The following is a 275,435-nucleotide window of genomic DNA, read 5'->3' as shown; positions in this document are numbered from 1 at the left end:
AGAAGGCTTGTAAAAGGACCCCCGAATTGAGTCTGGAAAAGGCAATATTCTCTTTTTTATCCGTGTATTTCTTGGGCTTTTCTTCTGCTTGGATCTTGACTCTGAAGTGACTCTGTAACAAACCAGCAGGCGGTGAAGTCTAGTTCTGTCATTAACTCACTTTACAGATGAAGAAACCGATACTTCCTCTATCTAGCTGAGTGACCTTGGGCAAATTAATCTCTTGGGCCTTAGTTTTCTGATCTGTAAACTGGGATAACGTTGCTCTGAGTTTAGGTGATGACCGAATGAGATAACTATGCGAGGTACCTGACTCCCAGTAAACAGGCAACAAATGGCAGTTGCTGTTGCAATCCTAAAGCCGAGGCAGTGATCACCGTAAAGTTCGTTTGTCAAGCAAAGATTCCCAGAGTCTGTGAACTCAGAGACCCACCTGGCTCCTCTCTTGTGAAAACCACTTCACAACCCCTGATTTTCTTGATGCTAATACCCTCAGTCCTCTCAGAGCATTTCCCCCAAATATCAGCTGTGCTGTGAACCCAAAGTCAATAAGCTCAGGTCTCCTAACTTCTTTTCTTTTTTGAAAGTACTTTTGTTTGTTTGTTTGTTTGTTTGGCTGCCTTAGGTCCCAGTTGTGAGGCTCCGGCCTCTCTAGTTGTGGAGTGCTGGCTCTAGGAACACAGGGATTTAGTTGCCCCGCAGCATGTGGGATCCCAGTTCCCCCATCAGGAATGGAACCCACGTCCCCTGCATTGGAAAGCAGACTCTCAACCACTGGACCACCAGGGAGGTCCCTCAGGTCTCCCAACTTCTGCTTCAGGTCCCTTTTTCCTTTGTGACAACCTATGGTGAGATGAGGATTTTCCCACACCACTCTGCTCTGCGTTATGAGTGAGGAAATGGAGGCAACCCCAAGTGAGTGGCCCTCTCATCAAAAGGGATGAAATCAACCCTAGCTTTGCTACTAGCCTCAGGCTACATTACACTGCTACATCTTTGAACCCTGTTCCTCCAACATCTCTCTGTGGACTAAAGAATAGCAGAGGGAGGAAAAACCCAGAGCAGTAGTTCTCACTGCTTCTAAGATCTCCATGTTTCCAGGTTCCTAAGGAATTAGTACTGAACCCTCTCCATTCTTCCCACTCCCCCTTTCTCTTCCTCCTTCCCCCCATGAATGGGATGGAAAATTCTGCAGAATTGATTCAGCAAGCTCAACTTGCCAGCTTGGAGTTTGGATACCTGGGGCTTATTCCATTGAATTCTTTTCTTTGTGCTACTTTGCCTTTCAAAATAGATATAAATTTATGTTCTGCTTACCTCCAACATTTAACTGGAAGGGGGGAAAATATGGAGTTTGTTTTGTTTTAAAAGCTCTGTGGGGAAAGGGGCTATAGAACCATAACATGTAGTAGTGGTAGCAGTACTATAAGAACTTTTGAATTATTTGGGAATTACTGAACACACATCTCAATAGTAAATATTAACAGCAAAACTTATTAAATTTTACTTGCATATGCCATTAAGTACACATTTTCAGAAGTCAGACTTTTTTATGCAATACACACATATTCTATAATACCAAGGGATTTTTTTTTGAAGCCAGGGGAAAACAACAAATACATAGATACTGATAAATTGACAGCCCAAACACAGATGCACATGGAATCCTTCTCTCTCTCTCCCCATGAAAAACACTGAACCAAATGCAGTTCAGAAGTGAGTTCATGGTGGCAAGGGATAAATTGGGAGATTGGGATTGACATATACACACTACTGTATATAAAATTGATAACTAATAAGGACCTACTGTATGGCACAGGGAACTCTATTCAGTACTCTGTAATGGCCTATATGGGAAAAGAATCTAAAAAAGAGTGGGTATATGTATATGTAACTGATTCACTTTGCTGTACATCTGAAACTAACACAACATTGTAAAGCAATTATACTGCAATAAAAAAAATTTTTTTAAGTGAGTTCATTCTTACGAGGATATATTGTACAGCACAGGAAATATAGCCAATGTTTATGATAACTATAAATGGAATATAACCTTTAAAAATTGTGAATCACTATGTTGTACACCTGAAACTTATATAATAATGTACATCAATAATACCTCGATAAAAAATAAAATTAAATAAAATAATTTTTTTAAGTGAATTCATTCTGGGAATTCCCTGGCAGTCCAGTGGTTAGGACTCGACACTTTCACTGCTGAGAGTCTGGGTTCAGTATCTGATCAGGGAACGATGATCCTGCAAGCTGAGAAGTGCAGCCAAAAAAGGGGGGGGAGGGACTCATTCTAATTGTCCTTTGGATACATTTTTAAATATTATACCAGGTATAATTAATTGCCCATTACTATTATATTGCTTTCCTTGGACAGCCTCCATGTGGCCCCTTTAATACAGTCGTCGATAGTTCCCAATAAATAATCTACCTTCACAAAGCAATATTTAAAATATGGAAACAAATAGCGTATGCTTTGTCACTACCACCACCCATGATGGATAAGAAATGATTCCCCACCTCCCTCCTGTAGTAACAAGGGCTTTGCTTTTATGCCTGTTCCTAGACTGTATGTGTTCAACCCTAACCACAATTCTCACATTACTTTTGTTCTGTCCCAGAGAATGATCCCAGCTGCTGGCATTGGGGTAAGAACTTAGGAGTTGGGGGAAAGTAGGAAGCAGAGAAGAAAGTCTTGAACCACTTGGCAACCCTAGATTGGATGCGGGGGGACAGAAATAATTTAATGTTGCTGCAACCAAGACAGCCCTGACTTTTTCTGTTGAGACCTTAGGGGAAATACCTCTGGTCTGGAAGGCAAAATCAGAATGATTTGCTTCTAAGCATGTAACTGCCATTCAAGTGTTATTGTTATTAATGCACGGAGACTTTAGAAAGAATGGTACCTATTTCATTGCTGTACTGGGGCCCTGACCCAACCAGACAGACTGAGAACCAGTCTAAAGACATTGATGAGAATGGCCTGAGCTCTTTCATCTGAGGCCCTCGCTGAGAGGGACGGGACCCCAGAGAGCGTGACGTAGTGAAGCACCCCTCATTTTTCATTCTTTTCCTTCAAATGCGTCTCCAAATTTGAATCAATTCATCAAACATGTACTGAACATCTACTTTGTGCCCAGGCACTGTGGTAGGCTCTGGAAAGAATCATTAGGGGTCGGAAAGGTAATGGAAAACCATTCAGGCCGAACTAGAATATTCTTAATGCCACACTTGCAGCTGGTGGCAGAGCTGTGTTTATTACTTTGGTCTCTCTGCTGCCTAAACATGAGGGCAGGTGATTGGAAGACAAAAAACAACTGTCAGCTCCCAGTCAGCTGAGGTCAGCCAGGGGGAAGGAAGGGGGCAGACGGGGTCAAGGCCATCTCACAGGGCCATTCCTCCTGTTGCAATCCTTTATTTGTCTGCCTTATCGTCCAATGGCCAAGCACAGCCTCAATTTCATCCCAAATGTCCCTGACCTAAAATTTCCCCTCTTAGGCTATCAACCTGCCATCATGAATAATGGATACTTTGAGCTCTAAATTCTCCAAAATTATATAGTATTAGGCAAAAAACATTTGTTCTTTTTTTTCTTTTAAAAAGAATTTTATTGAGATATAATTGGCATACAATAAACTGCATGTGAAGTGTACAATTTGATTTTTTTTCTTCTTAGTCATCTATTGTATACATATTAAAAAACATTCGTTCTTAACAGGCTGTTCCTTTTTTGTCTCAGTCAAGTTTCCTCCTTTCTCACTTTAAGGCCTGTCTTTAAAATGTCAGGAAAAAGAAGAAAAATCAGACACCCAGATACCTTTAGGATGTGAATTTGTTAAGAAAATTTATTCCCCCATCTCTACCTCCTCACCCTCTGTGGGAATAAGAAGTTTTCACATATTTATTTATGAGTTAATCATCCTTTAAGGGACCCTGTTTAGGAGTCTAGTGGATATTTTGTAGACTTCATTTACATTGGTTTTCTTTAAAAAAGAAAACAAGTCTAGGTGACAAAGTGACAAGTTACATAGAGCTTTCTTTTCTCTAGTGATATTTAGCCCCGACCTCTGGGAACAGCGCCTTTCTGTAGCCTCTGGTTTCTGTTTGAGGTCATTCTTTAGGAACTTGTAAGACTTTCCTCAGGAGAGATGCAAAAAACAAGACAAATCAAGAAGTATGTTGATAGGAAAAGAGCAGAGAAAAGAGGAGCAGGCTTTCTGTTTGCAAGTCAGGCATGTAAACAGCTGTCCAGTTAGCTCAGGGCCAAAGGTCTGCATTAATCTGCACACTTGCCACTAACTCCAAAGAAACGGCTCCTTCGGAAACTCCATTTCTTCACCCAAAAAAGAAGGATGACTTCCCAGTGTGCCCTTCATCCCAAATCTGACAGTGCCCTGCAGAAAAAGTCATGTGGGGCTTCTCCCCAGGCTCTCCAGGCCCTAACCTCAAAAGAGCTTTGGTGGTAGCAATAGCTGCTGCCCTGGTGCTGAAATAGCTGCCTCTCTGTCCTGGGATTATAGTCCTTATGCTGATTGATGCCTCCAGAGTGAAAATTAGCAATCTGGTGAGGTAACTAAAAATGAATGCATCTCTTCCTAGAGTTCACTCCACCCAGCTGAGCCACCAAATAAAACCAGCATATGGGGCAATTAGGGAGCTGAGCTCTTGCTTTCAAGACCCAGAAAAAAAAGACAGAGTTCAGGGCCCCGGGTTCCCTGCATGGTTCAGTAATGATCACAGGTCCTAATAAGCATCCCCTTTGCCTCCCAATAGTGTCCCTAGTCTGAGTCCTGCATAAACACCAGCCTGTGGTTTCACCTTTCAAATAAAGTCATTTGTTCCACACAACAACATCTTACCCTCTTTTGTTGCAAATTGGCTGAGGGAGAGGGAAGGGGGAGATGAGGATAAATCTTTATCACATGGCTTGTGTGGGGCAAAGATATTCTTTCTTCTTGGACATATATTTGCTTTATTATTATTATTATTATTATTGCTGTGCTACTCCGCTTGCAGGATCTTAGTTCCCCAAACGGATCGAACCCATGCCCCCTGCAGTGGAAGTGCAGAGTCCTAACCACTGGACCATCAGGGAATTCCCACATATATTTGCTTTTACATGACCCAGGAATACTCCGATCTTCCCTAACTCTCAAATAGTGTTGTGAGTAGAACTTATCCGAAAAATTTTGAAAGACATGGAGATATCTTATTGATTGATCAACCTCCCTACTGAGCACATGTAGAAATCCCTGTCCTGTTTTATCCCCACGGACTTGGACCTCATGGGACTTCACCTGTGACAAGGATTGATTGGGGTCATGCTGTCAGCTACTTGCATATTTGGATTTAAAAGCAGTTTCAATCACTTGTACTTCTCATGAAGTTTTAGAATTGGAAGGGATTTAAGAGATAATGTAATCAAATCCATTCATTAGATGCCATCATTCTTTGAAATGGTTCTACTTCCCTGACCTCAATATCTGAAATTCCTCTCTCTAAACCAATGTATACTTTCTACCACTGGACCTGCTCCTAATTTGCATGGTGTCTCTAAATCTTTCATCTATCCTTTCTTCCAATCTATCATCATTCTTTTCATTTCACTCATATCCCCTCAACCATTTTGAAACATGCTCACAGATGTCAAGGCATCCCTCCCTCCACTGGTTTTTTGCTGTCCTTATTTTGCCAGCCCTGGGTGACTCCTGTTGCGCTGTTTCTTCCTTGCCACACTGCCGGATATTGCTGGAGAAAGTCCCAAGGTCACATTGGTTTGACTCAGTATAAATTCATAATCTTGAACTTCACCTGGGCCCCACTTGGGCTCTTCTGGACGGTGGTTTTCTGTTCAATGTGACTCAAGATGTCTCAGCTCTCCCGAAGTCCCAAACCCACCCCCACCACTAACATTCTCAGAAGACTTCACCTCCTACTTACAGGGAAGATGGAGGCCATTCAAGACTTCCCTCCTGGGAATTCCCTGGCAGTCCAGTGGTTAGGACTCCTCACTTTCACTGCCAAGGGCCCAGAGGGAAAAAAAAACTTCCCTCCCATCCCCGCCCCGCCACCTCCACCTCAGAATCAATGCATACCTTCACCTGATATTTCTTTTTTTTTCTTTAAGAACTTTTATTGAGATGCAATTGACATACAATAAACTGCATACATTTAAAGTGTACAATTTGATATTTTTTTTCTTATTAGTAATGTATATCTGGCAATCCCCATCTCCCAATTCATCCCACCCCAACCCCCCCCCACCCCCGCTTTCCCCACTTGGTGTCCATATGTTTGTTCTCTACCTCTATGTCTGTATTTCTGCCTTGCAAACTGGTTGATTTGTACCATTTTTCTATATTCTGCTTATATGTGTTAATTTATGATATGTGTTTTTCTCTTTCTGACTCACTTCACTCTGTATGACAGTCTCTAGGTCCATCCATGTCTCTACCAATGTCCCAGTTGTGTTCCTTTTCATGGCTATGTAATATTCCATTGTATATATGTACCACATCTTCTTTACCCACCTGATGTTTCTTCATGTCTCTAAGAACGTACCCTTTCTCCTCCTCAAAGCTCAAGTCTCTCCCATGCTCTTCATCTCATCCTCTCCACGGACAACACGTCTGACCCTTGCCCTTCCCCTTTCTTTCTCCTTGTTTCTCACCCTCTTCCTACAAACATGTCCAAGTCCCCACCAACCTAAAAATAGGACATCTTTTCTCTATCTGCTTTCTTTCAACCTGCTCTCCTTCTCTGCTTTCTGATACAACCAGAGCTCTGGAGAACGTAAACTGTACTCAGAGCTCTCCCTTCCCCCTCCTCCCTCCGACCCACTTCTCCAACTTATCCCCTCAACTGCTGACCATTTGCTTCCACCCTCATGATGTTATTCAGTTATGTATTCAATCATTCAACAGATACGTATTGAGAACCCACTCTGTGCCAGTCTCCCTTCTCAGAGAATTTACCAGTTACCTCCTAATCCAGTGATTCTCAAATTTTGTTGCATGTTGGAATCCTCTGGGATCTTTTTAAAATACTGATGTCTAGGTCTCCCTCTGAGATATTCTGAGTTCATTGGTCTGGGTGTGATCTGGGTATTGGGATTTTTTTAGGCTTCTTGGGTGATTCTAATGTGTAGCAAAGTTTGGGACCCACTGCCCTAATCCCCTAATGCAACGTTTCTCAACCTCAGCGCTAATGACCTTTTGGGCAAGGATCATTCTTTACTGGTGGTGGGGTTTTCCTACGCACCATCGGTGATTTAGCAGCATCCCTGGCCTCTACCCACTAGATGCCAATAGCATCCTCTGCCCCTAGTCATGACAACCAAAAATGTTTCCAGAGATTACCAAATATTCCCTGAGGGGCATAATCAACCCCGGTTCAGGGCCACTGCCCTAATGTCTTCAATTCTCATCCTCCTTGACATGTGGGTAGCATTGTGAAACCCCTCCTTCAGGAGACTCTCCTTAATTTGGCTTCCACCACAGTGCACTCCAGATTCATTACGCAAGGGCATATTGATATTCAAAACGTTTATAGGGTGGACATAGGAGCTGCTCACATATCTTTTGCTCACCTCTTATTGGCTACTTACCTACAAGGAAGATGAGTAATGGAACCTTTATTGTGGGCAGTCACATGTCTAACTAAGTCTGGGATTCTGGTCCGATAGTTTGTTTGTTTGCCACACCGCATATCTTTCAGGATCTTTGTTCCTGCGCCAGGGATTGAACCCGACCATGGCAGTGAAAGCACGGAGTCCTAAACACAAGGCAACTCCCCCAATTCTGTTCCTATAATATTTTCAAGTCCTGTTTTTTCCCCATTTTCCCCCCTTCCCTGCTGCAAATACAGGTGTGATAGTGTTGAGTCATCTTGGACCATATGGACAAGGTCATAACCCTAGGGTCTGTAGAACAAAAAGGTAGAAGGATCGTAAGTCCCTGACCTCCCAGAGCCACCATACCAGCCCTAGACGCCTTACTCCCGAATTATTATATGAGAAAGAAATACACGTCTCTCTGGTTGAAACTATATTTGGGTGTCGCTATTATATCAGCTGAACCCACATCCTAATCAATACAGATCCAATCAAGTTCAACTATCGCTTCTGGCAACTCTCAGATCTCTGTCTCCAGCCCTTGCAACTGTCAAATTCTACTCCACTATTTCAGTTACCTACTGGAAGCTCCAGCTGGATAACCAAGTAGAATCTTAAGTATATTTAAAACCAAAATCATCATTCTTTTTCCCACACTAACACTTCCTGCCATTTTCCCCAATGCTACTTAAAAGGCATCCTATTCTCCAAGTCATCCAGGTTCCAAATCTCTGAGGCCTGCCTCCATTATGAGCCCCCTATCCAATTAATGGCTCCCCAACAACCTTAGCTCCCCCTGCACGTCTACATGTCCCATACGCTTCCACCAAACCAAACCACTCACTAGTCCCCCCTCCTTAACATGATTTGTGCTTCCAGAACCATTGCAGATTCTGTACTTACTTCTACTGGAAGTCCCTACCCAGCATGCCCCTCTCCCCAAAGGCATGTCTGAGTCATCCCACAGAAGTCCAACCCAAAGCCTTGCACGTGGTAGGCATGAAAATGTTTTTCACGTGAAGAGATCAAGTGGTTTGCCCAAAGCCACAGGGCTACGTGTTCTGCTATATGTTGGAGAATGCACACTCAAATGATAAACTAGATTTCCTGCTCTTTTTTAATTCAGCTGACAATGTCATGAGGACATGGACTTCTTAGGGAAAGGCAGTGATTTGAGAAATTCTAAACTATAATTTAAATAAGTGTTCTGCTATTCCAAGCCTTTGGCATACCATGCAGTATAATTATATCACATGTCTGTGTAATACAAGATAAAATATAAGCATTTTATATAGTTTCATGGACTAAATGTGAATCTTCATCCAAACATGCTCTAGCCTGCCTGTTTCCTCCTGGACCAGGAAGTGTTTAGAATACTGAGATATTTTTCAAATTAGGCTTTCTCGAATTAAGTTGAGAATCACTGTGGGACCTTCTTGGCACAGTGGGTACTGTGGTCAATATTTGAGCCATGTGGCCTGCTCTTACAATGAATGTCTATAGCCAACCTTGTTTACATGCCTATGATTTTTTAAAGATTTTTTTTTGAGCCAAAGGAAAAAGAAAGAGAATCAGTATGTTCCGAGTACCTACATAGGCACACACCTAGACACTTCAGTCATCACCATCACAACCCCAGGAGGTAGGGAGAATTTACAAGACACAGGGAAGTGGGGAGACAGTCAGCAGGGCCATTTGGCCAAGCCTCAAATGGTGAGGCCTCCAATTTCTGCTGCTTTTCGGAAGCAAATTTGAGCAGGGGTGGTTTAAGCCTTGAACTCTATCCTTCAACTCTCTCTAAGAGCCATATTGCCCCCAGTTGCCTTGGCCTGGGCTAGTCATTCACAGCTACCTGTAAATTTCAACCAGGTTTGTGACCACAACACTGTCCCTTTGGCCACTTAGGAGATGACGCCCAGGTTATTACCAGCGCTGCTCAAAGGAGACCTTTCTTTCTTCAGAGCACACAGAAACATGCTCTTTGGGTGTCATTCAGCTATTTCTGCAAATACAAAAGACATTAATTGTATAGTCTTGTATATTAAAAGTTGTATATACAATGGTATATATTAATGTATTTATTATAGTTTTGAATTTTTGATCTATTAAAAAAACTATCCATTTAATACTCTACATTTTACCTTTCCCTTTATTAGTTTTAAACCTGGTTTACATGAAACTGAAAAATTTCCCATTCAATTATGTTCTTTTATGCCTTCACTAATGTTTTTTGTCTTTTTGTCAGTTCTGTAATAACACTCTTCAGGTCAACTGGCACTTTTTAATATTCACACAGTTTCATTTACCATTTTTAAAGATATTGTTTATTTTATTTAATTTTTTAATTGAAGTATAGTTGATTTCCAATATCATGTTAGTTTCAGATGTACAGCAAAATGATTCATATATATATATACATATATATATTCTTTTTCAGGTTCTTTTCCCTTAGAGGTTATTACAAAATATTGAAATATTGAGTATACTTCCCTAGGCTATACAGTAAGTCCTTGTTGGTTAACTATTTTACATAGAGTAGTGTATATATGTTAATCCCAGCCTCCTAGTTTATCTCTCCCCCCCACCATACGGTTTAATTAGACATTGAATTCTAGAAATTAGATCTTGCCTAGGAAATAAATTTAAGTTTAAAAGTAACTGCTTTACCTACTTTTGATATGTGATAAGTAAATATTGCATGTCACCAAATATTTTTTCTTTAAGAAATTAAAGGTTTTCTGGTTTGTCTCATTATTTTTCAGCCCCCACTACTAGCTAAATCTAAGAGCAAGATGAAGTTGTCAAAATGTGAGAGCTGATACCTCATTGTGGCATTGGATGGTATTATTAGTCCCATTTGCGTATTAGAAAACTGAGGCTCAGAGAGATGAAGTAACTGATAAATAGGTTAGCTGTCAGGCTCACAGTGAATTTCCTAATCTCTGGAAATGGTTTTGTCTCTGCTACATGACCTTTCTTTCCCCTCCCCTTGTGGAAGTTGATTGGTCTAGGATCAGACACGTGACCCAAGCCAGGCTAATCAGACTTCTTCTCCAGAATTTTCCATATCGGAATTGAAGGAAGATACCAGGCCTTCTCTAATGGTAAACCAGAAGCCATGATTCCCTGTCTGGGGAAAAAGCCAAACTAAAAGAATAAAGCCAATATATAGGGAGGAAAAAAAAAAAAAACTTTCAGAGAGAAAAGAATGTCCTGGAGGCATTTAAGTCCCTGACTTCAGTTATCCCTGATTCTGGGTGTCTTAGGATCCTTCCACTAGGTCTCCCTTTTTGCCTAAGCTGCATCAAGCCATCTATACAATTAGTAAGTGGCAGAGCAGAGGCCAGGATTGGAGGGTCTGACTCCTGAACCCTTGCTCTTATTTCGCAGATCAAGTTCATCTGATCACTCAGATCTTGTCTCTGACAATGTGGGGACAAACAGCACAGCACAAAGGCCTGGAACCCAGCCCTCCAGCTTCAAGTGATTCACTCACCTTTTCAGCCTCCACCTCCTACAGCGTGTGGGGAGCCAGTGTTCCCACTGATATAGATTTCAAGATGACATGTGCGCCTCAGGGCGTGCGTTCGGAAGGAAATGCTGCACTCCCAGCTATGTGTCTACACTGGACTTGGGTGCCTGGGTGAATAATCAGCCCCGTGAAGCCACACCCGGGCAAACTCGTACAGACTTGGAAGGATGGGAAGGGAAAACAGAGGAAGTGGAAAATCTGAAATAAAGGCAAAGGTAACAGGCCTCTACATGGTTTGCTTCCAACGTATTTGCCCACAGGTTATCTTGTTTTGAGCCCCATGGCAACCCTGGAGGAATAGAGAGCAGGGACAGCATTACCTACATTTTACAGAGAGGAAAACTGAGAAAAGACACCTACCACAGTGCCTGAGGCATGTGCTCAGTAAATTCATTCATTGATTTCACGTGCTACTGAGGCCCAGTGATCATTTGAGGAATGAACACATGTGGCTCAGAGACATGAAGTGACTCGTCCAGGGGCAGAAGAGTCACTTAAACTTGGGTTGTCTCGCTCTGCACTGTACGCAATGCTCCATCCACAACTGTGAGCATTTCTAACCTCGTATCATCAACTCATGTATTGTAAGTGCAGAGACCTTAAATCCCCACTGCATGACAGAGGTGCCTCTCAGGCCTGCCAGCCCTGCAGAAAGTTCTTAAGTCAGTGCTTACTGGCCCTAAAAACAGTTAGGTCTTCTTGCATTGAAAGGTCTTGCTACTCAAGCAATCTGTTTCAGAAATCTATGCCTTGAGGGGAAAAAAAATGCTCAAGAAAAAAAATTACCACAGGAGCTAGTAAAAGATTTACGGCTGAGACACACAGCCCCAATCCATTTTTGCTACTTTCAGTGCCCTGTGAAGTTAATTCAAGGAGGCAGAAGGACATTCCATTGCCTAATTCCATTGCCTAAGTCCTGTGGAGGTGAAAACCCTGCCCTTCGAAATTAGTAGAAAATCCCGGCAGCAGAAAACATGATTTCTCCTGTTGAGCACATGACGATGACTGAGGCCTGTCATTGCTTTATTCCCTTGTCATCAAAAGAAATCACATGCAGGAATTAGATCAAAATGTAAATAGGGGCAGAGGCGTTGCTGTCACTTGGGGACTCTCCTCCAGCTGAAGTTGCCAAAGCTCTTCCTGCACCTGGGAGGCATCTGTTGCTGACTCCCCAGGCACGTGACAGATGCTTTGGTTCCTTGGACAGGCAGAATCAGTTAGGTAAGAATCTCTAACTCAGATCTGCCTTGGACAATCAGAGTTCCTGGCTAGATTCCAACCAGACGCAATCTTGAGGAAACAAATAGAATAATCCCCATGGGAAGATGACTTGTTCCTTAGGGCAGATTCTTCCAAGTCAGTCAAGATCAACCTGGGATCCCCTTGGGTTTCAGGGAAAATGAAAACTCAGACTTATCCCTGGTCTCAGGGTAGCTCTAGGCATTTGGTCATTCAAGCCAGCAATTCAGCAGACCAACCGAGCAGTGGAGGCTAAACGCCTCAGCAGAGCAGCTACCCTTTGGTTGATCACTTCAAACCTTAAGTGAAGAAAATAGATTGTAAATTGCATTGGTCCCCTTAGATTGGTGAGCGGTCTCCAGAGAACTTACTGATATCCACCAAAGTCATCAAAAGACTGATTTAGAAATCAGGAAGCTAAATTGACCACTCATACAAGGGATGAAACTTTTCAGTGCTTAGGACTACCCCCGCCTGACAGTATACAGGTGCCAAGACCACACAACACCTTCCTCAGTTGGATGGTTCTAACTGACTTACTGGGTGGGCATCTCTTCAGCTTATAGAGTCACAAGGGCCTGACCAAACTTCTCAAAAGGTCAACGGTTGTCTTAAATTTTTAGCTTTAAGTGGTTGACAATATCCATGCAATTTTTACATCTTGTTTCTAGGAATTTATCCTATAGACATGTGCACATAAGTATGCAAACTGTATGTCCAAATGCACGAGAACGTTCATTGCCGCACTGCTTAGTGAAAAACTACAAACAGCCCTCATGCCCATCACCAGGGAAACAACAAAATGAATCATGGTACATCCCTACAGGGAACACAGGACAGTCGTGAAGTAGCAGAGCGGTATGAACAATCATAGGCCATTCTTCTTTTTTAAAGAATAGATGATACAATAAACATATTCTTAGAACCAGGAAAAAAGGAAGAGAATAGATGATACAGATGGATGTAAACATGCTTGAAAACATGCTTTTCTACCTATTTAATCCAGAAAGCAGCACAAGAAACAGCAGAGAGAACTAAGGAGGAACAATTAATGTTCCTTTATATCCTTTCATACAGTTTAAAATTTTTATACTTGAGCATCTATTATCTTTAAGTATTTTTTAAACTTTAAAAAAAATTCTATTCCCTAATCTTTCTTCAGAATAATGTCAGCCCAGCATCTGTCCCATTTGACTATTATCTGGACCATTAATTACCCAGAGAGCTTGCCAGTTGAACCGAATAGGCCTCAGGGAATTGTGACTGCAAGGCCCCTTCCCTGCCCCCAGTTGTAAAGAGGGAATGTTTAATCATTTGACCCCATTAGAGACAGATGATTCATGTGGTTGTATAATCATTTCTTCCAAGAAACTGAGCAGAAAGCTGGGTCAGTTAAGGGAGACAAATTCATATTTTTAATGCTTCTTCTGACCATCCTAACATACCATTAAAAGAAAAGTGGGAGGGGGAAAATGGGGAGTTATTGTTTAAAGGATGCAGAGTTTCAGTTTCGCAGGATGAAAAGAGTTCTGTGGATGGAGGGAGGTGATGGCCGCACGGCAATGTGAATGTACCTCACGCCACTGAACCGGCAAATTTTATTATGTACGTGTTATCATAATTAAAAGAATGCATGCAGACAGCTACCCTTCTATTTAACCTCATTGACTAAACCACACTTTGCACATCCATTAAATCAGGATTTAATTTTTTTTTAAAGCATATGGTAACAAGAAAAGAACACAAAACAAACACCCTACTCTTTTTTAAAAAGTTGTTTTAAATTGAAGTCTAATTGGTTTACAGTGTTGTGCCAGTCTCTGCTGTACAGCAAAGTGACTCATTTCTATACATATAGACATTCCTTTTTTTTATATTCTTTTCCCTTATGGTTTATCCCAGGATATTGCATATAGTCCCCTGTGCTCTACAGTAGGACCTGGTTGTTTATCCATGCTACATATAATAGTTTACATCTGCTCATCCCATCCTCCCAGTGCTTCCCTCCCACACTCCCCTCCCCTTTGGCAACCACAAGTCGGTTCTCTATGTCTGTAGTCTGTTTCTCTTTTGTAGATAGGTTCATTTGTGCCCTATTTTAGATTCCACGTGTGAGTGATATCATATGGTATTCGTCTTTCTCTTTCTGACTTATTTCATTTAGTATGATAATCTCTAGTTGCATCGCCCTACTCCTTTTTTTTTTTTTTTAACCATTTTGCTTCTTTTTTAAGGCATTTTATTTCTATTTATTTATTTTTTTGACCGCACAGTGCGGCATGTGGGATCTTAGTTCCCCGACCAGGGATCAAACCCGTGGCCCCTCCTTTGGAAGCACGGAGTCTTAACCCCTGGACTGCCAGGAAAGTCAGCCCTACTCCTTTTCTGTAGTGCATTTGATCTGAAAGCAGAATCAAGGGCAGCCACTGGGATTTGGCAGATTAGGGCCACTCTCTCCTCAGAACAAAACAAAAACGTCTTGATGTATTACCCATCGCTATAGAGATCTTTTCTCTCTAGTAACAGGGTACTATTTTTTTTAATAATTTTATTTATTTATTTATTTATTTATTTACTTATTTTTTATTGGCTGAGTTGGGTCCTTGTTGCTGTGCTCGGGTTTTCTGTAGTTGCGGAGAGTGGAGGCTACTTTTCGTTGTGGTGCACAGGCCCCTTATTGCCATAGTTTCTCTTGCTGCGGAGCACAGGCTCTAGACACAAGGGCTTCAGTAGTTGCGGCGTGTGGGCTCAGTAGTTGTGGCTCGAGGGCTCTATAGTGCAGGCTCAATAGTTGTGGCCCATGGGCTTAGTTGCTCCGTGGCATGTGGGATCTTCCTGGACCGGGGCTCAAACCCATGTGCCCTGCATTGGCAGGCGGATTCCTAACCACTGCACCACCAGGAAAGCCCCTAACAGGGTACTATTTTAAAAGGAAAGTTTTTTTGTAGGATACCAGAAAGGGAGCCATTTGTAACCCTCTTGTAAAGGACCAGGACAAATGAAAATTAATTGCACGGCCTCAGGTGACAGTTGAATAATGCATCAAGGTGTATAAAATAAAGCAGTTGTCCCTCAGGAGGGGCCCTGCACAGACATCCACAGCTTTTCCTACAGCACGTAGACCTCCTATAGGTAATTGTCTCCGAGTTTTCTCATCAGTCACTCATTAACACCCAGTTGTCTGGCCAAGTCACACAGGAGATGCCTGACTCTGGCCAACTCAGAAAAACCACAGACTTGTGGCAAGTTCTGCACGTATAATTTTTCTGATGGCAGGAAAATATCTGGTGAGCGAAAGGGACCAGTCCTTTTCCTGTTTTCCAGTTTGAATCTGAGCAGACTACAGGTCTGGAAAAAATGCTCTGTCGTCAGAGATTCTGGAAAAACTCTAAGAAGGAAACATTTTGAAAAAAACTTTTGAGCCAAGAACAGGCCAAGGTCCACATCGTCTTTCTCACCCAGAAGCCACCTGCTTCCTTTGCTCCTAATTTAACTTCTTTGGGCCTCAATTTTGTCATCTGTAAGGTGGGAAAATAGTAGTGCCTATCTCACATGGTTGCCATTAGGACTGAATGAGTTAACAGTAGTAAACTGATTAGCACAGAACCTGGCACAAGGCACTCAACCATTGTTAGAGAAACACCACTATCACCATCTTCACCTTCACTATTTTAGGTATTTCCAACTGTGTCCCAGCAGCAGTCACAGCCAGCTGTTTGCCCATCCCATTCTCTCTCAGTCATTACTTATCATTAATCTGGAAATATTTTCCTTGGCTCCTGTTTTGTCCTCTCCACAGATTTTCTCCATATATTATCTACTTTAATAGCAAGAGCCTGACAAGGTCATTTTCATAACCCCTCTATCTTATTAGCAATCAGTGAACTGAATGGCACACTGGCTAGAGGTACTTTTGGCTCTACTTAAAAATAGCTGACCTTGGGACTTCCTAGGTGGCGCAGTGGGTAAGAATCCGCCTGCCAATGCAGGGTACACGGGTTTGATCCCTGCCCCAGGAAGTTACCACATGCCACGGAGCAACTAAGCTCCTGCGCCACAACTATTGAGCCTGCGCTGTAGAGCCCGTGAGCCACTATTGAGTCCACATGCCACAACTACTGAAGCCCACGCACCTTGAGCCCGTGCTCTGCAACGAGAGGCCACTGCAATGAGAAGCCCGTGCATCACAACGAAGAGTAGAGAAAGCCTGTGTGCAGCAATGAAGACCCAACACAGCCAGCAAAATAAATAAATAAATAAGTTTAAAAAAAAAAAAAAATAGCTGACCTTGGAAAGCTGTATTTGAGAGGCAGCAGTAAGGTGACCAGCCATCCTGGATTGCCTGGGACTGAAGGAGTTCCCAGGAGGTGGAATTTTTGGTGCCAAATCCAAAAAGTCCTAGGCAAACCAGGTCAAGTTGATCACCATGGGCAGAAATGCATAATGTAGGCTCCGGAGCCTGGATTCAAATTCTGATCCTGTCACCTCCTAGCTCTGTAACCTTGGACAAGTCACTTAACTTCTCTGAGCCTCCGTTTTTTTCATCTGTAGAATGGAGATAACCAAAGTATCTACATAAGATTGTTGTCAGGATTAAATGAGTTTATGACTGTAAACAGCTCAGGATGGTACCCAGCACATATTATGATATGTCATAGTGTGATATATGTCATAGTGTGACATATGTCACCTACTATTAGTAATTCAAAGTTGTGTAATATCAAAGCATAATCCAAATGTACAATAAAATCTCTGGTTTGACCAGATGCAATCTTACCTGGATCTTTAACCGAATTTTGTTTGTTTCAGTACTTCCCTTCTAACTGAAAGGTACAAAAGCAGAACAAGCCAATATTTTGTTCTCCCCAAATGTATAATCTAGGCGTAGTCTTTGGTGCAGAATTGGTTTTGGCCCGAATCATCTATACACATCTGCTGTACATGTCAATCATTGCTGGCCAGGAGTCATCAATGCTGCTGTTGATCCTGAATCAAGAAACTTCCAGGGGAATTCCCTGGCGGTCCAGTGGTTAGGGCTCAGTGCTTTCACTGCTGAGGGCTTGGGTTCAATCCCTGGTCCGGGAACTAAGATCCCACAAGCTGTGTGGCATGGCCAAAAAAAAAGGAAAAATCCAAACACCTTTACTATGCGATTCTAGAATCACCAGGACCAGAACAATGTAGCCCTCCTTTAACCAGAAAACTCCACTATTCAGAACTTCCTCTCCTCCCAAACACTCTAGTTCATCAAGGTACGGTATTAAACTATTTTATATAAGGGACTTGAGCTGCTCAGATTTTGGTTTCCTTGGCAGGTCCCGAACCAACCCCCTGCCCTCTCCAGTGTACCAAGGAATGACTATTCCTATACTAGGGAAGCCAGTCTTAGTGATGCATTTACATCACAAAGGTAAGACAGTTGTTCGGAGTTGAACAGTGTCCCCAAAAAAGATATTGCAGTTAGGATTCAGCACCCAACTACAATGGGTGGTTATTTTCCCCACACCACCGAGCAATTCTCCGACACCAGCTGGTGGTCCTAGGAGGGAACTCAGTTTTCACATTATCTATCTAGAGACAGCGTCAGACCTGACTGGTTAGGGACTCAGTCCTACAAGACTGCCCCCTACCCCACTTGCCAATTGCAAGTCCAGGTTGTCACCTCTGCTTCTGACCAACCAGCTATGGATTGAAGGTTCCAATGACCCCCTCCTTGGGTTTGATTAATTTGCTAGAGCGGCTCTCAGAACTCTGAGAAACATATTCCTTACTAGATTACAGATTTATTATAAAAGGATATAACTCAGGGACGGCCAGATGGAAGAGATGCCTAGGGTAAGGCATGTAGGAAGGACATGCTCTCTGAGCACACCACACCCTCTGAATCTTCATGTGTTCGTCAACCCAGAAGCTCTCCAGTCCTTTTGGGTTGTTACAGAGGCTTCACTATATAGACATGATTGATTAAGTCATCAGCCATTGGTGATTGAACTCAAACTCTAGCCCCCCTCCCCTCTCCCGAGGTTGGGTTGGGGGACACTGAAAGTTCCAGCCCTCTGATCACCTGGTTGGTTTTTCTGGCAACAAGCCCCCATCCTTAGGCGCCATCCAAGTCACCTAATTAACATAACTCCACTCTGGGCACCATTGAAGGAGGAAAGATAAGGCATACCCTACCATGAATAATTCAAGATGTTATCAGGGGAAGGCTTCCTAGAGGAGGTAGACTTTGAATAATACGAAAAAAGACTTGGACTGTGGAGATGAGAAAAGGGATAACCCAGGGGCAGGAGCAGAACAGGCAAATGCATGAGACAGGATGGAAAGAGAAAGAATTGTGAGCACTTTGAATTTGCTGGGTCCTGGCCTATCTTAAGGGAAGCAGTGGGGCAGATGCTTGGAAAGGTATCAATAGATTAGCAGGTGATCCTCCAGGGCATTGAATGCCTAGCAAACAGTAAAGAACCAAAAAACCAGAACCCTCGAGTCCCTCCCATCAGGAAGCACGCAAGAGCCTCCTAGATAGCTTCCTCCACAAAAGGGCAGACAGCAGTATCAAGCAGTGTCAGCAGTGTTTTGTCTTGTGGAACTGAAAACCACAGCCAGAGAAAGATACAGAAAATGAAAAAGCAGAGGACTTTGTACCAGATGAAGGGACAGGATAAAAACCCAGGAAAACAACTAAGTGAAGAGGAGATAGGCACCCTTACAGAAAAAGAATTCAGAATAATGATGGTGAAGATGATCCAGAACTTTGAAAAAAGACTGGATGCAAAGATCAAAAAGTTTACCAAAGACCTAGAAGAAGTAAAGAGCAAACAAAGAGATATGCAACACAATAACTGAAATGAAAAATACACTGGAAGGAACCAATAGCAGATTAACTGAGGCAGAAGGGCAAATAAGTGACCTGAAAGACAGAATGGTGAAAATCACTGATGCAGAAAAGAATAAGGAAAAAAGAATGAAAAGAACTGAAGACAGCCTAAGAGACCTCTGGGACAATGTTAAACGCACCAACATTCGCATTATAGGGGTCCCAGAAGGAGAGGAGAGAGAGAAAGGACCTGAGAAAATATTGAAAGAGATTATAGTTGAAAACCTCCCTAAAAATGGGAAAGGAAATAGCTACCCAAGTCCAGGAAGTGCAGAGAGTCCCAAGCAGGATAAACCCAAGGAGAAACACACCAAGACATATAGTAGTCAAATTGACAAAAATTAAAGACAGAGAAAAGTTATTAAAAGCAACAAGGGAAAAATGACAAACAACATACAAGGGAACTCCCATAAGGTTAACAGCTGATTTCTCAGCAGAAACTCTGCAAGCCAGAAGGGAGTGGCATGATATGTTTAAAATGATGAAAGGGAAGAACCTACAACCAAGAATACTCTACCCAACAAGGATTTCATTCAGATTCGATGGAGAAATCCAAAGCTTTACAGACAAGCAACAGCTAAGAGAATTCAGCACCACCAAACCAGCCCGACAACAAATGCTAAAGGAACTTCTCTAAGCAGGAAACATAAGAGAAGAAAAGGACCTACAAAAACAAAAACAAAACAATTAAGAAAATGGTAATAGGAACATACATATCGATAATTACCTTGAATGTAAATGGACTAAATGCACCAACCAGAAGACACAGACCAGCTGAATGGATACAAAAACAAGACCCATATATATGCTGTCTACAAGAGACCCACTTCAGACCTAGGGGCACATACAGAGGGAAAGTGAGGGGATGGAAAAAGATATTCCATGCAAATGAAAATCAAAAGAAAGCTGGAGTAGCAATACTCATATCAAATAAAATAGACTTTAAAATAAAAAAGTGTTACAAGAAACAAGAAAGGACATTACATAAAGATCAAGGGATCCATCCAAGCAGAGGAGATAACAATTATAAATATATATGCACCCAATATAGGAGCCCCTCAATACATAAGGCAAATGCTAACAACTATGAAAGAGGAAATGCAAGGCAGAAATAGAGACACAGATGTAGAGAACAAACACATGGACACCAAGTGGGGAAAGCGGGGAGGGTTGGGGGGGATGCACTGGGAGATTGGGATACCAAATTGTACACTCTAAATATATGCTGTTTATTGTCTGTTAACTGTATCTCAATAAAAATTCTTAAAAAAAAAAGAATAAACATGTAAAGCCATCAAAAAATAAAAAAAATAAAAATAAAAATAAAATAAATAAATAAACCAGAACCCTCAATAAAAGGGATGTTTATTTTGTCTGTTTCTGTACTTTTTTTTTTTTTTGAGGCTGCACTGTGCGGTATGCAGGATCTTAATTTCCTGACCAGGGATTGAACCCTTACTCCCTGCATTGGGAGTGTGAAGTCTTAACCACTGGACCACCAAGGAAGTCTCTGTTTCTATACTTTTTAAAAAGATGGAAATTTTTTTTATAAAGTTATTTATTTACTTATTTATTTATCGGCAGTATTGGGTTTTCGCTGCTGTATGCGGGCTTTCTCTATTTGCGGTGAATAGGGGCTACACTTCATTGCGGTCGCAGGCTTCTTACTGTAGTGGCTTCTCTAGTTGTTGAGTACGGGCTCTAGGAATGCGGGCTTCAGTACTTGTGGTGCACGGGCTTAGTTGCTCCAAGGCATGTGGGTTCTTCCCGGACCAGGGATTGAACCCGTGTCTCCTGCATTGGCAGGTGGATTTTTAACCACTTTGCCACCAGGAAAGCCCAAAAGATGCAAAATTTTAAGTGATATTAATCTATTGGACAGAATTTTTCTGTTGAGACAAAACATATGTGAACGTTCCTTGCATAGTGCCTGGCACACAGTAGGTGATCAACAGATATATAAGCTAAATTTTTTTTTAATGTTAGTAAAGGAAACCCTACAATCCTTGCTTTAGTACAGGAAATGATTCTGGAATGGTGGACATAGTCCTACCACAACCTCAATCTATCTGTGCGTCAGAATTTTCCTCCTTTTTTAAAGTGGGTGTATGGGGCTTCCCTGGTGGCACAGTGGTTAAGAATCCGCCTGCCAATGCAGGGGACATGGGTTCGATCCCTGGGCTGGGAAAATCCCACATGCCATGGAGCAACTAAGCCCGTGTGCCACAACTACCATGCCTGTGCTGTAGAGCCCACCGCGAGCCACAACTATTGAGCCCACATGCCACAACTACTGAAGCCTGCACACCTAGAGCCCATACTCTGCGACAAGAGAACCTGCCACAATGAGAAGCCCTCGCACCACAACTAGAGAACGCCCGCACGCAGCATGGAAGACCCACCTCAGCCAATAAATAAATAAATAAATTTATTTAAAAAAAAAAAAGAGGGTGTTGTCTTTAACTCAGACACATCTGTCTGTGAAAAACAGGATCCCCCATGGATTCATTAAACAGATGCTTATCTAGAACCTTAATGTGTCAGGCAGTCATTCAGGCACCAATGAAGACTTTGGAAAACAAGACAGAAATGTCCCTGCCCTCCTGGAGGTTCTAATCTAGCCAGAGAGACAGACAACAAACAAGCAAGCAGGTAAATGAGGAAACAAGATGATGTTTGATAGCAATAAGGCGACGGGAAATATAAAGTAGGATGATTAATTCATTCAACATTCATTTAAACAAGATATGTGAGCATCTACGACAGGCCAGGCACTGTGCTGGGCACTGAAGATACATCGAGGAGCAAAACCTGACTGACGGATCCCTGCCCACTGGACCTTACGTTCCAGCTCCCAGAGGTGATAGAGGGTATGAGGCAGAGAGAGGGATCCTATTTCAGAAGCAGTGATCAGCGAAAGCCTCTTTGAGGAAGAGACTTTTGAGCTGAAGGGGAAGTCTCTCCAAGAACCTGGCAGGAAGAACAGTAGATGCAGGAAGGTGGCTTCCACGAACAGAGGGAGCTGAAGCAAAGCAGGAGGGAACTGACACTCTGGAAAAATCCACCGGTTTCCAAACTTCCAAACTATTTGGGCAGGGGAGTCCTGGGACACTGGATCTGGGAGTGGAGATGGGAGATAGGAAGGTCTTCACTTCCTTCCTCCACTCGCCCATTTTTTCTGCGCCTGGGACAGAACCTTGAAAGGGACATGTCCAACTTTCTATCTAAAACACCCAGGGAAGTGAGAGTACAGGTGAGGAAATATTTATGTGCCCCCACCTCCAGGCCAGGAGCCCATCAGTCCTCTCCAAACTTTGGAGGCTTCCTCTGCTACATGCATTTCCACTCCCTTGCTGGAAGGAGTGAAGGCACCCAGGGCAATGTGCCCTGCTGGTTGTAATGAGATTCACACCACCACCCCACCCCACCTCCATCACCCCCAACCTAAGAGCCAGCCACCTCTCACTTCTCTGCTTTGTTAGAGCTTAGAATTTATCTGCCCCCAGATGCAGAACAATGTGAGATAAGCTGCGTTTTGACCTGCTTTGTTTGGTCCTGTTTGTTTTCTCCACCTAGGGAATTCCCCCCCACCCCCAAGCAGCCTAGACAAACCCACTTTCATTCTTGTGTATTTCCCACCTCTGGGTGTGAAGCTGTCAGACCCAACAACTGGCAAAGAAAGCCATCTCTACAAGGGTAGCTTCTCTGCAAAGATGTAACACGATGCTTTTGTTGGTAATTTACACTGGAAGTAGATGTTGGAAGTTATTCTGAATTTGCAGCTCACTGGCATTTCACATCAGGACAAAACTCACTGGTCCTTGAGGTAAGGGGCCAGATCAGTAATGTAATAATGGCTTTTGCACCTCTCTCTCTCTCTCTCTCTCTCTCTCTCTCTCTCTCTCGCTCTCTCTCTCACACACACACACACTCACTCACTGTGATTTGCCACCTTCCATTTTACTTCAGAGGAAAAAGAGGCGTTCAGAGCCCCAAATGCAGAGCTGGCAGCAGGGACAGGGTGGATGAGGACCTTTACCTCAATAGTCCTGACACTCACTGTGGTGTAAGAATGAACCAGCCTCCCTCGCCCCAGGGCTCAGCACTCCCTCTGCTCCCCAGCCACTTCTGGGAAGGCCCTTCTGCACCTACCCAGAGAGCTGAGAAGTTGGCTTTGTTTTTTAAATTGCAAGAGCTCCATCCACCATGAATCAAGACGTGCCAAGGTGAGAACCTGGAAGAAGCCCAATCTTAAATTAGGTTGGACAGTTGGCTCTTTGGAAATGGCAGTTTTCTAGAAGCTGGTGGAGTCAGTATTGTCTGTCTGATGAACAATCTTGGAAAGAGTCTTCTAGATAGAGAAACTGGGAAGCCAAGGGAGCAGAGACCCCAGTTCCCAACCCTGGGAGGAGACAGTGGGGTCACCAAGGGGTGGCTTAGAGAGGCTTCACCCATTCCTGTAACCAGCCAGCCCTGTTCCCTGGCTTTAATGCAGACTGTTGATTGATATTGACTGTTTCCAATTTTTTCTAAAGGGCAAGCCCCCATTCCTACCTTCCATGCAGTTGCCCTTTAACCCTCCTGGGTGGACTTTTTGAAGCCACGCTGATAAAAATAAAAATAATAATAATAATAATAACTCAGAAACCACTCAAGACCCTCTGCTGTCCACACTCTCAACCTCAAAATATATGTATTTTTTAATTGTATCCATTCTAATAGATGTGAAGTAGTATCTCACCGTGGTCAACCTCAAAATATTTTATATTTATAGAACACTTCACAATTTCCTTACCTTTCCCCCATAAATTATTGATTTGAATTTCTTTTTTCTTTTTTTTTTTTTTTTTGGCTGCACTGGGTCTTCATTACTGTGTGTGGGCTTTCTCTAGTTGTGGTGAGTAGGGGCTGCTCTTCATTGCAGTGTGCGGGCTTCTCAGTGCAGTGGCTTCTCTCTTGTTGCAGAGCACAGCCTCTAGGCACTTGGATTTCGATAGTTGCCGCACGCAGGCTCAGTAGCTATGGCTTGCAGGCTCTAAAGCACAGGCTTAGTAATTGTGGTACAGGGGCTTAGTTGCTCCACAGCACATGGGAACTTGCTGGACCAGGGATCGAGCCCATGTCCCCTGCATTGGCAGGCGGATTCTTAACCACTGCACCAAGGAAGTCTCTATAGATTTGAATTTCATAACAAACCCTTGAGGTAATAGGTAACAGTTATTAGCCCCTTTTAACTGCAGAGGAAACTGATACTCAGAGAGGTTAAGTAACATGTCCATTGGCCACTCCGCCAATATACAGGAAGTGGTAAAATATGGACCCAGATCCAAGCGCCCAGATTCCTAGTTCAAAAGGCTTAACACTCTGTCCCTCTGCTCCAAGGAACCTCAGATCCGCCCAGATCTTGGTAGTTGGCAAACGGAGACCACACGCGCTCAGGCTGGTGGGAGAAGAAGTATAACAGGCGTTCCCACCAGAGGCGACAGAGTGTGTGCTGTGACAGCCTTGTTACAATGATTAAATCGTCCTGTGTTGGTGACAGATGGGAAGATTGGGAGACAGGTGGACTATGAACCCGAAAGCACCTCTGGGACAGCCCAACCAATGTGAGCCATCCATCACCAAGGGCTGGCAGAGCCCATGGGCTCCTCTAGCACCTCCACCTCTGGGGACAAGACAGTGGGGGGCGGGGCCTGATGAGCCAGATGTTATCTCCTGCCATTTGCATCTAAAATTCCTCATTTCTTGGCATGAATTGATGGAGGAGGCATAAAGGGGTGGTATAATGGGGTTGGCACTTTTAATTCCTTTCTGACCCCCATTTAGGGCAGCCTCAAGGGGGAAGTTCCCTGAAGGCTACATGACTTCAGATGGTGAGCAGGGATACAATTAGACAGCTCAGCCAAGAGGCGTGAGAGGCCTGGGGAGGGCAATTTGGCAGGATCAGACTTTTAAATGAATGAATTTATCCTACAAATATATTCTCTCCTGGGCCAAATAAAGCATTCACAAAGACATTCACTGTAGCGCTTGTCCATGCATTAAACAAATAAATATTAAACAGTGTAGCTCTAGCAGGAAACACGCCAAAGTAGCTGCCCTCATGAGCTTTAATTCCAGAGAGGAACCATTTATCCAAACATCCAATAAATCTTTACTGAGCCCCTGCTGTATGCTAGGCATTGTTCTAGGATAGGGTTGCCAAATAAAATATAGGCTACGAGGAGGGGGAGTCAAGGAAGGGAGGGAGTACGGGGATATGTGTATAAAAACAGATGATTGAACCTGATGTACCCCCCCAAAAAAAAATTAAAAAAAATAAATAAAAAAAAATATAGGCTACCCAGATAAATTTGAATTTCAGATAAACACAATATTTTTTTAGTATAACTATGTTCTTGGGGAGGGATAGACTGGGAGTTTGGGGTTAGTAGATAACACAGGGAACTATATCAATATCCTGGGATAAACTGTAATGGAAAAGAATATAAAAAAGAATGTGTATATGCGTATAACTGAGTCAATTTGCTGTACAGCAGAAATTCATACAACATTGTTAAATTAAAAAAAAATACACTAAAAAAAACCCCACTATGTCTCAAATGTCCTGCCCTCTTGGGATAGAAGTATGGGATATACTTAGACTGAAAAATTATTCACTGCTCATTTGAAATTGAAATTTAACTGTAGCAACTTCCCTGGCCGTTCAGTGGTTAAGACTCCGTGCTTCCACTGTAGGAGGCGCGGGTTCGATCCCTGGTTGGGAAACTAAGATACCACATGTTGAGCGGCATGGCCAAAATAGATATATAGTTTTAAATTTTTTAAAAAAGAAATTTAACTGGAAAGCCTGTATTTCAATATGCTAACTCTGGCAACCCTACTCTAAAAACATTGTTTATAGGAGCAAAAGTTCAGAAACAACCTAAATGGCCACCCACAGGGGATTTGTTAAGTAAATTATAGAAAATTCAAACAATGGGAAATCATTATCCAAAAAATAATGATAGATTTATATGGTGATTTGTAATTATTTCCAAGATGCAGAGTTAGGTGAAAAGAGAAAGATTCAAAATAGTGTACAAGTTATCCCACCACCTGGTAAAGAAAAAGAAATACGGAGATATGTACATATATGTTCATCAAAGCATAGACTCTCTTGGGAAGGTGCCCAGAGATGGGTAACTTCTTGCTTCTGCAGAAGGAGAACGAGAAAACTAGAGGAAAATAATGGTACCCCTTCTGTACCTTTTGAACTTTGAAATAAATCCATATATTACCTATTTTTAAACAACTTCTTTTATCTGTGTGTGTGTGTTAAGATGTTTTGGCTGATAGGGGGGTAAGATTCTTGGAAAGAGTCACCATAGCCTCCCTGAGGGTTTTCAACAGGATTTCAGGATGGTCCAGGAGGCAGGAGAAAGGACAGAATGACCTCGGAGGGTCTCTCAAGTTCAACATCAAGAACTAGGATTTCCCTGGTGGTCCAGTGGCTAAGACTCCGTGTTTCCAAGGCAGGGGGCCCAGGTTTGATCCCTGGTCAGAGAACTAGATCCCACATGTTGCAACTAAAGATTCCTCATGCCACAGCTAGAATTCGCATGCCACAACTAAAAGACCCTCATGCCACAACTAAGACCTGGCCCAGCCAAATAAATAAATAAATATTTTTTTAAAATATATATTAAAAAAACATCAAGAACCAAGGCATGGGACTTCCCTGGTGGCGCAGTGGGTGGGAATTCACCTGCCAATTCAGGGGACACGGGTTGGATCCCTGGTCCGGCAAGATCCCCCATACCAAGGAGCAACTATGCCTGCGCTCTGGAGTCCAAGAGCCACAGCTATTGAGCCTGGGTGCCATAATTAGTGAAGCCCACTCACATAGAGCCTGTGCTCCACAACAAGAGATGACACTGCAATGAGAAGCCCACACACTACAACAGAGACCCAACACAGCCAAAAATAAATAAATAAATAAGTAAATAAATAAATTTATTTATTTAAAAAAAAAAAGAACCAAGGCACACCCACAGGACCGGATGCATCATTTTAAGGGCCCAATACAAAATGGTGACCCCTTGTTCATAAATTATTAAGAATTCCAAAAACAGTAACAGAAGAGCTTTAAATCAAGGATGGGTTCCTTCTACACACAAAGCAGAGAAAACCCACACAACAACCGCTGGTCGGTTTCTTCAAATAAGGACACCGGGAACATAATTTCTCACACAGCCATTTTCCACACACACACACTCGACACTGCTCGGGTCATGAGCTCAGAAGAGAAACCAAAGCAATAAAATAAATGTAAATCAAAGCCAACCGTGTTAATAAAAGGGATCCAAGGGTCAGTGTGGCAGGCAGAACATTAGAATTCAGACAGCTTTAGGATCTTCTCGGAAGAAATCACACAAATTGCTGTCAGAGGTGTCCCAAAGTTCACACAAAATATGCCTCCTGACTCATTTAACTCCCATTTCCTGGTAGTAAATTATTAACTGAACAAGCTTGAGCTGGTACAGCTGTTGTCCCAACACAGGCCTGATGTCCACACAGAGAGCCACTCAATAATTTGTCCTGAAAGTGACCCTGCACTAAATCCATCTCTCCCTGAGCTGCAGGGGAAGAATTCTCAATAGAGCATCCTGCCTCCTCTTGGAACTGGGTGCAGAGTCCCCATCGAGGGGCCACAGGTGACCCTGCGGCCCCAGAGCACCACCTCATAACCCAGCAGTCAGCAAATTTGTGAGGCCAAGGACACCAGAGGGAGGCCTCCAGTGGGTGAGAAGGAAAAAGGAGGAGGTCGGGAAAGGAAAGAAAGAGACTCTGCAGGAGAAGAGAGTACAGGCTGAAGAGGGAGGGATGGAACGAGGAAGAGGGAAGAAATACGAGCTTTGAGACAAAGTCTGTAGTTCTAGAGCAGCTTCAACCTCCTCACCAACCCCATCTCAGCTTCGAGAAGTCCTTCCTGTCCTTGAGGCTCAGCTCAAAGGACACTTCCTCCAGGGAGCTTTCACTGATTACCACAGAATCATGTTGCTACAAAAAGAAATAACAATAACCTTGATGGAGAGCGTACTGCGTGCCACCTGCATCGTCTCATTTTGCCCCCCAACCCTTTGAAGTAGACACTATTGCTGCCCCAATTTTTCAAATAAAGAAACCGAGGTACGGAAAAGTTTTAGTAACCTGCCCAAGGTCACACAGGTGGGAAATGATGCAGCTAGAACCAGAAAGTCTGACTCCAGAGCCCTCACTGTTAACCATTCAGTGCTACCATTTCTTTCTTCCGCTTCACTCTGTGCCCTCGAGTGGCTCAGACCTTGCTTGTGATGCAAACTTCACCTCTCCACCCCCACCTCTGGGACTGTCCCACATCCCTGTTCCTCCAGGAACCCAGTACAATGTCTAGCACACAGTACACCCTCAACAATATCAGTTCCATTCCTTTCTCTTGTCACACACATGTACAAAAAATAGTGTGTCTCGAGACTTCCCTGGTGGTTCAGTGGTTAAAAATCTGCGCTTCCCCTGCACGGGACACAGGTTCGATGCCTGGTCAGGGAACTGAGATCCCGTATCCCACATGCCGTGCAGTGCGGCCAAATAAAACAACAATTATACTATCTTAAAAAAAAAATAACAGTATTTTTTCTCTCAGCTACAGTCTGGAAGAAAATATCTACAAATCATATACTCAACATAGGAGTCGTATCCAGAATGTAATATAAACTCTTATAATTGAACAAAAAGAAAACAGGCAACTTAGTTAATAGGCAAAAGATACGAACAATGCTTCACCAAAGAGGATATAAGGATGGCAAATAAGCACATGAAAAGCTGTTCAGTATCATTAGTCATTAGGGAAAAGCAAATTTAAACTGTGATGAGATACCACTACACACTCATCAGAATGACTAAAATTAAAACTACTGACAATACCAAATTCTGGCAATGGTGCAGAACAACTGGAACTCTCATACATTGCTGGTGAGGATGCAAAATTGAACAGCCACTCTGAAAATAGCTTGGCAGTTTCTTATTAAGCTAAACACACACACATTTACCCAAAGACCCAGTAGTCCCACTCCTAGCCATGTACCCTGGAGAAATGAATATTTATGTCCACACAAAAACCTGCATATGTCTATTTATAGCATGTCTGCTCATAATTGCCAAAAGCTGGAAATAGCCCAAATGTCTTTTAATGGTCGAATGGATAAATAAACCAAGTCCATTCAGACAATGGAATATTACTCAGCAATAAAAAGGAACAAATTTTTGGTGCATACAACCTGGATGAATCTCAAAGGGATTTATGCCGAATGAAAGAAGCCAGTCTCAAAAAGTTCCATGTTGTATGATGCCATTTATATAACATTCTCAAATGATAAACCTATAGGATAGAGAACAGATTTGTGGTTGCCACAGGTCAAGTGTGGAGAGGGATGAAATAAAGGGATAGTACAGGAGTGATGGAACAATCCTGTATCCTGATTATGGTGATGGTTGTATAAATCTATATACGTGTCAAAATTCATATAACCACTCACTAGGATGGCTATAATCAAAAAGACAAATAATAAAAAAATGCGGGTGAGGAGGTGGAGAACATTGGAACACTCATACATTGCTGATGGAAATGTAAAAAGGTACAGCCACTTTGGAGAACAGTTCCTCAAAAAGTTACGCATAAAAATTAGAAATAGAGTTACCATATGACCCAGTAATTCCACTCTTAGATATATGCCCAAGAGAATGAAAGCATATGTCCATACAAAAATTTGTACACAGGGACTTCCCTCGTGGCTCAGTGGTTAAGAATCCACCTGCCAATGCAGGGGACACGGGTACAATCCCTGGTCTGGGAAGATCCCAAATGCCGCAGAGCAACTAAACCCTCGAGCCACAACTACTGAGGCCACGTGCTGCAACTACTAAAGCCCAGGTGCCTAGAGCCCGTGCTCTGCAACAAGAGAAGCCACTGCAACGAAGAGTAGCTCCTGCTGGCCACAACTAGAGAAAGCCCGTGTGCAGCAACAAAGACCCAACGCCGTCAAAAAAAAAAAAAAATTGTACAGAAATGTTCATAGCAGCATTCTTCTTTTTTTAAAAAATTCATTTATTTATTTAATTTTTTTTTTAGTTGTGTTGGGTCTTGGTTGCTGTGCACGGGCTTTCTCTAGTTGTGGTGAGCAGTGGCCACTCTTCATGAGGTGCACAGGCTTCTTAATGCGGTGGCTTCTCTTGTGGAGCAGGGGCTCTAGATGCACAGACTTCAGTACTTGAGGCACAGGCTCAGATGTTGCAGCACACGGGCTTAGTTGTTCTGCAGCATGTGGGATCTTCCCAGACCAGGGCTCGAACCCGTGTCCCCTGCATTGGCAGGCAGATTCTTAACCGCTGAGCAACCAGAGAAGTCCCGTAACAGCATTATTCTTGATAGCCAAAAAGCAGAAACAACCCAAATGTCCATCAACTGATAAATGGATAAACAAAAGTGGTTCATCCACACAATGGAATATTATTCAGCCTTTGAAAAGGAATAAAGTACTGATACATGCTACAACATGGATGAATCCTGAAAACATTATGTAAGTAAAATAAACCTGGCACAAAAGTCCACATATTGTGTAATTCCATTTAAATGAAATGTCAAGAATAGACAAATACACAGAGAGAGAGTAAATTCATGTTTGCCAGGGGTTTGGGGAAGGAATAAATGAGGAATAACTAACTACTAATGGGTTTGGGCTTTCCTTGGGGAATGATGAAAATATTCTGGAATTAGTGGTGATGGTTGCACAACTTCGCAAATATACTAAAAAGCCACTTAATTGTGTACTTTAAAAGGGTGAATTTTATGGCATGTGAATTATATTGACAAAACATTCATAGAACTCTACACCCACAGAAAAAAAATAAATTAAAAAAAAAACCAAATGTAATACAATTAAGTATTACAGGAACCAGGTTCTCACCTGCTGTGTATGGTGACACACACACTACTTTGGACAGGGGTTCCCAATCTTGGCTACACCTTGGAGCCCCCGGGGGCAGGGGGCGGTCTTTAAAAACTTGTGATGCCTGGCAACCACTCCTAGCCGTTCTGATTTAATTGGTCTGGGGTGTGATCTGGATATCGAGAGTTTTTAAAGCTTCCCAAGTGGTTCTAATATGCAGCAAAATTTGAGAACCACTGACTTGGGAAATAGTTGATGAACCACCATTCCTGGGAGCCAAAAGCCAGCCCTCCCCGCTCCGCCTCAGAGCAGTCAGATCAGATTTGTCCTTGGCAAAGAGAACGGCTACAATCATTCTGCTGTTCACCATGCCAGACAGAAACACATCAGAACATTCTTTCCAGTTCCTTAAGGGCTCCTGCTCTCTGGGCAAACGTGTGGTTGACGAGACCATCAGCAATTCTTCGGAAGGAGGGCCTGCTCTCCACCGCTCTGCCCCTCCATCCTCCTCCAGCTCTCTCTGGCTGCCCTCATGTGCAGCTGGGGGTGGGGAAGTGGAGGAGGAGGGAGGAAGCCACTTAATAAACACATGGTCAGCAGGGTGTAGCAGGCCTTCTGAGTGACCCTTCCAAGGGATGTTCATATTTTCAAAGAAGACACCCTGAAAAACAAAGGCCTGGACCTCTAAGGATAGAATTTCAGGTGCTGGTAGGGGTGATTTTGAAGGAGAGGGTCTCTTCCCTTGACTTTTTGGGCATGTGTCTAGACTGGTCCTGATTGTTTGGCCTGCTGTTTTCTTAGAGAATGAGATCCTAGCATTCCATTCACTTCATGACAGTGGTTTGAATTGCAATTTCATTCAGTTGTGATTAGGTATTGTCTGTGGCATTTATGGATTTTCTAAGCCAAGCGATCTCACACTTCATTGAAAGCCCTTTTGTATTATCCATATTTTGTATTATTATCCTGTTGTTTCACACAGGTGAGTCTTTTCTCACAGTCTTAGTTATTAAGACTTGGTTGCAGATTACAAACACCAACTCAGGCAAGCTCAAGCAACAGGGGAGTTTACAATAGGATTACAGGTGGGACCAGGAAAAGGTAAGCCTGAGGGAGAGCAGGAATCTGGGCATCTATGGTCAAGATCAGGGAGTAGAATCTGGGGCTCCATGCTAGTAGGTAGGGAAGTTAGATCTCAAAGAATAATAATCATCCAACATTAACTGAACATTTACCATGTGCCAGGCACTGTTCTAAACTCTAAATACATTAACCCATTCAATCCTAAGAATAACCTTATGAGGCTATTCTTACATTATTATTATTATGAATATATGACTATTACTATTCTCATTTTACAAAAGAGGAAACTGAGATACACAGAAAAGAAGCAAGAGTCCCAAGGTCTTCCAGCTGGCATTTGAACTCAGGTAGTCTGGTTTCAGAACCCACATACTTAACCGCCATGTGAATGGGGCCCTAGGGGGTTGTGCAGTGGGCAACCTGTACACTCATACATGGCGGCCCTGACCATAGGGTATGGACTAGATCAATGTTTCTCAGCAGGGGCACTATGAGCATTGTGGGCCAGATAATTTGTTGTGCAGGACTGTCTCAACCCCAATTACTAAATGCCGGAAGTAGTAAACCCTTCAATCATCAGGAAAATCAAAATGCTGCCTGGGAGAGTACCAGCCTCAATTGAGAACCACTAGAATAAACAGACACCCCCAAAGTTGTCTACTTCTCTATTTTGTGAGCCCCTTGAAGCTAATACCCATGTGTGTTCTTTTCCTGCTCCTCCAGTATTTGGCCTGAAGGTACCCAGAGTCCTCACCCCAATGCTCTCTCCACCAGAACTTGGCTGGACATCCAGTCTTACTGACCTGGGATGATAGGGATGAAATATGAGTCATACATGTAAATTCACTTCCAACAAGATTTCATGAATGTACAAGAATTTTCACAGTTTAGGAATTAGTCATTTCTATTATTAAAAAAAAAAAAGAGAGAGCAGCAGTTTTAAAATTTGCAAAAAAGTACCTACAATTCTACCTCCTGCATAACTACTCTCAGTTTTGCATGTTCCTTCCATTCCCCGTCTACACCTGCTCTCACAGTGTGCATGGTTATTGGCAAAGAGTGTACCATCTGGGGTTCTGCTATTTTCACCTAACACTTAGAAATGTTTTCCATGTTGTTACATGGTCTTCATAATGAATGATTTTTTCAAAGTCTGCATAGTGTTCCATTGCACAGAACTACTTTAATGCTAAACACTTTCCCAAGTGTTAAGTGTTTAGCTAATTTCCAGCTTTATTGTTTTGGGGATTTTTGCTTTATCAGTGATGCTGCAATTCATATTTTTATGCACAGAACTCTGCTTCTGCTTTAATTATTCAGATAATTCCCAGAAATGAGATTATGGAGTCAATGGGTGTGGACATCTTCATGGCTCTTGGCACGAAGTTATGTATCACTTTCCCAGAGCTATGTACCAATTTACAATGTTTCCTGGTAGTCTATGCCTGCCCCAATTTCACTACAACTCCACCAGCATTAAGGACTCTCATTTTAAAAAATAATCCATCTACATGTGTAAAGTGGTGGTTTTTCAAGTTGGCTTAAATGTGCATTTCTGTGACTTTATGCATTCTCCTAGTGCTGTTTATCATTTGTACTCCTCCTTACATTAATAGATTATATGTAGTGTCTAGAATAGGAATTACTATCTTCATTTTACACATCAAAACCCCACTCAGAGAAGTTACACAAAGTTGCCAAGGTTCACAGAGCTGGTCAAATGAGAAGGAAAATTTGTGACCTGCCTAGTCCAGAGCTCCTTTCTCCCCACCCCATATCTCAGCCTGCCTTAGCTCAGACAGGCTCAGTGGTGAAATCAGGAGCCAAGGAGGGGCCGGCTCAGAAGGCCTCTCTCTGAGCTCTTGCAGCTAATAGCCATCGGGCTCCAAGTTTCCAACCCAGGCCTAAAGAAGTATTCAGAGGCAGTCCCCAGAAGGAATCCCAGCAACCCAGTCTCCTTCCCTGCCTCTTCTGCTCCAGGTCCTGTAGTATTTCACCTCTGATAAATTCCTTAGCATAGTGGAGGATTCCCTGGCAGTCCAGTGGTTAGGAGTCTGCACTTTCACTGTCAAGGGCCCGGGTTCAATCCCTGGTCAGGGAACTAAGATCCTACAAGCTGCGCTGCGTGACCAAAAAAAAAAAAAAAAAAAAATTCCTTAGTCTAGTGATTCCCAGACCTGGCTGTTTCCCAGCATCCCTTGGGAGAATCCTTCCCACTTCCCATGCACAGATCCCTGGTCTGTGGAATCAGAATCTTCAGGGTCTGGGGTCTGAGGATCTATAGTTTTTTACCCCCTTCCAGATAATTATGAGGCTCACCTAGGTTTAGAACTCACTGCCTTGGGGTCCATAAGATCCAAGGTGCTTGTTAAAAACGCAGATTCCCCACCTATCTTGGGCCTGGTGGGGGAGCCATGGAATTTGCTTTCCAACAAGCGTGCATCCACAGACCACACAGAGGGGACCTCTGGGGACTGGGAAAGGGTCTCTGTTGCCACCACTTTTCCAATTTAATCAAAATGTAGACGAATTGGAAATGGCTCTTCCTTCTTCCCAGAGGAACCAGCTAGACTTTCTGTAAATCCAGTTTGCTCAGCTAGCTCCAAAGCATTAGCATAAAAGCATTGGAGAGTGAAGGAAAAGGAGAACAGCTCTCCTGCCCAAGAAAAAACCCTCCCTTCCAAGCAGAAGGGCTCCCCCCGCCCCCCCCGCCCCCCGCGGTGGACAGCATGGCAGGTGGTGCTTATCTGTAATCATGGGCTATTCACCAAACTCCCAAACCACCTCTTAGATGCAAATTGTTCACCAGCAACATCCTTAGCCATTCATCTTGGGAAGAAGGCAAGCGCCTTCTTTTTCCCTTTCCCAAATCAAACCCCTAAAGAGCCAGCAAAGCCTGAAAGCCACACAAAGGCATCACTACCTGTGTCACAGAACAGGACATCTCCTCATGGGTGGACCACCAGCCTCTGGACTCAAAACAAGGAGTCAGGTTTGTTTGCTTAGGCAAAATCACAGAGATGTTTTCACATAAGTTCCAAAATAGTTCCCCCTTTACTGGAGGTGGGGAGAGAGGATATTTAACTTTAGACTTCTAGCGATCTTCCTATCTCATTCTCCACCAAACACTTATCCGTGAGCAGGAATCTGGGATCCCAGCCTAGAGCAAGTAATTTGTTTTTCTAAGAGTTTTTACTGCAGGCTCACAACTTGTCAAAAACCGACAGCCTTGGAGACAAAGGACAGGTAAAACCACAGTGGGTCTCTACATCAGGACCTACAAACATTGGTTTTGAGGCTGAAAAAAAAAACTTTAAAAAATCTATCGGGACTTCCCTGGTGGTGCAGTGGTTAAGAATCCACCTGCCAGTGCAGGGGACACAGGTTCCATCCCTGGGCCTGGGAGATCCCACATGCCGTGGAGCAACTAAGCCCATGTGCCACAACTATTGAGCTGGTGCTCTAGAGCCCATGAGCCACAACTACTGAGCCTGTGTACCACAACTACTGAAGCCCACATGCTCCCCAACAGGAGAAGCCGCCGCAATGAGAAGCCCACACACTGCAACAAAGAGTAGCCCCCGCTCACCGCAACTAGAGAAAGTCTACACGCAGCAACAAAGATCCAACACAGCCATTTAAAAATCTATCAAATTGACAAAGATTAAAGGGAATTATAATACCCGGTGCTGGCAAGGATGCAAGAAATGGGTAGCCCTCTCTTCTACGGTACTTCCTGGAGGGCAACTAAGCAATTTGTGTCACAAGCCCTAAAAATTAGGCAAATCCCATGCCCCAGCAATCACACTTCTAGGAATTTATCCCAAGGAAAAAATCCAAGGTGCACAGCTATTACTTGCAGTGATATCTGTAATACTTAAAAAATGGAAATGACTTAATGTTCAAGGATAAGAGAATAAAAATTTTAGACATATAGTGGGATCCTAGTAAGCCCTAAAAAAATAGTGCTATAGAACAGGAGTCAGAAAATCACACCCACAGGCCAAATGGACCTGCCTTTTCCTTTTGCAAATAAAGTTTTATTGGAATACAGCCATGCTAATTGTCTGTGTCCTCAACAATTGCTTTCATGCTGTATGACAGGAGCAGTTCCAGCAGACCTTATGGCCTTCAAAGACTGAAATATTTACCATCTGGACCTTTATGGAAAAAGTTTGCGAATCTCTGCTATAGAATTTTTACAAATGTTTATGACAGATTGCTAAATGAAAATAAAGAACAAGGCTACTGCATGATAACATTTTTGTTATACATAGGTATCAGACTGAAGTAAATTCAAATAACAATGGTTCTCTATAGGTAGTGGGATTATGGGTGGTCAGATGTGTCTACATATTTCTGATAGGCTATTTTCACATTTTTCAGGTTGTCCATACTGAATATGTATTGCTTCTGTAATTAGCAAGAGGGAAGAGGAAAATATGAGTAAGTGAGCGCTGTATCATACATGGGACTTGCTTCAGTGCCATTTTCCACTTTTCCCTCCCAATCTCCATCCCAACCCCCAACCCCATCCCAATCCCCCTCCAGAGTACCTCCTTGCCCCCATCCCCACCCCAATCTTGCCTTGCTTTGCAAAATTCCCGTTCAAATGTAAAAGGAGAGGATTCCTTTTATTTCAGTCAGGGGCCACATAAGCATTTGCACCTGGGGACATGGAGGGGCAGGAGGGAGAAGCAGTGTTTTGGTTTGGTTTGGCTTGGTTTGGTTTGATTTGGTTTGTTTACTGGTTTTGCCTCTGAGCTACAAAAAAACAAGTCCTGGTAACACACGTATTCAAAGCCCTAGCCTATTCTCCACAATAAGAATTCCTCAGCATTGCCACGGTCTCGGACACTGGTAAGCATTTGTGCCAAGGCTGAAAGCCTGAGTACTGTGCAGCATTACAGTATCATAAAGGGACCTGCATGTGCCCGTTCAACAAATTTCCCAATCACTCTCTGGTACCAAACACAGCTCTACCTCAAAAACTGTAAAGACAAGCATGGAACTTTAAAACAGTCATAAAAACTGTCTTTTTTTTTTTTTACCCCCATGCACAACTTGCACGATCTTAGTTCCCTGACCAGGAATAGAACCCAGGTCCCCTGCAGTGAACGTGCCAAGTCCTAACCACTGGACAGCCAGGGAATTCCCAATAACCTCTGAATAACAAACTCTTACAATTGCAGAGAACATTACAGCTGTCAAATCTCTTTTACATACTTAGGTCATTTTATTTCTCCTTAGTCAATGTGTAAACAATCAGATGTTATTAAGTACCACCTCTGTGCGTGACCCCATGGGAAATGCAAAAAAACGTGAGCGTGGCATGGTGGTCCTCCATCACAATGCACATCAGAAGCACCCGGGGAGCTCAAAAAAATACAGATGTCAGAACCTCCAGGGGTGCAGCCTGGGAATCTGATTTTTAAAGCTCTCCCAGGGAGCTCTCCCATGTGCAAGGCAATACGGCCAAATGATTTCAGTAGGTGGTTCTGGAATTTGGCTACACACTCAAATCACCTGGAGTGTCCAAAAATCCCAGTGTCCTGTCTGGCACCCAGACCCATTAAATCAGAATGTCCGTGGGTGCACCCCAGCATTAGTATTTTCTGAAGCTCCCTGGGGGACCCCAAGGTACAGCCAAGTTTGAGAACCACTGAACTGAAGGAATTCAGAGGTGATAAGAGGGCAGGCTAGAGTGACCAAGGAATGTTTCTGCAGGAGATGGGAACCGAGCCATGGCTTCAAGAATGAGCAGAAAAGAAGAAGAAAGCAATTTGAGGGTGGAGGACAGCATAAGCAAATATTTGGCTTAGGCAAAAGATTCGTAATGAGAACTAAGGCCGGGAGCATAGGGTGGGGCAAATATTGAGGGGCCAGGAATGCCAAGTAAGGGGTTTAACTTATACCTGAGAGAGCGTCATTGAAGATCTTGAGCAAGGAAGTGACTAATTTAAGATTTGGGGGAAGATAAAACTGGGATTAACTACCCAGAGATCAGCTGGAGTCAGGGGGACCAGATAAGAGATTTTGAAAGATTTTCTGAAGCCATGATACCTAGCAAGGGAGAGGGTGCAGAGACATGCACATTCTCTCCTACTGCTGGTAGGCGTATAAACTGTTACAGCCTTTCTGGAAGGCAGGGCAGCCCCAGCCTTCAGAGTGCCCTTGTTTGGACTGGAACAAGATAGGCTTACCTCCAAGGAGACACAACCCTGTGCCACAGTGCGTGGCTGGGCAAGCAGAGCTGAAGCTGGATTTTCAGCCCTGGCTTGCTCTGCTTGCCACTTGACCCCTGTGTGCAACGAACAATCGTCACAATTCTCTGCAGCAGCCCTGCTAAAGGACAAGTTCACAAAGTTGTAAGACTGCCGTAATCAACCTCAGCTATGGGTCACTAACTGTGGAGCATTTAGGGATTGTTTCTGCATCAGGGCAGCAAGTTCACCACAGAACCACAAGCATGGTAGAAGTGCCCAAGAAAGCAGTGAAGGTTCTGGCAGAACTCGGATGGGGGCAGAGCACATCAGCGGCAAACATCACTGATCAGCTATCCAGTAGATACTCCCCCTTCTGCCTTGATGCAGAACCCTGCTTTTGTCACAGTGCAATGTGCCCAGCACCAAGGAGGACTCAGGATTAGTCTAAGCCATTCCTGATCATTGCTATTCCCTTCGCCAGCAATTGGTACGAGGGAGCATCTAACGGTTCTAGCTACCAATGATAAGAGGAACTTCCTCCCTCAAAAGAGATTAGTATGTGAAGTGGAAGCCCTTAGGCTGCCACCAGGACTTCCCATCCTTGTTCCCTGTTTGGAACGCTATTGTGTGAGGATGTGATGCTGGAGATGTGGCAGCTATCTTGCAACCATGAAGAATGTCAGAGATTCTCAGAGATCCTGAGTCAAGAGAATCTCAGAGTTTCTGACTCCGTGCGCTGACCTTGCTGAGCTGCTTAACTAATTCTCACACCACTTACCTCCAGACTTCATGTTTTGTGAGATAATTAAATGCCTTTACAATTTCAGTTATAATTCTTTAGGTATTGTATTACTTGCAGCTGAACACATCTGAACATTCACCAATTAATTTGTTCAACAAAAATCTAATGAGTCCTGATTTGATACTAAGGACTTTAAAACAGATAAGTTTCCAGCCCTCTAGGAACTTAAATTCTAGAGAAGAAGACGGATAGTTAAAAGAAATAAACCCATGTGACAAGTGCTCTAGCAGAGGTATGAATAAAGTACTGCAGGATGACAGAAGGCAAACTGACTTGCTCTGAGAATTTAGAGGATATACAGATTGGGTTTTGTTTGAGACATTAAGTTTGGGGATATCCAGGTGAAGATGTCTGTGATGCTGCAGGCAAGAGGTCTGAATTAAACATAAACTTCAGAAGCATCAGTAGTTGAAGTCATGGGAGATGTTAGAATACATCTCCAATACATCAGTCAGAGATGCTTTCAGCAGCTAAAAATGAGAATAGCAGGGTTAGGCCAGGACTGATGCATTCATTAGCTTAATTATATCAATGCTTCAGGGCAGCATCTCTGTGATTGATCCTGTTGGTCTTCTCTCAAGGCTCACAAGATAGACACTGCAGCTTCAGGCACCACATCCTCACATCTTGTTTAAAGGCATGAAAGGCTGCTTGTCCTCGCTCAATTGTTCCCTGAAATCCCTCCCACCTAAACTTCTGCTCGTGCCCCCATTGGTCAGGGCTATGTCATGTGTCCATCCTTAAACAAATCACAGGCAAAGAAAAATTATTTACTGTGATTTCTTGGACCAATCATGATTCATCCCCTGGCTCAGAGGAGGGGTCACCCTCCCTAAAGAAGAAGAAAAAAGAATGATTGTTGAATGGACAGCCAGCAGTATCTGCCACTTGCTGAGGGAGCCAAGAGATTAGACAAAGGCCTAAGGTAGAGAACTGGGAACTTGTCAACATTTTCAGGACAGAAAAGAAAGGTGGAGATGGAGAAGAAATGATCAGAAAAGCAGGAGGGGAATTCCCTGGTGGTCCAGTGCTTAGGACTCTGCACTTTCACTGCCAAAGGCACAGGTTTGAACCCTGGTGGGGAACTAAGATCCCACAATCCGCACATTGTAAGAGTTTCCAGAAGGAGGAAGTGGCCAACAGCTTCAAACATTATAGGGAGGTCAAGTAGATGAAAACAATCCTGAAGGCCATTAGTCTTGGTTAGTAAGAGGTCACTCTTGACCTTGGTAAGAGTGTTGCCAAGAACATAAAATTATATGCAAAGGGGTGAGTGGGAGGTGAAGAAGTGAAGTGTACAGGAAAAGGGGAAAAACAAAATATGCAACCAGAGGAAGAAGACTTGGAGGAAACGCTGTATTGAACACAGAAATCTGCCAGAATCCTAAGCGACAGCTAGACTGGATTGGAAAAGCAGGAAGGACTGACCAGCTTCCTCTACTGCATATTCATCAGGGACCTTCTTGCCAGCTTGAGAGAGAGGATGAGACAGAAGAGCCCCTCCCACCCTGGCTCCATGATTAATTTCGTCTCTCATGGGGCTTGGCATAAAAGAGGGACTAATCATGCTCTCGCACCATCTGGGCAATTATGGTCTCCCATCAGCTGGTACAAAAGGAGGGGTTTGTGACACTTAATGGCAACCCTGCCCCCATCACATCTGGGCCTTAATCTCTTGAATTAGCCAAATCAAGGGAAGTTTGGAGATATATTATGATTCAAGTGACGGAATAAATAACCCCTTGGCCAGGCTGTACTCCAAGTCTCCCCGCCTTTGTGATGCTTAATTGGAGAAGGCTGAAATGGCATGACTAGCTCTGCAGACACCTAACCAGGGGACACAAGGGTCTGGGCAGTAGGGTTACAGTAGGAATGTGCCCAGCCTGGATTCCTCTTGCGGGGAGCCTTTCCAGACTTTCCCCATTTGCTGTCTGCTCTGGACCCATGAGCTAGAGCAAAGGGATGTCTCAGATTGGGCTGGGAGAATCCCATGCTGGGCAGACACCCCCTGCTCCACATCTTAGGAAGGACCAATATGAGGATTTTGTGATCCTTAGGGTCCCTATGTGCCCCTCTATCCCGGCACCAATCACACAGCATCAGAATCCTCCAGGACTCCCCCTGTCCCGTAGACAGCTCCTGGAGGACAAGGACCAGATCTGCCTTGTTCACACCACTCTATGCCCAGTACCCAGAACAGGGACTGACATAAAGCAGTACTCAAGAAGGATTGGCCATGTGAGCAAACTAACAAATAAATGAAAGAATGGGAGCTGCAGAGAATACATTCTGACCACAAAACACTCCTCAAAGGGTATTTCTTCAGGAATTATCAAATGTTCGCAGGGGCTCCTCTTCTGATCCCCTTTGGATTACAAAGCACCTTCCCATCTGGTATATCATGATATTCTCAATCACCTTGATAGGTTGGGAAAGAAGAAATAACCAAATGAAATTCCAAACAGATTCAGTAGGGACCTTCTTGCCTCTGTCAGGGATGCAATTAGGGCAGAGAATCCCCTTCCCATTTGTGATTAATTAATTCTACAACAGGGATTATATGTCCCATTTTACAGATTAAAAAAAGAAACAAACAAACAGCTGAAAGAAACACAATACCTACTTGTGTTCACTTGGCAAGTAAATAGAAAAGCCAGGACTAGAATCCAAGCCAAGCCTAATCCTCTTTCCACTCTACTACCTTGGTCCTCTGCACTCCCTGCCTCCCTCCACCACTGTATTTCCAATTAGCAAGGGTATCTTCTCCTCTGAAAGGATTGTATATCCCAAGGCGAAGCAAAGCTTCTGGGTAGAGAGTTTGAACCCATCTCCAGGCCAAACGAATGCTTGGCCTGGGTTTCTTTACTTTCCATCAGGCATTCAGAATAAATCCTGTGTCTGGCTTCAAGGCTTCCAGATGTCCTGTTGGTCCATCCTCCCAGGAGATGCTCCATCTTGTGGCAGTGGAGTCAATTCAAGCCTCACTGAAGATCAAGAGCGATGGACTCTTAGGAGTCAAGCCTCTCAGGGCAGATAGAGCTGCAGGAGCAGCAGATCCCCTGCAGAGGCCTTGAAAGTAACTTCTGTGCTCTATTTTGCTTTTTAATTTCATCTATCCAGTTTAATTTTTTTTTCAGATTTTTTTTCTCATAAAAATAAGTCCTGGGACTTCCCTGGTGGTGCAATGGTTGAGAATCCGCCTGCCAATGCAGGGGACACAGGTTCGATCCCTGGTCCAGGAAGATCCCACGTGCCCCAGAGCAACTAAGCCCATGCGCCACAACTACTGAGCCTGCACTCTAGAGCCCACAAGCCACAATTATTGAGCCCACATGGCACAACTACTGAAGCCTGTGTGCTTAGAGCCCTTGCTCCGCAACAAGAGAAGCCACAGCAATGAGAAGCCCACACACTGCCAAGAAGAGTAGCCCCCACTCGCCACAACTAGAGAAAGCCTGAGTGCAGCAATGAAGACCCAATGCAGTTAATAAATAAATTAATTTTGTTTAAAATGAATGTGAAAGCTGACAGTTCTATGTACAAAAACAGTGTACAACTTTCAAATGGTGATATAAAGAAATAGGTAGACAACTATGTAAATATCAGAAGAGTGTGTTGGCTAAATCAGTTTTTCTCAATCTTAGGGACTCTCAGAATCTGCAGAGCTGAGGAGGTGGAGGGGCTCACCCTTCAGACATTCTGATTGGATAGGTCTCTGCACCAGCCCAAGAATTTGCCTTTAGAACAAGCTCCAAGTTGAAAATGATGCTGTAGGTCTGAGGACCTAAACTGGGTAGCAATGAGTGAGAAAACTTTGCAGAAAACATTACAGCCATTTTGAACTGTGAAACAATTATGAAAATATAAGTGATAGTATAAAGTAAAATGATAGTTATTATATCACAAATCTAGTCTTTGTTGAATTATTTGGTGAACATTTATAACCTTAATTCAAATAAACTTTGAGAACTGTAATTCTTATTTTTTTTAATTGTTGATTTTATTTATTTTATTTTTGGCTGTGTTGGGTCTTTGTTGCTGTGCACAGGCTTTCTCTAGATGTGGTGAGTGGGGGCTCCTCTTTGTCACCGTGCGTGGGCTTCTCATTACAGTGCTTCTTTTCTAGAGCACAGGCTCTAAGCACGCGGACTTCAGTAGTTGTGGCTCAAGGGCTCTAGAGCACAGGCTCAGTTGTTGTGGTACACGGGCCTAGCTGCTCCAAGGCATGTGGGATCTTCCCAGTCCAAGGCTCGAACCCGTGTCCCCTGCATTGGCAGGTGGATTCCCAACCACTGCGCCACCAGGGAAGCCCTGTAATTCTTATTTAATGCCATTTAGTCCATGAGTCTTTCAAGAAAAGACTCTGAGAACTTTCTTATCTTGTGAGGATGCATTAAAAACAGAATGTCAAAAAAAACAAAAACAAAAAAACCACAGAATGTCAATATGTAAATGAACTATTTTCTACCATTAAATATATATTTGACTGTAAAAAAAAAAAAAGCAGAATGTCAACTTTGCTTCCTCAAAATTCAGAAGGAAGAAACATACAACATCCATGACATGCCACATTCAATCCAGTCATAATAAAGAAAATAAAGATAAGAAGACAATGTTAGAGAAAAGTGACGTACCCAAAAAATGTTTTGCCCCTCCAGCCACCCCAGATGAAAGCGAGCTGTTATTGAATACCCCAAATGTGCCGTGTCATGACTGCAGGAAAAATTCAGCTGCTGAACATGCTAGGAAAGTATTGTTTCTGCAGTACGACAAACTTTAGAAACAGCTACTACATTTTTAAAAGAACAAAATGGCAACAGTAACTAAATCTTTAACAAAATTTAAGGTTTATTCTTGTTCCCCAAAATTTCATTCTATGGTAATATGTATCTTCGGCCTCAGCCAAATGCTGATTTGACATTTGTCCAAAGTGTCCATTCGGTGGGATGAGCAGATGCAAACTATCACATATAAAATGGATAAACAACAAGGTCCTGCTGTATAGCACAGGGAACTATACTCAGTATCCTGTGATAAACCATAATGGCAAAGAATATGAAAAAGAATGTATATATATGTACATGTATAGCTGAATCACTTGGCTGTATAGCAGAAATTAACACAACATTGTAAATCATCTATATTTCAATAGAATAAATTTTTTAAAAATGTCCATTCAGTGTGCCTCCAACCCACCAGTTATTGGGCACAGATTGCATGTCAGCCCCTGGGCTGGGTGTTAACTCAGTTAATCCTCACAAGCCTTGAGGTAAGGTTCTTATTACCAATTTATAAGTGAGGAAACCGTGGTTCACAATGATTAGTCCAAGTTCCCCAGCGAAGGTAAATGGTGGAGTCAGAATCCAAGCCCAGATCCTGCTTGTCCTTTAATCCACATTCCTACATTCCTAGCCTCTAGGCAGGTTTCTGCAAAGAGTCGGCTTCCCAGCTGTGCCCAGATCCAAACGTGGCCTATAGAGGACCAACGGTGGCTTCCTGTCACCTGAAGGGAAAAGGAAAAGAAATGTGCATGGTGGCTGACGCTGAATCTGAAGTCAGAATTCTGCTCCTTCCTGAGGAGGCAGCCAGAGATGACCAAAGGTTTCCGAGTTCTGGTGAGGAGGCCTCTATTGTGTCCTGGAACTAATGTGTGGACATGGGGCTGGGAACGATTGTAGCTCCACGTCTGTAGAATGGGAATGGCTGCCTGTGTCAGGGGGTCACAATGAGAAAAAGTGCAATTCTGAAGTTCTTTGCATACTCACGCTGGGGGTGGGGGTGGAGAGACGAGAGAGAGTGGGAATACAGCATTTTTATTTGTTCCTAAGCTGGGGTTATATTTGATCATCCTGAGAACAGCAACAACAACAAAAAATCAGCTGATATCCCCAGGAGAAAGCACTGAAGGACTTTGGACCCAAACAGATCTGAGTTTGAATCCTGGCTGTGCTGCTTATTGCTCTGAGAACGTGGGTAGCACCTCAGTTTACCCAACTGTAAAATGGTAACAACACACGTCCAATGGTATGCGGGGAAATGTTTAACAACAAGCTCTCCGGAAGGAAAAAAGAGCCCTGCCTTGTGGTGTCTGCTCATTTCCATGGTGTAAATAGTCCCACAATGACAGAGTTCAAGTTCTCAACATGATATCAACCAGCTCACAAAATCCTTCAAAATTGGCTCACAGCAGCGAAGCCGACAGCTTGGCCACAGCTTCTGCTCAGGGTAGCTGTAAGGTTTAAATGAGAGCGAGCATATAAGTACCTAGCAGGGGGAGTGGAACGAGAGGGTGAGGGGGTTGTTGCAGGAAGGCAATTGAAGAGTGACAGATTTGAGCAGCTCTGTTCCATGGATGTCGTGTACCTCCAGCTGACTGTGGGCAAAGACTCAGCCTGCTGTGAATGCCAGGCCCCTGGGAAACCCCATCACCTCTCGAAATTACTATTATTCTCCTCATACCCATTTCCAAGGGCCACAAGCTATGAATAGAGACCCTGTTTTATCTCCTTTCACATTAAATGGACCTGAGGCCAAGCTTTTTGACCACCCTTCTACCAGTCAGTGAAGAAATCACCTTTAAACCACTAACCCTGGGGAATTTCCTGGCAATCCAGTGGTTATGACTTGGTGCTTTAATTGTCATGGCCCCAGTTTGATCCTTGGTCAGGGAATTAAGATCCTGCAAGACATGGTGTAGCGCAGTGGGGGGGAGGGGGGAGGGGGACACGGACACACACAGAAAAACAACAAAGAAGCACTAACCCTGATCCCTTTGTGGGAAAACTCCCCCAGCTTGGTCAAACCAGCTGCAGAAAGAGGAGAGAAAAGAAAGAGGAGAAAATTCATATGCCAGGCTTTGTGCTGGATGCCATCCATACAGTATTACCTCACTTAATTTCTATGATATCCCCATTTTACAGTTGAAACTGTGAGGTGGAGAGGTAAAATAAATTTTCTAATGTCACGCAGTAGGTAAGTAGCAGATCTGGAATCGACCCCAAGGCTCTACTCTCTTTTCTAAACCCACACCTGGAGGGCTACTGGGAAAAAAAGAGGGAGGATGAGAGGGAGGAAAAAATGATTTCACAATAGATATTGTCCCAATTTTTCAATCCTTTATAATATTTCTTTTGGGAGTGCTTCTGGGTAGGATGGAATAATTCACAGGAAGCCAACACTTCCTCTGGGAACAACCAGAAAAGCCAAATAAATTGTAGAATTAATATATATAAAAGCATTAGATCCAGACGAAACTATAATTCAAAAAGATACATGCACCCCTATGTTCACAGCAGCACTATTCACAATAGCCAAGATGCGGAAACAACCTAAATGTCCATCAATAGATGAATGGATAAAGAAGATGTGGTACATACATTCAATGGAATACTATTCAGCCCTAAAAAAGAATGAAAATACCATTTGCAGCAACGTGGATTGACCTAGAGATTATCATACTAAAGTGAAGTAAGTCAGAAAGAGAAAGACAAACACCATATGATATCACTTCTATGTAGAATCTAAAACATGACACAAATGAACCTACCTACGGAACGGAAACAGACTCACAAACAGAAAGAACAGACTTCTGGTTGCCAAAGGGAAAGGGGGTGGGGAAGGGACAGACTGGGAGTTTGGGGTTAGTAGATGCAAAGTATCACATATAGAAATGGATAAACAACAAGGTCCAACTATAGAGCACAAGGAACTATATTCAATATCTTAAGATAAACCATAATGGAAAAGAATATAAAAAAGTGTGTGTGTGTATAAAACTAAATCACTTTGCTGTACAGCAGAAATTAACACATTTTAAATCATCTATACTTTAAAAAAACAATAAAAAAGACCAGCAAAAAAAAAAAAAAAAAAGCATTAGAGAGCTTCAGAAGTTCTCTAGAGAGACTAATGTTCTGGGGGGGATGGGGACACCCTTTAGAAATGACTGGAGGTCTCTAGTTCCTTTCCCCTGGGAGCATTTTTGAATTATGGGCAGGACTAGAGACTGATGATCTGGGCTCATCCCAAACAGAAGGCTTTGCTGCTGGGCAGAAAAGCCATTAGAGCTTCCAACAGTCACATGGGAACTAGAAAACCAAAATGGGAGACTTGAGGGACCTCCAGTATGCAGCCAGTATCCCCTTCAAACTCATGCTGAACTCCAAAACTATGTAGGGAGGAAAGCTAAAGTGAGACACCAACAAACCTCTGAAAAGCAGAGCGGAAATTCTTACATTTCTCTTGGTGTTAAGGATACAATCTGCCAGGCCCTCAGCTGGAAGCTGAGGAGGGTCCACATCCCAAGGACAGTGCATGCCTGAGGTGCACTGAATCTCACCGCATCTGTAATACAGCCTCACCCCAGCTGAGATCCCCATTGGATGAATGGGGTCGGCCACACTTTGTGTCTTGCAGAGGCTAGAATGAACTGTCTCTGGTGGAAAACAAACATTTTGTGGAGGCTCTACAGTGCCTATATACATAATTTCTAATATCCAATCAATCATTTAGAGTAAGCAGCCCCTTTTTAAGCTCTACCATATTTTGACTCCGTAACTTCAGGCAATTCACTTCAAGTGGCTCTGAACTTCAGTTTCTACATCCCCCAAATAGGGGAAATTCTATAATAGTAGCTGCTATGGACTGAAAGTTTGTGTCTCCCCCACCCCACCCCCACCCCACCCCCACCCCCACTGCCACCCAAAATTCATATGTTGAAACCCTAATCCTCAACGTGATAGTATTTGGAGGTGGGGCCTTTGGGAGGTAATTAGGGCTAATTAGGTCATGAGGGTGGGGCCCCATGATGGGATTAATGCTTTATAAAAAGGAAAGAGACACAAGATCTCTCTCTTGGCCACGTAAGGATGCAGCAAGAAGGCAACTCTTTGCAAACCAGGAAGAGGAGTCTCAGGAAGAACCGAATTAGCCAGCACCTTGATCTTGGACTTGCCAGACTTCAAATCTGTGAAGAATAAATTTCTGTGTTTAAGCCACCCAGTCTATGGTATTTTTGTCATAGCAGCCCAAACTGACTACAATAGCTAACACATACTGTGTACCTGACTTGCTCCAAGCTTCCTCATTCATTGCACAAATGTTTTTTTGCAAACTTCTCTGTTAGGCACTATTCTAGATGCTCCACTCAGTGAACAAAATGAAGATCCCTCCTTTCTATAGTTTGTGGTTTAATTTGGAGAGGCAAACAATAAACAAGTAAACCATTAGTCCTTACAAAAATTGTACAGAGTAGGTACTATTATTAGTCTCTTTTTTTAATCTTTTTTTAAAGAACTTTATTTATTGTTTTTTGGCTGTGTTGGGTCTTCATTGTTCTGCACCAGCTTCTCTCTACTTGCGTAGAGAGTGGGCTACTCTTCCTTGCGGTGCTTGGGCTTCTCGGTGCAGTGGCTTCTCTTGTTGCGGAGCACAGGCTCTAGGTGCATGGGCTCAGTAGTTGTGGCGCACGGGCTTAGTTGCGCTGTAGCATGTAGGATCTTCCTGGACCAGTGATTGAACCCATGTTCCCTGCATTGGCAGGTGGATTCTTCTTTTTTTTTTTTTTAATATTTATTTATTTATTTGGTTGCTTCAAGTCTTAGTTGCAGCACACGGGCTCCCTAGTTGCAGCATGTGGGCTCCTTAGTTGTGGCATGCGAGCTCTTAGTTGCAGAATGCATGTGGGATCTAGTTCTCTGACCAGGGATTGAACCCAGGCCCCCTGCATTGGGAGCTCGGAATTTTAACCACTTCGCCACCAGGGAAATCCTGTAGCTTCTTTTTTAAAATGAAGAAACTGAGGCATAGAGAGGTGAAGAGAATTGCTCGGTCCCACAGCTGGGAAGCAACAGAGACAAATTCAAATGCAGGCTGTTTGGCTCCAGAGGCCACACCCTCCACCTCTACACTGTTCTGCCTCTCTAGTAAAGGCCTCACAAGGTTCTTGTGAGAATCTAATGAGAGAAATGTATTAAAGCTCTTTGTAAACTGTAAAGCACTGTGCACACACTGGGTGATGCTGCAGCCGGCCAGGATCTGCTGAGGCAATGGCTGTGGTGGGAAAGTAACCTCCAGTCTCCTGCTCACCACAAGGCCTCTTCAGGCTCTAGGATTCTCAGGCATGCTCCCAACGTGAGTGACGAGGGGCTGGGAGACATGCAAAATAATGAAACCAGCCCTCCCTGGTGGCTCCAGATGCCCCACAGAGACACAGCCTGGAAGACTACCTTGCTCTTCACCCATGTTTTTATTTTGGGTCATCATCCTGTAGGAAGAGAAGTCCTGTAGGCAGGGTGACTAAAGCTGGTGAGTCCTGCGTCCTGCCAGCCTCCTCCGTGAACCAGCAGCCACCCGCCGAGGGAAAGACAGGAGCGCGTGTGCCCGCCTGCACCCAGGGCTGAGGACTGGGAAGCTAGGACTTCCCTTCAGACCTGGCAGATGGTGGCTGCTTGATGAAGGCTCGATATAGTCACTCACAGACCTTCACAGACACACACAAACACCCACAGGCACAAAACAGGCTCCTGCCTCAAAGAGGTGCTTGTCAGACCTTTCTTAGAAGACCCCCTCAGTAGTTATTGGCTGGCTGGATGAGTGCATAAGTGGAAGGACAAATAACAGATCACATCTACAAAGCACTTTAAAAAAAAAATAAATTTATTTATTTATTTATATTTGGTTGTGTTGGGTCTTTTTTGCTGGCACAAGCTTTCTCTAGTTGTGGCGAATGGGGGCTACTCTTGCTTGTGGGGTGTGGGCTTCTCATTGTGGTGGCTTCTCTTGTGGAGTATGGGCTCTAGGAATGCAGGCTTCAGTATTTGTGCCACACGGGCTTAGTTGCCCCGCGGCATGTGGGATCTTCCCAGACCAGGGATCGAACCCGTATCCCCTGCATTGGCAGGTGGATTCTTAACCACTGCGCCACCACGGAAGTCCCTGCAAAGCACTTTACAGCTTACAAACCCTTGTCACGTACACCAGTTCATGTAATCCTCCCAAAAGAATGGTGAGGTGGGTGTCACCAGAATCCCAGTTACATGAATAGGAAAACTGATGCTTAGAGAATTAATGTCAACTTTTCAAGGGCTCACAGCTGATGAAGGGCATTTACTGAATGAATGAATAAATGAATGAATAAGTTCATGAGCCAGGATCTGAAAGAATGTTTTCTTCTCCAAATTCAGTTACTCTCTCTACCATACATGATTCTTCTCTCCTCATGAAGAATTAAACAGAGTCTCCTCTGAGGAAGGGAAGTTGGAGGCAGTAGCGAGAACAAGTCAGGGCAGGAATGTGTCCTGGAGGGCCAGTGTCACCTTCTTACCTGGTGCCTTTCCACGGAGAAAGTGACCTGCCCTCCAAGTCCACCAAGCTCTCGCTTTGGCAGCCATCCCAGACCACACTTGCTGCTGTGTTGCTGCTGTGTATCTACTTACAGACTCACCCCCCTTAGACTCTGAGCACTGAGCCTTGTTCACCTCTGTGTCCCCAGCATCTGGCATCATCCAGGTAATGATTGAATGAATGAATGAATGAATGAGATACATAGCAAATCCTCTTTTCTTATATTCTTCAAAACAAGGAAACAGTGGTAGCCTGACCCCCAAGGTCCTGTCTAGTGGTTTGGTAGCAAAAGAATGCACAGGGCCGGTACTGAAAATCCAAAATCTCTCTCTCCACCCCCCCACCCCACCTCTCTCTCTCTCCTTTAGAAAGTCCACCAGTATTTAGGAAGCTAAAATCAATAAGGCAATCTCAACTTTCAGAGAATGAAATAGGATAAGTATATCCCAGCTGTTCCACCCCAGACAGCCCCAGAGAGCTAAATTTTCTTCCTCCCTCAAAAGGGCCCACATAGAACGCTTCCACCCACGCCTTGGCTCTGCCGCAGGCCCCCTTTCCCACCTCCCTGCAGACAGCCCGCTGCTGCCACCCTCCCACCCAGCCCTCTGCTATCAGAGCTCTGAACACCCAAAAAGGAAAAATGATTTGTGCTGAGCAAAGACAGAGCCAGGGAGGAAGGGGAGGGCTGTTCACTGCCAGCTGACGTTCTACAGACCAAGCTGCCTGCGTCTGTGCCAAGGGTGTGGCCACTGGTAAAATCTGAACGAGACAGGGGAGGGGGAGAGAGAGAAATGTCTTGACTTCTACAGCAAATCTGGAGTCCTATCTTAAACTGTCCTGAATTGGCCTCCCCAAGAGGCAGGATGAGATCAAGCCTCATCCATGATGAAGGACAGGAGGTCATACATTCATTCAACAAACATTTACTAGGCACACTACGTGCCAAGCAGCACACTCAGCACAGGAATGCAGTTCTGAAAGGCAGCATACCTGTCCTGGGATATCTCACACTGGAGTGGGAGGGACAGACAAGTAAACAGGCATCAGTGCTACAGTGCAATCAGAGGAAAGGAAGAGACAAGCACAGGACACCATAAGAGGTCTGAGGAGGGGCACCTCACCCGGACTCAGGAGTGAAGAGGTAGTCAGAGAGTCTGCCTGGAGGAGGTCACACCCAACACACTGAGTCGTGAAGAATGAGGAGGAATTAGATTAGTGAATGTGGGAGGAGAAACATTGCTAGGCAGCAGGAAACAGCCTGTGCAAAGGCCTGGAGCTGACACAGAGAGAACCCTGCTGGCTCGGGCCATGATCTGGTGCAGCCTAGTGAGGGGCGAAGCAGAGAAGTGGTCAAAGTTAGAAAGCCTTTGTCACAGATGCTAAGGAGTTTGGTTGTTGTTTTAAAGACAGCTGGGCTTTCATCAAAAAGCTTAAGAGGAGGAGGTGACTGATCAGATTTGCATTTTAGAAAAATGAGTCTGTCAACCAAGTAGGGAAAATGTTCCCAGGGTGCAAGACGGGAAAGTAAGAGACCACTAAGGAAGCTACTGTCATAGCCCAGTGAGAAATAGTGAGGACCTGTGCAGTAGAAACTAACACATCATTGTAAAGCACTTATACTCCAATAAAAATTAATTAAAATAAAATAAAATGTAAAAAACCCCCACAAATATCTATATTTAAATTTTTCTATATCCTACTCATTTAGTAAAGTAAGCAATGGAGTTGAAAAAAAAATGGTGAGGACCTGAATTTAGGGCGGTTCTGAGGGGAGGAAGAGGAAGACACAGATCTGAGAGGTATTTAGGAAGTAGACTTACTGGACACGGTGACCAACATCAGGAGTTGAGGGGTGGGGAACAGAAAGGGAGAAGAGGATGATGCCCAGGTCCTGACTTGGGTGTTGAGTGAATCAGATGAGGGTGCTTTGAATGGAGATGAGGAATCTGGGTGAAGGAGAAAGTTTGGACTGGAAACAGACAAGTTCAACATAGAGTCTCTTGAGTTTAACACAATGTCTCTTGCAGACATCTGGGGGAGATATTTAGCATCAGGGTGGAGGTAAGGTGTGGGGCTAGAGATGAACACTTGGGAGTCGGTGTAGCTGCTGTGGTTAAAACCATAGGTGTGGGTGAGATCACTGAGAAGAATTTGCACATCTGAGAGTGTGTAGACTCCATCTTCCTGCCCCCAGGCAAAATGGGCTAAGATAATGTAAATTGAAAGTGTTTGGCCAGACACGTGGGTCAGAACAGATGCTCAGTAAATTGCAGCTGAATGAATAGTAGATCAAGAATCATGAATAATCATTTAGTCTAATGTTTTGCTTCCAAACACGATCAACATCATTTCCCTCTTTCTTTCAAAACTTTCTATCTTGTTGTTTCCCTTTTTTTTTAATCCTATTGTCTCTTGATCCTGAGAATTGGGAAGCTCTTCTAAAACGCACACATTCCTCCTACCAGATTCCAGTCCTTGAGTCCCGACCATCTTGCTTGCTATATTCTCCAACTGCTCAGCCTCTCTCCCTGCCTCCTACACTCTCCCTTTGCTGATATTTTTAAACTGCTTTATTTTCAGACAGTATTCGTCACAGCCATCAGCTGCCTATTTGAGGTATTTTCATCAAATATTGTATTTGTGTAGTTAAATTGTAACTTTCCATAGAGGAAAGCAATGACACAAATAATCCAAAAATGATCAATTATGACTTTTAATTGGGTTGGGAAGGTGCTTCAGTCCTCGCATCTGAATATGGGTTTGTTAGATAATCCAAAAGTCAAATTCAAGCAAAATGGCCACATTAGGAAAATTGATACAAGAGGAATTTGCCTAGAAACTGCCCAATTGTTCCATCCCAAGACCTTCACCATGGCACCCAGACTTCTATCTATCCATCTTTCTATCCACCCACCCATTCCAACTATCCATCTTCCCATCCATCTATCCTCCAAATCTACCTGTCTATCTAAAAACATCTTTTGAATGTCTGCTCTATTCCAGACACTGCACTAGGTGCTAAGGGATATGCGAATAAAGGAAACATGGAACCAAGAATCTTCCAATCCAAATGGGGAGAAAGACCCAAGATTAAAATGACTCAACCTTAGAAATGATCTAAAAGAAGAATTAGAAGAGAAGATATAACTCTTTCTAGAGGCATCAGGGAAGGCTTCATAAGAAATGATCTTGAAGGAGGAGAAAAATTTGGAGGTGGACAGTTTTACCTCTCACAGGGATACAGGGCAGAGGGGCAAGATTTACACCCCAGTATACAAGCTACACCTGGGCATGGGAAATCTAACACGGGACTTCAAATCATGTCCCCTCTCTTGGCCTCGGTATATTCATCATTATATCAAAGGGGTTGTCATGTGGTTTTCTTTTTTTTTAATTAATTAATTAATTAATTTTATTTATTTATTGGCTGCGTTGGGTCTTCATTGCTGCACACAGGCTTTCTCTAGTTGCTGTGAGCGGGGGCTACTCTTCATTGCAGTGCGCGGGCTCCTCATTGCAGTGGCTTCTGTTGTGGAGCACGGGCTCTAGGCACGGGGGTTCAATAGTTGCAGCATATGGGCTCAGTAGTTGTGGCTCATGGGCTCTAGAGCACAGGCTCAATAGTTGTGGCACACGGGCTTAGTTGCTCTGTGGCATGTGGAATCTTCCCAGGGCAGGGCTCGAACCCATGTCCCCTGCTTTGGGAGGCAGATTCTTTACCACTGCACCACCTAGGAAGTCCTGTCATGTGGTTTTCTAACTATGTTTTCCATTGAATGTAGAGTAACTAGCTGTCTCAGTTGGCCCAGGTTTGAGAGATTTCTTGGGATTTGGGACTTTTGTTGCTAAAACCAGGATAGATCCAGGATGAATTGATTACACTAATTGAAGGGTGAACCTTACAGATACTATAGGGAGGTCACAGAGGCAGGAAGTAGGGGAGGCCAGACTCAGGGTGGAGCACAGTTCACTCTCACTGGATCAGTCATGACTTTTTTGCACATTGAGTTTCTCTGTTAGATTTTGTTGGAAGAAACATTGCTGTTACTTTTGAAAACAGTTTGAAAACCATTGGACTAAATGGTCTCTAGTGGCTCTACAGTCTTTTGAAATTAAAATTATGTATCTATGGGAAGTTGATTTTTCTCTCTCCTTTCCATCATTTGCCTTGTATTTTTTCCCTTTGATGAGATGCGCAGGGGACTATAAGACAGATATAAGTATTTTGGCTCAAAAGTCTTCTTTTCTATAGGACTTTTAGAGGCTCTAAAATAAATAGGAAAATACTAAACTAAATTAACATTGAGTTTTACAATCCATAGCATTTCAGGGACTTTTCTGGTGGCACCGTGGTTGCAGAGGATACGGGTTCGATCTCCCATGCTGTGGAGCAACTAAGCCCGTGTGCCACAACTACTGAGCCTGCGCTCTAGAGCCCTCGGGCCTAAACCCCATGCACTGCAACAAGAGAAGCCACCGCAATGAGAAGCCCAAGCACTGCAACGAAGAGTAGCCCCTGCTCTCTGCAACTGGAGAAAGCCAGCACACGGCAGTGGAGACCCCACGCAGCCAAATACATAAATAAATAAAATCCATAGCATTCCAGACCAGCCAGCAGGAAGTCATCCTTCATTTTATACCTTTCTCCCTCTCCACCCAGTACCACTTGTTTGGAAATTATACCTCTGGGGGGTAAGTTCAAGGGTTGGGGGACAATGAATTGGCCTAAAGAATCCCCTCTTGTTTCGGGGTGGGGCCACGAGCTGAGGGGGGACCAGGGGAAGCAGTTGGAAACAACATCCCAGCTCCTCCTCCCACCTCAGCTCCCTCTGACAGCTCTAATTGAGGCCTGTCACAGGGAGAGAAGCCAGCTGCAAATTGCATTCATCAACGAATTACCACAATTACAGTTCCAGCCCCAGACTAATGCGGGTGACATGTCTGGTCAGGCAGTCCCTTCCTCTGATTCAGCGATGCCAAATGCTTTGGACTGCCAGTCACTTTCCCCAATCCAGGCCCCACACTTTATCCTAGCCCCACACCCTGCCTTCTGCCAATACATCAGGAGGGATGGATGTTACCCCCAAACCTCACTGGGGCACTTCTTTCTATCAACCATTACCGAAGTTCACGCAGCAATCTAGACCCCATTCCCGCTGCTGTTCTTTAAGCTGAGTTTCCTCCAGATTTGGTCCTTGGGAGAATTGATTTGCTGACCGTTCAAGGACCTGTTAAGAATGCTTTCCTTGTTGGCAGAGGGCCAGCTCAACTCCTCCATCCCTCCTGCCCACTCTGACAACACAGGGCCCAGGCTAGGGTGAGGTTCAGATGAAACCTGTGGACGTGTAGTGGAAGTGTCACCTCCCAGAGGGAGAAGTATGTGGCCACCCACACCTGTCCATGGCTGCTTCCTCACTCCCCTCCCCTGAGCCAGCAGTCCTGGTTTCAACAAGGGGTGTGTGTGTGTGTGTGTGTGTGTGTGTGTGTGTGTGTGTGTGTGTGTATGACATACCACAGGAAGTCCACATGGTAGGGATAGGAGGATGTGGAGGGCATGATATTGGATTCCTCTGTGTGATTTGGGGTATGAAAGAACAACCAAATGTACTCAGAGAATACTCTTTTTCTCTCCCTTGCTTTTTTTTTTTAATTAATTTTTATTGGAGTGTAGTTGATTTACAATGTTCTGTTAGTTTCTGCTGTACAGCAAAATGAATCAGTTATAAATATACATATATCCACTGCCTTTTAGATTCTTTTCTTTTTCTTTAAGTGTGGACCATTTTCAAAGTCTTTATTGAATTTATCACAATATTGTTTGTGTTTTATGTTTGTGGTTTTTTGGCCGCATGTTGGCCTTGGAGGCATGTGGGATCTGAGCTCCCCGACCAGGGGTCAAACCCACACCTCCTGCATTGGAAGGTGAAGTGTTAACCACTGGACCACCAGGGAAGTCCCTAGATTCTTTTCCCATATAGGTCGTTGCAGAGTATTGAGTGGAGTTCCCTGCCGTTTGCTTTTTGAACCAGAATTCTGGCATCTCTACAAAGAGGGCTGTGCCAGGGAAAAGGAAGTTTCAGAGGTCAGTCCATCCATCCCCCAGCCTCTGGCCAGAAGCAATCATGTCTTCCTTTCTCTCGGTCCCTGTTTGAATTTGGGAGGGGACAAGGAAAGGAGGTGTCTTTTCAGTGCTGAAATTTCTAAGGAAGCCAGCCCAGATCCCACCCTTCCCTTTCAGAGAATGTATCCTGTGATGTTTAAGTAAGAGTCAAGCCTTGAGAATGAATTTCCCCTGAACTACCCTTGCTCCATGAGAGGAGGTGGGGATGGATACACCCAGTAAAGGAAGCGCACAACAGAAGGGATTCGAGTCAAATGTCCCCTGGGACCCCAAAGCTTTCTGTCTAGGGTAACAGTGGGGCTCAACTGACCCATGGGCAAGGGAAGAGCTTCCTGGAGGCTCTCGAGGAAACTTCAGCATGTCATCCTGAGTTTCAGAAGAGAGAGGGCAGATCAGAGGCAGGAACCAAGGAGGGTGGGAGGGAGGGACGAACCAAGAAACAGAGGGAGGGAGAAACAAGGTGGAATAAGGGCAGACAGGGGCTGAGGCTGAGGCTGAGACTGAGAGTAGAAAGAGGACTGAATTGCCAAACAAGGATAGCAATGAGGGCTCTGGCACGCCCAGGGCAGCGACTTCTTCCCCTCTGGGTCTACACCCTGAGTAGATGCCCTTGATGGCCCACCCAGGCCCCTCTACTGGCTGTGTGTTGGCTCCAGTGACTCCAGTGGTTCCCAGTGGCCTCTTCTCTGGAGACCTGAGCAACCAATAGCCAATTAGCTGATGGATGGGATGGGGGTGGGGGAGTACCAAAGACCAGCCTCCGTGCCTCAGGGGGCTCCTTTCTGTGGTCCCAGTCTCCATCCAGAGCTTGCCTACAGGGTGAAGCCCAAATTAGACTCCAGCTGTAAGAGGGGGTTCTTGCTGAGCCCCTCCCCTGCCCCATCCTGCTTCCCTCCCTCCCCGTCTCCTGAGACTTTGCCCTCAATAAACCATGTGCCCCTGAATCCCTGTCTCAGGCTCTGGGTCAAGGAAGCCAGATCTAGAATTGCACACAGGTTACGCCTTCAGCTCCAGCACCTAGGATGGTGTGTCAGTGCCCAATAAGGCTAAATCTTATGATATTATAGGTGATTGATTAAAAGAATGAGTGATTGATTGAATTAATGTTCTGGGTGGGAAATAAGGGGGTGGGGGATTTCATTGTAGAACTGCCCTCCCCCATGTACACTCACACACACACACACACACACACACACACACACACACACACACACACGCGCGCGCAATGTTAACCCGATCCCTACGGCTCATCCCGGTACATTCTGTCTGCATATAGGCCACCTGCTCCTGTTTGTGCAAACTCGGGTACAGATAATCCAGTTCGTGGATTATCCAGACCCCCAGCTGGCATCTTTCCCTTCAGTGCCTGAGCTCTCTTTCTGCTCCAACACCTTCTGGGGGTTGGGAGAGGGTGGGGCAGAGGAAGGCAGCAGGGGAGGGCAAGATGACAAAACTTCAGTCTATCAACGCTGTTGGTACTATCTAAGCGGTATGATGAAAGGCCAGAAACTACTGGGTAAAATCAGGTTAGGAATTTTCTGTGGATTCCAGGTAACTGGGCTCATCATCAAATAGACAAAGAGATGTTCATAGAGTGAAAACACCCTGAACGAAGCTATAAAATCACCTGCAAAGTAATCAGGTTTAGATAAGTGAGAATCATAGTTTGAAAAGGTATTTTAAGATAATTTGAGGGAATTCCCTAGCGGTCCAGTGGTTAGGACTCCACACTTTCACTGCAGGGGGCACGGGTTCTATCCCTGGTTGGGAAACTAAGATCCCCACATGCCAAGGGGCCAAAAAAAAAAAAAAAAAAAAAAACGTATTTTGAAATATGCAACGTCTTGATCTATCCTGAAAGCATTCCAGGAAGGAGATGAGCAGATCTTGCAGGCTGTTCAGTCCTCCCTGTTGAGAAGACCCTTCTGTAATCTCCCCTCCTTCTTCCAGATTGCTGCAGTTTGATCTGTTTCTCTTCTGATTTCAGCAGAAAGAAAAAACAATGGCTCTCCCATTCTCTTACCCATAATGCTCCTTCCCCCAAATATCTGGACCTGCATTGTCAATAGAAATAGAAGGCGAACAATATATGTAATTTTAGAATTTCTGGTAGCCACATTTTTTAAAGGTAAAATGAAGCAGATGAAACTAATTTTAATGAAGCATTTTATTTAACTCAATATATCCAAAAATCCAACACATCTATATAAAAGAGTATTCATGAGATGTTTACATTCTTTTTTCATACTAAGGCTTCAAAATCTGTTGTGTATTTCACACTCACAGTATGTCTCAGTTCAGTTCAGTTACATTTCCCGGGCTCAGTGGCCACATGTGGCTGGTGGCTGCCATACTGGATAGCACAAGCCTAGACCTTGGGGGTCCCTACTCCAACACCTGCCCGACACTCACTCGGCTCCTCTGAGGTGGGAGGCAGAGAATGAGAATCCAGACACAGTTTGACCATCTTGTTATGACCTTGGGAGGAGCTGAGGGAGGGGAGTGGTGAACAGACTCTAGGGAGCGTCCCAGGCCAGGTAACTAATTACTGGAAGGGAGGAACGAAACTGTGTCTATTAAACCTCAACCTCAGGTCTTTCCTCCTGAGCAGTAGGTAGGGCCAAGAAAGTACTTCCAAGCCCATGGTCCTCCAAGTCCCTAGTTAATCAGGATACTTAATTCCAGTTCCTTAATCTACTTCTTTTCCTCACCTCCTCCAGGAAGCCTTCCCAGATAAACTCCCCAACCTTATTTGAGACCTTCTTTCCTGAGTGCTGTCAGCATTTATAGACTAAAACCACTTTTTCACTGCTGTGTCACCCCAACCCTCCAATCCTTGAGTGGACATCCCACATTCCGTAGATAACAATGATCACGTACTGTGTGCCTGTCACTGTCCTGGGGATAGTGTGGTTCACCACAAAATGGGTGAGGGCTGTTGTGTACAACCTGATGAATGCAGACAGTAAACAAACTTAAAAACAAAACAAGGTAATTTCAGAGAGTGATAAGATGAAGGGAGAAAGATCATTAAGGAGTTCCCCATGCCCACCTTGTGCTGTGGACCACAGAAAGTGAACCAGAAAAGATCTGATATTGTGTACTCAAACCCCTCATTTTACAGATGGGTAAACTGAAACCAGGAGACAAGGAATGGCTTGGTCAGGGTCACAGAAGTCAGTGGCAGAGCCGCATCTTGCTTTGTGAGTTACTTCTGAGGTGCTGCCTGGTCAGACTAGTGGCTCTGTTCCTCCCCCATTAGACTGGCAGAGTTCCAGGGAATGAGCAAGCGCTTCTGCCCTCTCTCTCCCCAGGGATGAGAGTCAGCATCTGGAATGGAAAGCAGTGCGTGATCTTATAAAAACAAACACAATCAAAAGCACAAAACCTCACTTTCAGCAATCTTTCAAAGCCAGCTGTCAGCTCCACCCTCCTCCACCAGTCTTTTTCACCAGATTTAATAGGAGGGGCTGGGAGGTACTAAAGAGATATAAACCTTCCTGCCTCCCGCACTCCCCACCACCCCACTCCATCCAGGAGGGGCATAGACCCGGGATTAGCTGGGGTCTAAACAGAACTAAACAGAGATGGAGCCCCAAACAGCCCCGAGTGGCCGAGGGATCTGATACTTCATGCTTCTGCTTCCTGTTGCAAGAGTCCATGAGCTATAGCAACTGGTGGGGGCGCCCACTAGGGGAGTGGGGGAGGTCCGGGGCCCCACTGCCCTCCTTCAGGCTCAAATCTGTTCTCATTCCCTTCAGAACATGTGCTCCTAATCTCAGCCTCACTCCCCCTCAGCCAAGTCCCAGGGATTTATTTCAGGAGCTGTTACGCCCACTCTGACTGCTGTCTGTGAGAAGCTGGGTGCTTAGGGAGTCCTCACCATCTGCCTACCTCCACCATCAGCCAGACAGCCTTGGGTGGGGCTCAATCCCAAGGCCTGCAAATCCTCTACCAAGTCGCTGGTGATTTTTTTGTTTTTACTTCCCATAAAGCAAGAGCACTGGAATGTCTATTTCCCCCCCGGCCCCCCCCCCCACACACCCTTCAGCTTGAAGGTGCCTTGAAATTTGAGGATGGAGGAGGCTGGATTAAATTCCCCCCAACACACACACCCTCTACACACACACACACACACACACACACACACACACACACACTTTGGCACTATCTAGAAAAATTAAAAATAAATATACCCTTTGACACAATTAAACTTCTAGGAATCACCTTACAGAAAATCTCCCCCAAGTGTACAAAGAAATATGTACAAGGAAGATCATTGCTGGGGACACACTGTGGATTTAATTTAATAAATGAGGGTCCATTCATACAATGGATTCTCGTGTAGTCATCAAAAAGAATGAGAAAAATCCATATGTCCTGACATTGACCTATGCCCAAGATATAAATGAGAAAAGCAAACTTGTACAACAATATGCCTGAGATAATCCCCTACATGTCATATATATAGATATATATATACTTTTATAAATACATGCAGAGAAAAAATATCTGAAAGATTATATATAAAAACCTGTTCACAATGTTTCGCTAGTTCTGAAGTTTAGACTATAGGGCTCTCCGTTTCATACGTTTCTAAGTTTCTTTTACAACAAAGACCTATTACTTTTGTAATCAAATGGGGGGGCAGTTAAAAAAAAATTGAAGGAAGGAGGGAAGAACAAATACCCTCCTCTGTCTTAGTGAGGGGAAGAGGTTCCACGACCTTCACCCACAAACTCCCCAGCTGTGGTCCTGCCGTGGTCCTGCAGATGGCCCTGGAAATGACGTGTGGCTACAGACTGCCCATCCCTACGGCCCCATGCTGGCCTGGGCCTTCCTTACTGCCTTCTCTCCCTCCCCTCCCACTGACCTCCATTCAGAAAAGGCCCGTGTTGGAGAAGGAGCTGTCCTGTGCACTCCTAGTGCTTCAGTGGAACTCAGTGCTTCCCAGGCCCTGGTGGAGGTGTCCATCTCTGGAGAAACTTGGCGTGACACATGATCAGTGTGAAAGGAGGGTTGGGACTTCTGGCCAGATTTGAGGCCAGAGTTCTGCTAGGCTTTGAAGATAAAGCCCCCGCTCCTCAGGAAGGGGAGTGGGGGAGCGGAAAGCTGGCCCTTAATCTAATCAAGGCAGGGAGAGCAGGAAGGAGGGGGAGGTCAGAGCTCTGAGGCCCTGGACTTGCTCCCTGTCTATCTCCTATCTCCTGCTGTCTGCCCAAGGGAGTCCAAAGAGCTGGCCTCCAAGGAAGGATCTGGACGCGCCACTAAGTAGCAGTGTCCTCAGGCAAGTCACTGCCCCCTTAAGGACTTCTTTCCTCCCTTCTTGCAGCTTATTCTCTTCCTTAAGCACACGCAGCATGAGAGGACTGGGAGGGGGCATGGGAAGGTGAGGGACCACTGCCAGCTTTGCCTCATGAGGGCTTTAGGGAAGCGCAAGGAAAATGCCTTCCATCTGGATTTTACCATCCAACCTGTGCGAGAAGAAGAGGTGGCTGGGGGTGGGGGTGCAACTCAGAAGGGAACCCCAGCTCTGGTACCACTGGTTTCCTTCAACTTCACCTCACAGGCAGCCAGCCCCTGCCCCCACTCCCAGCCCCTAGACACCCTTGGCCCTTAGGGAGCCTCTCCCTCAGCATCCATCTCAGGAAATTCCCCTAAATAAAGAAGCTGAGACAAGTAAACTACAATCTACCTGCAACCCTGATCCCACCCCCATCTCAAGCCAACTGGCCCAGAATTCAACACACAGAATCCCTGAGGTGATCCCCTCCCTCCCAGCTCTCCACCCCTTTGCTAGACTAAGGGAGGGGGATTATTCCAAAGCTCCGGACACCCACCCAGCCAGAATGTAGCTTTCTAATCAGAATGCCCCAGTGCTCCCCTCTCCCACAACCGCTTCAGAGCAACTGGCTTCTCCATCTCACTGTCACTTGCTGCCAGCAGCCCCTTCCTCCACCCCCCAGGTGGTCAGGGCACGGGGTGTGGCGTAGAGCTGGGACAGTCACAGGTCTCCTATGGACCATGGCCCCCACCTAGGGCTGCAGCAGGGTTGGGGGCGGGAGGAGGAGAGCAGAAGACAGTTCTAATAAGATAGGGAGGATGATTGGCAGAGCCATAGAGCGGGAACCATGGATGCCTCTTTGCTAGGGATGGGGGAGCCCCTCCACATACATAGTTCCCCAAATCCAGGGACCTCAGTCCCCCAGGTGACCAAAAATGGAGAGAACAGGTCCTTGGAGATTTTTGAGACAAAAGAGCAGAATTGGGGTGGAATGGGGAAGAAAGATCTCCGACAAGACCTAGGGTCCTTCCAGCCAGGTCCTCCCCAGCCTGTTCCTGGGCTGCAGAAGAAGACTCTGCCCTGAGGACTGGGAGAGATGAGTCACTGGTGTGTGAAGAAGAGGGCCAGGTAGCATGTGTCCCCAGCAGAACCAGCCCAGCGGGCCCAGCACTGACGCAGACGTGGGCACCCTTCTGGATGCATGCACACCCACCCCCATCCTGCCAACCACCTCGAGGGCTGGGGGAGGGAGGGTGCACAAGTCTTAGCAAATCTCAACTGGCCCAGACTCAGCAAAACGCAGCTTCTGCCAGCTAGCTAGGAAGAATTGAGTTTCTCAGGAAAGCTCCCCCCAGGATGGGGTTGCCAGCACCTCCCCTCCCTCCCCAGGTCCTTTAATCTGATTCTGGAGCAAGGACTCCCAACGAATGAATGAACGTGCTGCTCTGCTGCTCTGGGGATTCCGTGTTTGCACAAAGGATGGGGGTGGGACTGGGGGACTGGAAGGAATTGTGCTTGGTTTTTACTTTCGACTCCCACTCCGATTAGGAGGATCTAATTGTCCTCAGACATAGCCGGCCCTCACGCTGCTGAGGAGGGGGCAGCCCTGGAAGTCTGGGCAGGGGCGCTCAGGCCCTCATGACTTAGCATTTTATTCTTATGATCACTGCTAACATTGGTGGCCTGCGTGGATATCCAGCAGCCCTCACTCCCACCAGGCTCAAACAGCTACTAGACTTCCCCTTTCGTGGGAATAGCTACAATTCCCAGAGCTGGACGACTCATGGCTTAGTCACAGGTGACTGGCTGGCTCAATCCGGCCCAGGCCTCCCCGGCACCAGTCACTGCCATTGCTGCCACTGAGCTGCAGTCAGCAGGATTGAGCACACAGAGGTGGCTTAAGGCCAGGAGGAAATTACTTTCCATTCTCACTACATCCCCCAAGGTGTGTGGGAGTTGGGGGAGGAAATCAGACTAATCACCTGAGTGCTGGGGATGGAGACAGAATGCTCTCTGAAGACTTATCTATATAGACCTAAGAGGCATCCTGGAGGGGACCTAGGAGCAGCTCACACCAGCAAAACCTGAAGTTAAATCTGCAAGGACCAGCTGGTATCAAGGGTAAGTAAGAGCCAGAGGATGAGGGGAAGGAAGGGAAGTGGGAGAAAGAAGGGATCCAGAAAAATCTGGCAGAGATCAGGCAATAGCATGGAGTTATTTCAATTCTCTATAATCCCCACCAGCCCATAAACACACAATCTGATTTTTTTAGAAAACTGTTTGCTTTGCAAATTCAGCTTCAAGATAAGTCCCTCCTCCCCACCCCTGCCTGCCCACATAGAAATCTTGGACTATCCCTGAGGCTAGGTAAGGAGAGGAAAATGCCAGGCCAAAGTTAGAGCTACAGCATCATCAGTCTTTAATAACTTATAGGCAAATGCTAAAAAATAGTTAATAATAATACAGAGGACACACGTGGCTTATAAAAATGGTTGTGAGTCTACAAAGGTGGGGAGGGGTTCTTGGCACTTTCATACAAACACAAAAATATAAACTGTTATGACTGGCACCCCTAGAAAAGCAACCTGGGGAAACCCCTCAGTGGGGGGAAGAGGGGGCGAGAGCTAGTTCTCATTTATTCCAAATGCATCCTCCGAGCAACTTTCCTTCACCCCCAAACACATCTAATCAAAAAGCCAGAGAAGAAAAACAGGAAACAGGGTCGAGGTAGAGCCAGTTTACATTTAAGCCTCCACAGTCCTGCAGCCTGCACTTCTCCAGAAGTGAGGAAGAGGGAGAGATGTGAGAAGACATCCCATCTCCCATCACCCACCCCAGTGCTGCCCCCAAACAGGATCCCTGGTGCTCTCCTTGGTCCTTCATTGAAGTGGGCAGGTCCTTGCACCCTGGGGCTAAGTGAGGGGCCACAGCCTCCACCTGGCTGTCCAAGTGTGCAGACCCCTACTGGTGAGGAGGGGGCAGCCTCGGGTCACCGTCTCTTCTTGCCTGCCCGAGCAGCCTTCTTTCTCTTGAGGATCATCTCATACAGGCGCTCCAGGCCTGGCTGCAGGCCCAGCCCGTCCACAGCACTGCAGCCCTGCACGTGGGTGAGCGTGGCAGCAGCCAGCTCGCGGACTGCCAGCCTCTTCTCCACCTCGGCTGCGCTCAGTGCCCCCGGCTGATCCTGCTTGTTGGCCAGCACCAGCACAGGCACACCCTGGTTGTCCGACGCCCGGCTGATTCGGTGTAGCTCCGCCTTGGCCTCCTCCAGCCGCTCAGCCTCAGTGGCATCCACCACAAACACAAGCCCGTCTGTCCGGCGAGTGTAGGAGCGCCACAGCGGTCGGAGCTTCTCCTGCCCGCCCACGTCCCACACTTGGAAGGTGATGCCACGGGACCCCCCCAGGGGCACCCGGATCTTCTCGGTGTTGAAGCCTTTGGTGGGGACGCTCTGGACAAACTCTTTGAACTTGAGGCGGTAAAGAAGGGAGGTCTTTCCAGCCGAGTCCAGCCCAATGACCACAACGTGCAGGGCCTGGAAGTGGGGCAAGAAGGAGGCTGTGGGCGCCATCTCTGTCAAGTGGTTCCCCATGATGAACTCTGGCTAAGGTGCAGGTCTTGGGGCTCACAGTAGAGGCAGGGAGGAGGCCTTGAAATTGCAGGCTCTGGGGAGCACAGCTGGGTTATCTGAACAGGGAAAGGTCATGGGAGAAAACAGGAGATGTTTAATAATAAACATGAAATTTGCAACTGATTATTTCCTAAATCAGCTGCCCATTTTTTTAAATTCCTTTTTTTTTTTTTTTTTTTTTTTTAAAGCAGCTACAGGTATAACAGAGGCTCTCCCCCCTCCCTGGGGGCCCTGACAGGAGCGATGAGACCTAGAGAAACCTCAGGTCCCGGGACACTGAGGTGGGGGGAGAGGGCTCGATCTGCAGACAGCTTCCTCGCTTATGGCGCGGTAACAGGCACCTCGACCCGTTCCCCAGGTGAAAAGCCTCAGGGCAACGTGCAGCTGGAGTGCAGCGGCCCCAAATTAAGAATCAGGGTGCGGGCGCTGAGACCAAAGAGTGAGGCCCATCCCCACCCGCCTTCCACATCCCCAGGCGGTTGACACACCCCTGTTTACACCGAGACCCCCTCCCCACTGCCCGCGACACCACTGCCCGCCCTCCTCCGATCGCCAACTCCAGCTCCCCCGGGCCAGCACCTGGACGGCTCGGCCCGAACAGCCTCTTTACCTCCCGCTCCAGCTCCCCCAGCCCAGCACCCGGACCGTCTCGGCTCGGCGCGAACAGTCCCTTTACCTCCTGTCAACCGCGCTCTCCCCGCTCCCCTCCGCGCCAGCCCCGCGAAGCTCCACGCTGGCCTCCAGCGCGCGGGCACTGCGGCGCCGCCCCGGCGACTCGGCCTTAAAACCCCTGCGTGACATCACGTTCCGCGGGCCAATCAGCGCCCACGCGGCAGCGAGGCGGGACGGGGCGTGGAGCTCTGAGGACTGCAACCCGGGCCACACTGTGATGGACGTCTGATCGATTGGTGACCGTTTTATTTGATCTTTTCTACCAAAATCTAATATCTGGAATTAAACTCGGGATTAATCCGTGATGGAAGGTGGGAGGGGCAAAAGAAACACGCGTGGCAGCGTTTGACTAGGGAGGAGAGGTGAAAAGCATAATATTCTCAATACCACCGCATCCCTCTCACCCAGGCAGAGATACCCACCCGACGTGTACGCTCCCTTCGCCAGGGTCCACTCGAGAAATGCTGACAAGTTTTCCTCCTTTACCTTTCCTAATCCAGTTTTTAACCTGTGTGAACCTGGAACCCCATAAAACAGCCTAAACCCATTACCTGTACTGATCATTACAACAGCCCATGAGGTAAGATCTGGTGTCATCTGCATTATATAGATGAAGAAAGCTCTGAAGAGCTCAATAACTTGTCTGAGGTCACACATAGCTAGTACGTGGCTGAGCGAGGATGTGTCTGAATCCCAGTGGCTTGGCATCTCACCACTTACCTATCCAATCTCTCTGGTCCGGGAGATTCCCAGCAGAATTGGCCCCAGTTGCTGGTCAGAGTGCCCGCCAGCAGCACACCCCCTGAGGGCCTCCCTTGTTCAAATCTACAAAGAATTCTTCACTTTACAGGGTGTTTACTGACCTCATCATACTGTGTGCTCTGCGTGAACCAAAGAGGCTATGGAGACATAGAGGATGTGCAGACCACAGGGCCTGGCCTCAGAGGGCTTACACTCTAGTGAGAGAGCCAAAACTAGCCACTGACGGGGAACATTGGGACTTTGTAAATCGTGAGATGTGCACTCGTAGGACTTCAGAGGAGGGAGAGAAAGTCAACTAGAAGCTTCTGGAAAGGTTTCTAGAAGTTAGTCCTGCATAGGAATGGTTGGGAGGTGGACAGGACTGCGTGGCATCTCCCCAGTCATTACAGCCTGATACAGTCTGGGCAGCACTGAAGAGGAGGAGATGTCACAAAGGGGCAGTGTGACCAAAGGAAAAGAGTGATTACCTGCAGGGAGGAAGGTAAAACTGAAGATGGGGAGGGGGATCAAAGATGAATGAAAGTTAACTCAACTATTTTCATTTTTACAAGGAAGCTGGATTCTTACATTTATTATATAATTCAGTGTTAACTTTTTAAACGGCTGTCGATGAGGGGGATTATAAAAGGGGGAGGAAAGCCATTGCCAGACAAGAGGGCCTGGCCCTTCCTGCCCACTAGCTTCCCATCTGTTTAGCACCAGCCTGCCTTGCCGCCTCCTCTTCCCCTCCCCTGCAACAACACCAGCCACCTGGTGTTCCCCAGCAATGCAGGGAGTTTCCCCAAATCCCTGAAGAGAACAAAACTTTAGGTAATTAGTTTGTTACACCCCATGTTGGGGGGGTGGCAGGATGCAGCAGGAGCTAAGGCTCAAGGGTGGAACTGAGTCAGGAGAGGGGAAGAGGTTGGGAACCTGTGGCCACTGTTGAGTGGCCCGCTATATGCTAAGCTGTGGTCAAGGAACTTTGCATACTTTTCCTTTTTTTTTTTTTTTTTTTTTAATTTTTTAATTTTTGGCCGTGCCTTGCAGCTTACGGCATCTTAGTTCTACAACCTGGGACAGAACCCACGCCCTCGGCACTGAAAGCACAGAGTCCTAACCACTGGGCTGCCAGGGAATTCCCAATACATTACTTTTTTAATACACAACTCAAACCATGTAGTAAGTATAGTTATTCTAAAAAGAAGACACCGAAGCACAGAAAGGGTAAGTAAGTTGTCCAAGCTCACCTAGCTAGAAATTGGGAAAACTTGGCTTTGATCAAATGCTATCATGGCTGTGAAATTGAAAACACATGGAAATGGAGACATGGCGAACACATGGAAAATGAAAACAGACACGTTGTTTTGTGTTTCTTCCATAATCTTTGAAACTTCTTTAACATTTCCCCTAAACCTCCTGAGCCTCACAGCCAAGAGGGAAATTGTCACTTGATTATCTGATAAGGGAGATGAAACTGGCAATCTCACTCCACCCTTCATCTTTTGCCATTGCCAGGAAAGGTGTTGATGAACAAATGGGAAAAGGGGAGGTGGGGTGAAGGAAGGGGCCCCGTTTGTCAGGGCAGCACCAGGCTGTGGGCCTACCCCCATCCAGTCTCCTTTAAACGGGAGCTCCCGTCCCCACCTTCACACCCAGCCTGGGGCCCAGGGAGCCTTCCTTCATAAACGACCATTTTGTTTCCTGGCAGCCTCACCTCTGCAGCCCTTTCTCTCCATAAGATCACAGCCCTGGACCTACTGCATTGGAGGATTCCCTGCAGAGAAGATTGGAACATTCTTACTCTGAGCATTCATGTGTGGCGGGCCTGCCAGGTTGAAGGCCCCACTCTGGGCTCTGAGCACACAGCCCTGAGTGAAATGGATAAGGAACTGCCCTCATGGAGTGGGCGTTATAGTGGGGAGTGGGGAGAGACAGACAGTAACTAAAGAGGCTCATTGATACACATCATCAAGGACCATAAAACACGGACGTGTGCTGGAGAGTGACTGGGGGGAGAGCTACTCTACATGGGGGAGTGGGACAGCTCAGGAAGGCCTCTCCATTGTGACATTAGAGGCAAGGTTTCAGGGGCGAAGAGTTGAGGGAGCATTCCAGACAGAAGGACAGACTAGCTGGGACCTACCTGCTTCCTCCCATTGGCTGCCACCGGGGTCAGATTCCAGCTGCTGAGCGGTTGTTCTTCCTCAGAGCTGTCTCCCCACCAGACTAAGCGCTGCGCCCAGGAGCCGCTGCTTTTCATCCACAGCTCTGCCGTGCCCAGCCCTGGGCCTGCCACACAGTAGGCACTCAGGAAATCTTGCATGATTCATGACTGCATGATGGAATGATTAAATGTACTCAAGGGGGTTCCCTGAGGATGGGAACCAAGCATCCAGCCCAGCTAGGAGTTTGCTGGTCTGGGGGCCTTGAGATCTTGGGGGTTGGCAGGGATGCCTGTAAAGCCCTGCGCTTCTAGGCAAGGTCTGAGTAGTACTGAACCCTCAAAGCTTTATTGGAGAGGAGGGATTTCTTGGAGGAGAAAAACAGAGGCCATGGGAGGGAGAACACTGGAGAGAGAGCCCCTCCCCCCCCCACCAAGGCCAGGTGGGCTGAAACCCTGGGCTGAGAGTCATCATGAGTCCTGTCTTCACAACTAGACTGGCTTGGAAAAGCCACTTTCCCCTGGGATCCTTGGCTTCCTCAGCATGTAATGAGGGGCTTAGATGATTCCAGGTCTCTTTCCCCAGGACAGCCCATGCTATGGCGTAGGGGAGGGTACAGGATGGATAGAGCTCCCCTAGGAAGCAGCTGAGGACATCCTTGTCTCCACAGCATCCCAACCAAGTACCTGTCTGAGTGCACAAATGAAGGGAGGAGAGGAGCCTGCAGGAGTAGGGATGGGCTGGGGGGTGGGTGACTAGGAGCAGCTTGGGCCTGGGAATCACAAAGACCCGGATTTCAAATCCCAGCTTTGCCTCCTCAGGAATAAAATGGAGAGGGAAATCTCTGGCGGTCCAGTGGTGACCACTCTGCACTTCCATTGCAGGGGGCATGGGTTCCATCCCTGGTTGGGGAGTTAAGATCCTGCACCCAGAAAAAGAATGCAGGGGACAGGGGTTTGACCCCTGGTCCTGGAAGATCCCACATGCCATGGAGCAACTAAGCCTGTGCACCACAACTACTGAGCCTGCGCTCTAGAGCCCTAGAGCCACAACTACTGAAGCCCAGGTGCCTTGAGCCCGTGTTCCGCAGCAAGACAAGCCACCGCAATGAGAAGCCTGCGCACTGCAACGAAGAGTAGCCCCTGCTCGCTACAGCTGGAGAAAGCCAGCGCACAGCAATGAAGACCCAACACAGCCAAAAATAAAAATACATAAAATGAATTAATTAATTTAAAGCTTCAATTAAAAAAAATAAAATGCAGAGGGAAAAATCTGGAGGTCCAGTGGTTACCACTCTGCGTTTCCATTGCAGGGGGCAGAGGTTCCATCCCTGGTTGGGGAATTAAGATCCCGCAGCCAAGAAAAAAAGAGGAATAAAAGGGAGTAAACCCAACCTACTACTTAGAATGAGTGTGAAAAGAAGAAATGTGGGAAAGGGGCCCTTGGGTTCCCTTTTCCTCTACCAGGGGCCCCTTCAGAGGCAACCCATCCAAAACCAAGTCCCAGGGCCCAGACAAGGGCTGGAAAGCAGCAGATGCTGCCCCCTGCTGGACGTGTCTGACACTGCCTGATTCCTGAACAACACTGGGGGGTGGGGGGGGCGGGTAGAGGGTAGTGAAGTCATACAGGTTCCTTTGCATCCTTCTGGAGTCTTCCTTTCAGACAAGGCCTTTGCTACAGCTTGAGGTCGGAAATGGAAGATCCACCCTTTTCAAGGTGTGTGTTTGTTTGTTTGTTTGTTTGTTTTCTGGAGGTGAGATCAGATGTAAACGAATATTGTTTGAGCAGAAAATCTAATTTCAGTTGCATTTCCCATGCTTTGACTGAGGGCCTAATAGCTGGCGCCAGGAAGGCTGAGGTGGGAGGAGGCTGCAGGGCAGAGGTTATGAAGAGGCAGTCGCAGCCACGTTGCGGTGTCTCAGGAGACACATCCCCGCGGGGACGGGTGTCCAGTGCCCATCTGCACAGGAGCCTGGCACTTGGGAAGACCTTGGCCTCAGGAGGGGGCGTGGGTGGTCAGCAAGAAAGAACAGCGGGAGCCCCAGGAGGGTGCCAGTGCCCGGGAAGCAACAGCCAACAGCTGTGAGTGGGAAGGAAGGGACAAGCACACTAGAGAGAGGCAGAGAGGTGAGGCGAGGGGAGAGAGCCAGGCCCACGCTGCGCAGGGACCCTGCTGACGGCCCAGTTATCCAAGCTGCTGGGCTCCTCAGAGCTTTCCCAACAGGGGCCAGTCCCCAGGGACCTTCCATGTTCGATTCAGCTTTCTGATTTGATAGATTTCTCTGCACGTCACCCATGTGGTCTGGCCTACGTCGGGAGGGGGTACAGCTTTGAAGAGTGGTTCTCAAGTTTGAGAGTTTGTCAGAATCATCTGGGGGGCTTGAGAAAAACAGATTGCTGGCACCCCCTTCCAGAATTTCTGATTCGGTGGGTCTCAGGCTCTCAGGCCCAAGAAGGTGCATTTCTAACAAGCTCTCAAGCTCTCAGGAGATAAGGATGCTCTCAGTCTGGGGACCACACTACAGGGACCACTGACATGGAAGACGAATTCCAATCCTGGCCTTAGCATAGCCCAGTGAGCCCTTGGACAGACTACTTATGTCTCTCAGCCTCAACTTCTTCTTCTGTAAAATGGGATGAAAATACTTACCTCATAGGGTTATTATGAGAGTTAAATAAGATAAAATGTGTGAAGTACTCAGGAAAGGGATTGGCACACACAAAGTCCTCTATACTTCGTAGCTACTAGTTGATCTCAGTGAAGAAAAAGCACTGGCCCAGGAAGCCAGTTTAATCTTCCTAGGGAAACGTACAAAGTGACTTGTACAAATTGACCACCCCCAAAATTGGCTATTTTCCAATGTGTGTGACTTAAAGCATTGCTTCCCAATCTCTAATGTGCACGTGGGTCCCCCGCGGACCTTAGTAAAATGCAGATTCAGCTTCCCTAGGGGTTATGGACGGAATCTGTGCCCAGAGTTCATTTCTTCTCTTTAAATAAATTTATTTATTTATTCATTCATTTATTTACTGGCTGCGTTGGGTCTTCATTGCGTCTTCGTTGCTGGGTGAGGGCTTTTCTCTCGCTGGGATGAGCGGGGGCTACTCTTGGTTGTGGTGTGTGCTTCTCATTGCGGTGGCTTCTCTTGTTGCAGAGCACGGGCTCTAGCCCTGTGGGCTTCAATAGCTGCAGCACGTGGGCTCAGTAGTTGTGGCTCACGGGCTTAGTTGCTCCACAGGATATGGGATCTTCCGGGACCAGGGATCGAACCCGTGTCCCCTGCATTGGCAGGTGGATTCTTAACCACTGCACCACCAGGGAAGTCCCCAAAGTTCATATCTTGAAGCCCTACGTGGAGGTGAGGACGTTGGGGGGCAGTTAGGGGTGGGGCCCTCTTACTGGGATTAGTCCCCTCATGAGATGAGGTATCAGAGAGGCTATTCTTTCTCTCTCTAACACAAGAGAACGCAGAGAGAAGTCAGCCATCCGCAAGCTAAGAAGAAGGACCTCACCAGAACCCTGCCAGGCTGGCACCCTGATCGGGGACTTCAAGCCTCCAGAACTGTGAGAAAATCCGTTTCTGTTCTGGAAGCCACTAGCCGATGGCATTTTGTTTTGGAAGCCCTATCAAACTAAGACCAGAGATCTGACTTGGTGCCTGCGTCCTGCATTTCTTTTTCTTTTTTCTTTTTTTTTTGTGGAAAAATGACTTTATGAAGCCTTAAGAAGCACTGAGTATAATTAAACTGTAATCCAGAGTTAGATACAACTTCATAACAGTTCAGTTCCAAAATAAAAGTTATTGGAGCTGAGAGCCTGAAATTTCCTAACACATGATTTTTAACACACTGTGCTAAATTTTCTAAAACAACTCAGAGGAACCAATATACAGTAGATGGAGTATTTACGAAAACTCTGGCGTCAGCTGTATTATATATATGTATATATGTGTATATATGTATCACCCAAGTTCATATGAACTAGGAAACAGGTGTTGTATATCTCAACAGCAGTACTAGAGTGCAGAGCTTGAGACTGGGATTTATAACGTGGGATTTGGAAAAGGAGCAGATATCTTGCTTCCAAAACCGGAACTTTTTCTCAAGACCGAAGTCGACATTGTAACTGCCATAGAGCAGGAAAACGGGAAGCTTTTCTCGCTTTAATTGTTCATCTGCAACAGAAAGTCCGGTATCCCCGAGACAGGAACCACTGCAACAAGAAGGGAGTGAACAGGTCCTCCCAAAGGAAGACCGTTACTTAATTTTGCCTCCTGCCCTGGTCAGCAGGAGCAAACTTTGCATTTCCCAACCTAATGCTTGGCAGCACTGAGATGTTTCAGTAATGGTTCCTCATAAACCCAGCATTCTCCATCTTCATGAAACAACCTTGGCTCCTCTGGAATTTCCTTTTCCTTGCTTTCTCGGGCTTCCGCTCTTTGTCTTTCTTCAAGTCTATGCTTGGCTTCAGTTGCTGCATCAATGTCTCTGATTTTTAAGTTGAAAGTGACATCCTTCCAAAGGCAGCGGGATTCGTACTCATTCTGATCTTCCAATTTGCTCACTTTCTCCATGATTATAGGCAACTTCTTGGTATCTATAAAAACTCCATTTGCCCCTGTTGAGTATTTTGCATGCATTACAACCATTCCATTCCCCTTCAGTCGAGCAGAAAGACTTCTCGTCATTTGGAGAAAAAAATCTCAGCAGTAATTCTGTGCTTCTTGCCCCCGTAGAAGGGTTTAGTGTGGAAGATGATATTTGCACTGTAGCCCGTTTTGGAGCAAGTAATATTGCCTTCTCCGCCTAGTTCTGCCCAGGGCACTGTGAGGACAGACCTTCCATAACCATTGGGGAATGTGAGGATGTAATGTTCATCACGGTCTAGACACGAGACACAGCCCTGCCCTACGTTGGGCACCCCAATTGACATCCCAAGGAATGTTGATTTGGTCCAGGTACGAGCATTGAATTGTGTCTTCTTGTTAAAACACTCCGCATAAAAGGCTGAAATGGGTGGATGATGGGAAACCTGCTCAGCCACGAATGCTACGCTATTGCTGGAAACCCAGGGAACTGGTCCTTCTGCAACTAGCTCTGCATTGTCTTCGGTATCATTTGGTAATGTCCAGTGACACTGAAAGTCCTCACCCAAAGCGGGGTTGTATGGCTTTTGGGCAACCAGTCCTTTCCTTCCTGCACGAAAGGCTAAGAGGTACCATTTTACAACCTGAATCAATTGGTCTCTAGCATCCTTTTGGTCACTAATACTCACAAACAGGTCCGGATGTGCAAAAAAGTCTGCATACATTTCTGAAAGAGATCTTCTTTCCAGAATAAATGTTGGGGGCTTCCTAGGTGGCGCAGTGGTTAAGAATCCGCCTGCCAATGCAGCGGACATGGGTTCAATCCCTGCTCCAGGAAGATCCCACATGCCGCGGAGCAACTAAGCCGGTGCGTCGCAACTATTGAGCCTGCGCTTTAGAGCCCGTGAGCCACAACTATTGAGCCCAGGTGCTGCAACTACTGACGCCCACGCGCCTAGAGCCCGTGCTCCGCAACAAGAGAAGCCACGGCAATGAGAAGCCCGCGCACCACAAGGAAGAGTAGCCCCCACTCACCGCAACTAAAAAGAAAGCCCGCGCACAGCAAAAAAGATCCAACACAGCCAATCAATCAATCAATTTAAAAGAGAAAAAAAAAGAATAAATGTTGGAAGAACGACCTTAGTAAGATCCATTCCAAGCCTAACCTGTGACAACAGATGCATGAGAACACTCTTGCGGTCTTCCACCCACCCTGCCTCCCCTTCATCATCTCTAGCATCCTGTGAATCGAAAAGGTCTGCATGGCTTGTTCCATTGGACATGGAAGAATTAAGTGATCCCGTGGTGTCTGGGCGCTTTAGACTATTTCCTGAGCCGCTGTGTGTCAAGACTGAGGCAGATCCCCAGGAACCTATTAAGTGCTTTGGGGTGAGCCCCTCTGGTGGAATTCATCCGCGTCGTAGAATTCCTCTTCCCTGCTAGAATACGAGAGCGCGGGGACTGTGGTTGGAGACAAGCCGAGGTGGCTCGGAGGAGTTAGAGTGCTGCTAGGTGGTGAGTGCCGGCTGCCTGCACTGTTTGGTGTTGGAGTCTGATGATGTCCCAAGGCCGCTAACACAGGTCCAGCTGGTAGAGAAGATGGACGCTGCTCTGACTGACACAACTGAGCAGGTTCTGGAGGTAAGACAGTCTGGGAAGGCACTGTGCTGATCACAGGTTCCCAGGGACTAGGTTAATATATTGCATCTACAAGATTCATAGTACTTTTAGCGACCTGCAGCAACACAATGCAGTGTTTAAGTGACTCTACCGTGCTATTTGCTGTCTCTTTGAGCATTTCAGTTTTCTTTCTGTGTTCATCACCTTTGCAGTTTTGAAGTTTGTCATCAAAAAGCTTTAACTGTTCCATCAAGATTTGTAGGTAAGCATCAGCCTCTGTAAGTTTGTTATCAAGTTCTTGGACACTAGGAACAAATCCTGAATCCAAACCTCTGCAAGTGGCCAGCAAGAAAGCCATTCGCCAAGGCCCCACCCCGCCCCCCTCCCCGGCCCTCTGCACCTCCAGGGGAGGGAGCCAAGGGCCACTTCCAAGCACCCCTTCTTCTCCCCACTCCCCCGGATCACCGGGCTGCTGTGTAGTAGGTCTGGTCAGGTTCAGCCAGTCCCCCCTGGGAGAGCCCCTCACCCCCTACCCCCCCTGCTCCACCCCGGCCTAGGGACCGCACCCAGTCCTGCATTTCTAACCAGCTCCCGGGCAGTGCGGATGCCGCTGTTCACAGACCACTCTTTGAGCAGCCAGGGTCTGGAACAGACAGCTAGAAAGTGGCCCTAAAGGCTGTATATTTTCCCTGACGATGAGTACTTTCAATGTTCTCCTGTAAATCTACAGCAGAGATGTTCTTATAACCCCTATCCCCTAACAGCTCTGGCCCAGCAGAGGCACTCAGCAAATCACTGTCAGATGAAAGAACGGGTGAGCCGAGGGCTGTGTCTGACAGTGGCTGCCTAACCTCGGGGGAGGACCTCTGGACGTGGAGGACCTTTGGGAGCATCACGGGTGAGTCGGGCAGCCTCTCTCCCCTCTGCGACTTGGGGGTGAGAACGCGTCCCTAGGATCCTGTAAAGGTAAAATGAGATGGTGACCAGCAGTGTGCCTGGCTCACACACGGGGACACTCACAGACCTTCAACGAGTAGGTGTGACCCCCCTGAACACGTTCTTGGCCTCTGGATTGGAACTTCTTGATGCAAGGCTCAGGCTGGCCTCCTGATCTGGAAGCGGGCCGGACTGCTCCCCCTCAGGGCAGCCAGCAGGGTCCGCAGCAGGCCCAGGTGGAAGGAGAAGAATGTGGGGGGTGTGGGGGCAGCGAGACGAGGGAAGGGAAAACTTACACCTCACTGTAGTGTTGAATGCTATATGTCTGTCTAAGAACCACTTCTTAATTTCTATTACACAGAAAATGTTTCTGTGCCTGGCCTTCAACCATTTATTTCCTTTTTTTAAAAAAAACACCAGTTTTTTTTCTTGGCTGCGTCGGGTCTTCCCTGCTGCCCGTGGGGGCTTTCTCTAGTTGTGGTGAGTGGTGGCTAGTCTTCATCACGGTGCTGAGGATTCTGCATGCAGTTGCTTTTCTTGTTGCAGAGCTCCAACTCTAGGCACACCAGCATCAGTCGTTGCGCCACACAGGCTCAGTAGTTGTGGATCCCAGGCGTAGTTGCTCTGCGGTACATGGGATCTTCCCGGACCAGGGATCGAACCCGTGTCCCCTGCTTTGGGAGACGGATTCTTTTTTTTTTTTTTTTAATTTTATTTATTTATTTATTTTTGGGGGGGGTACACCAAGTTCAATCATCTGTTTTTATACACATATCCTCGTATTCCCTCCCTTCCTTGACTCCCCCCCGGCTCGAGTCCCCCCCACCCTCCCCGCCCCAGTCCTCTAAGGCATCTTCCATCCTCGAGTTGGACTCCCTTTGTTATACAACTTCCCACTGACTATCTATCTATTTTACAGTTGGTAGTATATATATGTCTGTGCTACTCTCTCGCTTCGTCTCAGCTTCCCCTTCACCCCCCGCCCCCCTCCAAACCTCGAGTTCTCCAGTCCATTCTCTGTATCTGCAGGAGACGGATTCTTAACCACTGTGCCACCAGGGAGGTCCTAGAAAATATTTCTGTGCCTGGCCTTCACCCATTTTTTTCCTATTGAATGATCAGTCATTTATAATTACTTCCAGGAGCTCCTCATATATTAGAAAGATAAGTACTTTTTCTGTGATTGGGGGTGCAACTATTTATTCTTACTTGACTTGCTTTGTCATTAATCACCTGTAAGTGATGTGACACACCTGGGCAGGTGCTGGGAGTAGACAGAGGCAGGCCATGACCTGCCCTCACCTCAGGGCGCCTCCAGTCCAGGATGGGGATGAAGGCACCTGCAGGACAAGGAGGAGGCCAGTGAGAGATGAACAGATCATTGGGGTGTTCGCAGCACAGCCATCTGCTTCTCAGGTAAACCAAATGAGCGAGCAGAAGATGGTCTGCTCAGAACAGAGCTCATGGGATGGGAGGCCTGAAGAGTCTTGTCAAGCACAGTCTCTGTGGTCTCTTTTGACTCTCATCCACTCATTCAACAAATATTCATCGCGTGCCAAGTACATACGGAGCACTACCACAGGTGCTGAGGACAGAGCAGCAAACAAACCCTTTACCATCAGGGTGAAAAGCAATACAGCACTCATGTCTGCAGAGTTGTGAGTACAGCTGCATATCTGTGTCTGTATGTCCATACCTATGTGGATACCGACGCCATGTGACCATCATGCGTGTCAATAACGACTTGGCAGCTGGCATAAAAATCAGACCAGGTAAAGTGGGATGTGAAACACGAATGCCCAGGGTGGGTAGGTGGAGATAGTTGACAACACTGTAAAATGGAACTATTTCTACGTTACAGACAAGAAGTGACTTTCCCTAGAGCGTACTTACGAAGACATTCCTGTGTGCTTGCCTTTCCACATGTAGCTTCACAAGTACCCTAATCAGAGAGGCATTCTCATTATCCCCAGGTGAAAAACCATGATCCCGGGGACTTTCCTGGTGGCACAGTGGTTAAGAATCCGCCTGCCAATGCAGGGGACACGGGTTCGATCTCCGGTCTGGGAAGATGCCCCATGCTGCGGAACAACTAAGCCCGAGTGCGGCAACAACTGAGCCCGAGGCACAACTCCTGAAGCCTCATGCCTAGAGCCTGCGCACCGCAGCAAGGAGTAGCCCCCGCTCTCCGGAGTTAGAGAAAAAGCCCACGCGCAGCAAGGAAGATCCAATGCACCCCAAAATTAAAAAAAAACAATCATGATCCCCAAATTAAAAAAGAAAAACGGGGTCCCAGTGGTTAGCAGGATGCTTGAATGCAAATCCTGGCTTTGTTTCACATGAGCTGTGTGACCTTAGGCAAGGTGCTTGCCCTCTCAGCAGTTCAGTCCATGAAACAGTGCTTTCCACTACAAATATGTGAGTCACACACGTAACTTCTTTTTCTCCCAGCGGCCCTGCGTGGCTTGCGGGATCCCAGTTCCCTGACCAGGGAGGGAACCCAGGTCCCCCCATGCTAACCACCGGATGGCCAGGGAATTCCCTCACAACACCTAACTTTGAATATTCTTAGGCACATCAAAAATAAAGAGAAACGGGTGAAGCCCGGTTTAATATTTTCCTGAACTCAACGTATCTTGGGAATTCCCTGGTGGTCCAGCGGTTAGGACTCCTTGCTTACACTGACGTAGGGCCCGGGTTCGAGTCCTGGTGCGGGTTACTGGAAGCGGCGGCGCGGCCAAAGAAAGAAAACAAAGATATCTAAAATATCCCTTCAACATGTAATTACTATCAAAATTACGGAGATCGTTTACGGTTTTTAATACTAAGTCTTTGAAATCCCATGTGCATTTTACATTCCAGCCCATCTGGATTCGGACGAACCACCTTCCCAGCGCTCCCTAGCTGCAAGGGGCTAGTGGCTGTGACAGCTCAGGTCATCGGAATGGGGATGAGAGCGCAGGGAAACGAGTGAGACACTTGCCTTGGCCAAAAACTTTCAGGCAGCACCAAAAACCCAGTAATCAAAGTAAATCTCTGGATCATCTTAGTATCCACGTAAGAGGAATTGTATTAAGAGATTACTTTTCTCGATTGCCGGAGTGCATTTGGCGGGGGGGGGGGGGGGGGGGGGGGGGGGAGGGATCCCTTAAATGTTCCCCCCAAGGTGAGTGTCTCACTGGCCTCCCATAGTCCTGGCCTCGGATAACACCCACCTCATGGGGCTGTGGAGGGGATTAAACGAGTTAATGCCCACCGAGAGCTCAGCAGAGGCGCGGGCGCTGGAAAGGGCTCAGGCAGCACCTGCCATCAGGCTTCCTGCGCCGCAGGGGGAAACGACCCCTCGGGTTTCAGTCCTGCATCGATCATACCTTCTAGCTCTTCTGGATCCAGTGAAAGAAGTAGAAACTCCCCAACTAAAGTGAAGTCGTGTTGGGAAGGAGGATGGGAAAGGCAAACGCGGACTGGGCAGCCAGCGGCCTTTGCCACAGAGAAACGTTGCCGCTGGGAAACGTTATCCCCACTCTGCCAGAAGCCTGGATGCCCAGAGCGTCCGTGGCAGTCCCTCTCCTCTCCGGTGTCCTGCCACCCCAGGCCAGGCCTTCCCCTCTTCACCCTTGGATCCGGCCGGGACCCCCTAAGGGCTTCTCCGGTTCAGCCTGTTCTGCACACCTTTTATTCACTCAACAAACGTTTGCTGTGCACCTACTCCAGGCTGGGCACTGGGCTACTGCTGGGATGATACAGAGATAAGCGCTGATGGAGGTCACCGCCCTCAATGACCTCAGATTTCAGTGGCGGAGATAAAAGACTGCCCCCAAAGCGTGGCGAATGGTGGACTTGAAACGAAATCCCACGGGGTGGGACGAGATACAAAGAAGGGCCGCAATCAGACTGGCGGTGGGGGGCGGGGGGGGGGGCGCGGAAGAGCCCCACGAGGAAGGCTTTCTGGAGGAAGTGACGTCCAAGCGGAGCCCAGAGGATCTGCGTAAGAAGTCGGCAGGTGAGGAGGAGGTGTCGGGAAAGCAGGTCTCAGGCAGAGGGAGCTTTCTGCAGGAAGCCCGGGGTCTGGTTCCTTCGTAGAAGCACCGACAGACGCAGGCACTTGAGTTGGAGAGAGTGCCTGCAGCTGCCCGGCCGGGCCTCCGCATCCACACGCCCCTTCCCTTCCCCACTGTGGGCCATCCGCCTTCCGCCTGGCAGGGAGGTTACCCCGCCGACCCTGGGGAGCCCCTCTCCAGAGCTTCCGCTCCCCGGACTCAGAATGAGCCCCCCACCCGACCCTGCCCCTGCGAAGCTCGCCTCTCCGCAGGCGGAGGCCTACTTAACCCATTGCAGTCTGGGCGTATTCTAGCGAAGAGGTCTTGCGACCTTGTCTTCAGGAACACTCTCCGCCAACAGCTCGTCCCACAGGCCCCTCTAGCCGCCCACCCCGAATCCCCTACGGTTGGGTCTTTCCTCGCGGCTTGCATGGGTACCAGAGAGGCGGTCCAGAGGGCACAGTCGGCCGCCGGAGCCACGCCTCCTTGGGCGGGAGAGGGCGGGGCATGCAAATTAGAGACGGCGCTTCCGCCGGAGCCCGTGGAAGCCACAGGTCAGGCAGAATTCCTCTTTTCCAATGTAGAGAATAAAAAATCTGCACGAGAGTGTGGTGTAGTGCCAGCGAAGCAAAGGAAGTGAGACCTCGAGTGAGCGGCGACACGGGTCACACTGAGCTGACTATGCATGACAGGAGGACGGTGACAGTGATGACAGGTGGCATGACATCGCTTCTCGGCCTTTTGGCTAAGATCAAGTGTAGTATCTGTTCTTATCAGTTTAATATCTGATACATCCTCTATCCGAGGACAACGTATTAAACGGGTTTTTGGAACAGGGAGTTGGAATCATGGAGCTTGCTCCATCCACTCCACGCATCGACTTGGTATTGCAGTACTTCCAGGAACGGTGCACCCCCTGCGGGGAGAACCACCAAAGTATAAAAAACAGTCAGTTGGTGTCACTGTCTCCCTAAGTGAAGTTTGGCGACTAGCTGTGTATTTTTGCGTGGTCTTTGGGGGTTTCACCTCATTTGTCCCGGTGAGGTGCCAAGCCAAGCTGCATGCGTTTTCCACGGGTTTTGTACTTCTCCGCAGCTTCCAATCCTGTCCATGCCTTGAGAATTTCTCTTCTTCTCTGCCTCCTGAGTGCAGCTTTGTGGGTTTGGCTCAAACTTGGTCTTCTTAGGAGGACCTCGTTTCTGCCCCATATCCTTCCCAGGGAGCCTCTCTCCAAGCACTTCTCCTCCTGTAGAAACTAGGAAGGGACCGGGTGTCCAAGCTCGCTCTGGTTGCTCCCAGGCAAGCAGAACAAAAACACGAGCTGGAATGCAATCTCCGGTTTTCAGTCTCTACTCCGCTGGCTTCCCTTGATGGCTCTAACATTACTCCTATCTTAATGTTTCCTGAGTTCAATACCCACAGACAGAGAAGTATCCTACCAGGCAGCTCCCACTGAGAGCCGCAAAGATCCACCTGGAATCTAGGTTTAAATGATGGGCTGAAGTTCGCTGTGTGTTGGTTGTACTGGGATTTCTTTTATTTGTACGGGTGCCCTTTGTTATTACTTACAGTTCCCAAGGGAAGAGAGAGCCACATGGGGACTCGGCCTGCTTGGTTGGGAGGCAGGAGAGGAAAACACGTGGCCTTTATTGTCTGGGGGTGGGGGGGAAGAAGGCGCAAAGGCAGCAGGGTAGGCAAGTGAGAACAAGGTTAGAATTGGACAATTGGAATAGGATTCGGTGAGCTTTGGGGCTACAGGGCTGCTCTCTAGTTGTGAGATGGGGGCCCTGGGGTGACAGAAGGCAGGGAAAATACGAGCTGGAGTGGGGGAGTAAACAGAGGAGGCAGTTGCACAGGTGGGTGTTGGAAGGTTGCTCTGCACGTGAACAGCAGGCTCCTAAGGCAAGTAGGTTGCATTTGGAGGAATTAGCTAGTCCTGGGAGGAGCAGTCTCTTCCAGGCCAGCATGCCCTCAAGATGTCCAAGCATCATAAATTACCGCAAAGTTTAAAACATGATGAATCCAGTGGATGACCATTTTATCTGAACTTTCGAATCCTGGGATTACCTAGGGGTAGAGGGTGGAAAGGCCAAGAGGGTGCTTGTAGAAGCTTTCGGCGTACACCTCTTCTACCAAGGCATTCCCCCCCGCACCAGGAGATCAGATTCCAATGAACGGTATACACTAGGGTTTATTCAGTCAAGAAATATGGATTGAGGGACTACCAGGTGCCAAGACCCAGGGACGCGTGCACAGAGTTTTCATAAAGACAGGCCCTGCTCTGAGAAAGCCGATCGTGTCCCTTGGAGAAAACACAGCAAACCTTCACTATGAGTGCACAACAAATGTCCTAATGTGAAATCCCTACCAACCCTGAAAACCATTCCTTTCAGGAGGTGATCACGCTTGCCTGTCAGCAAACTACACCCTCAACTGTTGCAAGGCATTAGTTTCTGTTTGTCCTACTTGTTGAGAACGCTCCCATAATTTTGTTACCGAGTCCAAGCTCGCTCTGCTCCCCGCATGACAGGCCAGTGACTCGGAGACGAGGTGTTGAGGCAAGGAATACGACTTTACTTGGAAAGCCGGCAGACCAAGAAGATGGCAGACTGGTGTCTGTCAGAAAACCAACTTGCCTGAGTTACAAATCAGGCTTCTTTTATACGAAAAAGGGAAGGGGGTGGTGTTGGTTACTGCAGATTTCCTGGTGCCAGACTCCTTTGTTCTTGCAGCTGTCCACGTAGGTCAGGTCACGATGTTCCTGCAAACCTCCAACAAGGCAAATGTTATTCTTTGTTCTGCAACGTTAATGAATGGAAAAGTGTTATACCTTTAAAGGTCAGAGATTGCAGAATTGGCCTATCCTGTGTATTTCAGGCTATAAAGGAACATCCTAAACTTGTAGCAAAAGCAATAGAATACAGAGGTTAATGTAAAACAAACAGACCTAACGTGGAGTCCGATCCAGCTCTTCCCTGTAGCAATTTGATGCGGAGATATTACCGTGCTTGGTTCTAGCTGGGCCCTGCCAGGGTGTTTCATAAAAACGGTACCTATTTCTAAACGCTGAAAAATTCTGAACCCCAAATCTATCTGTCCTAAGGATTCAGCACGGGTGATGGGAGCAGAACACCCCACAAGGTCCTAGAGTGCCTGAAGGCAAGGAAGGACGCTAGAGTGGCTTTCAGCATCTAGGGGATGAGAGGTCAGAGGGGATCAGGAGAGCCAAGAGATGGGGGGGGGGTGCCCTAAAGGAACATCCAGGGAACAGCCAGAGAAGGGGGTGGCAGCAGCAGCCCCCGCCATCCTGTGATGTACGTGGTGTGTCAGGATTGAGCCTGAGCCAGGAGGAGGGGCACTGGACAACCAACCTACGGAATGACTCCACCAGTTTTGCAGTAGGCCATCGCAGGCCTGGCACGATGGGCACATGAATAGTGGGCTGCCGTGGCCGCGATGGATGCCACGCTGGGCCCCACACTCCTTCCAGGGGACCTCCATCCTGAACTCGGTGGGAGCACTAGGGGTGCCTTGGGGTGGGGGGATTCAGGACTCCTCTAGCCACCCTCTTTGTTCAGGATCTCCCTTGGACTGGCCAAGCCCAATCCTGCTTCCTCGCTTCTCTAACTTCCCAAACATGAAATGCCATCCCGCCCGCCCCCCCAACCTCGTTCACTCCTTCCTCATTCTGTCTCAGGGACTTCTCCCCAGATGACCGAAACACAGATCAACTTGAGTATACGAAATACATGTCTGCACAGTTAAACAAAAAAAGAAAAAGGAAAAAACCAAACAGTGAAACTGGGGGGAAATATTTGCAGATCTGTCACAGGCAGGGTGTATCTCAGTATTCTATAAAGAGATTTGAGGGTGTGATCGGGAAAAAATGGAACCACTCAATAAAATACGGCCAAAGACCACGCAGTTCACAGGAAATAGAATAAATACTCTTTTTTTCACATTCGAGAGAGCAATGCATATTTAAACGGCACTGAGATAGAATTTGTGACTTGTGAGTTTGGCAACAGTGCAAGAGTCTGACGACGTACTGGGTTCCCCAGGCTGCAGAAACATGACCTGCTTGAGCCCTCTCAGGATGGTCCTAGAGTCCCTGCCCCCGACCCGTGGCTCCCGACTCCGTTGGGACGCCGATGCCAGGGACCCTGAGGGCGCAACAACCTTAGTGAAGGCACACGGCCCCCTGAGGAGGAAGCCTGGCGCCAGCAGTAGCTCCGGGGGCACAACTGGCCAAGGGACATGGTGGCGAAGGGGTACTGACTCAAGTCAGCCAAGCTCCCAAGGGGCCCACGCACGCCCGAGAAGGTGAAGTAAGTCACCTCGACGGGAGCCACTCCTCTGCAGGAATGTAACTGTCTGAGGGTCAGTTTCCAAACTCCTGGGAAATCATAACGTGACCACTGAGGAACAGGGAACCGAGCAGAGAAGTTTGTCTTGGGGAAGCCTGCAGAACCATCGGAAGAACCACGGGCCAGGGGCTGGGGACGTGTGGTTGATATCGTGGGTGGAAATAATAAACCAACCTGGGGGCTTCCCTGGTGGCACAGTGGTTAGGAATCTGCCTGCCAGTGCAGGGGACACAGGTTCGATCCCTGGGACGGGAAGATCCCACATGCCGCGGAGCAACTGAGCCCCTGAGCCATAACTACTGAGCCTGCGCTCTAGAGCCAGTGAGCCGCAGCTACTGAGCCCGTGTGCCGCAACTACTGAGGCCCGCGTGCCTAGAGCCCGTGCTCCGCAACGAGAGAAGTCACCACAGTGAGAAGCCCGCGCACTGCCACGAAGAGTAGCCCCTGCTCTCCACAGCGAGAGAAAGCCCATGTGCAGCAGTGAAGACCCAACGCAGCCAATAAATAAAGTGACTAAATAAAATAAAATAATAAAATAAAATAAAATAAAATGAACCAATCTGTAAGAAGAATAGAGGAGAGTTTTATTCGAGCCAGACTGAGGTCTACGGTCTGGGAGACAGCCTCTCAGACAGCTCTGATGAACTGCTCCGGGAAGCGTGGTTTTCAGCACAGTTTTATATCTTGTCCCAACAGGGACCATAAAACATCACAGGGATACGTTCCTTTGAGGTTTCACACAGGACAGACCAGCACATACACAGGTCTGGCACCTGGGAAGGGAGCCTTATGGTAGGAGTACTAGCACTGACATCTCAGGAAGGGACGCATTTATCTCCATCTTCAAAACTGACGTTCTGTGCTTCTGGACCGAGTACTCTTTTCTTTCAGGATTAGAGGAGCAACCACGTCTTTTTGATAGGACACACAGTTCAAATCACATCAGGTATAAGCCAGAACGATGTCCCTGTATTATCTCCTTGGATCCTTTTCCATTGACGCAGGCATGCAACAAGTATATAGGAGCTGGGCAGTGGTCTAAGTGCACCGGACGGCGTGGTGGGAAAAGCAGCCCCAGTGGGGATCTTCCCAGGTAGTCTAGGTGGGGGTGGGGGCGGGGGTGGGGGAGGCAGTGTTACAGACAAAACGATGCCAGGTCTGGCGCGAGCTACCCCCAAACGCAACACCAGGTTGGGGCACGGAGGGTCGCCTCCAGTGGCGGTGGGGAGGGAGGTCGCTCCAAACAGGCCCCGCCATAGGTTTTCTTAGGACCGGGATTCCCGCGAGGACATGAAGGTTCAGAGACGTGTGTGGCAGAACCGCTCTTTCTCCCTAGTGGTTGCTCGTTGAGGACTGACTCCTGACGGGCATGTCCAGAGAGGGCCTCAGAGCTAATGTGTCAGGAAGGTTATCACGGTTCCCTGAGAAAGACTGAAACAGAGATCGTCCCCTTCCCCACGGGAGAGGAGCAAAAGCCAGGCCGGCAGAGAGTCACAGAGCCAGGAGCCAAGGCAGGGTCAGGCGGGGACGTGAGCCCAGATGCCGCCCGCCCTTATGGAAACCATGGTTCCATGGGCCTGGCGCCAGCAAACCCGTGTGTGTGTGTGTGTGTGTGTGTGTGTGTGTGTGTGTGTGTGTGTGTGTGTGTCTGTGTGTCTGTGTGTCTGTGTGTCTGTGTGCCAGGGGCCACCCTCCTCCCCTCCCAGGTGGACTTCCTGTTCTCACGGCTTCCCTCTTGTAGACTCCATCCGTTGGCCGGGCCTGTGCTCCGGACGCCGTGGGTGTCTTGGGACAGGGTGATCATCAGCCCCGCAGGTCAACTGCCTACTAGCTGTGTGACGCCGGGCAGGCTTCTCAGCCTCTCTGGTCTCGGTGATTAGGACTGCGCAATGGGGATGATAAGAGCGTCAACTCGCTCTAGGGTCTCCAGGCTCCAAGAGGGTTCAAACATGCCAAAGAACGCAGGGCAGTGCCCGGCACGTGGCTGTCGTGCGATCGGGGACCATGCCCCTCGGGCTTGGCGAGGGCCGACGGTGCTCGTCGCACAGTCCCTACAGCTCTCTAGCGGCTTTGCGGAGACCGGAGGAAAGAAGCGAGCGGCCGCCTGGCCATCCCGGGGTCTCAGGTAAGGAGGCTGGGGAGGCGGGTGGCACGGAGACCGGTGCACAGTCCCGGCGGTTGCTGCCCAAGATCCCGGCCCTGTCCGTGGCACAGCCACGGACCCCGCGGCTCACCTCGGGCTTGGGGAGCCCGCGGCCCGCTCTGGTCTCGCAGCTCGGGCCGCCGCGCGCCCGCGCGCCCGCTGCCTTCGGGCGGGAGCGGGCGCCGGGGGTGCGTGGGCGGGGCCTGAGGCCCGCGGTCGCGCGCCCGAGGCGGAGGGGGGCGGGACATGCAAAGAGGCGGCCGTTCTCCGGGGAGGGCTGGGGGCCGGCGAGCACACAGGGATGTGAAAGCTGCCCAGGAATGGGGAGAACAAGTGCAGTGTCACAGGTCTGGAGCGGACCCGGGCTAGTGAGCGAGGAATGTGGCCTGCGGGTTCGGGTGCTCGCCGTGCGTGTAATGGAGATGAAGGGAGGACGGTGACAGCGCTGGCAGGCCAGGTGGCATCGCTTCTCGGCCTTTTGGCTAAGATCAAGTGTAGTATCTGTTCTTATCAGTTTAATATCTGATACGTTCATCTATCCGAGGACAATATATTAAATGGGTTTTTGGAGCAGGGAGTTGGAATCATGGAGCTTGCTCCGTCCACTCCACGCATCGATCATGGTATTGCAGTACTTCCAGAAACGGTGCACCCATTTGGGGACAGGATGTGAAGTGACAACGGTAGATTTTTTTGGATTTTTCGTCTTTTTTTCTTTTTTTTTTTTTTCTGCTTAAGCGGTAGCCTGTTTCTGTTTTCTTCCCCCGCGATTGAGTTGAATTTTTTTTTTTTTTCTGCCGCTCTTTTCTGGGGTTTTTTTTTTTTTTTTTTTTTTTTTTGGAACTTGTCGCGGAGGAGAGTTTTTCGGTTGGGTCCTATCATGTGGCGTGGATTCCCGTCCCATTATTTTATGTATTGCGTAAGCTGTTCCCCCTGCCTCCTAAGAGTAGCTTGTGCTCAGCGCCGTGGCAATGAGCTTTTCCCTTTTGGGCAGGAAAGTTTTGTCTCTGCGGAAAGCACTGCTCCGAACTCGCCCGCGACGGACCGCGCGGAAAGCCTGCCACGCACTCGCGCGGTCCGCTGCGGCGCCACAGCAGGCGCAGGGCTCCGTCGTGGAGAGTTGAAGGTGTGAGGCACGCGTGCCCCTCGGGCCCTCTGTGCACACGTTCGTGTGTGCAGCCGTCAGGACCAACCTCGTCACGCCCCCGCGCTTCTCTGTCGGCCAACCTCCTCCCCCGATGTCTCCTGAAACTCGGATGTGCCACATATTTGCTGCCGCTTAAGTGTTTCCTCCATAGGCCTGGTTTACTACCTCGCCCTCCGCCCCTGACGTTGACCCCCCGGCCGACAGTGCGCTGACCATCACTCTCTGGTAGAAATACCACCCAACGCTGAGCACCGCCTCCAATTTAGGAGATTTAAGTCCGGTTCCTTCACGTGGCCCTAAACTGGCTCAGACAGACCCCTACCGCCCAGAACCAATCACAGGCAAATGAGGTCCTGCCTACAAAGATCTTCCCTGATAGGGAAGGAAAAGGCTCTCTTCTAGACGCGGTGGGGGTGGGGGTGTCCGAGGCTCGTGGACATCGTACCTGTGTCCCGGCACCACCGTCCAGCAATTGCACTGGCACCTCTCGGGCGGGGCCGGAGGCTCGGTGTGCTTCCAAGCTCTCCAGGTGTTTCCGCTGCACGGTGTGCGTCCGGAAGCGCCGCTTAGAGCGTGTAGTGAACACGCAGTCCGCAGGCCCACTTGTTCTGACACGTTGACTTTTCCGTGACAGTGAAAGTGTTCGATGCGCTCCCGCCACCCCAGTCCTACATCGATGTAGGACAGTGCCAGAGCGGTTTCGCGTTTAACACACGGTAGGCACTCTGGACAATGAACGGGTGCGGAAACACCGAATCTGCTGCTTGTGTCACAGACAGGAGGCCACCCAATCTGGCGGGGCGGCCTGTGGACCCCTACTGGAATGTGTCGAGAGCAAGTCCCGCAGCTCCCCTGCTGTGTCGCCCCATCCCCTCACCCCAAATTTGTTTTGCATGTGGAGACTGATGACACCCCCAACCCAGCTACACACACACAGGCACCTAGGGGGTCTGAAAAGATTCACAACTCACATGAGGATGCTCTCCAGGGAGACCAGGGTGGCTCCCCAGCAGATTCAAAAATGGCTCGAGAGCCAGGAAAGGAGGCCAGGTGGTGTTTTGCTGGTGGTGAGCGGAGCCCGGGGGCGGGTGAGGCTGTTCTCATCAGCTTGCCCACATGGCGGGTGAGAGGGGAAGAGGGAGTGGTGAGGTTTAAAAGCTCTCAGCGGCCAAACCTCAACATGGAGTGGGACTCTCCATGACACCCTGCAGGCTGCTTTCTCCTCTGGGAAACGGGTGGAAAGCTGCCTTGACGGGCACCGCACAGAGGGTAAGGGGACCTTCTGCGACCCTGCCTTCCACCGGGGACGGTCAACAAACATCCGTCGGGTCGGAGTCTGTCCGCCGACCAACAGCGTCTGGGCTTCTGCAGAAGAAGGTTTCCTCCGCGGAACTAACTGCCTTGATCTGATCTGGGAGGGCCCCAGCCAGGGGGGAGGTGGGGCATCCCGGGGGGTGCTGGCTGGCCCACCCAGCCTGGGATATGAATGAGTCTGTGAGGGGCGGGTCATGGGTTTGGGGACGATTACTATAGGAAAGAGTTCACTGGAAGCAAGTGTTCCCTGGAGCAGTTCTGAGGCCCTCGCAGGGTTTGGGCAGGTGGGCAGCGTGCAGGCCCCCCCCCCCCCCCCCGCTTTGCTCCTCTGCATTTTTGCTCATGCTCTTGTCTCAGGCTCCAACGTCCAGGTTCCCCCCTCCTGTCAACATGTCCCGCCCCCATGGAAATTCTGACCTGTCCTATAAGCCCTCTTGCGTGTCAGGAAGGCCTTCCTGATTCAGCTGGCTTCCTGTTCTGTCCCACCTTCTCATGTATTGGGTATGTATCTCCTGCTCCGGGTCGGGACTCAGAGCCAAATGGGAGAGGCCTGGCGCCTCAAGGGGGTCACGCCGGGTGGCAGCCGCACCCATGTGTCCCTCTCTCACGGTCCCCTCCTCATCGAACCTGGGCTCCTGGCCATGTGTCCCCTGGGCCGGACACTCTCCGGGCACAGGAGCGGTGTCTGGCCCACGTCTACTCCCAGGACCAAGCACAGGCCCTGGTGGGTCGAGTCCCGGGTGTTGCATGACCGTTGGCTACGTTAGAACCGGTGGGGAAGGCAGGAGGCCCAGGGTCCGGTGGGGTCGCACCCCAGTGCCGACGCTCGCAGCTGTGTCCTCCCGGGCAAACCCATTTCCCCAGGGTAAAGGCAGGAGCTTTTTCACTTGGCCTCCTGGTCGGGCGGAGGGTCGGTCCACTCCATGGTGTCCGTCACTTCCAGAACCAGCATCTGTTTTCATGAGAAGGCTTGTTCCTATAGGTAGGCGACTTGGCCGGGATCGCCTAGGGGGCGGGGCAATTGGATCAAGGTCACCTCTCAGTGTTGGGCTCTGTCTGATTGGTGCACCACCCTCCGGCCGTCTGCATGGAAGGGGTGGGTCAACCCAAAAGGTGGTTAGTTAGTCTGCGTGAGTTCCGCTACATTGTAAACAAAAGTCCAGGCCTATGACCCCCAAATAGGCATGTGATGCAGTTTAGGATGACAGGTGGCATCTCAAATGTGTGGAGGAAAAATTTGCTCATGTACACCGTACTCCAGAGTAAGCACCGCATGGCTCAGCGATTTAGATATTGAGGGAGAAGAAGAACAAGACCTAGAGGAAGATTTAGGAAATTATTTTATAAAGTCCTTTCAACTCAAAGTCTAAAGGACGGGGACTTCCCTGGTGGCGCAGTGCTTAAGACTCCCCGCTCCCAATGCAGGGGGTCCGGGTTCCATCCCTGGTCAGGGAACTAGATGCCACATGCGTGCCATGCCGCAACTAAGAGTTCGCATGCCACACACAGCTAAGGAGCCCGCCTGCCGCAACTAAGTAACTAACTAAAATGTAACCAAATAAATAAATTAAAAAATTTAAACATCTTTAAGATTTTTTAAATGGCAAAATATGATGTGAAGAGAACTCTCCGTGGAACCTTCAAGCAATGGAATCATCACCAAAAGCCAAAGGCAGATATCCAACAGGAGAAAATGTTCACCGCTTCCATTGCAGACAAAGGGCCAGCCTCGTTAATGTGTAAACTGCAGATACAATTTACACTCAGGATAAAGCCCAACCGAGAACCCAGCAGGAAAAGGGCCGAAGACCGCCCCCTTCACCCCCCGCCCCGGAGTTAGTTCACAGAGAGAAAATAAAGGCGTGTCTGAAACAGGAGAGGACGCTCAATCTTATTCACCCATGAGTAGAAAACTGCAAATCCAAACGACGCTGAGCTACCATTTTCACCTATGAGATCGACGCCTCGCCCCACTCCATCCCCCCCGCCTCCCCACCCCCCCCCAAAAAGCATTCCCAGGTTTGATGCCACGCGGGGCTTGTTGGCGAGGCTGGGGGAGGGAGGCGCTGCCGGAGAATGCCTGCCCTGCTCTTCCAGGCACTGTCCGGCATCTCCCGAGCGTCAAGGGCTCCGTTGCAGTGAGGGTGGCCGGGACCGCGACGGCCCTGCACCACCGTGAGGGCACAAGGGCACTCGACCGGCCTCCGCAGAGCGCTGCGGCCCGGGGCCGGGCGCGATTCGCAGGCCCCGCAGTCCGTGCCCGTCGACGGGAGCCGATTCCGCGGGAGTGAGTCACGCGGAGCAGACGGAGATGCCAAGGTACTGATCTGCGACGGGCAGTGTTCCATTCCAACGACTGTCGCCGAGGCCGTCGCGTCTCCGGACGAGCCCCCCAGCCCCAGGGGACCCGAACGGTGGGACAGACGGCGGGCGGGAGAACGCCGACGCGAGCAGAGCGGCCCCGAGCAGGGAGGGGCGAGGGGCTGTGGTGGTGGCTGAAGGGCCGCCGTGGTCGTGGCGTGTGTCGGGCACCGGCTACGCGTGGAGGAGCAGGCACTCGTACTCACTGAACGGTTGTTGAGTGTGCGGCGCGTGCGGGGGGAAGAGCGGTGGACGAAACCAAGCGCTGGGTTTCTGGGGCTCGAGCCGTGACAGCTGCTACCGGGTCAGCGCTTCCTTCGCGGTCTCTGGCAGCCGCCCCTGTCTCGCGTCTCCGGCGGGACGCGCCCGGGCCAGGAGGCCAAGCCGACCTGCTCCCGGCGTGAGGAGGCGGTCTCGAGGGTAGCGTCCGCCCGCGGTAGCCGCGCCTCCTCGGGCGGCAGAAGGCGGAGAATGCAGATTAGAAATGGCCGTTGGGCGCGGGGGTGCCGGGACAATCAAGTACATAGAATTCCTCCGTAGAAAGGTAGAGAACAGAAAGTCTGCACAGGAGTCCGGTGATAGCACTGTGGACAGCGCAAAACGAATCAGACCAGGAACGCGGGTTAGGGCGCTCACTGTGTGTGTAATGGAGATGAAGGCAGGACGGTGACAGCGCTGCGAGACTTTAGAGCATCGCTTCTCGGCCTTTTGGCTAAGATCAAGTGTAGTATCTGTTCTTATCAGTTTAATATCTGATACGTCCTCTATCCAAGGACAATATATTAAATGGATTTTTGGAGCAGGGAGTTGGAATAGGAGCTTGCTCCGTCCACTCCACGCATCGACCTGGTATTGCAGTACTTCCAGGAACGGTGCACTCCTTCTGGGAGATGATTCGCGGTTGAAAAAGCAGAACGCCGTCCTAGGAGTCTTTCTTTCTCTTTCTCGCGTGGCTTTTTCGAGACCTATGGTTTGCTTACTGCTGTTGGCTTTTAAGATCTGCGTTGCGATGGTGCGTGCATTGTCCATCCGATTGCTTTCTGCAGAAAAGGCCGTATTCTAGTTGCTCTCTGGGGAAGTTTGGTTAGTGCTTGCGTTCACAGCATTAAGTAGCGCAGGGTGGTGGGTGTTGCTTTTTTTGTGTCACCGTGTTTAAAAGCTTTTTTTTTGCTTTTCTACATTCTGTAGCTTGCTGTTCTCCGTTTTCTGTTTGGCTTACTTACCCCCACCCCACATATCCCGGCTTCGTGCCTTTTCCTACTCCTCGTTTCCGAGAGTGAATTCTCAGCAAGGATTTCTGATTCCCTTTTTCCCTAGTGATTGGGGCGCAAATGGAAATAGCACAGCACTCTGCCCGGGGAAAAGGGGTGAGCTCAGATCCGCGGCAGCTTTACTGATTCACTCGCGCTCATTTCACTCCCCCCCAAAACTCCTCCCAGGAAGAAAGGAAAAGAAAAAAAAAAAGTTCGGCTGACCCCTGAGGCACGAGGCAAAACAGCGCATCGGCCGGTTCGTGAGTGTCTCTCCACCTGACTGATCTCAAAAAATACAGGCCAGAGTCGGCCTCGGTGCCTAGGAGGCGCGCGGCCCACTGCCATCTATCTCACCGCCTACGACCACCTTCCTCTGGCCTCTAATGCACTAGGCCTGCCTGTGCACCGGACTGTGACCAGTCCCCCTGGCGTTCGTACGGAGACTCAGCAGCTGTCATACTGCGAGCTGGGCACCTGTGTGGGAGCGGCTGCGGCTCAAGGCGGCTTGGCGCTCACCGTGGCTGGGCTGGGCTCTCACTTGTCTTTCGGGTATGTGCCCTTGCCGGCTCTGTGCGAGGTTGAAGTGCGAGCTGGTGAAGAAACAGCTGGGCTGGGCTCAGGCCAAAGGACCAGAGCTCCGTGGGCACCAGCTTTGTGGCTGGCGGCCTCTCAGGCACAGTGGCGACCCATCCCGACTCCACTCTTAAACGTGGTGAAGCCTCAACGCCAGCTCGCGCTAGGAACTTTGAAAGCTGTGGACCTGGCGGACTCCACTTGGCAGCAGCAGCAGCGAGCAGGACACGGGGCGAGCCCAAGCTTCCTCGGCAAACGCTTAACACGTTGTCACATCGGCCCCAACCTCTGAGCCCTTCCTGCAAAGGCACGTCCTCTGCCACATAGAATACAATGAGAGCGAAAAGCTAGCTAGTTCTTGCCTTCTCACAAGGAGCAGGAATATTAAATTTCCTTTTTCCCTACTGCAGGGCCCAGAAATCGGCGGCTTACTTCCGGGGCGCTCCCCCCTCTTAAACACCTATGCACTGTTTTCCTCACTTCTACCTACAACCGCGCGCAAGCCCGGCGCAAAAACTTCACTGAAGCAGTTTCGATCAGACCAGCGACTTGCGAACAAACAACTACGCAGCCCACTCAGCAGACCCACACCAACTACAAAAAGCCTGGCAAATAAACCCAGTAGCCAGCACTACCGCCATGGAAACTATCGTTTGTACCATCGTAAGTTATACCCCCGAGGGGGTGCACCGTTCCTGGAAGCACTGCAATACCAGGTCGATGCGCGGAGTGGACGGAGCAAGCTCCTATTCCAACTCCCTGCTCCAAAAATCCATTTAATATATTGTCCTCGGATAGAGGACGTATCAGATATTAAACTGATAAGAACAGATACTACACTTGATCTTAGCCAAAAGGCCGAGAAGCGATGCCCGTGCAACCTCCTTCGCCACCACAACCTTCCCCTCCCACGTCTTTCAGCTCACGGTGAGGAAAGTCATCCTCAAACTGAAGGCCCGCCCTTTCCCCTGGACTTCACAGTGTCCTATTGCCACAACTTGTAAGACATACATACTTTCTCAGATTGTTTACCTTACTGGGGGCTTTTCGGCTTTCTCTTCTCCCATGACGCCCCTGGACAAACATATGAGCAATTTGCATGCCCCGCCCACACACGCGCGAGTTCCCTGCTCCCCGTGTGCGCCCTCTCCCGGTGGAACCCAAACCAGCGCGTAGCATTCCGCTCCTTCCGCTTGGTTTCCCTGGAAACGCCCAGAACCGGAAAGACGTAAACGGTTCTACCAGCGTTTTCTTTCCCGCGTTTCTTGTGCTTCTTAAAATGTTTCCGAGCATACAGCTCCGTTGAAAGATTTTTACAGCGGCCACCCACCCACCACCTGTCATCATCTTACTGTTGTGTATTGTGTATACGTACACACACGCAGGTGAGTTGGCTACGTTGAAGTAGTAAGGTCAATTTTTAACAGAGTCGTTTCCCAGCGTCCTTTATTGTCACTTCTATAAAGTATTCCCAAGAAGGCTTAAATATAAGGAAAAACAAAACAAAGCAGCTCCTTCTTGTGTGCAGGCCTACTGGGTTCCGGAGAGCAAATGTGCATGTCTGTTTTCCCCTGGATACTGAGACATAAGGGGAGCCCCATCAGCCTGGCTGTGTTTTTCGCCAGCTATCTGCAGCGCAGCGGCACAGGGGCAGCCCAGAGTGGTTAGGGAGGTGGAGGCTGGCCACGTGAGTGTGACAGCGCGGGCACGGGGCGAGGCAGCTGGGGGGATATACGTGCAGGGAAATTGTCTGGGTCAACGCGAATGCGAGGACATAAGAGGGATGAGGCGTGGCGGTCAAAGGTGTGCCGACAAAACAATGAATCAATCGTCAATCGAAGACAGAAATGGGACGTTTTCTCCGAGCCCACCTGAGGACTATAACCCGGGAGACGGTCTTTTTCAGAGCTCTGAGGACTGTTCTGAGGAGGTTGTGTATGTGTGTACGTGTGTGCATGTGTGTATACGTGTGTGTGTGTGTATTGCCCCACGCGTGGTTTGTGGGATGCAGTCAAGCACACGTCTGGGTAAAAGGTGACGGCTACTCAGAAGGAACGGATATCTTAGTTAATGGTCTCAGTGCTTTCCTCAGTGTGGGAAGCATGCAAGAAACTGGGTGCATAAAATGTTCTCCTGAAAATATCTGACTCTCTGAGGGCTGGTTCTGCCAGTTTCCCGGAACACAGAGTGCCTCATCCTGATCTCAGCCCTGAATCCCTTTCAGGGAAGGTGGTACTAGAAGGGAGGGAGGAGGCCCAAATGGGCAGAGGGAAAAAATGTTTGTGTAAATGTTTCTTGTCTTGCCCTAAAATATGAATTTTATTTCATCAGGTGGCAGGTACCAAAGGGTATGGGAGGGAGGGAGGGAGGGAGGGAGGCGGAGGGAAGGAAGAAGTTCATTGCAGACTGTGATGCTTGGAGTGCAGGGGGTTAAAGCACTTGGTACGGATTAGATCTAGGGTTGAACTGTTACCAAGCAGGGTTCTTGGCCTTCCCCTGGCAATAGAAATTGACTAGAGGCCAGACAAGAAATTCAGGTGAATCCTTACTGGGGCCCCCGCTGCAGCAGGGGAGAGTGAGAACACAGGACAGGCTCCCTTGCTTGCTCCCTTGCTGGTGGTGGTGGGGCGGGGGACGGGGGGGGGGGTCAACTTCTTCCTTACATGCGGTGAGGGTAAGGGTGTGTCCTGGGGGGTCGCGCTGTCACCGAGTCCAAGCGAGTCCAAGCTCGCTCTGCTCTCTGCTCGCTGCACGACAGGCCAATGGCTCGGAGATGACGTGTTGAGGCAAGGAATACAACTTTATTCGGAAAGCCGGCAGACCGAGAAGATGGCAGACTCATGTCTGTCAAAACACCATCTTGCCTGATTAGAATTCAGGCTTCTTTCATTCTGAAACGGGAAGGGGGTGTTGTTGGTTCCTGCAGGCTTCCTGGTGCCAGAATCCTTTGTTCTGGCAGCTGTCCACGTGTTGCGGAAAACCGATCCCACGAGAGACCAAGCATCACGCTCAGAGGGTTGGAGAACGCAGGTTTATTGAGCCGCTGGACCCAGACGAGCTAACGCTCCAAAATTCTGGGGCCCCGTTTCCGGGGAGTCTTTTCCTTATGTAGCTGTAATTGGTACAGACTGATTGGTTGGTTGGTTTAAACAAGACGCTAGTTGAGTCCTCGTTCCAGGGCGATTGTGTGGCTCCACGGCCTTCGTGGCTACGGAGTCCGAGTGGGCCCTAACCTGGGGTTCCGTGGTGACCTCATATGGCTCAGGGCGGTATCTGTCTCTGGGGGACCCGGTCCCTCTCTACGAGTCAGGTTCAAGTGGGACTCTATAGCACCCGCCAAAGCTAAGAGACACTTACGCTCCCCACGGGGACACGGCCCGGTGGGCACCTGAGTGGCCTCCTCTTTGGAGGGGACACCCATCCTTGTGTGTCTTTGTGTCATCGACACAGGGGGAGGGGGGGGAATTGGTTACTGATTTGATTTAGCAATTGTGTCCGTACAAATGGCCCTTTTGCCCTAGGGCCCTCCGCCAAAGTTTTCTTAAAATTTTAAGGCTCACTCTCCCCTTCCGTCAGCTGACTCTTTGAGCCGACTGATTGAGAAATTAGGTTTTCCCCAAAAGACTTGCCCCTTTTGCCAGACAGATCTGCACCTCTCTCTCTAGGTCCCCTGGGCCGGTCCGTGTGGAGCGGCACACGCTGACGTGGTCTTGTATACTTTTGGATTCTCATCACGAGGCCGCCTTCCTCTGTCAGCTTTCCTTCGTAATCCCGATTCCCCAAGGATTCCAGGCTCTTCCCTTAGGCGAGGAGTACGCATACTGCTCCTCCGCCTGCTCGGTGCCCTCGAGAGGGTCCGTCACCCCAGACCCCCTCCGGAGCCCCGCCTGAAGTTATTCCTCCGCGAACCCCATTACAAGGGACCGCCTCCTTGCAGTCCCTTCTCTCTGAGAACACTTAATGATCAGGGCCATCTTCAGGGAGGCACGTAATCGTGCTGTCTGGGAATACTGGGCTTTCCAGGCGTGGCGACATCAGCGCTACCTAGGTTATTAGGCCCTAAGACAAGGCCCTTTCCGTGCGCGCCCCTCTCCCTCCTGGTCAAAGAAATAAATTACCCTTGTCAACAAAGGGGAGACAACGTCATCTTAGGAGGAACTTGCTTGTACCTTTGAGAGGTAAATGTCTTATCTGGTCATCTAAGGAACACTTCTCTCTGCTATCTTTTTGAATGAAGATGAAAAACATTTTAAATAATGTAAAACTTGACTTGTCAAAGATAAATAGAAATGCTAAATGTCTTTTCTGCAAATAGTAAAAGGGTTTAGCCATCTAGATAGGTGACCTTGATTTGTTCCATCTGCTAGGAGCCAATTTAAATCCAACCCCTTGTGACTGATGGCGTTCATGTTGTACCTGACTCAGTACTGAAATTTTAGAATGAGAATTATGAGGCCTCTGTGTTTGTGTGTTCATATGTATCTATATGTTTGTTGTAGGTGTATGGTATTGCCAAAAGAATTCATAAAAGAGCTCTAATTGGCTTTAAAAAAATTATTAAGCGCTTATAAGTATTCAGAAATAGAAAATAATCTGGCCAGAATGAATTTCAGGTTCCTGACATCTGGGACATTCAGTACTAAACTGAAAGCTGGTATTGAAGATGGCTTAAGCTTGTTGGTTTGATTACTATAGACATGTTTTAGAGTCATCAACATTACGTATAATTTTTATATAAATTGTTATTGTGCCTACATGTAATATAAGCTAAATAAGGTCTTGTGTCTGTTACAAATTTGTCAGCATGGAAAGTAACCTGATGTAAAGAAACTTCTGAGGAAAGAAAATGTAAATGAGATAAGAGCTTTTAGATAAACTCTGTCAAGAAGACTTATGCTTTAGGAATATCTACCTAAAATAGTCTCTCCAGATCCTGGTAACTTGAAATTCTGGAGTGGCCCTAAATTAAGTGATGAAAGCTTATTGACCAGCTGGATCATTCCCAAATAAAATAAGATACTGAAACGTATATTACTGAACATCAGCTTCCTTTTACAGCGAGACAAAAAGATATTTAGGACTATTGATAAATATGCCTGGTGCCACGTTCTGTAAAGAAAGCCAATGTTTTCAGAAAATATCACTGGTATTTATGTTCACCAGTCTACAGAATGCCGTCACAAGGGACAGTTCATGGTGGCTTAAGGAAAGCAGGATGTGTGTTTTCAGTAAAGAAGGCCTGAGGAATGGAATTACACTTTATTAAGGGAAAGAAAGTAGGTCTGACTTACAGGTGACTGAATGGGAAATAAAGTAATGATACAGAAAGTGGTAAGAAGGTTTGTGGAACGTGGACCCCAAGAAAAGAGTTTTGTGCATGATCAGGATTGACTAAGTTTAGATAAATTTAGTTGAGTAAATTACTTTGGAAAGTAAGCTGGTGCAGAGCTTGAATTTGGCTTTTCTCTCTGTTAAGAGGACAAGTTTTCTTAAAATGTTGAACTGCCCTTTGATAAAAGATTTTAAGTTTCCTTACCTTTTAAGTGATCTGTTCTTGTTACTCTGGCTGAGTGACTAACTATTGTTTCACAGTTACCTGTGAGCCTACCTGACAGTGTTCTAAACCCTTTTTTGGGGCATTTTGGACAAAACTTCCTAAAACAAAATGTGATGAAATCCTTTTGACCTCTAGCTAACTTTGGGATGCTTCAAAGAGCCCCTGAAACATCCCAAAGAGAGATATAAACTAGGTTCGTTTGGTACATTAAGTTATATAGGAAGTATTGGCAAATGAATAATAAATGTTAGATTTTAGTGCATAGTAATTGTTATTAATATAGATAGTCTAGAAATTATATGGAGTTCCTAAAATTCTGATATGTCCCGGTAAAATGTTATCAGTCATAATTCTAGTTATTATCTTAAAATGTTGCATGGCACAACAATAACCAAATTGATTGACCATGCACTCAGATTTTAAACACGCCTTCTTAAGCCTTATGTCTTAAGATGATTCTGGTTTTATTCTGATGCCTTTGCAAAATGCTTCCTTTGTAAAAAAGATTTATAAAAAGGACTTTTGGATAAATACAAGTTTCTGACTTTCAGACCATAATGCTGAAATTGAGGAATCCTACTGAGAAACCTGATGGCTTCATAAGCTGTTAACCAAAAGGATGTTACATAGGACTGAGTAAACTGGTGAATATGGTTATAAATTTTATGGTTTCTATCAAAAAAAAAAAATTACTGGTTCAAACCTGTTTTCCAGGTGTAAGGAAAACCTTCCCTTCAAACTAATTATGATTTGCAAAAATTTGGTAAATTGTACATTTGTAAGCAGGATTGAAACATTTATCTTTTCTCTCTATCTGATCCCTCTAGACTTTGGAAACTCTTAGGTTCCCAGCAGCTTTATCAGATAAATTAGAAAGGCTACCTCACTAACTAAGTATAAGAAAACTTAAGATATTTTGGGAGCCATGAAAAGGGAGGAGTTCGCCTACATTTGTTAGGCAAAAATCTGTGATAAACCCAAGCCCTTGGCATGGCTTTCCTAGCCCTGAAAGGTCTTTTAAAAGTCCAGTCTGAGGCTCCTTATAAAAGTTTCACCAAAGCCAAAAGCCAATATGATCAATTATAGTTACATAAATGATCAGGCCAAGTTTCTTTTGCGACCAGACTTATTTTGCAAACAAATTAGCCTTAATCTGGTTACATTAGGTAAAAATGAGAGTAATTTTAGAGAGAAGCAGATTATGTTTCAGTAAATATTAAGTGCCAGTTTTGCTGATGGAGGTCTGTATTTACTAAGATTCACTCCCTGGATAGTTCCTTGCTGTTGCACCACAGTAATGTAAAATCCAACAAGGTTTTTTTTAAAAGGACACTCTAAGTTTGTTTCTGAAGCTTATCTCAGTAATCTATCTTTGGGTGATTATGGATACTAAAAGGTCGTAATTTAAAGGACTAGCTGCAGCTTAGACGGAAGGACACTTATCAGAGGAGAAACTGCACTCACACTAGGACGAGAAGAAGCCGACATCAGAAGTAGACAGCTAGCCCAAGATGCTGGACCTGACTCGTATGAACATTTATAATATTTTCTTGACTTCTTGGACCTTTACATACAACTCAAATGTTTTTCTATCATTGATGAGGGGCATTTTGAAATCTGTAGTCTAAAGCTTGCTGAGCAGGTTTAGTTAATCATTATTGAATGTATAGAGGGTGTAGAAACGATTCTTACAGAGTGAATTGTAATCAGTCGCAACTGGGAACTGGGAAAATGATCAAAATAGTCTGATGATTTTTTGTGTGCTTGTTCTGCTTAAATGTTTTGTACCCAATTTGCTTTGACTAAAAGAAACTATTACTCATTGTAACTAACTTGCCATTCAAGTGTGTTTGCCTTTACCTCATCAAACATAGGCCCAGTAGCTGATTTAAAGTATATATCTGATAACAATAAATGGTTCCTCTCATGTTTGTAAAGCAGAGTGAACCTCAGCAACTCAAGAGAGTATAGTGTCTCTGGTGTACTCCATAATCTAGGGCAGAGTTTGGCAATGTTCCTATAAAGGCCAGATAATAAATATTTTAGGCTTTGCAGGCCATATGATCTCTGTCATAACTACTCAAGTGCTGTTGTCGTGCAAAAGCAGCCAAAACAGCAAAAAAGAGTGTGTTTTTTTCCCAATAAAACTTTATTTGTAAATGCTGAAATTTGAGTTTCATATAATTCTTTTCTGTCACAAATAATATTCTTCTTTGAGCGTTTTCAACCATTTAAAAATGCAAAAACAGTTCTTAGCTGATGAGCTATATAAAAATGAGTGGTGGGTGGGTTTGGTTACTGTACCATAGTTTGTCAACCTCTGATCTAGGGAATAGGGCACATCATCTAATATAGAATCTCTGAAAACCAGGATTTATAAGTTGAAAGTTGACATGGGGCACAATGGGAAAGGGTGGACTTTCACAATATAGGAGTTTCATTCTGAGTCTGAGTTGTTTTATTATTCTTATTTTTACCTTTTCTTTTAGTTCATGGGAACGTTGATAAGTTGATGGATGGAGTGAAAGCTCTTACAGGTGAGAAGTCAGTATAAATCTCAGAGGATAAATTGTACTCAAAGTTATATTTTGAAGATTTTTAATCTTCATTTTACTTTTCATCTGATAATTTTTAAATCTAATTTATCTAATGTCTTAGAGTTAGACTTTTGATTGTCTCCATTTTAGTAATAAAATTTCAGTTCTGCATCTTGGTAGTGAATTCTTTGTCTTTGGACTTGACATTATTATATCACCTTTCCTATGTTGGGGGGGAAACCCCTAAATTATAGATTAACGCAGTGAATGGTAAAGTAAAGCTCTGATAAAGATGTGTAACTGTTATTTAAAGATGATCAGAAACATTATTTGATCTGATGATAGAATATTTGGATTAGTCCTAATAAAATCCCAGTTCACTAGAAAATTATGTAACCCTCATTTTCTTGTGTTGAGAGTCCACACTTTTTGTAACCATTATTTCCATTAATATGACGTGAATCATTTTACTGCAGTTAAGGAATCTATTTACATGAATGCTATTGATTGTATGTTTAGACATGTCAGGCTCTGCATTTGCTCTTCATCAAGCAGTAAAGTTCAGGTGCAACAGGCTGAGATTATTTTTTTCATGTTTTGAAATTGGGTCATCCTTAAATTTTCATCTGATTGCATTTTGTATTTTTGAAGGAGGGGAGATTAATGTCAGTGATGTGGAATATGTTCTGGAAAACATGGGGACAGAGCTCACAGAAAAGGAATGGTTAAAGCTGCTGAAAAATCTGCCAATAGATGGTGAGAATTTCAAATACTACTATAGCCTTTAAAGGAACTCAGTCCTATATATTTAAAAATTGTCTCTATTTGATCATGGCAGAAAGAATATGTATCTAGAAATATTTAGCATGACCTTGTTCTAACTTAAGAAGAAGTTCCATCTAAGTTTAGGAATGAATACAGCAGGCATGAATCCTGCCATCAGGAAAAGAACATTCATACTGTCACTTTTGAGTCCACTAAGAGGCCAAAAATTAATCTGTGAATATGAGAAACAGAAAGTAGGTCCTAGAATGAAGGCAGTAGGTAAATCAAAAAGGAGAACTGGAAATGAATATGTTTCAGCGTGGGGCTTAGTCGCTAGTACCTGCCTCTATTGCTCAGGAATAGGTGGAATGTCTGCCTTTGGAACCTTCTCTATTTCTTAATTTTGTTATTTTAGAGAAAATTGGACATTTCTGGTGCAAATAATCAACCATATCTTTTAAAAATTCTAGCTTTGTTATTTTATCTTCATGCACTTCTGTGTAATTTGTAGCCTGAAATGTGCAATTTCTTATAGCAGATGGAAAGATCTATCAAAATAGGCTGATGGATGGTATGGCGTCTCTCAGAGGTAAGAATCATGGTGAAATACAAGTGGACATAAGATCGCTCAAGTGTTTTGTTTCTACACTTCCCTAATTGTGTAATTGCTAATATTGTCATTGGTCACATGTATTGATTTTATACTCATACCCCTTCCAAGGACTATTTGTAATTTGCTATTTTACTTTTATTTTTTGTGTCTTGGGAAGAAGTCCCCTACTCTTTGGGAATTTTTTTGAACTTAGGGGAAAAAAATAAATGAAGCCTATGTCTGTAATGTTTTATTTATGTATTTATGTGTGTATGTATGTATGTATGTGTTGGCCATGTCAGGTCTTCCTTGCTGTGCCCAGGCTTTCTCTAATTGTGAGTGGGGGCTTCTCTTTGTTGTGGTGCATGGACTTCTCATTGCAGTGGCTTCTCTTGTTGTGGAGCACAGGCTCTAGGCGTGTGGGCTTCAGTAGTTGCAGCACACGGGCTCAGTAGTTGTGGCTCGCAGGCTCTAGAGCGCAGGCTCAGTAGTGGTGGAGCACGGACTTAGTTGCTCCGTGGCACGTGGGATCTTCCCGGACCAGGTATCAAACCCGTGTCCCCTGCATTGGCAAGTGGATTCTTAACCACTGTGCCACCAGGGAAGTCCCTGTCTGTAATTTTTCGGTTTTTTAAGAATAATGAACGATTCATTTATGCAGGTAATTTGTTCATTAGTGGAAATAATCTAAACTCTCAGTTAGCAAAAATAAACTTTACTTATTGGTTAAAAAATAAGATTTGTCATCTCCACTATTGAATTGACTATACTCTTAACATTAATTAATTTTCCCCTTCAAAATGTTTTACTGTGTAGATTGGTCCTTAAAAAACCAGATTTACATGAAGGGGTTTCAATTACTGTCGACTACTGGTTCTCGTTGTCATTTTTATCAGATGTATTGGGCCTTGGGCCTCAGTCCCTTATGCTGAAAAGGATAGCCATAATGCACAGGAATTAGTAGTTTTGCCACTCTCTGGATCCCTTAAATTTTGCTTATATACGTGTCTGTTTCCCAAGGAGGGACCGTTGATGTCCATAAACAGGATACGGTTCTGGGAAACATGGGCATAAGCCTCACAGAAAAGGAGCTTAAAGATCTGACACAAAATCTGCCAGTGAATGGTAAGCATTTAAACATCACCGAGCTCCTCAGGAGGACAGGAATTTGTGCATTTTTGTATAAAAACCACCGACTATGATTGTTTGGAATCAAAAAGCCATTTTGAAAAACATTAAAAGGAGGGGAAATAGACCTAAAGTAAGACTCAGTCCTTTCTCCAGTCAGTCTCATCAACTTCTTGACCGCTTTTTCCACTGTGGAGATAAGCTCAAGGAAATCTCTAGGACCACTGGCAGGGCAGAGAAAAAGAATATAGCAGAAAAGAGGAAGAAGTGAAAAGGTTAAAGTTAGAGGAAAATGAGGAGGATTAAAATAATAAAAAGAATGAGGACAAGAAGGGAGAAATGCAAATAGTGGAAAATTTGTAAGATGCCATCAGGAATTTTCTTAAGTGAATAGAGTCATCTCCTCCTCCTCTCAGCACCATTGAAATAGAATATGAAAGGGAATAGGGAACTAACACAACATCATGAATCAACTATACTCCAATAAATTTTTTTTTTTAAAAAGGGAAGAGGGAACAGTGAATGTGACTCTCCCTTCACCACAGATGGCTGCTACCACAGTGGGAAGACTATTGTGGTGATTCTAGGAAGTATGTTGTTCTCTCCTACTCTGGAAACTTTATGGATTCCTATATTTCTGGGCAAGTCTCCATGATTCCAGGCTAATGTTTGGGAACTTTAAATCTCACTTGAAAGATGGAAACAGTGAGACTTTCCTTAACTTCCCTATTCATTTTTCAGAATTGATGAAGTACATACATGTGAATTTCGTTAGCATATTTCCTTCTAGCTTGCCATTTGTTTGAAACAGACCCTGTGGTGGAGATCTGTATGCAAGAGGTTTCTTGGGGAATACTCTCAAGACGTTACCAGTAAGGCAATGAAGGAAGCAGGATTGGGTAGAGGAAGACGTTGAACTGCAGTGCAGTTGCTATAGAGCCTCAGCTGATCCTACAGAGGTTGGGCCTTTGTACTTCACATCAACCAGTCTTTGGATGCAGGACGTTCTCTGATAGGAAACATAACTTCAGGTGAGACAGCTCCTTTCAGAAGAAGGCAATTGCCAGAGAGAGAATAAGCAGTGAACCAATGGCAGTCAATACTTTTGGCTACTGGGAGAATGACTACCTTGGACTGAAGAGGAATAGCATCCACTACACTACTCTAATAAAATAATGAGAAAAGTGATTTAAATGTGGGACTAACTTCATCCAAGGCGATAATCTTGACTGAAGGAGTCAGCAGCAGAAATTCTCTTTTTCATGGGTCTAAAAGGAGAAGGGAATAAAATTCAATGGGAAGAGCACTTGATTTGTAACTAAAACCACCTACAGAACATTTTTTCTAGTATAATTCTTCCTATAGCTCAAAGAAAAACTGATAAAATTAAAATGGGTTGAGATGATTAAAAGGAGGAAACTGACCAAATTAAAATGGTCATTTTGCAATCTACAAGTTTTTATGTCACAAAATATTTTTATTGTTTATTGAGGGTCTGGCCAACAGAATGATTTAGAGACTTGGTGTGAGAAAAAACAATTCCTTATAAGGCACTGGATTCCAATTCTGATCTTAATTGAATGGCCTAGGGCTTAGAGCCCTTGAGCTCACTCCTCAGGAAATGACTTCCTCACTTGGTGTCTATTAGGAAAGAGTTTTGGTGCTATTGGTAAAGACAAGATTCGGTACAATGATCACCTGAATGAGAAAATCCAAATCCAGATCAAATAGACATTTTATCATTCCTTGTCCCCAACATCTTTCTATCTGTGACCTATTTACTTTCAGTGACTGTGGAAGCCAAATGAAACCAGTGCACATGATCCACACTACACTGACCTGTAGCTGACTCTCATATAGAAACTTATATTGGTCTGATTTGATTTTCTAGATCCAGGAGAAAAAGAGGACCAAAGATTCTTCTCATTCTATGCTAGAAACAATTAATGATTAACCATTATGAATATTTCATATTGTTATTTGGCCAGCATTCCAGTTTACTGGAGATGTTATATTACTTTTTCATTGCTCATATGTATCAGTTCATTGATATTATAGATATAGGTTCATAGGTTTTAGGGTTTCCTACTAACATGAAGTTTCTGCTTAAATTATTTCTTTTACTATCAGGACAAAAAGTGGCATACAAAGGGAGCGTTTTAGACTATTAATGGCATAATAAACCTTCATTTACTACTTTTCTCTCCTTAAATAATAATAGTCAATAATTTTATAATGCTTTTGTATGTGCTGGGCACTATGCCCAAAGATATATATGTGTATATATTTATACACATGCATACCTATGTATATCTTCATGTAATTCTCACAAAAACTCAATAAAATAAGTACTATAATTAAAACATACATTTGAGAATCTAGAAAATGGACTAATCAAGTGAGTTAAATTTTTTCTCTGTTATATTTTCAATTTTTATATCTTTTTCAAAATTGACTTTTTTTTAAAGTTCTTTATTGGAATGTAATTGCTTTACACTGTTATGCCTGTTTTTGAGGTACACCAAAGTGAATCAGCTGTGTTTATACATATATCTCCCTATCCCCTCCCTCCTGCGACTCCCTCCCACCTTCCCTATCCCAGCCCTCTAAGTCATCACCCATCATCATGTTGATCTCCCTATGTTATGCAGCAACTTCCCACTAGCTATCTATTTTACATTTGGTAGTGTATATGTCAATGCTACTCTCTCACTTCATCCCAGCTTCCCTTTTGCCCCGCCCCCCCACCTTGTGTCCTCAAGTCCATTCTCTAGATCTGCATCTTTATTCTTGCCCTGTCACTGGATTCATCAGCACCATTTCTTTAGATTCCATGTATATGAGTTAGCATACAGTATTTGTTTTTCTCTTTCTGGCTTACTTTGCTCTGTATGACAGTCTCTGGGTCCATCCACATCACTAAAAATAACTCAATTTCATTCCTTTTTATGGCTGAGGAATATTCCATTGTATGTATGTGCCACATCTTCTTTATCCACTCATCTGTTGATGGGCATTCAGATTGCTTCCATGTCCTGGCTATTGTAAACAGTGCTGCAATGAACATTGTAGTACATGTTTCTTTTTGGGGTTTTTTTGGTTTTTTTGTTTGTTTGTTTTTTAGCTCTTTATTGGAATATAATTGCTTTACACTCTTGTACCAGTTTTTGAGGTACACCAAACTGAATCAGCTATATTTATACATATATCCCCATATCCCCTCCGTCCCGTGACTTCTGCCCACCCTCCCTGTCCTGGCCCTCTAAGGTATCACCCATCATCGAGTTGATCTCCCTCTGTTATGCAGCAACTTCCCACCAGCTATGTATTTTACAGTTGGTAGTGTATATATGTCTATGCTACTCTCTCACTTTGTCCCAGCTTCCCCTTGGCCACCCCCCTGAACCCTGTGTCCTCCATTCCATTCTCTGCATCTGCATCTTTATTCTTGCCCTGTCACTGGGTTCATCAGTACCGTTTTTTTTTTAGATTCCATATATATGAGTTAGCATACAGTATTTGTTTTTCTCTTTCTGGCTTACTTCACTCTGTATGACAGTCTCTAGGTCTATCCACCTCATTACATATAGCTCAATTTCATTCCTTTTTATGGCTGAGGAATATTCCATTGTATATATGTGCCACATCTTTATCCATTCATCTGTTGATGGGCATTCAGGTTGTTTCCATGTGCTGGCTATTGTAAATAGTGCTGCAATGAACATTATGGTACATGTGTCTTTTGGGATTATGGTTTTCTCTAGGTATATGCCCAGGAGTGGGATTTCTAGATCATATGGTAGTTCCATTTTTAGTTTTTTAAGGAACCTCCAAACTGTTTTCCATAGTGGCTGGACCAACTTACATTCCCACCCACAGTGCAGGAGGGTTCCCTTTTCTCCACACCCTCTCCAGCACTTATTGTTTCTAGATTTTTTGATGATGGCCATTCTGACCAGTGTGAGGTGATACCTCATTGTGGTTTTGACTTGCATTTCTGTAATGATTAGTGATGTTGAGCATCTTTTCATGTGTTTGTTAGCCATCTGTATGTCCTCCTTGGAGAAATGTCTATTTAGGTCTTCCACCCATTTTTGGATTGGGTTGTTTGTTTTTTTGATATTGAGCTGCATGAGCTGCTTGTGTATTTTGGAGATTAATCCTTTGTCTGTTGCTTCATTTACAAATACTTTCTCCCATTCTGAAGGTTGTCTTTTTGTCTTGTTTATGGTTTCCTTTGCTGTGCAAAAGCTTTTAAGTTTCATTAGGTCCCATTTGTGTATTTTTGTTTTTATTTCCATTATTCTAGGAGGTGGGTCAAGAAGGATCTTACTGTGATTTATGTCATAGAGTGTTCTGCCTATATTTTTCCTCTGGGAGTTTTATAGTGTCCGGTCTTACAGTTAGGTCTTTAATCCATTTTGAGTTTATTTTTGTGTATGGTGTTAGGTAGTATTCTAGTTTCATTCTTTTACATGTAGCTGTCCAGTTTTCCCAGCACCACTTATTGAAGAGGCTATCTTTTCTCCATTGTATGGTCTTGCCTCCTTTGTCGTATGTTAGGTGTCATGTATTTTAAACAATTATTTTACATTAATCCCTCCTTTGGTATTAGGGTAATACGGGCCTCATAGAATGAATTAGGAATTATTTTCTCTTCTTCTATTTTTCTGAAAGAGTTTGAGGAAAATTGGTATTAATTCTTCTTTAAATGTTCATCAGATTCACCAGTAAAACCAACTGGTCCCAGGCTTTTCTTTGTGGAGAGGTTTTTGATTACTGATTCAATTGCTTTACTTCTTACAGGTCTTTAAAGGTCTATTTCTATTTCTTCTGGAGTCAGTTTTGGTAATTTACGTTTCTAAGAATATATCCTTTTAATCTAGGTTATCTAATTTGTTGGCATGCAATTATTCATAGTATTCTCACATAATCCTTTTGATTTCTCTGAGGTCTGTAACATATCCCCACTTTCATTATTTATTTTAGTATTTTGCATCTTTTTTCTTTTTTTTTCTGAATCAACCTAGCTAAAGACTTGTCAACTTTCTTGATCTTTTCAAAGAGCCAACATTCATTTTCTTGATTCTCTTGATTTTTCTGTTCTCAATTTCATTGACCTCCACGCTAATTTCTTATTCCCTTCTTTCTACTAGTGTTGAGTCTAGTTTGGCACAATCCACTTCCTGAGGCTTATGAAGGGCCCAATCTTGCCTGAGGTGTGTGGCCACATGGAGGAAGGTTACTAAATTAGAATTCTGTTAGCAGAAAGAATAATAGTAGGTATTTCTAGCTGATTGTTAGACAACAAGCAATGTCTGCCACATACCCCAAAGCCTACTACGCAGACTGATTCATATTAACAATGCTTTACGTACTTAATGAATGAATGAATTAGTAGACAAAAAAGTAGTGAGGAAGAATATTTCCTGTGGTGGGAAATGGTACAAAGCTTTAATAGTTGTCTCAAATGTATAGATAGCAAGTATTTGCATCATCATGGTGATTGAAAATATTGGAGAAAAGAAATGGAAGATGAAAAGCATGAACTCTTTTCCATTTGAGGTGACCACTGATGGAACTTTGTGGCTGGCATAAATCAAATCTTGACCTCCTTATGAAGCAGTATAGCTTCATATGAGCTCGAGAAACCCTATGATCCAGGAAACAGGTGGTTCTTAATTTCATTGGATGAATTCTTGAAATCTAGTAATTATAAATTAAATATGGCTTTATAAAATGCAATAGAAAGAGTAGATTTTTGACTAAGAGTTATAAACAAGTACTTTATACCTTTTTTGTGACTCTGTATCATTTGTATTAATTGTGCCTTTTCTAATAGCTGATGGAAAGATTGTTCTCAATAAGCTAATGGATGGAGTAAAAGCTATTATAGGTGAGTGACAAATACTCTAGACCTAAGAACATAAGTAATTATACTGAATTATATTTAATGGTATTTTTCATTATACCTATTGTCATTGATTGAGGCATTTTTCCTTTTTGTTCATGAATGGTATATAATGAATTCCCCAGAGTTGGTTCAACTGTGGATAATCTTTATTTTAGTAACAGTGCTTCAGTGCACATCTTGATAGCAAGTATTTTATTCTATGAAGCATTTGTCGACAACATATTTCATATGAGTTTATAGTTATTATATATGAGTTTAAATGACCAAATATAGGTTAACACTGTAGATGAAGGAACGCTTCAACTTATATAGGTAATTGTATACAGACTAACACAAATTCCATTCAATAACTAAAGATCAACTATCTAAAACATTTTAATTTATAGTGGCACTTTATATCCCTACATTTTATTGTGTACTATATCACGCTGTCCACAAGATGAGGAGATAATACCTTTCACATGTGTTTGTGTTGAAGATTTGCTCTTGAGATCATTGCTATATAGGAAAAGATTATTTATTTTTACATGTTAAATCTTTAAATAATTTTTAAAATTCTTACATTTTATAATTCTTATTATTTGTAGGGGAGGACATTGATATCTGTGACACAGAAGATATTCTGGAAAACATGGGGATAGAATTTACAGATGAGGAACTCTTGGAGCTGTTAAAAAAGTTACCGGTTGATGGTAAGCCTTTCAAATATCAATGTAGTAGTGGTTCTCAAATAGGGAGAGTTTCGCTCCGGAGGAAACATTTGGCAAAGTCTGGAGACATTTTTGGTTGTCACAACTTGGTGGGGGAGGGGAAGGTGCCACTGGCATCTAGTGGATAGAAGACATGTAGTGCACAGGACAGCTCCCTGCAGCAAAGAACTACCCAGCCCGAAATGTCAGTAGTGCTGCTTTTAGGAAACTCTGCAATAAAACTTACAAGGAAACTTAGATTTGGGTGCTTAAGTAAGAATGTCTGTTCCGTTTGAGACTCGAGGAGAACGCTTGTCAAAAATTAAGAAATCTTTATTGCATAATTTAGTTCTTCATTTGGAAATCAAGAAACATGCGGCACTGAGAAATGCCTGCCATTACTCTTAATTCTACTGGAATACTTAATGTTAAGCGAGGAAATTTAAGAAAAAGGAAGTGTGGTAGTTTACTAGAAATGCGAATGAGAAAATTAAAATACTGCATATTTCAGCAAGGTTGAATAATAATAATACTAATACCGGCTTTACTTGCCCAAGAGAAAGTAAAATGATCACATTTTTAAAGTTTTTTATTTCATAATGTTTTTATAAGTTGATAGATATGGAAAAATTTCTAAAGCCTTATTTCTGAAATGATTTTTAAATCATCTTAGTACCTGAATTATGTGTTTTCTTACAGCTGATGGAAAAATCTATCAGAACAGATTGCTGGAAGGTATAAAGACTCTTAGAGGTAGGAGAGAGTCATAATGAAAAAAGCAGATGAATTCGAGGTTTTTGTGATTCACATTTAACTTATTTCCTTGATATTTAAATATGAACCCTGCCTTCGTGTCATATATGTTGACTCTATCCTTAAGATTCATCTAAAGAGTGCTCTGTAATGGACCATTTTTTAATTGTGAGATAGATAAATTAGAAGTTTGGGACTAACATATACACACTAATATATATAAAATAGAACAACAAGGACTTATTGCATAGCACAGGGAACTATACTCAGTATCTTATAATAAGCTATAATGGAAAAGAATCTGGAAAAGAATATATATATGTGTGTAACTGAATCACTTTGCTGTACACTTGAAGCTAAAACAGCATTGTAAATTAACTATGCTTCCATTTTTTAAATTTTTCATTAAAAAAAGATGCTTCTATAGAGTGCTCTGTAATTTACCATTTCTTTATTGTGGTAAAATACACATAAGATAAAATTTACTATTTTAGCCATTTTTTAGTGAACAATTCAGTAACATTAAGCACACAGTCTTGCGCAACTATACCACCGTCCATTTCCAGAACCTTTTCATCATCCCAAACAGAAACTCTAACAAGAAACCCATTAAAAAGTAACTCCCCATTTCCCCTCCCCCAGCCCCTGGTGACTACTACTCTACTTCCTGTCTCTATGAATTTGCCTATTTATGTACCTTATGTAAGTGGGTATCATTTACTTTTGTTATGTTGTGTTTTTAGAGAACAATCCACATTCCTTTGGAACTTCCCAGACTTTGGCAGGGCTTGAAATAATCAAAATCTAAATCTGTAGTATAAAAAAAATAAAAGAAAGGCCTTCTTTTATTCAGGAAATTTAATCAACAGTGAAGTCAACCAGTCTGAAAATGTAATCAACAACACCACCCATTAACTGAACAGGAGAATTGGATTGCCTATTTATGTCACATTTTAGAGTTACTATCTTTTGCTCTTATCCCTGTCTCTTTTTAAGGAGGGGAAATTGATGTCAGTAAACTGGACACAGTTCTGGGAAGCATGGGGATGAACCTCACCGAAAAGGAACTTGAAGATCTGACACAGAGCCTGCCAGTTGATGGTGAGCAGCGGATGGTGACCATTCAAAGTTCAAATAGTGTAGTGGTTAAAGGTACAGACTCTGGAGCGAGACTGACTGGGTTTGAATTCAAACTCTTCTGCTTAAAAGTTGTGTCATCTTAATGTTTCTCTGCCTCAGTTTCTTCATAGATGAAAGGAGTACATTATTAGCACGTACTTGATGGAGATTTTGTGAGGATTAATCTAGACCAGTGTCAGGTACATAACGCGTCCACTGAAGTTGCTCGTTGTTGTCATCTTTGCCATATTGTTCCAGTCATCACTGTTACTACCAGGCACCTCTGCACGCGTGGGAGCTTATAGTTATAGACCTCTTCAAAGTACTTACTGGACATCAAGCTGTTGAGAAAAACTTTGAGAACCTAGAGCACAAACTCTTTCTCTGGACATTTCCATTAACTTACGTTAATGGCTTTTGCACTATGAAGTCTACACATTGCTGAAAATGTCAACAAGATTACTGAAGGACCGGGGGGAGATAAGGGAAAAAGAAAAAAAGTGGGGAGAGGTTGCAGAGGGCAGGACTTGTGACAGTGGGATGAAAAAGAATTTAAAAAGAGTAAATTTGAAAACCATGAGGGAGAAACAAAGAAAGCCTAATGAGCAGAATGATTACAATTTCACCCCAAGTTGTATCAGATTTGCAGAGATCATGTTCCCCCAGCTATTTAAGATAGAGAGAAAGAGGTATCGTGCCACCTTTTTTGTCCTCTCAGAGACCCTCATCACTGAGCAAAGTTACCTATAATTCGGGCCAGCACAGTGGACATGTCCTCCCTCCTTTAGAAGGCTCTAAGGATTCCTGTATGATGTTGCCGGAACTTGTTATCCAAGAGCCGATACTAGACTTAAATTCCCTTTTGAAAAGCTGGAAACAAGCTCTGATTTTTAAGAAATGTTAAATAAGGTTGAAGTGTAACTGTTCACAGAGCGATTCCCTCCCAGAAGGACGAGAATTAGGATATGTTAACTTTAGAAGATTCCAGTAAGGCCAAGAAATGTCTCACTACTGGGCAAATCCACTTTTTCCCATCTTAATCAGATGCCATTTAGTGGCATTTTTGTCACTTCTTACTTTCCATTTTTCAAAGATAAGCTCTTTTATAGAAGACATTGTGTTAAGTTACCCTTTCATTTTCCAACATTTTTTGATTCACTAATGCAACATGTGTGTTTTGTTTCCTTATTTTCTTTGTTGCTTGAATTTACGCTAAATAGTGAAACTTGCCTCTAGATGTGGGACAACCAGCTTTGCTTGTAAGACCTTCTTTTAGCTCAAAGTGCTAAAATTTAGCTGAAATTATAGTGGATTTTGTATTGTGCTTATTAGGTATATTTTCTCAATAAGGTAGTATGTAATTCAAGTTTTGTCTTCGGCAATTAGCCAAATAACAGGTAAACGTTCTGAAAATAAAAGCACAAAAATGTGTCACTGCTTTCCTCTTTCTCGATACTTAATACAATTGAGATTCTGATTTAGTGAGCTTATTCTGTCTCTGTAATACTTCTATTTTAACGTCCCTTTACAAACTGATGAAATAGGGGAATTCCCTGGTGATCCAGTGGTTAGGGCTTTGCACTCTCACTGCCGAGGGCCCAAGTTCGATCCCCAGCCCAGAAACTAAGATCCCACAAGCCACATGGGTAGCCAAAAAAATAAATAAATAATAAAATAAAAATAAAGATTCCGCCCCCCAAAACTGATGAAATAAATCATTGTATATCTATTATATACAAAGCCTGCAATTAACTACAAGTCTTGAATTATTTCTAACTTGCACATATAATTTAAAGAGTCAATGAATTATTTTCAGTTTAATTGTAATAACGGATAAGTAGTGAGTAAGGGTCAACTTTATATGAATGGAAAATTACTGAACTTAAAACAGTGAAATATGGTATACACCACCTTTTTAATTTTGCCCAGGAGCCTAACTAAATAATGGAGAGTTTTCCAATATCTAAATGCTAAAAAGCAGCTAAAATAAATGGAGCTTCCTTTACATATCATTCTTCTGTGACTGAAAGTTTTAATATCTTAAAACAAAAAAGTCAATGTCACATTGTTAATATAGCTATATATGTGAAATGTAAAACCTTTTTCTTGTTTCACACTGATGAAGGGGAGAAATAGGATAAAATTCTAGAGAAAGTGATAAGTACCATTTTTTTTGCTCGTTTTCTCTTTGATGTTATATGTGTAGGTGTCATCTGTATGTTTTCTTGCAGTTGATGGGAAAGTTGATAGGAAAAATGTAATGGATGACGTGAAAGCTTTCACAGGTTAGTGATAAATTTACTAATAAACTGAGAGCCCCAGGGCTCGACAATAATTTTTATTTTTCTATCATGTTTTCCCAATATCCTACTGCTAGATCTAATGGAAAGTTTTATCTTGGGTTACACAAATTTAAATTTGGTAAAAAAAGGAAAAATAAAACAATACAAAATATACCTACAGGACTAAATGTAAGTTAGAAATCCTACATTCTGTAGAGCTTTCCTTCCTAATAAAATGTTTCCCTGCATGAAACTCGAGGCAGGCACAATAAATGGCACTGTGAATTTTTGAATAATTGAGGTAACATTGTCAACGATTACATTATTAACAAAATCATGTAACACTTTCTTATGAGATTATATTAGCTATCTAGGTGGATTAATTGAACAGCATAGAAATGAATTTTTTTTCTCAGAATTTAAAAAGAACTTTTGTCTATTAGTATTGAAGAAACAATTAAAGTTCTAATTTCCCCCAAGACTGTGTAGTAGATGCAGACTGCATTATGCTTTTGCTAGTCAACCTAAAATTTGGAATCATCACTAATATATATAACTATTTCTAACTTTCTAAAGGTGAAAAGATCGATATCAACAACCTGGCAAATGTGCTGAGTAATAAGGGAACTGAACTTCCAGACACAGAATATACAGAGCTGGTGAAAACACTGCCAGTTAGTGGTAAGCCTAAAAAATGCTGCTGCAACCTTCCTAACAACTAGAGCTTGTAAGCCTGGGAGGGAAAGTCTAAAGTTTTAGAATTTAATGCCTAAGGATTGTTGGAAAATTTAAACTCTGGGTTATTTTTAAAAGTGTGCCGCCCAAATTGAAGGATATTCTAAAAAATACATGGCTTGTATGCATCAAAAATGTGAAAATCATGACGGAAAAAGAATGAGGAATTTTCCCAGATTAAAGAATAAAGAGACATGACAAATTGATGCTTAATTGCTGAAGATGACATTAATGGAACAACTAGTAACATTTGAGTAAATTGTGTAGATTAGTTAGATGTGCTATATCAATGATAATCTTCTAATTTGGGTAATTGTACTGTGGCTATGTAAGAGAATGATGTATGTATGTGTGTATACATATATGTGTGTGTGTGTATATATGTATGTATGTATATGCATATATATTTAAGATAATGCACACTAACGTATTTAGTGGTTAAGGGCATCGTGCCTGCAAGTCACTCACAAACATTCAGAAAAAAAAAAATAATAACATGCACCTACAGAGAGGACGATAAAACAAGTATGGTAAAATGTTAACATTTGGAAAATCCAGGTGAAGACTATGTGAGAATTCTCTGTACTATTTTTGCCACTTTCTAAAATCATATCAAAAAGCTAAAATAAAAAGATTCTGTCAGTGTCATATAGATATAAGTTTGAGAATCACTGAAATCTCCAGTGAAAAGCTGCCGTGGTAAGGTAAGCAATGATTTTGGTCTTTCACTTGTCTTGTTTTTTAGATTCCATAATAAGTAAAAACACAGTATTTGTCTTTCTGTCTGACTTACTTCATGAAGCATAATACTCTCCAGGTTCATTTATGTTGTTGCAAATGGCAAAATTTTATTCTTTTTTATGGCTGAGTAATATTCCACTGTGTATACCACATCTTTATCCATTCACCTATTGAAGGACACAGGTTGATTCCATATCTTGCTTATTATAAGTAATAGAAATATGAACATTCTGGTGCATCTATCTTTTTGAATTAATGTTTTTATTTTCTTCAGATATGTATGCAGGAGTGGATTGCTGGATCATATGGTAGTTTTCTTTTTAATTTTTTAAGGAATCTCTGTACTATTTTCCATAGTGGATATACCAATTTACATTCCCATCAACAGTGTACCAGGGTTCCCTTTTCTCCACATCCTCACCAACATTTTTTATTTGTTGTTTTTTAATAATAGCCATTCTGACAGGTGTGAAGTGATAATTCATTGTGATCTTAATTTGCATTTCCCTGATGATTAGTGATGTTGAGTATTTCAGTGTGGCTGTTGGCCTATAATATATCTTCTTTGGATAAACATACCCAGTCAGGGACTTCCTAGATGGTGCAGTGGTTAAGAATCCATCTGCCAAGGGAGGCGACACAGGTTCAAGCCCTGCTGCAGGAAGATCCCACGTGTCACGGAGCAACTAAGCCCGTGTGCCACAACTACTGAGCCTGTGCTCTAGAGCCCATGAGCCACAGCTATTGAGCCCATGTGCCACAACTACTGAAGCCCACATGCCTAGAGCCCGTACTCCGCATCAGGAGAAGCCACTGCAATGAGAAACCCATGCACCGCAGCAAAGAGTAGCCGCTGCTAGCGGCAGCTAGAGAAAGTCCTTGTACAGCAACGAAGACCCAATGCAGCCAATAAATACATAACTAAAACATGTCTTTCCTCTAAAAAAGAAAACAAAACACCTAGTCAGGTCATTTGTCCGCTTTTTGATTTTTGATATTGAGTTGTATGAACTCTTTATGTTTTGGATATTAACCCCTTACCAGACATATCATTTGCAGATATCTTCTCCCATTCAATAGGTTGTCTTTTCATTTTGTCGATGGTTTCCTTCACTGTGCAAAAGTTTTTAAGTTTCATTAGGTCGAATGTGTTTATTTTTGCTTTTGTTCCCCTTGCTTGAGGAGACTGATCCAAAAAATATTGCTAAGACTTACACTCTGCTGGTGTTTTCTTCCAGGAGTTTTATGGTTTCCAGTCTTACATTTAGCCCTTTAATCCATTTTGAGTTTATTTTTGTAAATGGTGTGAGAAAATGTTCTACTTTAATTCTTTTACATGTATCTGTCCAGTTTTCTCAATACCACTTATTGAAGAGGCTGTCTTTCCCCCATTGTATATTTTTGCCTCCTTTGTTGGAGATGAATTAACCATATGTGTGTGGGCTTATTTCTAGCTCTCTATTCCATTCCATTGGTCTATATGTCTGTTTCTGTGGCGGTACCATACTATTTTGATTACTCTAGCTTTGTAGTATAGTCTGAAGTCAGGGAGTGTGATAGCTCCAGCTTTGTTCTTTTTCCTCAAGGTTGCTTTGGTTATTTGGGGTCTTTTGTGGTTCCATATGAATTTTAGGGTTATTTGCTCTAGTTCTGTGAAAAATAGCATGGGTATTTTGATAGGGATTTAATTAACTCTGTAGATTGCTTTGGGTACTGCATTCATTTTAGCAATATTAATTCTTCCAATCCATAAACAAGGGATATATTTCCATTTCTTTGTATCATCTTCAGTTTCCTTCTTCAATGTTTTATAGATTTCAGAGTCAGGGTCTTTCACCTCTCTGGTTAAGTTTATATCAAAGCACTTTGTTATCTTTTTTTTTTTTTTTTTTTTTTTTTTTTTTGGCACACAGGCTTAGTTGCTCCGTGGCATGTGGGATCTTCCTGGAGCCGGGATCGAACCCATGTCCTCTGCATTGGCAGCCGGATTCTTAACCACTGCGCCACCTAGGAAGCCCCACTTTGTTATCTTTATGTGATTATAAATTGGATTGTTTTCTTGCTTTCTCTTTTTGATAGTTCATTATGATTATATAGGAAAGCAACAGATTTCTGTATCTTAATCTTTATCTTGCAACTTTATTCAATTCATTTATTAGTTTTAATAGTTTTTTGATAGAGACTTTAGGGTTTTCTATATAAAGTATTATGTCATCTGCAAATAGTAACAGTTTTACTTCTTCATTCCTAATTTGGATGGTTTCTATTTCTTTTTCTTCTCTGATTGCTGTAGCTAGGGCTTCCAACAGTATGTCAAATAGAAGTGGTGAGAGTGGGCATTCTTATTTTGTTCCTGAATTTAGAGGAAAAGCTTTCAGCTTTTCACCATTGAGTATGATGTTAGCTGTGGGCTGTACTTGGCCCTTATTATAGTTGAGATATGTTCCCTATATACCAACTTCCTGATGAATGGGTATTGAATTTTGTCAAATGCTTTTTCTGCATCTATTTTTTTTAAGCTCTTTATTGGAGTATAGCTGCTTTCCCTGTTGTGCCAGTTTCTGCTGTACAACAAAGTGAATCAGCTGTATTTATATATATATCCCCATATCCCCTCCCTCCCATGTCTCCTTCCCACCCTCCCTATCCCACTCCTCTAAGTCATCACCAGTCATCGAGTTGATGTCCCTGTGTTATGCAGCAGCTTCCCACTAACTATCTAATTTACATTTGGTAGTATATTATGTCAATGCTACTCTCTCACTTAGTCCCAGCTTCCCCTTCACCCCCTACCCCATGTCCTCAAGTCCATTCTCTACATCTGCATCTTTATTCTTGCCCTGTCACTTGGTTCATCAGTACCATTTTTTTTTTAGATTCCATATATATGAATTAGCATACAGTATTTGTTTTTCTCTAAGTTACTTCACTCTGTATGACAGACTCTAGAGCCATCCACCTGCTGCATCTGTTGAGAGTACCATGTGGTTTTTATCCTTCATTTTGTTAATATGGTGTATCATATTGATTGATTTGCAGATATTGAACCATCCTTGCATCCCTAGGATAAATCCCACTTCATTGTGTTGTATGATCGGTTTTATATATTGTTGAATTTGGGTTGCTAATATTTTGTTGAGGATTTTTACATCTATATTCACCAGAGATATTGACCTACAATTTTCTTTCTTTCTTTCTTTTTCTTTTTCTTTCTTTTTTTTTTTTTTTTTTTGCAGTGTCTTTGTCTGGTTTTGGTATCGGTAACTGTGGCCTTGTGAAATGAGTTTGACAGTGTTTGCTCCTCTTCAATTTTGGGGGATAGTTTGGGAAGGAAAGGGATTAACTCTTCATTATATGTTTGGTAGAATTTCCTTGTGAAGCCATCTGGTCCTGGACTTTTGTTTCTTGTGAGTTTTTTGATTATTGATGCAATTTCACTACTAGTGATCAGTCTGTTCAGATTATTTCTTTCTGAATCAGTATTGGAAGAGTGTATGTTTCTAGGAATTTTTCTATTTCTTCTAGGTTGTCCAATTTTCTGGCATATAACTGTTTGTAGTGTTCTTTTATGATTGTATCTATGTGACATCAATTGTAATTTCTCCTCTTTCGTTTCTTATTTTGTTAGTTTGGGTCCTCTCTCTTTCTTAATGAGCCTGGATACATGCTTATCAATTTTGCTTATCTTTTCCAAAAACCCCAGCTCCTGTTTTCTATTGCTTCTTTGTCTCTGTTTTATTTATTTCTGCTCTGATTTTTATTATTTCCTTTCTTCTGCTGACTTTAAGGTTTGTTCTTCTTTTTCTGATTCCTTTAGATGATGGGTTAGATCGTTTATTTGAGATGTTTCTTTTTTCTTGAGGTAAGCCTGTATCACTCTAAACTTCCCTCTTAGAACTGCTTTGTACTGTGTCCCATAGATTTTGGAAAGTTGTGTTTCTGTTTTCACTTGTCTCAGGTATTTTACGATTTTGTCTCTTTTTTTTTTAAGCTCTATCTTGGAGTATAATTGCTTTATACTGTTGTGCCAGTTTCTGCTGTCCAACAAAGTGAATCAGCTGTATTTATACATATATCCCCATATCCCCTCCCTCCTGCCACTCCTTCGCACCGTCCCTATCTCACCCCTCTAAGTCATCACCCATTATCGAGTTGATCTCCCTGTGTAATGCAGCAGCTTCCCACTAGCTATCTACTTTACATATGGTAGTGTATATATGTCAGTGCTACTCTCTCACTTCATGTCCCAGCTTCCCCTTCGCCCCACCCTCTCCATGTCCTCAAGTCCGTTCTCTGCATCTGCATCTTTATTCTTGCCCTGCCACTGGGTTCATAAGTACTATTTTTTAGATTCCATACATATGCATTAGCATACAGTATTTGTTTTTCTCTTTCTGGCTTACTTTGCTCTGTATAACAGACTCTAGGTCCATCCACCTCACTCCAAATAACTCAATTTCATTACCTTTTATGGCTGAGTAATATTCCATTGTATATATATGCCACATTTTCTTTATCTATTCATCTGTTGATGGGCATTTAGGTTGCTTCTATGTCCTGGCTATTGTAAATATATGATTTTCCCTTTGATTTCTTTGTTGACCCATTGGTATTTTTAGTAACATGTTGTTTAGTCTCCATGTGTCTATATTTCTTTCCATTTTTCTTCTGTAATTGATTCTGGTTTTATACCATTGTAGCAGAAAGGTGCTTGCTATAATTTCTATCCTCTTAAATTTGTTCTAACATGTTTTGTGGCCTGTCCTAGAGAACGTTCCATGTACACTTGAAAAAAATGTATATTCTGCTGCTTTTGGATGAATGTCCTGCACACATCTATTAAATCTAACTGGTCTAATGTGTCATTTAAGGCTACTGTTTTCTCATTGCTTTTCTGTCTGGGTAATCTGTTCATCAGTGCAAGTGGATTGTTAAAGTCCCCTGCTTTTATTGTATTATTGTCAATTTCTCTCTTTATGTCTGTTAATATTTCCTTTATATATTTAGGTGCTCCTATGCTAGGTTCACATATGTTTATGAATGTTATATCCTCTTTTTGTATTGATCCCTTTATCATTATATAACCCCTTTCTTTGTCTTTTGTTATAGATTTTGGTTCAAAGTCTACATTGTCTGATATGAGTGTTCTACTCTTCTTTCTTTCTGTTTCCATTTGCATAGAATACTTTTTTCCCACCATCCCCCCTTTCAGTCTTTTTGCATCTTTAGCTCTGAAGTGAGTCTCTTTTAGGCAGCATATAGATGGGATTTTTTTTAATCCAATCAGCCAACCTATGCCTTTTGATTGGAACATTTAGTCCATTGATATTTAAGTGATTATTTATAGGTATGTACTTATTGTTATTTTGTTACTTGTTTTCTGGTTGTTTTTAAAGTTCCTCTCTCTTCTTTTCTTCTTCTTTTAATCTTTTCCTCTCTGATTTTATGATTTCCATTAGCATTGTGATTGTGTTCCCTTTTCTCTAGCTTTTGTATATCTATCATAGGTTTTGGATTTGTGGTTACCATGAAGTTCATATATGTTGACCTATATCTACTTGTTTTAAACTGATAGTCATTTAAGTTCAAACACATTCTAAAAAATCTACATTTTTTTACTTCCCCTGCCACATGTATTTTTGATGTCATATTTTACATCTTCTTGCCTTTCCCTTATCTGCTTATTGTAATTATAGTTGATTTTACAATTTTTGTCTTTTAACCTTCATACTAGCTTATTTAAGTGGTTCATCTACAGCCTTTATGATGTATTTGCATTTACCACTGGATTTTTCCCTTCATATAGTTTCTCATTTCTTGTTATAACCTTTTCCTTTTCACTTATGGAAGACCTTTTAACATTTCCTGTAAGGTCAGTTTAGTACTGATGAACTCTTTTGGTTCTTGCTTGTCTGAGAAACTCTTTGTCTCCCCTTCAATTCTGAATGATAGCCATGCTGGGTAGAATTTCCTAGTTTTCAGCCATAATTTAATCAAATACATTTTCTCCCCCTTCTCTCTCTTCTTCTGGGACCCCAGTAGCTTGAATGGTAATACACTTGATATTGTTTCAGATGTCCCTTAAACTATGCTCATTTTTTTAAATTTGTTTTTCTTTTTGCTGTTCTGATTGGGTGAGTTGCATTATTCTTTTTTTTTTTTTTTTTTTTTTTTTTAATCAATTGTTTTTTTTTACACATATCCCCATATTCCCTCCCTTCCTTGACGCCCCCCCCTCGATTCCCCCCCACCCTCCCTGCCCCAGTCCTCTAAGGCATCTTCCATCCTCGAGTTGGACTCCCTTTGTTATACAACAACTTCCCACTGACTATTTTACAGGTGGTAGTATATATATGTCTGTACTACTCTCCCGCTTCTTCTCAGTTTCCCCTTCACCCCCCGCCCCCTCCCATACCTCGAGTTCTCCAGTCCATTCTCTGTATCTGCTTCCCTGTTCTTGTCACTGAGTTCATCAGTACCATTTTTATATTCCGTATATGTGAGTTAGCATACAATATTTGTCTTTCTCTTTCTGACTTACTTCACTCTGTATGACAGATTGTAGTTCTATCCACCTCATTACATATAGCTCCATCTCATCCCTTTTTATAGCTGAGTAATATTCCATTGTATATATATGCCACATCTTCTGTATCCATTCATTTGTTGATGGGCATTTAGGTTGCTTCCATGTCCTGGCTATTGTAAAGAGTGCTGCAATAAACATGATGGTACAAGTTTCTTTTGGGATTATGGTTTTCTTTGGGTATATGCCCAGGAGTGGGATGACTGGATCATATGGTAGTTCTATTTGTAGTTTTTTAAGGAACCTCCAAATTGTTTTCCATAGTGGCTGTACCAACTTACAGTCCCACCAACAGTGCAGGAGAGTTCCCTTTTCTCCACACCCTCTCCAACATTTGTTGTTTCCAGACTTTGTGATGATGGCCATTCTGATTGGTGTGAGGTGATACCTCATTGTGGCTTTGACTTGCATTTCTCTGATGATGAGTGATGTTGAGCATCTTTTCATGTGTTTGTTGGCCATCTGTATGTCTTCTTTGGAGAAATGTCTATTTAGGTCTTCTGCCCATTTGTGGATTGGGTTATTTGCTTTTTTGGTATGAAGCTGCCTGAGCTGCTTGTATATTTTGGAGGTTAATCCTTTGTCCGTTGTTTCATAGGCAATTATTTTTTCCCATTCTGAGGGTTGCCTTTTAGTCTTGTTTATGGTTTCTTTTGCTGTGCAAAAGCTTTTAAGTTTCATGAGGTCCCATTCGTTTATTCTTGATTTTATTTCCATGATTCTAGGAGGTGGGTCAAAAAGGATGTTGCTTTGATGTATGTCAAAGAGTGTTCTGCCTATGTTTTCCTCTAGGAGTTTGATAGTGTCTGGTCTTACATGTAGGTCTTTAATCCATTTGGAGTTTATTTTTGTGTATGGTGTTAGGAAGTGTTCTAATTTCATTCTTTTACATGTTGCTGTCCAATTTTCCCAGCACCACTTATTGAAGAGGCTGTCTTTTTTCCATTGTATACTCGTGCCTCCTTTGTCAAAGATAAGGTGCCCATATGTGTTTGGGCTTACTTCTGAGTTCTCTATTCTGTTCCATTGATCTTCCTTTCTATTTTTGTGCCAGTACCATACTGTCTTGATCACTATGGCCTTGTAGTATAGTTTGAAGTCAGGAAGCCTGATTCCACCAACTCCATTTTTCCTTCTCAAGATTGCTTTGGCTATTCGGGGTCTTTTGCGTTTCCATACAAATCGTAAGATTTCTTGCTCTAGTTCTGTGAAAAATGCCATTGGTAATCTGATCGGGATTGCATTAAATCTGTAAATTGCTTTGGGTAGTACAGTCATTTTCACGATGTTGATTCTTCCAATCCAGGAACATGGTATATCCCTCCATCTGTTTATGTCATCTTTGATTTCTTTCATCAATGTCTTAAAGTTTTCTGCATACAGATCTTTTGCCTCCTTAGGCAGGTTTATTCCTAGGTATTTTATTCTTTTGGTTGCAATGGTGAATGGGAGAGTTTCCTTAATTTCTCTTTCTGCTCTTCCGTTGTTCGTGTATAGGAATGCAAGAGATTTCTGTGCATTAATTTTGTATCCTGCTACTTTACTAAACTCATCAATGAGTGCTAGCAGTTTTCTGGTAGAGTCTTTAGGGTTTTCTATATATAGTATCATGTCATCTGCAAAGAGTGATAATTTTACTTCTTCTTTTCCAATTTGGATTCCTTTAATTTCTTTTTCTTCTCTGATTGCTGTGGCTAACACTTCCAAAACTATGTTGAATAACAGTGGTGAGAGTGGACACCCTTGTCTTGTTCCTGTTCTTAGAGGGAATTCTTCCAGTTTTTCTCCATTGAGAACAATGTTGGCTTTTGGTTTGTCATATATGGCTTTTATGATGTTGAGGTAGTTTCCTTCTATGCCCATTTTCTGGAGAGCTTTTATCATAAATGGATGTTGAACTTTGTCAAAAGCTTTTTCTGCATCTATTGAAATGATCATATGGTTTTTATCCTTCAATTTGTTGATATGATGTATCACGTTGATTGATTTGCGTATATTGAAGAATCCTTGCATCCCAGGGATAAACCCCACTTGATCGTGGTGTATGATTTTTTTAATGTGCTGTTGCAGTCTGTTAGCTAGTATTTTGTTGAGGATTTTTGCATCTATATTCATCAGTGATATTGGTCTGTAGTTTTCTTTTTTTGTGACATCTTTGCCTGGTTTTGGTATCAGGGTGATGGTAGCCTCATAGAATGAGTTTGGGAGTGCTCCGCCTTCTGCAATATTTTGGAAGAGTTTGAGAAGGATAGGTGTTAACTCTTCTCGAAATGTTTGATAGAATTCGCCTGTGAATCCATCTGGTCCTGGGCTTTTGTGTGTTGGGAGATTTTTAATCACTGCCTCAATTTCTGTACTTGTGATTGGTCTGTTCATGGTTTCTATTTCTTCCTGGTTCAGTCTTGGAAGATTGTATTTTTCTAAGAATGTATCCATTTCTTCCAGGTTATCCAATTGATTGGCATATAGTTGCTTGTAGTAGTCTCTCATGATGTTTTGTATTTCTGAGGTGTCCGTTGTGACTTCTCCTTTTTCATTTCTAATTCTGTTGATTTGCATCTTCTCCCTTTTTTTCTTGATGAGTCTGGCTAATGGTTTATCAATTTTGTTAATCTTCTCAAAGAACCAGCTTTTAGTTTTATTGATTTTTCTTATGGTTTCTTTCCTTTCTTTTTCATTTATTTCTGCTCTGATCTTTATGATTTCTTTCCTTCTGCTCATTTTGGGGTTTCTTTGTTCTTCTTTCTCTAGTTGTTTGAGGTGTAAGGTTAGGTTGTTTATTCGATCATTTTCTTGTTTCTTAAGGTAGGACTGTATTGCTATAAACTTCCCTCTTAGAACTGCTTTTGCTGCGTCCCATAGGTTTTGGGTTGTTGTGTTTTCGTTGTCATTTGTTTCTAGATACTTTTTGATTTCCTCTTTGATTTCTGTAGTGATTCCTTGGTTGTTTAATAGTGAATTGTTTAGCCTCCATGTGTTTGTATTTTTTGCAGTTTTTTTCCTGTAATTGATATCTAGTCTCATGGCATTGTGGTCTGAGAAGATGCTTGATATGATTTCAATTTTCTTGAATTTGCTGAGGTTTGATTTGTGACCCAGGATGTGATCTATCCTGGATAATGTTCCGTGTGCACTTGAGAAGAAAGTGTAGTCTGTCGTTTTTGGATGGAATGTCCTATAAATATCAATTAAGTCGAGATGGTCTAATGTGTCATTTAAAGCTTGTGTGTCTTTATTTATTTTCTGTTTGGATGATCTGTCCATGGATGTAAGTGGGGTGTTCAAGTCTCCCACTATAATTGTGTTACTGTCGATGTCCCCTTTTATAGCTGTTAGCATTTGCCTTATGTATTGAGGTGCTCCTATATTGGGGGCATAGATATTTACCATTGTGATATGTTCTTCTTGGATGGATCCCTTGATCATTATGTAGTGCCCTTCCTTGTCTCTTTTAATAGTCTTTACTTTCAAGTCTAATTTGTCTGATATGAGTATTGCTACTCCAGCTTTCTTTTGACTTCCATTTGCATGGAATATCTTTTTCCATCCCTTCACTTTCAGTCTATATGTATCCCTTGGTCTGAAGTGGGTTTCTTGTAGGCAGCATATAGAAGGGTCTTGTTTTTGTATCCATTCAGCCAGTCTGTGTCTTTTGGTTGGAGCATTTAATCCATTTACATTTAAAGTGATTATTGACATGTGTGTTCCAATTACCATTTTCTGAATTGTTTTGGGTTTGTATTTGTAGGTGTTTTCCTTTTCTTGTGTTTCCTACTTAGAGAAGTTCCTTTAGCACTTGTTGTAAGGCTGGTTTGGTGGTGCTGAATTCTCTTAACTTTTGCTTGTCTGGAAAGCTTTTGATTTCTCCCTCAAATCTGAATGAGATTCTTGCTGGGTAAAGTATTCTTGGCTGTAGGTTTCTCTCTTTCAGGACTTTCAGTATATCCTGCCATTCCCTTCTGGCCTGCAGAGTTTCTGTAGAAAGGTCAGCTGTTATCCTGATGGGTTTTCCCTTATATGTTGTTTGTTGCTTTTCTCTTGCTGCTTTTAATATTTTTTCTTTGTGTTGAATTGTCGTTAGTTTGATTAATATGTGTCTTGGTGTATTTCTCCTTGGGTTTATTCTGTATGGGACTCTCTGTGCTTCTTGGACTTGGTTCATTATTTCCTTTCCCATGTTGGGGAAGTTTTCCACTAGAACCTCTTCAAATATTTTCACAGACCCTTTCTTGTTTTCTTCTTCTTCTGGGATGCCTATAATTCGAATGTTGGTACGTTTAAGGTTATCACTGAGGTCTCTGAGGCTGTCTTCTAGTCTTTTTATTTTTTTATCTTTTTCCTGCTCTGTGGCGTTTATTTCTTCCATTCTATCTTCCAACTCACTTATTCGTTCTTCTGCCTCAGTCATTCTGCTGGTTAGAGCATCTAGAGTATTTTTAATTTCAGTTATTTTGTTATCCATTGCTGTTTGTTTTTCTGAGTTCTTATGAACTGTTTCTTGTACTTTCTCTAATTTGTTATCGAGATTTTGTATCATTTTTACTATCATTACTCTAAATTCTTTTTCAGGCATTTTTCCTATTTCCTCCTCATTTATTTGGTCTTGTGGGTTTTTTTCCTGCTCCTTTGCCTGCATGGTGTTTCTTTGTTTCCTCATGGTTGTCCAAGCTTTTGGGGTTGCTTGTCCTGGTGATAGAGGTGTTTATAGAAGACTGTCCAAGCCTCAGACTAATGTCCAAGTATTGGATTAGACGAATATTCAGTCTAGGAAACACATACATGTATAAGACACACAATTATTGAATCCGTTAGGACATAAGGCTCTAGAAAGACCTGACAGAACCCCAGTGTGCTATCAGATATTCAGAGAGAAACCCTGCAGAAATTGACAACTGAAACAGAACGAATCAGAGACAAAAGCAAAAGCAAACAAACAACAAATAACACCCTACACATACAAACATCAATCCAGGGAGATTTTGTAAGCTAGGATCAAATATAGAAAAGAGCTGGAGTACCACCAGAGAGAATGGAGATTCTCAGAATGTAATTAGACAACTGTACTAAGAACTAAGATAAAGACAAAAGCCTAATATTAATACCAAGGCAGTGCATCATCTGGAGAATAGAGCAAGGAGTCTGAGCAGACCGATAGTGTTGCTTATAAGTATGTTAAGATAAAATACACTTAAAATGGCTGGAAGAAAGGGGAACAGAAGAGCGTAATGTGGTTGGAAATATGCAAAGAAAAAGAAAGGAATAGAAGTGTATAAAAGAAAGGGATGAAAGGAAAGTATGAAAGATATTTTGTCCGTACTACCAAAAACTTAGCTAGATATAGAAGTATTTTAAAAGGCAAAAAAAAAAAAAAAAAAAAAAAAAAATGAGTGAAAAATATCCTTATAAAATTATGTTGTAAAACTTGTAGATCCCTTAGGGCTAAGATCGTATTTAATAAATCAAAAAAAAAAAAAAAAAAAAAAAAAAAAATCCAGAACTGATCCCCGAATGGACCAGTTCAATAGGTATTGATACTACTATTTCTGTTTCCTTAGCGTCTCAGCTGTAAGTGTCCTTTTCCTTGCCTTGGGTTTTTTTTTTTTTTTTTTTGCGTTATTCTGTGACCAGCAGAGGTTCCTTTATTGTTCGTCTGTAAGCCTCGGTGTGTGGGGAGGGAGAGGGTGCAATAGTGGCTCCTTCTCCTGGGAGGGAGTGAGCAGTGGCGCACTGTTGCTTCAGTCAGGCTTGGAGGTGCCTGTTGCATAGAGCGCTGGTGGCTCAGGCGTACACAGAAAGTCTTGGAGTTGGGCCTCTCTCGGGGTTTTTTCTTTTTGATGCTGGTTTTTTTTTTTTTTTTTTCTCTCGGCAGCCTCCCTGCTGCTGGCGTTGCAAGGAGTTTTAATCTAGCCCCGCCCGAGTGCCTGAGGGTACTTGTTATCCCTGAGCGCCTTATGTGGCCCCGCAGGGCGTCTCTCCGCTGCCTGTTGCAGAGGCGCAGAAAGAGAGGGAGAGGCTATGCGCGCGGCTCCTCCCCGCCGCCCGGGAGCCTGCAGCCTCCAGCCGCCATCATGGCCGGGCAGCTCTCAGGGATCGGCACTCCTCTCCGCGGACCTCCTCCCTCCTGTCCTCTCGGTCCGTCACCCTACCGGCAACAATGTTTCTCCCCCTGAACCAGCTCTCCGGTTCCCACGCTCCCGCTCCTGGACCCTCCGTTCAGCCGCAGATCGATGTCTCGGTCCGGGAACGCTGAGCTGCGCTGCGGACCCTCTGTATGTTTCTCACTCCCTCCCGTCTGCCACAGCTCCGCCGCTTCACCCTCTTTGAGCCCTCGTAGATGCCTCCCTACCGGCTATGTCAGGTTCTCCGCAGCCCTTTCCGGTGTCCGAGGCCGTCTGCTGGTGTTCAGCTGGTTCTCTGTGGGAATGACTGCCTCCTTCCGTGCATTCCCAATGCATCTGTGGAGAGGGATGCACTCCACGTCTCTCTACTTCGCCGCCATCTTTTCGAGTTGCATTATTCTATCTTCCAGATAACTTGTGTGTTCTTCTGTATCACCTAATCAGTTGTTAATTCCCACTAGTGTACTTTTCATTTCAGTTATTATATTCTTCAGCTCTGACTTGTTCTTTTCATATTTTCTAGTTCTTTGTTAAAATTTTCACTATGTTCATCTCTTCTTTTCCCAAGTTCAGTTAGCATTCTTATTACTTTGAATTTTTTATCGTATAAATTATTTATTCTGGTTCATTAGTGTTTTTCAGGGTTTTTCCCCTTGTTCTTCATTTGAAACATATTCTTGTGTCTTCTCATTTGATTTAACTCTCTGGGTCTCTATGAAATTAGGTAAAACAGTTACCTATCGCAGTCTTAAAAGAGCATCCATGTGTGGAGAGTGTCCCTATGCAGTCTACATGTGCCTAGTGGCTTTGGTGGAAGAGCTGAATCTGAAGTGAGCAAGGACTGCATCTTCTCTGGGGTGTGCTGGCAGCCACCACCTTGTAAGAGGTAGGGTTGGAGTTATAGGGACTAGAGCCAGAGCCAGATGCGAGGCAGGGCTTCTCCTGCGCTCAGTGGCATTTACTATCCTATAGGATGTGGGAGCTGAGTCTGAGGGGCTGGAGCAGGAGCCCTGAGGTACATGGGTTTCTCGCAGGTGTGATTGCAGTCTCTGCAGTGGGGACATTGCTGGGGCCTGAGGGTTTGGGCCTGCACTTCTGTGCTGGTTTCATTTTTTCCCCGGTGTGCATGTGTTGGTTAGAGGCTGAGTCGGGACTGGAGGGGTTGGAGCCACACTAATAAGCTGATTTCACTCCCTTTCATATGTATGCATGGACACTCACGCTGGCAATGGCTGCCTCTGCCCTGATCAGAGGCAAGGCCAGGGTCAGGACTAGCTATGTTCCCTGTAAGTTTGTGAACTCTTGCTGGCAATGACAGTCTCTGCTGTAGTGGGGAGCAGCACTGGAGCAAGAGGTGTTGGAGTAGGAGCCCAGTGCAGGCTGAGGGCATGCTGGGTGTAGTCTTGGCAAGCCAGCCAGGGCATCAGGCAGTTTGCAATCTGCTGCCTCTGCACAGGGACTGGGAGTAAGCAAGTCTGTGTGCATATTTTTCAATAGTAGAGTCTCAGTTTCTTACAGCTGTTTGTTAAGTCCCACTGGTTTTCAAACCAGCTAAGGGGACTCATCTTCCCCGTGTCAGACCCAGGCACTGGGGTGCCTAATATGTGGCTTGAACCCCTTGCTCCCGGAGCCTGTGATATCCCCCTCCTCTTCTGGGTCCCATGTTAGGGGTGCAAATCCTGACAAGATCACTTCTCCTCCCCCCCCCCGACTCTGTGTGTATCTTTCTTTCCAGCCTTGGTTGTAGAAGAGTCATCCTGCTAATCTTTGGGTTGATTTCAGTGAGAGTTTTATATCTGTAGCTGTCGTTTTGATGTGTTCGTGAGAGGAGGTGAGCTCGTCGTCCTCCTACTCTGCCATCTTGATCCCACCCACCCAAGCAATAATTTGACTATAGTAAAGATGTACTCTCCAGTGAAGATCAAAGTATCATGAATCACCAATCCTTGTGTATCAAATTACGTTAACATTATAATTGAATTGCTTCTGTTTTCTAATTTTTTCTAGCCAATTTTGGTATTTTATATTTTCCTCTAATATCAACCAATTCAAACACAGAATATGGCAAAATATTCTCATATAATTTTTAAAAAATTTCCCAGGTATAGATAGTTATTTCCCTATTCTCATTCCTGATTTGCTGTATTTATACCTTATCTTTTTCTCAGTTATACTTCCTAGCAGTTGAACTGTGTTATTGTTTATTTCCTACCCCACAAACAATTCAGTTCTTAGACTTATTCGTTGTTTACTGTTTGTTTAATGTATTAATTTCTGCTTTATTTTTTTGTCAGTTCCTTTTTCTGTCTTTAGGACTTTTTTGTTCTTTATTGTTCTTAAGTTGAGTGGTTGACTCTGTTTTCATTCTTTGTTGCTTCAGCCTTATTTCATGGGTTCAGATATATAGTTCTCATTACCATCATTATTAATTAGCTTACAAATTTCATCTTTGTTTGTTCTCTTTGACCCAAATGTTGCTTCCAGAAGAATTTTAATATTTTTAGATGGTTGGATTTTTTGGCTCCTAGTATTTTAACTTCATTTTAACATAATTTCAAATTTATAGAAATGTTTTAAGAATAATACAGAGACCTCCCTCCTACCCTTTACCCAGATTCACAATTTGTTTACAGTTTGCCCATTTGCTTTATCATTTATTCATACTTTCTCTCTCTCTCTCTCTCTATCTCAACCTGTCTCTCTCTCTCTCTCTCTTTGCTACTTCAAGGTAAAACAGAAAAGAAATTCTAGCACAAATTATGATTCTTTTTGATTATAGGAAATAAATTCTATTCTTATGAATTCCTTATTAAAATTTCCCTGTATCATAATCCAACCCCCTTTTTTTAAACAGGTGATGGAAAGGTGCATAAAAATAGGATACTAAAGGGTGTGAAGTCTTTCAAAAGTAAGTAAGAATTGTAATGTATTAATATTTTTGTCTGAAATCATCAGTCTTTGCATAAGATTTTGAGTCTTGTCTCCCTCTTTATATTTTTATTTCTTATTTTTGCTTCTTTCAGTATATTTTCAGTTTACACAGAAACGGGGTGTATACTTTTATCTTCATAAGAAATATCATACTTGGAATTTTTCTAGTATTGCTCCCAAGTAAATAATTGGTATGGAATTGGCAGAGAAAAATTGAAGTAGAGGGTTAGCTTCACTTCACCACATTTAGAAAAGTTGTTCAGCAACAAACACAGCCAATTTTGGAAACTATGCAAAAAAAAAATACTTTTTACTGTGAATTAGCACTACTGGGAGTAACAGATGAGGTGTCTCCAGGTCCAGTTACCAATAACCTTCCTGAGAACGTCTCTATGTAGACTTGTCACCAATATAGGTTTTAAGGGACTGTGTTCCACTTCCACTGTACCTGTTGACTTTCTCTGTGCTCTTGGAAAAGCCAAATGGGAATTATAGTCTTCTTATCAGGAAGGGCAATAACAATACAAAGATGCAAATTTTTTGTTGTTGTCTCTTTTATTATAATATTTATACATACTCATGAAAGACATTTGAAGACATAAATGTGTGTTTCATGTTTTAGATCATTTAGTTGCTTTCCTGTTCCTTTTCTGTCTTTCTTAAGGAGGAAAAGTTGACAGCAGCAACCTGAAACCACTTCTAGAAAAAATGGACATCAAACTCACTGAAAAAGAATTTGAAGAGCTAAAAGAAAATCTGTTGATGGTTTGCATAGTAGATACCCTTGTCAGTCCCCAAAGGAAGTTTTGTCCAAGTCTTACAGCTGAGAATTTCTAAAACTGGATTTCGTTAGTGATAAGATAAAAGTTTAAAATATGAAGGTACGGTAAAATTAGAAAAAAAGCTACAGATGCCAACTATTGCTGCTGTCATTCAACATTGTCTTAAGGGGTGTAGCTACTTTAGTGAGGAAATGGGATGAAATAATATTGGGAAAGGGAAACTTTAGTTTCAGATGATATGATTGTGTATCTAGGAAACACAAGCACACAAACTAAAAGAAATCTGTGAGAATTATTGAGCCTTCGATAAGCCATTTTGGTTCAGGTGGCTTAATACAAGATAAATATGCAAATCTCAGTGGCTTTCCCTAAGCTAGCAATGACCAAATAGAAATAAAATAGGAAAAGTATTTGATTTGTAACATCAACAAAACCCATGAATTATCTGGGAATACATTTTACAAGAAATAGGATCTGTATAAAGAAAACTGTAAAATCTTATTAAGGAACGTAAAATAAAACATTAGTATTGTTGAATGGTAAACTAACATACAGGATCAGATTGTTAAATCAGACTGACATGAATCGGAGATCTTATCCAGCATCAAGCTTCGCTAAATAATGTCAAGGATAAAAGCCATTAGCAAATAAATAGAGGTCTGAGATGTCAAGAGCGCCATAGTTTCTTCCTTCCCATGTTGAACATGCCACTCTGGTCCAGAATAGATGAAGTCTCTATCAGTCACCTCACACAGCAGGAGCATTTAAATTATGAAACATTCCAGAAAGTTGTATAGCCTTTGTGACATTATCCAGGGAGCCATGCCTCATAGATCATGGGTTCTATTTGCTACCAATAATCCCTAGCCACAGACATACTGCTAAGGGCATTTCAAACATAAAGACTCTTCCTCGTAGCATATATCATTAGTCTATTTACCTGGAGGACCAATTGACAAGGATATTAAACTGGGTCACCTTCCTTCTTTTCTTTTCACTGAGGGCAACTCCTCAGTGAAGGGAGTTAATGGATTATAGACCACTTGCTTTAACTCTTTCCTCTCAGATGGAAAAATTTCTCTAGATTTACTGAAATAAAGATATCAATTATCCTAAAATAATATGAGTATATACACATATATCGTTTGTGTGTATGTGTATTTTTATATATATATATACGTATATATTTTGTATAAACTATAAAATTTTCAGAATCCCAATGGGATTTTTAAATCAAAGAATAGTTGATTCACAACAGTATATTAGTTTCAGGTGTACAACCTAGTGATTCAACATTTTTATAGATTATACTCTATTTAAATTTATTATAAAATACTGGCTATAATCCCTGTGCTGTGCATTACATCCTTGTATCTTATTGATTTTATACCTAGTAGTATGTATCTCTTAATCCCCTTCCCCTCTCTTGTCCCTCCCTCCACCCCTCCCCACTGGTAACAACTGGTTTGTTCTCTGTATCTGTGCATCTGTTTCTCTTTTGTTGTATTTATTTGTTTAATTTTTTAGATTCTTCATGTAAGTAAAAACATACAGTATTTGTCTTTCTCTCTGTGACTTACTTCACTAAGCATAGTACTGTCCCAGTCCATCCGTATTGCTGCAAGTAGAAAAATTTCATTCTTGTTTTTAATGGCTGAGCAATATTCCTTTGTATTTGTGATATGTGTGTGTATATATGTATATACACATACACACCATATGTTCTGTTTTTTAAAACTACTGACTTTTATTCAGGGATCCCCAGCTTTTCCATTAGTGTCTTTCATCTGCCCAGGATCCCACATTGCATGTAGTCATCGTGTCTTCATCTCCTTCAATCTACAATTTCTTAATCTTTGTTTTTTATGACTTTGACACTTCTGAAGAGTACTGGTCATATATTTTGTAGAAAAATCCCTCATTTTGAAGTTGATGTTTTCTCATAATTAGACCAGGGAATATCAGTTTGAGGAAATAATACCACAAAGATGACGTGTTCTTCTTATAGCATAATATTAAGGTGCATGATATCAAAATGACTTATCACTGCACACCACATCTTCTTTATCCGTTCATCTGTTGATGGACACTTAGATTGCTTCCATATTTGGCTATTGTAAATAATGCTGCTATGAACATTGAGGTGCATATACCTTTTCTAATTAGTGTTTTTGTTTTCTTTAGATATATACCTAGGAGTGGAATTGCTGGATCTCATAATAGCTCATGTTGTTAAAATGTCCATACTACTCAAAGTAATCTACAAATTTAATGCAATCTTTATCAAAATACCCATGACATTTTTCACAGAACTAGAGCAAATAATCCTAAAATTCGTATGGAACCACAAAAGACCCCAAATAGCCAAAGCAATCTTAAGGAAAAAGAACAGAGCTGGAGCTACCACACTCCCTGACTTCAGACTATTCTACAAAGCTAGAGTAATCAAAACAGTATGGTACTGCCACAAAAACAGACATATAAATCAATAGAACAGAATAGGGAGCCAGAAATAAACCCACACACATATGGTTAATTAATTGCCAACAAAGGGGGCAAAAATATACAATGGGGGAAAGAGAGCCTCTCCAATAAATGGTGTTGGGAAAACTGGATAGGTACATGTTAAAGGATTAAATTAGAACATTTTCTCATATCATATACAAAAATAAACTCAAAATGAATTAAGACCTAAATGTAAGACTGAAAAACCATAAAAGTCCTGGAAGAAAACATAGGTAGTACACTCTTTGACCGAAGTCTTAGCAATATTTTTTGGATCAGTTTCCTCAGGCAAGGGAAACAAAAGCAAAAATAATCAAATGGGACCTAATCAAAGTTAAAAGCTTTTACACAGCAATGGAAAACATTAACAAAATGAAAAGGCAGTCTACTGAATGAGAGAAGGTATTTGCAAATGATATGTCCGATAAGGGGTTAATATCCAAAATATGTAAAGAGTGCATACAACTCAATATAAAAAAACTCAATTAAAAATGGGTAAAAGACCTGAATAGAAATTTTTCCAAAGAAGACATGCAGATGGCCAAAAGGCACATGAAAAGCTGCTCAGCCTTGCTAAGCGTCAGTGAAATGCAAATCAAGACCACAGTGAGATATCACCTCACACCTATCAGAATGGCTATCATCAAAAAGACAACAAGTATTGGCGAGGGTATGGAGACAAGAGAGCCCTAGTACACTGCTGGTGGGAATGTAAATTGGTATAGCCACTATGGAAAACAATATGGAGGTTCCTCAGAAAACTAAAAAATAGAACTACCATATGATCCAATAGGGTTTTGTTAAAAAAACTTGTAAAATGATTTTAAAGAATAAATGGAAGAATAAGTGCCTAACTATATCCAAGAAACCATGAAAAAGAAAACTACAATGAGATTTGCCTTACCATATATTAGCAGTTACTATAAAACTACTATAACCAAAAATTTCATTGGCAAGTGATAAACAAGTAGACTCGATAAAATAGTTTTAAAATAGATCCAGTATATGGATAACTTGGTATATATTAAAGAAAGATTTTTAAATCATACTAGATATCTTAAAAAATTATATAAGCAGAAAAAAAACCACTTTGTATGAATTGAAAGTCTAAATGTACAATATAAATAAATAAAAATATTGGAAAAATTAGGGAAATATTTTAAAATATTGGGTTGAGGAAGACTTTATTAAACAAGACAGGTTACCCAGAAGCAGGAAAAGGAAAAAATAGATGTATTTGCTGAAGTAAAAGTTTAATATGTGGTGTGGAAAAAGGCACCAAGAAAGGTGCCTTTTGATTAGGATTTGACCAAGAAAGCAGAGTAATACAGGATCAGGGGTACAGTATAGGGAACAAAGTTTACAGAGTTGTGGAAGCTGGTAAGTTCCATGAAGATTATTGCTCTGTGTCTTATATCAAGGAGACACAAACTCTCTTTGTTTAATTTACCATGAGATACTATCAAAAGTTGATGTACCAGACTTAAATTGAAGCACTACAGAGTGACTCAGGGGAGACCCAGCTGATTGAACTATTGCATTCCCAACTATTACATTCTGCAAGGAAAACAAAGTCTCCTCACCTTTCCTTATTTTCCATAGTTTCTGTCTTCCCTTTGAGTGCCTCTTCATCCAAATTTCTGAATCAAAGATAGTCATGAAATGATGGGGAAAAAATTACAGAAACAGGTCATGTTTCCCTGACCCACAGCTTGCCCCACATTGAGTCTTATTCACCCTAACCCCTTCCTTGTGGTAAGGGTCTTCCAAAGCCAATACTGCTTCAAAAGTTATCCTCCTTATGGGTCAACTTTCATCTCTTTCAAAAAACATTTAGGAGTCAAGGAAGGGAGGGAATACGGGGATATGTGTATTAAAACAGATGATTGAACTTGGTGTATCCCCAAAAAAATTTAAAAAAAAAACAAAAAACATTTAGGTTATTGTTAAGGCTGGGGATGTCAGTATTTGGAAATCTATTGATAAATACAAGCCCAGTGCTATTTAAACACTTCAAGTGAGGAGGAAAAGAGTGAATTTTCCAGTATTTTAGAGAAAACTGTCATATTATTGGTATCAAAACTCAACAGAGAGGACTTCCCTGGGGGCACAATGGTTAAGAATCTGCCTGCCAATGCAGGGGACATGATTTCGATCCCTGGGCCAGGAAGATTCCCACATGCCATGGAGCAACTAACCCTGTGCGTCACAACTGAGCCTGTGCACTAGAGCCCGTGAGCCACAGCTACTACACCCGTATGCCACAAGTACTGAAGCCCGTGTGCCTGGAGCCCGTGCTCCACAAGAGAAGCCACCACAATGAGAAGCCCACACACCACAAGGAAGAGTAGCCCCCCTCGCCACAACTGGAGAAAGCCTATGCACAGCAACGAAGACCCAATGCAGCCAATTAATTAATTAATTAATTTTAAAAGACTCAACAAAGAGATCTTAAATTTATACCTTTGGATACCCATCAGTTAAGGTAGAAAGGTCGATTTAAAAAAATAGCTTGGAAATCAAGAATATTAATAAAAAATATTCAGTGTAAGGCATGAGAGAGCAAGTTGAGCAAATCTTCAAGAAAGTAGAATTTTTTGAAAAATATTGAAATATAGTTGATTTACAATGTGTTCATTTCTGCTGTATAGCAAAGTGATTCAGTTATACATACATATGCATTCTTTTCATATTCTTTTCTGTTATGGCTTATCACAGGATACTAAATATAGTTCCCTGTGCTTTACAGTAGGACCTTGTTGCTTATCCATTCTATACATAATAGTATGCATCTGCTAATCCCAAATTCCCAGTCCATCCCTCCCCTCCCCTACTCCCCCTTGACAACCACAAGTCTGTTTTCTATGTCTGTAAGTCTGTTTCTTTTTCGTAGATAAATTCATTTGTGTCATAGTTTAGATTCCACATATAAGTGATATCATATGATATTTGTCTTTCTCTTAGAAAGTAGAATTTATTTTTAAAGGAATGAAGCAATAAAAATAAAGTATTAAGTGAAGGTAGTCTAGTATTAGATGGAGAAAATTTCCACATACTAAAATTTCCAGCTATGGAAAAGGCAGAGCAAATTATCAAACAAAAATAAATGGAACAATGTTTCTGAAAAAATGAAGAACAGGAGTATCCAGATAGAATAACCTATTTTGTGACCAGCAGAAATGAATAAAGACTTAGACAAAGCTATACTATTGCAGAATTTCAGAATACCAAGAAAAAGAAAAAGAAATAGTAAATCCTAAAAAATAAATGTAATGGACCAAAGAATTAAAGGAATAAGTATATTGTAGAGCTATAAAAGCAATGTATAAAAATTTTTAAAATAAATTTATTTATTTATTTATTTTATTGGCCGTGTTGGGTCTTTTTGGCTGTGCACGGGCTTTCTTTTTAGTTGCGGTGAGTGGGGGCTACTCTTCATTGTGGTGCGTGAGCTCCTCATTGCCATGGCTTCTCTTGTTGCAGAGCACGGGCTCTAGGCACGTGGGCTTCAGTAGTTGCAGCACATGGGCTCAGTAGTTGTGGCTCCTGGGCTCTAAAGCACAGGCTCAGTAGTTGTGGCGCATGGGCTTAGTTGCTCCACAGCATGTGGGATATTCCTGGAGCAGGGATCGAACCCATGTCCCCTGCATTGGCAGGCAGATTCTCAACCACTGCGCCACCTAGGAAACCCGAAAAGCAATGTATAAAATTTTAAATTAAAATAGTCCCCCAAAATATGAAAAGGGGATTACATAGTATTGGAAATGAAAAACAATGTTTATCTTTTATAACAACTAATAGACATTCTATCACATTGATTATTCAAGAAATCTAGGAACAAGCATATCATTTAGAATTATGGAGCAAGCCAAAACTAAAAACAAAAGAGCAAAAAGTAATTACTGTTGAGAAGTAGAACCCAAGGGTAAGAGATTGGGGAAGGATGGAATGTAGATGTTCTGTGTGTTTTGTATCTGTGTATTGATTTTTATCTGTATTTCTTATTTCCAGTTCTATTGAGATATAGTTGACATATAATATTCTATAAGTTTGTGAAATGATTTTATGTACATATATATTACAAAATGATTGCCACAACAAGCTTAGTTAACATACATCACTTCACACGGTTACAAATTTTTCTTTGTTACAATAGCAACTCTTAAGATCTACTTACTTATGAACTTTCAAGTATACGACACAGTACTGTTAAGTATAATCATCATGCTGTACATTGTGTCCCCAGAAATTGTTTATCATATAACTTGAAGTTTGTACCTTTTGACCACCTTCACCCATTTCCCCAACCCCTACCTCAGGTAACCACCAATCTATTCTCTGTTCCCATGAAATGTTTTTTTAGACTCCACATACAAGTGAGATCATAAGTATTTACCTTTCTATGTCTGACCTACTTCAGTTAACATGATGCCCTCAAAGTCCATCCAAGTTGTTGCAAATGGAAAATTTTTTTCTTTTTTATGGCTGAATAATAGTCCATTACTTTTTCTTTATCCATTCATTTCTCAATGGATGCTTCGATTGTTTCCATACCTTGCTATTGTAAATTATGCTACAGAGAACATGGGGATACAGATATCTCTTTAAGATAGTGATTTTGTTTCCTTCAGATATATACCCAGAAGTGTAATTGCTGGATCATATAGCTCTATTTTTCATTTTTTGGAGGAACATCTATATTCTTTTCCATAGTGGCTGCACCAATTTACACTTTCACCAATGATGTACAAATGTTCCCTTTTCTTCACATCCTCATCACTATTTATTATCTCCTTTTGATGATAGCCACTCTAACAGGTGTGAGGTGACGCTTCATTATGGTTTTGATATGCATTTCCCTGATGATCAGTGATCTTGAGCACCTTTTCATGTACCTGTTAGCCTTCTGAATATCTTCTTTGGAAAAAATGTCTGTTTGGTCCCTTCACCCATTTTTAATTTGTATTATTTGGTTTCTTTGCTCTTGAGGCTTATGTGTTTCTTATATATTTTGGTTATTAAGCTTTTATCGTATATATGGTTTGTAAATATTTTCTTCCATTTTGTAGGTTGCCTTTTCATTTTGTTGATTGCTTCTTTTGTGGTACAGAAGCTCTTTAGTTTGATATAGTCCCACTTGCTTATTTTTTATGTTGTTTCTCATGCTTTGTGTCATATCTGAAAAATTATTGCCAAGACCAATGTCAGAGAGCTTTTTCTCTATGTTTTCCTTGGGAGTTTTATGGTTTCAGGTCTTACATTTATGTCTGTATTCCATTTTGAGCTAATTTTTATGAGTGGTATAAGACGACGTCTAGTTTTGTTCTTTTCCTCGTGAATATCCAGTTTTCCCAGCACCATTTAATAAAGGGATTGTTTTCTCTCCCTTGAGTACTCTTGGTTCCCTTGTCAAATATTAGTTGTCCATATATGCATGGATTTATATCTGGGCTCTTTGATTGGCCTAAGTGTGTGTGTTTCTATGCCAGTACCATACTGTTTGATTACTATAGCTTTGTAATATAGTTTGAAATCAGCTTTGTTCTTCTTTCTAAGGATGCTTTGGCTATTAAGGATCTTTCGTGGTTCCTAATGAATTTTAGAATTGTGTTTTCTATTTGGTAAAATGCCATTGGAACTTTGGTAGGATTACATTGAATCTCTAGATGGCTTTGGGTAGTATGGAAATTTTAACATCCTTAATTCTTCCAGTCAGTGAAGGCAGGCAATCTCTTCATTTATTTCTGTCTCTTGCAAATTTATTCCTAAGTGTTTTACTGTTTGTGATACTGTTATCAATGGGATTGTTTTTATTTCTTTTTCCAGTAATTCATTGTTAGTGTATAAAAACACTACTGCTTTTTTTTTTTATTAATTTTTATTGGAGTATAGTTGCCTTACAATGTTATGTTAGTTTCTGCTGTACAGCGAAGTGAATCAGCTATACATATACATATATCTCCTCTTGTTTGGATTTTCTTCCCATTTAGGTCACCAAAGAGCATTAAGTAGAGTTCCCTGTGCTATACAGTATGTTCTCACTAGTTATATATTTTAGACATAATATCAATAGTATGCATATGTCATTCCCAATCTCCCAATTTATCCTACACACACACCCCCTTCCCCCTTGGTAGCCATACGTTTGTTCTCTGTGTCTGGAGACACTGCTGCTTTTTGTATGTTGATTTTGTATTCCTGCATCTTTACTGAATTTGTTAATAAAATCTAACTTTTTTTTTAGTGGAGTCTTCAGGATTTTCTATATATAAAATATGCAAATAGAGACAATTTTACATCTTCCTTTCTGATTCTGATGCCTTTTCTTTTTCTTGCCTAATTGCTCTAAGACTTTCAGTACTATATTGAATAGAACTGATAAGAGTGGGCACCCTTGTCTTATTCCTGCTCTTAGAGGAAAAGGTTTCAGTCTTTCACCATTGAGTATGATATTAACTGTGCGCTTGTCATATGTATAACCTTTATTATATTGAGGTACATTCCTTCTCTACCCAGTTTATTGATAGTTTTTATCATGAATGGGTGCTGAGTTTTGTGAAATACTTTTTCTGCATCCATTGAGATGATTGTATGATTTGTATCTTTCATTCTGTTACTGTGGTGTACCACATTTATTGATTTGCGTATGTTGAACCGTCATTGCATATGAGGGCTGAATCCCGCTTGATCATGGTGTATGATTCTTTTAATGTTGAATTTGGTTTGCTAGAATTTGGTTGAAATTTTTTGCATCTGTGTTCATCAAGTATATTGGCTTATCGTTTTCTCTTCTTGCGGTGTCCTTATCTAGCTTTGGTATCGGGGTAATGTTAACCACATAAAATGAGCTTTGAAGTGTTCAATTCTCCATTTTTTTAGAAGATTTTGAGAAGGATTGGTGTTAATTCTTTTTTAAGTGTTTGGTAAGGTTCACCAGGGAAGCCACTGGTCCAGGGCTTTTCTTGCGAGGATTTTAATTACTGACTCAATATCCTTACTTGTTTTCGTCTGTTCAGATTTTTCTATTTTTTTATGATTCTGTCTTGGTAGGTTGTATGCTTCTAGGAACTTATCCATTTCTCTTAGGTTGTCAATTTTTTTTTGGCTACACTCAGGCATCATTTTAAACCAGTCTATTAGATGGGCTGTGCAATTTCCCAGGTGTTCTTGTTATGCTTCTTGGTCAGATGTGTCCAGAAGCTATATACATCCCTAGTCAGGGCTTTGAATTTGCTTCCCAGCCTGGGTGGGGCTGTAGGACAGACTCCATCACTGGTACAACTCATTGGGGTACTCAAATCAGGCAAGGCTGTCCATCAGTCTCCCTGGGCAGACAGTGCCACCAGCTCAGCTCTGCAGATGGCAGAGCCACTGTTGGGTTCTCTGCTTGGGTGCTTCTACAAGTGGGGCTGCAAGGTGGTCTACACAGTTTCCCAGGAACTCTCAGTCGGCTTTTTGATTGGGCAGGACTGAGGGATGTACTCAGCAGTAGGCAGGGGCCATTAATTTGCTTCCCTGCCTGGGTGGGGTTGCAGAAGAGACTCCAAGGTCCGCATGGCTTATTGGCTGGGGAACAATAAAAGGCAGAATTTGCCCTGAGCTCCCTGGCTACATGGGGCTACTAACCGGGCTCTGAAAATGGGTAGAGGCGCTGGCTGGGTTCTCTGCTCAAGAGCTGCTTTACGTGGGAGTTTAGGATGGGTACACAGCTTCCTGTGTGCTCTGATTAGGCATCTTGGTTGGGCCAAGCCGGGGGCTATATTCAGCAGTAGGTAGGCTTCTAATTAGCTCCCCCGCCTGGGCAGAATGGCAGAACAGGCTCCAAGGCCAGCCCAGCTTGCCAGGATTTTACACTGAGTTCCCCGGCCAGACGGTCCAAGCAGCCTGCTCTGCAGATGCGCAAAGCCTCTGGCTGGGATATCTCCTCAGGCACCGCTGCTAGGAGAAACACAGTCTGCCAAAATCTGAGTTCTGGTTGCTGTAAGCCCTGCTCCCCTTCCCCATCTTGAGCTGATCTCCAGTGGTCAAGCACCACGGATTCTCCCCACAATACCCATGAGACAAGACCCAGTGGGCCTCCCAGGAAGCAACCCACAACTATCGGGGAGCTAGATTTCTACCTCGGGCACTCTTTTTCCCCCTGGAGAAACCACAAGCCTGGAGGCCCTCTCGGTGCAGTACTGTGCCGGTCTGGAAGAGGAGCAGTGTGGTCAGAATGCAGCTGATACTCTTACCCTTCTAATGCAGTCCTTCTTGGTCTCTGTGGTCCAGTGAGGTGCTTCAGCCTCACCACCGTATTCTGGGATTTTCACAAAGGTGTCTTGTCTGTGTATACTTGCAAGTGGGACTTGTGAGGGGAACGGAAGTTGGGGCTGACCTATCTTGGTCACCATTTTGGTGCCATCACTTATCTATTCTAATATAAATGCAATTCATAGTAAAGTAGTTATAAATTCAAGTTAAAGAAAAATGAAATAAAATACAAATTGGTCCATATCATTCCTGAACTTATAACCTGTCAAAGACGTCACATAACCTAGTATTTAGATAAATCTAAGCTTCCTACAGTAGCTTGCAAATTCCTCAATGATCTGAGCTCAGCCTGCCTCTCTTGAACTCCTCTCCCTAATCTGTACTTCATTCTTCTTTGGTGCTAAACTGCCTCTAGTTCTGCATACATTGTACCTAGATTTTTTTCTTCACATTTCTCAGCCTCTCTTTGGTGTAGAAGACTCTTTCTATCCCCCTTTCCCTTAGTTGAATTCTGATATTTTAACTCTCTCAGGCACTACACGCTCCAGGATGCATTCATTTAACAACCTAGTCTGAACCAGTGGCTCCTGTTCGAGCTAGGGCACAAATAGCTGACAGCAGTACCTGAAGTAAGTGTTACCAGACAGCTGACCAACACCAATGATCGAAAAACACTGGAAAAAGTACTTTTTCCCCTGTGCAAACTCTAATATACAAGACATCTTTTTTAAAATATAGAGATCAGGGGGGTGGGGGTGGGCGGTGGAGAGCGCAGGCGCAGTTCACGGGGCTCCAGCTCACAGTGTCCCGCGCAGCCTGCCAGTGCGGGGCGCTGCCGCCATCTTGAATTGCCGTGGTTTGTGTGGTGCGTCCGCACACGCTTCTGCACACGCCCCAGAGCTGAGGTGCTGGCGCAGCTGTTTCACACCAGGAACTCGGGTGTGAAGGGCCAGGTGCGAGGCCTCTGTATGTGGCCCCCTCTGAGCCAGTGAAACCAGACTAGGCAGCGAGGAAAAGAGAAAAGGGTCCTTCATTAGGAGGGAAGAGTCATCCTGGAGGATAGGAGTCCTTGAATCTGCCATCAGAGTCATTCTGGAGAACTGGTTAAAAACACTGTCCCATCTCCTCTGGACTCAGACTGAATATTCGTCTAATCCAATACTTGGACATTAGTCTGAGGCTTGGACAGTCTTCTATAAACACCTCTATCACCAGGACAAGCAACCCCAAAAGCTTGGACAACCATGAGGAAACAAAGAAACACCATGCAGGCAAAGGAGCAGGAAGAAACCCCACAAGACCAAATAAATGAGGAGGAAATAGGAAAAATGCCTGAAAAAGAATTTAGAGTAATGATAGTAAAAATGATACAAAATCTTGATAACAAATTAGAGAAAGTACAAGAAACAGTTCATAAGAACTCAGAAAAACAAACAGCAATGGATAACAAAATAACTGAAATTAAAAATACTCTAGATGCTCTAACCAGCAGAATGACTGAGGCAGAAGAACGAATAAGTGAGTTGGAAGATAGAATGGAAGAAATAAACGCCACAGAGCAGGAAAAAGATAAAAAAATAAAAAGACTAGAAGACAGCCTCAGAGACCTCAGTGATAACCTTAAACGTACCAACATTCGAATTATAGGCATCCCAGAAGAAGAAGAAAACAAGAAAGGGTCTGTGAAAATATTTGAAGAGGTTCTAGTGGAAAACTTCCCCAACATGGGAAAGGAAATAATGAACCAAGTCCAAGAAGCACAGAGAGTCCCATACAGAATAAACCCAAGGAGAAATACACCAAGACACATATTAATCAAACTAACGACAATTCAACACAAAGAAAAAATATTAAAAGCAGCAAGAGAAAAGCAACAAACAACATATAAGGGAAAACCCATCAGGATAACAGCTGACCTTTCTACAGAAACTCTGCAGGCCAGAAGGGAATGGCAGGATATACTGAAAGTCCTGAAAGAGAGAAACCTACAGCCAAGAATACTTTACCCAGCAAGAATCTCATTCAGATTTGAGGGAGAAATCAAAAGCTTTCCAGACAAGCAAAAGTTAAGAGAATTCAGCACCACCAAACCAGCCTTACAACAAGTGCTAAAGGAACTTCTCTAAGTAGGAAACACAAGAAAAGGAAAACACTTACAAATACAAACCCAAAACAATTCAGAAAATGGTAATTGGAACACACATGTCAATAATCACCTTAAATGTAAATGGATTAAATGCTCCAACCAAAAGACACAGACTGGCTGAATGGATACAAAAACAAGACCCTTCTATATGCTGCCTACAAGAAACCCACTTCAGACCAAGGGATACATATAGACTGAAAGTGAAGGGATGGAAAAAGATATTCCATGCAAATGGAAGTCAAAAGAAAGCTGGAGTAGCAATACTCATATCAGACAAATTAGACTTGAAAGTAAAGACTATTAAAAGAGACAAGGAAGGGCACTACATAATGATCAAGGGATCCATCCAAGAAGAACATATCACAATGGTAAATATCTATGCCCCCAACATAGGAGCACCTCAATACATAAGGCAAATGCTAACAGCTATAAAAGGGGACATCGACAGTAACACAATTATAGTGGGAGACTTGAACACCCCACTTACATCAATGGACAGATCATCCAAACAGAAAATCAATAAAGACACACAAGCTTTAAATGACACATTAGACCATCTCGACTTCATTGATATTTATAGGACATTCCATCCAAAAACGACAGACTACACTTTCTTCTCAAGTGCACACGGAACATTTTCCAGGATAGATCACATCTTGGGTCACAAATCAAACCTCAGCAAATTCAAGAAAATTGAAATCATATCAAGCATCTTCTCAGACCACAACGCCATGAGACTAGATATCAATTACAGGAAAAAAACTGCAAAAAATACAAACACATGGAGGCTAAACAATTCACTATTAAACAACCAAGGAATCACTACAGAAATCAAAGAGGAAATCAAAAAGTATCTAGAAACAAATGACAACGAAAACACAACAACCCAAAACCTATGGGACGCAGCAAAAGCAGTTCTAAGAGGGAAGTTTATAGCAATACAGTCCTACCTTAAGAAACAAGAAAATGATCGAATAAACAACCTAACCTTACACCTCAAACAACTAGAGAAAGAAGAACAAAGAAACCCCAAAGTGAGCAGAAGGAAAGAAATCGTAAAGATCAGAGCAGAAATAAATGAAAAAGAAAGGAAAGAAACCATAAGAAAAATAAATAAAACTAAAAGCTGGTTCTTTGAGAAGATTAACAAAATTGATAAACCATTAGCCAGACTCATCAAGAAAAAAAGGGAGAAGATGCAAATCAACAGAATTAGAAATGAAAAAGGAGAAGTCACAACGGACACCTCAGAAATACAAAACATCATGAGAGACTACTACAAGCAACTATATGCCAATCAATTGGATAACCTGGAAGAAATGGATACATTCTTAGAAAAATACAATCTTCCAAGACTGAACCAGGAAGAAATAGAAACCATGAACAGACCAATCACAAGTACAGAAATTGAGGCAGTGATTAAAAATCTCCCAACACACAAAAGCCCAGGACCAGATGGATTCACAGGCGAATTCTATCAAACATTTCGAGAAGAGTTAACACCTATCCTTCTCAAACTCTTCCAAAATATTGCAGAAGGCGGAGCACTCCCAAACTCATTCTATGAGGCTACCATCACCCTGATACCAAAACCAGGCAAAGATGTCACAAAAAAAGAAAACTACAGACCAATATCACTGATGAATATAGATGCAAAAATCCTCAACAAAATACTAGCTAACAGACTGCAACAGCACATTAAAAAAATCATACACCACGATCAAGTGGGGTTTATCCCTGGGATGCAAGGATTCTTCAATATACGCAAATCAATCAACGTGATACATCATATCAACAAATTGAAGGATAAAAACCATATGATCATTTCAATAGATGCAGAAAAAGCTTTTGACAAAGTTCAACATCCATTTATGATAAAAGCTCTCCAGAAAATGGGCATAGAAGGAAATTACCTCAACATCATAAAAGCCATATATGACAAACCAAAAGCCAACATTGTTCTCAATGGAGAAAAACTGGAAGAATTCCCTCTAAGAACAGGAACAAGACAAGGGTGTCCACTCTCACCACTGTTATTCAACATAGTTTTGGAAGTGTTAGCCACAGCAATCAGAGAAGAAAAAGAAATTAAAGGAATCCAAATTGGAAAAGAAGAAGTAAAATTATCACTCTTTGCAGATGACATGATACTATATATAGAAAACCCTAAAGACTCTACCAGAAAACTGCTAGCACTCATTGATGAGTTTAGTAAAGTAGCAGGATACAAAATTAATGCACAGAAATCTCTTGCATTCCTATACACGAACAACGGAAGAGCAGAAAGAGAAATTAAGGAAACTCTCCCATTCACCATTGCAACCAAAAGAATAAAATACCTAGGAATAAACCTGCCTAAGGAGGCAAAAGATCTGTATGCAGAAAACTTTAAGACATTGATGAAAGAAATCAAAGATGACATAAACAGATGGAGGGATATACCATGTTCCTGGATTGGAAGAATCAACATTGTGAAAATGACTGTACTACCCAAAGCAATTTACAGATTTAATGCAATCCCGATCAGATTACCAATGGCATTTTTCACAGAACTAGAGCAAGAAATCTTACGATTTGTATGGAAACGCAAAAGACCCCAAATAGCCAAAGCAATCTTGAGAAGGAAAAATGGAGTTGGTGGAATCAGGCTTCCTGACTTCAAACTATACTACAAGGCCATAGTGATCAAGACAGTATGGTACTGGCACAAAAATAGAAAGGAAGATCAATGGAACAGAATAGAGAACTCAGAAGTAAGCCCAAACACATATGGGCACCTTATCTTTGACAAAGGAGGCACGAGTATACAATGGAAAAAAGACAGCCTCTTCCATAAGTGGTGCTGGGAAAATTGGACAGCAACATGTAAAAGAATGAAATTAGAACACTTCCTAACACCATACACAAAAATAAACTCCAAATGGATTAAAGACCTACATATAAGGCCAGACACTATCAAACTCCTAGAGGAAAACATAGGCAGAACACTCTTTGACATACATCAAAGCAACATCCTTTTTGACCCACCTCCTAGAATCATGGAAATAAAATCAAGAATAAACGAATGGGACCTCATGAAACTTAAAAGCTTTTGCACAGCAAAAGAAACCATAAACAAGACTAAAAGGCAACCCTCAGAATGGGAAAAAATAATTGCCTATGAAACAACGGACAAAGGATTAACCTCCAAAATATACAAGCAGCTCAGGCAGCTTCATACCAAAAAAGCAAATAACCCAATCCACAAATGGGCAGAAGACCTAAATAGACATTTCTCCAAAGAAGACATACAGATGGCCAACAAACACATGAAAAGATGCTCAACATCACTCATCATCAGAGAAATGCAAGTCAAAGCCACAATGAGGTATCACCTCACACCAATCAGAATGGCCATCATCACAAAGTCTGGAAACAACAAATGTTGGAGAGGGTGTGGAGAAAAGGGAACTCTCCTGCACTGTTGGTGGGACTGTAAGTTGGTACAGCCACTATGGAAAACAATTTGGAGGTTCCTTAAAAAACTACAAATAGAACTACCATATGATCCAGTAATCCCACTCCTGGGCATATACCCAAAGAAAACCATAATCCCAAAAGAAACTTGTACCATAATGTTTATTGCAGCACTCTTTACAATAGCCAGGACATGGAAGCAACCGAAATGCCCATCAACAAATGAATGGATACAGAAGATGTGGCATATATATACAATGGAATATTACTCAGCTATAAAAAGGGATGAGATGGAGCTATATGTAATGAGGTGGATAGAACTACAATCTGTCATACAGAGTGAAGTAAGTCAGAAAGAGAAAGACAAATATTGTATGCTAACTCACATATACGGAATCTAAAAATGGTACTGATGAACTCAGTGACAAGAACAGGGAAGCAGATACAGGGAATGGACTGGAGAACTCGAGGTATGGGAGGGGGCGGGGGGTGAAGGGGAAACTGAGAAGAAGCGGGAGAGTAGTACAGACATATATATACTACCAACTGTAAAATAGTCAGTGGGAAGTTGTTGTATAACAAAGGGAGTCCAACTCGAGGATGGAAGATGCCTTAGAGGACTGGGGCAGGGAGGGTGGGGGGGAATCGAGGGGGGGGGCGTCAAGGAAGGGAGGGAATATGGGGATATGTGTATAAAAACAGTTGATTGAACCTGGTGTACCCCCCAAAAAAATAAAATAAAATAATAATAAAAAAAAAAAAAATAGAGATCAGCTAAATCCTTGAAATCCAGAGGTTTAATATAAGTCTGGGTAAAATTATGACATCAATGGAATTTCCCTGGAATTTCCCATCAGTATACATCCTTTGTATGTTTGAGCTCTTGACATTGATTACACGTCTGAACTGGCGCTTTTCCTCAGCGCTAATGGAAAAGTTGATCTGAATAAGGTGATGGATGGAGTGAAAGCTGTTACAGGTGAGTGAGAAGTTAGTATAAGCCTAGGAGCCTACTTTTTATAGTAATTGTATTTTTCTTCATGCCTTAATTGTATGATAATTCTATCATTTTACCTCCTATTTAATGTTCTTATATCCCGGAATATTTTCTGATATGTGTTTTCCACTAATATATTTCATTTCTCTTACTTTGAGGCAGCCACAATCTACAGTAAAAGGTGAAGTTAATCTTTGGAAAAGGCCCTGGGAATTTTCCAAAGGAAAGATGATAGGTTATACATGTTGATAGAATTATTAGGATAAGCCATATACAGTTTGCTAATTGGCAAGAGGGATATAATACCCATTTCTTGTCATTGTCACTCTGAATGTGTTAGTCCAGGCCCTCCAAGAAAGCAGAAGCTGAAGCAGGATGAAACATGCATAGACACTGTTAGGAGAAATGCCTGTGTAAGAGAAATAGGGAGGAAACCCGAGAGGCTGTCAGGCTGCAATGCAAATCCGACACCAAGTGAAGGAGAGAGGAAGAAAAGGTTGGGTGGAAGCATCCTATACTGCCATGCAATCTAAAGAAGGTCTAGCAAGGCCTTCCAGGAATCCTGTGGTCAAAGTCAGCCAACCCCTATCCCCTAGGAACAGGCCCCCCTGAGTGCAGTATTTCCATTGCACTCAATCACTGGTCAGGAGAAGCCTGTGGGAGGCATTGCCTTAGCACAAAAACAGGGATGAATTTCAAAGCAGTGCCCGGGGCCCTTGGTCAATGGGCTGAGACAGGTGACTGAGCCTCAGTCACGCCACGGGCCCAGCCATCTCTGGGGAGGGGCTGCTCCTTCCCAGCACGTTATATCTAATCCTTCCATTTGACACGTGAAAATTCTACCTGATGTGCTCGATGTTCAGAAGCCGTTTCTGGGGCCTACTGGAAAAGCTTATGTGTGCAACTCACTCATGGGCATCTCATTTGATTCTCAAATAGCCCTACAAGGGAATTTCCATTGTAAAGATGAAGAAACAAAAAAATAGGTAACTAATAAGGACCTAGTGTAGGCACAGGGAACTGTACTCAATACTCTGTAATGACCTATACAGGAAAAGAATCTAAAATTCAGTGAAGGGACTTCCCTGGTGGAGCAGTGGTTAAGAATCCACCTGCCAATGCAGGGGACACATGTTTGAGCCCTGGTCATGGAGCTTCCTACATGCCGTGAAGCAGCTAAACCTGTGCGCGACAACTACTGAGCCTGTGCTCTAGAGTCCATGAGCCACAACTACTGAGCCCATGTGTCACAACTACTGAAGCCGACCCGCCTAGAGCCCATGCTCCACAACAAGAGAAGCCACCGCGATGAGAAGCCCGTGCACTGAAATGAAGACTAGCCCCTGCTCAATACAACTAGAGAAAGCCCGCGTGCAGCAATGAAGACCCAACACAGCCAATAAATAAATAAATGTATTTTTTTTTAAATGAGAAAAAGAAGCATTTGACAAGTGATGCTGAGAAGCCAATCCTGGAAAATGAAATGTGCAGGTGGCCTGAGGCAGGATGGGGCTCACACTGCCGCGGTCTCGTGTGCGGCCTCACTTTCCACACCCGTCTCCCCAGCAGCCGAATCTGCAGCCTAAACGTCCTCTGCTGGGGTTCTGCTGCCTTCCCTGAGATAAGAAGAATAATGCCAAGGCTTTTACTCTCAAAAGGAACAATTACACTTTTCATTATTTCCCCATTTTAGACGAGAATTTTAACTTGTCCCCTCTCATCTACCCCGCATCCTTCTGGAAAATCTCATCCTCATCAGAAGACTCCTGGTCATGTAGCTTCTGTGCCATGTTTTTCTTGCGTGTGGCATTGAGCGGTCTATACGTATCCCTAAGCCAAAGTGGCCGCCTTCTCCAGTGAAAGCCCTCCTAGAACACAGAAAGGGAAATATTAACTCTGCATCCCCCTGCTTTCTCCGGCCACAGTACGTTACCCTCCTCAAAGTTACCTGACTCTCGCCTTCCCTTGAGCTTCTCTTTCGCAGAAGAAAGGGAAAAAAGCCCCTTGGAGGAAAACACACACAGTCAGTGTTACATTTCGCACCTCTCTCACCTGTGTTACCTCTGGGCTTCTCAGGACTAAATGGGCGCCTGAGTCCAGAATCACAACGAGCAGAATCACCACAGACCTGGGAGCTTGAAAAGCATCCCCTGCGTGCTGGCCTCACAGACGTTCTCGGTGTCTGGCCCCCAGGGTCTCGGGGGACCTTTGCATGTGGCTTAGCGTGGAGAACAGGCAGGATGTTCAGCCCCACTCACCTTTTGTGGCCCTTGGGCAGTTGCCCTGTTTCTTCCTCTCCCTGTGCTGCTGCTGCTGCTGCTGCCCTGTGAGCATGAATCTGTTGTGAAAGAAAACATGACCATGATTGTCCATTACCACTATTTCCACAGCCTCATTCACTCCTTTTTATTTTAAGTCCTGTCGACCCAGTGAGATGATAACTTCTGTAAACACAGGAATTCTATCCTGTTTAGTAATCCTTTGACTCTCCCACAGTACTTTACTCCGGGTCTTGCATGCAGATGCCAATACATTTTATGGACTGTTTTAGATAATGTTCAACAGATAATTCCTAAGAAAAACTCTTAGAAGCAGGAAAAGAAAAGAAAAGTATGTACCAGAAACCCAAGCTTTGTTTTAAAGTCAAGAACAAGAGTAGGATGCCTATCATTCCTGCTCTTACTCATCACTGTGGAGGAGGCCCTAATCAGTAGCATAAGAAAATTGAAGTATTGGAAAGGAAGAGACAAACAGATTTGCATATGAAATGATGGATCTGAAAAGACCAAAAGAATCAAGTGAAGTTTTATGGGGAGTAATATGAGAGTTCAGTAAGATGGCTGCATACAAAATCAAGAGATCAACATATAAGCCTCAACAGCTTTCCCATATAACACAGATAAGTAACTAAAAAGTAGAAGGACGATCCCATTTACTATATGAATAAAAATGCATAAAGTGCCGAGGAAGAAACTTAACCTATGTTAAGCACTATGTGATGAAAACATTAAAACTTTTCTGTTTTAATGTGTAAGGCCTATGTGATGAAACATTCAAACTTTTCTGAAGGACATTAAGAAGAAATACATACATGGCATGAGACACCATCTTCCTAGAATGTTATAAAGAGGTCAGTTCTCCTCCAATTAACCTACAAATTCAATGCAATCCATTTATATCCAGGATAATTTTAAAACAAAACCTGGCCAGCTGACATTTGGTAGAGTATATATGCAAGCCCAGTTATGATACGGATGAGAGAGAAGACCAAAGAGCAGGACCTTTCCCCACCGGATACAAAATATGTTACAAAGCAACTGGAGTTAAGCAGTGCGATATTGGTACTGGTCCAGGAAAAGATAACTGCATCAACAGAATAGAGTCCAGATAAAGACAGTAGTTTAGACCAGGGAAGAAGGAATGAACCATTCAGTGAAAGATTTGAAAACAACTGGATCTTCCTGTAGAGGAAGAGAGATCCCCTCTCTCAACCACACTAAAAATCAAATACAATGAATGCTAGACAGATTACAAAAGATCTTGAAGAATATAATAGAGATTATGTTTATGTCATGAGGTGTCACCGGCCTGGCTGACAAAACCTGCGCCACGTGAGCCATGAGGAGAGGACGGGCAGCTATGGTGGCAGACTCAACACAGCTCCTCCTCTTCTTCACAGCCCTTGCCCCCGTCTCCCCTGGACTGTGTGTCCTCTTCCTGTTGATTTTTGAAACTCGTAGGAGTTCCCTGGCGGTCCAGTGGCTAGAACTCAGCGTTTTCACTGCTGTGGCCCGGGTTCAGTCCCTGATCAGGGAACTAAGATCCCACAATCTGTTCAGTGTGGCCCCAAATCCCCTCATGAACAAAGCAACAAAACCCAAAAAATCTCTTTATAGTAAATAAATATTGGCTTTCACTGAATTTCAATGTTTCAAATCCTTCCAGTGCTTTTGTCTCTAAGGAGACAGAAGAGCAGAGTAGGGAGCACAGGCTTTGCAGTCAGGTGAAACTGGCTTCTGCTCTTGGTTTGGCCACTGGGGCCTTACATTGATCTCCTTCATCTATGAAAGAGGGAAAGTAACACCATCCTCACAGGACTGTGGGGATTAAATCAGACAGTATATGCAAAATTCTCCATCTTACTCTTGACATGAATCAGTGCTAAGTTGGTGTCACAGACAAGGTGGTCAATCTATCAAAGGTTCTGCTCCTGCCATCAGGCTCTGAAGGCTTTTCCCCACCATAATATTATAAAAATATTGTGTTTATTTTCTTCTAATACTTTTTTTTTTTGCTACTTTGGGTCTTCACTGATGTGAGCAGACTTTCTCTAGTTGCAGCGAGCAGGGGCTACTCTTTGCTACTTTGCGCTGGCTTCTCATTGTGGAGGCTTCTCTCTTTTTGTGGAGCACAGGCTCTAGGCATGTCAGCTTCAGTAGCTGCAGCACATGGGCTCAGTAGTTGCGGAATGCGGGCCTTAGACCTTTCAGGCTTCAGTTGTTGCATTGTGTGGGCTCAGTAGTTGTGGCTCACAGGCTCTAGAGCGCAGGCTCAGTAGTTGTGGCACACGGGGTTACCTGCTCTGCGGCATGCGGAATCTTCCTGGCCCAGGGATCCAACCCATGTCCCCTGCATTGGCAGGTGGATTCCTATCCACTGCGGCACCAGGGAAGTCCCTCTTTTAATACTTTTGTTTTTCCTACATCTGCATCTTTATTCCTGCCCTGCCACTGGGTTCACCAGTACCATTTTTTAAGATTCCATATATATGAGTTAGCATACGGTATTTATTTTTCTTTCTGGCTTACTTCACTCTGTATGACAGAGTCTAGGTCCATCCACCTCACTACAAATAACTCAATCTCATTCCTTTTTATGGCTGAGTCGTATTCTATTGCATATATGTGCCACATCTTCTTTATCCATTCATCTTGTTGAAGGGCATTTATGTTGCTTCCATGTCCTGGGCTATTGTAAATAGTGCTGCCATGAACCCTGTGGCACTCTTCTAATACTGTTATGTGGTCTTCTCTCACATTTATGGAAATAGGTTAATTTTAGGTGAGAAATAGGGATCTGCTATTATTTCCCACCCCCCCACCCCCCAACGAGGTAGGCAGCTACTCTATTACCATTTTGTTCGTTTTCTTCCACTCATTTGAGTATTGAAACATGACATTTCAGAAGTCTTCACAACACATGGGTCTATTGCTGGACTCTCTGTGCTACTTCAAATAAATATTTGGTTGCATTGTTCCTCACTGTGGAACTGACATAACGCCTCAAATCTCTTCCATGGAACTTCCATAGGAAAAACACTGCATGGCCCCTGTCCTCAAAAAGTTTATTGTGTATGTGGGGAGAGGAAATCATGGTTAGGACTCCTTGCTTTCACTGCTGAGAGTGCAGGTTCAATCCTTAGTTGGGGAACTGAGATTCCACAAGCCAAAAAAAACCCAAAACAAATGCAAGGTTAAACTACACAGAAGCTAAAAAGAATAAAAAGGGGACTTTATACAAATTCTAAAAAAGCAAAAGTCCATATGCCACCTGGAGATGTAGAGGGTAGTCTGGGCCATGGCCAATGACTAGCAAGCTGACCCCATGCTAGTCCCCAGCCTCCTGGGCTCAGGAATCATGCTCTTCTCACCAAGAGAGAACCCACCTCTTCCTAGTGTGGCAGTCTCCCCTTATCAATATCACAGGACTGATCAAAAATCAGAATGCCGAATTCTCACTTCATAATGAGAAGTACATGTTCTACAGACAGGGCATGTGTGTCTACACAATCAGAGAATTACCTTCTCTAGAGACAGACAAGGCCTCTGTGGCATACGAAAGCACAATCACACAATCGGAAGGCTACTTGGTGAGAACAGGATTAGAATGAAAGGAATCAGCTGAATCCTGCGTATACTGGAAAGGCCTGGGGTAGCTGGATCCGTCCATCTCCTCAACTGGCACAGCCTGGCGACTGGGCCGGACCCTCCAGTTACGCTGCCTAAGGTGCCATCTCTACTCTCGGGCAATGTGAGGATGGGCACCACCCGTGTTGGGCTCGCCTCACCTTTTCTATGCTTTCACTGCTGACCAGCCCTCCTGCAGACAGACACGTTTCTCTTTAGCAGTTCATACGTCATGTCAGGTTTTATTCAAGTCTGATAGGCCAGGGAGCCATTGGTCCTCACACATCTCTGCTCTGTCCATGCTGTGCTGACCCTGGTGTTTCTCTCTTGGGGAACCACCTCTTAAAAACCTGTTTACCACTTTTGTGAGTTCTGAGGGGAGGGGACTGCTTTGCTATGGCCCCTAAGAAATGGTGACAAACCTCACAGGACTAGGGTCAGGAGAGCTGGAGTATTCAGGGAAGGCTGTACAAAGAAAGATGAACTTGAGTTGGCTTTTGAGAGGTTCATAGGACTTCCACAGGCAAAGCAAAATAAAGGATTTTCGATGGGCAGAGGCACAGACAAACGTAGGAATGGGTATGGTGTAACTAGCATATAGTGAGCTGCTTAGGCTGGAATGGAGGGCAGCCACGACAGTAGAAAAGGCAAATAAAGTAGGTTGGATTGGTAGGGCAGAATCAAGATTGGCAGCTGTTGAAAATCACTCTTTTGATGCGGTTAGCAAGTGCCTGTTGGGAAAAGTAATAACTCATTATGTAAGTGAACAGAAGGTAAGCAGGCTGGCTCCAGGGACAGGCTACCGTAAATAGGACATACTTTGGGGAGCCTGCTGCTGGATGTTCCTTGCAATGTTGTAATGGAACCCAGCTACACAAGCCTAACACACCAGAGAAGAAAGCTGCTAAGTAAATCTAAAGAGTTGACAAGACCACACTTTTATCTTTTAACCATGTGCTTTCAGCCCTGCCAGGGGGACCGATAGCTCCCTGAGGGTGGAGATTATATACCTCTCATCACTTCAGCCAACAAGGAAAGAAAGCAATGGTAGAATGAGAGTGACTGGGGAGGACATCAAATCAACATAGCTTTTTGAGTTGAAGGAATTTTACTATCATGTCAACTCTGGCCTTCTTATCAACTCAACTTGTCAAAATAGTCTAATGGCTTGGTATTAGGATCCAATTCCAGAAAGATCTCCCGGGAGAGGAGTTCCTTTAAAGATCCTGGGGGAGCTTCCCTGGTGGCCCAGTGAAGAAGAACCCGCCTGATACTGCAGGGGACACGGGTTCAATCCCTCGTTCCCTGCTCCAGGAAGATCCCACATGCTGCGGAGCAACTATGCACGTGTGCCACAACTAATGAGCCGGTGCGCCTAGAGCCCGTGCTCTGCAACAAGAGAAGCCTGTGCAACGAGAAGCCTGCGCACCGCAGTGAAGATGCAACGCAGATGCCCCACCCCCTGCAAGAAAAAATAAATCCTGGGAATATACTTTTAAGTAAAACAACAAACTGTATCTCAGTCCTAGTGACTGAAGAGAACGATCAAGTGAGAATCAGGTGGAAAGGCGGCTTTGATTTTCAGTTTGTGGGTTCTGAATATGAAATTTTTTTTTTGTAACTTTCTGAAATGGTTTAGGAAAACGATTTACTGCTTCTACATACCTACATAGAGATATAGAGGGAAACAGAGAGGATATAAAGAACATGGACAAAATATTAAAAATTGGGGACTTCCTAGGTGGCGCAATGGTTAAGAATCCACCTGCCAATGCAGGAGACACGGGTTTGATGCCTACCCCAGGAAGATACCATGTGCTATGGAGCAACTAAGCCCATGCTCCACAATGATTGAGCCCATGTGCCACAACTGCTGAAGCCCACATGCCTAGAGCCTGTGCTATGTAACAAGAGAAACGACCACAACGAGCAGCCTGCGTACCACAATGAAGAGTAGTCCACACTCGCCACAACTAGAGAAAGCCTGTGTGCAGCAACGAATACCTAACACAGGCAATAAATAAATAATAAATAAATAAATATAAATAAATAAATGAAAAAATTGGTGAGTCTGCGCAAAGGATATGCAGGAATCTGAATCTGAATTAATTATTGTCCTTACCTGAATGAGACAGAAAATGATAATGAAAGTCATCACTGCTCCAGTTACACATATTGCCAGGATGAGTTTCTTGTTATAGTTGTATCCTGGGACTTCTTTTGTGAGCTAAAATAATAAATAACATTTTTTTAAAACAAGAAGATTGAAAAGATGAAAGCGAACTATCCTTAAATTACTATAAAACTCAATCCTTTCAGGCCAGACGCTTCTAGAAGAACAAGCCAAATTTAATGGTATTCATCTTCTCATTAGCATTTTCTTCTACCATTTATTTATCTGTGTGTTATGTCCTCTTCTCGTCTACCCTAGGAGTAGTGGCACATTCTCTACATGAGCCAAGGGGGAGATCACTGTCTTAGCCAGGTTCATGGCTGAAACAAGATACAGACTAGGAGCCCCTGGGATTCCTGCTTGGGCACTTTAATGGCACGTCCTACACTGAGTACACGTGCAGCTCCCGTGTTTCAGGGCTCATCCTCACCTCACTGGGCTCCTGCTCCTTCTGTTCACCCTGGGCTCCTGCGCTCTCACTGATATAGTTCTCGGTTTTCCACGGGTCCGTATCCCATTCTGCCTTCGATGCCTTTACTTGTTGCTGCTCACTGAGGAGCTTCATCAGGAGGCCTGTGCTGGAGATGAGCTTGGCACAGGCCAGCTGCACGTGGGTCTCCGAGCAGTCCATTTTCAAAGTCCGGGTAACATGAGAAATGAGCCCTCTCACATTATTGTTGGGGATGAGGGATGATAGCTGCTGGTTTAGCTGAGCTTCAAATTGATCACCCGGGGATGTGAGTGCTGGGAACGTGGAGCCTGGGGGCTTAGAGGATAATTCAGTGCCCACGCTGTGGTCCTCCCACTGTGCTTCGTTGGTGTGTTGAACAGTTGGGATAAAGTTGTCTGCAGCAACAGCAGAATGTGCCGTGGGGACACTCTTATGGGCAGTGATTCCAGGGCCGGTTCCTCCTGGCAGAATAGAGTTTGTAATTTCTTCAAAGACATTTTGTGCAGTATTGCTTTCTGGAGTAGGCTTCTCTGTAGAAGGGTCTGCAAGAGAAAATAATTCTGGAAAAGGATTTTCTTGAGAAGTCAGTTCTCCTGAAGATGAAAAAGCCTCTCTTGGAGGGGAATTTATGAGGCTTCTCACTGCTGAGAAAGGACGCCTCACAAGCATCATTCTACTGGGAGAACCTTTCTCTGTGAACTTTCCACGCAATTCGGCTTTGGGTCTTCTCTGGACCAGACCAGACTGAATTTTATGGAAGATGTATTTTTTCCCGGAATGTGAGATTAGTTGAGAAGTCTTCAGATTTATAACTCTAGCATATGCATCTTCTAAAACAGCAATAGTGGAGGGTAAGTCTTTTGATTTCTTTTTAACCTGAGATGGGGAGTTTGGAGGGATGGAGCCAGAAAGCCTGCCCCTTGAATACTGTTTCAGGAAAGAAGAGGCTGCTGCCTTATCTTCCTTTATGAATGCAGGCTCTGTGGTGAAGGAGTTTCCCACTAACTCCTGGGGCCTCTGCACCATGTGAAGCTGTTCCAGCTCTGCTGGGGATGGGCTCGTGAGACTTCTTTCTCTGGCAGTGTTCTCCACAAATGGCTGGGCATTCTGTTTCCTCCTGACGCTCTCATCTCCCACTGCTTTGAAGTGCCTTTTCTTTATGCCCCTTGGGTCCTTGAGGATGCTGTTCCCTCTCAGCAGCCTTTCCCCTACACTCTCAGTCTTTGCTAGGCTGTTTTCCTGTGGTTCGGCAGTTTCCAATTTCTTTTGAAAGATTTGGTGCTTCAATTTGGGACCTAAAGGTTTGGAATGTATGAGCATGGCAGTTTTTTCTTTCTTTTTAATCTCATCACTTTGTTCTTGAATTTCTGCATCTAACAAATTTTCCAGAAAATAGAGTTTCCTCAATTTATTTTTATCAGCTGAATTGTTGGGTATAGGGTTGATGGAAGGGTTCCTTATATTGTTTTTCAAATGGCCCAGCAGCGTATCTGCATCTTGTACATTTGGAAAAAGAAGCTGAATGACTGGTAATAATGTTGATTCCACATCTCGTAGATTTCCCTCTGAGAAATAAGGCAGTATGTAGTTTAGTGCACCGATAACATCACTTTCAGCATTCGAGTCCAGCTGCTCATTCATGAAGGTTGACAAGCTGACAGCACTTTGGTCTGAGGATGCCCTCTCTGGCTCAATAGTCAGCTCGGTGCTGTTGTTCTTCTTCCGGGCTTGTAACACCTTCATGAACGATCCTTCTGCATTCCCTAGAGATGCTTCTTCATCTGTCAAAAAAGAAGAGACTGGTTTTGATAACTGAAGACGGTTGGGACAGCTTTTTGTCAGTTCACAGACATGTATCCCATCCAATAGATTAGGAATCAGTCAACATCTGAGGGCCACTTAGGAGAAAAGGAAACCCAAACTTAAGACTATGATTGGCAACCACAAAAGGTGAAAAAAGTATCTTTTGAAGAAGTGGCTATCTACTGGGAAAATTCCAAAGCATGAAATATAGTAACTGTATTTAGGATTACTCCACTGGTGGACAGAGGCCAACTGCCCAGGACTCAAGAAAAGCCAAGACTGGAAGACAAATATTCCCCTACTCAGCTGGGCACTCTGCAGATCTGCTGTGACTCTCCACGTTCACATACCCCATCCTGTCCTGCCTCAGATGCAGAGGAGTGTGAGGTTCCTCTCTCCACCTCTTCAGTGTGCTTGTGTTCCTGCTGCTTTCACAGATGACTGTGACAACAGCTGCTGCTAACAGGTCTTCATCATGACAAGCCCTTTTCCACCCACCCACTGAAGCCTTTGCTCAGTCCCTGCTTCTGTATGTCCCAGCCCCCATAACAGAAGGCTCTATATAGAAAAACACACTATGTCTACCCTGGCTCTTTGCTAAAATGTGGGCAGGGACCTGAGGTATAACTTAAGAGATTTTCCAGAGTCTATGCCAATGTGGAATGGTCAACAAATCAATGCAGTAAAACTTGAGATCCTAAAATGCAGAAGGGAAAAAGCAACTTCAGTCAGATGCCTACTTTGCTTTCATTTCATTTCACTTCTAATATTGCCAGCTTTACTTGGGAACCATGCAAAGCTTCTGACTGTGTGAAGGTAATGTGTACCATTGTGTAGCTGGGCTTCTCATCCAAAAGGATTAAAAATATATTTGGTGGTGATGGTGAGGGTCAAAGAAGCAGTGGAGAGTCATGAGAAAGGAGGAACATGGGCTTGCAGAGAGCCCCACACTGGGGACAGGAGATCTGGGAACACGGGTCATAGCACTTAACACCTCTGCTCTCGTTGTTCCTCACCTGTAAAAGGAGATTAAAAATGCCTTTTCTGCCCACTTTGGGCGAGAAAGGAGTAATATAATTGGTAAAAAAAAAAGTTGTTTGGGGGAATTCCATGGCTGTCTAATGGTTAGGACCTGGCACTTTCACTGCTGTGGCCCGGGTTCAATTTCTGGTAGGGGAACTAACATCCTGCAAGCTGTGTAGTGTGGCCGCCCCCAAAACACCTGTCTTGAAAAATCTGCAATATAGTCTTTACTAAGTAGCAAAGTGTTGTTACTTATGATGTGCTCTAGATCATTGAAAGAGAGCTGTATTCAAGGTATCTGGGCATGAAAGCACATTTTGGAAGTCATCAAGTTAGTGCCAATAAATCTAATACATAGAAAAATAGCTGAAAGCACCTGAGTGTTTTGTGGATAGAAAAGCTTGAGATTCAGAGCTAGTCGAGAGCTGGACAGTGTAAGCATAAATTCAGAGCTGGACAGCTCTCCCATCCATTAGGAGGGCTAGGTAGCTGCTTCTGCTTATGGAACCAGAAACTCTCAGGCCCCAAATAGGACATAAAACAGCATCACTTATACTCTTTCATGAAATTGCAAAAACAAACCAAATAAACAAAAATATATTTACACCTGGCTTATAAGACAAAGGGTACTCGAGACCTAATGTATATAAAATCAGTTTACAAACTGTGATGCACTATATATGAATGAGTTCTCATTGGCAGAGAGCACAGTTTAGGATATGTGGCCATTAATGTTAATTCCCTTCCCCCTTCCATTCCTTTTTCTTGTTCCTGTATGTACACAAATCACTTACATTCTTAAACTAACACCGTAACTGAGCTATTATTAGCTTAATAATGTAACCAAGAATACGATTTTTAGCAAGGGAGTAGTTCTTAGAATCTTAGGGAGCTGGAACTCTGAATTACTGAAGAAAAATAATGTAATTACATCATTAATTTTAAAATGTATCCTCATTTAGTAAAAATAAAATTTTAAAAATTAAATTAAATTAAACATAGAAAAATTATCATCAGGCAATTGAGGCTCACCACAAGGTGCGGCATTTGTCAGGCATTCACCATCGCAACGCAGCTTGACTGTCTTACAGACAACTTCAACTGTATTTTTAAATTGGCAGAGGCAGCAGGCCATGTGGCTGGGTAAGATCCTATACATGGAAACACAGATAATTAAATTTGTGGTAAAGCAGTTACTTGAGTAGGTAGGAGAGGCAGGCCAAGGCCACCACAGACCAGTGCCAAAAGGAGTTCTTGGGGCATCTGGACTGCAGAATTGGAGAGGGACCGGTTGTCCAATTGCTGCTCTTGACTAGTGCAAAGAAATATAGAGGAGGAGAGAGGTGCCCAACAGAAGGATTAGGATGGCAGTAGGTATGGTATGCCTAGAAAAAAGGGAACAGGGATTAGAATTGGGTGACACTGATCCGTAGTTTAATTCAGAAGTATCTCCTTCCATCCTGAAAGCCTCACTTTGGGTTGAGAGTACACAGGAAGAAGGCAGACTTCTAAGAAGAGTCTGAATGAGTCCCCACCTTCTGGAGTCCCTTTCTCAATTCCTATTTGTGAGTAGTAAATATATCAGAAAGTATTCTAGGAACAAAAAATCATTGTGTGGTGAAACAATAACAGAGATCACACTGGCCAAATCTGGACAACTGGAACATTCTAAAGAATAACATTATCATTACAATAAGGTATAATGCAATTAATTTAAAGAAGAGCACGAGTCCATAATGACACTCAAAAGGAAAAGAAGGGGAGCTCTTCTTTATAGAAGAATGTCAGCTAATAAATGCAGAAGGAATGACAGAATTAAGAAAGTGTCATTTTGCAACTACCAGTGTAATAATTGATTCAGAGAAGGATTATCACTGATGCCCAGCTGGGTGAAGTTGTTTGAAAGTAGGATCTTCACTGATCCCAAAGTATCACCCCACATATTATTTATCAATTACCAAGAGGAAAAATAACTTTACAATGGAGAGATATGGAAGATACCACCTGAACCAAGTGATCAAACTTAGCAGTGGGCCACCTGAAGTGTTGAAGTAGGAAGGACACATCGCCTATGTAGTATTCTTTCCCACAATGTTTCCTTTGGATCTAATGAGGAAACACAAATCCAGACTGTGGGGCAATTTATAAGACAAGTGGCTTAGGCTCTTCAAAAATGCCAATGTCATAAAAGACCAAAAAGAAGAAATAGCAGGGAAATATCTAGATTAATGGAATCAGAGACATGACCTGCAATGCCTAATCTTTGATTGGACCCTGTATCAAAACAAAACAGACTTAAAGAATGTTATTGGCTTCTGGCCAAGATGAAGTAACAAGCACCAGTTTAACCTCCCGCCTGAAAGTGTGAAAATATGGCACAAAATATAGGAAACAAGTTTTCAAGAACCTGGACCTCAGGCAATAAAGTTCCATGATCTCCAAGAGATGGGAAATAAAGCGATCCCTAAGACTGCCCTGGCTTACTTCTTATACTTTTATTTATTTTTATTTACTTTTTATTTGGGGCTGCGTTTAGGTCTTTGTCGCTGTGCGGGCTATTCTCTAGTTGTGGCAAGGACGGGCTACTCGTTGTTGAAGTGCGGGGCTTCTCATTATGGTGGCTTTTCTTGTTGTGGAACATGGGTTCTAGGTGCACGGGCTTCAGTAGTTGTGGAGCACAGGTTCAGTTGCTCCGCGGCAAGTAGGATCTTCCCTGATCAGGGCTCAAACCTGTGTCCCCTGCACTGGCAGGCGGATTCTTAACCACTGTGCCATCGGGGAAGTCCAGCTTAGCTTCCTTCTTTAGGAGAGTTTCCAGGTCATGGTACAGGGGAAAGAAGCCCAGGCAAAGACTGACGGACTCCCTGACCGAGGAAATGGAGCTGAGAGTCTGGGAGAACCAAGGTGACTAGAGTTCACAAAGCAAAGTACTGGAGACAAAAGAAGTGGACAAAGAACTCTCGAGATATGCAGAGGGATCTCTTGAGTACTCAACAAAGTATTGGTCAGTGCATCCATGTGAGGAATTCCTTGATGCCAGGAGAAGAACCATATGAAAGGATTAATAATAAGAATAACTGGATCTCACACCAGGTTGGGAATAGTACCTGTTCCTACAAGTCAGACTGGAAAACCTCATGATACTCAGAAAGCACTTGCCTCAGTAGCTGCAAATAATGAGCGCTACACTAAAGGCTACTTGGAGTCCTGCCCAACAGATCTTAAAAGCTAGACCTCAAAGAATAAAATTGTTTTGAATAACCTAATTTCACCCAAAACAAAGCCCAAGCATTTTATAGGGATATAAAAATATATAGCACACAATCAACTAAAATTCACAATATCTGGGATCATATGAAAAATTACCAAGCACGCAAAGAAGCAGGAAAATATGACCCCTATTGAGCAGAAAAGGCAATCAATCAAAACGAACCCATAATCTCTACAGATGTTACATTTCACAAAACAGAACATTTAAAAAGTTATTATCTATGAAAAACAGTTACTATAACTGTACTTCATATGTTAAAAAACCCAGACTAAAGAGACATGGAAGATGTAAAGCAGACCGAAATTGAGCTTCTAGAGATTGAAAACAATGTCTAAATGCAAAAGACACTGGATGAGGTTAATGACAGATTAGACAGTGCAGAAGACAGGGTTAGTGAACATTAAGGCATAGCAATAGGAAGTATCCAAAATGATGCACAGAGAGTAATGAAACAGAACACCAACAAAAATGAATAGAGCATCAGTGAGTTGTGCAACGATTTCAAGTGGTCTAATATATGTGTACTTAGAGTCCATGAAGGAGAGGAGAAATACAAAAATTTGAAGAAATAATAGGCAAAAATTTCCCATATTGGTAAACAGTATAAACCCACAAAGTCAAGAAGATCAATGGACTTTAAGCATAAGAAACATGGACAAAACTACACCAAGGTACAAATAATACTCAAATTACTGAAAACCAGCAAGAAACAAACAAATTTAAAAGCAGACAGAGGAAAAAACTATACACTACATACAGAGGAACAAAGATAACAATGACAGCAGACTTCTTGTTGGAAACAATGTAAACGAGAACTCAGTGGGATAACATCTTTAAAGCAGTGAATTGAATTCTATCAAGCTGGAATGCTATACCCAGATCTTTCAAAACAAAAGCGAAATAAAGACTATCTCAGACATACAAAAGCTGAAAGAATTAATCACTGGTAGACTTCCACTCTAAGAAATGCTCAAAGAAGTATTTTTAAGCAGAAGGAAAAATAATAACATTGAAATATGGATGTACAAAAGAATAAAAGCACTGGAATTGGGATTTCCCTGGTGGCACAGTCCTTAAGAATCCACCTGCCAATGCAGAGGACACGAGTTTGATCCATGGTCCAGGAAGATGCCACATGCTGTGGAGCAACTAAGCCCATGTGCCATAACTACTAAGCCTGCTCTCTAAAGCCTGCAGGGCACAATTAATGAGCCTGCATACCACAACTACTGAAGCCTGTGCACCTGGAGCCTGTGCTGCACAACAAGAGAAACCACTGCAGTTAGAAACCTGCCCACTGCAATGAAGAGCATTCTCCCCTGGCCACAACTAGAGAAAGTCCATGTGCAGCAATGAAGACCCACTACAGCAAATAAAAATAAAAAATAAACTAACTAAATAAAAAATTTTAAAAAAGAACCCTGGAATTGGTAATGACATAGGTAAATATATGTCTTTTCTTTTATCTTTTTTTTTCTTTTGAGACTTGAACCCATTGTCTTTTCTTTTTCTTAAAGAGAACTTTATTATTTTTTGGCTGTATTGGATCTTTGTTGGCAGTGCGAGGCCTTCTCAGTGGGGTGCCTTCTCTTGTTGCAGAGCACAGGCTCTAGGGCGTGGGCCTCAGTAGTTGCGGCCCACGGGCTCTAGAGCACAGACTCAGTAGTTGTGGCACATGGGCATAGTTCCTCCACAGCATCTATGCTCCACAGGGATCCTCCTGGACCAGGGATGGAACCTGTGTGCCCTGCATTGGCAGCCAAATTCTTAACCATTGCATCCCCAGGGAAGTCCCTATAAGTTTTTTCTTATTATTTAAATCTCTTTAAAAGATAATTCATCATTTAAACAAAAAACCATAATATAGTGTGCTGTTTATGACATAAGTAAAAGCAAAAGATATGAAAAAAATAGCACAAAGTCCCGGAGGGGAGAAATGGAAGTACACTATTGTAAGGCTCCTATATTACTCAGAAACTGTATATCATTTGAGGATAGACTGTGATAAGTTAAAGATGGACACTATAAACCATAAAGCAGCCACTAAAATAACAAAATCTGAGTTATAACCAATTAGCAAAGGAAATAAAATAAAATAATAAAATGTACTCAATCCAAAAGCAGGAAGAAAAGGGAAAAAGGAATAAGGCATAGATGAGACAAATAGAAAACAAATGGCAAGACAGTAGATTTAAATGTAATCATATCAAAAATTGCAGTAAATGTAAATGATCTAATCACCCTAATTAGAAGAGCTGTCACACTAGATAAAAAAGCAAAAGCCAAATATATATCTTCAATAGGAAAATAACAGGTTAACAGGATAGAAAAAACTATTCTATGCTAATACTAATCAAAAGAAAGCTGGAGTGGGATATATTAGTTTAAGAGAAATCAATGTCAAAGCAAAGAATATTACCAAGGATAGCGAGTGTTATTTCATGATGATAGAAAGGTCAATTAATGAAGAAGACATAATCTAAAAAATTGTCCACCTGATAATGCAGCTTCAAAATTTATGAAGGAAAAGTGAGAGTGGCATGGAGAAACAAAAAAAATCTACAATTATAGTTAGGGAGTTCAATGTTCCTCTCTCACAACTGATAGAACAAGTAGGTAAAATATCAGTAAGGATGAGAAGACTTGAACAACACTATCAACCCACTTGACCTAATTGACATTTATAGAACACTCCACCCAAATCAGCAGTATACATATTTTGTATTAAGTGAACACATAACATTTACCAAAATAGATCATATTCTTGTCTATTCCCAGAATTTATTGGCTATAAAACAAGTCTCAATGAATTTAAAAGGATTTTAGTCATTCAGTATATGTCCCTGACCACAAAGGAATAAAATTAGAAATTAACAAATCCAAAAAATCTCCAAATATTTGGAAACTAAACAACACACTTCTAAGTAACTTTATGGTCAAAGAAGAAATCAAGATGGAAATCAGAAACTATTTTGAACTGATTGAAACTGAAAACATAATATGTCAACATGTGGGATGTTGCTAATGCCAACCTCAGCTTCCTCACCTTCCACCTTCAACTAGAAAAAGGAGAGCGAATTAATCACAGAGTAAGAGAAGAAAGAACACAATAAACATCAAAGTAGAAATGAGTAAAATGGCAAAGAAAAAAATACTACAGATATTAAGAGGATAATAAGAGAATATCACAGGATTCCTTATACCAATAAATTCAAGATGAAATGGACAAATTCTTTGAAAGACATGCACTGCTGAAGTTTCCTCAAAAATAAAGATGTGACTTAAACAGCACTGTTAATGAAATTGGATGTGCAGTTTAAAACCTTCGGACAAAGAAAGCTTCAAGTCCATGTGGCTTAACTGATGAATTCTACCAGACATTTAAGGAATAAAATAATGCCAATTCTACACAACCTCTACCAGAAAGTTGAAGAGAAGAGAATACTTCCCAACTCATTTATAAGGCCAACTTTCACCATATCAAAATTAGACAATGACATTATAAGAACACAAAAGTATACACCAATATCTCTCATGAACACAGAGGTGAACATTCTTAACAAAATTTTAGCATATCAAATCCCATAATATACACAAAGATAATATATCATGACCAAGTGGGGTTTATCTCAAGAATGTAAGGTTGGTTTAATATTTGAAAATCAATTTACCCAAGTTAATACACTAAACAAGAAAAATCACATAATCGTTGCAACAGATATAGGGAAAATATGACAAAATCTAACATCCATTCCTGATTAAAGCAAAAAACAGCCCTCAGTAGACTGGCAATGGAAGGAGACTACCTCAACTTGATAAATGACTTCTACAGAAAACCTAACATCATATTTAATGGTGAAAGGCAAAGTGCTTTCTCTCCAAGACCAGGACAAAGGCAAGGATGACTGCTCTCATTACTTCGATTTGATATTGCACTGAAGGTTCTAGCCACTGCAACAGGGCAACAAAAAGAAAAGAGATATTCAGAATGGAAAGGAAGAAGTAAAACTATCTTTATTTGCAGATAACATGATTATGTAGAAAACCTGACAGAATCTACAAAAATGCTACTGGAACTTTATCAAGTCTGCAGGGTACAAGATCAACATACAAAAAGATTAATTTGTCTCAACAAACAATCAGAGATTAAAGTTTTAAAATACCACTTATAATAGCACCAAACATACATAATATTTAGGATAAATCTGACAAAAGATGTAAAAGACTTGCACACTGGAAACTGGAAAATAGTGCTGGGGGCAATTAAGGAAGGCCTAATTAAATGGAGATATGATGTATTTATGGATCTGAAGATTCAATATTGTTAAAACGTCAGTTCTCCCCAAATTGATTTATAGACCAAAATTCCAGTAGGCTTTTCTACAGAAATTGAAAAGCTAATTCTAAAATTCATATGGAAATAAAATTTAGAATAATGAAAACAACTTTGAAACAGAACAAACTTGAAGAACTAATACTACCTGATTTCAAGGCTTATGAAGCTACACTTTGAAGACACTGTGATATTAGTGTAAAGATAGACAAAAAGATGAAAGGGACACATAGAAAGATCCGAAGTAGAGCAATGTGGACAACTAACTTTCAGGTTCAAAGGCATTTAAGTATAGAAACGACAGTCTTTTCAACACATGATGGTGGAACAACTGAATATCCACAAGGGGGAAAAAAATGAACTTCAATCCACACCATGTACAGAAATGAACTCAAGATCTAAATGTAAAGCCTAAAACTATAAAATTTCTAGAAGAAAACAGGAGAAAAATTTTATGACTTTGAGTTAGGCAAGATTTCTTAGATATAAGGCCAAATGCATAATCAATAAATGAAAAAAATGGATAAATTAGACATCATCAAAATAGAGAATTTCTGCCCTGCAAAAGACTCTCCTGAGACAAAGAAAAGATGAGTCCCAGAATGGGAGAAAATACCAACTGACATACTGGATAAAGAACTAGTTTCAAGAATATATAAAGACCCCTCAAAACTCCAGAAAAAATATAGACAAAAGATTTAAAGATATACAGATGGAAAATAAGCATATGGGAAAAATGTCTGACATGATGAATCATCAGGGATGCAACAGTGAGATACCACTACACACCTATTAAACTGCCTAAAATCAAAAATACTGAGCATAGCAAGAACTGGCCAAAATGTAAAGAAAATGCATACACTCTCATATACTGCTGGTAGAGGTGTAAAATGATCAAACCACTGTGGAAAATAGGTTCCTTTAAAAGTTTCTTTAAAAGCTTAAGCATAGGGCTTCCCAGTGCCACAATGGTTAAGAATCCTGTGCAGGGGACACAGGATACATCCCTGGGCCAGGAAGATCCCACATGCCGCACAGCAACTAAGCCCATGCACTACAACGACTGAGCCTGCATGCCACAACTACTGAAGCCCACGCACCTACAGCCTGGGCTGCACAACAAGAGAAGCCACCGCACTGAGAAGTCCTCGCACTGCAAAGACGAGTAACCCCCATTCACCGCAACTAGGGAAAGCCCATGCACAGGAACAAAGACCCAACACAGCCAAAAAAAAAACAAAACATAAATTAAAGAACAAAACAAACAAACAAAAAGACTTAAGCATACTCCTACCAATGATCCAGCCATTCTACTGGCAGGTATTTACCCTAGAGAAATGGAAGTGTACATCCATACAAAGACTTGTACACAAACATTCATAGCAACTTTATCTGTAACAGACAAAAACTGAAACAACTCAAATGTCCATCCATGGTGAATAGATAAACAGTGGTATATCCCTATAATGGAATACTATTCAGCAAGAAAAAGAAATGAATATTGACATATGCAACAATAGGGATGAACCTTAAAATAATCATGCTGAGTTAGAAGCCAGTTAGAAAGAGTATACACTGTATGATTCCATTTATATAGAATTCTAGAAAATGCAAACAGAAAGCAGATCAATGGTTGCATGGGGGTTGGGAAGGGCAAGGAATGATGGGAAAGAAGAATTCCAAAGAGATATCAAGCAACATTTTGAGGTGATGAACATTTTGACTTTGGTGATGCCTTCATGGTGTGTGTGTGTGTGTGTGTCTGTGTGTGTGTGTGTGTGTGTCTGTGTGTGTGTCAACACAGATTACTGTATGTCAATTACACCTCAAAGAGCTGTTAAAATATTATATAATAGAGACAATTGGGGAAATCTGCATAGCAACTCTTTATGAGGTCATATTATTGTGTAGGAATTTAATTTCTTCACTACTGTGTATTAACAGTAGTGTAGCTATATAGGGAAATAATTTTGAACACCCAGAGAGGAAGGCATCGAGCTGACAAGAGAGGGATCGAGATTGTGGCAGGTGCTGTGGGACGCTGAGGAAGATGAGGCTAGAGCAGTGACCAACAGATTTGACAGTGTGGTGACGACAGTCACTTGTCCACTGACCTGACAAAGATGGTTGGAACAGACTGCTAAACGTAGGGCCCTTTCCCCATACTAATCTCATGCAATCCCCTCAACTAGTCTTGTCATAACAGGAGGTTTCTATTAGCTTGCCATATTGGAGGGGGCATGGCACAATTTAAGGTGCTGTCAGTTGTGTAATAAATTGTCACGACAGGGCCCTACAAACATAGTTTTTTAAAATGTAAAAAAATGAAATTTGACCCTTCCCACACACCATATATGAAAATTAACTCCAAATGAATCATAGGCCTAAATGTAACTATACAACTTCTGGAAGAAAACAGGAGAAAATCTTTGTGATTCTGGATTAGACAATGGGTCTCAGACAAAGGTTTCTTAGATAAGACACAAAAAAGCACAAACCATATAAGAAAAATTGCTAAGGGACTTCCCTGGTGGTGCAGTGGTTAAGACTCTAACCTCCCAATGCAGGGGGCCCGGATTTGACCCCTGATCATGGAACTAGATCCCACATACATGTAGCAACTAAGAGTTCACAGGCCCCAACTAAGAAGCCCGTGACCCACAACTAGGATCCCCCGAGCTGCGACTAAGGAGTCCACCTGCCACCACTAAGACCCAGTAAAACCAAATAAATAAATAAATATTAAAAAAAAAAAGAAAAATTGCTAACTTAGAATTCATCAAAATTGTAAAACTTCTGGTCTTCTGAGACATTAATACAATGAAGGTAAGTTACAATCTGGGAGAAGAAATTTATTAAACACGTATCTTAAAGGACTTTTTCCATTGCTTTATATATAAAGCACACTTAAAACAATATAAATAGCCAATTAAAAATGGAGTTGAATAGACACTTCACTTAAAAAGATATTTGCACATGAATAGACATTCAACATCATCAGCTATTAGAGAAAAGCAAGTGAAAACCACAATGAGATGCAACTACACACCTCCGAGAAAGGCTAAACTTTGTTTAAAAACAAATACAAGATATATATATATATATATATATATATATATATATATATATATACTACCAACTGTAAAATAGTCAGTGGGAAGTTGTTGTATAACAAAGGGAGTCCAACTCGAGGATGGAAGATGCCTTAGAGGACTGGGGCAGGGAGGGTGGGGGGGACTCGAGGGGGGGCGTCAAGGAAGGGAGGGAATATGGGGATATGTGTATAAAAACAGTTGATTGAACCTGGTGTATCCCCCCCAAAAAAATTAAAAAAAAAAAAAAAAAACAAATACAAGGATCAGATGAAGACGTGGAGCAGCTGCAACTCTCACAGAGGGCTGGTGGGAAAGCAAAATGGCACAGCCACTTGAGAAAACAGTGTAGCCGTTTCTAAAGAAGTTAAATATGCACTTAGCATGTGATGAAGCAACCCACCCTTAGGGATTTTACACCAAAGAAATGAAAACATGTTCACACACATGAGTGTTTTTAGAGGCTTTGTTCATAACAGCCAAAAAAACGAGAAAAACTCAAATGTTCATGAAATGATGAATGTGTAAACAACCTGTATATCCACACAACTAGACTACTACTCAGCAGTAGAAAGGAATGAACTACTGACAGCTGCAACAACATAGATGACTCTCCAAAGAGACTGGCTACGTGAAAGGAGCCAAAAAGAAAAGGCCACATACCACATGATTTCATTAATAAGATATTCTGGAAAAGACAAAGCTACATGGACAGAAATCAGACGGGTGGTTGCCAGGGGCTGGTAGTGGGAGGAGGTTGGCTTGACTGCAAAGGGACATGAGGGGTCTTTGGGAGTGCACAAGTTTTCTATATCTCAGATGTGGTGGTGGCTACAGAACTATACGTTTGTCAAAACACATCAAACTGTATATTTAGAAACAGTGAATTTCATTCAATGACAATTATACGAGGGTGAGTCAAAATTTATCCACACTCCTCCAGTTATGTTAAAACTTCTATAAATTCTACAGCCAGAGTACAGATAATTTTTGACTCACCCTCGTACGTAAAGAAATCTGACTTAAGAAAATAATGAAAAAAAGCCTATAAAAACAATTGAGTGAAAATAAATGTAAGAAAACCAACTTACAGTTTCTCCAATTCAAGGTTCATCATCAGGATGCTTTCAACTGTTGTAAGTGACACGTGTGTTCTTCCCATGTCTCTGAAGGAGAAGCCCAAACATGCAATGATATAAACCGAAAGACAAAAATTCTAAACTCAAAAAGATACTTAACATGTGATTCCTTCAATTCTGGCTTCTTATTTGCCATAGCTGATAATTCCAAACAGCTCTTACGGAAGAAATTTAAGTTTGCATCATCATATTAATGACCTTGGTGCTGAATAGTACAATTTTGTTTTATTATCCTAATTTTTTGTTTTCAATTGCATCTACCTCTTTTGATCACTCTTTTTTTTTGCTTTCTGGGATAAACAATAGTCCTGCATGCATCTACATGTTCCATATCTATATGTGCTCTTCAACACTGTTCGCTTCCTCTGCTGGCTGTCTTACGCATATATATTCTTTCTTAATCCTTTTCTTTGCCAATAACTCTTCTTTCAATAACCCAGTTAAAATTTAAATTATGGCTTTTTATCCAAAATACTCAATCTGACGAAAGTAAAAAAGAACAGAAATTACCTCATGAGCCATGAAACTGCAATACTTACAAATATTTTAACGCTGGCAATTTAAAAAGGTAAGAATCTTCAACTGTTGTCAAAGGATTACGATTGAGAATTCTGGAAAATGGGATGGAATTAAAATTATTGGCATTTTCAATTACTTCCATGAAAGTTTGCATTCTTTTTTTTTTTTTTTTTTGGTATGGAACTTGAAGGTAAAAAAAAAAATCATTTTCTGTCTTTACCTATGAATCACCCTTAGAATCCGTAAAGCATTCTTGCTTTGGGAACTACCCAGGTCTCTAGATGATAAAGTGGAGAAGAGAAACAGAAAAACACAATAGGAAAAAAGTGGATAGCAAAGAACAAATATGCCAAGGAACTTTTCAGGTCAAAAATCCTAGAAGTGACTATGCTGCTAGGAAGCCCTTGCTCTGTAAGAAATACTATTTCTAGTGTCTTTTATAATTCAAGGTGGTTTTTTTTTTCATATCTAGAAATTTTTTTAAATTTCATGGTTTAAACTACCCAGTTAAAGACAAAAAGAGGACCAATTCCTTCATTCTGAAGCCAAAGAAGACATAAATCCAAAAGGAACTGGTGAAAGCCATACTGCCATCATGGAGTCCCATGTGTATCCTTGTATCAGAGCCTTTGTTCCTGTGTATGTAATCACCTGCTTACTTGTCAGTCTCCTAGGTTATCAGCATCTTGAGAGCAGGGACCACACTTCATTTTCATTGTTATCCCTGTGCCTGACATAGTGCCTATTCTTTACTAGGTATTTAATAAATGGTTGTTGAATAAATAAATAACATTTTGTTTATACATCAATAAATGAACAAATTCATTTTTGGGAACAAATTTTTATTCCAAAATGCTGCAATCGATTTTCTAAGACACATAGGGGGAAAAAAAAAGAACCAAAAGAAACAGGAAGAAAGAAAACAAAATCTGCCTTTAGGCTAATTCTACTCAAGAAATATTAGCATATTTTGGTAGACTATTATAAAGATAATTATCACAACTAATATCTTTTGGGTTGCCAGGCATGTGTGATCAGCATTTCACATTTAATCTTCACAGTAACCTTATGTGATAGATATATTACCCCATTTAACAGTTAAGGAAACTGAGGGACTGAGAAATTATATAACTTGTCCTAAGTCATCAAGCTAAGAAGCAGAGCTGGAATTTGAACTCAGTTCTGACTCTAAAGCCTGTGTTTAACCTGTATTTAAAAAAAGGGGCGAAAAAAAAAAAAAGGCAGGGGGATAAAATATCTGTTATTTTAACCTTAATTTTGAGAGCAATAAATACAGAAATACATTTTCAAACTTCATCTGCCCATGTGGGAGAGCATCTATGAGAATTCTATTTTCTCTTTTTATTTCTTTTCCTGAATCATCTCCCATGATAAATATTAATTAGCCTATGCTCACTGAGACTTTAGAGATTTTTTAAAATGTTGCAGGCAAATCAGTAAAAATGATGGAGTAAGGACATCTGAAAATTCATCCCTCCCTAAAAGCAACGACAACAACAAAACTGGCAAAAATAGGTCAGAATCAACTTTTTCTGAACTCGGGCAATTTAACCAATGGGCTTGCAGCAAACGGCAAGGGGGACAACTTATTCAAGGAAAATGAATGAATTTCTATAAGAACAATGAGATCTGTGTTGCTTTAATTTGTCCTTGACCTTTGCTCTCCATGCCAGCGGTAACCTTGAAAAATAGCCCACATCCCTGGTACCAGAGGGGGCAGAATGGACTGGGAGGCCCTTCAAAGCCTCATTCCCAAAGAACTGCCATTGTTTTACATGTCTGGTGGTTCCCTGGAAGACCTCACTTGAAAGCCTTGCCTTTGACCTGACTGAGAGCTGCCTAGAACGAAAAGCCTCTCCTCAGGTGGCAGTTTTGGAACACATTTTCAAGTAAATACTTTAACATGGCAGTTGCATGAGGCAATGGATGACACTTTGGGGCAAAAAACAGCCTAACCAAAATGCTTAAAAAGAAGAGCTGAGGAATGAGATGTCCACAGAGACTTTGAAATGTCCCCACATATTGCTGGGAAGCTGGACGACCACAAGACAGATTCCTGGGAATCTAAGGAAATAACTGCTAGCATTAATAAAGGAGTTCAGCAAGGTTGCAGGATAGAAGATCAATATGCAAAAACGAGCTGTATTTTTATACACCAGCAATGAGGAATCCAAAAATGAAATTAAGAAAACAATTCCATGTGTAACAGCATCAAAAAAATAAAGTACTCAGGAAAACATTTAACCAAATAAGTGCAAGAGTCACACTGAAAAGTACAAAGCTGTTGAAAGAATTGAAGAAGATCTAAATCAATGTAAAGACACACTGTGTTCACGGATCGGAAGAGAATATTATTAAAATTTCACTACTTCCCATTGGCGTATGGTTTCAGTGCAATTCCTATCAAAATCCCAGCTGACTTCTTTCCAGAAATTGCCAAGCGAATTCTAAAATTCATATGGCCGTTCAAGGAAACCGCATAACCCAAACAATGTTGGTAAAGAACAAAGTGGGAGGACTCACACATCCTGCTTTCAAAACTCAGTTCAAAGCTACTGCAGTCAGAGTGTGTTACTGGCATAAGAATAGACATGTAAATCGATGGAACAGAATTGATGGTACAGAAGTCAACCCTCACATTTATAGTCTATTGATTTTCAACAAGGGGGCCAAAACAACTCAATGTGGAAACAACAGTCTTTTCAAATGATGCTGGGACAAGTGTACATCCACACACAAAATAAGCAAGCTGGACTCCTCCACGTCCCACCATATATGAAAATTAACTCCAAATGGATCAAATATCCAAATGTAAGAGCTAAAGCTGTAAAACTCTTAGAAGAAAACACAAGAATAAATCTTTATGACCTTGCATTAGGCAGCAGTTTCTTAGATATGATACCAAAGCACAAACAACCAAAGGAAACATAGATGAAATGGACTTTATAAAAATTAAAAATGCTTCTGCTTCCAAGGACACTATCAAGAAAGTGAAAAAACACATAGAATGGGAGAAAATATTTGCCACTCATATATCTGATAAAGGTCTAGTATTCAGAACAACCAGAAAATATAAAGAACTCTTACAACTCAATAAAAAGATAAGTAATTTTTAAATTGCTCCAGAGAAGATATACAGATGGCCAATAAGCATATGAAAAGATGCTCAATGTCTTAAATCATTACGGAAGTACAAATCAAAGCCACAATGAGATACTATTGATACTTAATACTAACATGGCTATAATCAAACAGACAATAACAAATGCTGGCGAGTATATGGAGAAACTGGAAACCTCATACCTTGCTGGTGGGAATAGTGCAGCCACTGCAAGAAACAGTCTGGCAGGTCCTTGAGAAAGTTCAGCTAACACTTATCCTGTGACCCAGTAATTCCACTCCTAGGTATACACCCAAGAAAGATTTTAAAAACTATGTCCAAACAAACACTTGTGAATGTTCAAAGCAGCATTCTTCATAACAGCCAAAAAGTGGAAACAACACAAATGTCTATGAACTGATGGATGGAAGAATAACCGTGGCATATCTACACAATGGAATATTATTCAGCCTTAAAAAGGAGTGAAGTACTGCTATATGCTACAACATGGATGAACCTTGGAAATAACGCTATGTCAAAGAAGCCAGATACACAAAAAAGCCACATATTTTGTTTGTATGAAGTGTGCAGGATTGGCAAATCTGTAGAAACAGAAAGCAAATTCGTAGTTGCCAGGGCCTGGGAGGAGGGAGAAATGGAGAGTGATAGCTCATGGGTGCAGTATCTCTTTGTGGAACTGATGAAACTGTCTGTCTATTGAATCATTGACTTTAAAATGTCCCATTTCACATTATGTGGATTGTATCTCAAGAAAAAGAAAGTATCTTGTAAAATACAGGACACCAGTTGGCTGCAGACCAAACATGTTGGCAGATGGAGAAAGCAGGAGTGAAGGTTCAGACTGCTCCATGACCAAGGTCAGAGGCGGTCAGTGGTGAGGCTGGGAGCCATGCAGCTTGTTCTTGCCTTGGCAAGTCCCCTATGCTTCCTACTGTAGCCCATTCTTCTAGATTTTCTTAGTACAATTAAACTTGTTTGATTTGTAACACTCAGTTAACAGCCAGTATGATAACGTTAGAAAGAATGTGAGTGTCACATGTCTGGTTAAGCACAGTTCCTCAAACTTTGAGGCTATGAGAAAAAAAATTGGCATTAAATCCTGCCAGATCACTGGTGCGCTCCTGTGCAAGTAAATTCCTTCACCTCTGCATCTTCCTTTGCCCACTTTTCCCCAGTCATCAAGAATGACTATAAAGCAATATGAGTCAAAACAATTTAGCAGTGTGTTCTCCTTCCTCCAAAATTATCGCAGTCCTCTAACCCTTCACTTTTCTTTAGAGGTCCACGGCCTTGGTCCCATAAGCTCAGTGTTTCTTCTCAACCAAGCAGCCCTTCTCTAACAGAGTAATATCCTTGTGTTTATCCCTAATGAAATCAAACTATGGGGCCAAATTATCCTATTTCCTCCTGTCTTTAGTGCCATCTTTTATTCACTAAGTTTGTGCCTGGGCAACGGGGAGAATGAGTGAGAACGGAGTCAACAGCTCAATTTGGGGACCCTACAGCAACTGATTTCCCACAAACCACAGCACAGATGGCTTTAGATTCACAGTGGACACTGCACTAGAGCTTATTTCCATTTTGGTTCAACTTCCTCATTTTACAGATAACAGGTATGCTGACTCCTAGTCCATTGCCTTTTTGATATTCATGAGCTTATCTTTACAGAAGTAAAACGTGGCAACAGTGTTTATCAGCCTCAAAAGACCATCTCAGAGTCAAAGTTTAAAAAATGTTCTTCTCAATGGTTCTTAAAAATATATCTTATTTGAAGAAGAAAATTCAGATGTTTCTGCATGAGCCTTTTGCTGTAGAACAATGGGACAGATTAAAGGAAGCTCACAAAATAAGGGAACACTTCTTCCCTGCTATTTTTTTTTCTCCACATTCTTCTATACAGGTCCAGACAGATGGACTACATTTCCTTTTTATTAACTGAGGAGACACAGAAGAACTGAGGACTGAAGCATGTCATCACTGTCCTGAATGTACGGAAATCCTAAGAGCTTTAACTGAAAAAAATGTCCAAAGCAGGCCGTGAAAATAAATTTAAAATAAGACAACTCTAAAATCTCTATGCTAGAATCCCAAGGCAGGGGGCAGGTAGTCAAAGAAATAAGCAGAGTGACCTAGACCCTGTTCCAATATGTGTGAAGTATTTTGGGATGGAGTAACCCTCTTCTGTTATTCATCTACATAGGTCCATGAGAACACGACTCCCCATGAGAGGCTCTGCAATACAGGATGTCCAACTGCATCATGTAAACCCTTTCTCAGGAGGAAAATCCGAAAGAATCTGAAATGGTGAATCTGTATCTTAAGTCAAGTTCTGAGAATAGCCTTGACGTAGAGTCCCTGGCAGTGAGGAACAGAGGAAGATGCAAGGGCTGTGGAATCAGGCAGACCTGGGTTTGAATTCTGGCTGTCACTGTCTGGTACAGTGACTTGAGCAATGAACATCTCTGAGTCTTACTTAGTACCATTTACCTCATAAGGCAATTTGAGGATGAAATGAAAAGAGTGTATGCAAAGCACCTAGCATAGGCTGGGCACAGAGTAGGTGCTCAGAAGTAATGATGTTGGGACTCCCCAGGTGGTGCAGGGGTTGAGAATCTGCCTGCCAGTGCAGGGGAAACCAGTTTGATCTCTGGTCCCGGAATATCCCACATGATGCAGAGCAACTAAGCCCATCCACGAGAACTACTGAGCCTGCACCTAGAGCTCGCAAGCCAGAACTACTAAGCCCATGTCCCACAACTAATGAAGCCCGTGCACCTAGAGCCCGTGCACCACAACAAAGAATAGCCCCTGCCCACCACAACTAGAGAAAGCCCTCGCGCAGCAACAAAGACACAACACAGCCAATACATAAATAAATAAATAAATTTATGAAAAAAACCAAACAGAAGTAATGATGTCATATCTCCACTGGCCACTGGCAGAAATTCTGGGGATGCCCAGAGGTCACACAGCCAGGAGCTCCAGAGCCGTTAAATTCTCACAGGGAAAAAGCTCTCTGCTCTAAAGGGCCTATTCAAGTTAGAAGCCAACTGCAAGATACAATGCAGAAAAAGCCAAGTGGTCATTATTTAGCTCCTATTACAAGGAAATGAAGAGCCGCGTAGACAATTGCTTGCAAAGCTCAGAAGTGGTTCTGCCACTTATCAACAGTGTGAATCTAGCAAGTTATCCAACATCTCTGAGTTTCAGTTTCCTCATCCCCAAAATGGGGATAATAAGCGCTGCTGGGAAAATAGAATTGTGAGGTCATATGTATTCAGCACTTACCACGTACCAAGCACTATGCTAAAAGCCTTAGGCACACTATCTTACCTGTGTAATAAGTACGAGTACTTAGTATACTGCCTGGAACATAATAAGCACCTAAGAAGTGTAGGTATTAAAGAAACGTTACAGGGCACGGGAGAATTACCATGCTTCTGAGAAAAAGAAGATACCTTGTTATACAGGTGGGAAGAACAAGATGTAGTTGGGAGAAGAAAAGTATAGTAGTTGCTGGGTGTGACAGTCTCAACATTTGGAACTCTTACAAATAAAACAGCCACCTTAAATCACCCCAAAGGCCAGACCCAAGTTATTTTCATTTTTAATGTGTATGCCTTTTTGAATCTGAGAAGCTGCCAGGATGCCAGTACATACTAAACAGTGATAACAACACCCTGAACAGTGTAAACTTTTGTGTGCACACAGCTTCTAAAGGAAACCAATGCTGGCTGACTGGGGGAGCATGAGGGCGGCTCTGGGACCCCAGCTCAATTTGCCTTCACAGTGTGGCCACACCTATCTCATTGATATTCTCAACCGAGGGGTAAATAATAGGGATAAGGCTTGGAGTTTCCTCTTAATCTCTCTCAGTGCTCATGTCCTTGGTACAATATCGATGTACCACAGACAAGCCAGCATGTGAATGTGCTCTGTCTGGATGAGTTATATTGCCTTTTTTTTTTTTCTTTTTTTCTTTTTTTTTAATTAATTAATTTTTTTTTGGTGGAGGATGCGGGCAACGATCCCTATATTGCCTTTTGACACTGTAGAGTCCTTCAGTTTCTAAAACTCATGGAGTTTGTGTTGTTAGAACCAATGATGTGACTAAAAAAATGTTTAAAAATAAGCCATCAGTCTGGACCTGTGTAGGTGAATGAAGGAGAAGCACTTTAATCTCAGAAAAGAAAGTATACTTAACATTTAGGATTACCAACCACTGCTGGTTCTCCAAAATACATTTCATTCCTGATTTCATCTGAAAGAGATGTGATTATTACCACCATTCAAAGAGTGGTACCTTATTAATTAATAAGCTCTTGGCTCATCTGTGAGGTAGATTTCAGATTCAAACAGGACTGCCACACTGCTAACTAGTTCCCCCGGTGTTTGTCAATAACCTAGAGGCTTCATTCAAGAAACCTACTGAGTTATAATCACTGGAAACCTGGCGAGGAATCAAGGTTTTGTGAGGCCTACACCTCATCTACTTTGGGAAATCCTATCTAATAAAGAAAGACATGCAAAGTGATGAATATGAAAATCGCTAGGACCCCCTCCCAGGACAGTGAGGAGCCCTGAAGTGGAAGCTTCATTCAATTCATGATAAATCCATCTCAGCTGGGGCCCTTTTCCAATCTTATTTAAGCAGAGGAAAACACTGCTTCAACTTATAAACATCCCAGTAATGTGTCATTATAGGTAATAAAATGACAACGCGAGGGTGGCATCTTCCCTTGGCAGCTTGCCTTTGGAAGAGATGCGATAACGTTCATATCTCAGCATGGCAAATGTTTCCTGAAGCAAATTAGTTTGTCTATTAGAAAGACCTGACCCAAAACAAAGAAAGAGGTCTACCCCCAATACACACTTACTATATTGTGACAATCTTTTGAAAGTAACAGTGAGTGAGTTTTAGGAGTATAGTGTTAATTTCTTTCCAACACCAGATAGCTCTGCTTCTTGCGTTACCTTTTTCTGTCTTTTAAGATGAACACAGACATTCCAAAGGAAGACATTGCTGCCTCTTCCATTAGGAATCTCTTCTAACCCACCACCCATTTTCTACTTTGTTGTCGGTCTTGTTACCCTGCTGCACAGGTGCTAGAATGGCTCTCATATGTTTTCCCATCGACGTCCATCTTCCTCCTTCCAGTTTCCTGGGGACAAAGTCCCTGTCCTAGTCTTGTTTGTGTGCCCAGCACTTAGTACAGTGCTGATACACAGTGGGCATGGCACTTGGTGAATGTTTTTGAATGAATTCATTCATTTTTATCAACTGTGATGCCTTTATTTATTTATTTACTTATTTATTTCCCACTGTTTATTTTCCTGTGTTGCCTACATAACCATAGTGAAACTCCGATTCTTATAAGAGATGCCTGGTCTCATAAAATGTTCAGAAAAGGCGGTGAGTGTAAGACATTGTACTGACGCTACTGAAACCTCCTGGTGGAGGGACCTCAGGAGCCTGCTCTCTGGTGCGCTGGGTGCTCTCTCCCCAAGGTAGGCATCAGCAAACTAATGAGGGGAAGAAGGAGGCCGCCACAGATTGGCATCTGCAGGAACTGTTACTCCAGCTCCAGAGACACCCTCAGCACCTCCATTAACCTAAAATGAACTGTGTGACAGTGGGTTTCTGAACCACAAGACAGGTAAGAGTCTTTTCCAAAGCCAGGTGGAGAGGAGGCTCTTTACCTCTTCTGGCCATTGAACGTACCCACTATGATTTGCTTGTGTCACAGAGAAATCACAGAATTTTTCAGCTGAAGGGGTCTAAAACCCACATTTCTTATTGAAGACTAGTCAGGAAAGAAAGTACTGCATATAGAATCAGGCTACAGCAATGTATTTTCTGTATACTTTTCACACTACAGCTGAACACAAACAACAACTTATTCCATACCTCAAAGCTTCCTATTGGCTACAGATGATTCACTTCAGAGGTACATGCTTTTTGAAAAATAATGTTCTGGGAGGCTGGGGAGAGCCCTGTGGTGGGTGTTCAGGAATTCTTTCTGCTTCACCATTTAAAAGAAGCTAATAATGGTTGAGGAAGCAGCCACACCTTTTGCTCCCTGAAGAATTCTGTGCTAAACTTAGTTCTTTGCAGCTCTGTGTTGCATACACTTGAAGCAGTGTGGAACTCTGCACATGACCAGGAAATCAGTGTAAATTCAAACGTGGCATTTCACGGACCATTCGCATATTGGAGCAGCAGCACTGGGATTCCGTGACAATGCTAATTTGAGTGTTTTCGCTTGGTGCTTTTGATTGCCTGTGCGAAAGATCAGTACTATGGAAAGCAGAGCATTTCATACATATGAGTTAGACAAGTCTCTTGCCCTCTTTGTACCTTCGTTTCCTCATTCGAAAAAAACCAAATGGATCTGAAGACATACTTTCCAGAATTCCTACTGGGCTTACACCCAGCTAACCAATAAGTGTATGATGTTCTCACACAGAAATTTTTATATGTATTCATCTTCTACTTTACTTACAACTTATGTAAAAACTGCATTCCATGCCAGGCCTGAAACGTTCCAAAGCTCAGTTCTGTGAGTAGATTGCAACCTAGATTTCTACAAAGAAAAGACAAGCAGCAGAAGAAGAAAAATATACATTCTTTCAGAATTTATCCTTTGGTAATAATTCTAATTTCTATGTGAGGAAACATAACATCACTACTCCCTCCATACACTTAAAGAAATCTCACTGTGGAAGATATCATGCTTTATCCTTTCATGATTATATATGTGGTGCACTAGATACAAAACAGTAAATGCTCAGTAAATACTGCGTGATGTGATCTTTATTTCTCTAGAAAAGCAGCACTATTGACGTCTTGGGCTGGATAATTCTTTGTTGTGGGGGGCTCTCCTGTACACTGTTGGATGTTTCGCAGCATCTCTGGCCTCTGTCCACTAGGTGGCAGCAGCATATAGAGGCCTGACAGGCAAAACCACCTCCAGACATTGCCAAATGTCACCTGCATGCAAAATCACCCTGCTTGAGAACCACTGCTCTACAACGATTCACTCTGATCTGTGTAATACTTCTCACACTAATCTTTGCTAGGGACAAAAAGGATTTGCTACATAATTTTAGTAGTAATTGTAATCGTATTTCAAAATGAGTAACTAATTTTATAAAAACTTGTGGTATAAAACTTCCAAATATAATGAAGTTACATTTGTTACTTACATAAACTGCAAAAAAGGTAGCGGTTCAAATGTACGTCTTTCAATAGACTGTATTTTATTGCAGGATAAATCTCTAGGAAAAGGAAAAGGAATATATTGCCTCAATTAGCTACTAGGTATCTAATTAGTAGCAATCACTAGTAGAGGTTAGAATGATAATAATAAATAAGTAGCTCTGGTCTAAACTCCAAATCTTGAGGAATGTTATTTGAACCTTCCAGAGCCCCTAACCCTGCCTTCACCTCTCTTAAGAGTCTCACCCTCATGACCTTCATAAATTAAATATACACGTTTAGGTCTAGATAGACTTTGGAGGTAATCTTTCCTGAGAGCAGAAGAATTGATTAGATTCCACCTTTTGTGGTCTCATCATAGTCTAGATTATGAGCTCAAAGTTTTTATCTCCAACTATCATTATAATTTCTAATCGTAAAGTGAATATTCTTATATTTCCACACTTCCCATTTAGTTCTATTTTTCTAGGCCGCTTCAGTACCAGAAGAAATAAAAGATATCCTTTCATTCAACTTGAAAGGAAGTTACTCCTCTCATCAATATGCAACTTTAATTCCGTATCATACCTTCTATCATATTGACTTTTATTTGAAAATATCCACTCTTGACTATAGCTATCTTACTGCCATTGATTCCAGCTTAGTCTCTCATTTCACCTGGATGGGTAGAACTGTCTTCTGACTGCTGTTGCCACCTCCACTCTCTCCCTTTCTAAGCCACCCTCCACACAATCTACCAATTAACTCTCCAAAGGTGATTCCAAACACCAGCATCACTTGTGAACTTACCGAGGACACAAATACTCAGCCCTACTCTGGACCGACTGAATCAGTAACTATGGGGGTGGAGCTTGTGTTTTAACAAGTCCTCCAAGTGACTGTTTCAGAGCACTGCTGTGGTAACATGGTGGCTTGGCATCTTAGCCTCGGCTTGGCCTGCAAAGCCCTAGATAATCTGGCTCTAATCTCCTGCTCTCCCTGCTTGTACTCTACAGGTTCTCAAAGCGTTCTTCCTGTGTTTTGGTTTCTCCCACCTTCCTTTTGCAAGCTTATTCTTCCTCAGATGTCTGTGTGATGATACCCAACGGCCCTTCCAGGTCCCATCTAAACAGCGTTGTGCTGGTAACATCTTCCCTGATCCAATTTGAAGTCTTTCTTTCCCTCTTCTGTGCCGCAACACCAACTTACAGCTCTCATTGCCCATATCCATTTCTTTTCTAAAATGTAGCTCCTTTTGTATCCCATTTATCCCATTTCCTCTGAGCATAAGCTCCTTGGAAGTATGGACTAGGTCTTGCTCATGCACATTGTCTATCATGGTTAAAGCCAATGCATGGACATAAAGCAAACTCAAATATTTATAAAATCAACAAATATCTGAGGAGGGAACAGAAGGAGGAAAATGTTTGAAAAGAAACGCAGTTTTATTACTTCATGGTTCCCTCTTCTGTGTCTCTACAGCACTTTGTCATTATGGTTTGAGCTTATGTGTTTCTTTTCCGTGTGGGATCAGGAGTTGCTAAAAGGAATCCTGTCTTACCCATCTTTGTGTTCACAACACTCGGCATAGTACATATTCGCATATTCTTTTTAAGCTTTTTTATTGATTGGCATTGCTTTTTAAAGAATGAGAATACCTATGCTAACATGAAATAATCAGCTTATAAAGTATTTTATAGTAGAAGGAATGACGGGCCTAATCCACTGAGCAGTTATCTTGTTTTTCTCCAAACTGTGTTTGTAAGGTTTGCAGCCCAGATAGCAGAGAAGGAGGCTAATACAAAAGTGGTTGTGGGACGTCCTGGGTGGCCACAGTGCTTAAGAATCTGCCTGCCAATGCAGGGCACACAGGTTTGATCCCTGGTCTGGGAAGACCCCACATGCCATGGAGCAACTAAGCCCGTGTGACACAACTACTAAGCCTGCACTCTAGGGGCAGTGGCTTCAGTAGTCGCAGCATGTGGGCTCAGTAGTTACAGCATATGTGCTGTAAAGCCTGCAGGACACAACTACAGAGCCCACATGCCACAACTACTGAAGCCCACATGCCTATAGCAAGTGCTCTGCAACAACAGAAGCCACCGCAATGAAAAGCCCCCACTCACCACAACTAGAGAAAGCCCTAGAGCAGCAACGAAGACCCAATGCTGCCAGTAAATAAGTAAGTAAATAAATAAATAAATAAATAAATACATCTATCTAAACAAAAGTGGTTGCCCCTTAAGGCTTTGAAAGTTTGATAATTAAAATAACTATTTTTAAAAGGTGGCATGTGAGGCTCTTTATACTCACTTCCCTAAGCCTTTTAAATTTGCAAGAAGAATCTGTTTCCCTAGAGGATCATTACTTGGCTTGAAAAGGATTAATGACATACACAGCTTTGGATGCCATGAACAAAGGACAAAAACTGAGCTTTTATAGCAATGGACACAGTATCTACTTATCCCTAAAAAAACAGAACTACTATGCAAGCATTTCTTCCTTGATAAAGAAGCTGGAGAGCGAATTCCCTGGAGGCCCAGTGGACTCAGCCCTTCTACTTCTGGGGGCCTAGGTCAAATTCCTGCTTGGGGGAACTAAGATCCTGAAAGCTGTGGAGCACAACCTAAAAAACCAAACCAAAACAAACGAAGAAACAAAAAAACAGGAACAAAAGAAGAGGCTGGAGAGATTTTTGTTAGGTACATTTCTGATATGCTTGTTTAGTGTCAACATTTCTAAATATACCACTTAACCATCATCTTAAACATTTTTAATATTGGTATAATGATTCCTGCATCACAATTCTTAACAATAGTCTGTTTATTTTAGTAACAATGTATTCTGGACAATACTGTTTATATAATTCATCTGCTTATTTCACATTGAAATATTAATTTAATTTAGATTAAATGATGAAAATTATGAGTTAATGGCATTCATATGAACGTTAGTGTTCTATATTTTCTTGTCCTGTAGGTGACAATTTGAGGTTAACTTTTTTTTTTTTTAATTGGCCGCACTGGGGCTTTGTTGCTACATGTGGGCTTTCTCTAGTTGTGGCGAGCGGGGGCTACTGTTCAATGTGGTGCACAGGCTTCTCATTCAGGTGGCTTCTCTTGTTTTGGAGTACGGGCTCCAGGCACGGAGGCTTCAGTACTTGCGGCACACAGGCTCAGTAGTTGTGGCAACGGGCTGAGTTGATCCGTGGTATGTGAGATCTTCCTGGACCAGGGAATGAACCCATGACCCGTGCATGGCAGGCGGATTCTTAACCATTGTGTCACTAGGGAAGTCCTGAGGTTAATTTTAATTCCTTTCATTTTACTCAGGAACTTTTTCAAACCTATTCTGTAAAGGGCAGATAGTAAATATTTTAGGTTTTGCTGGCCACATACAGTCTCTGTCGCATATTTTTCTTTCTTTTTTTTTTCTTTGACAGTCCTTTAAAAACCATTTTTAACTTATACGCTGTATAGAAACAGACTGTGGGCCAGATTTGATTGTAGGTCATACACAAAATATAAACAGAGAGTATATGAACACATACAGTAAGGTTCATAGGGGAGTCTATTATTGCTCAAACCTCATCACCACTTTTCCTCTACAAATAAAGGGTTTTTTTTTTTAATGTATATCTTGTCTACATAATTAAAAAATTGAAAAAGAATAGGAGGTATTTAATGCTAGAGATGGGCTGGGGTCCTACACAGACTTACAGAATTGCAGGATTTTATTGCTGGAAGAAAATTGAAGAGATTATCTAACCTGAATCCCTTAAGTACTTTATAGATAATCCACTTTATAGATAAGAACTCATAAACAAATATGATTAATTAACTTACAAATACCGGAGGGATAGCAAGCCTTTAAAGGAGTCCTTATGTAATTCAGTCAAATGATTGTCACTGAGGATCCTGAAAAATGAAAAGGTTATTTCTGGATCAAAATGCAAAAGAAGTACAACTATTTACTACATAGGACTAACTCCTATATGTGGAGGAAAGCTGGGTAATGGTGCCACCCAAACATCCTATTTCTTATTTAATTTAGGGATGGTGATTTCTGCTCTGTTTTCATTTAAACCTTTCTTCTCACATCCTCCTTTGTGTCCACCTCTCTCTCCCTCTCTCTCTCTCTCACACACACACACACACACACACACACACACACACCCCATCCATTCTTCCACCAAATCATATAGTTAAGGCCTACTCTCTAGATCACCAAGTCTCTGTTAGAACCCAGCTCTGGGTTTTAACCCAGTGTTGCAGAGCTGTCCTTCCCTCCCATCTTTCCCCAAACCTTATCGGGAAGTCCCATACACAACTCTGTCAACGCTGCAAATGAAGCCATCTGATTCTTCCCCCATTAAAAAGTTTTTGAAAGCTAAAATGTCTATAAAGATACATAATGTAATTGTTCAGGTTAATAATTATAAAACAAATCCCCAGGTAACACCATTCATGTCAAGAAAGAATCCTGCCAACATCCCAGAAGCCCCCCGTGTACCCCTTTCCAATCACAACCCTCTCTGACTTTCTAGGGGGAACCACTATCCTGACTTTCATAAGAATTTCCTTGCTTTTTAAGTGTAGTTTTGTCTTTTCTGTATCAGCCATAAACAACACACTTTACTCTTGCTGCTTCTTCAACTTTAGCTAAGTGGAATCCTACTACATGTATTATTTCCTACATTGCTTCTTTCACTCAACATTATTTTGTAAAATAATGTTATTTTTGCCTGTAGCATGTAGTGTTGCATGTCCAAGTATATGAGGCTTCTGGGTATGTGAAAGTGGCTAATGTGACAGAGTTGAATTTTTAATTTAATTCATTTCAATTATTTTAAAATTGAAATTTAAAAAACCGACAATGTAATTACTGCAAAATGTTTATGTTTGCAACAATTTGTGTATGTGATACTACTTTTTCAACTATAAATTTTATGAAATCTAAATACACCTCAAGCATTTGTGATAAAACTTTGCAACTAAATTGTAATTACAAAGAATTAGCGTGGAAAAAAATGTAGAGTCTCTCATTAACATTTTTTTAATTCTAACTTTTTTTCTCTACATTTTTAAAAAATATTTATTTATTTAGGCTGTGCTGGGTCTTTATTGCAGCATGCAAGATCTTTTTGCAGCGGCATGTGAGCTTCTTAGTTACGACACGCACTTTGTTGAAAAAATGTAGAGTATCTTACTAATAATGTATACAATGATTACATATTAAAATGATATTTTGGATATAAGGGTTAAGTAAAAGTTATTTATTTTTTCTGTTTCTTTTTACTTTTATTTTAAAGTGGCTAGCAGAAAATTTAAGATTACCTGTGTGGTCTGCATTATGTTTCTGATGAAGTGTATGCCTTCTAACTCTATCACTATACCACACTTTATTTTTTCATTCAACTCTTGGTGCACACTGAGACTTTTCTAGTTTTTAGTTATTAAAAACAATACTGCTTTGAACATGCTTGTGTTTGTTTCCTGATACATATTTGCCTGAGTTTCTCTAGGATGTAACAGGGATATAAAATTGTTTTCCTAAGGTGTGCTGTTTCAAGTTGGCAGATTGAAACATGTCTAGTCTCCACCCATTCAACTTCCACCAAAATCTCCAGGAATGCTAGAAAAGATATAACTTAAAAATTACCACCTTAGCTCAATGCATGGGAACAGCTCCACAAATGCTCCCCTACCAGAAATGTCCTGGAACTGCCTACAGGGTGAACCGTTGTAACCGTGTGGTAGGAGCAGCCTACAGCACACATCAACCCCACATCTTTCCTCCTTGATCCAGGTGGCAAAAGTGTCCTCTTCCAGGTAGCAGCAATTGCTGTCAGGAAGGAGGCAAGGTCCCAGGACCCTGGAAGAAAGCTTTGCACTCCCTGACTAGCCACCAGAAGGCACCTTCCACCTCTGCCTTATTCTCAGGGGAACCCATTGGGAGGAACAAGCCCCAGCAGCTCATTTCACTTCTCCCCTAAAGCTGGGAAACAAAAGCAGTAGCATCTCAACTACAAAGATGAACTGCACTCAGGAATGACCAAACAATGTGAGAGAGCCAACTCCATCAAGCACAGAAAACAAAAGCAAACATAAGAGCTCATAGCCACTCCCTCTTGCAAGAGCACCAGAATGACAACTAAATGCTGACCAATCATCAACAGAAAGACACTGGAACTCACCAAAAAAGACACCCCACATCCAGAGACAAAGGAGAAGCTGCAATGAGACAGTAGGAGGGGGCGCAATCGCCTTGAAATCAAATCCCACAAATGCTGGGTGGGTGTCCCACAAACTGGAGGACAGTTATACTGCACAAGTCCACCCACGAAAGTGAGGGTTCTGAGCCCCATGTCAGGCTTCCCCACATGGGAGTCCAGCAACGGGAGGAGGAACCCCATACAACCAGACTTTGAAAGCCAGCGGGATTTGACTGCAGGACCTCCACAGGACTGGGGAAAACAGAGATGCCACTCTTGGAGGACACACAAGAAAGTGTGCTCACCAGGACCTAGGGGGAAGGGGTAGTGACCCCATAGGAGATTGAACCAGACCTACCTGCTGGTGTTCGAGGGTTGCCTGCAGAGGTGGGGGGTAGCTGTGGCTCACCAAGGAGACAGGGGCACTGGCAGCAGGGGTTCTGGGAAGTGCTCATTGGCATGAACCCTCCCAGAGTCCACCATTAGCCCCACCAAAGAGCCTGTAAGCTCCAGTGCTAAGTAGCCTCAGGCCAAACAACCAACAAGGTGTGAACACAGCCACACCCATTAGCAGACAAGCAGATTAAAGTTTTACTGAGCTCTGCCCACCAAATCAGATTGAAGTCTTACTGAGCTCTGCCCACCTAGCCCTATCCACCATCAGTCCCTCCCATCAGGAAGCACCCACAAGCCTCCTAGATAGCTTCCTTCACAAGAGGGCAGACAGCAGTATCAAGCAGTATCAGCAGTATTTTGTCTTGTGGAACTGAAAACCACAGGCACAGAAAGAGAGAGAAAATGAAAAAGCAGAGGACTTTGTACCAGATGAAGGGACAGGATAAAAACCCAGGAAAACAACTAAATGAAGAGGAGATAGGCACCCTTACAGAAAAAGATTCAGAATAATGATGGTGAAGATGATTCAGGACTTTGAAAAAAAACTGGATGCAAAGATCGAAAAGTTTACCAAAGACCTAGAAGAATTAAAGAACAAACAGACACATGCAACACAATAACTGAAATGAAAAATACACTAGAAGGAACCAACAGCAGATTAACTGAGGCAGAACGGCAAATAAGTGACCTGCAAGACAGAATGGTAAAAATCACTGTTGCGGAAAAGAATAAGGAAAAAGGAATGAAAAGAGCTGAAGACAGCCTAAGAGACCTCTGGGACAATGTTAAACGCACCAACATTCTCATTGTAGGGGTCCCAGGAGGAGAAGAGAGAGAGAAAGGACCCGAGAAAATACTGGAAGAGATTCCAGTTGAAAACTTCCCTAACAGCTACCCAAGTCCAGGAAGCGCAGAGAGTCCCAAGCAGGATAAATCCAAGGAGAAACATGCCAAGACATACAGAAGTCAAACTGACAAACAGTAAAGACAGAGAAATGTTATTAAAAGCAACAAGGGAAAAACAACAAATAACATACAAGGGAACTCCCATAAGGTTAACAGCTGATTTCTCAGCAGAAACTCTGCAAGTCAGAAGGGAGTGGCATGATATATTTCAAGTGATGAAAGAGAAGAACCTACAACCAAGAATACTCTACCCAGCAAGGATCTCCATCGAATTCAGATTCGATGGAGAAATCAAAAGCTTTACAGACAAGCAACAGCTAAGAGAATTCAGCACCACCAAACCAGCCCGACAACAAATGCTAAAGGAAGTTCTGTAAGTGGGAAACATAAGAGAAGAAAAGGACCTACAAAAACACAAACAAAACAATTAAGAAAATGGTAATAGGAACATACATCTCAACAATTACCTTGAATGTAAATGGACTAAATGCACCAACCAAAAGACACAGGCTAGCTGAATGGATACAAAAACAAGATCCGTATATATGCTGTCTACAAGAGACCCACTTCAGACCTAGGGACGCATACAGACTGAAAGTGAGGGGATGGAAAAAGATATTCCATGCAAATGAAAATCAAAAGAAAGCTGGAGTAGCAAGAGTCACATCAGAGAAAATAGACTTTAAAATAAAAAATGTTACAAGAGACAAGAAAGGACATTACATAAAGATCAAGGGATCCATCCAAGCAGAGGAGATAACAATTATAAATATATATGCACTCAATATAGGAGCACCTCAATCCATAAGGCAAATGCTAACAACTATGAAAGAGGAAATGCAAGGCAGAAATAGAGACACAGGTGTAGAGAACAAACACATGGACACCAAGTGGGGAAAGCGGGGAGGGTTGGGGGGGGGGGGGAATGAATTGGGAGATTGGGATACCAAATTGTACACTCTAAATATAGGCTGTTTATTGTCTGTTAACTGTACCTCAATAAAAGTTCTTAAAAAAAAAAAGAGCTTATAGCCAATGAATCAGAGTTAACAAAGCACAAGAGGACCTTAGCATAGCATAATTATTACCCTCAGACAGAGGGAAGCACATAGCATATCCATGAAAAAGAATCAACTCAAGAATATACGAATCAAAAGTGTTAGCAGTCATAAAAACTCAGTATATGAGCAGCAGAAATGACAGTTAAAGAGTCAATTAGAAAACTCAGAGATCCAGCCAATGACCTGTCCAGAGTGCAGAATGAAGGGCTCCGGGATGACTCACAGTCAGGCCTGACACCTGGGTCTGCCCGAGGACTGTAAGGTCTGCTCTCACAATAAAGACTAGGAGCATGCTGGGGGGAGGATGGGGTGCTACTTTGCACCTGTTTCTTATACCTAATGAGCAGGAAGGCACATAACCAGCACCCCAAGAGTGGAGTGACGGTTCGGTAGAGAGCCAGCACAGGAGAAACTCTGTAAGATGTCAAAGAATCCCCTTCCTTGCACGTACTATTAACGGTGGTGCGTCCTTCAGGAGCCTTGGGGATCTGAGCACATGCTGTGTTGCCCTGTGAAACTATTTCCATTGAGTCCTGCATTTAAAACATTCTGGTTTTCACTCAGGATCTCTTGCTCACATATTTATATTAATTCCATCTCATAGCTTAATTCCATCTCATAAATTAATTCTTTACTAATAGCTTATGAGAGTTAAAATATTACTACCTGAAAACTCTGCAACTCTCAGCTATTAAAGTGGTTCCTATTATAGAGAATACAATCACACACATGTTTAAAAGATCACTAAAACAAAAACACAAAAGACTTTAATTCCCACAAAGAACACTTGGAGCCCTGACAACGCTTCAAGGACCCTGACCTGCATTTGAAATTCACCATGTTAGAAGGAGCAGCAGTGATGGTCAGAATCCATGTTAGGGGGGATGGTCAACAGCTGGTGCTAAGATGGATTGTCTTCTCACCTCTGTTAAGTGGTGGCTTCATATCACCATGGAAATGATCCAAAAACACAAAACCAATCAATGTGTCCAACAATGTTTACACTAACCCTTCTCATAATTTCAAAAGTTGGAAAAAACTCTCCCTCCCCATGTCATGTAACAAAATTGTATGTGTATGCCATGAATGACACACAAAGGTCACAGGAAATGACGATATATGAAAAAACTCAAGAGAAAAGAGAAACTCATATATGCTAATTATAACTTTGAACGCTGACAAGGATTCAGCAAGGACGGCGAAGAGATGGGGCTGATCTCTCTGACTGGCTGAGGCCCACATCACCCTGGTTAGAGTCTGAATATCATGTGGGACAGGGAGTAAACAAAGACTATACATTTTCAATTAATGCGGTTTCTTTCGGTGAAGTTGTCTGCATGACAGGACAGTAAAACAGTTTTAAATAACAATAACAAATTCAACCTAGCAGTAAAGTGGAAACTGAGAATGAGTCAGTCACAAAAAATTTCCAAAAAAGGAGCTTCAAATACGCAATAACTGAATAACTGAACTCAAATACACTGCTGTGTAGAACTCCAAATATTCATTATGACTAAAGCAAAAATTTTAAGACTATGGGGAATCAGAGTTAAAGCCAGATCTAAAACTTTCTCAACCATGCAAATATCAAAACCAGGCATGAAGTAACAGTTAAGAAACATCCACGTTTAACTTCTGACCAGGGTTCTGGTCTAAGACAATCTTCCGAATTTCACATTCATTCTTGATTCTATATTATTGACAATTATCCTTCTCTCCACCTCAGTAACTTCTAGGAAACTGAGAGGCCTCAGGGTTGGTCTGCTGGTTGGTTTGACTTAAGTATGTGTATAATACAAACAGTAGGCCATTCTGGAATTGATTTCCTCTCCTTCCCCTACTTTCTTTCTCTCCAAAGTACTTACCAATACTTGAAATTATATCTATTTATTATACTTATATACTTATTTTTATGTATTAGTAAACCCCCTGAGAACTGGGATACTTAGGCTGGTTTACTCTTGGGCCTGTATCCCTAGCATGTAAAACAGTTGCTGGCATGTACTAAATACTCCAAAAATATTTATTGAATGAATTCAGAAAGTGACAGGTACTTTTATTTAACTATCAGATACTTTTATTTAAAGCAGTCATCCACTTAGCATCACTCATGAAGATAAGTACAGGAAAAGAAATGTCTTTCTTCTCCCCTACATTTGTGACTCAGTCTTCTGAGACAAGAATCCTTTGAGAATTTCATAAAAGCAATGGTTCTTGTCCCTAGAAAACTGCACTCTCTTGAACGCATGCAAAAGTGTGCATGCAATTTCCATCCATGGATCATCCTTTTAGGGCAGAAGTCTATGAACAGAGTGGACTGAATCCAGAGGGCAGAACTTGGATGAGAAACAAAATTACATCTCAATTTTCACAAATCTCTATCTAAAATCAGCATTTCCTTCCATTTTGAATGTAGGCAACACATCACACCAGATCAGCACTATAGTTAATTTGGTCCCCAATGGAAATCACAGATCATCTGCTACCATGTATATGTTACAGATATCTCGAAACACCATTTATTCTCATCACTACCTTGGAGCTATGATATTTATAAGACCTACCACCATATCCTGTTATTTAATGTGTTAAGAGCATATTTATTAGTATATCACGAACTTTAAAAATATTCTGAAAACTATTTCAATATAATTAGTTTGCCTTGTTTTTCTATATATTTTAACTTATTATACATTTCAAAACAAGATCCCAAGAACATAAGCTTCTTCAGATCACCAGAGAGATGTACATGGGGGAGCAGGAGGGAAGGTTAAGAAATTCTGCCTTGGGGAATCATTGAACCCAAGTTAGGAACCTCTGCTTACAAGGTATAAACCTCAAACTGACTTAGAAATCTTCAAACCTTACCAGACTCATGTTATAGTGTATCACCTCCCAAACACATGCTTTTTAGAAAATTAATTTTTAATTTCAATTTATTTTTAAAAATATGTAATATATATTCACATGGCTCAAAATTCCAAAAATATATAGCACACGATCCAAACTTTTTCTCTTACCTCTGTCCCTCAGTCTACCACCCCACCTCCACTCCCCAGAGGAAACTAAGTTATCTATTTCTTGTGCCAGATGACTTTCATTTTTCTTACAACTTTGGGAAATAAAATCTCCAACTTAGATGCTATCATGGGAAATATAAACTACAGATAGTATTTAGGAAATCTGTAAATTAAAAAAATTGTCTGCTAGTGTCATTTTTTTTTCCTCTAATATCCAATAAGATATCAGACTAAGGGGACACCTCTTTAAGAGCTGTCATAAACCCTATTTTTAGGTTGACTGTTACGTCTTTTATTATTAATTTGGAAGTCATGTATGACTTGTCTATTCAAGTTGAACTAATGATAGGACCACAAACTATCATGAAAAATTACTTTGAATGTGTTTTTCCAAATTCACTTGTGTATCTAAACTGGCTTTTTCTACAAATGGATATAAAAAATAGTAACAGAAAAAAGGGCAAAGGACAGACAATTCAGGGATAAAATACAAATGTTCGGTAAACATATAAAATATTTAAATTCACAAGTAACCAGAAAAATTCAAATTCAGATGGGACCCCTTTTAGTCACCCATCAGATCAGCAAGAAAAAAAAAGAAAGAAAGAAAAAAAGGAGAGACTATCAGTGGTGAAAGGGTGTGGGGAAATGAAAGTCATCACAGAATGTTGACTGGCGCTTAAGCTGACTCAACCTTTTTGAGGGCAATGAAAATTTTATATCTACAGAGTCTTCACACCAACCATCCCAGTTTTAGATAATGATTCTACAGAAATATTTGACCAGGTTCACAAAGATGCAGGTACAAGGACAGTAACTGCATCGATGCAGTAACAAGAAAACGACATGATCTAAACATCCTTCAAGGGGGGCAGTATTAAACTGTGATACATTCACACTATGGAATACCATGCAGGAGGTTAAATGAATGCGATAACCACCTATGTACCGGGAAGGAAAGAAATCTACCAAGGTGAGTCAAAAATTATCTGCACTCTGGCTGTAGAAATTCTATCGCCAGAGAATGGATAATTGTTGACTCACCCTCCTAAGACATAGCATGAAGTGAAAGTCAAGTTGCAGAAGATTATCATTTATGTAAAAAATAAAATAAAATCACACGGCAAACCTATGTTCTTACTTTAAATATGCATTTACTCAAATATATGGAAGAGTCTGCAAGGATATATACTAAACTCAAAGTAGCATGGGTGGGGGATTAGGGCACAAGGAGGGTTTTCACTATACCTGTTATTTCATTTTTACATATTGAGAATATAATGTATTACGTGTATAATGGAAAAGGACGTTAAATTGGCTTTTACTGATTTTAAAGAAGGCCTGCCAAATTTAATTTCAAAATAAACACAGAATTTCAATCAGTAGGTTGCTTTGGGATACGGAGGGGGAAATACCTTTTCTCACAGCTATTGACCTCAAAATTCTGGACCAAGAAGGATCTTACAATGCAGTTAGCTCTTTGTATTCATATCTGGACAGAATATACTCACAGTGTCTCAGTCCAACGGTATGCCTTCCATACATTTTCATCAATGTGAGAAATAGAGTTTCCTTGGAAATTTCTGTGAAGAAACACAGTTCACATCCTTGAGTCGGCAGGAAAAGAATGAAGAGAATAAGTAAAAGAATCATGGCCACCTTGTGGGGAATATTCAAGTGCAGAAGAGACCAGTTTTCTCATTCCCACAGCTTCTCAGCTGCCCAGTGTGCACAGTTAATAAAGACATAACGTGAGGCCACTGGCACAAACAACGCGGCCTCTCCTCAGAACCTGAACTTCCTCTCTGTCCAATTTCTTGGATACGTAATGCCAGTTGCTTTGAATGTAAGTCTTTTTTTCCCCAAAATCACTTATGTGTCTAAAATGACTCCTACCAATCAATGAGAAAAATGGCAAGCACTGCTCAATATCAGCAGATAAATATAAAGAAATCCTATGCCAGGCAATACCAAAGGTTTGGTTAGTGCCCTCAAAATCTCTCCACATGTTGGAAGGATAAGGGCAGTTAGAACTTGGAAGGACTAATATGAAAACATCTCTTAGACATATTGCATAGGGAAAAGCACAAAGCACTGAGCAAGGAGTGAAGTTATCACCTCATTAGGGGAACAAATGCAAAGGAAAGAGGTTGGAAGGAAGGACACCATCAAAATAGTAACAGGAGTTACCTTATTGGTGGTGGGAAGATGGGGTACAATTTGCACATCTCATCCTATATACTTCTGTGACTTTTTTTTTTTTTTTGTTATGAGAATGTACCTGAGAATTAGACATGTTCAAGAGAAGCTGTTAAAATGTCGGAGGTTCAGTTTCAACCACTCATTCAGTGGATGGCTTTGAATCTTTACCTTTAGCTTTGTCCTCTTCCCTCAGCAACAATGAAACTATTCAGTTTATATGCACATTCTTCAGGGGGCTCAGAAAGAAGTCAAAACAGATACCTCTCTGCCCATCTGCCTAAGGGATATTTCCACACAAACAGAGCCTTCTAGGTGCTTTCTGCTCACCAGTAATAGATGCCTAAAACTGAACTCCTCTCCCTCACACTGACTCTCCTTCCCCACTGCTGTATTTCCAGCTGTTACACCACCATCCTTCTGCCCTTCAACACACGTGATTTTCCTCTTTCCTGTATACCCAATCCTCCAACTCTAGTCAGTTACTACATCTTGTCAGTTCTTCCTCTGTAGTGCTCTCAGAATTTTTTTTCCACTCCCATCTCAACCATTCTAATTCAGCCCCTTCTCACTTTACTCGTAGATTTTGCTAGAGCATGTTATTTGGTCTCCCTGAATCAAGCTTTCCCCTCTAGATCACTCTACATATGGAATCTAAAATCCTTCTCTCATTCTAAACATTTGTCTCTCTGGCTTGAAAACTTTCAGTGGCCCCCCATATCTTAGAGCATAACTTTCAAACCCCCATTGCAGAGAGCCAAGGTTTTTCAAAATCATATCTTTCACTGCTGCCTAACCCCATTCTTTACAGACAGACGGATCTACTAAACCCTGATCATCCCTGCACTCACACCTTTGCCTACACTGTACTCCCTGTTTTTTCTCTAAAAAATCATACCCAATCTTCACGTCCCAGCTAAAGTTTTAGCCTATCCATGCAGATTTCTGTGACCCCCACACCTCAGTGATTACAGGTTCTGGTGAATTACAGCCCCTATCTGTATCTCTTTTAATACTTTAGTATATATTACCTCCCTTTTAAGGCACATCCCCTTTCTTCCCACTTGGCATTGTCATGTTCTGGAGACAATGCTGGACTTCTGTGGCTCCAAGAGTACTTGGCCCTGGGCAAGAATGGGTGGGCACAGAATGGGTGCTATAAATAGAAAGCTAGGAAACGAATATGACTTCGAGATATAATGGAGAGAGTCAATAATAGTAATAGCTAACACTAAAATACATGCTACGCACTGATATAAGAGCTTTACCTGTATTAACGCATCTAAATCTCACGACAATGCTATGAGATGATGACCGCCACAGTCCCCACTTTACAGATGAGGACATGGAGTCACAAAGCTAATCAACGACAGACCTGGGTTCAAACCCAGGCGGCCTGGCTCCGGAATCTCACTCTTAACCACTCTGTGGTATTACCACCAACGAGGTGGGGAGAGGCACATGTTGCTGTAAAGAGGATGCAGCAAAGATGGGAGAAGAGTCGATGTTAAGGAGTTAAATACTGGAGTAAAAAATGGAGAAGGAAAAAGAATAAGGGCAATGATAAGTAGAAACCTGGAGAAGAGGGAACAATAGCAAGAAGGAGAATGAAGATAAGCAACATTGACAAACAAAAGGTAGAAATGGAAAGTCAGTCAACATGGGTTGGGAAGATGAGGAAGGCCCAGGAAGACCTCGAAGAAAGGCTGCCATGTCAGGCAGGATGCAGAGAACAAATGAGGAAAGGGATTCTTACACGGTGGTGAAGATGCTCTTGTAGGTGTTGGGCTGTGGCTCAGGCACTCTGTGGAGCTTCTGCTTGGGGCTGAGACCCACGCAGGACAGCGTCTCATCTTTGCAGGTACAGAGCTCACATACATTGATGTTCGTGATGGCATTCTGTTCTGCTTGCTTCTTTTTTGGGGTATAGTTTACATCAGGAAGACCTGTGGATACTGAAAGCTGAGATGAAGGAAAAAGAACTGTCTCAGATGGACTTGGTTGCTGAGAAATGGTACCTCCCAGGTCCACAGGTGGAACTGTGACTTGAGGCAGGGTTGGCTGTGCAAGCGTCACCTCAGGGTGTTTGGGAGGTGGGGCTGGAGTTTGCAGCACGGCTGTAGAATATCCAGACTCCATAGCAGGCTCTGAAGTTATGGTAAGTCCCAGGTCCAAAGGTTTCACTGTGACCCTGGGTGATGTTGGAGGCTCAGCATGAGCCTGATCTGGTGCTGGAACCAGCACCTCGGGATGCGATGGAGACTGAGCTACAACTGCCTCTGGAGGCTGAGCTTGGGGCTGCCGCGTGGTTGGAGAAGGTTCAGCCTCCATACTGGATTCAGGTGTTAACGTAATTTCCAGGTCCAAAGGTTGAACTGTGACCTCAGTCAAGGTTGGATGTGGAAGCTGAACCTGCTCTGGACTTGCAATTGTCACTTCGGGGGATGCTGCTGGAACTGCACTCTGCTGCAGGACTGTGGAACGTTCAGCCTCTGTGGTAGGCTGGACTGGCAATGGTTCCACCTCTGTAGGGGGCTCTGATGCCTGAGCCTGAAGCTCCTGTTGTGTGGCAGAAGGTACCACCTCCTTAGGGGGCTCAGGAGATATATCTGAGCCCCCCTGGGGAACCGGAGACTCAGCAGGGGCCTCCTGCTGCACTGCGGGATGTTCCACCTCTTCAGTGGGCTCTACACTTAAGACAACTGCCAGATCCAAGGGTTTAACTGTGATATTAGGCAGCACTGGATGTTGAGCTTCACCTGGACTTAGAGGTGAGACTGTCACTTCATTAGGTAGTGAAGGTGGAGCTGCAACATCTGTAGAGGCCTCTGGAGGTTGAGTTGGGGGCTCCTGCTGGACTGGAGAAGGTTCAACATTTTCAGAGGCGGTTGGATGCGGATCTGAAACCTCTTCCTGCACTGACAAAGGTTTCACCTGCTCAGGGGACACTGTGAACTGGGCTGAGGCTTCTTGTTGGGATGGAGAACTTTCAACCTCATTAGTGAATGCTGGAGTTATGGCAAGTGCAAGATCCACAGGTTTAACAGTGACAGTGGGCCGCTGCAGAAGCTGAGCTTCATCCTGACCTAGAGGAGAAACTGTTGTTACGTGATGCTCTGGAGAGAGAACTACCATCTCATTAGAGAGCTCTGGAGTCTGAGCTGGGGTCTCCTCTTGTGCTGAAAGTTTATTAGGTGTAACAGCGTCTATAGATTGGGCTGGCAAAGGTTCAACCTCCTCAGGTGGCTGTGGAGGCAGCGTGGGGGCCTCGTGCTGGGCTGTAGACAATTCTGCACTAATAAGGGGCACTGAGGGCTGAGCTGAAGGCTTGTGCTGAGTTGGAGAAGGTCCCACCTCTGGAGTGGGTCCTGCTGTTATGCTAAGCTCCAAATCTGCAGGTTTGATGGTGATAGTGGATATGTTTGAATGCTGAGCCTGATGGTGACTTGGAGGTGAAACGGTCATTTCATAAGGCTCTGGAGACTGAGCTGGCTGTACCTGTTGAGTTGGAGAAGGTTCCACCTCCCCTGCAGAAGGCTCTGGAGGCTGAGCTGGTTGCTCCTGCAGCATTGCAAAAGGTTCTGTCTCTGCTGGAAACGGAGCTGAGGCTTCCTCCTGAGTTGGAGAAGTTTCAGCTTCTCCAACAGACTCTGCAGGCTGAGCTGGGGTCTCATGCTGGGTTGGAAAGGGTTCAGCTTCCTCACTAAGCTCAGAAGGCTGCGTTGGTTGCCCCTGTTCACTTGGAGAAGGCTCAGCTTCTGCAAGAGGCTCTAGAGGCTGACCTGGGCTCTCCTGCTGGGTTGCAGAAGATTCTGTCTCCTCAGGATGCTCAGGAGGTGAAGTCAGGGACTCCTGCTGAGCTGTAGGAAACTCAGCTTCCGTAGTGGGCTCTGGAGTGATGGTCAGTTCCAAATCCAGAGGTTTAAGTGTGACACTGGGAACGTTTGAATGCGCGTGATGCTGAATGCCAGCTAGGGATGCTGCCTCATCACTCACTGGACTTTCAAGTACATACTCGGTGGGGTATCCTAGAGCTTGAGTCGGGGCCTCTTGATGGAGTAGGGAAGGTTCAAACGCCTGAGGGAGCTCTAGAGGCTGAGACGGAGGCTCCTGCTGGAGTGGAGGTGATTCTACCTCTTCAGTGGGCTCTGCAGTTTCATCCTGGACCTCTGCCTGGGGTGAAAAAGATTCAACCTCCTCGGGGGTCTCTGGATGACGAAGTTGGGCCTCTTGCTGGGATGCAGAAATTTCAGCCTCCTTAGGGGGCTCCAGGGGTTGCTCTGAGTTCCCCAGAAAATCTGTAGGCAGGCTCTCCTCAGGATAAATGGTATCCATACCGGAAGCTACATAATCACCCTGCAACTGTTGTTCTAGACCCTGAGTTTCATTTTCTAATTGGCCTGTACTTCCAACAACAATTTTAGCAAGCTGTCGATGGTGAATGAAATCCTTCTTCAGGTTTGGGGCTGAATCAATGAACTTCGTTGGTTTTGAGCTCTTACTACCTAGAGGAGGAACAAGTATTTCAAATAACTGGTGACCTTCAGCCTGATCTGGACCTATGGTTTTAGTCTTACTTTTGCGTCGAAAAGGCAGAACCAAGGCCTGATTCTGTTCCCAGTCCAGCACTGGAGCCGCTGCTGGGAGCTTTTGCTGCTGGGTTAGCTTGTCATTCAGATCCTGATGTGGAACAGCAAACTGATCTGGCCCTGCGAGCAGCTCTGCAGCTGAATCCGGGTTTGGGTGTGGAACCAAAGTCTCAGTCAACTCGTGATGAGGCAGCGCCAGCATCTGGTCTGGAGAGGAGGACAAGTCATTAAAGCCCCCGGACTCTGCCGGGGGTGTAATCGCATAGGGCGATTCAGGAGGGGGGTCTGAGGAGCGTGGAGACCAAGGTTCAGTCAGCCCCGGGGGGTCGGAGGTCCACTGGACAGGGTCCAGGGCCCACTCCAGAGGCTGAGCTGCCTGGGCCAGAAGCCACAATGGTTGCCACATGAAGACAAGCCATGGGAACCAGAGGCACATTGGGGACATGCTATGCGGAGGCTCCCAGGCACAGCGACCCAGGCCAGTGGGGCACGGGCGCTGCACTCTGAGCAGAAGCCAAAGCATTATGAGAGTTCCGAGACACAGAGGCGCCCCTCCCCTGCCTCACGACCCACCCTTTATTTATGACACCCTTAGTTCCACCACCTTCCTTAGGTTCCAGCGGAGATCCAATCTGAGCAACCAGAGGAAGCCTTTTTCCCAGAGTCACCAGGGTGCAAACCATCCTTCCTCTAGCAAAGGCAACAATTGCCTCCTGCTGGGGCCTCTCCCCAGTCCCCCCTGACCAGCCCTGCACCATGAGGCAGGATTTGGGCAGCCCAGGGGTGGGGGGAGGGGTTGGGAAGGATGTGGAGCTTCTCAAGGAAGCCACAGGGCCTGGCATGCTGGGAAATTCAAAAGTGCTAGTCCAGTTCTGGCAATTTGAACGCTTCCTCCTCAAAGCTCCAGCCTGAAAGACATTCTTCCTCCCCTTGGCCACACCACTGACAAGAAGAGTAGCTGACCTGCAAAGTGAGCACCAGTTAGGGTGGCGGGAGGGCAACATACCTTACAGTTAGTGACTCTAAAATGTTGCCATTTCCTTGAAACTCTCAGTATCTACGTCGGATTATTAATTCACCACTCTATTGTTATCAGTTACCCCTGAATCAGTGATGACTCCAGAATTTCTGTAGCAGGGTTTGGAGCAAGTGAACAATTCATCCTGGGAAAGATAGTTGAAAACCAAGTGAAGGGCCCTTTGCATTAGCATGGACTCCCCCCATCCCACCTTGTCTCAACACAGCCATTAGTCGAGAAAACCTGGCAGTGTCACTTTTCAGAGGTCTGCGCTGTGTGCACACATGGAGACGACACTGAGGATGTTAAAGTTAGCATGTTAAAAAATTTCGAGAAAATTCCTAGCACCCAGTTGATTTTCTTCCATCCTTTTAAGAATCTATTTAATTTTAGTCCTTTTTAACTGTCTGTCACAACCTCTAACATCTACACTCCAAGACACAAAGAGCTTCATCTTATTCCCAGTGTCTAGCACATGATGGTTTTTAAGTGGAATTGATTCCAACATGGGCCTCATGTAAGAACGGGTCTGTTGTTTTTGAATGTGAGTTAGGGATTGTTTTTTTTTTTAATTTGCTTATTTGGCTCCGCTGGGTCTTTGTTTTGGCACACAGGATCTTCGTTGCCACGTGTGGGATCTTTAGTTGTGGTGTTGCAGAAAAAACTGATCCCACGAGAAACCAAGCACAACACTCGGAGAGTTGGAGAACTCAGGTTTATTGAGCCCGCGGACCCAGAAGAGCGAACGCTCCAAAATTCTGGGGCCCCGTTTCAGGGGAGTCTTCTCCTTATATAGGTTAAAACATACAGCTATAATTGGTACAAACCGATTGGCTACAAATTACTATAGGTCAGGGGCAGTTACAGAGCGGGGGAGTTGCCATGGGTTACACACATAGCAGGGGGTCCTAACAGGAACTTGTAGGAGCAGGACATTCCATTCCTATCAGGACTAAGGTCACAATTTGCATTGTCACATTGGTTGCAGGTTGACGTTAATGGTCACTTAACAAGTCTATGTGCAAAGGGTCTCAAACAAAGGCTTGGGGTGGGTGCCTGAGAGCGAGACAGTCTTCCTTTCTCTGATCACACTTAGTAATTCACTTTACTGTTTCACTGAAAGGGGCCAGCAGGCCTTTGCAAGATAGAGGAGAGGAAGCAACTACAAGTATGGGAGTTTCAGTTTCCTCATCAGTGGCATGTGAGCTCTCCGTTGTGGCATGTAGGTGGGATCTAGTTCCCTGACCAGGGATCGAACCTGGGCTCCCTGTGTTGGGAGCACAGAGTCTTAGCCACTGGATCACCTGGGAAGTCCCCGAATTAGGGATTCTTACCTGGGGATGTGCTCCAGCAAAGAGAGAGTAAGGAAAGCAAGAAGAGAAGAGAGCCAGGAAATAGTCCAGCCCAGGAAGCAGGGAGGGGAAGTTCCAGGATAGCAGCTGTGTATCCAGCACTCACTGGAGGACAGAGCCTGGAAGAGAGGCCGCTGCAGGAGGTGGGCACCTACTGCTAAGCCAGAGCCTGGAGGAGAACAGAGGAGGTGAGAATGGCCGACAGAACAGGGAGAGCCCGAGAGGAAATTAAACCCCTGGGGTCACAGGAGGGGAAGCGAATGTAATGAGTACATGATTAAGCTCTACGGTGAATAATATTTACAGTCACAATTCTGTAAACAGTATTTTTTTTTGGCCATGCTGCGCAGCTGGCAGGATCTTTGTTCCCTTACCAGGGATTGAACCGGGGCTTGGCAGTGAAAGCGCTAAGTCCTAACCACTGGACCACCAGGGAATTCCGTGTAAACGCTATGAATTATCTGGAAACAGCGACATAACTAAACCTCAAGAATGGACTGGGGGTAGCGGTGTAAGAGAACTAACTCCTCACTGATGTTACTAGGAATTCAATAGCCAGGGTCTAAAATGGATAAATCAAGAACTAGATGTGCAAAGAGATGTGGAGAAAAGCACCAGAAGATTCAGCTACAACCTGCTCCGTAGAAGTAACCAGGCCCAGTGAGCTGGCTCAGGAAGGTGGGCAAGGAAGTGGCCTGGGGCAGGGAACTGCTGTGGGTCATTGTGTTTCATCACCATTTCATTTCACTTGGTACCATCTGAACTGTAAACTATGCATATGATACAATTTTATTGTTGTTTTTTAGTTCAGTATTTTGTGATTTTTTTTCCCAATAAGAGGTATAATTGACAAATAATTTAAAAATTTAAATCCATTTTTGTCGGGAGCCGTCTGGACAAGCCAATGCTGTGACAAGGTCACCAGGCTCCAAGGAGGACCGCAAAGCGAGAACTCCTTGGAAGGGCATTTCGTGGCAGGAGGATCTCAAGGCGACCTCTCCGCAAGGACAGGCCCCAGACCATCTCCACCCATTTTACATTCTGCTCTTTGTTTCTTTGTAACACTATGCTTACCACCCACTTCCCCTCCCTGTTTCTCTGTCCCCAGGAAAGAACCAGGGTTTGACACATTCTTTCTCTGTGTCTGCCCCACCAAGTCCCCTCCCACCACTCCCTGGTGGAAAAGGGAGGCACCTCAGGCTACTAAATGCTGGAGAAAAGGGTGGGGTGGCTCTTTTTGCAGTGCTTATGATTGCAGCAGGCATAAGTATAGACATAGACATCAGGCCTAGGTATGGGTGCTAAGGGCTATAGTTTGCTTACATATAAGATTAAGAAGCTATTTACATATGCTTACCTCAGAGTCACAAGGTTTGCAAGCCAAACCTGAGGAAAGAAAGAAACTGGTAGATGCTGAGGGAAGATATGCTTTGCCACAAAAGATTTTTTCTGAGATATGTTTACTGTATAAACACACAAAGCTCTGACAATAAAGAGAGATCCTGCATCGCTGACACAGGCCTCCCCGACTCCTCCTTGCGCCCACGCCACTCATCCCTTGGGTACTCCTGGACCCGCTGGAGCTGGACTTCAGCAGGTGGTGCCCGAACAGGGACCCAAAGGGTAAGTATTCTCTTGCAATTGTTGGGGTGGCTAGGACTCCACCTGGGTGCTGCAGACCCCCCTGCAGAGATACGCAGGGTAAGTGAAGGGTGGATAGTTTAAAGTATCAGAACTTGAGACGTTAAAAAGGACCCTATAAGGGAAACATATAAGGCATAATGGGAAAATCAGAATCTAAAGAGAGACAGCTCTTTGTAGATATTATGAAACATATGTTATCAAAAAGAGGAGTTAACGTCTCCAAATCTACTCTTTTATCCGTCTTTTCTTTCGTACAAGAGCAATGCCTCTGGTTTCCGGAAGAGGGCACTGCTAATTCGGAAACCTGGGCTAAGGTGGGAGAGCAACTGACAACTTATTATAAGTTTCATGGGCCGGAAAAGATCCCTGCTGAAACTTTTTCTTTATGGGGGTTGATAAGAGACTCTTTCGATCCCATCCCAGAGGGCGGGAAGGTACCCACCAGTTAGAGGCCTTCCCAGAGCGGGGAGGCACTGTGACAAACTCTGGTGTGAATGTGTGTGTGAGGGAGCTCCCTGCTTCGTCCTCGTTCCAGGGCGATTGTGTGGCTCCACGGCCTTCGTGGCTACGGAGTCCGAGTGGGCCCTAACCTGCGGTTCCGTGGTGACCTCATATGGCTCAGGGTGGTATCTGTCTCTGGGGGACCAGTCCCTCTCTACGAGTCAGGTTCAAGTGGGACTCTATAGCACCCGCCAAAGCTAAGAGGCACCTAAGCTCCCCACGGGCACACAGCCAGGTGGGCACCTGAGTGGCCTTCTCTTCGGAGGGGACACCCACCCTTGTTTGTCTTTGCATCACCGACACGGGGGGGAATTGGTTACTGATTTGATTTAGCAATTGTGCAAGTCCAAACGGCCCTTTTGCCCTAGGGACCTCCACCAAAGTTTTCTTAAAATTTTAAGGCTCACTCTCCCCTTCCGTCAGCTCACTCTTTGAGCCGACTGATTGAGAAATTAGGTTTTCCCCAAAAGACTTGCCCCTTTTGCCAGACAGATCTGCACCTCTCTCTCTAGGTCCCCTGGGCCGGTCCGTGTGGAGCGGTACACTCTGACATGTTCTTGTATACTTTTGGATTCTCATTATGAGGCCGCCTTCCTCTGTCAGCTTTCCTTCATAATCCCCTGATTCTCCAAGGATTTCAGGCTCTTCCCTTAGGCGAGGAGTACGCATACTGCTCCTCCGCCTGCTCGGTGCCCTCGAGAGGGTCCGTCACCCCAGACCCCCCTGGAGCCCCGCCTGAAGTTATTCCTCTGCGAACCCCATTACAAGGGACCGCCTCCTTGCAGCTCCGTCTCCCTGAGACATTTAATGATTAGGGCCATCTTCAGGGAGGCACGTAAATCGTGCTGTCTGGGAATACTGGGCTTTCTAGGCGTGGCGACATCAGCACTACTTAGGTTGTAAGGCCCTAAGACAAGGCCCTTTACGTGTGCACCCCTCTCCTTCCTGGTCAAAGAAAGAAATTACCCTTGTCAACAAAGGGGAGACAAAGTCATCTTAGGAGGAACTTGCTTGTACCTTTGAGAGGTGAATGAATGTCTTATCTGGTCATCTAAAGAATACTTCTCTCTGCTATCCTTTTAAATGCAAATTAAAAAATTAAAATTAAAATAATTTAAAACGACTTGTCAAAGATAAATAGAAATGCTAAGTGTCTTTTCTGCAAATAGTAAAAGGGTTTAGCCATCTAGATAGGTGACCTCGATTTGTTCCATCTGCTAGAAGCCAATTTAAATCCAACCCTTTGTGACTGATGGCGTTCGTGTTGTACCTGACTCAGTACTGAAATTTTAGAATGAGAATTATGAGGCCTCTGTGTTTGTGTGTGTGTTCGTGTGTATCTATGTGTTTGTTGTAGGTGTATGGTATTGCCAAAAGAATTCATAAAAGAGCTCTAAATTGGCTTTAAGAAAAATTAAGTGCTTATGAATACTCAGAAATAGAAAATAGTCTGGCCAGAATGAATTTCAGGTTCATGACACCTGGAAATTTCAGTACTAAACTGATATATGATATTAAAGATGGCTTAAGCTAATTGGTTTGATTACTATAGACATGTTTTAGAGTCATCAACATTAAGCATAATTTTTATATAAATTTTAATTGTGCCTAGTTGTAATATAGGCTAAATAAGGTCTTGTGCCTGTTACAAATTTGTCAGTGTGGAAAGTAGCCTGATGGAAAGAAACTTCTAAGGAAAGAAAATGTAAATGAGATAAGAGCTTTTAGATAAACTCTGTCAAGAAGAGTCATGCTTTAGGAATATCTACCTAAAATAGTCTCTCCAGATCCTGGTAACTTGAAATTCTGGAGTTGCCCTAAATTGAGTGATGAAAGCTTATTGACCAGCTGGATCATTCCCAAATAAAATAAGATACTGAAACATATATTACTGAACATCGGCTTCCTTTTACAGAGAGACAAAAAGATATTTAGGACTATTGATAAATATGCCTGGTGCCACGTTCTGTAAAGAAAGCCAATGTGTTTAGAAAATATCACTGGTATTTCTATTCACCAATGTACAGAATGCTGTCACAAGGGACAGTTCATGGTGGCTTAAGGAAAGCAGGATGTGTGTTTTCAGTAAAGAAAGCCTGAGGAATGGAATTACCTTTTATTAAGGGAAAAGAAAGTAGGTCTGACTTACAGGTGACTGAATGGGAAATAAAGTAATGATACGGAAAGTGATAAGAAGGTTTGTGGAAAGTGGACCCTGAGAAAAGAGTTTTGTGCATGATCAGGATTGACTAAGTTTAGATAAATTTAGTTGAGTAAATTAATTTGGAAAGTAAGCTGGTGCAAAACTTGAATTTGGTTTTTCTCTCTGTTACGAGGACAAGTTTTCTTAAAATGTTGAACTGCCCTTTGATAAAAGATTTTATGTTTCCTTACCTTTTAAGTAATCTGTTCTTGCTACTTTGGCTAAGTGACTGACTATTGTTTCACAGTTACCTGTGAGCCTATCCGATAGAGTGTTCTAAACCTTTTTTTTCCGGTATTTTGGACAAAACTTCCTAAAACAAATTCTGATGAAATCCTTTTGACCCCTAGCTAACTTTGGGATGCTTCAAAGGGCCCCTGAAACATCCCAAAGAGAGATATAAACTAGGTTCATTTGGTACATTAAGTTACATAGGAAGTATTGTCAAATGAATAAATGTTAGATTTTAGTGCATGGTAACTGTTATTAATATAGATATTCTGGAAAGTATATGGAGTTCCTAAAATTCTGATATGTCCCGGTAAAATGTTATCAGTCATAATTCTAGTTATTTTCTTAAAATGTTGTATGACACAACAATAACCAAATTGATTGCCCTTGCAATCAGATTTTAAACACGCCTTCTTAAGCCTTATGTCTTAAGACGCTTCTGGTTTTATTCTGATGCCTTTGCAAAATGCTTCCTCTTCAAGAAGATTTATAAAAAGGACTTTTGGATAAATACAAGTTTCTGACTTTCAGACCATAATGCTGAATGGGGTTTTAAAAAAAAAAAATTGAAGAATCCTAATGAGAAACGTGATGGCTTCATAAGCTGTTAACAAAAGGATGTTACATAGGACTGAGTAAACTGGTGAATATGGTTATAAATTTTATGGTTTCTATCTAAAAATTACTGGTTGAAATCTGTTTTCCAGGTATAAGGAAAACCTTCCCTTCAAACTAATGATTTACAATAATTTGATAGTTTGTACATTTGTAAGCAGGATTGAAACATTTATCTTTTCTCTCTCTGTTCCCTCCAGACATTGAAAACTCTTAGGTTCCCAGCAGCTTTATCAGATAAATTAGAAAGGCTACCTCACTAACAGGTATAGAAAACTCAAGGTATTTTGGGAACCTTGAAAAGGGAGGAATTTACCTACATTTGTTAGGCAAAAATCTGTGATAAGCCCAAGCCCCTGGCACGGCTTTCTTAGCCCTGAAAGGTCTTTTAAAAGTCCAGCCTGAGGCTCCTTATAAAAGTTTCAACAAAGCCAAAAGCCTATATGATCAATTATAGTTCCATAAATTAAATGATGAGGCCAAGTTTCTTTTGAAACCAGACTTATTTTGCAAACAAATTAGCCTTAATCTGGTTATATCAGGTAAAAATGAGGGTAATTTTAGAGAGAAGAAGATTATGTTTCAATAAATATTAAATGCCAGTTTTGCTGATGGAGGTCTGTATTTACTAAGATTCACTCCCTGGAAAGTTCCTTGCTGTTGCGCTAGAGTAATGTAAAATCCAAGAAAGCTTTTAAAAGGACACTCTAAGTTTGTTTCTGAAGCTTATCTCAGTAATCTATCTTTGGGTGATTATGGATACTAAAAGGACATAATTTAAAGGACTAGCTGCAGCTTAGACGGAAGGACACTTATCTAAGGAGAAACTGCACTCACACTAGGACGAGAAGAAGCCGACATCAGAAGTAGACAGCTAGCCCAAGATGCTGGACCTGACTCGTATGAACATTTATAATATTTTCTTGACTTCTTGGACCTTTCAAATGTTTTTCTATCGTGGGCACAATCCTATGCTAATTTTGAAAATCAACCCAGTTGTTGGGTTTGCGGCCAATTACCTATGACTAGTACTTTTGGGTTGCAAGGCTCTAATTGGATGCCCCTTAGGAAGTTTGCTCTAAAAAAAGAAAAAAGAGAGAGAGAAAGAAAAAATTATAGTCCTGTTCGGGGATCCCCTCGCCTGGCCAATTAGTAATACCTGTTCAGATTTCTGCGATTTTCACCCACTGTGAAGCCTTGACCTCTTCAAAACTGGTTTGGCGTGGGAAACTCGTGGCTTAAGTATTTACTTGTAACGCTATTGACGCTACTAGCTATATTATTTGTATTTTGCCTGCTTTTCAAGATTATTGCTTCTCGTATTACCAAATGTGTGACTGACTGCCAACAAAAATGATGATGACTAGGCTACCTGAAGCAGTTGATCAAATATATAGTTCTGTATGTGATCAATGATTGTAATAGTGTACCTCTGGATATGGGAAGATGCAATAAGAGGGAATTTTTCCTGGACCATAACAGATTAGGAATACAGGCAGTCCAGAGAGCTTTGACTTTTGTTACAAAGACCTAGCCCAGTACTGGCACATTGAGTGGCCTATTGGCGAGATCTTCATCAGACCTAGGAATGAGCCTTCCTAGCACCGTGGGACAAAATGGTCATGAAATGCCTCCCAAAGCGTGGTCAAATTGATGACCATGAGGGGCCCCTGTCAACTACAAATTGGAACTTGCCATCTGCCTGTACAAGGACTAAATCACTTTGTGCGGCTGCAGCTACTGACCTTCCACATCCCCTGAAGGGAATTCAGGGTGGAGACCAGAAATGAGGCACTCTGTGCTCTGGAGGATGGGTGGAACAGGTCTTGAGATAGTTAGATGTTTTCAGGAGCTGATGTTATGAGCCCAACCCTTGCCTCTCCCCAGATCTAGAAAAGCACTAAATCCCTACTTGCTGACATCGGGTTGGGCAAAAGATGGGTCCTGGGGCTCCAAACCCCAGTTTCCATGCTTAGCAGAATTATTCGACTTATCTCACTCTCAACAAGTACATACAGCTGAACATGTTAATCAATTATCAAGAAATGTACCTCTTGCCTTAGCTACTCAAGAAATTATTGATAGAAAGTTAGAGGCAAAAGTTGCTGCGCTAGAAGAAGCTGTTCTGCATCTAGGTACTGAACTACAGCCTTAAAAGTTAGATTGGCTTTGAGGTGTCATATCGAATATAGATGGATCTGTGTGACTCCCTTAAAAGCTAATGAATCGTCTTATTCTTGGGACTGCATTCAAAATCATATTCTAGGCATTTGGAATCAATCTGATATTAGTCTAGATTTGACCAGGCTTCATCAAGAAATCCAAGATATAGGTAAGGCCCACTTAGATTATTCAACTGCAGAAGCTGCTAAGTCAGTTTTTGATAGTTTATCCGATTTTGTGTCTCATAAGGGATTCCTCTCCACAATTCTAGGCATAACAGTTGCAATTGTTGTAGTTGCCCTAATCTTGATTAACTCCACAAGGTTTTGTATGGGTGTTAAGGGCAATAGTGTGCTTAGATAAAAGATTAAGAAGTTATTTACATATGTTTACCTTAGAGTCACAAGGTTTGCCAGCCAAAACTGACAAAGGAAAGAAACTGGTAGATGCTGAGGGAAGATATGCTCTGCCACAAAAGATTTTTTCTGAGCTATGTTTACTATATAAACACACAAAGCTCTGACAATAAAGAGAGATCCTGCATAGCTGACACAGGCCTCCCCATCTCCTCCTTGCGCCCAGGCAACTCATCCCTTGGGTACTCCTGGACCCGCCGGAGCTGGACTTCAGCACATTTTTAAAAAGAGAGTGGGAAGGGGACTTCCCTGGCAGTCCAGGGGTTAGGACTGTACACTTCCACTGCAGGGGGCAAGGGCTTGATCCCTGATTCGGGATCTAAGATCCTATATGCCGCATGGTATAGCCAAAAAGAAAAGAGAGGGAGGGAGGAAGAGAGAGAGAGAGGAGAACCAGCTTCCTACTACAGAACCCAGGAGAACACTAGCTATTCCCATGTCGAGAGAGACGGTTGCATTAATACTAGCTTCACGATTTCAATCAAATGCCAAATAAGGATTTATCTGGAGTCCAAACAAGAAAATATTTCACTCCTGTGCTCAGAAGAGCAGTGAAAGGCAGGGACCTGACTGGATTGGAAAGGCGAGAGTTAGCCAGAACTATAATAGTAATAGCTGGCCATCTTCCAGTACCTACTACAGACCAGAAACTGTCCTAACGATATCATCTTATATAATCTGATGTTTTCCCCAATTTACAGATGAGGAACTGAGGCTGAGTGAGTCTGGGGAACTTCCCTGAAGTCAAACACTCTGGAGCCCTCTGCCTGAGGCCAAGAGGCCTCAGGATGTTGTGACTTCTCTTTTCTGAACATCAATAAAATTCAATTTAGAAGTTTCTATCTTCAACGCTGTCTTAAGGGACCAATGAAAAATAATGACACTGTGGCAGCTGTCCTCACTCCACACTTGCTGGGTTGTCCTGGACCCTGCACTGTTTTAGGGAAAGCCCAGCGAAGAGGATGGGATTCAGATCTAAGCATTCCTGGCTCCAAAGCTCACTTGCTCTGCCACTGAACTACGCTTCCTCTCCAACTGGAATGAGAAAGAGCTGGGTGAGAATCCTGCTTCTGCTGTTTATTAGTTGTGTGGCCTTGGGCCCCCAAGTCACTTAACCTCGCTTAAGCCTGTTTTCTTGTTTGTACAGCTGTTAGGGAACCCACTGACCGACACTGCCCACTGTGGCCAGGCCTGATAGTAACCATGTGCATGAGTTCTCTTAGGACAGGAGGTGCTGGTAAGGAACATGGAACTAACAAGCTACCACCACTGGGAAGAATTCGGGAAAGGTCAAAAGGAGAGAGGAGTTTCCAGTCCACGTGTCCTACCAACCTCCCAGAATCCTTCTCGCTGGAATCCATCTTGGCTGAGCGATGCGTGCGCCACCAGGAAGGACCCTGAGTCAGAATGATTGGCCAGAGACAACCTGGAAACCAATCCCATTATCATAAAACCCAAGACTGCGAGCCACGTGGCAGCGCAGTCCTCCTGGGTTCCCTTCCCCTGCTGCTCTCTGCCCGGGCGCCCCTTCCCAGTAAAGTCTCTTGCTTTGTCAGCAGGTGTGTCTCCTCGGACAATTCATTTCCGAGTGTTAGACAAGAGCCCGCTCTTGGACCCTGGAAGGGGCCTCCTTCCTCCAACACTATGGGGCTAGCAAGGGCACCTATCTTCCAGGTGCTTAGGAAGGGCAGATCACAGTTCCAACCTGGCATACAGTAGGAGCTTCTATTTTCCACAAATGTCAAACCCTTACCCCTCGTCTCCTAGGCTGGGGCAGAGATTCTCACATGTTATTATCTTCAGACCCTTCTGTGGCGAGGACAGGGGACAGGAGGGATGATAGGACCCCATCCTACGGGGACTCTTTAGGGTCGATGCGGGGTTCTGTATGTTGGACCTGTCCAGGGAATTCGGATGCCTGCAGTTCTTCTAGCTGGCTTCAAATAACTCTGGGTAGTTGTTAGATCCAGTGCTAGAAATGTAAGCTTTTCAAGACAAGTAGGATGTGAATGGCCTTTACAAATGTTTTGAGCCTTCCCTGCCCTGGCCTCCAACTGTGTCTGTGTATCCTCCCTTTCTCTCTAGCCTAATCTATCTTTATCTTCCCTTTCTTCCTAATACCCTCCCCTGACTCTTCCCTTTTCTTGCTTCCTGGCTTCCTCCCCACCTCTTGGTGCACCCTCCCCTGAGCTCAGTCTGCATTCCTAGCTGCCAGCCATTTCTCTGCCAGTCCTTGCCCTTTCCTCTACTTGACAGGAAGGCTCAGATCAAAAATCACCTCCTCCAGGATGCCTGTCAAGCTCTCTTGTCTATTTCTTTTGTCTAGCACTTTGCAGGTGCCTTTCTTATTGTTCAAATTATGTAGTCGTGTGAGATGCTTTTCCTGGCTGGAGTCTACCTGGTAGACTCATGGTCCATGTGTAAAATCTTTTGAGGAAATGCGCACTCTCCTTCACTCTCCAACCCTCCCATCCCCCCACCTCCCGCCAGGATCCAAGGCTTTATTCAGCTTCGCAAAGGGTTGTAGAGCAAGATGAAGAGAGGAAGACAATCTCACAGACTTTGCACAGAGGCTGAGAAGCCTGGGATGTAAGAGAAGACCAGGAGATGGGGGCACTCCTGAAAAGTCAGCCAATAGACTATTCTGAGGTTGGCGGGGTGGGGGGGGCGGGGTGGATGGTTCCTACAGCTTTTGCAGACAGCAGCCCTGCAAAAATTCATTGGAAATGAAACTGCTAGGTGGTGTTTTGGGGGGTCCTGAAGAACTCCTGTTCTTTATGTCTCAGCACAGAAAGAATTCAGTGAGAGGCAAAGTGATAGATAAGAAGTGCTTGATTAGAATAGGACGCTTGTGAGGCTTACAAACGGGTGGGTAAGAGGGTGCCGTGCCCTGAGAACTTAGTGGGCTACATTTTTATAATCAAAGAAAAAGTAGGGAGGGGGAAAAGACCACCTTCTTCCTCATTCTTGAGTAGAGGTCACGCTTCCATCATTAGTTCCTCTTCTATGTCAGGTGGAGTTTTCTTGTCCCTACGTGGTAAAGCCTGCACTGTCATGGCACTATGGAAAAATTATTTCAGGTCTCAGTACAATGAAGGTCTTTCACTATGAAAAGTCATCTTTCCATAAAGTATTGTTCTTATGTGTGCAGAGAGCATGTCCTAGCAGTTATTAGCTTACTGAGCTCACTGGGCACAGTGTGGGTCTCATTCCACCACTGTTTTATTGTTTGGGGGCATGCCATGCTTCTGTGGCATGGTGTTGTTGCTAAGCAAGCCTGCTCGGTTTTGTGGTTAAGCAAACCTGCTTTCTTGGGTAATTGTTAAACTTACAGGGGTCTCCCATACTTGTTTTTCTGCTTCTAATCCCTTAGTGGGATTAACTGTTTAATCAGCTACTTTGTCCCTTCACCCTGTCCCTATCAGAATAACTGAGGGATGTTACAAGCTCCATTAGCAGGGAGGGTGTGTTTCTGCCAAGCGGGTGAGGCTCTTGCTGTACCAATTATGACCAGAAACACTGTCCTTTTGCCAAGATAACTGGATTTCCCTAGTAGATCTCTTACTTTCCACTTTGTTTAAATTAAGTTTAACACTGAGAACACTTTGCCTCTATGTCCTTAGTTCTAAATCTTCCTGCTCAACCATGAACCCTAGTGAAAGCATTCAGCAGTCAGACTCATCCAGCATAAAGCTGAGGATGGGGTGGTTCTTGTGGGGCCCTATTGAGGCAGGTCAATAACAAACACAGGAAAGGACAAGGCAAACATAGGAAAATGAAGCCCCAGGGAATAAATAACTTATGGCCTCTTTCACAAGATCCCGCCATGGGCAGCGCAAACATCTGGGTCAAAGAGATAAGGAAAAACTAAGGTATGCACTCTGGCTTCTGTACATTGCTTCTGCATAGATAAACATAGCTACAGGCTCCCAAAAGTGCGGGAACTGGTCTATAAAAGGAGAAGCTTTCCTTTGGTTTTGGGCTCAGTCTTTGGATGTGAATCCACTGGGCATGTACTGGTACAATAAACATTGCGTCCTGCATTATAAGCCTCGATGTCCTGCCTACCTCTACCGGTTCCTCCAACACTATACCAAAGTCACAAGACAAAATGCCGGAGTTATCTTGACCCCCCCCCATAGCAATATGTGATTCACGACTTGGGCTAGCCAATAACCCAACCCCATATTAGAGAAGGTCTTCACCACGTAGGACCCTAGCCTGTCACCTAATGACACCTTTTGCCTTATGGTGCACTGACCAATTGATTAATGCCCTTTTCTTCGCAGGCATGTTCCTTGTCTTGGGCTTATAAAAGTTGGCTGTGAGACCATCAGAAGCGTGGCTCTCCCTGGTCTGCCAGGAAGTCGTCCCGCCGTCTTTACAGCGCCCCTCACTAAACCCTGCTCTCTGTTCTCGATAAACGCACTCTCTTGTGAAATGCTTCATGTCTGGAAATTCTTTTCCCAACCCCTGATGGGACCACAACAGTTCTCCCTCCTGGAGAATTACAGAAGGGGCAGACCACAACGCCAACAGCCACTTCTATAAGTGGGAAGAGTCATTGGTGTTACCTGGGTTCGCCTCTTCTTTGGTGTGGAGCCAAAAGACAGCTATTACCAAGGTTGCTCCAGAATCATACATCTGCCCCTCCCTCAAATGGAAACAAATTGCTCTTATCTAAGTTTCAGGAGGAAGCTGTAAAGAGAAAAACAAGAACTGATTAGAACCACCTAGGTTCAAGAAGATTTGACTTCCAATAGACCTTGAGCCTCATTATATGCTCTTTGTAATGAATTATCATGCTAAATGACACACCCACCAGCGCCAGGACAGCTGACAATTGCCACAACAACTGGATAACCCCATATAAGGAATGAAAACGAGTATTGCATCAGTTCTGGGTCCAAACCACACCCCTGTTCTTGGATAACTCATGAATATTCCTCCCTCTCTTTCCAATTCACTCCCTTTTACCTCGAGCCTCTTATATATATGGTTGTCTCCACCTGAATTGGGTTGAGAATTTGATCTGAGAACTAAGTTCCACTTCTGCATTTAGAAACCTTCCTGGTGGAGACCAGGGGTCTCCGGTGGCTAGGACCCCAGAGCAGGTCCAGTCGACCAATTCAGTAACGCAACCAAGTCAAAGACCAAATGCAAGGATTTATTACTTGCAGCAACTACAGAGAACACTGAGGATCTTTCCCAAAACGGCATCTCCCCAAACAGCAACGTTGGGGCAGTTTTCAACTAAGGGTACATGCATATTTCGTGAAGGGGTTTGGGTGGTGTATGCCCCTTCATGAAGGGGCTTCAGCAGAGGGGAACCCAACATAGAATAGGGGCAGAGGTTGACAGAGTCCAGGCTTTAGTTGACGGAAGTCACGAGGGTCAGAAAAGGTCAACATCATCATTCCTTAATTTTCCACCAGTCTGCGGTCTGAGCATGTAGTTACAGCCCTCCGCCTGGGTGGGGGCCCTTAGCTCCTGTAGTACAACTCAAAGACATGTATCAGAGTATTATCTCTCTCCCTTAAGGAGGAACCAGGACTCCTGTTTTTATTGCCCAATTATTGTTTCTTGATTGCTTTTCCTGCATTCCTTTGTTGCTTTAAGGTCACTAATTACTGAGACTTGTTCAAGGGCAAGTATTGTGGCCAGGCTTAGATCAGAAAATGGCTTCTGTATGTCAGAAAACTAGATAGGGTTCTCTTCCTCCTGGGACCCCTTCCCACCCCCCACCCCTCCAATCTGCTTACACTGGGACTTCAACCTTCCAGAGACAGGACGGACACCTTCCCTGGAGAGGCAGACGGAGCACACAACCCCAGCAGAGATCAGTGGAGCTTTTTCCCAAGAATGGGCCTGCCCTCCCCCAAGCCCTGTAAGCCACCCCAAGGTCTCCTGGACCAGCATGTAGGGGTACCTCTCCGCCCCTGGCCCATGCTCAGACCCTAGGCTGTGGATCAAAGCCTGCATGTGTTAAATGTCTGAAGTATGGCAGGACACCCCTGCTACTTTTGACCTTTTGCTCTGATTCCATTTGAAAGAGAAATAGCACTTCTACGGTGGAAAGCAAACTACAAGCCGCTATGAGAATAACTGTTTGAGTATATGCTGCCCCGGAATGATGGCGCATTACAGGAGAATGCCCAGGGGACCTCAAGGCACTCCCTTGGCATAAGCTGTGCGCAAAACATGTACGTTTTTCCTCAGAGCCACCAGGAAGGGAAGAATAGTGTATATTGTTTCCTGCCACACACTGCACTACCAGGGAAGTCCCTTAGCAATTTTTATTATATGGTTTGTGCTTTTTTGTGTCTTATCTAAGAAACCTGTGTCTGAGACCCATTGTCTAATCTAGAATCACAAAGATTTTCTCCTGTTTTCTTCCAGAAGTTGTATAGTTACATTTAGGCCTATGATTCATTTGGAGTTAATTTTCATATGTGGTGTGTGGGAAGGGTCAAATTTCATTTTTTTACATTTTAAAAATCTATTTTTGTAGGGCCCTATTGTGACAATTTATTACACAACCGACAGCACCTTAAATTGTGCCATCCCCCCTGCAATATGGCAAGCTAATAGAAACTTCCCGTTATGGCAAGACTAGTTGAGGGGATTGCATGAGATTAGTATGGGGAAAGGGCCCTGCATTTAGCAGTCTGTTCCAATCATCTTTGTCAGGTCAGCTGACAAGTGACTGTCGTCACCACACTGTCAAATCTGTTGGTCACTGCTCTAGCCTCATCTTCCTCAGCCTCCCACAGCACCTGCCACAATCTCGATCCCTCTCTTGTCAGCTCGATGCCTTCCTCTCTGGGTATTCAAAAGTATTTCCCTATATAGCTACACTACTGTTAATACACAGTACTGAAGAAATTAAATTCCTACACAATAATATTACCTCATAAAGAGTTGCTATGCAGATTTCCCCAATTGTCTCTATTATATAATATTTATTTTAACAGCTCTTTGAGGTGTAATTGACATACAGTAATCTGTGTTCACACACACACACATACACACATACCATGAAGGCATCACCAAAGTCAAAATGTTCATCACCTCAAAATATCAAAATATCGATGTACCATAGACAAGCCAGCATGTGAATGTACTCTGTACTCTTTGGACACTGTAGATTCCTTTAGTTTTCTAAAGTCATGGAAATTGTATTGTTAAAACCGACGAAGCGATGAAAAGAATTTACAAAAATAAGCCATCAGTCTGGACCTGTGTAGGTGAATGAAGGAGAAGCACTTAAAAGTCAGGAAAAAAAGTATACTTCACATTGAGGATTAGCAACCACTGCTGGTTGCTAATGAGGGGAAGAAGGAGGCCGCCACAGATTGGCATCTGAGGGAACTGTTTACCTGAGCTCCAGACACGCCCTCAGCACCTTCATTAACCTGAAGTGAACGGTGTGACATCGGATTTCTGAACCACAAGAGAGCTGTCAACTACAACTGGCACTCGCCATTGGCATTTCCCATCTATCGCTACAAAGATTCAATCATGTGCTGCTGCAGCTTCTGACTGCCAACAGCTCCCTGAAAGGTGTTCAGAGTGGAGAGCTGAAATGAGGCCCTCTGTGCTCTGTGAAAACTGCCAGGACCCCTCTTTAGATAGTTAGATATTTTCAGGAGCCAACTTTACGGGCCCAATTCTTGTATCTCCTCATATCTAGAAAAACACTAAAATCCTTCATGGTGACGACTGCTCCTTGTGACTAGCTGTAACCCGCACGAGACTAGCAGTGACTTCTGTAAACACTATGTGCTTGATTGCATGTTTTTCTTTCACCAAAACCACATATATACTGAGCTTCCCCCCACCTCACTGGAACAGTTTCTCAGAGCTATCTGGGATGCTGTCTCCAGGCTCTTCTTTTGCATCCCAGTCCTCATTTTGCCCCAAATAAAATTAAACTCGAAACTCTCACGTTGTGCATTTTTTTTAAGTCAACACAGGTAAGAGAGTCTTTTCCAAAGCCAGGTGGAGAGGAGGCTCTTTACCTTGAATCTCTAAAATCCTCTTCAGGCCATTGAACATACCCACTATGATTTGCTTGTGTCACAGAGAAATCACAGAATTTTTCAGCTGAAGGGGTCTAAAACCCACATTTCTTATTGAAGACTAGTCAGGAAAGAAAGTACTGCATATAGAATCAGGCTACAGTAATGTATTTTCTTTATACTTTTCACACTACAGCTGAACACAAACAACTTTTTCCATACCTCAAAAGTTCTTATTGGCCACAGATAATTCACTTCAGAGGTACATGCTTTTTGAAAAATAATGTTCTGGGAGACTGGGGAGAGCCCTGTGGTGGGTGTTGACAAATTCTTTCTGCTTCATCATTTAAAAGAAGTGAATAATGGTTGAGGAAGCACCCACACCTCTTGCTCCCTGAAGAATTCTGTGCTAAACTTAGTTCTTTGCAGCTCTGTGTTGCATACACTTGAAGCAGTGTGGAACTCTGCACTTGACCAGGAAATCAGTGTAAATTCAAACATGGCATTTCACGGACCATTCGCATATTGAAGCAGCAGCACTGGGATTCCATGACAATGCTAATTTGAGTGTTTTCACTTGGTGCCTTCGATTGCCCGCGCCAAAGATCAGTACTATGGAAAGCAGAGCATTTGAGGTACATGAGTTAGAAAAGTCTCTTGTCCTCTTTGTATCTTAGTTTCCTCATTTGAAAAACAAAAAATGGATCTCAAGACATACTTTCCAGAATTCATACTGGGCTTACACCCAGCTAACCAATAACTGTATGATGTTTTCACATATAATTTTTTTACATGTATTCATCTTCTATGTCACTTACAACTTATGTAAAAACTGCATTCCATGCCAGGCCTGAAACTTTCCAAAGCTCAGGTCTGTGAGTAAATTGCAACCTAGATTTCTAGAAAAAAAAAAAAAAAAAAGACACAAGCAAAAGAAGACAAATATATGTTCTTTCAGAACATTTATCCTTTGGCAATCATTCTAATTTATATATGATGAAACATAACAGCACTACTCCTTCCATATACTTAAAGAAATCTCGCTGTGGAAGATATCATGATTTATACTTTCATGACTATATATGTCATACATTAGAGAGAAAATAGTAAGTGCTCAATAAATACTTGTGTGACGTCATCTTTATTTCTCTAGAAAAGCAGCACTATTGACGTCTTGGGCTGGATAATTCTTTGTTGTGGGGGGCTCTCCTGTACACTGTTGGATGTTTCGCAGCATCTCTGGCCTCTGTCCACTAGGTGGCAGCAGCATATAGAGGCCTGACTGGCAAAACCACCTCCAGACATTGCCGAATGTCACCTGCATGCAAAATCACCCTGCTTGAGAACCACTGCTCTGTAACGATTCACTCTGATCTGTGTAATACTTCTCACACTAATCTTTGCTAGGGACAAAAAGGATTTGCTACATAATTTTAGTAGTAATTGTAATCGTATTTCAAAATGAGTAACTAATTTTATAAAAACTTGTATAAAAATTCCAAGTATAATGAAGTTACATTTGTTACTTACATAAACTGCAAAAAAGGTAGCGGTTCAAATGTACGTCTTTCAATAGACTGTATTTTATTGCAGGATAAATCTCTAGGAAAAGGAAAAGGAATATATTGCCTCAAGTAGCTACTAGGTATCTAATTAGTAGCAATCACTAGTAGAGGTTAGAATGATAATAATAAATAAGTAGCTCTGGTCTAAACTCCAAATCTTGAGGAATGTTATTTGAACCTTCCAGAGCCCCTAACTCTGCCTTCACCTCTCTTAAGAGTCTCACCCTCATGACCCTCATAAATTAAATATACAAGTTTAGGTCTAGATAGACTTTGGAGGTAATCTTTCCTGAGAGCAGAAGAATTGATTAGATTCCACCTTTTGTGGTCTCATCATAGACTAGGTTATGAACTCAAAGCTTTTATCTCCAAGTGTCATTGTAATTTCTAATATTAAAAGGAATATGCTTATATTTACATGCTTCCCATTTAATTCTGCTTTTCCTAGGCCAATTCAATACCAGAAGAAAGAAAAGATATCTTTCCATACAACCTGAAAGGAAGTTACTCCTCTCATTAATATGCAATTTTAATTAATTCAATATTATACCTTCTATCACATTGACTTTTATTTGAAAATATTCACTCTTTTTTTTTTTTTTTTTTTTTTAGGCGCACAGGCTTAGTTGCTCCATGGCATATGGAATCTTCCCAGGGCAGGGCTCGAACCCGTGTCCCCTGCATTGGCAGGCAGATTCTTTACCACTGCGCCACCTAGGAAGTCCGAAAATATTCACTCTTGACTATAGCTATCTTATTGCCACTGATTCCAGCTTAGTCTCTCATTTCTCCTGGATGGGTAGAACTGTCTTCTGACTGCTGTTTCCACCTCCACTCTCTCCCTTTCTAAGCCACCCTCCACGCAATCTACCAATTAACTCTCCAAAGGTGGTTCCAAACACCAGCATCACTTGTGAACTTACCGAGGACACAAATACTCAGCCCTACTCTGGACCGACTGAATCAGTAACTATGGGGGTGGAGCTTATGGTTTTTTTTTTTTTTTTTTTGGCACACGGGCTTAGTTGCTCCGTGGCATGTGGGACTTTCCTGGAGCTGGGATCAAACCCATGACCTCTGCATTGGCAGGCGGATTCTTAACCACTGCGCCACCTAGGAAGCCCGGAGCTTATGTTTTAACAAGTCTTCCAAGTGACTGTTTCAGAGCACTGCTGTGGTAACATGGTGGCTTGGCATCTTAGCCTCGGCTTGGCCTCCAAAGGCCTAGATAATCTGCCTCTAATCTCCTACTCTCCCTGCTTGTACTCTACAGGTTCTCAAAGTATTTTTTCCTGTGTTTTGCCTTTCTCCCACTTTCCTTTTGCAAGCGTAATCTTCCCAAGATGTCTGTCTGATGATACCCAATGGCCCTTCAAGGTCTTGTTTAAACACCACTGCTCTAGTAACATCTTCCCTGATCCAGTTTGAAGTCTTTTTCTTCCCCTCTTCTGTGCTCCAACACCAACCTACAGCTCTCATTGCCCATATCCATTTCCTTTTTTAAATATAGCTATTTTTGCATCCCATTTATCCCACTTCTTCTGTGCATAAACTCCTTAAAGGATGGACTAGATCACGCACATTGTCTATCATGGTTAAAGCCAACGCTTGGACATAAAGCAAACTCAAATATTTATAAAATCAACAAATATCTGAGGAGGGAACAGAAGGAGGAAAATGACTGTTCTAAAAGAAACAGTTTTATTACTTCATGGTTCCCTCTTCTGTGTCTCTACAGCACTATGTCATTATGGTTTGAGCTTATATGTTTATTTTCCCTGTGGGATCGTGAGTTGCTAAAAGGAATCCTGTCTTACCCATCTTTGTGTTCACAACACTAGGCATAGTGCTTATTAGCATATTCTTTTTAAGCTTTTTTATTGATTGACTATTTTTTTAAAGAATGAGAATACCTATGCTAACATGAAATAATTAGCTTATAAAGTATTTCATAGTAGAAGTAATGACAGGCCTAATCCACTGGCTTCAGTAGTTGCAGCATGCAGGCTCAGTAGTTATGGTGCATGCGACCTAGACTCCATGCACCACAATTACTGAGCCCATGTGCCGCAACTAACGAAGCCCGCGCACCTAGAGCAAGTGCTCTGCAACAAGAGAAGCCACCTCAATGAGAAGCCTGCACACTGAAATGAAAAGCCCCTGCTTGCCACAGCTAGAGAAAGCCCGCGAGTAGCAATGAAGACCCAATGTAGCCAATAAATAAATAAATAAATAAATAAGTAATCTAAACAAAAGTGGTTGCCCCTTAAGGCTTTGAAAGTTTGATAATTAAAATAACTATTTTTAGTGGCATGTCAGGCTCCTTATACTCACTTCCCTAAGCCTTTTATATTTGCAAGAAGAATCTGATTGCTAAACAGAATCATTACTTGGCTTAATAAGGATTAATGACATACACAGCTTTGGATGCCATGAACAAAGGACAAAAATTGAGCTTTTGGAGCAAAGAACACAGTATCTACTTACCCCTAAATAAACAGAAATACTATGCAAGCATTTCCTCTTTGATAAAGGAGCTGGAGATGGAATTCCTTGGCAGCCCAGTGGACTCCGAGGGCCTGGGTTCAATCCATGGTCGGGAAACTAAGATCCTGCAAGCAGGGCGGTGCAGCCCAAAGAACAAAACAAAACAAACAAGCGAACAAACAAAAAAACAGAAAAAAATAGAGGCTGGAGAGATATTTGTGAGGTGCATTTCTGATATACTTATTTAGTGTAAACATTTCTAAATATACCAGTTAATCATCATCTTACATATTTTTAATATTGATATAATGATTCTGCACTGCAATCCTTAATAACAGTCTGTTTTTTTGGTAACTTAATGTGTTCTGGACAATACTGTTTACATAATTCATCTGCTTAAATAGTTAATATTTAAATATTAATTTAACTTAAATTATCAAAATTATGAGTTAATGGCATTCATATTAATGTAAGTGTTCTGTATTTTCTTGTCCTGTAGGTTGCAACCTGAGGTTAACTTTTTTTTTTAACTCACTTATTGGCTGCATTGAGGCTTTGTTGCTGCGCGCAGGCTTTCTCTAGTTATGGCAAGTGGGGGTTACTCTTCATTGTGGTGCAAGGGGTTCTCATTGCAGAGGCTTCCCTTGTTGCGGAGCCTGGGCTCCAGGCTCATGGGCTTCAGTACTTGTGGGCTGAAGGCTCTAGAGCTCAGGCTCAGTAGTTGTGGCACGTGGGCTGAGTTGATCCGTGACATGTCGGATCTTCCTGGACCAGGGATCGAACCCATGACTCGTGCATTGGCAGGCGGATTCTTAACCACTGTGCCACCAGGGAAGTCCTGAGGTTAATTTTAACTCCCCTCATTTTACTAAGCAACTTTTTCAAACCTTTTCTGTAAAGGCCAGATAGTAAATATTTTAGCTTTTGCAGGCCACACACAATCTCCGTCGCATATTTTTCTTTGTTTCTCTTTTTTTTTCATTTACTGCCTTTAAAATATCATTTTATTATGTATAGCCTGTATAGAAATGGACCATGGGTCAGATTTGGTTGTAGGTCATAAACGAAATATAAACGAGGAGCATAGGAACACATATAATAAGGTTCATACGGGAGTCTATAACTGTTCAAGCCTCATCACCACTTTTCCCCTACAACTAAAGGGGGTTTTTCTATCAATATCTTGTCTACATAATGTAAAAATTAAAAAGGAATAGGAGGTATTTATTTATTATTTTTTTGAGGTACACCAAGTTCAATCATCTGTATTTATACACATATTCCCATATTCCCTCCCTCCCTCAGCTCCCCCCCACCCTCCCCATCCCAGTCCTCTAAGGCATCATCCATCCTCGAATTGAACTCCCTTTGTTATACAGCAACTGCCCACTGGCTATCTGTTTTACAGTTGGTAGTATATAAATGTCTATGCTACTCTCTCTGTCTCAGCTTCCCCTTCACCCCCCCACCCCCCCAAACCTCGAGTTCTCCAGTCCATTCTCTGTATCTGCGTCCTTGTTCCGTATATATGAGTTAGCATACAGTATTTGTCTCTCTCTTTCTGACTTACTTCACTCTGTATGACAGACTCTAGGTCTACCCACCTCATTACATATAGCTCCATCTCAGGAATAAGAGGTATTTAATGCTAGAGATGGGCTGGGGTCCTACACAGACTTACAGAATTGTAGAATTTTACTGCTCTTGAAAAAACTTGAAGAGATTATCTAACTTGAACCCCCTTAATTACTTTATAGGTAATCCACTTATAGATAAGAACTCATAAATAAATACGATAAACTAATTAACTTACAAATACTGGACGGATAGCAAGCCTTCAGATGAGTCCTTATGTAATTCAGTCAAATGATTGTCACTGAGAATCCTGAAAAATGAAAAGGTAATTTCTGGATCAAAATGCAAAAGAAGTACAACTATTTACTACATAGGACTAACTCCTATATGTGGAAGAAAGCTGGGTAATGGTGCCACCTAAACATCCTAATTCTTATTTAATTTAGGGATGGTGATTTCTGCTCTATTTTCATTTAAACCTTTCTTCTCACATCCTCCTTTGTGTCCACCTCTCTCTACCTCTCTCTCTCTCTCACACACACACACACACACACACACCCCATCCATTCTTCCACCAAATCATATAGTTAATGCCTACTCTCTAGATCACCAAGTCTCTGTTAGAACCCAGCTCTGGGTTTTAACCCAGTGTTGCAGAGCTGTCCTTCCCTCCCATCTTTCCCCAAACCTTATCGGGAAGTCCCATACACAACTCTGTCAACGCTGCAAATGAAGCCATCTGATTCTTCCCCCATTAAAAAGTTTTCGAAAGCTAAAATGTCTATAAAGATACATAATGTAATTGTTCAGGTTAATAATTATAAAACAAATCCCCAGGTAACACCATTCATGTCAAGAAAGAATCCTGCCAGCTTCCCAGAAGCCGCCCGTGTGCACCTTTCCAATCACAACCCTCTCTGACTTTCTAGAGGGAACCACTATCCTGACTTTCATAAGAATTTCCTTGCTTTTTAAATGTAGTTTTGTCTTTTCTGTATCAGCCATAAACAACACACTTTACTCTTGCTTCTTCTTCATGTAAGTGGAATGCTACTATATGCATTATTTCCTACATTGCTTCTTTCATTCAACATTATTTTGTAAAATAATGTTATTTTTGCCTGTAGCATGTAGTGTTGCATGTCCAGCTATATGAGGCTTCTGGGTACGTGAAAGCGGCTAACGTGACTAAAGACTGAATTTTTAATTTAATTCATTTCAATTATTCCAAAATTTAAATTAAAAAAACTGATACTGTAATTACTGGAAACTAAGTATATTTACAACAATTTGTGTATGTGATACTACTTTTTCAACTGCAAATTTTATGAAATCTAAATACACATCAAGTATTTGTGATACAATTTTGCAACTAAATTGTGATTTCATAGAGTCAGCATGGAAAAAAAATGTAGAGACTCATTAACTTTTTGTTAACTCTAAGTTTTTTTCCCTAAAGTTTTTAAAAATATGTATGTATGCATGTATGTACGTATGTATGTATTTTGCCTGTGCCAGGTCTTAGTTGCGGTATGTGGGAACTTTCTGTTGCGGCACGCGAACTTCTTGGTTGTGGCCTGCAAACACGTCATAGAAAAAATGTAGAATATCTTATTAATAATGTATATAATGATTACATGTTAAAATGATATTTTGGATATAAGGGTTAAGTAAAAGATATTTATTTTATGTTCCTTTTTCTTTTATTTTTAAGTGGCTACCAGAAAATTTAAGATTACCTGTGTGGTTTGCATTATGATGAAGTGTATGACTTCTAAGTCTATGACTATACCACACTTTATTTCATTCAACTCTTGGTGCATACTGAGACTTTTCTAGTTTTTAGTTATTAAAAACAATACTGCTTTGAACATGCTTGTATTTGTATCCAGATACATGTTTGCCTGAGTTTCTCTAGGATGTAATAGGGATACAAAATTGTTTTCCTAAGTTGTGCTACTTCAAGTTGGCAGATTGAAACATGTCAAGTCTCCACCCCTTCAACTTCCACCAAAATCCCCAGGAATGCTAGAAAAGATTTAACTTAAAAATTATAACCTTAGCTCAATGCGTGGAAACAGCTCCACAAATGCTCCCCTACCAGAAACGTCCTAGAGCTACCTACAGCCTCATCGGTTGCAACAGCAGCCTACAGCATACGTCAACCCCACATCCTTCCACCTTGATCCAGGCAGCAAAGGTGTCTTCCTCCAGATAGGAGCAACTGGTGTCAGGAAGGAGGCAAGGTCCCAGGACCCTGGAAGAAAGGTATGCACTCCCTGACTAGCCACCAGAAGGCACCTACCACCTCTGCCTTATTCTCAGGGGAACCCATTGGGAGTAACAAGCCCCAGCAGCTCATTTCACTTCTCCCCTAAAGCTGGGAAACAAAAGCAGTAGCATCTCAACTGCAAGGATGAACTGCACTCAGGAATGACCAAACAATGTGAGAAAGCCAATTCCATTAAGGACAGAAAACAAAAACAAACATAAGAGCTTATAGCCAATGCCAGTGAATGAGAGTTAACACAGCACAAGAGGACCTTAGCATAGCATAATTATTATCCTCAGACAGAGGGAAGCACATAGTATATCCATGAAAAAGAATCAACTCAAGAATATACGAATTACAAGTGCTAGCAGTAATAAATAAACTCAGTATATGAGCAGCAGAAATGACAGTTAAAGAGTAAATTAGAAAACTGAGAGATCCAGCCAATGACCTGTCCAGAGTGCAGAATGAAGGGCTCAGGGATGACTCACAGTCAAGCCTGACACCTGGATCTGCCCGAGGAATGTGATGCCATTGCTTCTGCTGGTCTCACAATAAAGACTAGTAACATGCTTCGGGGAGGAGGGGGTGCTGTTCTGCATGTGTTTCTTATACCTAATAAACAGGAAGGCACATAACCAGTATTCCAAGAGTGGAGTGAGGGACTGGTGGAGAGCCAGCACAGAAGAAACTATATAAGATGTCAAAGAATCACCTTCCTTGCAGGTGATATTTTTTTTAAAGCTCTTTATTGGAATATAATTGCTTTACATTGTTGTGCCAGTTTCTGCGGTATAACAAAGTGGATCAGCTGTATTTATACCGGTATTCCCATATCCCTTCCCTCCCACTCTCCCTATCCCGCCCTCCCTATCCCGCCCATCATCAAGTTGCTCTCCCTGTTTTATGCAGCAGTTTCCCACTAGCTGTGTCTTTTACATTTGGTAGAGTATATATGTCAACACTATTCTCTCGCTTCATCCCAGCATCCCCTTCGCCCCCCACCCCGTGTCCTCAAGTCCGTTCTCTACAACTGCATCTTTATTCTTGCCCTGTCACTGGGTTCATCAGTACCGTTCTTTTAGATTCCATACATATGAGTTAGCATACAGTATTTAACAGTGGTACATCCTTCAGGAGCCTTGGGGATCTGAGCACATGCTCTATTGCCTTGTGAAACTATTTCCATTGAGTTCTGCATTAAAATGTTCTGCTTTTCACTCACAGTGTCTCTTGGTCACGTATTTATATTAATTCCATCTCATAGCTTAATCCCATCTCATAAATTAATTCTTTACTCATAGGTTATGAAAATTAAAATATTACTACCTGGAAACTCTGCAACTCTCAGTTACTAAGGTGGTTCCTATTATACAGAATACAGTCACACACATTTTTTTCTCTCTTTTTTTTTTATTATGTTTTTGGGGGTACACCAAGTTCAATCATCTGTTTTTTTACACATATCCCCGTATTCCCTCCCTTCCTTGACTCCCCCCCTTCGAGTCCCCCACACCCTCCCCACCCCAGTCCTCTAAGGCATCTTCCATCCTCGAGTCAGTCACACACATTTTTAAAAGATCAGTAAAACAAAAACACAGAAGACTTTAATTCCCACAAAGAACACTTGGAGCCCTGACAATGCTTCAAAGACCCTGACCTCCATTTGAAATTCACGTTAGAAGGAGCAGCAGTGATGGTCAGAATCCATGTTAGGGGGGATGGTCAACAGCTGGTGCTAAGATGGATTGTCTTCTCACCTCTGCCAAGCAGTGGCTTCATATCTCCATGGAAATGATCCAAAAAGGAAAAACCAAATCACTATGTCCAACCACGTTTATACTAACCCTTTTCATAACTTCAAAAGTTGGAAAAAACTCTCCCTCCCCATGTCATGTAACAAAATTGTATGTGTATACCATGAATGACACACAAAGGTCACAGGAAATGATGATATATGAAAAAACTCAAGACAGAAGTGAAACATATATGCTAATTATAACTCTGAATGCTGACAAGGAGTCAATAAGGACGGCGAAGAGATGGGGCTGATCCTCAGCTCTTCATGGCACTGTGCTCGCTGACTGGCTGAGGCCCACATCACACTGGTTAGAGTCTGAATATCATGTGGGACAGGGAGTAAACAAAGACTATACATTTTCAATTAATGAGGTTTCTTTCGGTGACGTTGTTTGCATGACAGGACAGTAAAACATTTTTAAATAACAATAATAAATTCAACCTAGAAGTTGAGACTTAGAATGAGTCGGTCACCAAAAAAATTACCAAAAAAAGGAGCTTCAAATATGCAATAATTGAATAACTGAAATCAAATACATTGATCTGTAGAACTCCAAATATTCATTATGACTGAAGCAAAAATTTTAAAACTATGGGGAATCAGAGTTAAAGCCAGATCTAAAATTTTCTCAGACCATGAAAATATCAAAACCAGGCATAAGTAACAGTAAAGAAACAACCATGTTTAATTTCTCACCAGGGTTCTGGTCTAAGGCAATCTTCTGAATTTCACATTCATTCTTGATTCTGTATTATTCACAATTATCCTTCTCTCCACCTCAGTAACTTCTAGGAAACTGAGAGGCCTCAGGGTTGGTCTGCTGGTTGGCTGGTTTGTTTGACTTAACTATATATATAAGACAAACAGCAAGCCATTCTGGAATTGATTTCCTCTCCTTCCCCTGCTTTCTTTCTCCCCAAAGCACTTACCAATACTTGAAATTATAACTACCTATTTATTATACTTATGTACTTATGTTCATATGTTTGTAAACCCCCTGAGAACTGGGATACTTGGGCTGATTTATTCTTGGGCCTGTATCGTTAGCATGTAAAACAGTTGCTGGCATGTACTAGATACTCCAAAAATTATTGAATGAATTCAGAAAGTGACAGGTACTTTTATTTAACTATCAGATACTTTTATTTAAAACAAGTCATCCACTTAGCATCAATTATGAGAATAAGTACAGGAAAAAGTGCATGCAATTTCCATCCGTGGATCATCCTTTTAGGGCAGAAGTCTGTGAACAGAGTGGACTGAATCCAGAGGGCCAAACGTGGATGAGAAATAGAATTACATCTCAGTTTTCACAAATCTCTATCTAAAGTCAGCATTTCCTTCCATTTTGAATGTAGGCAACAAACCACACTAGATCAGCAGTATATTTAATTTGGTCCCCAAAAGAAATCACAGATTATTTTATATCATGCATATGTCACAGATATCTTGAAACATCATTTACTCTCATCGCTACCTTGGAGCCATAATATTTATTAGACCTACCACTATATCTTGTTATTTAATGTGTTAAGAGAAGCATATTTATTACTACATCACTAATTTTAAAAATATCCTGAAAACTATTGCAATATAATTAATTTGCTTTGTTTTTCTATATATTTTAATTTATTATACATTTCAAAACAGGATCCCAAGAACATAAGCTTCTTCAGATTGCCAAAGAAATAGACATGGGGGAGCAGGAGGGAAGGTTAAGAAATTCTGCCCTGGGGAACCACTGACCCCAAGTTAGGAACCTTTACTTACAAGGTATAAACCTCAAACTGACTTAGAAATCTTCACATCTTACCAGACTCATGTTATAGTGTATCACCTCCCAAACACATGCTTTTTAAAAATTAATTTTAAATTTCAATTTATTTAAAAAAAATATGTAATATATATTCCCATGGCTCAAAATTCCAAAAACATATAGCACACAATCCAAACTTTTGCTCTTACCTCTGTTCCTCAGTCTATCACCCCTCCTCCTCTCCCCAGAGGAAATTAAGTTATCTACTTCTTGTGCCAAATGACTTTCATTTTTCTTACAAGTTTGGGAAATAAAACCTCCAAGTTAGATTCCATCATGGGAAATATAAACTACGTACAGTATTTAGGAAATCTGTAAATTGAAAAAATTGCCTGCTTCTAGCATTTTTTTCCTTACCAGTAAGATATCAGACTAAGGGGGCAACTCCTTAAGGGTTGTCATAATCCCTATTTTTAGATTGACTGTTATGTCTTTTATTACTAATTCAGAAGTCATGTATGACTTGTCTATTCAAGCTGAACTAATGATAGGACCACAAACTGTCATGAAAAATTACTTTGAATGTGTGTTTCCAAAATCACTTATGTATCTAAACTGATTTTTTTCTACAAATCGACAAAGAAAATAGTAACAGAAGAAAGGGCAAAGGACAGACAATTCAGAGATGAAATACAAATGTTCAGTAAATCATAGAAAGATATTTAAACTCACAAGCAATCAGAAAAATTCAAATTCAGATGGGACCCTTTATATTCACCCATCCGATCAGCAGAAAAAAAACAGAAAGAAAGGGGAAAATATCAGTGATGGAAGGGTGTGGGGAAATGAATGTCATCACAGCATGCTGACTGGAGTTTAAGGTGGCACAACTTTTTTGAGGGCAATGAAAATTTTATAACTACATAGTCTTCCCCCCAGCAACCCGACTTCCAGATAACAATTCTACAGAAATATTTGACCAGGTTCACAAAGAAGCATGTACAAGGACGGTCACTGCAGTGATGCAGTAACAAGAAAACTGGACATAATCAAAACATCCTTCAAGAGGGGCATTATTAAACTGTGATACATTCACACTACGGAATACCATGCAGGAGTTTAAATGAATGGGGTAACCATCTATTTACCGGGAAGGAAAGAAATCTACCAAGGTGAGCCAAAAATTATTTGCACTTTGGCTGCAGAAATTCTATAGCCAGAGAATGGATAATTGTTGACTCACCCTCCTAAGACATAGCATGAAGTGGAAAAATCAAGTTGCAGGAGATTATCATTTATGTAAAAAATGATAAAATCATGTGGCAAACCTGTTGTTACCTTAAATATGCATTTACTCAAATATATGGAAGAGTCTGCAAGGATATATACTAAACTCAAAGTAGCATGGGTGGGGGATTAGGGCACAAGGAAGGTTTTCACTATATCTGTTATTTCACTTTTCCATATTGCGTATAAAATCATGTATTACTTGTATAATGGAAACGAAGTTTAAATTGGCTCTTACTGATTTTATAGAGGGCCTGCCACATTTAATTTTTAAAATAAACACAGAATTCCAGTCAGTAGGTTGCTTTGGGATATGGAGGGGGAAATACCTTTTCTCACAGCTATTGACCTCAAAATTCTGGACCAAGAAGGATCTTACAATGCAGTTAGCTCTTTGTATTCATATCTGGACAGAATATACTCACAGTGTCTCAGTCCAACGGTATGCCTTCCACACATTTTCATCAATGTAAGACATAGAGTTTCCTTGGAAATTTCTGTGAAGAAACACAGTTCATATCCTTGAATTGGCATGAAAAGAATGAGGAGAATAAGTAAAAGAATCATGGCCACCTTGTGGGGAATATTCAAGTGCAGAAGAGACCAGTTTTCTCATTCCCACAGCTTCTCAGCTGCCCAGTGTGCACAATTAATAAAGACATAACGAGAGGCCACTGGCACAAACAACGCGGCCTCTCCTCAGAACCTGAACTTCCTCTCTGTCCAGATTCTTGGATACATAATGCCAGTTGCTTTGAATGTAAGTCTTTTTTTCCCCAAAATCACTTATGTGTCTAAAATGACTCCTACCAATCAATGAGAAAAATGGCAAACATTGCTCAATATCAGCAAATAAATATAAAGAAATCCTACGCCAGGCAATAGCAAAGATTTGCTTAGTGCCCTCAAACTCACTCCACGTGTTGGAAGGATAAGGGCAGTTAGAACTTAGAAGGACTAATATGAAAACATCTCTTAGACATACTGCATTTGGAAAAGCACAAAGCACTGAGCAAGGAGTAAAAGTATCACCTCATCAGGGGAACAAACGCAAAGGAAAGAGGTTGGAAGGAAGGACACCATCAAAATAGTAACAGGAGTTACCTTATTGGTGGTGGGAAGATGGGGTACAATTTGCACATCTCATCCTATATACTTCTGTGACTTTTTTTTTTTAAATGAGAATGTACCTGAGAATTAGACATGTTCAAGAGAAGCTGTTAAAATGTCGGAGGTTCAGTTTCAACCACTCATTCAGTGGATGGCTTTGAATCTTTACCTTTAGCTTTGTCCTCTTCCCTCAGCAACAGTGAAACTATTCAGTTTATATGCACATTCTTCAGGGGGCTCACAAAGAAGTCAAAACAGATACCTCTCTGCCCATTGGCCTAAGGGACATTTCCACTCAAACAGAGCCTTCTGGGTGCTTTCTGCTCACCAGTAATAGATGCCTAAAACTGAACTCCTCTCCCTCACACTGACTCTCCTTTCCCCACTGCTGTATTTTCACTGTTACACCACCATCTTTCTGCCCATCAACACATGTGATTTTCCTCTTTCCTGTATACCCAATCCTCCAACTCCAGTCAGTTACTACATCTTGTCAGTTCTTCCTCTGTAGTGCTCTCAGAATTTTTTTTCCACTCCCATCTCAACCATTCTAATTCAGCCCCTTCTCACTTTACTCCTAGATTTTGCTAGAACATATTATTTGGTCTCCCTGAATCAAGCTTTCCCCTCTAGATTACTCTACATACGGAATCTAAAATCATCCTCTCATTCTAATCATTTGTCTCTCTGGCTTGAAAACTTTCAGTGGCCCCCCATATCTTAGAGCATAACTTTCAAACCCCCATTGCAGAGAGCCAAGGTTTTTCATAATCAAATCTTTCACTGCCTCACCCAATTCTTTACAGCCAGATGGATCTACTGAATCCTGATCATCCCTGCACTCACACCTTTGCCTACACTGTACTCCCTGTTTTTTCTCTAAAAAATCATACCCAATCTTCACGTCCCAGCTAAAGTTTTAGCCTATCCATGCAGATTTCTGTGACCACCGTACCTCAGTGATTACAGGTTCTGGTGAATTACAGCCCCTATCTGTATCTCTTTTAATACTTTAGTATATATTACCTCCCTTTAAGACATATCCCCTTTCTTCCCACTTGGCATTGTCATGTTCTGGAGACAATGCTGGACTTCTGTGGCTCCCACAGTACTTGGCCCTGGGGTGGGCACAAACTGGGTGCTATAAAAAGAAAGCTAGGGGACAAAGATGACTTCGAGATATAACGGAGAGAGTCAGTAAGAATAGCTAACACTAAAATACATGGAAGGAACTGATATAAGAGCTTCACCTGTATTAAAGCATCTAAATCTCACGGCAATGCTATGAGATGATGACCGCCACAGTCCCCACTTTACAGATGAGGACATGGAGTCACAAAGCTAATCAACGACAGACCTGGGTTCAAACCCAGGCGGCCTGGCTCCGGAATCTCACTCTTAACCACTCTGTGGTATTACCACCAACGAGGTGGGGAGAGGCACATGTTGCTGTAAAGAGGATGCAGCAAAGATGGGAGAAGAGTCGATGTTAAGGAGTTAAATACTGGAGTAAAAAATGGAGAAGGAAAGGGCAATGATAAGTAGAAACCTGGAGAAGAGGGAACAATAGCAAGAAGGAGAATGAAGATAAGCAACATTGACAAACAAAAGGTAGAAACGGAAAGTCAGTCAACATGGGATGGGGAGATGAGGAAGACCCAACAAGACCTCGAAGAAAGGCTGCCATGTCAGGCAGGATGCAGAGAACAAATGAGGAAAGGGATTCTTACATGATGGTGAAGATGCCCTTGTAGGTGTTGGGCTGTGGCTCAGGCACTCTGTGGAGCTTCTGCTTGGGGCTGAGACCCACGCAGGACAGCGTCTCATCTTTGCAGGTACAGAGCTCACACATGTTGATGTTCATGGTGGCATTCTGTTCTGCTTGCTTCTTTTTTGGGGTATAGTTTACACCAGGAAGACCTGTGGATACTGAATCCTGAGGTGAAAATAAAAGAACTGTCTCAGATGGACTTGGTTGCTGAGAAATGGTACCTCCCAGGTCCACAGGTGGAACTGTGACTTGAGTCAGATTTGGCTGTGCAAGTGCCACCTCAGTCGGCTGCAGGGCTGTAGAAGGTCCAGCCTCCGTAGTAGGTTCTGGAGCTGTCGTCTGCTCTGGGTCCATATGATGAGCTGTGACGCTGGGTGATGTTGGCTGCTGCCCTTGATCCTTACTTGGAGTTGGAACTGTCACCTCCTGCTGGAATGGAGGTTGAACTGGTAGCTCTGGAGGTTGTCTTGCGGTCTCCTGCATGGTTGGAGAAAGTTCAGTCTCCACATAGGATCCTGCAGTAACGTTAAGTGCGGCAGGGCTGTAGAATATGCAGACTTCATAGCAGGCTCTGGACTTATGGTAAGCTCCAGGTCCAAAGGTTTCACTGTGACCCTGGGTGATGTTGGAGGCTCAGCATGAGCCTGATCTGGTGCTGGAACCAGCACCTCGGGATGCGATGGAGACTGAGCTACAACTGCCTCTGGAGGCGGAGCTTGGGGCTGCCGCGTGGTTGGAGAAAGTTCAGCCTCCATACTGGATTCCGGAGTTAACGTAATTTCCAGGTCCAAAGGTTGAACTGTGACCTCAGTCAAGGTTGGATGTGGAAGCTGAACCTGCTCTGGACTTGCAACTGTCACTTCGGGGGATGCTGCTGGAACTGCACTCTGCTGCAGGACTGTGGAACGTTCAGCCTCTGTGGTAGGCTGGACTGGCAATGGTTCCACCTCTGTAGGGCGCTCTGATGCCTGAGCCTGAAGCTCCTGTTGTGTGGCAGAAGGTACCACCTCCTTAGGGGGCTCAGGAGATATATCTGAGCCCCCCTGGGGAACCGGAGACTGAGCTGGGGCCTCCTGCTGCACTGCAGGATGTTCCACCTCTTCAGTGGGCTCTACAGTTAAGAGAATCCAAGGGTTTAACTGTGCTATCAGGCAACACTGGATGTTGAGCTTCACCTGGACTTAGAGGTGAGCCTGTCACTTCATTAGGTAGTGAAGGTGGAGCTGCAACATCTGTAGGGGCCTCTGGAGGTTGAGTTGGGGGCTCCTGCTGGACTGGAGAAGGTTCAACACTTTCAGAGGCGGTTGGATGCGGATCTGAAACCTCTTGCTGCACTGACAAAGGTTTCACCTGCTCAGGGGACACTGTGAACTGGGTTGAGGCTTCTTGTTGGGATGGAGAACTTTCAACCTCATTAGTGAATGCTGGAGTTAAGGCAAGTGCAAGATCCACAGGTTTAACAGTGACAGTGGGCCGCTGCAGAGGCTGAGCTCGATCCTGACCTAGAGGAGAAACTGTTGTTACATGATGCTCTGGAGAGAGAACTACAATCACATTAGAGAGCTCCGGAGTCTGAGCTGCGGTATCCTTTGGTATTGAAGGTTTATTCTGTGTAAAACTTCTACAGATTGGGCTGGCAAAGGTTCAACCTCCTCAGGTGGCTGTGGAGGCAGCGTGGGGGCCTCGTGCTGGGCTGTAGACAATTCTGCACTGCTAAGGGGCACTGAGGGCTGAGCTGAAGGCTTGGGCTGAGTTGGAAAAGGTCCCACCTCTGGAGTGGGTTCTGCTGCTATGCTAAGCTCCACATCTGCAGGTTTGATGGTGATATTGGATACGTTTGAATGCGGAACCTGATGGTGACTTGGAGGTGAAACGGTCATTTCATAAGGCTCTGGAGGCTGAGATGGCTGTACCTGTTGGATTGGAGAAGGTTCCACCTCCCCTGCAGACGGTTCTGGAGGCTGAGCTTGTTGCTCCTGCAGCGTTGCAAAAGGTTCTGTCTCTGCTGGAAACGGAGCTGAGGCTTCCTCCTGAGTTGGAGAAGTTTCAGCTTCTCCAACAGACTCTGCAGGCTGAACTCGGGTCTCATGCTGGGTTGGAAAGGGTTCAGCTTCCTCACTAAGCTCAGAAGGCTTAGTTGTTTGCCCCTGTTTACTTGGAAAAGGCTCAGCTTCTGCAAGAGGCTCTAGAGGCTGACCTGGGCTTTCCTGCTGGGTTGCAGAAGATTCCTCAGGAGGCTCAGGAGGTAGAGCCAGTGCCTCCTGCTGAGCTGTAGGAAACTCAGCTTCCGTAGTGGGCTCTGGAGTGATGGTCAGTTCCAAATCCAGAGGTTTAAGTGTGACACTGGGAACGTTTGAATGAGCGTGATGCTGAATGCCAGCTAGGGATGCTACCTCATCACTCACTGGACTTTCAAGTACATACTCGGTAGGGTACCCTGGAGCTTGAGTCGGGGCCTCTTGATGGAGTAGGGAAGGTTCAAACTCCTGAGGGAGCTCTAGAGACTGAGATGGAGGCTCCTGCTGGAGTGGAGGTGGTTCTACCTCTTCAGTGGGCTCTGCAGTTTCATCCTGGACCTCTGCCTGGGGTGAAAAAGATTCAACCTCCTCAGGGGTCTCTGGATGATGAAGCTGGGCCTCTTGCTGGGATGCAGAAATTTCAGCCTCCTCAGGGGGCTCCGGAGGTTGCTCTGAGTTCCCCAGAAAATCCATAGGCAGGCTCTCCTCAGGATAAATGGTATCCATACCGGAAGCTACACAATCACCCTGCAACTGTTGTTCTAGACCCTGAGTTTTATTTTCTAACACAACTATAGTTCCAACAATAGCTTTAGCAAGCTGTTGATGCTGAACGAGATCCTTCTTCAGGTTTGGGGCTGAAACAATAAACTTCGTTGGTTTTGAGCTCTTGAACAAGTATTGCAAATGATTGGTGACCTTCAGCCTGATCTAGACCTATGGTTTTAGTCTTACTTTTGTGCCAAAAAGGCAGAACCAAGCCCTGATTCTGTTCCCAGTCCAGCACTGGAGCCGCTGCTGGGAGCTTTTGCTGCTGGGTTAGCTTGTCATTCACATCCTGATGTGGAACAGCAAACTAATCTGGCCCTGTGGGCAGCTCTCCAGCTGAATCCGTGTCTGGGTGTGGAACCAAAGTCTCAGTCAATTCCTGACGAGGCAGCACCAACATCTGCTCTGGAGAGGAGGACAAGTAATTAAAGCCCCCCGACTCTGTGCGGGGTGTAATCACATAGGGCGATTTGGGTGGGAGGTGTGAGGAATGTGAAGACCAAGGCTCTGTTAGCCCCGGGGGGTCGGGGGTCCACTGAACAAGGTCGAGGGTCCACTCCAGAGGCTGAGCTGCCTGGGCCAAAAGCCACAATGGTTGCCCCGTGAAGACAAGCCATGGGAACCAGAGGCGCAGTGGGGACATGCTATGCGGAGGCTCCCGGGCACAGCGACCCAGGCCAATGGGGCACAGGCGCTGCACCCTGAGCAGAAGCGAAAGCATTATGAGAGTCCCGAGACACACAGGCGCCCCTCTCCCGTCTCACGACCCACCCTTTATTTATGACACCCTTAGTTCCACCACCTTCCTTAGGTTCCAGCAGAGATCCAATCTGAGCAACCAGAGGAAGCCTTTTTCCCAGAGTCACCAGGGTGCAAACCATCCTTCCTCTAGCAAAGGCAACAATTCCTTCCCGCTGGGCCATCTCCCCAACCCCCCTCACCGGCCCTGCACCATGAGGCAAGATTTGGGCAGCCCAGGGGTGGGGGGAGGGGTTGGGAAGGATGTGGAGCTTCTCAAGGAAGCCACAGGGCCTGGCATGCTGGGAAATTCAAAAGTGCTAGTCCAGTTCTGGCAATTTGAACGCTTCCTCCTCAAAGCTCCAGCCTGAAAGACATTCTGCCTCCCCTTGGCCACACCGCTGACAAGAAGAGTAGCTGACCTGCAAAATGAGCACCAGTTAGGGTGGCGGGAGGGCAAGATACCTTACAGTTAGTGACTGAAATGTTGCCATTTCCTCGAAACTCTTAGTACCTATGTCGGATTATTAATTCACCACTCTATTATTATCGGTTACCCCTGAATCAGTGAACTTCCTCTACTGCCCCCTCCTCCACCCTCCTTAACGCCGCCTGGAGGAGCTCATGCCTTTCCTGTGTCTAAAGGACACTCAGTTTTATCACCCTTACAGAAGGGCACTTTGCAGGCTAGACAAGAGGGAGATCTGGAAGCTATGCAAATGGCATTTCCAGTAACGATTCATGAAAGGGTGGCACCTGGAGTGGATCCTAACAATCCCAATGGAATTTATGAGGCAGTACAGGAGCCAATCCCTTTCAAATTGTTGAAAGAATTAAAGCACGCAGTACAGAATTATGGAGTAAATTCCCCATTCACCATAGGTATCATACACGGAGTAGCCGAAGGCTCTCGTTTAATTCCAGCCGATTGGGCAACGTTGGCTCGTGCAGTGTTAGCCCCAGGAGAATTTTTACAATTCAAAACCTGGTGGTGTGATCGTGCTGAAACTATGGCAAACCAGAACCAAGCAAGGCAGATTCCTATCTCCTTGGATCAACGCATAGGTAGTGGGAATTGGGGCAGAGTTCAAGATCAGATCTGATGGAAGATCAGGCCATAGAACGGGTGAGACGTTGTTGCCTAAGAGCCTGGGAGAAAATAGAAGCTAAAGGGCAAGCTCCTGTCTCTTTTCAAAAGATCATGCAGGGGGCGAGAGAGCCCTATACTGAATTTATTGCCAGATTACAAGAGGCTATCAAGAGACAGATGCTGCCCGAGCAGCACAGCAAAGCTGCCATGGGGTGGAGGGCTGGCGGGGACCAGAGGAGCCAGGGTGCCACAGCCCTTCTTACCTCTCCGGCCTCCTCTCACCACATCCCTACCTTCGTCCTCGCTCCCCTCAGAGTTCTCCCTGTTCTTTGCACGCATGGGGCCTTCGTTCACGGCCCGTGCACATCACTCCTTCTGTCTGGAACACTCTTTCCTGTGTCTCCTCACTTTCCCACGCGTTCTTCAGGCCTCACCCGGGATGTCAGTTCCTCCAGGGAGCCTTCCCCCTTCTGCCCTCCTCCAATCTGGGTTAGACCCCCCGCCCCGCTGTACTCCCAGGGCGTCCTTCTCTCTCCTCCGGCCCTCGCCCCTCGTGGTAGCGGCGGCCTTACTCACCTGCGTGCCTTCCAGAGGGCGGGACCCAGGTCCACCTCGCTCAGCGCTGCGGCCCACGCCCCTGGCCCAGTGATGGGCTCTGAGCGTGTTCTCAATAAATATTTGTCAAACGAATGAATGGACAGATATGTGCACAAATAAAAGCCACTCCTAAACACAAAGGGAAGGCCTTCTCCACCCAGCCCTGGCATTTCTCCTGAGAACCTGCTGGCGCATGGACCCCATGTGTGTCTCTGTGTGTGTGTGTATCTGTGTGTGTGCGTGTGTCCACGCCCAGGGTGCTCACCTCTTGCTCAGCTCCTTCAGGGCTCCGCTTCGGCACAGCCCCAGGTCATCTCCCAGGAGCTTCAGCTGTTCCCGGCTCCTCCCGATGAGATGCATCCGCTCTACGTGCTCATACAGGGACGCGTTCACCAGCTGCAGGTTGATGAGGGGCTGGGCCCGGATCTGCGTCAGGAACGTCAGGGCCTGCCTGCAGACCTGCGGACACCAGCGGGCAGCGAGGGTGAGACAGGAGGGCCGTTTGGTGAGCACCCGACGGCCTGGCACTGTGGTACCGACTCACTCGCTCACCCCTCCATCCACCTGCCGAGGGAAGCGGTACCGTCTTCATTTTACAGATGAGGAAACGGAGGTTTGGAGAGAGGAAGTGACTTGGCCAAGGTCCACAGCTCATACAAGCCATGGTTTGAACCCAGTTTATCTGACGTCCAAACCCACTCTCCCCCCTTGGCACCAGCTGCTGCCCCTCCCTCCCGACCGACCGACGGTACTGGGATGGAGGAGGGGCTGCTCCAGTCAACACGCCTCTCCCCCTGGGCCTCACAGATCCTCCCCACTATTTCCTGTCCCCCCCCCCCTGCCCCCGTGTTCCTGCCGAAAGGAAACAGGCACTACCCCAGGCTCAGGAACCAGGTGACGGGTCTGAGTCAGGCTCCAACCACAGGAAGCCACGGATCAGACACAGTTTAACTAGAGGTTTCCTGAGCTCCCTCCACCCCTGCCAGCAGCACCACCAGGGCCCCCCAAGTCTCCACGTGGAGCTCAGTGATCAATCTGGGCCTCTCCCACGTGATAGGACTTTGAAGGTTCTACCCTCAGCCCTGACCCTGATGCCAAAGCCAACTACTGAGCACCTACTGTTTACCAGACACTGGGCTAAGGACTTCGACCACATCCTTTCTTCATCCTCACAACAACTCAGAAAGGAAGGTGTCATCATTCCCATTTTACAGATGAGGAAACTGAGACTCAGAGAAGCTAAAGTGGCTTATCCGAGCCACCAGAAGAAAGCAGAGGCTAGGTCTAAACTGAGGTGTTGTCTCTGCGCACCTGGCTGCCTCACTTGCTAAAGAGAAGCCCCTCTCCCCTGCAGTTTCCTCCTTGCCGTGATAAGGATGGAGGAGCTGAGATGTTCTCCGCTGTCAACCGCCCTGCAGTGCTTAGGAGTCGGGCTTTGGCTCCCGCCTCCACCCCTTCCCAGCTGTATGACCTGATGAAACTTACTTAACCTCTCTGTGACTCAGTTTCCTCATCTGTAAAATGGGGGAAATAAAAGCACCTAACTCATGGGGTTATTTTGAGTTTAGATTAAAAGGAAATCCATGTAAGTGTATCCTCAGTAAATGGGAGCTGCCATCAGAATCTGTGGGTGCCTATGTGGCCCCGGTGTCTGTCCCTTGGCCCAAGGGGATGCAACAGGGCCCTCGGAAGACTGTTAGGCCGGGGGCTGCTCCACCAGAACCTCTCACTTGCCCCAGCAGCTGACAACTCCATCTTTCCCCATTTCCCAGAGCCCTGAGGAACCAGCCCCCAGCCAACGCGCAGCCCACTGACAAAGGCCCGGTGGCTCGTGACTCAGTCAAACTGCTGTTCCCCAGCCCTTCCCACGACTCAGCCCCAGGCTTTGGGTGAGGCTCAGATGAACTGACACACAGGAAGGCGGGCGCTGAGAACTGCCAAGTGCGGCAGAGAGGCATGGGCTTGGCCTTCGAGCTCCCCAGGGACTATTCCTCCCCATGCAGGAGACAGACAAAGAGAGAAGCCCCAGGCCTGGGCTGACCTTCTGCCAAGTGCCAGCCAGGCCTCGCAGGAGTGGGTCAGCCAGAGTGGTAACAGTGGACAAAGGGCCCCTAACCTGCCAGCCAGCCACTTCCTCGTTTGAATTTTGCTGGCTTCCCCAGGTCTGGCATCTTTGAGAGAGCTGGATATTTCCTGACTTCAGGCATGCTGAGGGGAATGGTATAATCTTCTAGTTGGAAAAAGGAAGCGGCACAAAATTACAGCAGTGAATAAGGAGATGGCTCAACAGACGCACCCGGAAGTTGTAAACAGTGAGGGTGTTTTATGGCCGGAGGGCTCTTTGCATTTGTGGTCATCTTGAGGTTTCATTTTCTCCGTGTAGTTAGTTAAATAGCTAACACTGAGGGCAGGGCTGGGGATGAGGGAACCAATAAAAAAGCCAAAGTGAAGCTAATGTCTCTGGGGGTTCCCATCCCCGGGGGCGGTGGGGGGGAGGGCGGGGTGGTGCAGGCTCTGAGAATCTCGTTCCCTGGACTCTGATGGGGACACGTGCGGACACCTCCACGTGGAGAGACAGCACTGCCGGAGGCCTGGGTCTCAGGAGAAGCAAACAGCGTTTTCCTGGTGCTCTGTCTTGCTGTAGCAGAAATCTGTGCCTTTGGGAGAAAGCCAAGTTTGTGCCCCTTGAGGCAGACTCTGACCAAGTGAATTAGGGGCAGAAGGGGAGGCCTCAGGATAGAGAAAAGGCACCATCTAAGTGACTGGTGGGTACTGTCTCCTTTAGTCCTCACACAGCCCGGGGAAAGACACTGTTGTTAATTTCCTTTACAGATGAGGAAACTGAAGTTCAACAGTTTGCTCATGGTAACACAGCTATGTAAGGGGGTAAGCTCAAGTTGAAGAGGAGGAAAATCTGAAAGACTGCAGAATACACCTGAGGCAGAAGCATTTGGCGAACTTAAAAAAGTGCCCAAGATGTAATACGAACTGAACAGAGCATGTTATAAAGCAGTATGAGTCCAGTATGATCCCAAACTTTACAAAAAAGTACATGCAGGAGTTTGTATTCTTGGGGGTGGGAAGAAAGGCTAAACAACTGAATAAAGATGATTTTGAACAGTGAAAAGAAAAAAAAGTAGATGCCTATGTAAAAAAGCAAAAAAAATGCACAGAAAAGGCTGACTGCTCCCAGCAGAAGTGCAGCCAGCTGGCCAGTCCACCCATCCATCTGCCCATCCATCCAGACATCCAGCCACCAACCCACCCATTCACCCATGTATGCATCTACCCAACTAACCCATCCATCCATCCATCCATCCATCCACCCACCCCACCATCCACCCATCCATCCGTCGATACTCATCCACCTACCCACCCACCCATCCACCTGCTCATCCACCCACTCACCCTTCCATCCACATCTATCCACCTATCTACCCATCCACCCATGCATGCACCTACCCACCTAACCCATCCACCCATCCATCTATATAATCTATCCCATCATTTTTATCTACATATCTAGTTGCTGGTACTTTAAATAGTTTTATCTGTATCCATGGGGGGCTGCAGTGAACCATCCTTAGATTGCCACCTGAGGACCAAGGCAGGCACTGAAAGAACTCTGCCTAGGGGCTGGAGACCAGCACCCAATTACTTTCCTGGTCAGCTCCCCCACATCATGGGGCCTGAACTAGTGACCCGGGCTTCCCTAGAGCCAAACTCCCCCACACATATGAACAGAAGCCACAAAGAGGAGCAAGCCCTCCTCTGTCACTCAGAGGCCCCGGGAGGCCACAGAAGGCTGGGCTCGAGGCTTACCGGGCGCTTGGAGAGGTCCCAGTTGTGGATGACCCTGGCTGGGATCACTGAGGCATCGTCTTGATGGCAGATGTCACAGTAATAGAGGCCAGAGAAGGCACAGAGCTTGGGTCGTACAAATGAGAAGCCGATCTGCCGGGAGCAGCCTGGGGAGAAGAACAGTGGGGGGGTGAGCAGCGGTGGGGCCAGAGTCAGCTTCTGAGCAACACAGAAACTGCCAAGGCAGAAAGGGCCCACTATCGACGGAAAGAATCAATAGAAAGTTTAAAAAGGAAGAGTACGAAGGAATTCCCTGGTGGCGCAGTGGTTAAGAATCCTCCAGCCAATGCAGGGGACTCGGGTTCGACCCCTGGTCCGGGAAGATCCCACAGGCAGTGGAGCAACTAAGCCCATGTGCCACAACTACTGAGCCCGTGCACCACAACTACTGAGCCCATGTGTCCCAACTACTGAGCCTGCGTGCTGCAACTACTGAAGCCCGCACGCCTGGAGCCTGTGCTCCACAAGAGAAGCCACCACAATGAGAAGCCCACGCGCTGCAATGAAGAGGAGCCCCTACTCTCTGCAGCTAGAGAAAGCCCGTGCCCAGCAACAAAGACCCAACGCAGCCAGAAATAAATAAAGAAATAATGAAATACATCTTTAAAAAAAAAAGGAGTACAAAGATAAAAACAACCACCATTCATATTCCCACCACTCGGAATCAACCCTACTGACTAATCTTTATGGCAAAACACCGTAAGAATTATCATCAGCATTTCACAGCTGAAGAAACGGATACACAGTGAGGTTTGGAAACCTGCCCAGTCGCGCACTGATTGAGTGGCACAGCTGGAGCCAGATTTGGGTTGGGGTGGTGTAGAGCCCACATTCTCTTTTCCCTTGCTGCCTCTGCTCAATGTTCCCACTGTTTGCACACCAATGCCAGCCTCCTCTGGGTCCACCCCTCCACGGGGGCCTAGAAACGGAAGCCACAGAGTCAGGGTCTCGGCAAGCAGGGCAAAGGCTGGGCACATGGGGCTGGCCGCGGGGAGTGGGTGGGGAAGCCAGCCAGAGGCAGGGCCGTCTGGACATGGCCTGGTGCCAGCCTGAAGCCAGACCTGCCTGACGCCTCGAGACAGCGGTTCAGGGCCAGCTTCAGACCCTCTGCTGGGGGCCCCTCCACAGCAGGGCGGGGGGAGGGTGGGGGCACGGGCGTGGGGTGTGCCCAGGGCAACACCAAGCCCTGCCTCAAATCCCCAGCACGGGCCCTGCCTCCTACAGTACCGGAAGGGTCCCCTCTGCCTCCTGGGGACTAGAAAGGCTGGCTCTTTGATGTACCAGCTGTCTCATCCTGACCATCACCAAATTTTTGCAAGGTTCCAATTCAGCTACTACTTGTTATCACGAAGTTTAAAAGAGGTTTTGAAAGTGCCCCGTAGACTATGAAATACAAGCCAGATGTCAGAGATTGGTGTCTGCCTGGTCAACAAGCTGTGCCCACAGGCAGAAAGGAGGCCTGAGCTTTCCAGTTTCAGTTTGGCTGGCAGGCTGGCGGGTGGCAAACAGAGCCGCCTGCCAGCATCCATATCCCCAGCGGGGGAGCCCTCCTGCCAGCCCCGGGGGCCTGGCCTCCTCCCTGAGCCTGGCACCCATGGGGTTGAAGGGCAAAATGTCAGCGTTAGCGGCTGGCAGGTGGGGGACGAGGGGTGAGCAGGGGCTTGAAAATATCTTCTGCAGGAAGCTCTGCTCTGCTTAGCTTCTCCATCCTCAGGGGGCATCGACCGCAGACCACTTCCTTCCAGATGCCTGAAGCAGGCTTTCCCCTCTAGTCCCACAGGCTCCTCCCCGACAGGACAGCTCCTAGACCGCGTGCAGCCACCCGTCTCCCTGCGGCACGCTCTGCAGCAAGGCCGCCTCCTCCTCCCGGAGGGCCCAGGGTGATGGAAACAGGTGTCTGGGTTGGCGAGGAGAGCTAGGAAGGGAATGTGAGCAGCGGAATGTCATGCAGCCTTGAAAGCAAGGGAGTGGAGAGGCCCTGTGGGGGCCCGGCTAAGAGAACAGGTTCTGGGACCATCAAGTCCTCTTCCGGCTCTGCCATCACGCGCTGTGTGAACCTGGGACAGGTACTTACCAGCCCTGGGACTCAGTTTCCTCAGCCATAAATAGAGACAAACCCCTACAGGGCTGTCATGAGGATTAGAGCAGACAGTCCAACGAAAGCATCTGGCCCAGGGCCCAGCACAGGATTGGACGATGCTAACCACAGAGCAGATGCGCTGATCTAGAAGAATATGTATAATATACCCCCCTAAGGAGGAAAAGCCCAAGTTGCAGAACAAGAGGTATAGCTGTGCCGACTAAAACAGCGGCAATGCGCCACAAGTGCTCATTTACATTTCAATATATTTACATTAAAGGAAACTAAAGATCCAGTTCCTCTCACGCTAGGAAGTCACATTTTAAGTACTTGGTAGGCACATGTGGCTTGCGGCGATCGTCCTGGACAGCACAGATCTAGAACATTCTCATTACCACAGAGTTTTGGTGGACAGCTCTGAGTAGTACGAGCCCATTTTTGTAATTAAAAACAAATTGTGGGGGCTTCCCTGGTGGCACAGTGGTTAAGAATCCGCCGGCCAATGCAGGGGACACGGGTTCAAGCCCTGGTCTGGGAAGATCCCGCATGTGGTGGAGCAACTAAGCCTGAGCACCACAACTACCAAGCCTACGCTCTAGAGCCTGCAAGCCACACCTACTGAGCCCACGTGCTGCAACTACTGAAGCCCGTGCGCCTAGAGCCCGTGCTCCACAACAAGAGAAGCCACCACAGTGAGGAGCCCGTGCACCACAATGAAGAGCAGCCCCTGCTCGCCGCAAGTAGAGAAAGCCCATGCGCAGTAACCAAGACCCAATGCAGCTGATAAATAAAAATAAAATAAATTTATAAAAAAATAATTTAAAAAGTAAAAATAAAAACAGATCTTGTACACTCACAAAAGCATGCCAAAATATTTGGAAGGGTACCATGCCCCTGCTCCAAAAGGATATAATCTGATCATCAAACAGCCTCAGTTGCTGCAACTTCCCCTGGGGCAGGATGGGGCACTGGTGGGGACCAGGAAGGGGTGCAGAGCCTAGAGCAGGAACCCCACTGCGGGCAGAGCGAGGCTGGCAGGGAGGCTGGGGGCGGTGGGACAGCGAGTTGCCACCTGCACAGAAGCAGCCCTGGGAGTCGAGGCCTTTCTCCGTGGGGATGGCCACCAGATACTGCAGCAGGTAGCCATTCTCCCACGTAGTGAACCTCAGCACCTCCTGACAGTTTTCATCGACTCCCGCCGAGCGTCACTGCCTCCTCGGCCGTCTCCAGGTAGGACGCCAGGACCCTGTGCACCAGGTCCCTCCACAGGGCAGCCTCCTCGGCATTCCCGGCCTGCAGCTTCAGGACGGCGTTGGCTGTGATGATTCTGAAGAAGGATGGGCCCCTGAGGCTTGTGTCCGGCAGGATGTCTCAGATGGTCTCGACTCCATGGCTGTCACTTAACATCGTCTCGTTGTTTCTCATGCAGAAGCACCTCAGAGATTCCAAGGACAGGGAGAAGATATAGGGCATCCAGGTGCGGTCCGTGTACAGGTACAGAAGGGATTCTTTAATAGCATCGGGCTCGGGAACTTGGGAAGAGGACCAGTCCAACTGCAGGCCCTGGGGGGTTTCAGGCTCTGAGAGCAGGTCCGAATGGGAGGGGTGGCCACCCTGGGGGGCCTCTGGGGGGTCCTCGGGTTGGTCCGGGTACTGGATGGTCACCCACTCCTCTTCCTGCTGGGGCCGGCACTTCTGCAGCGCCTCCCGCACCCGGTCCAGCCAGTCCTCGGCTTCATCCCGGCACGAGGCACGCAGGGTCAGCTTCTTGCCCGAGAAGACCAGCTCGAAGCGGCCGTCGCTGTGGGCCGGCCCCACAGACTCGCAGCGCAGCAGTGAGCAGTTCTCCACGCAGGTGCCCTCCTCGCCGCTCAGGCAGAGGCGCAGCTCCAGCGGGGAGAGCTCGCAGAAGAGCTCTTTCCAGATGCCCATGGCCCCCCGCCGCTCCACCGTGCCCAGCTTCAGGAGCCCCCGGAATGGGTTGGACAGCCCTGGAGGCAGAAAGAGGTGCTCTAGATGACGGGCCTGACCCTTCAACAGCCTGGATAACCTCCGGGGCCAGAGTCCTGTCCCGGGTGTGGACGAGACCACCCGGAGAACACGGGCCCGCCACTGGCTGGATGGGAGCGTTTTTTGAGAGCCTCCATCCCGTCCTCACCCCAGCTGTTAACCTTGTTCCTGAATTTCACTGAGAGAATAAAAGCACTCAAACGATCACCTCTACATGCCCCTCACGGACCCCCCACTTCCAGCATCTGCACCCACACTCTGACTGCCCCCCGTGGCCGGGGAAGAGCTGGCTGTGCTTCTGTCTGAGGCCGACCCTCCCATGTGTGCATGCGTGCAGGGGGTCCCCCCACCCCCCGCCCACTCAAGGACAAGGATGTCCTCCTGGAATCCTCCCTTGCCTGTGTCGCCCTTTTCTCCCTTCTCTACTGGCTCATTCCCACCAGCCCACCAACACGCTGTTATTTCTCCCAGCTTTAAAAATATCTCTTGACTCCACTCGCATCTCTAATTACCACCCCGTGTCTCTGTTCCCTTTACAGAAACCCCCCTGAGGAGGTGTGGGAACTGTCTTTACTCCCCCTGCTCCCATTCCTTCTTGAACCTGCTCCAAGCAGCCTTCTGTCCCCTCATTCCACAGAAGCTGCCCTTGGGAAGGCTACCAGGACCTCCTTGCTGCCAAGTCCAAAGGCCAATCATTGGTCCCCATCTGCCCTGGCCCATCAGCATCCCTGGACACAGCTGAGCCCCCTTTCCTTGGTTCTTCTCTGCTGTCACTGGCCCCCCTCCTGTCTCCCAGGCTCCCCCTCCTCTCGCTGGCCTCTCAGTGCTGGAGGCCCCGGGCTCAGCCCTGGATTCTCTTCTCTACAGACACCAGCTTCCTAGCTGAATTTCCCTGGTCTCGGAGCTTTATGCCAACGACTCCCTAGTTTTTATCTCCAGCCTGGGCCTCGCCCTTCAACTTTCGATTCCCATCTCCATCTGCTCCATGTATGTCTAATAGGCTTCTCAGAGTCGACATGTCCAAAAATGAATTCCTGATTCTCCCACTCCAAACCTGCTTCTCTCCGGATGTTCCTCCTCTCATTAAATGGCAAACTTCATCCTTCCAGCTGCTTGGACTAAAAATCTCACAGTTATCCTTGACTTTCTTTCACACCCCACATCTAAGCCATTAGCAAATCCTCTTGGCATGTCCAGAATCTTCCTCCACTTCTCACCGCCTCCAGCACTATCCACCACTATTCCTGGCCTGGCTTATGGCCGCGGTCTCCTAACTGGTCTCTTTAGCCCTTCAGCAAATGAGCCACGATGACTCCCCCTTTTAAAAGATTACATCTCTCCGCCCCAAACCCTGCAAGGCTGCCATCTCCCTCAGAGCAAAAGCCAATGTCCTTTCTGTGGCCCATGAGACCCTCCGTCACTCTGACCTCATCTCTAACCACTCCCTCCCCATCTCCTCTGCTCCAGCTACTCAGGTCTCTGTCGTTTCCTGCACATGTCAAGTGTGTTCCTGTCGCAGGGCCTTTACACGTATTCTCCCTGCTTGAAACACAAAGATCACCTCGTGCCTTCCTCCCTCCCTCCACTTCTCCTCAAATATCACCATATTTGTGAGGGCTTCCTTGGCCATCCTTCATGAAATAGTACCCTGCCCACCTCCCTGATTTACTACTCCCCACAGAAATTATTATCACTTGTCCACACTGCATGTTTACTTGTTTATATGCGTATTTCCTGCCTCTTACACTAGAATATACTTCCCATGAAGATAAGGACTTCGCCTTGTTTCCTGCAGTGTCCCCAGCACCGAAAACAGTGCCTGGCTCATCACAGATCTCAATAAGCATCTGTGGAGTGAGTGAGTGAGTGCCTATGTACCACACACAGCCCAATGCTTCCTGCTCCCTGCGGTCCAAAGGACACACACTTCTCTCTCCCAGCCTGGACTAAGCTTAGAGATTTCAAATCACTGTGTAGGGTCTTCCTACTCTTCGGGGCATGATGATGTAGGGGCATAAAACACACCTTCTCTGCCATGGCTGCAGTCAGCACATGGGCTGAAAGAAAAACCTAAAAGGAGGCAGCATGGAGACCAGGGCTCTGCCCAGACTCCCCGAGCCAGGGCCCCAGCAACCTGGCCAGAGTTCTCTGCTGGGTCATTGCAAATGGAAAATGAGGAGAGAAAGAGACTGATTCTACGGCACACTTTGTTTGTTTGTTTCTGAGGGTTACAGAAAAATTAGGTTATGGTTATTTAATGCTGTCTGGAATTTCACAGGGTGCGGAGATCAACCTGGCCTCATTGTAAACTGCACACAAAGGACACTGAACAAATAGCAGATCTGATAAACCCCACCAGAGCTGTTAAATAAACCATCTAAGAGAGAGTCCTTGGGAGGGAGCAGTTGAAACACCTGGGTCTTCAAGAGGCAGGGGGTGTGCCCTGGGCTACAGATGGACAGAATCAAGATGTCTGTACACTTATAAGGTTATCTTATGTATCTTATATATAATCTCATGTATAACCACAAGATTTATAGGAGAGTTTCAGGGAAGAGAGTTTCCATTTCAATACATGAAACAGCATTTGTGTACTCTGTAGGGAGTTTTGACCAGTACTTTATTAAGATTTTTATGAGAGGGACTTCCCTGGTGGTCCAGTGGGTACGACGCCACGCTCCCAATGCAGGGCGCCCAGGTCCCATCCCTCGTTGGGGAACTAGATCCTGCTTGCCTGCTGCAACTAAGAGTTCACATGCCGCAACTAAGAGTTCACGTGCTGCAACTAAGACCCAGCCCAGCCTAAATAAATAATTAGAAAAAAAATTTTTTTTTACGAGAAAATATACTACTTTTCCTAAAATGCTTTCCTGAATTACTCAGCAAGGGTGCTCCTTATTACATTTAGGGGATGAGGTTTTTCTTGGGAGAAGACACCGCCCAACTGGTAATGATAAAGAGGACTTCTGAACTGCTTTCTGAAAGGCACTGCCCACAGGTACTGTGGCACCCGGAAGCCCGCAGTCACCTACCCATCTGCCTGCGATGCACCACCCTGAAGTCATTATGCTCTGGTGCTGGGGTGGCCTCGCCTCTCCTGCTTCCTGGGGAAGGCACGCAAGCTTTGTCCAAGGCCTCCAAGGAACAGCTTCTTCTTGGTCCTTGCGTGAGGAGACCAGGCCTTGACTCTGGAGTCCCTCTGGGAGAACCTACAGAGGCATCGGAAGGACTCTCCACGGGCTGTTCCCGGGGAGGCTGGTAGAAGTCATCTTCTGAGATCCAGTTTGTGTTTATCTATTGGGAAAGAAGTAAGGGCAGGTTGTTTTTAAAAACATCTTTATTGAGACATGATTCACATACCATAAAACCAACTCATTTAAAGTGTGTAATTCAATCGTTTCCGCATATTTACAGACCTGTATGACCACCACCACATGCTTTAGAACATTTTCATTGTTCCATAAGGAAACCTCGTACCCATCAGCAGTCACTCCCTGTTTCCCCTCAGCCGCCCCAGGTCTAGGCAACCAATAATCTACTTTCTGTTTCTACAGATTTGCCTATTTTGGACACGTATAAATGAAGGCTTATGTGGTCTTTTGAAACGGGCTACTTTCCCTTAGCATAATGTTTTCGAGGTTGTGGTAACTATCAGTACTTTGTTCCTTTTTATTGCCAAATGATATGCCAATGTGTGGATGTACCGCGGATGTACCGCCTTTTGTATACCCATTCATCAGTGGACACCCAAGCCCACATGCCACAACTAAGATGCCCGCATGCTGCAACTAAAAATCCTGTGTGCCACAATGAAGATCCCGCATGCTGCAACTAAGACCTGGCGCAGCCTAAGTAAATAAATAAATAACTATTTTTTTAAAATTAAGAACTTCTGTTCAACAAAAGATACCATTAAGAGATTTAAAAGGCCAGCATGGCCTGTAAGAATATATTTGCTATATGCATATATTTTTCTCCAATAAAAGACACATGTACAGTATACAAAGAGCCCCTAGCAAATCAACAAGGAAAACACATACCACTCAATTTACGAATGAGACAGTGACTTTAAAGGATGCTTCCAAAAAGCAAATGCAAAGGTATCAATATCATTAGTCATCAGAGAAATGCAAATGAAAACCACAGTGAGATAGCACTACACACCTACTAGAGTGGCCAAAATGTAAAAGATTGACAATACCATTGACAATGGTATTCTTCATCCCAGAAGAGCGATGGAAATGCTCATATACTGCTACTGTGAGTATAAGTCAGCACAAGCCCTCTGGCAGTATCTACTAGAGCTAAACGTGCACCGACTCAGTGACCTAGCAATTCCATTCTTAGATGTACACCCAGAGAGGAGTACACAGGTTCACCGAAAGGCAAGTACAAGAATGCTCATAGCTGCTTTCTACATAACAGCCCAAACCGGAAAACAACCCAAATGTCTGTTTACAGGAGAATGGATAATTACGCTGTGATATCTTCTTACACTGGAATACTACAGAACAATGGAAAACAACAAACTAGAGCCTCAGGCTATCTCACAGACATAATGGTCAGTGAAAGAAGTAAAAGAGTACACACTCTATGATTCCATCTATATGAAGTTCAACAACAGGAAAAACTTTAAGGACTGGAAGTCAGATTAGTGGTTTCCTCTGGAGGGAGGCAGTGAGTGGGAGAAGGCACGAGGGAGCCTTCTGGTGGCTGGAGATGTTCTATATCTTGATCTGGATGGTGGTTACGGAGTGTATGTGATATACAATTACTCACTGAGGTATACACCGAGGACCTGGGTACTTTAAACACATCATTCCTCAAAAAAAATGTTAAAGGAGAAAGTGGGACAATTCAGTGGGGAAATAATAGTCTTTCCAACAAATGGTGCTCGTCTGACTGTATAACCACATGCAAAAAAGGGAAGTTGGATCATAGATTTAAATGTAAGGGATGAAACTATAAACTTTTTAGAACACATGGGAGTAAATCTTCAAGACCTTAGGTTAGGAATGAGTACTTAGATTTGACACCAAAGGTACAAGCAACAACAGAAAAAACAGACTACCTCAAATTTTAAAACTTTTATGTTTCAAATGATGCCATCAAGAAAGTGAAAAGACAACCCACAGAATGGGAGAAAAATCGGCAAATCATTTCTCTAATAAGGGTCTAGTGTCCAGAATATATACAGAACTATAACTCAACTTTTTTTTTTTTTTTTTTTTTTTTACCAAGTGCCATGTAGTCCTTTATTCCTTTTTGTTTTTTCGGCTGTGCAGTGCAGTTTGTGGGATCTCAGTTCCCTGACCAAGGATCAAACCCGGGTCCCCTGCAGTGGAAGCGTGGAGTCTTAACAACTGCACCACCAGGGAAGTGCCATGGATTCATTTTGTGTAACGGTAGAAAACTGGGGGGAAAGCAAGTTTCTTTGCTGGGGGAGGGCCCACCGTCAGGTTGAAGATACCGTTAAAAAATCCAAGTGGAGAAGTCAAGTGGGCCATCGGAAGTGAGTGGGAACAAAGATCAGTGTGTTCCTGGAGCAGAAGAAGATTCTGCTGTGGCTGGAACACATTGGGCAAGAGGGGAGAGGTGGGCAGAGAGGTGGGCCGGGGCAGGTTAGGCCACAATGACGAGGTTGGTTTTCATCCAGTCTCTGACAGGAGGTTCTGACTCAGCCACTGACCGCTTGTGAAACCAGGGAAAAGTGATTGTCCATCTAATGAATGCTGGCTACGTGCCAGCCACTGTCACACCCTGTCTGCCCACCGGTCAGGAAGGTGGAGGTGGGGATGGGGGGAGTGGCCTTCTCACCCTTACTGCACCGAGGAAACGAGGTGTAGAGCGGGCAGTGACTAGCCCTGGGTCCACGCGGCTCCTGGGCCGTCCTCGGGCCTGGAACCGTCTGTGCACGGAGCTCTAACTCATCCTCTTCCTTTGCTGAGGTGGGGAGACTGAGGTCCCGTCTGACAGGGGCACGTCAAGGACATACAGGCAGCTCCGTCCCTGACTCAAAGTGGGGTAAACTGAGGCCAGAATCCGCGTGCCAGGCTCACACGGCAGAGGAGGGCGCCTGGGTCGGCCCCGGGAGCACGCTCCCCTGAGGCCGGAGGCCAGCTCACGTCCGGATCCCGCATCAACCTCCCACATCACGGCTGCTGCCCGGTTGGGGGAAGGGGTGAAACGCGACCCGTTGTCAAGAAGACGCACCCCGCAGGCCCTCACTGGCGTAGAACTCTGGCCCGGGCCCCTCCTCCTCGCCCCCTGGCCGCTGAGGGCCGGGAGCCCCCAGCCTCCTCCGGTTTCCACGGCAACGCCCCCATGGCTCCGCCTCCTCCCTCCACCTACAGGCTCCCTCCTGCCATACATCTGCGCATGCCCCTATAACTCAACTTATTAAATAACCCAATTTAAGAATGGGGAAATGTTTTGAATAGACATTTCTCCAAAGAAAATACACAAATGGCAATAAGCACACGAAAAGATGCTCAACGTTATTAGTCACCAGGGAAATGCAAATCAAAACCATAATGAGATACCTCTTGTCCCCCACTAGGATGGCTACAATAAAAACAAAAACAAAACAGACAGTAAGAACTGTTGGCAAGGATACAGAGGAATACGCTGCTGGCTGAAATATAAAACAAGGCAGCTGCTTTTGGAAAACAGTTTGGCAGTTCCTCAAAAGGTTAAATACAGAGTTACCATATGATCCCAAAATTCTACTTCAAGGTATGCATCTGAAGAAGTTAAAACATATGTCCAAGCAAAAAATTACACATGAATGTTCACAGTAGCATTATTCGTAACAGTCAAAAAGCAGGAAAAATGCCAATGTTCATTCACTCATGAATGGATAAATAAATTGTGATACATCCATATACTCAGCAAAAAAAAAAAAAAAAGAATGAATGAAGTACTGATAGGGGCCACAACATGGATGAACCTTAAAAACATTTTGCTAATTGAAAGAAGCCTATCACAAATGTCACATATTATACGATTCCATTTATGTACAATGTCCAGAGCAGGCAAATCTATAGACAAAGTAGATTAGTGGTTGCTAGGGGTTGAGGGGGGTGAGGCAGGAGGGGAAAGGGACAGGAGTGGTTGCTAATGGGTGGGGAGTTTCTTTCATGGGAGATGAAAATGTTTTCAAATCAGACTGTGGTGATGGTTGCACAACTCTATGAACACATACTAAAAAAACCGAATTATACACTTTAATTAGGTGGATAGTATGCTATGTGAATCCACAATAAAGCTGTTAAGAGAGTGGGTGGGTGTGCCTCTTCTTGTCTGGCCCATCCTGAGTTACAGGATCTGGAAGGATAGACACGTGTGGATGGAGCTGAAAGAGCAAGACTACATCCCCAACACAAGCCCCAGACAGTAGCTGGGATGAACTCTGGGTTTTGCGTGTCCTGTGTGCACGTGCACTCCAACTCCTACTTCTGCTTTTCGAGATCCACCAACAACTGTGAAATGGCACAAGAGCTTGCGTTCACAGCTTGACTACTGCTTCCCTGGGCCCACAGTTCCAGCCTCTACCCTCGGGGTCTCTCTCCAGGACAGTCCCAGGGCTGGCTTTCTTGGGTCATCAACACACTGGACTGGCTTATTCTAGAACAGCACTGTCCCACAGAAATACAATGCGGGCCTCACAGGTCATCTTAAATGTTCTAGTAGCCACATTAAAAAAAGTTTAAAAAACAGGTGATATTAATTTTAATAGTATATTTTTATTTAAAATACCTATTTAGGGACTTCTTTGGTGGTGCAGTGGATAAGTCTCTGTGCTCCCAATGCAGGGGGCCTGGACTCGATCCCTGGTCAGGGAACTAGATCCCACGTGCATACACAGCTAAGAGTTTGCATGCCACAAATAAGGAGCCCTGGAGTCGCAACTAAGGAGCCCACCTGCCGCAACTAAGACCTGGCGCAACCAAATAAATAAATATTTTTTGTAAAAAATAAATAAAATACATATTTAAAATGTTTTCATTTTAATGTGATCAATAAACAAATTATGAGTCAGTGGGAAGTTGTTGTATAACAAAGGGAGTCCAACTCGAGGATGGAAGATGCCTTAGAGGACTGGGGCGGGGAGGGTGGGGGGGACTCGAAGGGGGGGGAGTCAAGGAAGGGAGGGAATACGGGGATATGTGTGTAAAAACAGATGATTGAACCTGGTGTACCCCCCCCAAATAAATAAATAAATAAATAAATAGAAAAAATAAATAAATAAACAAATTATGAATGAGACATTTTACATTCTGTTTTTCCTACTAAGTCTTCAAAATCCAGTGTTTATTTTACACAGCTTATCTCAATTTGGACGAGCCACGTTTTAAGTGCTCAAGAGCCACGTGTGGCTAGTGGCTGCCCAAGTGGACGGTGCGGTTCGAAATCTTGTTCGTGTTGCAGAATGAGTATTTTCAAAGCCTGGTGTTTTAGGACAACGTTTATTTAATAATAACAAGTACTGAGGAGGAAACCAAAGCTCAGTGAGGTGAAGTGCCTCGCCCACGGGCGTAAGCTGGTAAGTGGCAGTGGTTAAGAGCAGAGACTCTGAGGTTGGGTGAGAATTATCTTCACCACAGGGTCGATGTGCAAATAACAGGGGTCGATGTGCAAATAAAAGGAGACACCCGTGGGAAGTGAGGGCGTAGAGCCTGGCTCACATCCACCACTCACACCCCAAGGAACATTAGCTCCCTCACCACGATGCTATTAATACCAAACGCTGCAGGGCGCGGGGCTCAGTGGGAGAAGGCAGGGACCACTCAGGGTCACTAGCTGGGGAAACCCTGCACTGGCTCTGAGACATTCACCAACACTCCGCCCCCACCACCACCATCCCCCGCCAAAACAACCCAGCTTGGACCACTCACCGGACTGGTGGGTGAGGGAACCACAAGGCTCAGCCGAGGTTTGTCATCCTCCAGGGGCTTCCGCTGGCCACTTCCTTGGCCAACTGCTCTGGTTGCCTCTCTCACAGGGCTAGGAGGCTGCTGGCCTGAAGTGCTCCCCAAAAGGACAGCCTGGGCCATGCCCAGCTTCAGCCAGCCCCCAGGGCCAGGCACCTGGGAAAGAGGCTCCCCCGTGTGGGCCCCATCTCGGGTCCCAGGGGATGCTTGGGCAGGGTGGGGCTCCGCAGGTACCTCAAAGGGCGGGGGTGTGCTGGTGTCCAGGCCGTGGAGGGTGAGCGAGGCCTGCAGCACGGGAACCTCCGTTTCTGGGCTCAGTCCCTCGGTGGGCACAGAGTTCACCTGGGCTTTGCTGAATTCCGACAACACCCTGGACGTTTTTAAACAAGGAAACCTGTGTGACAGGGTTGTCAGCTGGAGTGCCCAAGGCTAAGTGGAAAACTGCTGTTTTATGATTGAATAAAACAAAACAGAACAACCCCCACCCCCTTAATCATCACTGCGCTCCCAGCTCCCACGCACACACACGCCCACCAACGTGGCTCCCCAGCGGGGACTCGGGCAGGCTGGGTGGACAGGTGAGTTGTGCAGCCCAGGATCTCAGGTGACTAAGCTCACAAAGCAGAGGAAAGGACTCGAACGGATTGCCTTTTACCCTCTGAACAGGCTCACCGGGCCTGGGGAGTCTGCGCAGCCAAACAAACCCGTCCCTGCCCCAAGCCGACCTCGGCAGCGCCTTGGTGAATGCATGTCTCAGAGCTGGGCTCCAAGACTCCGCTCCTTGGGACACAGGCTTGGGCGAAGGGAGGACCCGCTTTGTTCCCAGAACAGGATGTGTTCCTGACGGGACTGGCACTTCCTGCCCCTCAGTGGTGTGTCTGGGCCCAGGGAGCCAGTGTCACTGCCTTTGTGTACACACACACACACACAGAGACACACTCTTACACACACACACAAACATACTTCTGGGTCTTCTGGAATGTGCACTGGCTAGTGGCTGCTCCTCCCTCCCTCTCCCGAGGCTTCCAAGTTGTGCTTCTGAATTAAACCTATCTGCTGCCTCCACCTCTGCTTATGAATCCAGTGAGGACGTCAGGGACAAATGCAGGTTCTGGTGGCAAGAAAGCTGTCTGGAGCCCAAGAGATCACACACATCTGCCCTAATGGCTTAGACTGGGTGTAGAAGACACACCAAACTCCCCTTAATGTGGTTGAATGGAAACAAGGATTTTAGAACTCAAGTTTTCATCTTCTAGGTGCTCTTATTTACACCATCATAACCTCAAACAACATTTTAAGACATTCTAGACAAGAAGAGGTGACCAACCCATGCATTTCTGGGCAACTGATTTTCAACACAGGTGCCGAGACATTTCAATGGGGAAAGAATAGTCTTTTCAACAGATGGTGCTGGGATCAGTGAATAGTTTCATGCAAAAGAATGAAGTTGGACTCCTATCTCACATCATAGAAAAAAATTAACCCCAAATGGATCAGAGACCTAAAGGTAAGAGCTAAAACTATAAAACTCTTAGAAGGAAACAGGTGTAAAGCTTCATGTCTTTGGATCAGGCAATCATTTCTTAGATATGACATCTAATGTATAAGCCACTAATAAAAAATATAACTAATAAAAATATTTGCATATAAAATATACAAATATTATCATATATCTGATAAGAGTCTAGTACCCAGAATATACAGAGCTCTTACAATGCAATAATAAATAAATAACCCAATTTAAAAATAGGCAAAGGATTTGAATAGACATGACTCCAAAGAAGATATACAAGAACTTCCCTGGTGGCTCAGTGGTTAAGAATCCACCTGCCAATACAGGGGACACAGGTTCAAGCCCTGGTCCAGTAAGATCCCACATGCCTTGGAGCTACTAAGCCCGTGTGCGGCAACTACTGAGCCTGTGCTCTTGAGCCTGCGAGCCACAACTATTGAGCCCACGTGCCACAACTACTGAAGCTCGCACGCCTAGAACCCGTGCTCCACAGCAAGCGAAGCCACCGCAATGAGAAGCCTGTGCACCACAACAAAGAGTAGCCTCCACTTGCTGCAACTAGAGAAAAGCCCACGCACAGCAACAGAGACCCAGCACAGCCAATAAATAAAATTAATGAATTAATTACAAAAACAAACCTGTGCTTTCATTTAGAGAACAACGGGGAAAATACATGTATTATAAATATTTATGTGTAAGTAAATAAAAAGCATGGCCTGGAGAATCTGAATGGCCGCCTTATAAAGTCCTCCTGACAAGTGAGCCTGAGCCTGGGGTTCTCCTGAACACGTGGACTATTGTGCTGGTGAGACACAGGACTATTCACCAGCAACAGCCACGAATACAAGCACAGAGGTGGGCTGCACGTGCTAAGAATCCTTTCCCCCGAGGGAAGGCCTCACGACAATGACCTCCGACAAATATTACTAAGCAAGGTTTTGCAGCAGTGCACAGGGGGACAAGCAGTAGGAGAACAGGTGACACAGGTACCCAGCAGTAAAATGACACCACCGCCTGGTGAACGTGCATGCTGTGTCAGACGCTGCTCTAAGCACCTGACAGGTCTAAGCTCATTTCATCCCCCCGGCCTTCCTCTGAAACGCCCTCCTTGGAAGCATTTTATCCCCACTTTACAGATGAGCACATCAAGGTCAGAAAGGTTGAGTGACTTGCCCGAGATGGCAAAGCTGGTTGATGGAGGACTCAGGCAGTCTGGCTCCTGAGTCCACACTCTCTACCACTAGACTGTACCTATGCTTCCCAGTGATCAGTGTAATTCAGACCCAACGAACACAGAAGAAGCTGTGCGGGGCAGTTAATCCTCTCTTCACAAGGCAAAACTGTAATTTGGTTTCTGCAAAACATGAATAAGTTTCATTTGGAATGTTATGGGTTTTGCACTTCATATCTGATTTGTAGATTTTTATTTTTGGGCTGCACCACACCGCTTGCGGAATCTTAGTTCCCAGACCGGGGATTGAACCTGGGCCCTGGCAGTGAAAGAGCCAAGTCCTAACCACTGGATGGCCCGGGAACTCCCAATTGGCAGATGTTTTGATTTCACAATCAAGAACTTTAAGCACAACCTGTTTATGCCTAATTTTAAGTTATATACATTTAAGCAACATAATAACTTAAGCGAACTCAAGTGTTTGAGAATCTTTACCTTAAGGGTAGAGTATTTAAGACAGTCTAAGAAACGCTGGTCTCTGTGGATGCTCTAAGACGAAGATGAACTTCCAGCCCAGCTCTAAGAATGATAGTGCTGGCTGTGTGCTTGTGTGTGTGTGTGTGCGTGTGTGTGTGTGTGGTGTGGTGTGGTGTCTGCTGATTCCTCATGTCACTGTCCAGTATTGGTTTGTACATCCTGATCTCTTCCCTTGAGTTCCCCTGGAACACCCAGGACAACACTTCCCACACAGGGTGGATGGTCACTGATGCAACCACCTTAAGCTGGGATTTTCCAATCACAAGACGCAGGAAAGATAAAGGCAAGGCACATGACAAAGAGAAGGCTGGCTGGTCTGCAGGAGGAGGGAGAGACAACCAAGGGCTAAGACAGGTGACTGAGCCTCAGTCACGCCACGGGCCCAGCCATCTCTGGGGAAGGGCTGCTCCTTCCCAGCACGTTATATCTAATCTTTCCATTTGACATGTGAAAATTCTACCTGATGTGCTCGATGTTCAGAAGCCGTTTCTGGGGCCTACCAGACATGCTTATGTGTGCAGCTCACTCATGGGCATCTCATTTGATTCTCAAATAGCCCTACAAGGGGATTTCCATCGTAAAGACGAAGAAACAAAAAAATAGATAACTAATAAGGGCCTACTGTAGGCACAGGGAACTCTACTCAATACTCTGCAATGACCTATACGAGAAAAGAATGTAAAATTCAGTGGCTATATGTATATGTATAACTGAATCACTTAGCAGAAACTAAAACAACATTGGAAACCAGCTATACTTCAATAAAGATTAAAAAAAAAAAAAGATGAAGAAACAGAACCTCAGAAAGAGTTAGCAATGTACAGGACATTACTGGGCTTGCAGGTGGCGGAATGGGGCTGGAAACCAGATCTGCTCCAGGGCCCGTCCATGACACCCAATCCTGGTGTGACTCCCACACGAGGCGGGAGCCCTATAAAGACCTGAACCAAGGTGGGGGGAAGGGCGGGAAACAGCAGGAGAGGAAAGAAGGTCCTAGACACAGCTGATGGAACACGGGTCCTCCTGGAGGAGATGCTTCCTAAACGGCTACCATTTTTTACCTATGAGATGAACACATATCCAAAAGTTTGATAATACCTTCTGTCGATGAGGCTGAGAGGACACAGGCACACCCCTAATGGAGTGAAAATAGGCAATATCTGTGGAAATCACAAATTAATTGATCCCTTGGCTCAGCAATTTTGCTTCTGGGAATTTACTGAACAGGGATAGCTTGTGTGGACCTAAAGGACCACATACATAGGTTATTTATGGAAACCCTGAACTCCAGTGTCCATTAAACTCAGGGCTGATTCAATAAACTAAGGTACATTTATACAATGGAAAAACCTGTAATAGAAAAAAAAAAAAAAAGAGGAAGCTCTGATATGAAAAGATCTCCTAAACAAGGTATAGAATGGTGTATTTATAATTTATGCTAGCTTTTGTGGAAAGAAGTGGGAGACTAAGAAATAAGAAAGATAAAAACCTCTAAGGGAAAAGATTCTGAAAACATTTTATATATATGTTATATATACTCATCTATATATATTATATATATAACATATTATATATATATAAATAATTGAATCACCGTGCTATACACCTGAAATTAACACAACACTGTAAATCAACTATACGTTGATTAAAAACAAAGAAATAAGAGAAAAATTTAAATCTGCATATTTACATTTGTTACAGATGCATTTAGAAACCCTGGGAAAATATGCAAGAAATTAATAATTATGGTTACAGGGGTGGGAAAGACTTTTCACTGTATACATTTTAGATTTTTTCAACCATAAAAATAGATTATTCAAAAATTAACGTTAAAAAGCCTGAAGGAAGGAAGGCTCTACCCAGGCTCCCTTCTCCAGTCAAGTTCGTCACTGCATGTCCTACTCCTCCACACACTCTGTGTCCCCACTTGCCTGCCCTATCCGGGCATCACTCAGGTTCTGTGTCCCCAGAAGAGCACCCTTCTGCACTGTGCTGCACTGTGCTTTTTGGAAGCTGCACGTAGAGCTCTGAGCTATAAGCTTCCTTCTCTCTAGACGAAGACAAGAATAATATTTGACACTAAATCTCAGACAGATTAAATAACTTGTCACACGGCACACTCAGAACAGAGCTGGGACTGGAACCACCACTGAGCCCAGTCTAAACACATTTTATACCTTCTCCCCACTGGCCCCCGTTGGCCTCCAGGTACAGCTCCCAGAAACTCCAGCCCCTGGCCCCTTGGTCTGACTTATGCCCTAACAGAGTTCTGTGCTCAGTGACAGGCAATCACACTGAGCTCCAGGGAGAGAGGGCAAGAGGAAGAGAAGAAGGAAGGAAGGAGTGAGCGGGAAGGGGTGGGGGAGGGGCACTCACTCTTGCAGAGACGGGTCCGAATCTTCAGCATTTGCTGCCCCCAGGTCTGAGTCGCAGGACAGGGGCTCCTCGGAACGGTCTGGACTCTTGGAGCCATTCTCTTGGAGGAGGCAGCTGTCAGAGTTGAGGCTGCAAGAGAGCTGGGATGAACGGGCCGTGTCCAGGCTGAGGGAGGAGGCCATGAGCTGCTTGTTCCGCCGGATCTTATGGCCCGAGTGCTGCACCTCGATGTCCTCCGAGCCTGAGGAATGGGAGATGGAATCCAGAGACTCCTTCCGCTGTAGTCCTGTGCCAGAGGTAGTGAGGACATTGAGCTCCAAGAGCGGGCAGAGCCCAGAGAGGGCCAGCGGGGTCAGGGTCCACTCATTTAGGATGGCAGACTTGTAGGAGAGCTCGAAGGACAGGGATGTCAGGCCCTGCAGGAAGCTCAGGAGGAACTCGCCCTCCTCGGCGTCACGGAGCAGGGCCGTGGGCTGGTAGTACTCGCACAGGCGGGCCTGCTCCTGCAACAGCAGCTTCAGGTAGCACTCCATCAGGCCGTCGTTGAGGGCCAGCCGCAGCCAGGCCCGGCAGCGGCCCACATCCGTGCTCACGAAGATCAGGTGCTCCAATTCCGAGATGATGTGTCTGGGAAGGTGGAGAACAAAAAATGACTGCAAGTCACTGAGAGGTCATTTTATCCACTGGTTAGCAAGAGCCAATAATGGTGACTGAAAATATACACCGGCACGAAAAATTCTTGTGTTCCAAGGGGAATTTAGAAAGATTCAGCTCTAACCCCCAACTTTTGTAGGTGAGTGTCCTGAAGGATGGTTGCTATTTTCATGACAACTACCCATTGGGCCCCTGACATCATCTGCTCATCCAGGACATGTCTGCTGAGCCCCTGAGGGCAAGGTCCTCGGAGCTGTGAAGACACAGGGTAAAGACATGGTCCCCACCCTTGGTCCAGGAAACCGCCTTTCAAGGACATGCTGAGGTGAGCCCTGTTGTAGCAGAGCTGGGGTGGGGACCAGGCAATCATCTCTAGGTTGGAGTAAGAAAAATGCCATAGAAAGGGTAGTATCTGAGCTGGGCCTTGAGGGATTGGAAGAGGCAAAGATGGAAGGAGAGCCTTCGAGGCACAAGGGACTGATGGAGAAAAAAGCATAAAGGGTAGGAAAGCAACAGACTGTAACCGGAGTGGGGAGTGCTCCAATTACAGCACGCGGAGGAAGAGTGGGCGACTGGGTTGCAAAGCCAGGTGACGCAGGGTCTTGAGTATCAAACAGGGGAGGCAAAGTGGGGTGATGGCCCCCACACCTGGCTGTGCATCGGGATCACCTGGCGAACTAGGCCAGGATACAGGTTCTGAGGCTCCAGCCAAGTGAATCAGACCCCAGGCTGGCATGTGGGAGCCTGTGGGCTACAGGGCTTTGCTCAGGAAATCGACGTGCCCGCATCCACACGGACTTCAGGGTGGGGTGCTCCAACCCAAGCCGACCCCACCTGTACAAAACTCAGCCCCCAAATGCCTTGCTCTGATGTAAGTGCCCCTCGTCTCACTACCACCGTCCCTGTGCACCTCTCCTCCACGGGAGTGCGGACTGGACTCTTGCAGAACCCAGTGATGGAGCTCCGGTCAGCGGAAGCTCAGTAAACGTTGGCTGACTCACCAAAGGAAGATGGAATGAGATAAGGGGGACAATTAGAAAGGCACTGCCACCCCGGAATGAGGTAAGAGCCTGAGACAGGGCAGTGGCAGTAGGAATGGGAAGGAAGATCAGAGACTGACAAGGCACCTTTGGGCAGGAGGTGGCATTTAATAGCCTCGAGAAGCACAGTGCCAGCTGCTCGCTCCAAAGCCCAGGCGGTTCAGGGCAGGGCTGGCAAGACAAGTGTGTCAGGGCGCATATTCAGATGCTCCAGCTGGATGCCACTCTTCTTAAAAAAAAACAAAAACAAAAAAACCCCCCAAACCCTACCTTGTTACAAGTATGATACTTAGCACACAGATGTGCAAGCATCCTAAGGCAGGGGCAACAGACTTCTGCAAAGGCCCAGACAGTAAAGATTTTAGGCTTTGCAGGCCACACAACCTCTGCTGCAACTGCTGAATTTGCCAGAGGGGGGTAAAAAGAAGGCTCCCGTTCAGCGTCCCACACTCTGAAGCTCCTCCCTGATGTGAACCCCCTGCCCATCCCCCGCTCAAGCGGCTCTCACTTGCGGGTGATGGCTTTCAGGAGGGGCCAGAAGACAGGCTGAGGCAGAGGCTTCTGGTGGGCGCTTTTCTTCCTTTCCCTCCGGCCTCGGCTCGGATGTGCTTGGCGTGCAGGCCGTGGAGGAAGACGGCCTCCAGGGCGCTGCACGTGCTGTTGGCATCTCCGTCTTCGCTCGTGACCACCGTGTCCAAGGACACGTACTGCTTCTGCAGCGCCTTCACGGAGCCCACTAGCTTCTTCTTGATGACCTGGGTGGCGCCAGACACAACACAGGCCTTTAGAGGCTCCTGTGGCGACCCCTGCAATGTAACTCTGCTTGTCGCCAAACACAAGGGTTCACATGCGTGCACATGTCTACGTATCTATGCAGCAAAACTACTACAGGCTAACGGTAGAAGATAAAGAGAAAGTAGAGAGAAGAGGAGGAAAACTGCACCGAGAAGTGTTATTTTTTGCAAAGATACTTGTGTTTTTTAAGTGTTTGTTTGTTTATTTGTTTATTTATTTATTGGCCGTGCAGCTTGCGGGATCTTAGTTCCCCAACCAGGGACTGAACGCGGGCCCTGGCAGTGAAAGCATGGAGTCCTAACCACTGGACCGCCAGGGAATTCCCTGTGTGTTTGTTTTTTAAACCAAACTTCAGTGAACGGATAGCCATATAAACCTGTGTTTCAATACTGGCTCCATCAGTTACAGCTATTCGAGCTTGGGTAATCCACCTAAGGCAGGGGTAAGGCAGTCCACCTTAATCACATGACCAACATTCCACAGAGAGTCAATAAGTGACGAGTCAAAAGTGCTGCTTTAGAGCAGTAAAAACCCCCCAGAAACAGGAGCCTGATCCACATGAAGAAAGATCCCAGACCTGGCAGTCAGAGCCTGGGTTTCGTCTCAGCTGTCAGTCACCAGCTGGGTCACTTGAGATATTTCACTTAATCTCTCTGAGCCTCAATTTCCTCATCTGTTAAATGGAAATAATACTTCGTGATTTACAGCACTGGGGGGATTACTCTTTGAGGGCAGGCGCGGGTCTGTCCCAAAGGGTGGGTAGAAAGGGCTCCTGACTCCACACCAAACGCTGGCACGAAAAGCAGGGAATGAAACGCTACTTTAGATACAGAGCTGAGGCTGCCAGGGGGATGCTGCAGCTGAAGCTGCCAAGAACCCACAGGGGCCGGGAAGCAGGGGCTCACAATTCACATTCAGGGCCTGGGCCCTGCAACTGTCCCCTGACTCCTGTCCCAGCCCAGGGTCGGCCCGCTCAGCGGGAAAACGTACAACTGAAACGCCTTCAAAAGGAAGGGCTCTCTTGCCACACAGCTGCTTCTCCTTTGGGCTGCAAGGGTCTAGCTTGAGCAGCACAGGGTCATCTCTAAAGGGGAACAACATGGGTTCTGATCTCCATTTGCCACGAACCAGCAAGGCGCACTGGAGCACGTGTCGGACATCTCAAATGGAGACTATGACCGTACAAAACGCTGAGCACAGAGCCTGATATTTCCCAAGGATAAATGGTCTCTCTAGCCCTCGTGGATGTGGCCACCCACATCTACAGACAAAGAATGCCACTGCCTAAATGAGGGTGCGCCCGCAGCTGACGTCAGCACACGGAGAAAGCTCTCGGGGCAGCTGCCCTTCTCCTGGGGTGGCTGAGGCGCAGAGCGGGTGGGGGTGGGCCTGAGCCTGGGAGGGCTGCGGCCTGGTCTGGCCCCACCCCAGCCACTGTGTAGACCAGGACTGGACAGGCACACTCACACCGAAACAGATCTCTAGTGGCCACACAGCGAAGCATGAGCGGACACCAAACACCAAAAACAAAAAGTTACTGCTCTCAAACACTCATGGCCCAAAGAAGTTAATAAAACCAAGACACGAAATGAGTTCCGTGCCCTTTACAGGACTGCCTCATTCATTCCTCATAACCACCCTGGGAGTGTTTCATGATCTCCGTCTGACAGATAAGAAACAGAAGCTGACCCAGGTCAACGAAATTCCCAAGATCCCAGGGCTGTTCAGTGGCCGACTCCACCACCTGTTGCCAGCACAGCGGCAACCCCAGCTCAAAGGAACGCCCCAGACTCCAGAAGGAGTGTGATCACCCCCCCTTCCCGAAGAGGGGGGGGTGGGTTAGGACGAAGGCAGGGAGGGGCAAGGGGGCAGGGGCGGCCTGGGAGGAGGGCTTTGCAGGTGGGCGCCCAGGTGAGAGGCGGCAGTGGAACACGGAGGCCAGTCTGGCAGGAAAGGTTTACAGGAGGGTGTGAGCGTGACACTTGGAAATGAGAGGGGCAGCGTGGCCCTCAACGGTGGGAGATGCTCTGATTCAATCCCTGGCCTCTGGAGTGGGCAGAGGGTGGCCAGGATCCAGAGCCAACCTCCCCAAGTGAGGACGTGCAGAGGGAGGGAGGGGTGTGGAGGGTGGCCCCTGCAGAGCCAGCTGTGGTCATGGCGTGACAGACCCCAGAACATGGGCCCCTGGCCGCAGGCCCTGTCTCACTGCCTCACCCTCACCTCATTCCCCCTCCCACCTGCCAGGGACTCTCAGGGCCCTCCTCCACACTCCGGCCACCAGCGCCCCAGGCAAGGGGACACGTGCTGCAGACAGTCCCTCCGGACAATGCTCCTTCCAGGCCACCTTGTGCAGCCCAGGAGGCCAAATCCAGGTTCTCTGGTTCCAAGACCCTGGCCTCCAATCCCCTTCAGCAATCCCAGAGGCCAAAGGCCTCCCTTCAGGCCTGCCTCTTCTAGACAGGGCCTGAAGCTCCAACACTGCTCTTCCCCCAGCCAGCCACAGGCCAGGCCAGGAAGGGCTTAGGGCTCAACAATCTGAATAACAGCCTGGGTCCATGAAGGCCTCACTAACTAATTAACTGAAAATCATATTCACGGGAGAGAGGGAGGGAGACCTGTCAGTAAGTGGGCGCTCCAGCCCAGTAAGGGTCTGCTAAAAACCCAAAGCAGGGACTTCCTAGGTGGCGCAGTGGTGAAGAATCCGCCTGCCAATGCAGGAGACACGGGTTCGAGCCCTGCTCTGGGAGGATTCCACATGCCGCGGAGCAGCTGGGCCCGTGCGCCACAACTATTGAGCCTGTGCTCTGGAGCCCGTGAGCCACAGCTACTGAAGCCCACGCACCTAGGGCCCATGCTCCACAACAAGAGAAGCTGCTGTGATGGGGAGCCTGCGCACCGCAATGAAGAGTAGCGCCCGCTTACAGCAACTGGAGAAAGCCCATGTGCAGCAACAAAGACCCAACACAGCCAATAAATAAATTAAATAAATACATTTAAAAAATTAAAACAAACAAAAAAAAAACCCAAAGCAAGCTGACCCTGAGAGGTCAGAGCAGGGTGAGATCTGTAACTGTCCCCTAAAACCAAGTGTCAGAAAAGCCACAACGTGGCTGACGACAGCGCAGAGGAGAACGGCCATGTGACAATTCACCAAAGAGGACTGAGGCTTTGGGGTTTGGGCCACAATTCAGGGCACAACTTTCTCTGCAAGAAGCCAAAGCACCTCACCTACATGGGTCTGCTCCATCATGCCTCAGGGGGCAGGAACCCGGCTCACAGGCAGAAGACTGACAGTCTGTGACACGAGAACTTGCTGATGGAACCACACTGGGGCTCTGGGCCTCCTGACTGCTGGGTCAGCACTCCATCGCTCTCCAGACCCCCCGTCTACCTTCCGATGGGACTGCTTTCGCTTCCTGTCCTCAGAACACTCTGCACGGACACCAAAAACCAAACCAAAGAGAGCGGTGGCTGCAAGGAGACCTAGGCTAAAAAGAGTAAGGAGAGAACATGGGCAACATTACCAAAGGGTTCTTCAAATGTCCCCAGTGGAGTTCAGCAGAAAAGGTGACTTCTGCCTGCCCTTTAGGCAACTCCTAACCCCGAGAAGTCTACCTCTCCCGCTAAGAACTGATTCATCCTGACACAGCTCTCCTAGCTTCTCATCTCATTTACTTCTTAAACCAATCCTGTGAGAGAAGGTTGATCATCCCGGTTTTACAAAGAAAACTGAGGCTCAGGAGACAGAACTCTCTGGTTTCCTTATTCTAAGTCTTCTGTCTTTCACCAGCTCAAACAATCTCAGGTCTTTGGTTCCAAGAGTTTCAGGCAAAACTGATTACTTATAGACTCAGTAATAATTAACTTCGCCCTCAAAAGCTCCATTTTTAACAAATAAGGCTAAAATCAACAAGAAACAATCTCACCCATCAAGTCTGCAGTGCCAACCAGCTGAGGCCAGGTCCTTTCCATGGTCCCCAGGTTTCACAGATGTCCTTTCTTAAATGTTCCAACACACAAGAAGGAATTGTTCTGGTTGCTCGCCTTCTATATATGTCCAATTTCACTTCCTTCAGAGATCAAGAAAGAAAACAAAAGAATGGCTTATATGAGACTGACGTTAAAAGAAGAAATGGATGGCTTGGCTTCCCTGCTTCTGAAACCCTCCATCCACCAGTAAACAGAAACCTCTTCTCCTTAGAGACTTCTCAGCCATTCCCAACAGCCTCCTCTCTACGGTCTGAATCCAATCCTGTACTGGGCTGTTCAGAACAAACAGCCTGATGTTTAAGCCATCCAGCAGCTGTACCAACTGATGAGTCATGGTTTTCAGTTGGAAAAGAATGACAAACTTATCAGTGGGTAAAGAATGGCCAAGTTATCTTCTGATTCAGAAAGGCAGCGGATCTTTCAGACACGTGAGTGCTAAGTGAGTAAACTGCACCTCCTTCCTCCTGAAGAAAGCTGGGTTTCTGGACAACTGTCCTGGAATGGGGGCGGGGTGGGGGGGGGGTTGGTGCGATGGAGACACTGTGCTGTGGGAACTGGGCTTTGGAAGCAATTGGATACCAGCGGGAGGGCGGGAAACGTCTACCCTGTGATTCCCAAACCAAAGGCTAGTGAGGCCACAAAGGTGAAGTCAGTGAACACTGGGCATCTTTCTTTCCTCCCTCCTTCCTTCCATTCAATAACACCCATCTCCCCCATACTCTTGTCCCATCCTTAGGATTCCAGCAGGGACCAAACTCTGAATGACTGAAAACAGGAACTGTGCCCGACACACTCCCCACTGCATGTCTAGTGCCTAGAACAACGCAGAGCACACAGTGGTGCTCAAAAAACACCTGCTGCATGAGCAGAAGAATAAAACAAACACAAGGCTCAGGGCAGGGATACAATTCTGAGGTATACAATTCTTAGCCATGATGCAACTCCTTCCATTAAACCACAATGCCAGCAGGCTGAAACCATTCCGATATATTGCACCTTAATGGGGGGGATACTGAAGGAGAAGGGCAATCAACTTTCAAAGGAACAAGCCTTTAGATGGCAAGCAAACGCAACGGGTCCTGTTTGGGGCCCTTTAAAATTGCTGCCAAATGGCCAATCCTCGGAAGCCAGGTCACCGGAATTTGGAGAGACGGTGTTGCCCAGAAGCCCAGGAGATGATAAATGCTGAGCATGGGGCCCGAGTGCCTCAGGGATGTCCCTCTGCCTCAGCGACTCAGATATCTTGGCTCCCCAGGTTCACGGGTAACCAAATGGCCAAAACCCAAAGATCCAGCCCCTGCAAAAAGAGGAAGCAATTCAACAGCCTCTGCACCCGCCGAAGCCTTAGCCTCCTGGGCACCCTCTCCCCTACACTCTCCACAATGTGGACCATCATCTCTGGCGACCGCTGGGCTCCCTGTGTTCAGTGTTGGGACAGGTCTGCTATCAGCTCTAGCTGGGAGGAACACCGGGTGAGGGTCCTTCACAAGTGCCAGGACAACACACGTAGACACGGTTCTGTGGCCGCAGCCACACAGTGCTGCTGAGTTTCTCTCCCGCCAGAAAACCAGCCAAAAGGAAGTGATGGATTCCAATGGCCCAGGCTATGAGTGAGCTAGGTGAGTGGCTATTCCTTACCTTCCGGTATCTGGGTGATACCTAACATTCCAGAAGCCAGCACAAGTCATTTCATATGAATGTGAGACACATAGTCCCTGGGAGAAGGTACAGGGGACCAGACACCCATGGAAAAACCCCTGACCCTGACCCAAGGCGGGGTCTCTACTTCTCCACACTTAATTACCACCTTAGGCTCGGCTCAGTCTCTAATTGCTGGGCTCCCAGCAAGCACCTAAATTTGGTTGTTGAGGGGCAGCCGGTGGGGTTAGCAGGGGATTCTGCACGAAACTCTCACACTGAATGGGGATGGGGCCAAGGGGGAAATGGGTACAGAGTTGAGGGGGGGACAGCGGAGGTGAAGGGGCAGGAGACCTCAGTTTTTATACCATTGGGTGAGGGTGGTAGGAACTGGGGCACCAAGAGTTGGGGGCAGTTTAGCAAAGACTTAGGGATGGGGGTGTCCTCTGATGGTTGGAGATGGAAAGGAAGTACATGTGGGCCAGGAAGTTAGAGGCTGAGCCTGTGAGGACAAGATACACCTAAACTGGGACTAGGGCTGAGATCAGAGTTATCAAAAGAAAAGGGTGTGCTCAGCAGGGCATCTGCTCTTGCGGTGGGTCTTAAATGAGAGTGGGACAGAGGTGGGGTGTGCAGGATGCGCAGACCTTGGGGAGCTGACCAGGGGGGTGTGGGAGATTCCCATAAGAAAGCTGATCCCAAAAAGGGCAAACCAGAATGGTGGGTCTCGAGGAGGCCTGTGTGCAGCACAAGGATTGCCAAAGGGGCTGAGAAGGGAAGATGAGGTACGTGAGAGGGAGGCGGAGGGATGTGGCCAAGGTTGGGGCTGGAACTGGGCTGCAGAGAGGTCAAGGGGGAGGCTGCACTTACGCAAGACCGGTGGTGAGGGGGTGGGGGTAAGGAAGGGCCGGGGTCCGGTTACGAGTGGTAAATGGAGGGGACAGGTCAACAGTGGCAGTGCGGGCGGAAGGCTAGGGTCGGAGTGGGGCGCGGGGCTCGGGCTGGGAAGGGTGAAGGCTCTGAAGGGGGACAGGCTCAAGGCACCCAGGGGTTTGAGATCACGGAGAGGGCTGCCGCCCCCTCGCCGTTCGCGTCCCGGCCTCGCCGCCCCGCTGCTGCCCGCCTCGCCCCCGACCCCTAACTCACCAAAGGGAGCGGGGAGGGAGTGGGGGCACTGCCGCGCGCCGCAGCCCCTAAGCCTCCGACGGGACGCGGCGGCCTCCCGGCCACGGATGACACGAAGCGGCTCCTGGGGCGCCTGACGCCATCACGGCCGCTCGGGGGCCGGCCCCGGCCTGGCGAGCGGAGCCAATCGCGAGGCGCGGAGGAGCCGCGGGGCGGGGCCAGCGCTCTGGCAAGCCCAAGGGTTCCCAGCCCGGGAGCAGAGACTTGGGCCGGGGGTCTCGCGATCCGCGCACCCCGGTCGGGCACAGCGAGGCAGAGCCACTGACGCCAGACGGAATGCGTTCTCACTGCCTGCCCTCCGCAGGGTCTGCATCAGACGAGATCCTGGCTTTTGGGGTCCTGACCTTATCTGGCCTCAGCACCATCTGCGTAGAAGATGGTTGAAGGTTGCCAATTCGCTGAAGGTTGCCCACTTGTAAAATACGACCAACGCCTACCCTGTGTTTGCTTCCCCCAGGGCATCAGCGTATCCTGGTGGGCAGAGCCCAGCCCCAGCTTAGAGCCTCCCTCCTGCCTGGTGGCTCTGAGGAAAAACGTACATGTTTTGCGCACAGCTTATGCCAAGGGAGTGCCTTGAGGTCCCCTGGGCATTCTCCTGTAATGCGCCATCATTCCGGGGCAGCATATACTCAAACAGTTATTCTCATAGTGGCTTGTAGTTTGCTTTCCACCGTAGAAGTGCTGTTTCTCTTTCAAATGGAATCAGAGCAAAAGGTCAAAAGTAGCAGGGGTGTCCTGCCATACTTCAGACTTTTAACACATGCAGGCTTTGATCCACACAGCCTGGGGTCTGAGCGTGGGCCAGGGGCGGAGAGGTACCCCTACATGCTGGTCCAGGAGACCTTGGGGTGGCTTACAGGGCTGGGGAGAGGGCAGGCCCATTCTTGGGAAAAAGCTCCACTGATCTCTGCTGGGGTTGTGTGCTCCGTCTGCCTCTCCAGGGAAGGTGTCCCTCCTATCTCTGGAAGGTTGAAGTCCCAGTGTAAGCAGATTGGAGGGGTGGGGGGTGGGAAAGGGTCCCAGGAGGAAGAGAACCCTATCTAGTTTTTTGACATACAGAAGCCATTTTCTGATCTAAGCCTGGCCACAATACTTGCCCTTGAACAAGTCTCAGTAATTAATGACCTTAAAGCAACAAAGGAATGCAGGAAAAGCAATCAAGAAACAATAATTCAGCAATAAAAACAGGAGTCCCAGTTCCTCCTTAACTTTGGAGAGAGATAATACTCTGATACATGTCTTTGAGTTGTACTACAGGAGCTAAGGGCCCCCACCAGGCGCAGGGTTGTAACTACATGCTCAGACCGCAGACTGGTGGAAAATTAAGGAATGATGATGTTGACCTTTTCTGACCCTCGTGACTTCCGTCAACTAAAGCCTGGACTCTGTCAACCTCTGCCCCTATTCTATGTTGGGTTCCCCTCTGCTGAAGCCCCTTCATGAAGGGGCATACACCACCCAAACCCCTTCACGAAATATGCATGTACCCTTAGTTGAAAACTGCCCCAACGTTGCTGTTTGGGGAGATGCCGTTTTGGGAAAGATCCTCGGTGTTCTCTGTAGTTGCTGCAAGTAATAAATCCTTGCTTTTGGTCTTTGACTTGGTTGCGTTACTGAATTGGTCGACTGGACCTGCTCTGGGGTCCTAGCCACTGGAGACCCCTGGTCTCCACCAGGAAGGTTTCTAAATGCAGAAGTGGAACTTAGTTCTCAGATCAAATTCTCAACCCAATTCAGGTGGAGACAACCATATATATAAGAGGCTCGAGGTAAAAGGGAGTGAATTGGAAAGAGAGGGAGGAATATTCATGAGTTATCCAAGAACAGGGGTGTGGTTTGGACCCAGAACTGATGCAATACTCGTTTTCATTCCTTATATGGGGTTATCCAGTTGTTGTGGCAATTGTCAGCTGTCCTGGCACTGGTGGGTGTGTCATTTAGCATGATAATTCATTACAAAGAGCATATAATGAGGCTCAAGGTCTATTGGAAGTCAAATCTTCTT

At 44.3% G+C, this 275,435-nt stretch overlaps 5 protein-coding genes, 1 long non-coding RNA gene, 4 other non-coding genes and 1 pseudogene across 11 annotated transcripts; 5 read left to right on the top strand and 6 right to left on the bottom strand.

Moving 5' to 3' along the window:
• Positions 1 to 64,472: 64,472 nt before the first annotated feature.
• Positions 64,473 to 66,462, bottom strand: ARL4D (ADP ribosylation factor like GTPase 4D). Its single transcript, XM_057717274.1, has 2 exons — positions 66,385 to 66,462; positions 64,473 to 65,764 (listed from the first exon to the last, which is right to left on the bottom strand). Exon 2 carries the CDS (start codon positions 65,667 to 65,669, stop codon positions 65,067 to 65,069), a length of 603 nt encoding a protein of 200 aa, XP_057573257.1. The 5' UTR covers positions 65,670 to 65,764; positions 66,385 to 66,462; the 3' UTR covers positions 64,473 to 65,066.
• Positions 66,463 to 73,599: 7,137 nt separating this feature from the next.
• On the bottom strand, positions 73,600 to 75,850 carry LOC130840849 (oxysterol-binding protein-related protein 9-like; annotated as a pseudogene).
• LOC130840850 (uncharacterized) lies at positions 75,379 to 79,557 on the top strand. Of its 2 annotated transcripts, XR_009050069.1 has the most exons (4): positions 75,379 to 75,513; positions 75,705 to 75,754; positions 76,257 to 76,390; positions 79,291 to 79,557. It is a non-coding gene; the product is annotated as an uncharacterized LOC130840850 (long non-coding RNA). The 2 variants fall into 2 exon arrangements; XR_009050068.1 differs by lacking the exon at positions 75,379 to 75,513 and having other exon boundaries at positions 75,536 to 75,754; positions 79,291 to 79,555.
• Positions 79,558 to 81,193: 1,636 nt separating this feature from the next.
• Positions 81,194 to 81,386, top strand: LOC130841136 (U2 spliceosomal RNA). Its single transcript, XR_009050174.1, has one exon. It is a non-coding gene; the product is annotated as a U2 spliceosomal RNA (small nuclear RNA).
• Positions 81,387 to 87,440: 6,054 nt separating this feature from the next.
• LOC130841139 (U2 spliceosomal RNA) lies at positions 87,441 to 87,635 on the top strand. Its single transcript, XR_009050177.1, has one exon. It is a non-coding gene; the product is annotated as a U2 spliceosomal RNA (small nuclear RNA).
• Positions 87,636 to 92,492: 4,857 nt separating this feature from the next.
• LOC130841130 (U2 spliceosomal RNA) lies at positions 92,493 to 92,683 on the top strand. Its single transcript, XR_009050168.1, has one exon. It is a non-coding gene; the product is annotated as a U2 spliceosomal RNA (small nuclear RNA).
• Positions 92,684 to 94,305: 1,622 nt separating this feature from the next.
• Positions 94,306 to 94,496, bottom strand: LOC130841129 (U2 spliceosomal RNA). The gene has a single exon (XR_009050167.1). It is a non-coding gene; the product is annotated as a U2 spliceosomal RNA (small nuclear RNA).
• A 78-nt stretch (positions 94,497 to 94,574) lies between these two features.
• On the top strand, positions 94,575 to 121,678 carry LOC130839604 (myosin regulatory light chain, striated adductor muscle-like). The gene is made up of 10 exons (XM_057713840.1): positions 94,575 to 95,011; positions 101,673 to 101,720; positions 102,372 to 102,476; positions 103,021 to 103,074; positions 110,048 to 110,101; positions 110,707 to 110,811; positions 112,558 to 112,662; positions 114,912 to 114,965; positions 115,539 to 115,643; positions 121,668 to 121,678. The coding sequence occupies exons 2-10, from the start codon at positions 101,696 to 101,698 to the stop codon at positions 121,676 to 121,678; spliced, it is 618 nt and encodes a 205-aa protein (XP_057569823.1). The 5' UTR covers positions 94,575 to 95,011; positions 101,673 to 101,695.
• A 29,985-nt stretch (positions 121,679 to 151,663) lies between these two features.
• Positions 151,664 to 183,692, bottom strand: LOC130840848 (leucine-rich repeat-containing protein 37A-like). Its single transcript, XM_057716812.1, has 10 exons — positions 183,569 to 183,692; positions 173,944 to 174,015; positions 173,357 to 173,431; positions 162,602 to 162,720; positions 158,723 to 160,524; positions 158,242 to 158,346; positions 152,472 to 152,551; positions 152,162 to 152,216; positions 151,939 to 152,081; positions 151,664 to 151,829 (listed from the first exon to the last, which is right to left on the bottom strand). Exons 1-10 carry the CDS (start codon positions 183,586 to 183,588, stop codon positions 151,796 to 151,798), a joined length of 2,505 nt encoding a protein of 834 aa, XP_057572795.1. The 5' UTR covers positions 183,589 to 183,692; the 3' UTR covers positions 151,664 to 151,795.
• Positions 173,382 to 273,525, bottom strand: LOC130840847 (pleckstrin homology domain-containing family M member 1-like). The gene is given in 16 exon segments (XM_057716811.1): positions 173,382 to 173,431; positions 173,944 to 174,015; positions 197,372 to 197,443; positions 224,865 to 224,989; positions 226,678 to 226,749; positions 233,981 to 234,052; positions 241,913 to 242,106; positions 245,470 to 245,615; positions 248,661 to 248,779; positions 248,781 to 249,579; positions 252,631 to 252,892; positions 258,496 to 258,901; positions 264,129 to 264,755; positions 266,331 to 266,577; positions 270,544 to 270,687; positions 273,392 to 273,525. Coding segments are annotated over 12 exon segments (3,096 nt in total). The 5' UTR covers positions 270,590 to 270,687; positions 273,392 to 273,525; the 3' UTR covers positions 173,382 to 173,431; positions 173,944 to 174,015; positions 197,372 to 197,443; positions 224,865 to 224,883.
• LOC130839603 (leucine-rich repeat-containing protein 37B-like) lies at positions 199,812 to 217,752 on the bottom strand. The gene is made up of 3 exons (XM_057713839.1): positions 217,366 to 217,752; positions 201,591 to 202,855; positions 199,812 to 200,021 (listed from the first exon to the last, which is right to left on the bottom strand). The coding sequence occupies exons 1-3, from the start codon at positions 217,433 to 217,435 to the stop codon at positions 199,812 to 199,814; spliced, it is 1,545 nt and encodes a 514-aa protein (XP_057569822.1). The 5' UTR covers positions 217,436 to 217,752.
• Positions 273,526 to 275,435: the final 1,910 nt, after the last annotated feature.

The sequence above is a fragment of the Hippopotamus amphibius genome, chromosome 17 (assembly GCF_030028045.1).
Source record: "Hippopotamus amphibius kiboko isolate mHipAmp2 chromosome 17, mHipAmp2.hap2, whole genome shotgun sequence".
Taxonomy (NCBI): Eukaryota; Metazoa; Chordata; class Mammalia; order Artiodactyla; family Hippopotamidae; genus Hippopotamus; species Hippopotamus amphibius.
This window is presented reverse-complemented; position numbering and strand designations above follow the sequence as displayed.

Coding starts and splice junctions, on each gene's coding strand:
- LOC130839604 (XM_057713840.1), top strand. CDS start 101,696: ATGGATGGAGTGAAAGCTCTTACAG. Junction 102,477..103,020: donor GAAAAATCTGCCAATAGATG/GTGAGAATTTCA, acceptor AATTTCTTATAG/CAGATGGAAAGATCTATCAA. Junction 110,102..110,706: donor TGGAGTAAAAGCTATTATAG/GTGAGTGACAAA, acceptor TATTATTTGTAG/GGGAGGACATTGATATCTGT.
- LOC130840848 (XM_057716812.1), bottom strand. CDS start 183,588: ATGCAGTTTTTACATAAGTT. Junction 173,432..173,943: donor TTGCCAGCGTTAAAATATTT/GTAAGTATTGCA, acceptor CTTCTCCTTCAG/AGACATGGGAAGAACACACG. Junction 162,721..173,356: donor AACCTTGAATTGGAGAAACT/GTAAGTTGGTTT, acceptor TTCCATGTATAG/GATCTTACCCAGCCACATGG.
- LOC130839603 (XM_057713839.1), bottom strand. CDS start 217,435: ATGTATGATTCTGGAGCAACCTTGGTAATAGCTGTCTTTTGGCTCCAC. Junction 202,856..217,365: donor CAAAGAAGAGGCGAACCCAG/GTAACACCAATG, acceptor CCTCCTCTCCAG/ACCAGATGCTGGCGCTGCCT. Junction 200,022..201,590: donor CTCAGCCTCCAGAGCCTTCT/GCAGGGGAGGTG, acceptor CCTTCATCTCAG/CTTTCAGTATCCACAGGTCT.
- ARL4D (XM_057717274.1), bottom strand. CDS start 65,669: ATGGGGAACCACTTGACAGAGATGGCGCCCACAGCCTCCTTCTTGCCC.